Source organism: Heteronotia binoei, chromosome 12 (genome assembly GCF_032191835.1).
Source record: "Heteronotia binoei isolate CCM8104 ecotype False Entrance Well chromosome 12, APGP_CSIRO_Hbin_v1, whole genome shotgun sequence".
Classification (NCBI taxonomy): Eukaryota; Metazoa; Chordata; class Lepidosauria; order Squamata; family Gekkonidae; genus Heteronotia; species Heteronotia binoei.
Window position 1 is genome coordinate 42273942 of NC_083234.1, and position 288358 is coordinate 42562299.

Sequence of the window (288358 nt, forward strand, 5' to 3'; positions counted from 1 at the left end):
GTGGAACCATGGAATACCTTTTGCCAGCATGCCAGAATTACACTAAAAGGAAGGGAAATAACCAAGGACTCCTGACTGAGAATGTGAGGACTCTCCCTCCTTTCCCATCCCGCAACAAAACTTGTATCTGTTTTGAGAAGCTGCCCAAAAGAGACTGGGCCCCATCTTAAACATTTGGCCTCCCTGACACAACTGGGAGGTACTTGGCTCTGCTTATTTCAGGAGCAATCATGTCTCCTTTACCTTGGCAGGCAGCCATGAGCCAATCAGTCTGTGAACCTTATTTGTGGGAATGGGAGATTCCCCATGGATGAATAATTCTGGATGCACAGCAGTCCAACCAGAAGATGGTTCAGAAACTTTGCTATATATGCATAGCAGCATAAATGCTCTAAAGACCTTTTTTTTTTGCCAAGAATAGCTAACAAAAACATGGGAGATGAAAGAGAGGAAATAGCTAAACCAACAGTGTGGTGTTTCAGGGCTCTTCTTTTTACTAGTTCTCAGTCCATGTACAAAATTATGGTTGTGTTTGATAAGCAAACTAGGGCATGTACCCTGTTGCCAAGAATTAAACTTCCAGGGTGATAAACAGAGGGAATATCTCAGCAGCATCCTCACTGCAAGAGCAAAGGAAGTTTTCATTAAGCAAACATTACCCCATTACATGATAAGCAGAATACTGGCATGTTCTCCTTTGCACATAGCTGTAGTGACACAATGCTATGGCCCCAGCAGCTAGTTTCACATGGCTCTCTGGTGTGCATGTACAGGCAGACTTCTACCCAAGTGATTGATAGCCCACACCTTTGGGAGGTCCATTGTTTGCATTTATGTAAACATGCAAGAAAGCACATTGATAAAATTCACACATTCCTGGGGAGTATGATCAGAATGGTGGGGGCATGGCAGCAATTGTGTTTCCTTGGGTACATATCAAAAGGAGAGTTAAGTTTCCCCACTTGATGTGTCCTGAAAGAGCTTTGAGAGCTAAAAACTGCAGAAGATTCTCTAGTTTGAGGTCAAATCATCTGTACTACATCAATTAGCAAGCATGAGAACTCTCTTGAAGAACAGAGCTTCCAGAGAAACACATGTTCGCATTAGTTGCGTGTTATTGTTTTTTAACGACAGCAAGAGGGCCCCCCCCCAATGTGAAACATAGATAACCCAGCCAATTTCACAATTATGAAAAAAGAAGTGTTTTTAATAGGGAAATCCTTAAGATCAGAGCAAAAAAAAAAAAGACAGCAATGAAGAGGCTCCCCCCTCCTTTTTTTTTTTTAGAACAGCCCAGAGACTCCTGATTGTCCTTTTTTGCTTAAGCCATTAAGTTATAAGAGGCTGGAAGTATGAATTGTCTATGGAAGACTGACTCAAACACACCACAACTGGAGCCAGGAGACAGCTATGGCTTAACTGAGGTAACTCCAGCAGGGGGGAATCTGCACCTCTTTTCCAATGAGTGATCACATTTTGATTATTTAAAAACAATACAAAACACAACGGGAGCCTGGTTTCTGTCATAGTCAGAATAATGAAAACTAACCAGGACTTATGACTCTGCACATGAGGATCTCAGCTTCAAAGCCCAACACATCTGTTCAGTTGCTGTTCTTTGGCACTTTAAAATACAATTCCCCCACTTGTAACTCTGACTCCAAACAATTTTCCTTCAAAGAAGTAATTCTTGAGGCACCAGCTGCTGGACAACCTCTACAGCTACTCTAAAAATCCCACCTTCCTCATCCATCAGAGGTTATCTGCCTTTTGTTGTTGCCTAGCAGACATCTTGGAAGTACCTGCCTGCTAATGGCAGGACTGATGTGAGCTGCAAGGATGGGGGCTGAGAAGATAAAAAGGTCCATGGAGTCCATTAACTCCAGGCTTCTGTTAGTTATGAAATGTGGCAAACAGCTATTAGCCCACTAACAGATTCTGAAATGATGTGGAAAGGCAAAGCTAACTTGGTTATCCTAACCAGCATCTGTCCTGGTCAGAGAATTTTTTTTTAAAATGGAGTATTATGCTATATTGGCCAAAAGTAGCATGGACCAGTACAGTGGCAATAACACAGAATTTGGGTATGTGTTGTGGAAATCATGACAGAGTGTGTACTCTGGTCATCACAGATGCACACGATTCTGACACCATTAAAAGCATGCCAGAACAAACCAGTGAGAATAATGTAGAGCTTTCCATTTTGAGTAATATAAACTGGTTACCAAAGTTAACCTGTGCAGTGCGACTCACTTCTATGTCCAAAGAGAACAAAACCACTCCTCACTTCGGCCTTCTCACTTTCTTCCTGCAATACTCACCTAGCTGCAATATGCTGGGTGTGCTACTTGCTCCTAGCAGAAGAAACATACTGCCTGCTCTATGAATTGGGTAGATCATCCCCACCACTCTTCAGGGACCCTGCAGTAAACATTTTTTCTCACATACTGTAAAAACCCAGCAATAATTTTACAATATTAAGTAAGGAACAAGATCTGTGCTGCCCAATAATCAATCTTTTCATGACATTTTGAGATAAACGTAAATGATACACCACCCAAAGGGCTTCTGGGCTTTGAGGGAAAAGGCAGGCTTGCATGCAAACCTGGAAACTCAGAGCAGCTTCACAATTTACATGATAATTATCCATGTCACAGCTATACTGGTGTTCCCAAAAGTAGTCACAAAGTATGATGGGGATCCCTCTACATACAATGGAAGCAGGGCACATTTTGTATTCCTATGTGAAATTATTTTCACATGCTGTTACTTTAAGAGTTTGGAACACTGAGAGGAAAAGAAAACTGTGGAGCCTCCCATCCCACAGCTCTAGCAGCCCTTTCACTATACTCTTTGTGAACTCTTCAAGAGACAGGTCACACTGCTAGGTCAGCGCAACCTAGGAGCACAGGGTTGATTTTTTTTAAGTGGTATTGTGCAAACCCAGTCCTTTGAGCCAACATGGGCAAAAATCTGCTACAATCACTGGAAATTCAGCCTGAGGGTCAAACTGCTGACCCTTCTAGTGTCACATTTTAAGACTATGTTTTCCTTCTGTAATGGAGTGTGCCCCTTGAGGTTATTGGGAATTTTATTGGTAGAAGATCAGCAAGAGACTTTTTCAGGTATCGCTGTACACCTGATGTAGACCTCCCCCGCCCCAAAATAATGGGCACCTAATGTCAGCCTGACACCCACCCATCCTCACAGCAAATGCAGGATATCCCAAAGGCAGCATAGGGGTGGTCTAGCCTAGACAAAGGAAATGGTGGTGATGCTGTGCAAAACTTCACAGAAAATAGGACTTTCTTCCCACAGCTTGTGTTCCATCACAATGGCTTCCTTCTAATGCAGTGAACTGAGTCCCCTGAATGGACAGGCCTTAAGTCACACATAACAGCACAAAACAGAAGTAGCTATTGTTATGCAGTCTGCGGGTAGAGCAAAAGAAGAGGGGACTCTTTTTCAAAATATTAATCTTGTAGAACTTCTCACATTCAGATAAAGACTGTGACAAACCGCAGAGTTGCTTTCATGTCAGAAAAACTGACACAAATCCCACTAGTGTGACGTAAACTACAGTTTCATGCCTGGAACAAAGCTGGCAGCCAGCGGAGTGAATTCATTTTTCTAATATAATGAAACTCCATTCAAAGCCCACCCACTAGTTTATTTTAATAAACCCCTGATTTCTGAAGGAATAGCAATGAAAACATTGGAGAGGGCAGGAGAAGAAGGGAGACTCTTTCCCACCAGTTCCTTTGCGCATTTCAACATTTGCCTCTGATAAAAGCATCCCAAGAAGCAGAGCGTTTACCAATTGCCCTGTGCAACATGCCTTTAATGGAAGTCAACTGTTGGAGCATCAGACGCAGTGAGAAATAGACAAAAAAAACAGCAACAGCTGCAAGGAGAAAATGCCACTTTCAAATGAAAGATGCCACTTAAAAAAAAAAAAACAAGGCTAATTTAAGAGCTCTTTCAGCAAATCAGACACCAGAGTTGCCTTGAGCTGTTTTTTTTTTTTTGCTCCCCCACCTCCCCACAAAGTCTCCTTCCCTCTTGTCAGCAGGAATGGGCCACCTGTACAGAACAACACTTTATATATGCACTAGCATTTAGACCCATCCCTAAATTAAAAAAAAAGATGACATTTCATATATTGAACATAAAATTTTAAAAAACTTACAAAATGGTCACCTCTCTTACAGAATGAATGTAAAGTGGATTATGGACATGCCTCCAGGCTAAGTTGGTTTCACCCCCCCCAACCCCCTCCCCCTTCATAATAAATAAATAAAATTCATTAAGTTTTGGATCCTTTCGTTTTGGATACAGACTGGGCATTTTGAACCATTACTGGGCTTTCTTCCCCGTTCCGTTCTTGTCTGCAGAGTTTGTTGAGGTTAAGTTCACCGGCCCATCAGGGTGCTTTGAATCCTTGCGTGGTGGCATGCGCTCATTAATGCGGTCCAGGCCCCTGGCTTCTTCAAAGCTGCGGATCTTGTGCTGCGGTGAAAATCCACGGATGGCTAGAAAGGGTAGGAGGGAGAGGGGAGAAGAGGAGGAAGAGAAGTTGGAGGGAGCTGCTAAGTTTGGCTGCTGAATAATATTTGTAACATGCTGTTCTGCTACAAAGCAGAGTTGTGGCTATGGAGCATGTGTCTGACTTTGGACGGGCAGACGACGATGCTGTTTTATCACTGGGTACTGCAAACTGCTACCTCATTTATATGAAAAGACATCCTTTAAGCCAAGGCTGAAGGTGTATGTGGTTTTTCTCTCTAAAGTCAGACAGCTTGTGATATGTACCCTCATCCTACTCTGGTAAACAGGTTGGAAAATTTAACTTGATTGAAAACCCTGCAAGACCTGTTTGCCCAGGAATGAGAGTAGAACAAAAGAAATGTGTGCATTCGTGCCATGGAAAGAGAGGCTTCTCTCAAATGGTTTTCAACTATCTTGAATGCAGTAAAGGATTCTTACTGGCCCCTTTGGTACTCCTAAAAGCTCCTGGATCTAATTTTAAGAGGTACAAGTCAGACATGTGCTCAATAATCTGAAACATTAGTGCAGAGAAACAGCAGCACACTTTTGAAAGCTGAATAACATAAAAAACCAAAATAATAGTGAGAAAATCAAAGCCACTTATTCTAACACAAAACCACCACACACACACAAGACACCACAAAGAAACAGAGAAAGCTTATCTGTGGATCAAAAAAGACAGTATAAATTTTTTCCTCTTGCATGACCAGAAGCTGAGCACAAGAGAAGCTTTAGGTGCAGCAGAGCCTATAACCCATTTGGTACAACCTGTGCTCTCCAGCACTTCAGTGTCCAAGCACAACATCTCTTCTGCCAGACTGCTCCCTTAGAACCAATCGTGAGCTGAATTTACAGTGGCTAATTCTGTGGCCAAATATACCTTCATCTAAAGACTGTAATCTGCAGACATTATTATGCCCTGCCATGCACTTGGTGTAACAGGCAGAACAATTTTGTTAATCCTGCATTACACCTTTAATAAGTCCATCTAAAAGGAAAAGCAAAAAGTCAGCACTGGACAGCAGGAGACCAGGGTAGATGTATTCTAGGTTTTGGACATGCACGCCATTATTGTGTTACTCTGAGTGACCTAAACAAACCACTGTTTGACAGGTTCAGAGTTTTTGCCACCCCAATATGGTGGTAGCTGTTTTGATAATATTGGGAGGGAAAGGTTGCTTACCTGAAATGGGAAATGGATGACCTTCAAGTGGTCGCCTGTGCAGCCACACACTGTGTACCGCGCCTGCGCTGTGCCTCTGTACAGGAAATTTCCCAAGTCTAGATTTTTGGTGGACTTTCCCTCAGCTGTGGGGAGCAGGCACCCACTGCGCATGCCTGGGGCTGAGGGAAACCCTGCTCCCGCCTCAGTTCCTTCCTTACACCATTAGATGCCCCCCCAGATGAAAGGTAAGTAAGAGGGAAAGCCAGCAGTGGGGAAGGATGGGTGTGTGTGTGGCTGCACAGATGACCACCCAAAGATCATCAGTTACAGGTAAGCAACCTGTTTATCATCTTCATGGTCTCTGTGCAGGCCACACACTGGGTGACTAGCAAGCTGCTGTATATCGGATGGGGGGTTCTGGCTTAAGGGTGCCCCATGAAGAACAACAGACAAAAGGGTAGGTGAAACAAACAGATATATTCTAATTAAATACATAACAGATGCTTTGTTCTGCATTTCAAACTGAAAACACAGAAGAAAAGAAACAAACCGAATTAACAGATCAACAGTGGAATATAGACCACAGTCTGACCAAAAGTTGCATCCTTGCGAGCACAAACATCAAAGGCATAGTGAGAAACAAATGTGGACAGTGCGGACCACATTGCAGCGGCACAAATATCTGCCGGGGGACTCCTGCCCAAAAGGCTGAGGGCATAGAAACTGCTGTTGTGGAGTGTCCCTCATTTCAGGACAGGAGGGTGGTACCTGAGAGTTCATAGCATAAAGCAATGCCCAAGGAAAGCCATTAAGATAGTCTCTGGGGAGAAATAGTCCCCCCTTTAGTAGGGTTAGAGTACAATACAAATAACCTGGAATCTTGCCTAAAGTCTTTTGTACGTGCAGTATAAAAGGAGAGTGCCCACTGAACATCAAGAGAGGTAAGTTATCCCTCATCCCATGGGTTAAGGAAAAAGACAGGCAAGACAATTGGTTGAGTGATATGAACGGCAGAAGCAACCTTGGGTAAAAACTTCAGGTCTGGCTGTAAAACCACCTTGGAATGGAATATCGTAGAAGGTGGATCTATTCGAAGGGCACATAGCTCGCTTGATCTGCAAGCTGAAGTTAGGGCCACCAGTAACAGTTTTCTAAGGTAACAAGCAAAGGGCACAAGTGGCCATAGGTTTGAAAGGCTTTGTTACTTCCTGGGAAAGGGCCAATGACAGACTCCATGAAGGAATCAATGTTTGTCTAGGAGGGCACAAGTTGGTGAGGTCCTTCAAGAAGGCCTTTGTCAGAGGATGAGAAAAGAGTTGAATGTCCTATGTTGTCATGGTAGGAAGAGATTGCTGACAGGTAGACTCTGATCAACAATATGCTGTGTCCAGTATGGTGGAGGTCTGCAGCAAAGGAGAACTTGTGGGAGTGGCATCTTCATAGGTGAGGTCCCCTGAGCAGATGCATACCTCAAGAGAGAAATTCAAGGACGGATTCTCTATGGTGTAAGTTTGAAGAAATTTGGATCATGGTGGAAAATCCAGCCATCATGTTGGTAGAGAAGGTCGGAAGCCTGAGGCAGTTCCATGTATGTTCTGTTGCTGAGGTGCATTACTAATGGGAACTATGGTTGAGGAGGCCACCAGGGGATGATTAGAATGCATGAAGTCCTGTCCTACTGTATCTTCTGAAGCACTCTGGTGATTAACGGAAAAGGAGGGAACATATAGAAACGATGACCTGTCCACTGTTGTAGGAAGGAATCCCTGAAGGATCCCGGAAGAGTGTCCAGTCTGCTGAACTATTGTGTGCATTTGTATTGAGATGCACTGCAAATGTGTTGAGAGAGGGAGTTCTGAATACTCGGAATACTGGTGTCAAATATGTTGAGTTCAGGGTCCCAAATCTTTTTGCAGAGGCTGCATCATAGTTGCGCAAAACGGACCACAAAGGTGGTGGAGGCCATGAGGCCTAACAGTCTCTGTACTGTCAGGGCACACTGAGCCATGTTGCTGATGTACTTGCATGCCAAAGACCGAATGTTGAAATCCCTGTTTCTCAGGAGGAGGACTTTGTGTTGCATGGTATCCAAGAGTGCCCCATAAACTGCAGCGTCTGAACTGGGGCAAGGTGAGACTTCTGGTGATTGATACAGAGCCCCAATGAGTCTAAAAGCTTGAGAGCTACAAAGAGGTCAGATGTCAGCTAATTGGTAGAGCAAGCCACAAAAAGCCTGTTGTCGATATATGGGAATACCATAATGCTCTGGGTGCAGAGGTATGCTGAAACAATCACCATGCATTTGGTGAAAACGTGGGGAACTGGCAAGATGCCAAATGGTAGGACCCAATATTGGTAGTGATGTTGACCTATGGTGAAATGGAGGAAATGATAACGCTGAAGCCTCATTGTGATATGGAATTAGGCACCTTTGATGCCATCTAAGCATTTGGTGGAATGAGAAGCATGCTGGTTTGTAGTGTGACCATGCGAACCTTGGATGTTTTTATAAAGGTGTTCAAATTCCAAAGGTCCAGGATAGGGCATTGGCCTCCATCTGCCTTTGGGACAACAAAGTATCTTGAGTAGAAACCCTGTCTTTGTACATGGCCTCATATTTCTTGGGGACCTGTGGTGTATTGCTTGGTTTGCCCCAAGCATCTTTCAGAGTGGCAATATAGATTGCTAGCATTGGCAACAGTGATGGATTTGTGCACCATACTGTGCACCATATCAGATACTGTGGGTGCATCAGAAACCAACGATATCCCTAATGCAGTAGCCATAAGTTGAAGTAGATCTAAAAATCCCTTGGTCCCTTCCAATGGAGAAATATTCCAGTTGGTATTGGGAAGAACCGTCTCATCCTCTGACAAAGGCCTTCTTGAAGGACCTCACCAACTTGTTCCAGGTGCAGTGCCTCAGGTGTGTCATTATCAGGTTCCTCCATCATTGGAGTCAGGGACATCTATTCTTATATCTGATGGGTCTGAAGTATTAAAATCATCAGCAAGATCTAGAGACTTTGAAGGTACTGCAGGAGTCTTGGGGTTAAGAATGCACTGTGGAGGTACTTTGGAATCCTTTGGTACTAGTCAGGTGATTGTAGCCAATGGTGGGACCCAAGGACGTGGAGGTGTGAGTTCCCACAAAGGTGAATGAAAGTGTTCAAGACATTTACAATGTCTGGTAGGTGACTGATACTAAGTAGAGTCATGGCGACCATAGAAATATGAGTGTTGAGGTCGACAATCAGAATAGTGACACATACATGGTTGGTAGTATGGGTGTAGATAGCACTCCTCCTCATAGTGCCCTGGAGAGAGCAAAGATGGCAATCGTAATAAAGAAAATGCTGTTGCATCAGTCGGCGTGGTTGTTGGTCAATGAATGACCAAGGTGAGTGCTGGAAATCATCATCTGAAGGTGCCTCATTATCAGAATGCTGGGAGGCAATTGGAGACACATCCCTCAGATTGGAGCAGGAAGAGTGGGCTGGAGAGCAGAGAACTTGCTTAGGCAGAATGACATCCTCCAACTGGAGAATTTTCAGTGGTTGTTCCATAGCAACCACAGAGATTGTGCTGTCAGGCACCAAAGTGTCTCAGAGATCCTGGTGCAGTATGGCTGTATGGCTGAGACAATGCATCACTCAATTCCATGGGAGGGACCTGACAAACTAGCAGTGCCGCAGACATCAACCCTGTAACAGTTATAGGCTGAATCTTTCGAAGTACAGAAGCAGAAATAACTGAGGCAGAATCCATCCCTTTAGCTTGGAGTTTGGATTTAGTGGGGGTGGATTTGGATGAAGAATGACACTTCTTCCCATCCCAGTTCTTGTATGGTTTGCTGGAGTGTTGTCTCAAAGTCAATGGGAGCAAAGTGTCCTTTATCTTTGAGGCAGCCAGAGCCGAGTCCCCACAACTGGGGCGGGCGGTGTTGATCGGATGCCTGAGGGCTGTGCCATTGTCAGGTTAAGAGATGACTCCAACAGGTAAGTCTTCAGTTGGGCTGCGTAATTTCTCAAGCCTGCCAATCAACTCTGTGGTGTTCTCCGAGACAGAATAGGCATTTGTTGTGGCCATCAGACAGCAGGATCTTCATGTTACAAGAAACGCAGCGCTTAAAGAAAGGGGCTCTCTCCATATGATTCCCCAAGATAAGCAGAAATTAGGGGAAGGAGAGGGGTGGGGGACTGAGGAAAAAAAGTAATGATTTTTTTCCGGGTAGAAGATGGAACAAAATGAAGAAGAAAAGTCAGAAAAATTAAACTTATCTGATAAGTGTTGAACAGAGAGCGATAAACTAGAGGGAAAGAAAAGCCCAGCCAGTCCACAGGCAGTAAAGAAGGAACTGAGGTGGGGTGGGGTTTCCCTCAGCTCTAGGCATGTGCAGTGGATGCCTGCTCCCAGAGCTGAGGGAAAGCCCACTGAAAATCTAGGCTTTTAAAATTTCCCGAACAGAGGCACGGCACAGGCGCAGTACCCAGTGTGTTATCTGCACAGAGACCACAAACAATCTGGGGCACTTTTCCAGTGTCTGCAGATAGCTGGCATTGCCAAAATGCACAAGAACTGAAACTTGTATGCTGCTTCTAGTTTAGCAGCCACTGTCCAAGGCAACTGTTGAACCAGCCCTGATTCTGTTACAGTAATTAAAAAACACATGAAATTGCCTTATACTGAATAAGACCCTTGGTTCATCAAAGTCAGTATTGTTTACTCAGGCTGATAGTGACTCTCCGGGGTCTCAAGAAGAGCTCTTTTAACTGGAGATGCTGGGGACTGATCCTGGGACCTTCTGCATGCCAAACAGATGCTCTCACTGAGCCACAGCCCTTCCCTCAATGTTGCTTGAAGTACCAAAGGATGGATCCAATCCCCAGAAATGAACAAAAAACAGTGGTCAATAAAGATGCAGTTAGTAAAAACAGAAATGCCTCAGGATGTAGTTTTCACTGCTGTAGTTCTTTGAGGCCTGCCATGCTTTTGTTCCCCAACAGGGAAGTACTGTAATTAAAACTGACCAGCAAAGGCTGTGGCAACAGAGGTAAAAATATTGCAGGAAGCCTTTATACTCTTACTTGACTGGACTAGGGGTAGCTTGTGTGCCTGTGTCTCCTTCCCCTTTAAGTTCCCTTCCACTTCTGGTAATGCAAGACTAAAAAAACTCTCATACTGCTGATAATAAAAGCTCCTGGGAAAAAATAGCAAACACATAAACCATTAAGGTTCTCACAAGATTCTAACCATACCTTCCCGTGCCTCTACTGCTTCTACTGTGGCTGTAATACAGAAGGAACAGTGGCATGCAGAAATGAAGACAAAAAAGAGTGAATGAACTTTTTACTGTGGTTGTTTGAGATCTAGAACCCTCCCAGGCCCAACAGGAGAGGACTGCAATGAAAACCAACTGGGCAGAGAAGGGTAGCAATTGAGGCAGAAAGGAAGCCTTGGTTCTTTTAGTTGGCTGGGCAGCAAGATGCTATTTCATTGATACCAATGAAAACAAAGTAGAGCTGGGTTTTCAAGACCACAGCCTATGATACTGGAGACAGCTTCTTCCATAACTGCTTGGACCAAGGAGCAACATGCTCCCATTGCCTTATGCTCATGAGTTCAGCATTGTGCTGCCAAGTATCTGGAGTTAGGAATTTCTCTTAGGAGAAATGCCTGCCTTCATGAAAAATAAACATAAATATAAAATGGTGATAAGCAACCAAACCTAAGGCACTCCCCTAGAACTGGACAAGAGCATGGCAGCACAGAATCTGCCTTCTCCACATCTCATGCCTTGACTCAGTGAAGGCAAACTAACACCACATCAATCCTGTGTCCCAAAAGGGCATTATTGGTATAACCAAATCCTTTTCTTCAGCCACCAATGAGGAGCTGCTACAGTATGAGGCAAGCAGTTCAAGTACAGTGTACCTACTTCCATCTGCTCAGCAGCTAACAGTATGTGTGCCCCCAATCTTTCATTATAGCTCCCACTCTTTAGAAACAGCTGATCTTTAACAGGTGCTTCAGAACCAATGCAAAACATTTGGGTTAATATGTGCTTTAGTAGAGTGCCTTTTAATTAGCTTTGATGCTCTATGATTTGTATTTTTGTAAGGAGTTATTTTACTGCATGTTACCCTAGAATAAGTTTAAGTGAGTTTTTTAAAATGCCTGATTAACTTTGATGGGCCATTCCAGGCATAAGCAAATTCCACCAAACATTTTGACATCAGCCTAAAACGGAACCTCCACATCCAGAGACAATATACTAAAATTCAATGTTTTTTGTATTATATTGGCCTTATACTTTAGTTGAGATGTTATGATGCTCCAGCCACTTTGTGTGACAACATGGCACATTCTGAAAGGATGCCACTTTACAGCATTGCAATTGCTACTGACCCAAAATAAGTGTGCAACTTATGCTAAAGCAAAGCATGGTTTTCATGAGCCAGTTCTTTAGACTGCACTGTTATCTGCTCTTGCATTAAAGCAGTACCATTCACAGTCAGTGCTTAGGATCCGGTGCTCCAAAGAAAACACAAGAGAATCTTGGGCACTTTGGAGACTGATTTATTAAGGCACGAGTAGCTTTAATTCCACTGAATGTAATCAGAAGAATTCAGAGTAAACAATTCAGCCTATCTAGCAGGATCCAGCTGTGGATCACTCCACTGAGACACTAGGATCCTTTTTTGAGTAACTATGTAATTCATTCAGCATCATATTCTACTGGATCTATATCTGCCATATTTCAGGGAAAACGTAAACTGGAAGGCAGCTTTGATACCAAACAAAGCTGGCATACCCAGATCCTTCAATAACTGAGGTCATATCTTATTTCCAAATCTGGTTTTACAAACATTTTCTACTTTAGCTTCATCTCAATACTGTGATCAGTTGTGGTGTTAGCATAGGGTTCCTATACCTGACTAAAACCTCTTTAGTGAGAGATTTTTCAGTTTGCTACAGCATAACTCTGGGGCTTGGTATTCTACTTGATGTGATTCTGGTACAACAGCAGCTGCTTGGTGAACCATGTTTTTAAAGATAAACACAGGATTAAGACATTATTCTAAGGTGAAAGAAGCCAGTCAAATTCCTATGTCTGCAGCCCAAGACTGTGCAAAAAAGAGACAGATATTAGTATGTAGAATTTTCTCAGTACTTGGTTCCCCCATCTGCTACACAGGAACATTCCTGCTCTACCTCATGCTACGAGGTTACATGAGAGGCAGAGGCAGTGCCTCTGCATAACGGAAGCGCATAGAAATTGCAGCTATTCTAGGAACAGTAGGGCTTAGACATTATTATTTCGGCAGGAGATTATTCAGCTTATATTAGCCAAGAAGCTGTTACAAATACAAAAGAGTGATATGAATGAAGGGAGGCAGTGAAACTGCAAGTGAGGCATAAGAACAAGGAGGAGTGATGCTTGGAAAGATATACAAGGCCACAGAATCCAAGAAATGATGACAAAAATAAGGGAGCTATGGAGTGAAGGAATGGCTGGAGGACAAGGAAGTCTTCATGTGGAAAATATAGCCTGTATGTATGATTAAGAATGAAATATAACAAAGTAGGTAGGACAGGGTGGTCTAGCTGGTTTTTTTGCTTCCTTTATTAAAGCTTAAAGAGATTCTATAAAATTACAATAAAGCTCACATTTTTGACAGGTTAATGAAGCTTCAGTGGAAGCAGTTTTGGGGGTTGCTGGAAAGACAGAACCCTCACACAGCAATAATTTTAATACAGTATCCCAGGTTGCTAGACAAGTATGCAGTTTCTTAAGTATATGGTTCTCTAAACTAGATCTACCACAAAGCTCAAGAAAGCAGGTACAAAGGCAGCTCTAAACACCTACATCTTCATCTGCTTATTTCCTATTAGAAAAAATATTAATCCACTGTAGAATGAAGTCTACCCTTCTTGGCAAAAGCAAGTGCTTGATCTTAGAAAAATGCCATTTCCTTGGACCATACATGATTCTGCTATAATATGGACTTCTCACACACACAGGAGAAATTTAATCAGGGATTTTCAAGTGCCAGAGCAAACCTCTTTGTGGTATGCCAGGAAGTCATCCAATACTGATGAGAAAGAAAATCAGGCTGATTCAATGCCAGGCTGAAAGGCTGGCAGCAGAAAGGGATTAAAACACTAGATTACAGGGTTTCCCTCTAGAGACACATGTTACTCTTACTCATTTCCTGACCTCCAGCCAGTCCCAATTCCCTAGGAAGCTGGCCTACGTTCACGGAAAGGTTGATCAGTGCAATCCTCAACAGATTAACAGTATTTGTCCAATCCTTTTTAGAGATATATCACTTATGACCATTTCCCCCACACTGCATCACTTCCGTAAACAGAACTGAGGGTACAGAAGAGAACTACATTCGTATTTTCCGTAGAACAAACAAGACAGTACATTTTAGGGCTGAAATTCTTGCAAACTATACAGAACTTCACCAATCTTTCAAAGCATACCCAATTCTGAATGCACAGTTTCATGAGCAATTTGGATTGATTGGCATTGCTTCATTGCTTTGTCAGGCACCAAATAAAAACTCTCAGAAGTGATGAGGTCAAATACTAAAAGGAACCAAGATGGAACAATGTTCTCTAAAGGATAGAGGAAATCTGTAGATGGTTTTAATTATGAGTTTCACTGAGTGGTTTTAATAGTGTTGGCTGCTTAACTGTATTATTTTACACTCTGAGGATCATTGTGAATTGAAAGGTAAAGTAGAAATTCTGTATCTACCACTGAATTTAAGCTAAAGAATGCAACTAAATATTAATATTTGAAAAAAGCACTGCAAGATGTTAAATATCACTATCAAACATCCAGTAAACATTTGGTTTCAAGATCCCCAGAGAATTTGAGGAAACAAATGTCTTTCAGCTTTAGCAGTTTCACCACATTGTTCCATTTCTTGCCTTCTTCAGACAAGTGCACAGAAAACATAATGTGCAAAGAGGCCCTAAGGGTGCATCCAGACTGGCAGCTTTTTGAATGGTTAATACAGCTGATATTCACATGCAAAGGCACATTCCACACTGTACAGCATGATTCACCGTATTACACATTTTTCTACAAAGACACATAAACTTTTGTATAATTCTCTCCATTTCTTTGAGTTTACGGTAAGATGATATTAAGAGAAAGTGGCCCCAAAGTCAACAAGCAAGGGCAAAATCCCTGGTTGCTCACACCAGTAAGACAAACCTGACTTCTAGGGATCAAGTATCCTCTGACCTGCTCATGCTCCTCAGTGTAAAGAGCATTCCTTGGCTGCTGTGATTTGCTTCCTTGAAGTGTCCTCCTGTGGCCAGAGATGGGTGCAGGGCACACAGCTTGAATACCTTGTCTTGTGTCCCTCAAGCTATTAGATCAAGACCAGCTGCAAATTTAAGCTTTGGTATTTAGAGGAACTGATCTGGACAGAAGTATCCGGCCAGGCTGGGCAATATGTGATGATACGGTAAACGTCTCTGACTTGGATCATTGGTCTATCACGGTCAGTTTTGTCTCCACTATCTGGCAGCTGCTGTTCAGAGTCTCAAATGGAGGTTTCTCACATCACCTACTACCTGCTTATTTTAATTGGATGCAGGGCACATATTCTAACATCCCTACTTGTCTGCATCTAGGCTCAGTCAATTTCTTCCACTTCGTCCATTCAATATAAGGTAACCTATGTCCCAAATCTAAAGAATATGAAAGAATGCTCTGCAATTAGAAACTGATTCATAATTCAACAACTGGTAGAGAATTTCAAGGGCTTATGAGGGCAACTCAGTACATTCAGTGAATGAGTTTGTGATTTTGGAAGGAAATGGCTGCATGGGAATGGGGTGTATGAATGTAGAAATATTAGTTTCTAGACTGCAAGATCCAACAGTGAAATGAAACAGCATGCAAGAGCAGCTTGAGTATGATATACCCTCAACCATATCCTAGGGTAACTTGACCGAGAAACTTTCAGAAGGATAAATTAACAATTCAAGCTGAAGGGTCAGCGTGAATATTAATACTAAATATCTACTCAGAAGGAGAATTTCAAACATCTTAGTTGTTTCTACCTACTGAGGATTTCAATGTTAGCAGTAAGATCAATTACCTTTCTGCAGGGCATGCAAGGCAAACATGTTTTGCCAGGCAGTGATGGGACAGTATAAAATCTGGCACTCTCATCCACCACCCACCCACCACATCTTCTCTAGGGAGCTTGTGAGTAACTGATTTTTTTTTTGCTATTTTGGACAGTACATTGGTTTCCTGGGAAGGGTAGCCTAATAAACCTAATGCAATAATAATAATAATAACAATAGCAGAAGTACAGGAGAGAACATAAAAGCAGAATTATAAGATTCATGTGTGTCATTACATGGCACAAGAAGTAAAAAGGGCAACTGATGTTAAAAGGAATTAAATCTAAAGAGCTGGTACAAAGAACAGGCACCACCACCAGAATTTCACATGTGACAAGTCTCTCTCCCTAGCAAAATCATCAGGTAGGATGACACTCTCCAAACATCCTGCCAAGTTTCTATTAAGAGGTCTCAAGTCCACTCTGTATTCTCCATCCTTCAGTTCAAAGTCCCCTTTGAGGCATCAGAGATGAAGCCAAGGGATGCTGCCCATGACATTATGTGGATATTGGAAGTGAAGTCTTTTTGTGGCATATCTAGACACTGTAAAGGGAAGGAAAATATGGTATGGGGAAATCTCAGTCATGTCTGTCCCCTCACTCCTCCCCCCGAAATCCCTTCAGGCATGTCACAGCCCTGATCACTTTTTGTTTTTCGATTTGACACAAGAACATTGGAGGCAAAAGCATGGCTTTTCTGTACTCACCAGTCTGTAGAGTCTGTTTCCCCCCTGAGAGGACTCCTAGGGGAAGAGTCCCTGTAGGAGTCAGGCCTTTGAGAGTCAACACGCTCTCACTTTCCTCTCTGAAAAAGGAGAATGGAATCAGTTAGTACCAGAGTACCAGCAAATACATCATTTTAGGATACCTCCCCACATTACATTGCCTAGCATGTATACTCAAACGTTTGGGCAAATTGCCAAAAAAAAAAAAAAAAAGATACGCATGCAGCAGTTGTGTTTGCAGACCAATGAATCATAAGGTACTCTAATCATAGAGCTGGGATTGGCTGTAGCTCCTTGTCCAGCATGTACTATTTGAAACTTGGATTTGTTGTCATGTAGAGGGTGGAGTGGCTTTTAAGCATCAGATCTGCTGAGAACATCTGCACAAAGGATGTTTTAAAGAGTTCTAGCTAACATTTATGCACCATGATTACTTTAAGTGTTATTTATGGCAGAAATCTTAACACTTTGCATTTATGTAGTTCAGAGGCCCCACATAAAGGAGCTTGGAACCCTCCAAAATTTCTGAGGGCAGAAAGGAGGGGGAAGACTTTTACCAATTTCCTCTTTCTATCAAAGATCTCTGGTTCTCATCTTCAAGCTATTCTGGGGGCTCCCCATTCCTCAGGAACAACATTTCAGGGGGTATCTAGGTTGCCAAAAGAGAGGGGAATCAGTAAAACCACCACTTCTCCTTGTGCCAGTGGAAATTCTATGTTTGATCCAAACCAGTTCCTACAGTGCCAATACGGATCAATACCAACAGAAAATAGTTTACCTAAGGCCACTCTGGCCCAATCACAAGAGAGAAAGATAGAGAGAAGCCAAGGATACTGGATCTGAGGCACCTCCCAATAACAGTGTACTGCCTAGAAAAGAGGACTGCACTATCATCATCAGAGAACAGCAGATTTGGGGCTTCACTGGGACACCAAGTACCTTATTGAGAAGACAGATACAACATGCAACAAGTGGGTCCAATAATCTATCCATTAAATATTCACCAGTGTCCCTAAATCAGTCTCTATACCAAAGGCAAGGCCAGCAGCAACTGTTACACCAATTTCTAAAAAAGGGCCCAGAGAGGATCCAGGAAATTATAGATCAGATAGCCTATCCGTTACAGGTAAATTAGTAGAAACTGTTAAAAACAGAATTAAGCATCTAGAGGAATAAAGCCTGCTTCTACAAAGGGAAGTCCTGTCTCACCAGCCTTTGGAAATTCTTTTGAGAAGCTTAACATACATGTAGATAAGAATAATGCAATAAGATTTTACATACATGGACTTCCATACATGAAGTTCCAAACAGTTTGTGATGAAGTCCGTCACCAAAGACCCCTGAATAAACTTGAAAGACATGAGATAAGTGGGCAGGTCCTCATGGATTAAAAACTGGTTAAACAGGGAGCAGAGAGTAGAAACAAACAGACTAGACATTTCTCGCAGTGAAAGGAAATAACCAGTGGGATCCCATAAGAATCAGTATAGGGACCAACAGCATACCACCAGTTCATAAGTGATGAATTGGGGGTCAGCAATATAGTGGCCGAGTTTGCAGATGATACCAAATGGTAAAGAACAAGGCAGATTGTGAACAGCTCCAGGAGGATCTCTCTAAATTTAGTGGTCAACAATGTAGCAAATAGGTGATGAAGAACACTGCAGCAAAAAATGCTAACTTTAAAAATGTGCTGCTGGAGTTCAAACTGGTGGAGACTGAGAGGGAAAGAGACTCTGAGAGGGAAAGAGACTTTGGGGTTATAGAGGATAATCGGATGAAAATATTGACTCAGTGTGTTGAACTAGTTAAATGGCAAATGACATGCTGATGATTATCAGGAAAGGGACTGAAATTAACAGTCAATATTGTAATATCTCTGTACAGATCTATGTGCAGCCTCGTTTTAATGCTCTGTACTGTTCTGATCTCCATATCTCATAAAAGATACTGTACACCTGAGAAAGATGCAAAAGAAGGCAACCAAGATTATTAAGAAGCACTTTTCTTAGGGAAGACTAAAGACTCTGGGGATTTCTGTTTAGGAAAAAGACACCAGATGAACAAAAATAAGTATTTCCTTATTCAACAGGTAATTAAATTGTATATTTCAGTGCTAATTGATGAAGTGGTGGTCAGTAGCACAGATGACTTTAAAAGGGGATTAGACAGATTAACTGAAGACTGGTCCAAAAATGTCTACCAGCCATGATACCAAAGGAAACTTCCATAGCTATAGGCAGTAAACCGCCTTCCTTACAGCTGATGAGGGTTCAGAACAGGAGTAGTACTCAGTGTGTAACCTGCACAGAGACCATGAAGAAGATCCCAGTGCTAGGAAGCAACACCAGAAGACAACCTTGGCCTTTACGTTGTTTGCTGACCCTTCCAGGGCTACTGGTTGGATACTGCATGAAACAGGACTCTGAGCTAAACAGATCACTGGTGTGATCCAGCAGGGCTCTTCTGTTCTGAAGTGTAGTGCATCCATGATTTTATTTGAGAAGACCATCCCTTAACAGAAGTATGAGTACATATACTCATTTGGTAACTTTTAAAATGCTATAGATCTGTTCTATGATAGCTGCTTTTATGTGGGCTCACGTATCCATGGCATGGTTGCAGTGGTTCAAAGCCCACAACCATGTGGGCAAGGGCTGATTGTGAGGGTCTTTGCCAAGCAGCTGACACACTGCAGTTCACTGCGCTTGTGGGATGCTGGTTTTGAGACATGCTGTGAGATTACCCCATGGAAAAAGTGTTCCCACCACAGAGCTGTAATGTATAAAGAGTCCATCTATTAGCAAACTACTGGGAAGACTTTTCATAAGACATAGACGTTGGGTCAAATGGAACAACATGTGCAAATGCAAGACTTTTCATCACTCCTTTCCCCACATAGCTTACTATGGGAATTTCTTGAATAGCTTTTGATTAATGTTACTTATCTTTATTGGAGCAAGTGGTTCAAGCTGACAGTAAGATGCTACTTTCCCCTCTTTCTCTACTCAAGGAACAGCAAACTTACCGAAGAACTGAGAAGACACGTGCCATCTTCCCAATGGCCCTGATCTTATTCCTGATGATCTCTTTACGGACAGTTGTGCCTCCTTAGGAAAGAAAAATCAAAAGCTTTTAAAAGGACAGGGTGGGAAATGTTTACAAGGCTCAGGCGATGCCCGTATGAAGCATCTGTTTGGCTCTAGGAAAAAGAAATTAGATTACAAATTTACAGCTAAATTCCATCAGTCACAGTCATGGAAGGGAAATGATCAGAATGGAAGGAGGAGCAGGTGACAGACAGAATGACACACAGATGAAAAGTCTAAAAAGTAAAAAGGAGAACCACTAAAAGTAGTAAGACAAGTATTGATCAGAGAGGCAGACCTTTCTGCCATCCAAAAATGGGTTTGACCACGTTACACATGGGATGTACCATGAACAGCCATACAGACACAGTTTGGCAAGGCAAGAACACAGTGACAAGACCAACTGAGGTGAATACATCAGGATGCTGGGCTGTGCTTGCAGAAGGGAGAGCAATCACACAAGCACCACCTTTGGCACAGACACAGACAAAGGAATGGCTGGAACCTTACAGCTTTGCTTTGACCTTCATTCAATACAGTGTGCTAGGGATAAGAACGCTCCCTTTTACTACACAGACCACACATGGACAGAAAAGCATGGAGGTTTTTGGAGCTCAACTGTAAACTGAACGACAAATACATCTTCTCTCAGCAGAGACTTTAAAAAAAATGACCCGACTATGCAATAAAAACAGGACAAGCCAAACTTGGAGACTGACATGCACCGATGGATCAGCCATGCATAAGGTGGCTGCATTCAAAAGTCAAAGAGGAACGTGACCCCCATCGTTCAGGTTCCTGGTGGAACACAACAGGGTTAAAAAAAACAAAAACCAAAACGCACCACGCTTATGTTAAAACTGAAGGGGGGAGAAGGAGGGAATGGCAGTATTGTCCAACTAGTCAGCTATTCAAAATCCACTCCAAGGGAATCTGGTGGCACAGGCAGTGAGAATTAAGCTTTTAGCAAATTCTAGCTGGGTACCTTTCGGATAGCTTGAAATGTAGTTATCTTCAAGGAGAGGAGACACCAAGTAACAAGGAGATGAAGATAGAGATAGAAGAAACAAATTTAATTTTCATGGGTGGGGAGGGAAGAATAAAAATGAAAATAAAAAAATAAAAACAAAATGCCATGGGACAAGCGGGTTCAGTCTGCACCATCATTCTCTTCTCATTTTCAGTTGCCTAACTCCTATCTGAACACCAGAGCAACTCTCCTTCTGCCTCCCTGATACATCTTGTAAAGATTACACAAAAAAGATGGAGAGGTCAATCCAAAGAGTGAGTCTTAAATTATCATTCTGTAGCAGTGCAAAGCACCAATGTTTCTGCCACCAATTAACAGTGTTCAAAGCAGACAACAATGAAAACTAGACTAAAATTTCAGCTGGCAAGGAGTTGTGTTACCATCCTTTGCACATTTGCTGGTTTATGAAAAAATTACACACAATCAATATTTTATCAGGAACAGAAAAGTACAGCTGTTCATTACCCATGGGACTCCTGTTCACTGTTTTTATGCCCTTCACAACTGGATTTAGTTTTGCAAGTTTTTTTAAATGCCTGAATCTGGGAAATCCAGCTTCTTTAAATGCCTGAAGCGTGTGCACTTTGTTGTGTTGTTGTGTGAACCTACTGGATAGCAATCTTTCTGCAAACATACATCCCAATACCCAGAACACTTCAGAAACCAATTTCTGTCAGTATGTGAAAGAACCATTTTCTTTTGGTAGTTACTTATGCTTACACAGTGAAAAGTATCAGTTAAATTGATTAGACAGGTCAATTTGGTCTAGTCGATATAAAAGCCCAGCTATTTGTATTGAGACAGTAGGAGCAGCTACAATGATAAAGTTGGAACATGGAACAAAGGCTAACCCAGTCAGCCTTGTTCTCTATAGCTCCTCCTCCTTCCTTTTTTCACACAATACAGATCAACCTACCCAGTCATGGATCAAGGCTACTGTCACATATTGGTGTATGCTTGGGGAGCAGAGTTGCTCTTGTTTCTCCAGAGAAATAATCACCTCTCAACAGCCAAAGACAGTGAGCTTAAATTATGAATGAAAAAAAGATGGCAACAAAAGTATGCTAAGGACCAGGCTTTATATCCAGTATTGAATGTCAGTCTCTCCAGATTTGCCTGAAAGTCCCTTGCACCTAGCCCAACTTGAAAATGAAGAAGTCTGGTTACCTTCTAATGTTTCATCTCCATCTGAAATCAGCTCATCATCAGAGCAGATGTTGAGGATGTTAACCAGCATCTCTGTAACTGCAGGAAGACATGGGGAAGGAGATTAGAAAAAGCTGAGGTGGAAACTGGGATGATATGTAAGTGTCTATACACAAATCTCTGTATCAAGCCAGTAGGACTTAAGTGAGATGATGTTCTACAATACACAAACAAAACTTTCAGACAAAATGAGATGAAAGTCAGATTAAAAGAGCCCTTGAGTCTTCATACCCAATAGAAATAGAAAGAGCCCGTCATACCCTCATACTCAATAGGTGCAAACAGCAAATATGCATATTTTTGCATCTTCAACACAACACAGTACAAGCTAATTGTTTTTCTAATAAAATATTTGGGCTCAGACTTTGGCACAACTGCTAAACAAGTATATTTTAGGAGCTATCTGCAGTTATTCCACAGATATTCCAGAGATGAATATCCAGATATTCCAGAGATGAAGTAATGAAAATCTCAAGAGTGGCAGTCAGATACAGCACTAAGAAATTTTTAAAGGACTTTGCAACACCATTATCTTAACAGCCACACAAGTTAGGCACACATAATCAATTTATACAGCTGATGAACTGAAATTGAGAAGAATTCATACTACCTCAGCAATAAAGGACTTTGGCTGAGATTTAAACTCAATCTCCTGGATCCAGGCCTGAAATAGTCTCTGCAGGACCATGCTGCTGGTTTTCCTCAGAAGATGACAGGAATACCAGGAAACAGCAGTGAAAGGCAAAGTGTGATTCAAGCCAGAGATCAGCTTTAATGGCCACTGAAGATCGTATCTCACCAAAGTCCTCTATCCTAATATACTAATAAGTACAGTTCCACAGTCCAATTGCCACCTTTACTACATGGAGATCCACTCATTCATGTGTACTTTCTAACACTAAAATTCCATGCCAAGGAAATACATATGGAGATCTAAGAATAAATAATCTACATTAAATATGATTTAGATAAACTGATTTTGTATTAACAATTTAGAATGGTTCTAGGATACAAATGCTACAGGTATTCATAATTTAATGAGAAGAATGGAGAGGCAGGAGAACAATAGCAGCAAAAGTTAGCAGAGATTAGGTAGCTGCAGATAAGATAATAGTGCAAGTGTCTGGGGTTTGGGGGGAGGGCACTACATAGTTTTAAAAAATTTTCTCCTGCAAGTGATAGATAGTAAATTGCTGTTTTTTTCCATCCTACAGAAACAGCAGAGATTCTCCAAAGGCCAAATTCTGCTTTACATTCTTTGGTTTTAGCACTGAATGAGCCCACAGAATTCAGAAATACTTTAGGGCAATGATATGCAGTGATACTTTTCAGGGTGTGGGGATGAATTGTTCTTATGCTATTCTGTAACTGCTTTTGCTTTTTTAGTGCCTTCTCCCTCTTACCCTTCTCCCCTACGAAAGGCAAAGACCATGTGAAAACATCCATGAAATTTGGAAGCCAATAAGGATGTGGAGAACAGTTGAACTGTCTGATGTTCATAACGTTGTTTTCATATTTCAGCACAGCAGCTAAAATGAAACAAGAGAGAAAAGTTACAAGCATGCCAACTCTCCTCATCAGGTTTGTTTGGCCCTGAAAATTCAGTGGTGCCACTATATAAAGTAGTCCTTACTGTACCTATATTAAGAAAGCTACATGCTGCCTCTCCAGAGGCCTGTTCAAGGCAACTTTCAAGTAAAAATACTACAAAATCGAGTTATCAATATTAAAAATCAGCCATTAAAAACAGCAAAAACCATCACTGATTTTTAAAGAGATAAAACAGACTCACAGGCTAAGAAGCAGACTATAAAACAGTTTTTAAAAACCTTAGATAAAATCCAAGGTAATATGTTTTGGCCGGGTGACTAAAAGACAGTATGGTTAGATGCCACACCAGCTTTCATGGTGAGGGTATCCTAAAGGTGAGGTGCCATCACTGAAAATACCCTATTACTAACTGGACATCCTGCATAAGAGAGGCAAGGGTGAAATTCATCTTCACCCCAAAGAGAAACTCTGTATGTTGAAGGTAGCACAATAACTTGGCTTTTGGTCATGTACAGTTCTCAAAATATAAGCTCCACATGTAATCAATTCATATTCAACTGCATACCTTTAATTCTGCCAGTTAAAACATTCTTACAGATATGTACATTTCATCATCATATTTCCTCATAACAACCACTTGATGCTGAGAGATGGTGACTGGCATATATGCCTGTCCATTGCTCAGGAATATCACAGTCCAAAACAAGGACTGCATAGGGTTATAAAGATGCTGCTCAAGTGGGATAAAGGTGTCAGAATAAAGGCTGCTTTTCTGAAGGAGGAAGGGAAAGGCTAAGAAAGATAACTTTATACTTTCCAAATCAGATCTAATTTTTTTCTTTCTTTTTTTGCAGGGGGGGGGGGGGAAGACAAGCTTTTTGCATTAGTTTCCCAAGCTAGGAGAAAAAGCCAGCTGCCCAGCCAGGTGAGAAAAAATGTGCCAGTTAGGGAAGAGAGGCAAAAATAGAAGGGAAGAAGAGCAGATGGTCCCAGGAGATGAGCCTTATACCTCCCCTCCCAACATAATAGAATAAAGGTGGTTCTGCAAATCTGTTCAGTCCCAAAATCCCTGGGAGGAAAGACAGCCACATGTGTAGCTGTTTTAAGGAAGTAAAATTTTATGACATGAGCAAAAGTTCCTATCAAGAAAAAAGAAAAAGCAGGATTATTAACAGTCCAGACCTGGCATCTAAAGTACGGAATCAAAGTCTTACCCTTGTTGTTATAGACATCTAGATAATTTGGTGCAGAAAAGATTGTGATTAGAGATGGAAAACCTGTAGTTTGGCTCTTCCTGTACATTCGGTATCTGCAAAGAATAATGTAAGATAGGCAGATGGTCCTTACAAGCACACAACACAAAGTGGTTGAATGCATACCATACCAGTTATGGATAACCTACCCAGCATCCTGGGCTTCGTGCGCTCGGATCACAGATAACAAATTATTATTTTGCAAAAATTCACAAATCGCAGGGTAACTGAAAAAGAGTTAACACAGTATTAAAGTTCTTTTCATCATCACCACATTTGAATCCCATCTTCCTGGGGAGCTCTGGGTATACATCCTGATTTACCTTCACGACCACACACGTTAGGTTAGGCTGAGATACTGTGATTCTCATGGCTAAGTGGGGAACTGAACAGTGCTCCTTGATCAAGTCCAACATCTTATTCACTGCACCAGTCCAGGGACTAGGTCAGGGGTGGCCAAACTGCAGCTCAAGAGTCACATGTGGCTCTTTTATACATATTGTGCAGCTCCTGAAGGCTGAGGAGGATCTTTATGCAGACTTACTCTTAAGTAAGTGTGCTTAGCATTGGGACCTCAGTCAGCCTCTGAGTGTTGGTGACTATTTTCACCATGTGTGAAGCGAGGAAGGAGGGGGAAATAGGAAGGCTTGCAAGACCTTCTCCTCCACCACAGAGGTCACCTGGAGACCTAGAGTGGGGAAAGAGAGTGCAAGTGCCAAGGGAGCCACTGGAAGGAGGGATGAAATTGAAGAAGGCTGCACAGGGTTCCCCCTTAGTTTCACAGCTCTTGTAGGAGCTGTATTTACTAACTTTGCTGTCAAGGCAAAGAGAGATGCACAAGATGCAAATAGTGGTCAGTGATTTATATGGTACATGTGTGTTTCCTTCTCCCACTGATGCCAAAAAATAATTCCCTAACCTTCCCTATGCTGGTCTTTTGGGGACTGTTGTTCCCAGCTTTAATTTTTTTTAAAAAGTCTCATTCTAACATAGTGTTGTAACATACATATGTATGCATTTTATCTTTCTGTGTAAAAAAAGCATTAAGAGTTTTAATAAAGACATATGTGTAATATGTAATATCTGTTCACATCTTGTGACTCTCAAACATCAGGCATTTATTCTATCAGGCTCTTACATTAAGCAAGTTTAGTCACCCCTGAGCTACAGCCTCACCCTAATTATAAATGGCTGGTAAGAATTATGAGAACAAGGACTGAGTATTATTTAAGGGTGCCAAGCATTTACAAATTAAGTTGATACCTATTGAACTGGGTGTTTTGCTCATGACTCACTCCAGTAAGACCCATAGGTCACAGGGACTAGTGTAGCACGCAAGAGTGGATTTCAAGGTACCATTTGCCAACTTTCAAGTTTTAGTCTTTCCAAGTAAATCTGCTTTAACCATTCTACAGTCCTGTACACAATTCCAGGATCCTATAAATAGTTCAGGAGGTAATAAACAGCATTTGAAGTCTTGCAATGTTTAGAAAGAAAAACCTACAGGGAATTCAACAGTAAGCCAAGCTGTACTTTTCACACAGAAACAGCCACAAGTCAAACACATATTTGCTTGTTAAAAGCACTATAATACAACAGACTGGACAGGATTCAACAGCAGCTTGGACTTCACCCTATTTCTTTTTCATTTTATGAAAGTTCTTGCTTGCCCCTCTGAAACATTTCTCACCTGTAGAAATAGGAGCAACCTCGAACAGTGTTGTGGGTAAAATGTTCCAGCGTTTTCTCATTGCCATAATCTTCTGATGGGTCAGACCACAGCAAGTCACACATTGGACCGAAGGCTGGAGGCTCCTTAAACCTGTCTAACTAGAAGGCACACACACACACCAAGATTATTGCATGCAAACTCCTGGGATTCTTTATGTTTAGGAGAATCTTTGAATCCAGAAGCTATAAGGGACAAGCTGCAAAAAGGGCATTGAATAATTGCTTCCAAGAATTTTCCTGTGGGAACTAAGGCACACAACCCAGAAATCTTGAACTTTAAACATTCCATGTGCTACACACCACTGCTTCAGTATCATCAACTGACTCAATTATATTCTGTGCTGGCGGGTTTTATACTGACAGAATCAGTTCTTGGCTATGCTCTATCAGTTCAGGCTATGATAAATATCAGCATTGAGCACATGTACACATTAACCCCCTGGAAAAAACCCACAATGCATAGTATTGCCACAACATGAAGCAATAGTGGTGGTCTGATGACTAGCTGATATAAACTAGGCAGTGTTTTGGTAATGAAGATTCAACTTTAAATGTAAATGGTCCCCTGAAACTAACACTGAAGGCTCTAGGGTTTCTGGGAAAAGATAACAATGTCCAAAGGTTGTATGTATAGCCATGGCCAACCATCTCAAACCTCTATTCACCTATACTTGATATTCATGATCACACACAGTGATCCACGCAACGGTCACCTCAAGGCTAGACTACTGTAATGCCCTCTACTTGGGGCTACCTCTGTGCCGGACCCGGAAATTGCAGCTAGTGCAGAACGCGGCGGCCAGGCTGTTGTTGGGACTCCCGAAACGGGAGCATATACGGCCGGGACTACGTGAACTGCACTGGCTGCCGATTATATACCGGGTCCAGTACAAAGTGTTGGTCGTTACCTTTAAAGCCTTATATGGCCGAGGACCTGCCTACCTGAGGGACCGTCTTTCCCCATATGAACCCCAGAGAGCACTGAGGTCAACGGGGAAAAACCTAATGACTATCCCTGGGCCGAAGGAAGTTAAATATCAGAGCACCAGAATACGGGCCTTTTCGATCGCGGCCCCTACCCTATGGAACAGACTCCCCGAGGAGGTGCGGGCCCTGCGGAGCCTTGAACAGTTCCGCAGGGCCTGCAAGACCATCCTTTTTAAATCAGCATATTCGGACTGCTAAGAAAAATGGTAATTAAAGATCCGCCAATGCGACCTAAAGATCTATACCGCAGTATAATTGTATTTACTAGACTGGTTTTTATTTTAATGTTTTATTGTTCTATATTGTAATTCTAATGTTTTATTTATTATGGCGTGTTTTTATGGATTGTTGTTAGCCGCCCTGAGCCTGCCAAGGTGGGGGAGGGCGGGATATAAATGAAATAAATAAATAAATAAATAAATAAATAAATAAATAAATAAATAAATTCATACATCTGGATGTGAATTGTCAGTAATGGACTTTTAAGAAGGATAGCATGATCTTCCTTAACCAGTGCCACAGCTGTTACAATACTAACTTTTTACAAAAAGAAACCTGCACAGTAGAAATCCACTGCATAGTGTACTAGTTCCTTAGAAAGGCCTTCATAAAACCAGCATCAACATCTTGAATAACACCTGAAATGGGAGGTGATTGGAATAAGTCCAGCTAAGTCCACAGCTAAGGAAAGATGGACATGAAAAATTACAAATCTTCATTCATCTGGAGAAGGTAAATTGCGCATGTGCACTATGCAGGAAGGAAACCCTTGGTTTTGCTAACTGAAGCTTGGCTTCCTGCATTTATGAGCACAAAATGTGTCCTTTAGAAAATGTTTTTTTTCTTTTTTAATGCTACTAATGGCCTGGTTTTGATTAGCAAAAGCAAGCTGGGTTGAAGGGTTAAATCTCCTCTTCTCTTCCTGTCCCATCCCAATACAGATTGTGGCTGTGCAGACATACAATTTACCTTTTACAGACATGGTCTCTGTTACATCTTTTTTGGCACTGAACCCACACAAAAGCTAAAATACCAGTGCTGTGTTAATGTGGATGGGGTGGGGGACACAAAGGAGAGACAACTTACTTTCCTAATGTCATCTAGACACGTGATTTCTGGAGACAGACCTCCATGCACGCACAGAAATTGCTGGTTCAAGAGGGCAGCAAGAGGAAGACAGTCAAATGTATCCATGCATGCATCATATACCCGCTCTGAGTACTTAATTCGACCTGCAGGAAGCAGAAATGAGAAAAAGGATGTGGCACCGCAGACACTCACTGGAAAGCCCAAATATCTGCATAAACATTTTTTACAAACATGATGACTTGTGCAATCACACAAAAAAGCTTCCAGAAAGTTGAAATCTACTTGTGGTAAAAGGTGGGACAGAAATATTTTAAATATTTTTAAAAATGAATACAGCATTCCCTCCCCAAGACAGGTGTTGACCTTTAATAATTTCCCACACAGACTTGCCTGCTGAGGCACACCAGCACATCTGCTGCAGGATCCCTGTGCAGTGAAGGGGACACTAAGGTACACAATCACCTTTGGGGCCTCTCTTTTGCCTTGTGTGTACTGAGAATGCCTCCTTAAAAATATACCCAATACCTCCCCTGTATCAGCAATTTGAATGGGAATGTCAATATTAGCTGACAGTTTATTCTTCAGGGAAGCCTGTCTGCCATTATGAATACTCTTACTGAAGAGTGTCTAACAAGCCACCAAGGAACACAGTTTGAAAAACTGCCACTAAAGCTTTCTTGCAGAAAAGACTCGCATATGGCAAGTCTCTGGAAACAGTTCTAAATTTCACAGGCCCTCTCTTGAAGCCAGATATGTATAATACATGTCGTGCTGCTTTTTCATGACTCATCTCATGTGGGTGTATGAGTATCTTTAAAATTGCTGTGAAAAGCAGCCCTTGCCAAAAGCTAACCTAGCGGACGTACAAAAATCATAAGCACAATTAAAAGGGAACAGGGAAATTGTTATTTTTTTCTTTTGCAGTCACAAGAATTAGAAAAGGGAAAGAGAATAAACAACTGAGGCTCTTAAAAGAAAAACACTGATAACCTGCAGAGTTCAAACACAGGATGTTTTGATGTTTGCTCTTGCTGCAGAAAAATAATGAAAATGGAATACCAATCAACTAGTATACACCCAAGGTTTGTGACCTTGCATCTTCCAATTACCGCATCATAATTTTATAAATGTATCACTGTTTCAGTATTAAGCCTTTGAAAGACTGAAATCAGAATGTGGACTACTGATGATACTTATTTCTATTCCATTTGTGATAAGATGGGCTTCAAGCTGTAGAGTCTCTGGTACATGTGGAGGCTATAATTTTGCTCCAGTCACAGGGCCTGGACAGAGCATGGATAGAAGGAAGCCTAGGAGCAAAAAGGCACAAAGACCTAGCAGGCAATGGAAAAGTGAGAAAACAGCTATCTCAAATTGGGGTGGGTTTGTTAACCTGCCAGCAGGCTATTCATGCCTCCTTCTACAGGGCTACTGTGAGGTGCGAGTGGAAGAGAGAGGGAAAGTTCAAATGGTCTCACAGATGAGCTCATGTTCCAAAGTAATAATTGAGGGCTGGGGAGCAATACCTGACTGCTGCAAGCATGGATAACAGCAAGACTAAAGAGGTACAAAGCCAAAGGCAGATGAGTTAAGAGACAAGGGAATAAACTCAGTGAGCTAGTGCAAAGAAATTTAAAGGGAGACATAGGTACCTTACAGATGATTTTAGCAGTTGCATTTAAAACAGACTGAAAAGTGAAATAGATCTTTCTTCTTACACTCAATTTATAAAGTTCTATACACATATACACAAAGTCAAGAGGCAAGTAGTCACTCAGGAGCCCACATTAGAGGGGGAAGTCCTTGATTTCATTCCAATTCTGATACCAGCTGCACAATCTAGATCTGAAACCTCTTGGCAGTAATTACAGGGTGTTGGGTCTCTAAGCTGATGGGGGTGGGAGGGGTGGCTTGCAGGGAATCAGACTGTCAGGGAGACAGAAGCAGTGCTTAAAGTCTCCCTCTCCAAAAAGGGATTTAAATGGCACTTCTATGAATGTTAAAGAAGGGCAAGGACATAGGATCACAGTAATATCCTTGCCAGCCAGCCCTTCTGTCCCCTACCTCCTCCATGCATGATGCCTCATACTTACATTCCTGTTTAAAGGTGAAGTATTCTGTGAGGTGCCTGCACTCATGGTTCCCTCGGAGTAGGAAAAGTGTTTTGGGATGATTTATCTTTAAACTCCATAAATACAGAACACACTACAAGAGAGAAAGAATGAAGGCAACATACAATAAAAATTTTTGCAGGGAACTTATGATGGAAAAATAAAGCCCTTCAACATTTTCAAACGACACATTCTGAATGAGAGTAAAACCTTGTTGTAAAAAGCACTTAAGTTAACTCACATATGTTTTGCAAAAAAGATACCACTGTTGAGTATTATAATTTGCATGTATCTTGATGTGAATACCAGTAGCATTTAATTCATTCCAAAGGAAATAGAAGATGCACACACTTTCTATATCATGGTTATTAATACTAAAAGCAGAATAATGATACATATGTCAAAACCATAATTTATGTAGCTGCCCTCAGATGAATGACCAGTTCCCCCAGTTTCATCCATTGCTGAGGCAAAGGCACTGTGATTTTATACACATCCTCTGTAGATTAACTTCAAGTACAACCTTTGTTCACTGTTCATCAAAACATGCACTGAATTATTCCCAAAACCAAAATCATGCTGTCTTCATCATGAGATGGAACAAACACAAAAGATGTTTTCAAAGGAAAGCAAACAAGTTGTTGAATTTATCATAAGCACAGTGCAAAGCACTCTCGCATCATGCTAAAAATCTTGTATATAAATATCCCCACCACAGAAAATACAAAAACTATTAAGTGTAAGATCATGTTTGTTCATGTCATCTGAAAAATCTACAGCCATCTAGGTAAACATCTACTTATTAATTCATCAAACAGTATTTATGGATGCATGGGAAAGAGAGTTAGTGTGACATAATGGTTAGAGTAATGGACTAAAATCTGGGAGACCCAGGTTCAAACTCCCACTCTGTGATGGAGTGATCTTAGGCCAGTTGTATACTTTCAGCCTAACCTACCACTGCACAGGGTTGTCATGAGGATAAAATGGAGAAGAAAATGATACAAGTCATTTTGAGTCCTCCAAGGAGAAAGGCAGTACATAAGCAAATAAAAATAGCAGAAGGGAGGCAACAATACTTACTTCTGAACACTGTTACACAGACTAATATATTCCTGGAAAAGTCCTGCATACGGGGCATCCAGAGTCCAAGCTGGGATCTTCTCACTGCTCTTCATTAGATAGAGCAGAAAAGCAGCCCATTCTCATCTTAAAAGTTCACCACACTGAATATAAGGATAAACCTTATAACCTCTTCAGGAAAATTATGACAACTATGACAGACCCCTGCTGCTTCTTTTACTGTGAGGCAGATTTTCCCACCAAAAATGCTAAAAAGCTGTTCTCCACTAGAAGTAGCCACCAGTAGCATGGGTTCATACAAGATTTTTAAATTTCTGTGTGTCCCACCCCTTTTGTCAGAGAAGTTATTGGGCTTTTCCCCAGCTCAGGGATTTGTTGAAGATAAGAAGGAGCCTCTTTATAATCCCCTTATTTAAAATGGCACTTGAGAAGCTGTAAAATTCAATCTGACATAACAGTTTTATTTAAAAGGCATGGCTGGGTTAGGGATAGGCAGGGGATGAGAAAGCTGAGGTAAATTTTGATGTATCTTCAGGTTATAATACTGCTAACAGACTACAGAGTATTTGTTGACATTTATTTTCATAAACGCTCAGTTCTTAACAGTGAGAGATATCTTTTTCATGAAGATTCATATAACTAAAAAATATAACAGTTTCCTGAAGGCAAGTACTTTTTTCCTGTACTTATCTCTCTCCCTGTGATACTATAGTATTCCCTTGGACTCTGGAGGTGTTTAAGACCATTTTCTTTTCCACACACCAAGGATGAACCCACTCTGTTTCCTAGAAGCAATATTCCTTTTCTGTTTGCTAGATTGGCAGTTTCAACCTACTGACCAATCTCTTCTGCCAAACTTGACCCTAAGTTCTTAACACTGGCTGACAGACAAAAGTTCCTATTTTGAACTTTCCTTCAGATTCTGGTAGTAGTCAATAAGGACAAGGAGTTGTGTCCCCTCACTTTATACGTTTCCTTCTGACAGACGCACCGACTCCAACTACTGACTCACCAGACATGACAAACAGCCCCAAAAGACACTTTTCCTCAGCACTCAACTGGCACTGACCAACTGGGGGATGTGTGCAGGGAGCAGCCTGTCAGTCAAATTCTACATTACAGTAAGGGGTTAACTCCTTATCTCCCAGCTCTCTGAAACAGCTGCACTAGGGAACCTAGTTTATGTGCAGTCTGTCACAACAACACAGGTTGATGATACTTAATTATGGAACAGGATTTTAACTTCTGCCAGTTTATATGGTAACATATTGTTCATCATGAAGCCATGTATTAAGCATCAAACTAGTGGTTCCCTTAGGCTTTCAAAAATAGTAACAGTTGTCCCCTGCCTTCCCTACCTCTAATTCCAATCAGGGCTATGAAGTATGTGTGGGAATTAAAACATCTCTCTGTCACAATTCTCCTGACTTTTGTTGCATCCCCCAAGTTGTTAATCCCTCCAATGAGGGGGTAGAGGGAGAAAATATAAGCAACTGATTGAAGAGAATGTATGTGAAGTTAAAACTCTTGCTCATGCACTGCAACTCCAACCCAAATGCCCCCAGCTGCTATTTACCATTTAAAAACCTGAAATAGACCTGTTCATGAATCTTCCAAGATTTTGTCTAATCAAGAAAGCCTTAAAGTATAGTTCTCATTGTTTCTTGGTCATATCACTCGTCTGAAAGGATTACAGGTCTGAAGAAAAATACTTCCATCTAAAAAACTAGCATGTAAGTAAAGAAAGATTCTACCCTACCTTTATCCCCAATATGCCAGATTTCAAGATGGAAGAGTTTTTGGTCATATGAGGCTGAACCTAAAGTTTGATGTAGCACAGCCCAGACACAGGTTTACCACCTTTAAAAACAGCTGTGGGGAAGGAAAGGACCAATACAATCAGAGCTATGAGAAAGGGGAAGATTTAACCTTTTCCCTCTGCCTCATTTTTCCATTGCAAATTCCTCCAACTGATATTTGCCTCTTGAGGAAAATATCCCTGTATGCCTCTGTCTTCTCCTTGCAGACCAAATAACAGTATGTGGAAGGATCAGAAAGGCTGAACATCTTCTCCACTCAAACTCTTTGGTTAATAGCCACCTCTGCCCTGATCTGCAGATATATAAATCCATGATCAGGGCCAAATGGAGAGTAAGGAGGTTTTTCTGCAAACCTGGGAGGGGCACTAGGTTTGCTGAAAAATCTTAAACCTGAAAAAGGATTTTTTAAAAATCCTTCTGTATACTCATCTCTCAGGACCCATGCAGAAATGCTGCCGTGGCTGCTGGGGGAGGCAGGAAACAGGAAGGCAAGCAGGAGTGTTCCCTCTATGGGGGGAGGGTGCAAGAAGCAGGTGGGGGGGCTAGGAGTACCACTGCTGTTGCTGTGGACAGGGGGGAGAAGCAGACAGGTTGCCAGGAATGCCACTGCTGCTGCTGTATGGAAAGGAAAGAAGCATGTGAGGGGCAGAAAAAGTGACTGTGTGAGGAACAGAAAAAAAGAAAAGGGTGATGGGATGAAAGGCAGAAACAGAGAGAAAGTGACAGGCACAGGGGAGAAAGAGTAAGAAAGGGGGTGCGGGATGGAAAAAGTGAGAGATTGACAAAAGTAGAGAGAGAGAGGAGGAAGCATAGGTGGAGGGAATAAGATAGCTGCTCCCACAAGTTTCTTGCAGGTTCCCACTTGTATGTTTATAATGATGGGATTGGTTGGTTTTAACAGGTTCATTGGTTAACAGAAGTTTTATTAGTAGCTGTCCCCTGCGATACAGAGCTAATATAGACCATAGAGAAAGGCAGACATGGTATATGGGGAATTTGATAGGATCTGCCCACTTTGATAGAAGGCTTGGATGAGAAGATAGAGAGGATTGACATTCACAGGCCAGTGACAGTCAGTTCTTGGTGATTTGTAAAAAAAAGATTCTTTGTCCGTATTTTCTTAAGTTTTGTACCCAAGAACAGGTTACTAGATCACTGCAATATCACAAGTTCTAACTATTTATTATTTGGGATTATCTCACTAAAATAGTCTACTTATCTCTTTTTGTGCCATTTAGCTTTAAAACACAAAATCAAGAGCTTGGGTGTGAGATAATATTTTTTCCTTATAAAAGGAAAAGAAAGAAAACCGCTCATGTGGAGAAATGAGATCTATCTAGGAACCGTTGTAATTCTCACTGAACAATATCAAACACAGCAAAACCTTGTTATCCAGTACTCCTGGAAAATGGGGGCTGCCAATTAATCAAATGTGCCAAATATTCAAGCTTATTGCTCTGCTCTGTCTCCTACCTAGAGGAATTTGCAGCAATCAAGGCCCATACCATTACAAATGCCACAGTGACAAGCCACCATATCAGGTGTTGGGACTGCTCCCCCTTCCAGTGCGGCAGGCAGTCAAGTGCACCAGTTGCCTGGGATCCCTCTGGCAGAGGCGGCTCCTGTCAGCTCAAAGACAGGCTAAGGAGAAAGGAAGCACCTGAGGATAATGTCAGCTAGCAGTGCTATCAGAATCTTTGCAATAACTGAAGGCAACAAGGTGAGAGTAGGGTTGAACATGTACCTGATGATGCAAGGATATCTTGGGCTCAGAGGAAAAAGCTTGCACTCTGGGTGACGCCAGTTCACGGAGTGTTCTGGATAATTATGTGCCAGATAACAAGGCTGTTACTGTTGACCAGTGGTGGCCGAACTTGCTTATTGTAAGAGCCACACAGAATAAACATTAGATGTTTGAGAGCTGCAAGACATGAACAGCAATTGTGGGAGGGAGGGAGGAGAGGTGGAAGGAAGGAAGGAAGGAAGGAAGGAAGGAAGGAAGGAAGGAAGGAAGGAAGGAAGGAAGGAAGGAAGGAAGGAAGGAAGGAAGGAAGGAAGGAAGGAGGGAGGGAGGGAGGGAGGGAGGGAGGGAGAAAGAAAGAAAGAAAGAAAGAAAGAAAGAAAGAAAGAAAGAAAGAAAGAAAGAAAGAAAGAAAGAAAGAAAGAAAGAAAGAAAGAAAGAAAGAAAGAAAGAAAGAAAGAAAGAAAGAAAGAAAGAAAGTAAGTAGATGGGGGGAGAGGGAGTTGAAAAGAAAGCAACTTTAACTTTAAATGCATTCTCGAAGTCACTTTAAAGTGATTTCTCCAAGCTGGCTGATGGGGCGGTGGGGGTTTTGAGAGCCGGACAATAGTGTGAAAGGGACAAATGTGGCTCCCGAGCCACAGTTTGGCCACCCTTGCTGTAGAATGAATAGGTATAACTTTAGGAAAAAGATCAGGGTACAGTACTGCTGGAACACTCTGAAACATTTTGCGTACATACTGCTCCCCATTTTATCTTTCCAACCAGTTTTTACTCAAGGCTAGGCAGAGCAATACTTAGTGACCTTAGACAAGTTGCTAAGCCTTATGGCTGATATGGATTTGAATCTGAATCTCCCAGGTCAAAGCCAGTTGTTGAGATCATAACACCCTGACAGAAACGCTCATGTTGATGCAGGTAACTACCCTCTGTGCTAACCATATTAACACCGGTCGTAACCCCCTCCCCCAGCTCTGCATCCTGTTTCCTGGCTGCCTCCATCAGGATGCAATTATAAAAATTACCTCCTATTCCATTCTGTTAGAAGGTCATTGACATCAACTGCTCTGGCAGATGCTCCCTAATATCCCCAACCCAGATGCGCAGTCTCAAACAGTGACTCCAAGCCCTATAGATGCTTGCATTCTCCCTCTATGTGAGATACTGCAAGAACAATGGTGGAAACTGAATACAAAAAGAAGCTCCTGTAACTCTGAGATAAGAGGCCATGATGAACAAAGTGAGATTTGTCCATATAAAAGCTGTTCATTTAAAAAAAAAAAACACACCAAACCAAACAAATGCTGATTATATTTTGTCCTACACTGATCACAAGTCCTGACAGACACCATAAATTGTGGAGCTATATTTCCTTATCTTTGCCAAAATACTTTTCTGGTTTCTAAGCCTACAGCAAACATACCCTAGCAGAAATGTTTCAATGCATATAGACATGTTTTGTGGTAAGTAAGAAGCAAAGCATATCTCCATGCACTCAAGCAAAGCAAGGCTTCTCAATTCCATTTTATCAGTGACATTTGGAGCAGCCCCCGCATGTACTAATCAAAGCCCACCCTGCTTCGTGAAAGATGAATGCCTGCTCAGTAGGGGGGGAAAATGAAAAGAACATATCATGGCTCTCTCTCCATTGTGGATTTCAAGGGAAAGGGGGTCAAGAATGGTATGAAAGGGCTCCATGCCGACAGCATACAAAAGCTGGCTATTCCAAGCAACTTCCAGGATTGGAAATGCTAGTTTTGTTACAGCACAACCCTATAATGTCGGATGAGTTCTCTTGTAATAAAATTTTCTGAGTGGCACTTCAAGCAACTCAGCACTATCCCCACCCCCCCTCCCAACAACTCCTAGGCTCCTTTTTAATCCATTCTCCTGCTCATAAGTAAAGCAGAGGCGGGAAATATGCAGAGCTCCTCCAGGGAACCTTTGTGAAACCTACAGTTCTTTGAACCCTTTAGTTTTTTAAAATCACAATTTCTAGTTACCACAATTAATGTCACCACTGAAATTTTACCTTCAGTAAAGTCTGAAGTGGATTTGGGCATTCCTTTTCCAGTAAAACTACCAAGGAACTTAAAGGGAAGGCAAGAGATTTTGCTGAAAGAATCATAACGGGGGGGGGGGGGGGATGTTAGAAGTTGGCAGTGATTCTGCAAATCTCTAGGTTGTCACAGGATTTGCCTGAAGCAAAATTCAGAAATGAATCTGGAGGCTTCTAAAGCAAAACATCAGAAGGAGTTTTGAGTAAAGCCTAACTGTAGTGCCATTTCTTAGGCAAGTTTTCTACAGGTTTAAATAGTTTTCCACATATTTAAACAGTAACAAGTGCAACCTACTACAGTATGTTGGAAGCTAACATGGTACTTCACTATTGGTTGGATCCCTTCCCGGCCCTCTCAATGTAAGAACAAACCCAAATGGAACAGTTTCTATAAGGTGAGAACTGTTGCTGCATGCTTAAGTTGTTGATACTTCAGCAAAAATAACTAAAACTGTCCATAACAAAAAACTTGGTGAGTCATGGGTTTTCTGTGCAATTCTCTCTCCCCCCACTCCAGATTTATGAACACAGTATTTTCCTGGAATAGATGAGGTGGAAAATAAAAAGACACAAGCAAGTAAAAAACAGGACAGACGGTGGGTTGGATGGACCCTTTTCACCTCACTTTTCTAGAGGTGAAAAGGGTCCCAATTTGACCACCAAAAAGGTTACGCTGGGGATCATGGGATCTGCATGGACAAAACCAACATGGCATGGGAACTGTAATAAGGAGAATTGATTTAGATTGAGCAAATAAGTTGGCTATATCCAACCCAATGGCATCTTTTGCTACGCTGTCTCTTGAGCTATCACCAAAACAGCCCCAGACTACATGTTAAGAAACCCTGCCCATGGTGTGTCATCTTGGTCTAATAACTCTCTTTGGCTCAGACAGAATATATACAACATAGTGTGTTGGAGCACCTGAAATGTGAATGCATTCATATGAACATATGAAGCTGCCTTATACTGAATCAGACCTTTGGTCCATCAAAGTCAGTATTGTCTTCTCAGACTGGCAGCGGCTCTCCAGGGTCTCAAGCTGAGGTTTTTCGCACCTATTTGCCTGGACCCTTTTTTGGAGATGCCAGGGATTGAACCTGGGACCTTCTGCTTCCCAAGCAGATGCTCTACCACTGAGCCACCGTCCCTCCCCATTCACTGTGGCATAAACGTTTATGGAACAGCCCATGAAAGGTTATGCTGCAATAAATATTTCTCTTTAAGGTGCTAGAAGACATTTTTGCTTCTGTTATAATTAATTATTATGGATACATTTCTTTATGCTACATAGAAAGCGTTACAATGCAAGGGAGTGGAAATGTCATTAGTATCTCGATAAACACCCTCCTGAATCCTTTCCTGGATTATTTAAACTCCCTCTTCCTGTGACTTCCACAAATGTGCATTTGTCACCGTAGAATCACTTGCTTTATTATACCACTGCACCAACATTATCAATGCCATACCCTATGAGATCACTGGATGGTACTGGCGATGATGTTGCACCTATTGTTGTAATTTAAATTTAAAACATTTTTATATTGTATTTTAGTGTACAGAAATTGTTAATGATTGTTTTATGATTTTATGGCCATAATGGTCTGTTAGCCACCCTGAGCCTGCTTGTTGGGAGGGCAGGATATAAATCTAATAAAATAAATTATTTTTTAAATTATTTTTTTGGTTCAAGAACTGGTGACTTCCATCTGGCTTTCCAACATCTATTGTGCTATCTTTTGAAAACAGAGGCTGTAGTCAGTTCTGCCATTCATTGCGTCCTTTGAAAACTTTCAAATGTCACAGAAAATCTAATGTTCATAAAGGGTGAAGGGAAGCTTCCTTTTACTAGTCAAATCTGTCCTACCCAAAGACCCAAAGATCACAATCCCTTAGGGCAGGGGTGGCCAAGGGTAGCTCTCCAGATGTTTTTTGCCTACAACTCCCATCAGCCCCAGTCATTGGCCATGCTGGCTGGGGCTGATGGGAGTTGTAGGCTAAAAACATCTGGAGAACTACCCTTGGCCACCCCTGCCTTAGAGAATCCACAACATTTAGTTAAAAGACATTTCCTTACCCATTCTTATTACCAGATGACATGAAGACAGCAGGCCTAACCAGCAATTCTACAGAAAGCTATCACCCAGGTTGACCAGTTCTTTCTGTTCACTGAGTCCCATATGAAGCTTTTTTTGTACTGAATCAAACCACTAGTTTATCAAGTTCAAGACTGTCAACTCTGACTGGTAATGGCCATCTACTATCTTGAGTGGAGATTTTTGACATCTACTACTTGGATATTTTAATTGGAGATGTCAGAGATTGAATTTGGGATTTTTCTGGATTGAAAACAGGCACTCTACCACTGAGTCATGGGTAATTTCCCAGCGCTGCTTTGGCTAGGGAAATATGTTGCAAAGAACCACAGGTTCTAGCAAGCAACATCCCAGATGCAGACCTTTTAGTGTATTTTACTGCTCATCACTGTTAAGGTGAAAACTAACAGCGGAGGAGTGGGAGTACTTTAGAAGTACCCTAATCACATTCCAGTCCTCATTAATTCCAGGGCTGAGGAAAAAGTTTAGGTGTGCAACAAATGCCAGCTGTGAACAATGACTTGTGAACTTCAGCCAACACCTCCCCCCCAGCAGTTGTTATTACATTTTTTTATAAATACACAATATGAACACATGAAGTTCCCTCACAAGGAGTCAGACCATTAGGCAATCAAGATCAGTACTGTCTACTCTGACAGCAGCCCTCCAGGGTCTCACGTAGAGATCTTCCACATCACACACTATCTGATCCTATTAACAAGAGGATACCTGGGATCTTCTGAATGCAAAACTGATGCTCTGCCACTGAGTCGTGATCTCGTCCCCCCCTCCCCACCCCGTGGTCCCATAAATGTACACATGGATGCTTTGAGCAGTACAGAACACAGGATAGGCACAAAGTATCTCCTCATCTTCTGTCACAGCCTGCATTTTTCCTGTTATTCTTCTAATCATTTTATAAAATGAGCTACCGGTAGAGGCAAGGAGGGTGTTGTAGATGTTCAGAAAATGGAAAGCTGTTTTTGTCTGCCAGGGCTTTTACAGGGGTTTGAATTATGATAATTAACAAAGGTTGTGCGTGAATTTGGGAGGGGGGGTGTTATTATTTTACTAAACTGATCAATAGCCACCTTACATCCATATTCAGTGAAAGACAGGACACGTATTTATTTATACGTATTTAATTCATTTATACTCCACCTTTCTCCCCAGTGGGGACACAAAGCAAACTGTATCTTTGTCCTCTCCTACATTTTACCCTCACAACAATCCTGTGAAGTAGGTTAGGCTGAAGGTGTGACTGGCCCAAGGTTACCAACCAAGCTCCCGAGGAAGCCTGTTCCACTGCTCTGTCAGGAAGTTCTTTCTAATGTTTAGCCAAAAACTCTTTTGATTAATTTCAACCCACTGGTTCTGGTCCAACCTTCTGAGGCAACTCCACACCATCCTCTGTGTGACACCCCTTCAAGTACTTGAAGATGCTGATCATATCACCTCTCAGTCAACTCCTCTCCAGGCTAAATACACCCAGCTCCTTCAACCCTTCCTCATAGGACTTGGTCTCTAGACCCCTCAACATCTTCATTGCCCTCCTCTGGACACTTATCAGCATGTCTATATCCTTCTTAAATTGTGGTGCCCAAAACTTAACACAATACTCTCGGTGAGGCCTAACCAGAGCAGAGTAAAGCAATACCATCACCTCATTTGACTCTCAAGAGGGAAATAAAGGCAAAACAGATATGCCCCTCATGAACTTTGAAACATTTTTTGGGAATTTTGTTTCCACTTAGAGGTTCTGGAACTCCATTCTACCATGTTCCCCCAGAGGGGGGGGGGAACCCCTGCTTCAGCCCAAAATCGCATTTGGCCTTTTAGCTACCACATCACACTGCTGACTCATGTTCTGTGTATGGTCTATTAAGACCCCTAGATCCTTTTCGCACAAACTACTGCCAAGTCTCCCCCATTCTACAATTATGCATTTGATTTTTCCAACCTAAATCCAAAACTTTACATTTATCCATTAAATATAATAAAATAATATAACAAAAACTGACATCTGATTCAGCATTTATCTAATAAACAAGACCTTTGTCTTGCAAACTACAAAACTGTGAAAACCACAATGGCTTCTCCTGAAATCATAAGCAGAAGTCATTTTCATGGGCTCGTTCAGTTAGCTTGCTAGAAGAAGCTTTACCTCAAAGGGGCTGAGAATTCTGTGCTTACAGTCGTCAGTTTTTAAGACCAGAAACTTTAAGTTCTATAGCTAGATAATACAATGGAAGCTACTGATACAGTCATAATGGTATTTAATTTTGTATACTTCTGTATTGCAGTCTGTTTGCAATGTTTCTCTGCAGAATTTCAAATGTGTTCTTCCTCTCCCTTCCTGCTACAGAATGAGAGATCACACAATTTTTTAAAAAGAAGTCAAAATAAAGGGACTCTGAGATCCTTGGTTAACATCTGTGCTGAATTAAATATCCTAACACCATAGCTATGGCCATTTCCCACTCAAGCGTCCACATTTCAGAGCATTTATGAAAACCATCTGCATAATTTTAGGCTTAAATCAGAGCCAATTAGTGCCACTTAACATACATTTCAGTAAAACTCTTTGTGTTGCCAATTGATGCCAAGACAGGATGTAATAATATCACCATATCTCATGTGAATAAATACATGAATGTATTTAGAGATACTGATGAAGCAATGTTTTCTCTGCATCAGCTCCACCCAATTACTCATTTTTCTCAGACTGTATTAGCAGAGTTTACAGTAAATCCTGACTGCATGATCAGACTGTAGGACTGAAAGAGTATGCAGCCTTTTGGACAACCCATAAGCTACATCCAAGCCCAGATTAGTCCAGTTATGTGACAGAATTCAAAAAGATATCCAGAATGAAAATGCACACAATGAATATCAATTTGGCCTATAAGAAATATACTGTATTCTCTTGGAATCAGCAACAAGTTATTCAGATCTGTATGATCGATGGTATACAAAACAGACTAACAAAAAACATAATCAATATCACTCTGACATTCTGATTTATGAACTGTCACATCAGATTTCCATTCCAGAATAGACTGATAGCATTTGGAACGAGACTGGCAGATCTGAAACCATGCTGTCCAGCACTGCCATCTAACCACTCTGCTATCGTGATTCTTAATTTATCTAGAGCAATTTTCTATAAGTTATTTTCTTTTCTTTTAGAAAAGGTTCGACATTTAAGAACCATACCATCTTTCAAAGTGGTACAAAGGGTAAAAGTTTCACAGGCTTACTCCAGACTTTAACAGGCTATACCCTGCAAAGGTTCAGTTGAATTGTCACCTCTATACTGAAGTAGCCTCTGTCCACATAGTCTCCCAGGAAGAGGTAGCGAGTGTTATTGGGCGAGCCTCCAACTTCAAACAACTTCATCAGGTCAAAGAACTGCCCATGGATATCACCACACACTAGGGGAGGAAGGACAGCAAAAAATAAATGACAGGACTGTGTGCTAAGAAGATAAAAAGACACAGAACCAATAGGGAGTATGACTTGTTCCCACCTACATTTTTCCAGTATATCCAGCTTCTGTACTTTTTATTTCCATAGTACCGAAATAATTTTCAAATCTTGAACTGAAAAATCATGCAACAGGAAACCTCCTGGTTTTGGAAGCTTGGGGTTTTAGAAATGGGCCTCAGAAAGCAAAACCAGCTACAAGAAACCATGCTCTGACCTGTGATTGGAGCCTCTACTTCAATCATTGTCTTCTCATGCCTCAGAATGGCAGCTCCATCATTGATTATCTTCAGCGCTGCATCCTCTTCCAAGCGCCCTTCTTTTACCAAGTGGTTTTTTAATACTTCCAACCTGGGTTTCCCATCCTCAAAAACTTCCTTCAGGGTTAGCCGCTGTGTGGGAGGGAATGGAACAGCTAAGGACAAAGAGAAAAAGGGATAGGTAAACATTGAGTTTTTTCAGATATGACAACCTACCTGTAATCAGATTTAAGCACTGATTCTTTAACCTGAGCAGCAAGAGAAAGGATGTTTGGCACTTGAGAACACACTGAAAATGGTTTTGATCTAGGCTGTCTTGAAGAATCATAAAATCAAATATTTCTAGCTAACATGAAAAGTAGTATGAAGATAATCATATTTTCATGTTAGTTAGCCCTAGAGACAAATTACATGTTTTCAAAAAACTGCAACAAAATTCTTTTTAAGGAAATGGTCCTTCAGAAAGCTGAACATTTCAAATTTCAACTTTCCAATAAAGTTTCCAGGAACTGAGACAGCCAAGTATCTAAGTGTAAGGTTCAGGTGTATCTTCCCCCCTTTTAAAAATGTACTCTGCACCTGAGAGATCCATCTCATAGGTGCATTTTATTTATGAATTAGACATGATCACTAACAAATTAACTGGCCTAAACAGAAAGGCTTTCAGGCATTAATAACTTGGAATTAACAAAGATGAATTTTAATATTTTTATCTCCTTCTAGATAAACAAGTAACTCAGTCCTCCCCTCACCCTTTATTTCTACTTTGTAGGCTCTTCAGAAGGCAGCTGAACAGTGTTATTTAGGATTGCATTTGACTAATTTAGTTTTTATTTACTGGCAGTCCTAACATAGAGTTTAAACTGTTGTCTTTTGTGTTTTATAAATTTTATTATATTCAAGCCACCTTGAGTGCCACAAGGTAGAAAGGCAGCTAATGTTTTAGATATATAAGCAGATGTGTCTAGCACCAGTAATTTGGTTTCCCCCAACCCACCTGACAATATAATCTCACCCTGCTCTTTTCGGTCCATATTTTCCCTTACATGCCCAATCCCAAATGTGATGTCAACCTAGTCATCCTATAACTCCTGTTGAGAAGATTGTGCATGATTATGTTTTTGTGAGAGTATGCACCCACACAAGGGCCCTTGGATTTTACTGTTCCTGTCCTTCCTCAGAAAGAATGTGATTCTCTTTTGATTTGAAACAGCAAACATATCCTGAAGTAAACTTGGAATGTGTCTGCTTGAATTTTTAAAAAACCTTCAAATAGGAATCAAAGTAACTGGACATCTCAAATACCTAACACAAGGATTATTCTATGATCCTACAACGATTATTAACACAAAATGCTGACCAAGACCAAGCATGATATCACAATACTGCACAAAATGAAAGTTGGGTTGTTTATCTTCTAGACTCTCCTAGAAGCATGACTAAATCCTGATGACTTCTGAGATGTGCTAGCATGATAATTCAGGCTATATTCAAATATCAAATATTTATTCATGACAATAAATGTGGTTTATTCTTGGGGTTGAGCATTCCCTTACTATTCCCATCAGGTGCAGGGCTGAGACTAAAGACTTCTTGCTTTAATCAGTCTTTGATCTAGCCACAATGTGTTGCGACATCTCAATTTTCAGTAATCCTTTAAACAAATCTCTTTTCTAAATTGTTACATTATTTACTGTAATTTCAAACAGAGGGTGGGATCATGACTTGCTTAAGGCTAGCTAAAGTTTTCATGGCTGAGGAGCTGAGGTTTGAACTGACTTCTCAGTTCATACTTTAAGAGCTTACATACACTTTACACAAATATGCATATGAAAAATAACTCGAGTTACTTTTGCTAGTGAAAAGTTACTTTCAGTGATCTGGAACATAAAGTGGCAGAAAGGGAAGAAGGAACATTTGTTTTTTCCACCTACTGCTTCTCTGCTCAAAATTACCCCCCCCCCCCTTTCAGGTTCCAAACATAAGAGTTTGCTAATGTGTTGGAAACCCATGGAGGGAAAAGCAGCTTGTGGGGGTTTTAGATGGCAGTTTATTGAAATCTTTCATTACCTTTTATGCTACAACTTACAATGAGGTGATATTCGCAGTTTGCATAAATATGTTCCTGCATATGTGTAGCTCTACTCACAGGAGTTAGAAAAACATGGAGCAAAGAATAATGGAACTTTGCAGAATGCATTTCTTCAGCCTCAAAGTATCGATATCTCAGCAACAAAGGAGCCTACCTTTTGGAGACATTTCCCACATTTTTTGTTGGGTTTCAGAAAATCAGGATGTGATATTACATGAAGTTCTATTATCCTTTTCAACCTCCCTCCACCCCTGTGGGGTTTTATTCCTTTGGTGATTGGACCTGCAGGAAATCTGGGATGAGGACAGTTCCTTCCCCTCTTCTCACTTCCCTACCCAAAACTGCCAGTCCAAGCTGTTTTAATCTGCTGCAGCAGGAGAATCAGGTAAAGGGAAAGAACACACACACACAGATTTTCCCTCTGAACTGAAGCCCTGCGGATAATATCTGGAAGAAAAAAACCATGCAGGATAAAGGATTACATAGCAACATGTAGCCACTCTGTTACACCAACTTTGACAAAATGCAGATTTGGTGTCAAGAATTTCCCCCCAATGATATCATGAATCTGCTATGACCTAACAGTCAACCACCGGGTCAATGGGAGGGTTTTATAAGAGATGCTCCATTAAGAAAATAAAGGCCTACAGGGAGATGGAAGCAAGCGGCTTGCACCCCTTCAGCCCTGCTCCTAGTTGAATGAGGGCTTGCACCTGCACGGTGATCTCTGCTGCCAACAATGCTCAGGAGAGCTGTCAGCTCCACTAGTTTTTTCACAAATCCCCCCCCTCCAAGTGTACTTAAATGGTTAATTTTAAGACATGATTTTAAAGTGTGATTTTATCATGTATGTTTTAAATTGTTAGCCACCTTGGCAGGATACAAATTTTGTAAACAAATAAAATTTTCTATCCTAGGCAGTGATCCACTCTTACCATTTCCACTGACTGGATTCAGAGTTCATCTACATGCAGCACACCCAGTTTGCATGCATATAAAGGGTATATTATTTCTTCTTCCAATTACTAATCCAACAACTATTTCTCTCAGGATGCAAAAATCACATTCCCTCCCCCAACACTGGTACAGAAAGCAGAGAGAAAACACTGTTGAAGAGACAGACAGATGGCATGCATATCTATGTAATACAAGGCTTAATTTTTTTTATCCCCCAATTCTGTGATTAGAAGGAAGTGTCCAAATTTACAAAAATCTATTTATGCATAACAACAATATTGTTTTATATTAGGGTTGCCAATCCCCAGTTGGGGGCAGGGGATCCCCCAGCTTGGAGGCCCTCCCCCCATTTCAGGGTCATCAGAAAGGGTGAGAGGGAAGGAAATGTCTGCTGGGCACTCCATTATACTCTATGGAGACCAATTCCCATAGGGTATAATGGAGAACTGATCCATCTCGGGACGGGGGGGGAGTCTGTTTTGTGTTAGAAGCACTAAATTTTCAGCATAGCATCTGGTGCCTCTCCACCTTCAAAGTCCCCAGATATTTCTTGAGCTGGGTCTGACAACCCTCTTTTCTATGAGCTGCATCAAGCAGTGTATTGCAGAAATTCAATTCAAAATACTTAAAGAGATTCAAGTTTATCTAGTTTGTTTATACTCTGAACTGCAGTTCAGTTTTGTAAAATCAGGATTTTTCTGCTTGGTTTCAGTTTATATAAAAACAAATTAGGCAGCTATCCATCTTATCAAACAGATCGCCATCCAAAAATGAATATAGCACTTAAAATGTTTTGATTTTTATGTCTTAATGTACTTTTATATTTCATATATATACATGAACATGTAAGGCGCCCTGAGCCTGCTCTGGTGGGGAGGGCAGGATATAAAGCTAAATAAATAAGTATCAAATGCTGAGGATTTCCACAGCTAACCTCATATTGTATTGCCACATTAAATGAGGATCTGCATCTGAACAGCCACAGTATATTCTTTCAGTCTGTTGTAGCCATTAGCCATAATACTGTCTGTCTGCCATATGCTGTAGTTTGGACAGTTCACAAATTAAAATATATGCTTTGTGGTGCAATGTACAGTCTAAAATACAGATCCCCAACATGGTGTTTATGGGCCCCATCCAACAACTTTCTTGGTGCCTGCCATGTGCTTTTAGAAAGTGAGCAGAGCCAGTTGGGGTTTTTGCCCAGTGAGGCTTTTGACTGGCCACTGAAGATTTGACTGGCTGTGCAGATTTTTTAAAAAACATTGCTTTGGTAGTAGCCACCACCACAGCACAATGTGTGACTGAAGGTAATCTGTAGCAGCCATTTTGTGGCTGGCTCCACCTCCTGTAGCAGCCATTTTCTGGTTGTGCCCACCATGCTATGTCAGAATTCCAAATCTGCCCACTGGCTCAAAAAGGTTGGGAATACTGATCTAAAAAAAAAAAGACACCCAGGCAAGGCTCAACACAAAAATTGTTCTGTAATTATGGGAATGGGCCCTGGAAATATTCTGGCTTGCATGCTTCCACTTCTCTGACCTTCTCCTGGGGCTAGAAAATCATTCACTTCCACTGTGACAGCAAGTCAGTTTGTTTTACCTAAAATGTAATCTATGGTTTGCTCTCTTCCTTTCCCACCAGGATTCCAGATCAGTTTCTAGGTAAGAGACAAAACCACAGTTGATTCATATGGGACAACAAAGGTTTGCTGAAGAACTGATTCTTTTCTAAGCTGTTTGTGAAGAGAGCACAGCAAACCTCAAAATTTTCAAGGTTCATTCCTGTAGTGACAAAACATGGTTTGTTGCTTGAATTAAATCTTAAAGTATGCATGGACATTAGACAAACAGAAAAACAGAGGGGTTACTTTAAGTATTTTCTATATTTCCACAGCAGAATGGAAATTCATCTTTTAGAAATGTAATAGCAACCACAATTTAGCATTTTGAAAAATCTGATAGTTTCCACAGACTTAAAACCACAAGTTATATAAAACATTTCAGAATCTACCCTCCAATACAGACATACTCATTAACTGAAATCTGAGCATAGTAAAGACTGTCTTCTTGGATAACACAACCATTTCAATCACACTATATTCCAAATCATGTTATACATGCAATGCCAACACACTCTCGTATATTTTTAACCAGGGGTGGCCAAAGTGTGGCTCAGGAGCCACATGTGGCTCTTTCACACATATTGCATGGCTCTCCAAGCCCCCACTGCCTCATCAGTCAGCTTGGAGAAGGCATTTATCTCTCTAAATTACTTCTCCAAGCCAAGCCAGTCAACGGCTTGGAGAATGCATTTAAAGTTGCTTTCTTTCCACCTCTCCCTCCCTCCCTATCTTCCTTCCCTCCCTGTCTTGCGGCTCTCAAACATCTGACGTTCATGTCTTGTGGCTCTCAAACACCTGACATTTATTCTATGTGGCTCTTATGTTAAGCAAGTTTGGCCACCCCTGTTTTTAACTATAAGTGTTTCCTACTTATACAGTGTAGGCCTATTCCTCTCATATATGCACTTACTTCTAACAGACCACCATATAGTAATGTTACTGACTCTGATTCTGATTTTTATGGTTTTCAGTCTTACCATTTTTTGTGGTTATGTTAGACTTGATGTCTGAGTGTTTTAATTTTTATGGATCATTTTTTTCTATTAAAACTAGGCAGTGCTTTTTTGTAGAAAAAGCCCAGCAGGAACTTATTTGCATATTAGGCCATACCCCTGCCATCACTGGAAGTGACATCACCCATTCAGTAGGTTACTTTCCGCATACTGACACAGAACAGTACAGTGTCATCAGCTGCATTTCATGGATGTGTCTTCTCGCACAGCCCAACAAGAGACTTTGTTTTGCCTCCCGTCAAACATGGCCAGAGAGAGGGAGAGCCACGTGAAGCGGAGCAGGAAGTGGCAGGCCCAGTTTATCCCAGGAAGGGCACTCATGGGCAGCTCTGTGTCTCTCATTCTCTTCACAAGCCCAATGAGAGGCTGGAGGCAGCGGAGAGGATGGAGTGCACGGTCTGGGAGCGTGTAGCTGCCTAGTGCCTTTCCTCTGCTGGAGACCTTTTTTTGAGCCAGAGCCCTGGTCAAGTCAGCGAGAACGACCATTGGATACTCACTGTGAAGGGTCCTTCTCCTCTGAGGACAAGAGGACATCTTGTGGGGGATTTCCCATCCTACTTGTAGAGAGGCAGGATAATTTATTTATTTATTTTAGCTTCCTGTTTCCTGTGGGAGTCACCCTTGAATCAGTTCGGTAACTCCTATTAGAAGTAGAAATGCTAAAAAACTGGAACCACTGTAAAACATAACAGCTTAAGAGCAACATTAGAATGACAGAACAACAAACAATAGAAAACTGTAGAATAACATGAAAACTTGACACAGTGCTAGGTAGGATATAGAAAGGCTAGACAGATGCCCCATTCTACCTACTGAAACTTGACTTCTGACAACTTATTTTGGACCTGGCGATGGCAAGCTGGGCAGGCCAAGATGTCCTCTTGTCCTCAGAGGAGAAGGACCCTTCATGGTGAGTATCCAATGGTTGTTCTTCCTCTGAGGCAGAGGACGTCTTGTGGCACCTTGTGGCATGACATTGCTTTCTTTTTATCCTTTGTTTCCACTGGTACTCTCTATTGCTTGTATGGCCAAAAATGGTGAATGGCCTCCAAGGTTCGGAGTCTCTGGGGAACGGATAAATCGGTGTGGTGGGAAGTTGAGGAACTTGATCTTGTACCCGTCCAAAGTCACTTCTTTGCACCAGGCATCTACTTTGGAGTTCTGCCAAGTATTTGCGAAGTGAGTAAGGCGGGCACCGATGGGCATGCTTTGGTAGTCATTACTTGTTCTTTTGATCGCGGTCGTTTCTATCCACCTGTTTGCCTGATTTATTGAATCTGCTGTTGAAGTTGGGTCTGCAAAAGGGCTATTTGGACGAATTCCAGGTGCTTCTCTTAGTATCCTGTCTGAATTTAGGCAGGGTATGTTGGGAACGAAAGGAAGACTGAAACCATGGGTGGCCATCCTGACATCTGATGAAGCGTGACATTGCTTTCTTTTTATCCCTTGTTTCCACCAGGATCTTATCCAGGTGTTCGCCAAAGAGGCGACCGCCCTGGAAGGGGTAAGCAATGACGATGTTCTTGGATCTTGTATCCGTTGACCACACTCTTAGCCATAGTGTACATCTAGCTCCGGCGGTGGAAGCAATTGCCCTGGAGGCGAAAACTAGGGAGTCCAACGTTGAATCAGTAAGAAAGGAGACCGCTTTGAGTAGCCCGTTCACTCTGTCCATTGCCCATGGATTGTCATCGGGAAGCATCTTCAACAATTTTCTGATCCAGACGATTGACACCCTTGCTATCATGGAGCTCACCACTGAGGCCTTGAGTGACACTGTAGATGCTTCATGGGCCCTCCTTAAGGCGAATTCCACCTTTCTATCCAGTGGGTCCTTCAGTGTTCTGTGACCGTCTTCAGAAACTAGCCCATAGCTTTGCAAGGCTGCTACCAGAGCATCTGCAGCTGGCACCTGCAAGAAATACAGTTGATGTATTTTGTAAAGGAGTACAAGTGATAGTTTTTCGATAAAGCCTGGATATTGCTTGTTAGCAAACGACTTCCTCCATTCACCTCCCATTTGTCTCTCGAAATAAGCTGGGAATGGAAAAGCTTTTTCTGTAGCGCTATGTGTGTGGCCTTGTGCTTTAACTTCTGCATCCTCCTCAATGTCTGGATCATCATGCAGATCTAGGGCTGCTAGGATCTTAATCAATAAATATTGATGATCTTCCATATTAAAGAAATGTTTGGCTTGTTTGGGCATCAGAAGAAAACTCTCCCTCCTCCCTTTCCTCTGGTCTAAATGCGGTTTCTGATGCCCTATCAGGTGACTGGTCCCCAGTGTTCACGTCTCTTGCAGCCTGTTTCTGGGTTGCCTTAGTGGGCCATGGCTTAGTGTGACTCTGCTTAGGTTTCGTACGGGGAGATGGGGAGGCAGAAGAGGAGGAAGATGGGGATCTACGGCACCTCCCTAAGCTGGCCCTTTAAGAGATCAAAAAAGTCGTCTGAAAGCAGCACAGGCATGAACTCGGCCAAATCACCCTCTTGTAAAGTATCTTGCGGTTCTACTCGCGAGTAGCCCATAAAGCCCGCCGCGCCTTGCGCCTGAGAGCTAGATGCTCCAGCGTTAACACTGACCCCAGTACTTGCTGTCTCCATGTCCCTCGCACCATCTCTGTCTTCTCCCAAGTGCTGTGAGGCGATCATTGCTGTGACGCTTGAAGCCGCGATGTCAGCGCAGGAAGTTTTGGTGCGCTTTAATGAAGAGACGCGATTTTGCAACATCGACAGGGAGGCCCGCGCAAGCCGCAACTGGGTCTTGCCGGCTCTGCTACAGGGGCTTGTCTCCAGGGGCTCTCTGTCATCATCAGACAAAAACTCGTCCCTTGCACCCTGCATTTTTTGGAGGCTGCTTCTGAGCCGTTTGTAGCTTTCTTTCCCTGGGCTGATAGCCTCATAGGGAAGCTTAAAATGGCTGCCTGGTAAGTGGAACTGGCCCAGAAGGGTCTTTCTGCATCTCTCGCTCCCCTTCTTTTTTAAAAAAAAAATAGAGTTGAAAAACAGGATAGTAATAGGAAAGAAGAGTTGTAGAAAGAAGAAAAAACAGACAAATGGAGAAAAAGGACAGTGAAAGATTGAATAGCACATCATTGCCCCCTGAATTTCCCCTTTCCACATTATTTCCTTTTTCCCTCCTCCTGAAAAGCCCCATATCTTCTCCTCTTTCCCTGCCTCATTCTCTTCTCAGCCATTTACCAACTTACCTTTTATCTTCCTCCCATCTTCAGCTGTATTTATTATTTTCTTCATTTATACCCCACCTTTCTCCACAGTGGAGATCTTACATCAATTTACTCTTCTTTTTATCCTCTGTGAAGTAGATATATGACAGGTCCTACATCACTGAGTGAGCTTCCATGACAGACTGATTATATGAACAGGGATTTTCCAGATCCTAACATGAAGTTCTAACCACTACAACACACTGGATTTCATATGGTGGCCATAGCTGAACAGCTTAAAATAGCCACAGCTAGGATGGTCATGCAAGTCAGGTAGTAGCAGGTAGTCTAGTTGTTACTACCAGGCCTGGCCCAATGAGCCCTTCCTCAAAGTCCAAAACAGCCTTGGAAAGGGCCTTGCCCTCGCCTTGGAAAGAGCCTTGCTGGAAAAGCCAACCCTAGAAAGCTCTGGTTTACCGAGCAACAGCCACCTCTATTTCTTGAAACTACAAGTGCTTCTTTATCATTTTGGGGGTTTTAACCTTACCCCAGTGTATTTTTTTAGATTTCAGATTTTTCTGCAAACCTGGGGCATGTAGAAAGATGTGTCTTGTCCATTCACCAGATTTAAATATCCTCAAATTTGGCTGACCTGGCTATTAGAATATACAAGGTGAAACCCATGATACTTGCAGGGGAGGAATCCCTTCTCCATCTTAGCTGAAGCTCCTCCCCACCATTATTACTGCTGCTCCCAGGGCACCAGCCACAACTCCTATCTATCATTGTCTCTACTGTCAGTGAGCCTGGCACTGGCAGAACATTTGCTCCCCCCACCTCCACCCTCAGCAAGCCTGGTGTGGCTCTGCCACTGGGGCTGCCACATTTTCCACTTCCCCCCAATCAACTTTCAGTGCTCGCAAGCCCAATGCAGTTCCAGCTCAACCACTACCCCACCCAGCAAACCAGCCATGGCATTCAGCCTCTGTTGCCTGGCCCGCTGTGTCTCCTGCCTGATGGCCTATGCTGTCTGTGAGCTCAGTGTAGCTCCAGCTTTTCCCAGTACCTCCACTCCCAGGAAACCCAGCATGGCTCCCAGCCTCAATACTGGGCTTACCACACCCCCTACCCACCTCATCACCTCCTTTCCTTTTATCTGATTAAAGCTCCTTGACTAAAAGTCTTGAGCAGTCAAAAAACCATCTGTTAAGTACATCATCTGGACTCAACACTAAACCAATAGAAAAATCTTGAAACAGCAAGGGTAAGGTTAGGGAGTCTGTCATATAAAGGGAGTAAAACTAGTCTGTAATGAGACAAAGATGAAAAATTATCTAGGTACTGTGTTAAAAACCTATTTCTAAGGGTAAAAGAGAGAGAACACTCTATAAAGGTACGTATTAAGGTACCAATTCCCCCTGAGAACAATCACAAAGGTGGTCTGAGTAAGGAATTTAATCTTCCCTTCATAACCAGAGTGGGCAGTGAATTCAAACAAGGTAACAACAAAGTTCTAAAATAATTTGAGATAGTTAGTTAAAAACATAGGAAGGAAGCAATTCAGATGGAGGGATACCAAAAAATAAAAAAGAGCAAACGGTGTGCACACAAGACAGTGTGCTCAAGTAATCCCTTTATGAGATATTCTTCTTGATACAGGACTTAACAACTGAAGGTTCCAGGCTCTGAATAATGTCAGGGTTTAGTCCAATAAGAGAGAGTTTTGAGTCAAGAATCTTGGACCAAAAAGATTTATGAGAATCTTCTTTTAATAAAGATAGGTATCGGAAGTTACTATAGAGTACTTTTAAGATACAAATGGAAGGCTAGTTGCCAAGCTTTAGCCAGCAAGGATGGTTGATCCAATTCTGCTCCGAGGGACACTCTAGCTATGCATTTTGGTGTGCTGGTCAACTTATCAAGGAAATGAAGTAGAGGGAAACCTGAGGATTCTTTGACTGATTGGATCCAGATGGCTGCCCCAAAAAGCAAAATAGGGACCATTTTCATATTGAAAACTTGAATTGCTCCAATTATATATCATCCTTCACAGCACCTAAAAAAGTTTAGGGTGCCTTCAGTGCAAGGTCCTGCTTTTAACAAGCATGTTTTTAGGAGAGGACCAGCTCAAATTATATATGGAAATATTCCCAGATGCATAATTCCTTCACTTGTTGGATTCTAACATGATCAACAAGCCACCAGTAAAAGGAAAGGTTCCTTTTCTTCTGAAAGAGGAGTACTTTGATTTACTATAATTAATTTCTAGAACTTCAGAATGACAGTAAATGGCATATTTCAATAGTCTCTAGTCCAGTGTGAAAGCGGACAGCTGAATTGCACTGTCAGTATATAATAAAAGTGGGATCTCTAGGCCAGCAAGATGATGAAAGTGACAATTTTTGTCAAAGGAGCTGGATAAAAAAATTAAGGATAAGTTAAATATGAACTGAAGAAGTAGTTAAGACTGAAACAGATTCCATTGAGGAGCAGAGAGGACTGAAATAGTTAACCCAGATAAAGGATGAAATGCAAAAAGGGATATTATGATAGACCTTCATTCCAGAGTTAATGATTGACCAGAATGCAGATGCAATATTATCACTAGCAGCCGCAACCAATTGTTCCCAGCCCTTATGGATAAAGTTGTGTTTGTGATGTGCTAACAGAGATTTAGAATACTTTTTAGTGCCAATAGTTCATTCAATGACTCATGGTCATTTTTCTTTTTAAATTCTATGGCCTTTCATGAGAGTTCTTTCTGAATCTCTTTGCACTCACCATCAAACCATGGGTTTTGATGGATTACCCTAGCTAGACAGACAACTTCTCTGTGTTTTAGGCCTGGTCTATATTGGTTTGAAAACTTTAAAGATGTCAGAAAGAATGTGCAGAGAACCTGCAGAAGATGAAAATAATTTATCTTTATATTTAGAGACTTCTGTAGTAAACAGCAAACTCATGAGGGCCAGATCTGACACAAATGAGACCTTGTCAGGCTGGGCTATGTCGGGGCAGGCCATGTGTGTACTTATTTAAGATTAGGTAGCAGAGATATAAACTTTATAGAGGACACAGACCAGTACAACTATTTTTTTTAAAACTTAAAATAAGACATGCTTAAAACATCAGCACTCAGTCTTAAAGGTGCTTCCTTTGTATTTCTACCATGGGATCCAGGAAACTGAGTAAAGGAAGCTCTGACTCTTTCCCTCTCTCCCCAAGGGACCAAGAGAGAGGGATCCTCAGCCAATAGAAGGAAGAGAGCCTTGGCTCAGTAGCTCTGCAGTGAGATGGATAGAGCCTGGCAAAGCAAGCTTGGTCTCCCCCCTTCCTCCCCGAGGAAGGAGCCTCAGCCAATGGAGAATAATAATAATAATAAGATATTGGATTTATATCCCACCCTCCACTCCGAAGAGTCTCAGAGCGGCTCACAATCTCCTTTATCTCCCTCCCCCACAACAGACACCCTGTGAGGTGGGTGGGGCTGAGAGGGCTCTCACAGCAGCTGCCCCTTCAAGGACAACCTCTGCCAGAGCTATGGCTGATAGGGGTCCCAATCCTCCCACCCTAGCGGGGGACCCCAGGTTTTCCAGCCTCTTCCCCCGCTCCCCAAAGAAACAGAAGCGGGGGAAGAAACAGCGCGAAGGAGCGTGGCGAGCCGCCCCTTCTCCGCTTCACCATGGCTGCTCCTCCGAGATGGGCTCAGGCTGGGCCCATCTCGGAGGAGCAGCTGGGATGGGGCGGGGAGGGGGCGGCGGCGGCGCAGTGGAATGGGGGGCGCGGGCGGGCCGCATGCGCAGTGGCTCCGTTCGAGAGCGCGTACCGTGAAGTTGAGGAGCAGGCTGAGGAAAGGCGGGCCGGCCGGCTCGCGGCTGTCTGGCCTCGGTCTGTGGCGGCGGCGGCACCCGCAGGACGTTCCGAAGCCCCCGGGGCTATGACCTGCCTCCCTGGCTTCCTCAGCGGCGGCTCTCCCTGCGCCGCCCTCCGCTCCCTGTTCAAATCCTCGGGGCGGCGCCAGCAGCATCATCACCATCAACTGCGCTTCACCGCCCGACGGAGGCGAGGAGGGTAAGCTTGGACGTTAAGGTGAAGCGCCGTTGATGGTGATGATGCTGCTGGCGCCGCCCCGAGGAATTGAACAGGGAGCAGAGGGCGGCGCAGGGAGAGCCGCCGCTGAGGAAGCCAGGGAGGCAGGTCATAGCCGGAGGCGAGGAGGGTAAGGAGGGCGGCGCAGGGAGAGCCGCCGCTGAGGAAGCCACGGCACCTCAGCGCGGATGCTTCCTCCGAGCTCCCCTCGAAAGCCGCCGGCGGGAGGTTCCGCCCCTCTCAGGTGGTGGTGGTGGCCAAGACCACCCGCTGTCACGAGCTGGGGCTGAGTCAGGCAAAGTCCAGGGGCAGTCCAAGGTCGGCAACTCGTGAGCAAGGAGGGTCCAAGGCGCCAAAACAGAATCGTAATCCAGGTATCACAGGTCAGAGGTTCAGAAGCCGAAGTCAGGGGGTCCAGAGGTCCAAGCCAAAGTCAGGAATCCAAAAGCCAAAGTCAAGAGCCGGAGTGGATGCTAGGATGTCAGGTATGTGACTAGTTGCTTCCACAAAGCCTCCTCCCAAAGCCCACAGCTATATAGCCCTCTGCTGCCTATTGCTCATTTGGGCTAATTGCTGTCTCAGAGCAGCAGCCAGGATCCTGCCGAAACTTAAGCATCCTCACACTTAGAAGGGCCAGAATCCTTTCACCACTCAGGGCTCAGGGAGCGTCTTGCTTGTGAGCGTGCCGCCCTCCTCCGATCCCTGAGGTCCTGACGAAGGCGGTCACGCACACGAGCCACCCGAGAGGGCGAGGCAGGGGGGCTTGGATCTTCTTCAGCAGGAGGCAGGGGCACTGGTGCAGGTGGCAGGGGCACAGTTCCTTCTGCAGGCTCTGCAGGCTCGGTTTCTTCTGCAGGGTCCCCAGCACCCATGACACTATCCCCCCCCCCAGGGCCCCCCTCCGTCGAGGGGCCTGGGAGGTCGGGGTGGTCGCTGTGGAATCGTTGCACCAAGTCCGGGGCATGAAGATTGTCCACAGGTTCCCAGGACCGGTCTTCTGGGCCGTATCCCTCCCAGTCCACAAGGTACTGGAGGCCTCCACGATGGTACCGGGAGTCCAGAATCTGGCGCACCTCGTATTCTTCCTCGTCATCCACCAACACCGGTGGTGGCGGCGGTGGGGAAGGAGGCCGAGCTGGGTCAGGGGGTGCAGCTGGAACAAGGAGGGAGCGATGGAACACAGGGTGAATGCGGAGGTGGGGTGGCAACTGGAGCCTGAAGGCGACGGGGTTTATTTGTTCTACGACGGGGTAGGGTCCAATGAACCGTGCATCCAGCTTGTGAGACCGACCAGGCCGGTGCAGGTAGCGAGTTGAGAGCCACACCTGATCCCCCGGCTGCACTGGAGGGCCTTCTTGCCTCTTTCGGTCCGCAGCCCGTTTATATGCCTCCTTGGCCTGCTGTAGCTGCTCTCGGAGCAAGTCTTGGCTGGCGCGGAGTTCTTGCAGGTAGGCATCGACGGCGGGGACATTCGTGGGTGGTAGGATTGCCGGGAAGAACCGAGGGTGGTACCCGTAGGTTGCAGCAAACGGGGTCATTTGGGTGGATGAATGGACCGCGTTGTTGTATGCAAACTCCGCTAGGGGCAATAGAGTGGTCCAGTCATCCTGCTGGTAACAGGTGTAACAGCGGAGATATTGCTCTAGCGTGGCATTGGTGCGCTCTGTCTGGCCATCTGTCTGTGGGTGGTAGGCTGAGGACAGGTGCACTCGAGTACCCAGGCTGGAATGGAGGGCTTGCCAGAACCGAGAGGAGAACTGAGGGCCCCGATCGGAGATCAGATGGGCTGGGAGTCCGTGCAGACGAAAGATGTGTTGCAGGTAAAGCTGGGCCGTCTCCTGAGCTGTGGGAAGTTTCGGGCACGGAACAAAATGGGCCATCTTGGTAAATAGGTCGACGACCACCCAGATACAAGTCTGACCCTTGGAGCGCGGAAGTTCCGTGATGAAGTCCATCGAGATGGTCTCCCAGGGTCCTGAAGATGTGGGCAAGGGCTGTAGCAACCCTGAGGGTTTGGCTGGGATGTCTTTGGCCCGTCGGCAGACGTCACAGGAGCTGACATAACGGGCAACATCAGCGCGAACTCGTGGCCACCAGAATTCCCTTGTCAGCAAGTGGGTGGTCTTATGCTGTCCAAAGTGCCCGGCGGGTAACGAGTCGTGGGTCAGGCGTAGCACTTCTGCTCGCAAGGGCCCGGGCGGCACATAGAGGCGTTCGCGGTGTAGCAAGAGGCCGCCTCGAGTCGTGAACTCGCCTGTTGGGCCATCTTGGAGAGCCTGGAGGTGTTGCTGGACCCAGGGATCATTGGCCTGGCTAGCCCGAATGTCCTCCACGAGTGCTGGTGAAGTGGAGGTGGCTGCAAATACTGAGGGTGGCAGGATTGGAGCAGCGGGCACGGTCTCAGTTGAGGCAGGGGCGTATTCCGGTTTCCGGGAGAGCGCGTCTGCTTTCCGGTTCTGGGTATGGGGGATGTAGGAGATCCGGAAGTCGAAGCGAGAGAAGAATAGGGACCACCGGATCTGGCGCTGGTTGAGGTGGCGGGTGGTCTGGAGGTGTTCCAAGTTCCGGTGATCGGTGAGCACTTGAACAGGGTGGCGAGCCCCTTCGAGGTAATGTCGCCAAACCTCAAACGCCGCCTTGATCGCGAGCAACTCCCTCTCCCAGATGGTATAGTTCCTCTCTGCAGCAGTGAGCTGGCGCGAGTAATAGGCGCAGGGCTGGAGTGGCTGGGACGGCTCCTCGCGCTGGGACAGCACTGCTCCCAGGGCCACGTTGGAGGCATCAGCTTCCACCGTAAAGGGAAGCTGGGAGTCAGGGTATCTCAGGAGTGGCCCGGTGGCAAAGCGAGTCTTCAGGGTGGAGAAGGCGTTATCGGCCTCTGGGGACCAGCGGAAGGGTTCTTTGGGGCGGAGTAGTTGAGTCAGGGGTGTGGTCAGGGATGCGTAGGCCGGGATGAATTGCCGATAGTAGTTGGCAAAACCAAGGAACCGCTGCAGGTCTTTGCGATTCTGAGGAGCCTGCCAGGTCAGGACCGCTTCTACTTTTTTCGGGTCCATGAGGATCCCCTGAGGTGACACAATGTGCCCAAGGAACTCGACGGAGCGCAGGTCGAAGTCGCACTTCTCCAGCTTGGCGTAGAGGCCATGGGCTCGTAGGCGCTGCAGGACCTGGCGGACATGCTCGGCATGCTGGGCAGGATTGCGGGAGTAAATTAGGATGTCATCCAGGTATATGATCGCGAAGCGGTCGAGCAGGTCCCGGAATATGTCATTCATGAACCTCTGGAAGACAGCGGGGGCATTGGTCAATCCGAAGGGCATCACCAGGTGCTCGTACTGCCCGTATCGGGTCCCAAACGCGGTCTTCCACTCGTCTCCGGGCCGTATGCGCACCAAATTGTACGCTCCACGGAGGTCCAGCTTGGTGTAAATTTGGGCCCCCTTTAAGCGATCCAAGAGTTCAGGGATCAGTGGTAGAGGGTACCGGTCGCGGATGGTGATCTTGTTCAGGGCCCGGTAGTCATTGCACAGCCGCAGCTCCCCACTTTTCTTCTTCACGAAGAGGACTGGAGCAGACAGGGGAGAGGTTGAGGGTCGGATGAATCCACGTTTCAGGTTCTTGTCCAGGTAGTCTCGCAGAGCTGCCAACTCAGGCTCCGACATCGGGTACAGACGCCCCACCGGGAGTGGTGCCCCAGGTACTAGGTCAATGGCACAGTCATAGGGCCGGTGAGGGGGAAGCTGATCCGCTCCTGTCTCTTCGAAGACATCGGCGAAGTCCGCATACTTCTGAGGGAGCTGAGGACCACCACTCGGGATGCCGGCTGCTAGAGTGGTGGGAGGAGTCAGATGGGGGCATGGGTCTCGGAAACGTAGGTCCTGCTGGGCCCAGTCCACGATGGGGTTGTGCAGCTTCAGCCAGGAAAGGCCCAGAATCAGCGGGAAGCGAGGCATGCGGGCGACATTAAACTGCAGCTGTTCTTGGTGCTGCTGGACGTGGAAGGTGATGGGGCAGGTCTCCTGGGTGACGGGGCCAGAACGGAGGAGGCGCCCGTCGATAGCCTCCACCAGCGTTGGAGTCTCTTTTGTCTGCACTGGTATCTGGTGCTGCTTTACAAAGGCAGCATCTACAAAACAGTGGGCCGCTCCCGAGTCCAGCATGGCATATACAAACAGCCAGCGTTCATCAGGCAGACGGAGTTTGACTGGTAGCAGGAACGGGCCCGGGGTATCAGTCTGCTGTTCGGAGGACCCAGCTAGTCGCCCCAGGCTGGAGGGCCCACTTACGCCTGGGGCTGCTCTTTTGGCGGCGGTGGCAACGAGGGTCCGGGTATCCGACGCTTAGCAGGGCAGCCAGAGGCATAGTGGCCTGCCGTACCGCAGTAAAGGCACAGATTCTGCGTGCGGCGTCTGGCCTTTTCTTCTGGAGTCAGGCGGGGTCGAGCAGCTCCAAGCTGCATAGGCTCCTCCTCGGCTCTGGTACTAACTGGGGATGGGCGAGGAGCCAAGTGGCACGGCGCAGGGAGCTGGCGCCCTCTGGTCTTGGCTTGGCGGCGACTTTCCAGGCGGCCATCAATGCGGAGGCAGAGGGTGATAAGTCCTTGGAGCGTGGGTGGCGACTCCACCCTGGCCAGTTCATCCAGGACTTCCTCTGCCAGCCCCTCGGTAAACTGGTCCATCTGGGCAGCCTCATTCCACGCCAAGTCTTGGGCCAGGAGCTTGAATTCGGTGGCATACTGAGCCACTGAGGATTTGCCTTGTTTCAGCGCCCTGATCTTCCGGTTGGCTGTGGCTGCTTGGACTGGGTTTGAGAAGGCAGCAGACAGGTGGGCCTCAAACCCCTGGTAATCAGTCAGCAGGGGAGAGGACGCAACCAGCAAGGGTGTGGCCCATTTGGCCGCCTGCCCCTTTAACAGGCTGATGATGAAACACACCTTTGTTTTGTCGTTGGGGAAGTCCCGAGCTCTTAGTTCGAAGTACAGCCGGCACTGTGCTAGGAAAGCAGGAAATTCTTCCACGGCACCCCCAAATCTGTCAGGTGGGGGAACTGGGCACTTGGCTGGAGCACTGGCCACAGGTTGTTGCTGCAAGTGTACTACTGCCTGTGTCAGCTGCTGTACCTGGGCTTGGAGCGCAGCCAGTAGTCCTGTGGTTCCACTTGCTTCAGCATCCATCCTGTGGAATGGGTGTTGGTTGTGGGTGGAAGCAATCTGTCACGAGCTGGGGCTGAGTCAGGCAAAGTCCAGGGGCAGTCCAAGGTCGGCAACTCGTGAGCAAGGAGGGTCCAAGGCGCCAAAACAGAATCGTAATCCAGGTATCACAGGTCAGAGGTTCAGAAGCCGAAGTCAGGGGGTCCAGAGGTCCAAGCCAAAGTCAGGAATCCAAAAGCCAAAGTCAAGAGCCGGAGTGGATGCTAGGATGTCAGGTATGTGACTAGTTGCTTCCACAAAGCCTCCTCCCAAAGCCCACAGCTATATAGCCCTCTGCTGCCTATTGCTCATTTGGGCTAATTGCTGTCTCAGAGCAGCAGCCAGGATCCTGCCGAAACTTAAGCATCCTCACACTTAGAAGGGCCAGAATCCTTTCACCACTCAGGGCTCAGGGAGCGTCTTGCTTGTGAGCGTGCCGCCCTCCTCCGATCCCTGAGGTCCTGACGAAGGCGGTCACGCACACGAGCCACCCGAGAGGGCGAGGCAGGGGGGCTTGGATCTTCTTCAGCAGGAGGCAGGGGCACTGGTGCAGGTGGCAGGGGCACAGTTCCTTCTGCAGGCTCTGCAGGCTCGGTTTCTTCTGCAGGGTCCCCAGCACCCATGACACCCGCTATGAGTTCGAGCAGCAGCCGGCCGGCCCGCCTTCAGGAGGACCTTAAGCAGCTGGTGAGTGGCCTTCCTTGGGTTGACCCAGTGCAGGGGTGGCCAAACTGTGTCACATATTGTGTGACTCTCGAAGCCCCCACAGCCTCATTAAAACTAAAGTTACTTTCTTTCCACCTCCCTCCCCCTCCATCTATTTGTATCCCTTCCTTGTCTTGCAGCTCTCAGACATCTGCCGTTCATGGCTTGCAGCTCCCAAACATCTGATGTTTATTCTATGTGGCTCTTGCATTAAACAAGTTTGGCCACCCCTGACCCAGTGCGTGGGGGTGGTGGTAGAGTCCTCAGGTGCTTTGTGGGGAGGGCTGTACCACCTCAGAGAACAAGTGCATGATAGCAGTTGGGGGATGATAGCCTAGACAAAAAGTGGAGGGGGTTCTTTACACACAAAAAAATCTGGACTGGAGGGTTTCAGTCTCTTCTCCCTGGGCTGCTGGTACTGTGTTTGCAGAAAGTCCCTTTTTCTGTGCAAGCGGAGCATTCAGAAACAATACCATCTCATTGGACTACTGTGTGGTCCCTTTAATTGTGATGGACAGAACTCCCTTTGGAGTTCAATTGTGCTTGTCACACCCTTGCTCCTAGCTCCACCCCAATGTCTCCTGGCTCCACCCCCAAAGTCTCCTGGCTCCACCCCCAAAGTCCCCAGATATTTCTGGAATTGGACTTGGCAACCCTAATGGCTGACCCAAGGCCATTCCAGCAGGTGCAAGTGGAGGAGTGGGTAATCAAACCTGGTTCTCCCAGATAAGAGTCCGCACACTTAACCACTACACCAAACTGACTCTACACCAAACTGAATAGGGTTTTGCTCTGCAGCGCCTGTGTGATTGAGCAAGCCTGGCAAAGCAAGCTGTGATGCAGAAGGAAGCAAGAGAGAGGGAGATGGAAACAGATGACAGCCAGTTGCTTGGGGGCCTAATAGGAGCCCTCTGGAGGCCTGATTTGGCACCCGAAAAACATGTTTGACACCCTGTATTAGACTATTGGTCAAGAGAATCAGAAGGCAAGGATGACATGTGGGAAACCTTAGGATAACAAAAATAAAAGAATTGGAAGATGATCACTTCCCAGACAATTGCCCATAAAGGGAGCCACTCTTGTTGATAAGATAAAGTAATCTATGACACTTACACCATTTGGACCAATATAGGTGTAATCTCCCTTGGAGTTGAGACCTAGTCAACCATTAATTGGCAAATTTCTCTGAAAACAAAGATCTGCTATATCTGAGTTGTTTGAATGAACAACTATATTCTTAGAAACTCTGTCAAACTAATAAGGATTGAGAAGGTCTTCAATGTCTGGACCAACTTCTGTATCAACACATTATCATCAGGCCCCACTGTAGCATTAGTATCTTTGGCCAAAACAAACTGACTAAAGGAATACTGGTACAAATATTTTCAAATAAATTTCCCAATTGTACCCAGTTCTGTTTTGCTATAAATAGCGACATAGGGGGTAAATAGAAATAATTAATAGAGAGTAGTTGGTAATTTCAAGATTAATTCCTAGCAAATTGTAAGGAAATATGAACAATTCAGGTTTTTTTTAATATTCACTGTTGTTGAGACTAAACAGGCCAGGCCACCTTTTGGGTGGCCTTTAGCTTTTTTTATAGCATGCTGAGAAAAGATAACGTATCCAGAGAAAGAAATGCCCTCCAAAGTCCATATTTTCTTGAACTAAAATTATGTGCAAGCCACCCCAAAAAGTCTGAGATTCCTTGCATCTTGTTCTTTCAGACCAACCTGCCACACTCCAAGAGGCATTTTTTAAATAGGAAGATAGTCAACACTGTAGAGATATTTGATTTGGGGGAAGGCAAAGAAGTTGAAAAGTTAGGAGAAAGAACTGTCACTTTGGGATCTAAAGCGACAGGAGGAAAACTTGGAATATTAATCAGAAAAGCCAATGTTCTTTCTGTGGTTCCCAAAGTGGGCTGAAGGCTCACTGACCCAATGGCCATATTCTATGTTACTATCCTTTTCACTCTTAACTATATTAGATTACTCCTAAGTAACTTTAACTGAACAATTATATTATCCTGATCTTCCCCAGGCAGTCTGCAGAAAGACTGAATCAATCCCTTATCTAATGTAGTTAATTTGTCATCTTTTACATAGGGTATGTTCACTGGAGTAGTCAATGGGTCATGGTCAAGGTTTAAATCTTTCTTGACCCTTTTGGGATTGGCTCTTTTAAGTAACTGAGCTCTTGGATTTTTACTAGTAGGGGAAAATTCAAATAGAAGTTTATCGTTATCTTCTTGGGCAATTCCCGGTCTTTTTGGGGTAAGATGTAATTTTGCCCAATTTCTAGAGGAGTATCTAGTTCAGAAGAAATCCCTTGGCACCTGTCGCATCAAAGTCACTCCAGTGGATGTTGAGGATGGTGCAAAGGCAGCGCTGATGAAAGCGCTCAAGGAGTCGCAGGTGATGACGGTATAAAACCGACGATTCGGAGCCGTAGATGAGGGTTGTCATCACAACCGCTTTGTAAACATTGAAAAAAGGCACAAAGATCAATGTTTACAAAGCGGTTGTGATGACAACCCTCATCTACGGCTCCGAATCGTGGGTTTTATACCGTCATCACCTGCGACTCCCTGAGCGCTTTCATCAGCGCTGCCTTCGCACCATCCTCAGCATCCACTGGAGTGACTTTGTGACCAACACTGAAGTTCTCAAGCGGGCGGAGGTTACCAGCATCGAGGCACTGCTGTTGAAGACGCAGCTGCGCTGGGCAGGGCATATTTCTAGGATGGAAAACCACCGCCTTCCCAAGATTGCCCTGTATGGCGAACTCTCCACCGGCCATCGAAATAGAGGGGCACCAAAGAAGAGGTACAAGGACTCCTTGAAGAAATCCCTTGGCACCTGTCGCATCAACCATCACCAGTGGTCTGACCTAGCCTCAGATCGCAAAGCATGGAGGCACACCATCCACCAGGCTGTCTCTTCTTTTGAGAACGCACGCATAGCTGGTCTTGAGGACAAAAGGAGATTGAGGAAGAATCGCACTGCTACAGCACCAACCCTAAATCAGACTTTTCCCTGCAGCCACTGTGGCCGGACCTGCCTGTCCTGCATTGGTCTTGTCAGCCACCAGCGAGCCTGCAGCAGACGTGGACTATTGCACCCTTCTTAAATCTTCGTTCGCGAAGCCAAGCCGAGAGAGAGATCTAGTTCAGAAAAGTGGCATAGGAGATTTCGAACTAAAACAACATTTTGGGAAAATCTCATGAGAGATAAAGAATCTCTGATGTGTTAAAATCAATGTGGGAACTTCTGATGGATAAAAGGTTAAAAGAATTCGGTTTTCTCTAAAACCTGGAAGTCTTTCAAACTTCAAATCAATATATCTGGGAAAGAATTCTTTAAAAAAAGACTAAGTATTCCTTAATACACTACTTACTGATTCCTAGGAGAAGAATCAAGAATCGATCAATTAATCATTTATTACAGTCATAGACCAGCGTATCAAGAATGTCTGTTCTAACTCTTTGGCACTGCAGCTCCATCTATCAAGAGACTAAAATCTGTAAGATGGACAAAGATTTTTCAGGACAATCCCCTCTCTGGAGAAACTTGGAAATATCTGAAAGGAATAGCAAGGGTCTCATAAAAAGAAATCACAGGTACGTGCCCCATATAGAAAGCTAAAGTTTCAAACCTATCTGTGTGAAACCAAAGGCATATGAGATAATTGGGATATCTGCATATATACACAAATTATAACATATGGCAACTTGCCAGTATGAAACACAGACTATACAGGGCATATGTTTCTCACATCTAACAAGGCATACGTTTCTCACATTCCACTTTAGGGCATCAGGTTTCATATTTCATACTCCCCTCCACAAACACACTTGCAAAGAACATACTTTCAATTAGAGTTTTCAGTGGTTCCCCCCTCACAAGAGTTCCTGGGGAAACATCCCTTTGAAGACGCACTGGCCTTTTTCTGTGCAGAAGGTATAAAAAACACACAGCTTAGTATTTTGAAATGTTGAAGACTGATTCTGAAAGCCATTACTGTAACTAACTAGCACCTCTGCAGAGGCACTAACAGAAAACCAGTGATTGGGCAAGGTTTCCATTTGGGGATGTTTCACATATATATATGTGAAACATCCCCAAACATGCAAGAGGCTGAACTTTTTCAGATGAAACAGAAGGTTTTTTGGAGGTTTCGGCAAATTTTTGAGGGGGGAGATTTTGAGGATACACACCTGACTATGCCTTCTAAAACATGCAGTTCACACTAAAGGAATACATTATTTTACATACTACTATACATCTGGATAGACACTGGGATTCCAATTTTGACTGTTTTCAACCCTTTTCCTTCAGCAGTCTAATAATTGTATTCAAGTGACCTGGAAAAGTGTGGGGGAGGGGGAGAGATAAACCATTGCTTTCAGTCTTCTGCAACTCATACTCTTTGCATTCTGCAGCCTTAATGAGGCCAAGTGCCCTGTGGTGTTCCATGCCACCTGTAAGGTTGTTTCTTTTTTTTTTAATTCCATATCAGGGTCATTTCACTTCCAGCTGCACTGAAAGGGAAACAGAAATTACTATGCAGAGTGAAATCTGCAAAATTATATGTCCTGGATTTTCTTCTGTTACCCTCTTCTCATGCCTTTGTGACTATTCTGTTCTTTTAGAGAGCCAGTCTGGTGTATGGTTAAGAGTGCAGACTTTAATCTGGGAGAACTGCGTTTGATTCCCCACTCCTCCACATGCAACTGCCAGTGTGATCTTAGGTCAATCACAAGTTCTCTCTCAAGAACAGTTCTCAAAAAGAGCTTTCTCAGCCTCACCTACCTCACAGGGTGTCTGTTGTGGGAATAGGAAAGGAAAGGAGATTGTAAAATGCTCTGAGACTCTGAGTGAAGGACAGGGTATAAATTCAATCTCTTCTTCTTTCTCTTTAGGGCCAAATGGAAATACTTAAGAACGAGTTGGGGGGTTCCCTTCTTTACAGCTAGGAGTACACTCAATGCACCTCCAAAGTGTTTTTTTTAATTCTATGACTTACTTTGTTGTCTAGTCAACCCCCATACTGGATTTGCAAATAATACTTTTTGTTGCAAGGAATAGGGTGTTGCATTGTTTCTCTTTTGTACCACAGGGTTATTTTTTTAAACTTGGAAATTACAATATGCTGCAAATTATGAAAAAGAAGCATAAAGCTACATTGCAGCAGTCAGAGAAGAGTCCCAGCAATCAGATGCTTGTTAAAAGCCAATTCTTCAAACAATTTTCAGACAATAGCCTGTCATAATATTTAGCAAGGGCTACAAGCTAAAGTAGAACTTGAAACCACATTAAGTTCTTTAGTGCTGCCAGACTCAAAGAATGAGCTGAACCCAGTCTGACCCTTAACATTTAAGCTGATCAGATTCAGACCTGTGTTTAATTTGCTGTTGTATTTATAGCTAGAGTCCCCTATCCCATGAATAATCTTTACCTTCTGAAGCAACTGTTACACATTCAGTATCTACTTAAATGCAAGACTAGATTTTTTACAGATATGCCATCAGATTCACATAGAAGTTACAGTTGCATCCAATACTAAAAACTTTTCTGCATAACATTTTCTAGGGGTGGTGGTATTCCTTTTGAGTAAATACAGCAAGAGCGACTGCATAGAATGGCTAGATTTCTTTTATTCCGATTCATCTGCTGTGTTTGGAGAAGACTTAATTATTTTAAAAATTTGTGAATTCATATTCTGTCACACATAACATACCTGGCCCTTCCCCCCAATCAATTAACAACTGACTTTTGGCAACCCTGTTGGGTTTTCAAGGCAAGATATGTTCAGAAAAAGTTTGCTATTATCTGTCTACGTGTCACTCACAACCCTAGTATTCCTTAGTGGTCTCCCTTCCAAATACTGACCAGGGATGACCCTACTTAGCTTCTAAGATACAATGAGACCAGGCTAGCCTGGAATACACCTGGCCCTAGTATCCATTTCTTCAGAAGATGATCACATCTAAGTCTACAAAAATTACTAGCACACAAACTTCTTATTACTACCTGCACTGAATACACTAATCTTGATTAGTCACTTTTGATAATCTGATGGTCTGAATGGGGAGAGAAAGAAGCCACCTTATCTGGTCATATTATGCCCTACACTGGCACCGAGCCAGTGGGCCTACAAACCTGGTTTCAGTTGTTTTGCCCACACTGTAGAAAGTGAACTGACAGTACAGTAGAGACTCAGAAATCAAGAGATTATCTGTATGACATCAAATTTGTATTTTGAAGTTCTCCAGATAACATTTTTTCTCTCACTTGGGGATGTCAGGAGTATGGCAACAGGCTACTCCCAATGACTATGAGGAAGAAGATCTACAAGCCAAGTTCTGTCACTATTCTGTATTTGGGCATAAAAAATCCACCAGCAGCCTTGGCAAGGAATTAAGATTTTCATCCAAGATCTCCTTTTGCTGAGAACATATAAGCAATGATACTGAGATTCCTCCCACATACCTAAAACCCAGTAATTTTGTAGACCAGCTAATAAACTATGCTTTTGAATTATAATGTATCCCTGGGCAGTCAGCACACTGTATTTCAGTACACAGTACCAATCTGTAAAATGCATCAGCAGTATACTACTGCACTCTAGAGGAGTAGCAAAAACAAAAAGGGGAACCTTGAGGTATTTTAACACACTAAGATTTATTGTGGTTTGGGCATTATTTCCCCCCCCCCCAACCCATGTACATATACTGAGAATTAAGTTATGTACCCAAGAAACACATACTCCCTCTTTCTCCATGGTCAAATCACAAAGTAAATTTGCCAAGTAAACATCAGTCCACCATTTTGACAACTCTTATTACAATCCTGGGAGAAGATCTAAAAGAAAGCTGGTCAGTAAAAAGAAATTAAGAACCACTGCATGAGGAACAAAAAGCCAAGCTACCCTTATTTGAATACAGAAAGTTCACACACTTACAAACCGCTCGTTTGCAGATCAACTTTCCCTGTATTTCTGTTTGATAAAAAGGGTGAGTTATGGTCCTCCTGACTTTCCCATCAGTGTTTCAGGCTTATGTTATTGGTTTTATTTATTTAGAAAATGTCTATGCTGCCTCTCCAAGCAACCTAAGGCAAATATTTGTTGCTATTGTTTATGGTTTTACCTGTTGTTATGCATTTTACTATATCATTATGAGTTCTTAATATATTAAACTACCTTGAAACAATGGAGCAGGCTCAAAGTTAGGATATAAAATAAAACTATACACTTAACAGAGTTGTTTCTCTGTCTGCCTGGGGATCTGTTTCTCCATCTGTTTTAGCCCCCTGCTCATCTACTTCTTTTCCTGCCTGTGGAACTGTCCACTGGTCTCCAGGCCCAAGAGACAAAAACAGCAGTAAGAAAAGCTTTACTGCGCTATACAACTGTGCTCCTCCACCATCAGCTACCAGACCCCTCCACCTCAAGGTGCCTACCTTGAAATCTCTTTCCAAGTTTTATTTGATGACAGAGTAACCTGCAGCAATCAAAATCTTTTAACCCTGCAAATCGTTTAGGAAGTAGATGTCTACGCCTTGCTCCCCCCCAGTGACATTTGCACAGTGACCTCAGCATTCTTCAAGCTAGTAGATCCTTGAAGCAACAAAAAGAAAAGTGAGAACACAAAAAAACCCCAAAAACTCACTTGTAGCAGTCAAAACATTATGTAGTTTACTAGCTGGATATTCACTTGGTGGCAACTGCTCCTTGTCTTATGCAAGTGACAAAACTAAGTGTCATCTTCCAGTGAAGGTAGGTGTGGACATTTTACCCTTAGAGGAAATCAATGGCAGAACATACCCTTGCTCATTTGACGTCTTTTCAGCTATTGCGCTGAAAGCATGCAAAACTCTGCCATGCTTACTATGTGATTTATGACAACTCATTTGCCAGGAGTACAAAGTACACTGCTCCTTCCCTGCACAAACCCTGGTCAAACCGCCCCCCCCCCCCAACCGTTCAAGCCACTCTTCTTTGGAGGAGATGATTACAAAATATTCTATTATGCAATCAAAAAGCCATGCATGCTTTGCATCCAAAAACAAAATGCCCTCATCAAGGAAACATCTATGAGCCTGCTGCAGCAAGGAGGGCGGGATATAAATAAAATATTATTATTATTATTATATTATTATTATAATACCCAGAAAAGTTGCAGAATCTGAAAAAAGACTCGGAGTGCAAAGAATTGTTTGAGAAGGACAGGAGAAAGGATGGACAGAAGGAACTAGAAAGCAGCATAGCTAGGTACCCCAGAGAAAGGCCAAGTGTTGCTCAGACCATGAAGTTCCCCCTGGGAGGGAGTCACTGCACTTGTTGCTTTGGTTTCAGAAATCTGAGTGGTACCTGTAAACAAGAGTATTGCATTCTATAGGAAATTCTTAGATTTTACTTGTGTTCTTTTTTCACAGAGGGGTCAGGATTCTACAGTGGTGTTTTTACCATGCATTATACAGGTAAAAGCACATTGTCTTAATATGATTTCAAATTTTTGGATAAAGCAATGATCACTGCTAGGTTCTTCCCCGACTGAATCCAGTGTCAAGTCATATCTGGGGACTTTTGGGTTGGAGCCAGGAGACTTTGGGGGTGGAGCCAGGAGCAAGGGTGCGACAAACACAGTTGAACTCGGAAGGGAGTTCTGGCCATCACATTCAAAGGAACCACTCTCCTTTTAAATGCCTCCCCTCCATTTGGAATAATGAAGGATAGGGGCACCTTCTTTTGGGGCTCACAGAATTGGACCCCTTGGTCCAATCTTTTTGAAACTTGGAGGGGGGATTGAGGAGAGGCACCATATGCTATGCTGAAAATTTGGTGCCTCTATTTTAAAAAACAGGCCCCCTAGATACCCATGGATCAATTTTCCATTATACCCTATGGGAATCAGTCTCCATAGGGAATAATGGAGTGCCCAGCAGACATTTCCCTCCCCCCACTTTCTGATGACCCTAAAGTGGAGGGAGGACCTCCAAATGGGGGGGATCCCCTGCCCCCACCTGGGGATTGGCAGCCCTAAGTGTCGCAAAAGCTTAGGATGTGATAACAAACTGCCACTTGCTCCCAAAAATATAGCTGCAACAAAACAAGATCAAAACACCCCTGAAGTATAGTTTTAAAATAATATTTGAAACTGCACAGGTTCCAAGACCTTTTAGCAGTTAAAAATACACTGATTATTCTAAAACAGTCACTCAACAGGCTGACAGCCACTGTCAGATCTGTCATCTTCCTTTCAGCAGTTTGATCAGATTGGACACTTGCCCTGGCTAACTTCTGTAACCTTAGAGGGTGGGAACGACAATGCCCAGTGCCTACAGTAAACAGCTGCATCTATTTTATAAAGGGAGTTAACCAAAGGAGATGAGAGGGGATTCCTAGATGTTAGCCAGGGAAACTCACCACCTGTTTCACAAAGTTAGCAGGCTGACAGCTAGCCCAATAATAGATCATTAGAAGAAGATGATGATGATATTGGATTTATACCCCGCCCTTCACTCTGAATCTCAGAGTGGCTTACAATCTCCTTTACCTTCCTCCCCCACAACAGACACCCTGCTGTGAGGTGGGTGGGGCTGAGAGAGCTCTCCCAGAAGCTGCCCTTTCAATGACAGCTCTGTGAGAGTTATGGCTGACCCAAGACCATTCCAGCAGCTGCAAGTGGAGGAGTGGGGAATCAAATCCGGTTCTCTCATATAAGAATCCGCACACTTAACCACTATGCCAAACTGTAGGGCTTTTTGTTTGCCACATACCACCCCCATCCCCGCTAGCAAATGTAATTTTGGCCCTTATACCAACTGGGTATGGTGGGGGTAAGAAACTCTGCTTTTTCAAAGGTACTTAAGCAAAGATGGTTTTGCACACAGTGTACTCATCATAAAAGCAAAGCCAGTGTGAAGGCATATGCTGACCTGTTCTGTACAAGCAACCTAAACAAAAGCAATCGTCAACAGCATGAACTTCAGAGATTAGTGCCAACAGTGAAGAAAAGAAGCAGGCACCAGCCAGCAAGCCTTGAAGAAACAACAATGCTGTACAAGCAGCCCAATAAGCTTCCATTAACTGTTTTTGAACATAACAGCATATCCAAGCCAAATATCTTAATTCCTCTTCCTCTCAGACACTGATCATTTGTCCGACTTCAGTTCAGAGGCTGCCCAACTGTGCAACTGTCAAAAAGCTGCCTGAGCTTTCCTATGCACAACTTAAGAAGGGGGGAAAAAACCCTCAAGAAGCCTTAAGCGAGATGTCCTCTTCCTAGCACAGCATGCCTGGAGTTTCTTAAGGCCCTCAAGCAGGGACTGAAAAGCTGGGGGGTTTTAAGTCTCTTTATTGTGTACTGTACATTTACACCATTTTATCTCTACTGCAATGATACTAGGAATAAGGGCTGGGACACACTCAGCTGTAATTCCCTTTTTATAATAGAATAAGCATGCATACCAAAATATGCTCAATAAAATACAGAAGGCAGGTAGCTCTATTAGATTTTTATCCCACCCTTTCTCCAAGAAACTCCATTTTATACTCACAATAATCCTCGAAGATATATTAAGCCAGGAGTGAGTTACTGGTTTGAGGTTATTCAGGGAGCTTCATGATAGAGTAGGATATTAACCTGAGGCTCCTGGATCCTACTCAGACACACTGACCACTACATCACATTGGCTCTCCACATGGAGACCCAATTCATGCAATTCTTTCCAAATGGGTTGACCCATTGGCAGTTAAGTATAACTAACAGTAACCTATGTTGGTACCAACCAAGGATATGGAAACTACCTTCACACCAAGTGTTTTTGAAAATGTGATTGAACTATGTGAGGTTAGAGGAGATTTCATACTTCCTGCAACACCTCTCCATTACAGCTCAGAAGGACTAGACCATATGCTGAGAATCAGTTTTAAACTATTGATATCATACTGGTATCAAAATGGTGCATTTCAAACTTCCTCTGACACTCAAATGCCACTTATTTATTTCTCCAAGGTAATGCCATGACGGGTCATACTGCACTAATTTAAACAAAACTGCTTTCTTTAGGAACCACCACAAGAAAGAGTTCTCTGAGGAGTCAATTCTTAAGTCATGAGCAACCCACAGAACACAATAATCACTTCTGACAGAACTAGTACGCAGATGACAAAACCCAGCAATATAGATTGCTGAAAATGACTAATTTCTATTTTAACTGCTTTAAAAACCCACAACATAGCTTTTAAAAGGAATACAGTTCACAAGAATAGAGTATTCACAAATGTTAGCTGGGCTTACTGGCCAGTCAAAAGTTATGGTTGGCAGAGTGCGACAAGACCTGTACCTCTCCCAAGTTGGGATCATGCCTCCAATACTGAGCTTCAGAGCTACTGAGAGAGCAGCAGGGAACCCCTCTGAAGCCTATATTTGCAGCAATGAGCCACTCATCCAACTTCTGTATGGTGATTACCTGTTCAAAAGACCATGTGAGTATATTTATGCATCCATGTGATTACCACAACATTTCTTCACCCATGAGATTACTACCAACTATCTGGAATCCAGAGAGTTACTTCATGTGCGGTCCATGGAATGTTTGACTTTTGTGTGCAGTTCACAGTGGCTGGCTTCTCTCTGTGACCATGAGGATCATAATTCATACAATGAGAGGAACAATAAGAATGCTACTCTACACTTTCAAGCATTCAAAGCATTTCTTATACACAATCATGTTGCCATTCTTAAATTAAGTCCATATTATCCCCATTTCGGAAGCAGAAGAAGGGGGCTGAGAGTTGCATGTCTAAGGCCACCTAGTAAGAACATGGCAAAACTGAGGTCTGAACCAAGGATTTCTTGATTCAGAGTTCAAGCTTCCAACCTCTATGCTACATCAGCTAAGAACTGGGGTAATTCTGTCAAAAATTGTTATTCCAGAAAGACTGACCACCAAAATAATAATCATTACTAGAATTCATGGTAGTACAAACACTTCCCAGCTTTGACAATTAATAAAGAACTCTTGCATCTAATATGAGCAAACCATTCTTGAATGGATGTATGCGTATAGGGAAGAGTGATTAGGTTCATCCATATCAAAAGATAAGTTCAAAGCAATCTCTTCTACTGGATCAACATTTATAGGTATACAGTCATAACTGCATCTATATCATAAGTTGGAATGAAAATGTAAGAGGACACAATGCCCACAATAAGAACTGAATTAGGAAGTATAACACAACTGGAAAGATGGTTTCTGGAGGTCAGATGGTATGAAAGGAAACCCATCTAGCACACATCTGAAGCTGACCACATAAAAGACCATGCGTTTAATCAACATTGAGAATACAGCTATGCTCTTGGAACAGAAGTTTCTGAACTCCCCCTTCACTCTGCAGCCTGCTGTGCTTCCCAAAATCCTGCTCCTAAGGGCTTGTGTACTATCAGAACAGTGTGGGCAGCTTGAAAGGTGGAATAAGCAGAAATCTCCTGTAAGTCTAAATTGGACTTGCATGATCAGAAGATATGATTTGATTCTCCACTCTGCCATACAAGCTTGATGGGTAAGCTTAGACCAGTCACACATTCTCAGCATAAGCGACACCTCACAGGGCTCTTGCCAGCATAAAACAGGAGAGAAGAATCATGTCCCCACTGGGAAGAAAGGCAGAGTATAGATTAAGAAAAATATTGATTCATTAGCAGTTATATCTACATAGCTCATAGGCTTTTAGCCATGGACTGTGTTCTATACACAAAATATGAAACTTAAATAAAATAAAACCAAGACTGGTCTAAATCAGATAGTGACAGATGAATTAGAACAAAGTAAATGAAACATATATAAATAAATAAATCCAGTTCCTTGTTTATAACATTCAGAAAATTTGTTTAGTTCAGGAATTGCTTATTCTGTGCCATAATCTTGAATCAATAACAATTGTTTAAAGCAGCAGTTATTAATATTAACCACAGAACTTTAAATGAAACTGAATGTCAGTGCTTAATTAACATACAGAATTCAGTAACACAAGATGTAGTGATAGTCACTGACCTGGTGGATTTTAAAAGGGAACAGACAAATTCATGTGAGAAATGCATCAATTTCTACTATTTGTAATATCTAAATGGATCTTCCAGATTCAGAGGTACCATACCCTTGAACACTAGCTTGCTGGAGGACAAACAACAGGGAAGACCACATCTGACTTGCTATGGAGGCAGGATGCTGGAGTCTGATTTAGCAGGACTCATATGAATGCCTAGATGCTTTAAGCATATTGTGCTCACTCTGAGATCATGACATTTGTAGCATTCTTTGCATTTATTTGCCATATTTCTTTGTGGGACTTTCTTCATGCAAATACTTACAACATACCAGAGATGACCAAGTGACTGTTTGCACCAGTTTCAGATGAAACTGAGAAGAGCCCCTGATTACGGAGATGCTTTCCTTTACTGTGTCTGCTCTTCAAATTCCAGTTGGGCTTTGAATGTGTACATGAAAAAGTAGGAATGAAAAAATAGAGCTAGTCAGTATTTTAAAATGGGGGGTGGGGTAGCATTCATTGCAGGAACCCAGAGAACAGTAAGATCTAGTCTAGCCTTCAAGCAAGAGACAAAGTTACTACATATGTCAGGGAATTATTACCCTTCAGTGACTAGAAAACAGAAGAGCAATCTAGATAGCACAAGGAACACTCCCACTCACTACTTGTTAAAGAATTTAACAGCAGCAGACAAGTGCTTTATCTTTCCTCCCCCCAACTTCTGCCACATCCTTCAGTATCTTCTGCCCACATTAAGTTCCCTCCTACTCCTGTTTTTTAACTGATCATCCCACCAATCTTTGGCATTCCTGCCAAAGGCCTTCACCACTGCTCAGGCACACAGAGCACATCCTTTTTCTTTGAGATGCCTGCAATGTTCTTTGTCCATGCTGTCTTCACAGGGCAGCACATCATCCACAAAGGATGACCACCCTAGCCCTATATTAAGCTACTGCCTCAATGTAGGTTGATTCCTTTTGCTTCCGCTGTTTTATAAATTCCTAATACCTTCATTATTCAAGGCCTTATTGAACTGGAAAACACAGCTGGCAACACTCAATATTTCTTGGTACACTGGAAAGTCCTCAACAGAAAACAAGTGAGAATAAACCTCAGCCTTTACTGTACTGGTCAACTAGCTAATATCTTTAGATCAGTATGTAGTTCTACCCCCACCGTGACTCCAGGATTTACCTAAATAGCCCAGTTCATCACAAACACAGGACAGCCTTCAGGACTATTTTAAGCAAGCACCCTGCCCTACTTCCTACAGCCTCACTTCCTAAGCCACAAGCCTTTCTTAGTTCATGCTGTAAAGAGAAACAGCCAATTGCTGGGTAAGTAAGAAACAGCAGTTTTGTTGTCTGTTGCACAATGACTTTTGCCATTACATACACATGATGAGATCAATGTGACTGAATAAGAAAGTCCCTCATTAAAATGACTCCAATATTAGCAGGCCTTCCTAAACAAGATTTTGTAAGCCTGCCTGATATTAAGATGACTGACATAAATTGGCAGGACTGTGTGGTGATGGCACCTTCATTGCAGAACTCCTCACTTTGAAAGGTTTGCCAGGCCCACTCCTTATAAATCTTCAGGAAATGAGCGAAGACTTATCCATATAATTAACAGCTATGGGTGGCCACAATGCCAGGATAAAACAAACAAAAAGCAATAGGTCTATGCAGACCCAGAGGAATACATTGGTTTGCAGAAAAATACAAAAAGTTTTGCTATAAACTTTTGAGATATTCTACAACGCACCCCCAACACATTTCAGTTAATGATGCTTGAGTTCACTAAAGCATTCCTGCAGATGAAAGCATTTCAGCCTGTAGAGTGTAGCATTTGGGAGGACATTTTTCACTGTAGCAGGATTTGGGGTGGCAAGAAAGTCAGAGATCATGGGTAGAAATCTTTCCATCCACAGAAATGTTTCACAGGATCCAAGTCACTACTTCATAGAATTGGGGAGAGCATTGATAATACTGGGGAAAGTGGAAAAAGAGCCAGGAGGGAAGAGAAAGGAAACAGTACATATGGAACTTCAGTACCCCCATGAGTTTTTGTGTTTCCACATTACTATTTTAAACATTTCTATTCCTCCTCTCTACAGAAATTAGAGAGACAGTTTACAATATATATATACACACACACACACACACACACACACACACACATATATAACAAATTAAATCCCTAAAACCATATTGCCATTCTCCAGCATCAAAAAAGAGATTCCAGAAGTATGTAATGTGTTATGCAATAGAACTCTTCAAGCTCCCAGATGTGTGGTAACTGTAAAATTAGACGTTCTGTCTTAATTGTACCAGTATACCATACTGATTAAAGTCCCAGACTAGGAATGAAGAAACCAAGATTCAAAAGCCCACATAGCCATGAAGTTTATTATTGGGTGACCTTTGGCCAGTCATTCTTGCAGCCTAGCCTACTTGCCCTGTCTCAATAGGGCTGTTTAAGTAATAAAAACAGGTGTGTATGAAAACTATGCAAGATGAGAGTCTTACAGGAAGGGCAGGATAAACATAGAAAAAGCAACAACCACTAAGTCGAGCCCTTTCCACTCATCACTATAAAGGGGGAGAAATAACAATTTTGTTCCCTAGAAGACATCAATTAGCTCACGAGCTGATGACCAAGATGCAAAATGCCACACTGTACAATTTGACATTACCAAACTCCAATGCCATCATAGGAATTCTCTCCTTTTTTCCTCAAGCTCATGAACCAGATACAGCATATTTCATATAAAATCATTTTGGGTATGTGTGTTAATTCATGCTATTCCTGAAACTGCGTTTCAAATATCTTGGTCAGATATTTCTCCAACTCTGTAAAAGGGAAAGAGATAGAAACTTTTTGAAGCTGTGTAGGAAACTACAGGAAGGAATCTCCAAATAAAGATGCAGTAAGAAATTTACTTTGTAGTTGCCAGGCAGTCATAGTTCCCTCGGAACTATGATTCAGAGCCCAGCTGGCAACACAGGTGAGTGTATCTAAATCCAGCCTTGGGATAGGGATGGAATCCCTACCCAGAGTCACATCTGTAGCTGTTGGAACTGGAAATGAACTGAAGACAGAACTGGATGGAAGGAGCTTGAAGTGCAGCACAGAGGAGAAATCAGTCTGCTGACTAGACAAGAGCAAAAGACCAAGTTTTCTGTCTTTACATCAGTTTTGGCCAGTACAGAGCTTCATAATGTCAGCCAGTCAAAGTAGCCAATAATAAACAACACTGCTCTCTTTTGCACCAGAAGAGGGCACTGAGACCTGAACATCCAGAATCCCAATCAAATCAGAAGGCTGAGTCCTTGAGATTCTCAGTTAAAGTCCCAGACAGCTCAATACATTGGAATACATAAGGTTTATGCATCAACATAAGGTTTATGCATCGTTTTAGGCATCATGGTAAGCAAGATACAGAGTATTTATCTTATCATGCAGGATAAGGCAGAAGAAATTTTAGAAATCTCAGTAACCATTTACATCTCATATCATGTTTAAAAACATGACAGTCTCATGAGTTCAGTTCCAAGAAAGATTCTACAAAATATTTGGGGCACACTGCACACACTAATCTGAAATGAATGGGAACTGTGCAAGAATGCAGTAATACCCTTGTATAGCTCACTTCAATTATGTTAGCTCAGGAGACCTCCCTACAGGATTGTACGCTTGTCCCTTAGGATAGAAGACCAAAAAAAAAGAAAAAAAACGAGCATATCAGTTTTCAATATGACAAAGGCAGGGCCTCGTTAGATGTTTGCCACCTAGTTAAGTTTTAGGTGCCAACCTTTGCATTTGCCCAGAAACACTGTTAACTATATTATGTACTTTTTTAATGTTTAGAGGGCTTTATTAATTACCTTGGCACTGAACCATTATTTTATCTTACAGGCTGTAACTCTGTGTCCTTTGGTTAGAAAGTATTTGGACTGGACTGTTTTTACAGCTTTTTACACTGGGTCTTCTGGTCAGGCTTTGGAGGGAGGTAGATGCGCAGCCTTACAGCTCCGTTATGATAGGTTTCTTTTAATTTGGTTTTAATTTATCTTAACTCTTCTTCAATTGTTTCAAGTCTATTTTACTCTAATTCAACTGCTATTTTACTCTAATTCTCATGGTTTTATCTATAATAATAATTCTCCTGTCATGGTGACCATAGATGATCTGGTAGTAAAAATAATGGATATAGCAGAAACAGATGAATTGAATTATAAGCTTAGCGCACAAACTTGTAAGAGTAAAGTACAGGATTGGTCAAAGTTCTATGATTGGTTATGTAAATGTAAATTAAATTGAGTATGCTAAAAAAGAGAGGGCAAAACAAGAAGGAAAAAATAAAAAAAGAGAGAACAAAGGGTTGCTTATAGATAGAAGCTAGAGTAACTGCTTATCTCACCTTTATTGTATGTCATATGTTTTTCAATTTTTTGCTTTTATTATATTGTATGTTATAAGGAATTTTGTGAATAAAAATTTTGAAACCGAAAGCAAATCTGACCATCCTGATTGGTTGGGGCTCGGTGGGACTGTGAAGTATCAGCCATTGGCCTGTCAAACTATCAATTAAGAGTACTTGCATGCCATTGGTTGAGTCTGCTCCTCTATTCCACCTGAGTGGCCGTTGGTAGTCAGCAAAGCTGATTCTTTCAGTAAAATACAACCAACCTTAATTCTGGTAGTTACTGAAGGAACACACTCTTGGCCCATCACATTCAGTTACCGTCTTTGGCCTCCCATTGGCTGACTCCCCTGCCCCTGCCTATTGTAGGCCCAGGAATGTTGAACAAACTGCCAAAAACAGTCTTACCTCAGAAACAGCCACATCTCCAACTCTTCTCTATGTCCTTTCTGCCAACTGGCCTCAGAAAGGGCTACAGAGCTACTGCAGCCTCACAAAAGGCCTCCCAGCAGCCTCACAAAAGGCCTCCAAAGACCACAGAAAAGGCCAGGGAGGCCAGGCCCCTTGGGAGTGTTTCCTTAGAGCCCATGGCTGCCCCCTGGGAAGCTGTTGTTAGGCAACCCAGGCTGCTTTTGTCAGGAAAGGGAGAGGCCTCGGGAATATAATGCCATACAGTCCACCCTCTAAATCAGTTATTTTCTCCAGGATGAGGAGAGAGATCTGATGTCTGGAGTCCAGAGAAAAGCTCCCCTTAACATTGGGGGGGGGGGTGAATGCCTTCACTTGGGTGGGTGCAAAGACAGCAACAGTGGTAGAAGCACTCACCCAGAGGCCTTTAGAGATACTTTTCCAGGTTGGTGGGAAATCCCTGGAGAGTCTGTGGTGAAGTTTGAGGAGGGCATAGGGCTTCAGAGTGGGGTCTGCCAGACCCAGGTTCTTGCTGTGGAAGCTGACTGGGTGATTTCGGACCAGACATAGACTTCCAGCCTCACAGGGTTATGGTTCAGGTCAAAGGAGTGAGAGGAGAATGATGTAAGCTGCTTTGGTTCCCTCCCCCCACTGTGGAGAAAGCCTGTCCTTTTCCTATGTAGATGCTGCAAGAAGGGGAAAGGCGATGGAAAGCTGAATTCAGAGGGGCAGATAAAGGGAAGGAGATAGGGTTGCCAACTCCAGGTTAGAAAACTCCGGGAGATTTAAGGGATGGGGCCTGGAAAGGGTGGAGTTTGAGGAGAGATGGAACCTCAGTCAGGTACAATGCTATTTCCTCCTGGGGAACCACTATTGCCAATGTTCAGTGAGGGCTGGAGATCTCTCAGAATTACAACTGCTCTCCAGATGGCAGAGATCAGCTCCCCTTGAGGTGGGGGAGACACCTAGAGCCTCCCTTCTAGAGTCTCTTGTATTTTTCTTCGTAACAGGCCTTACTCCTAGTAGGTTTAATAATTGTGAGATATTGTATTTGCATTTTTGTTTTGATTTTACTTTTTGAACACTACTATTTTTGAAGAATATGGCTAACAAGTCACCTACATAAAATCTGTCTCAATCCACAGTGTATCTGTACCATTTGCAATTTAAATGAACTTGTACATGCCCCAAATGTCTTATCTTCCCCAAAACAGTAACTGTAAGGAGTAGAAACAATTTTTAACATTGCAATAGTGCATCCAATAGTGAATAATCTAAACTGAGCAGAATCGCTATAACAAACCAAGCACTAGGTCAAAAATTATCTATATCCCACCACTCCCCCACTCACAAAAGTACAATGCAACTTAATCAGAAAGTAAAATCCATTAAATAAACACAAATTAAGACTAGCACACATATAATTAGAAGCAATATAGACAAAATATATTTCACAGGAGCAGATAAAACCTGCAGGTAACCAGAAAAAAACCAGTACCTCAGGCATTTGGTTCAGGCACCCATGGTACACCGAGTAGTCTGGTACTCCCATTATCCCCCCGCCTTTCTCCATAAGCCTCCTGCAGGAGGCACTGAAGAAATTATGTTCGCTGTCTGCAATATAATGAATATTTTTACTATTTTGTTTTTAACTTAAGAAATTGTATTTTACTATGCTGTTAACCATCCTGAGCCCTACTCACAGGGAAGGGCAGCTGATAAATCAAATGTAATAAATAATAACACTAAATTAAATGACAGTAAAGTTTGGTATGAGGTAAATCTCTTGGGAGAGCCTCTCTCAAAGTTGTGGTGCCCCCACAGAAAAAGCCCTTTTTCCCTGCTTGCCGCCCAACCCAACTAAGTTGAGAAGAGCATTCAGAGAGGGCTTCAGAAGATGATCTTACTAGGCAGGATTATATAGGAGCAAACAATTCTACAGATACTCTAATGATCTATGGACACTAATTGGGCACTCAAAGACAAACCAGCATCTAAAAGCAACCCCAAGCTGTGAAACTGATCTTTTGGGGAAGGGAGGGAGTGCTATCATGCACAGAACAGATAAGAACCTGATTAGGTTTGAAAAAACACCCAGCTCCTAACACTTAATTTTTTCTGCATGCTGGTTTTGGTCACTAATCTGCCCTTTTGGAAGTTATTTCAAGAATGGATACAATTCATGCCCCTTTCCTCAAACTCTGAACAAGAAGGCCTTAACTATTAAACACAGTTCAACACATTTCATTATAAAAGACAACATTAGTAGTGCTTAAGATTTAAAAGTTTTGTTCTTGTCTAAAACAATGGATTTGTGCATTTGGCTAGGTTTGGAGGTAGCCCTTTAACATCTACTTTTGTTTCCATGGTACATTCTTCACTGAAACTGGCTGACCAACTTGGTCTTTGGTTACACATGCAGGTAAATGAACAGACATGTATTAGCCCAATATACATAAAAATCAAGATTTTGGGGAATCTGAAGCACTGTTCAAAACATCCTTACAAGTTCCAAATCAAGCTACCCACCTGCTTTGAACAATGCAAGTGGGACAAAAATGAGAGGCAACTGTCAGCCATGAGTGGCTTACACATTAATATACTGATATACTACAAACAGGCGCAATAAATGTCATTACAAAGGTTTCAGCCTCTCATTAGAAGACATTCATATTTGTTTAGTTAATTCTCTTTCTATATGCAGCTCAGGCAATATAAATCTATCTGGGGCTAATGTTTTCTCTTCTTGTGCTTTTACTTAATATGTCAGCTTCACTACTATAGCAGTTATCCCCTATTCTTTCAAGGCTTCCAACTTACAATCTCCAAGTTGTAGACAATATCCACTTTTGTACCAGTTAAATTATAAATTGTATAATACATTTTTCAGTTTTTTTCCCCAGGATCACACAAATTAACATATCTAGTTATATTTTGGAACTTTCCCCAAGTTTAATTTCTTGGTATAACAATATAGCCAAGACTGAAATTTGAAGCAGCTTTCTGTTTGGTTTAATTCGCAAAAATACTACGGAATGTTGTTCCTGAACTTGTTTGATGTTACTTTGCATATTTCCCACCAACTAACCACCCTTTAATATCTTTTCTCTTTTCAGCTGTCCTTGTCCCTAGGTTTGTATATTACATTTTTTCTTACAGGTTCTTCATCAGCAAGGACTTTATTGCCATTAATCATATGCCCACAGACTCCCTATCCAATAACTTCACCCAACATGACTTTTCAACTTGACTGGCCACTAGAGAGAGCAGGGATATTCCCAGGCTCAACCTACCGGTAATCGCAGACTGATTTTATACCTCCACTGTAAAGACTACATGGATTCTAGTCTAGTGTATTCATATTTGACTAGGGATGTGAAAGGACCCTTAGAATCTATTTGTTCTAATATTAGCCTATTAACCTTTTCATACAACTATTTCAACAGTAAGTGACAATACAGTAAACCTACAGCCCCTTATGAAGCGGGCCCTGTACACATGAAACTGCCTTATACTGAATCAGACTCTTGGTCCGTCAGTGATCTCTACTCAGACTGGCAGTGGGTCTCTGAACTCTCAGGCAGAGGTCTTTCACATTACTAACTGCCAGATCTTTTAACTGGAGATATGAGAGATTGAAACTAGGACCTTCTCCATGCCAAGCAAATGCTCTATCACTGAGCCACAGCCTCTCGTATGACTGTCATGCCATTTGTGTAATGCTCATGACTATATGGATCAGTGTGTTTTTGAGTAATTTGTCTACTTGCAATTTCCTCTGGTGGCATTTCCTATTGCTGTCTTCACATCAGCTGAATTTAGTACCAGGCTCTCAGACTCCACCCCCCCTCCAGTCAAAGGATTAGAGCTGCTTGCTCTTTTGCCAATTTCTTCTTTTCAGCTCACCATGCTTTAATAGTTACTGTTTAGAGATTTCCAGCTTCTGTCCAGGGTATTTTCTAGGAAAGGCTAACAGACATCATTTTGAAGAAGCATTTTTAGTTTCACAGAGAAAGTACAGAACCTAGTTTTGACACAAGGCTTCTCAGGTTAGCAAACAAAAGTGAGTTGGGAAGCACTTCCTGTAGTAGGGGGATCTTCAGTGTACAACATGCAGAGATACAACATTTCCAGATATTGTGAAATGATGGGAAAGGACCCAAGGGGGAGCATATATATGCAATATGCATTACATCATTATCTCACTCTTCCCCCAAGGAACTTCAAGTAGAATATATGACTTTCCCATCCTTTCTTTTAAACTTCACAAAAGCCGTTAAATAAATCCTTTATTGAGTGTGTGGCTGGCATGTGAGTTTCAAAGCTGAGTGGGGTATGAACTCAAAGTCTCCGCAGACATTCTGGCATCCACTCAGGCCCTTGCAGCATTTTAAAATGGCATCAGCATCCATGGGTCAGAACTGTGGACATCATAACTTCTAGTTTGACCCTTAGTCCTAACTAACTGTGACTCCACTCTGGTTCTAGTTGATGTATCAGACCTAAGTTTACATTACTGCTTTAAGAACATGAAACAAGAAATGTATCAAACTGCAGATAAAATTGTACTTTTAGCTATATTTATAAAATCAATTAAAATGCCAAACAAATGTCCTGAAATGAAGCTACATGACATTGCCCACTAAAGAACTTGTATGCCTTATATTTTACCACAGGGGTGTCAAACTCATTTGTTATGAAGGCTGGATCTGACATAAATGAGACCTTGTTGGGCCGGGCCATGTCAGGTTGGTCTGGGCCATGTCAAGCCAGGCCATATGTATACTTCTTTAAGATTAGGTAGCAGAGATAAAAACTTTATAAAAGACACAGACAAACACAATTAAAGATTTTTAAAAAAAAACTTAAAACATTCTTAAAATGTTAGCACTTGTTGGTCTTAAAGGCGCTTTCTTTGTATTTCTCCCATGGGATCCAGGGAACAGGACAAAGGAAGCTGTGGCTCTTTACTTCCTTCCCCAGGGGAGCCTCAGCCAATAGAAGGAAAACAGACTCCGCTCAGTAGCTCTGCTGTGTGATTGAGAGAGCCTGGAAGAACAAGCTCTGGCTTTCCCCTTCCTCCTCAAGGGAGGAGCTTCAGCCAATTGAGAAAAATAGAGGTTTTGCTCTGTAGCTCCTTTGTGATTGAGCAAACCTTGCAAAGCAAGCTGTTATGCAGAAGGAAGCAAGAGAGAGGGAGAAGGAAGCAGGTGACAGCCAGTTACTCAGGGGCCTACTAGGGGCCCTCTGGGGGCCAGTTTGACCCCTGTTTTACCAGTTGAGAGCCCAGGAATAAAATACAAAATTGAAATTAGAAGCCATCAAAATACCACAGTAAACAAAACAAAGGTTTATATTATCAGAATCAAGAAAGAAATCAAAGAACCATGTTTTTTTAAAATAGGGAAGAGTTGTACAAGTAGTTTATGATATAGCATGGATGTCTGCTAACCAAACAAAAGAGTTGGCACGGCCAAATTTTTGAGTGCATCTAAAGTCACTCTCCGTATCCTGGCCAGCACACAGATCTCCATGTTAACATGCAGAAAAAGGGAAGTCAGGTTTTTTTACAAGGTCCAAAATACATATTTTTTAATGCAACTGAATAAATCTAGAAATTCAGTTCAACCTTGCCACACAACTAAATTAATCACTAGTATATATCAGTATATGTAGCAACTATCATAAATCACAGAACTTCTTTAGTCCACTAGAGAAAAATCACAATAAGGTTTCTTGTTTCTACTTATTTACCTAGCATTCCACTTAAAATTAATCTCCAGCTTTGCTAATAGGAGTATCATGTTTTTCTGTACTTGTGTTTTCTTCTTTACAGGTGATCAGTGAATTCATTAGTGGTGGGGACAAATCTGTGGTGGATAACCAGTGCTGATTATATCTTCAAAAATGCCACCACCATCTATCCCAGGGGTGGCCAAACTTGCTCAACATAAGAACCACAATAAAAGTCAGATATTTGAGAGCCGCAAGACGTGAACTCTGTTGAAGGAAGGAAGGGAGGGAGGGAGGAAAGAGGTGGAAAGAAAGCAACTTTAAATGCATTCTCTAAGCTGCCTGCTGGTGATTTGATTTAAAGAGACAAATCCCTTCTCCAAGCTGGCTAATGTGGCAGTGGGGGCTTTAAGAACCTGTGAAAGCGCCACAGTTTGGCCACCCCTGATCTTTCACTTAGCAGCTTTCCTCTGAGATAGTATGCACCTACCCCGCCTATCTTAGGTTGTAGTCTTAAGCACACCTAACAATAAGACCAAATGAACATAGCAGGATTGACTGCTCAATATACATGTATAGGATTGAGATGGTAAATCTGCATTATAGCTCTTGCTCTTACATGCACTAATATGCAGACTTAGGTTTTACATCATGTACATCATCCTTCCCTCTTTTTCTTTTTTCCCTTTCATTCAGCCTTAAGAACAGTTCTGCTGAGTTTAAAACTTCACTTGTTAGTTTGTGATGTTTCAGTTGATCTAAATACAGGTGCATTTTTAAAATGAATTTCTGACTGAAAAGTGATTTAAAAATGCATTTTAAGAACGCATTTCAAAAATTTCCTGAGCACTACTTCAGCAAGTGTCATAGCAGTTAAGGACAATATTATCTATCCAAACCCATTTTTACTTTATATGCCATTCCATCCCAATATGTAACTTACCCTTGCAAAAAGCAGTAAAACTCAGAATCCATCTCTGAAAGCTCTTTCATTTTGAGCTCCACAGCCATCAGTAAATGGAAGGTGTGCATAAAGCAAAATGAGCTTCTCAATCTTTTCTCATGTTAATTTATTCTTTGATTGTTTGGCAGAAGAAGGAAAAATCTAAGGTAAATAAGAATCAACAGGACTCAAGGCCTTGCAAATTGTTATAGGAGCAATACACTTGGCAGACTCCTACATTTACCCAAGCACTTGAAGATGTTCTGTATTCTACAATACTTTTAAGTATTTTTCTACATCAAGTCCTAAGAATGTTGGCTGTTCAATTATCTAGTCCAGGGGTGGCCAACGGTAGCTCTCCAGATGTTTTCTGCCTACAACTCCCATCAGCTCCAGCCAGCATGGCCAGTGGCTGGGGCTGATGGGAGTTGTAGGCAAAAAAACCTCTGGAGAGCTACTGTTGGTCACCCCTGAGTCAACTGCAGGAACAACACTATCAGCACTAACAGTCTTTGAGGGGAAAAGAAGTGGAGAGTTTTCCTCTTCTTGTGCTTTTCATTTATGGCCTTTTCAGTTCAAAACACACAGAGAGAATTGTGAAGGCCCAAGAGGCATTTTTCAAACTGAACAGCTCTTCCATTCTTTAGTTAAAACAACCAGTTTGGAATTTTTGTTGTTGAGTATATAGAGGATAGGTAACCATCTTTAGAGCAGAACACTGGATGTGACTCATGGGGATTCCTTTTAAGCTTCTATGGAACGGTTCCAAAGAACCATATGACTCCTGTGCAGCCAGTTTATTATAGTCTTTGTCCAATGAATTCTTCTTAGGTAGATAACTTAAGGGCAGAATTAGGTGCTATCTTGGTATTTGCTGAGGTTACAGAAATATTGTGTGGGCACTTACAAGAAAGGATCAGAAAGTACAAATGGTGCTTAGTTTTATTCAGATCTTCCAATTGTCCTTTGCATCTCTCTTTCTCTTAACTTTCCTTCACCCAAACTTGCATTCAGTTTCAGACCCTGGCTAGGAGAGAGATTTACAAAGGGGAATTGGTGGAAAAGAGGGAAAGGCTACACAAACAACACATACACACACAACAAACCACACACATGCACACAAATTATGAGGGGAACAGGGAGTTCTGTGTTTCCCTTGTAATAAATAGTTGCATCCTGAAAATGACTGATTAGTTCATAGTCACCCAGTGAGTTTCACTGCTAGGCAGGAATCTTCCTAGGTCTCCACAATACAAATCAACATCCTACCCACTAGACAGTATTGGCCCAATGGGACCTTTGGATTCATACCTTCAGCAGCAGTTCTTCTCAATGTATATTACTCTGAAGAAGAAAAAGTTGGATTTATACCCCACCCTTCACTTGAGAGTCTCAGAGTGACTTACAATTTCCTTCCTTTTCTCTCCCCACAACAGACACCCTGTGAGGTAGGTGGGTCTGAGAGAGCTCTGAGAGAAATGTGACTGACCCAAGGTCATCCAGCTGGCTGAATGTGAAAGAGTGGGAAATCAAGCCCAGTTCTCCAAATTAGAGTCTGCTGCTCTTAACCACAACATCAAACTGGCTTTGATACTTATGATAAGTTTCAAGAACACCTTGTGATACAGCAAGGGTGTCTTTTGTTCAAAAAGATCAAAAATTCCACTGACTGCATGAAAGCCCTCTGATACATCTAACATAGCCTTTTGAATCAGTGTTATTTTCTACTGAGGCAATGTTCCTTGAAGTCTGGAACAAACTGATTTACCATGTGATCTATCCTTAAAGGATATGGATTTCCAATGATACAAGGTACTGCTGTCTGCAGTACGGGACTTCCTCACTTCCTGCTGCAGCCTCAAATGACCCCAAAATGTGGCTCTGAGAAAGCAAGAGAACCCAAGAAAGATGTGGGGCTGATGCAAATGTCACCTATTAGCAGAAATGTTCTGTATGATACAACCCACTGTGTACAAAACTTTTCAGGTTCAAGAAAAAGCTAGTTCAGCAACATAGCATTCTGATTTGGGAGGTAAAGGATCCTGGCCTTTTCTCTGTGTGTTTCTAACAACTTGGAAATGCATAAAATTTCCTTCCATGGACAAGGATCAGCAAGTTACTTGAAATGAGAACCTTGCTGCCACTATATACTTACGTTTGGCATATACTAGCAGTTCTTCAACTCTGTTGTGTCATAAGAGCACTAATCTGCTTTGCTTGTTCTCCGCAGATTATTTGCATTATAGCCATCACATAGGAGACTGTATGATAGGTTTCAAATTAACATTAACAGCAGCACTTGGAAGCAGTAGTTGGAGCCAAAGGCCTAAACTTTCCACATATAATGTGGATTAATAGGACATTTTTTAAAAGTCATAGAAAAAGAAAGGGTTGGCTGCAAGTTTCTAAAAATTACAAAGAACCCAAGTATTAGCACAATCAACAATTTTCATACAATTTGAAAAATAAAGCTATAAATGAAAATGCTACATCCCAAGACCTTTCTAATTGGAAATAAGTTTTCAGTTGATGCTGCACTCATATTTATTTACTTTTAAGTTATACAGCCCTGCAGCTAAAATTATCTTTCTAACATGCTACACAATTTTGTCAAGCCGCTTTTCTCCATAATTTGACATCTGACACCATGATCACCTAAATCTGCATTTCATGTTTTATAAACATAAGGGTTCCACCCACTTTTAAAACAGGCTACACTGCATAGTGCTTGTAAAGGAACAGGACATTATATAAGCAATTATAAATTTTAAAGTGTTGTTGCTAGTCATGACACCAGGAATCAATGCCAAAAATTAGACAAGCTGCCACATTTAGCTCTACTGTTCCTTTTAGCCCCAGTTTAAAGTTATACTACTGAGCAATAAAATTTATTCTGAGAAAGGACACAAACCTTAGATTAGGAACCTACCTTGACTTAACCAGAACCGTCAAGATATAAATTTTTGCCTATAAAATCAGTAGTCAGAATATTCTTTCCATTCATTTCCTGCTTCATTCCATAACACATGCCTTGAAACTGGAAACTACTCTTGTGAACAACTCTTTCTGGTGAACAATTAATTCAAAAATATTTTCAAAAACTACTATTTCACAATGGAATATGATGGAGGATGCACTAGAAGGCCACCCTTTAAGATGAGCAACATTGACAGCCAGTGTGGTATAGCAGTTAGAATGCTGAAATGGAATCTGGGAGAACCAGGTTTGGATCCCCACACTGCCACAGAAGCTTACTGAGTGACCTTGAACCATTCATACCTCTCAGCCTAACCTCACTCATAGGGCTGCTGTGAGGATAAAACGAAGGCCAACAATGTGAGCTGCTCTGAGTCCCTACTAGGGAAAAAGTCAGGCTATGAATTAAGTAAATAAATACTGCCATTGACTGTAATTCTCAAAAGCCTGGTTATCTTTTCCTCATGTAAAGGTTTATTTTTTTAAAATTACATTATTTAAATTATTTCATTTTATCACACAACCCTGTGAGGTATGTTAGGCTGAGTAACAGTGATTGGCAAAAGATCAACCAGTGAGTATGGTGACTTAGCGCACAATATGAACCTACACCAGAACTCACTGATAATGTCAAGACTGTGTGTGACTGCAGTAAAAAAGGCGAATGCTATGCAGGGGACTATTAGGAAGGGAACTAAAAACAAATCAACCAGTATCATAATGCCCCTGTAAAAATCAATGGTACAGCCTCATTTGGAGTACTGTGTACAATTCTGATCACTACACCTCAAAAAAGATATTATAGCATTGGAAAAGTCCAGAAAAGGGCAACTAGAATAATTAAAGGGTTGGAACACTTTCCCTATGAAGAAAGGTTAAAATGCTCGGGGCTTTTTAGCTGAGAAATGTCGACTGAGGGGGTGACATGATAGAGCTGGGCTGTCAAACATCTGGCTCAGGGGCCGAATCAGGCCCCCGAGGATCTAGCTGTCATCTGCTTCCTTCTCCCTCTCTCTTGCTTTCTTCTGTGTAACAGATTGCTTTGCAAAGCTTGCTCAATCGCACAGGAGCTACAGAGCAAAGCTTCTATTTTCTCCACTGGCTGAGGCTCCTCCCTTGGGGAGGAAGAGCTTGCTTTTCCAGCCTATCACAATCACACAGAAAAGCTACTGAGCCAAGTCTCTCTTCCTTCTATTGGCTGAGGTTCCTCCCTCTCCCTGTTCCCCTGGGGAAGGAAGGAAAGAGCCAGAGCTTCCTTTGCCCAGTTCCCTGGATCCCATGGGAGAAATACAAAGAAGACCAACAAGTGCTAACGTTTTAAGAATGTTTTAAGTTTAGGGGTTTTTTTTTTTAAAAAAAAACCCTTTAATAGTGTTTGTCTGTGTCCTTTATAAAGTTTATATCTCTGCTACCTACTCTTAAAGAGGTATACATATGGCCCGGCCAAATATGGCCCAGCCTGACAAAGTCTCATTTATGTCAGATCCGGCCCTCTTAACATATGAGTTTGACACCCCTGCAGGTTTACATGATTATGCGTGGGATAGAGAAAGTAGAGAAAGAAGTACTTTTCTTCCTTTCTCACAATACAAGAACTCGTGGACACTCAATGAAATTACTGAGCAGTCAGGTAAGAACGGATAAAAGGAAGTACTTCTTCACCCAAAGGGTGATTAACACATGGAATTCACTGCCACAGAAGATGGCGGCAGCTACAAGCATAGACAGCTTCAAGAGGGGATTGAATAAACATATGGAACAGAGGTCCATCAGTGGCTATTAGCCACACTGTATTATCTATCTAGGGCAGTGATGCTCTGTATTCTTGGTGCTTGGGGGGGCTTCTAGTGTCCTGGCCCCACTGATGGACCTCCTGAAGGCACCTGTTTTTTTGGCCACTGTGTGACACAAAGTGTTGGACTGGATGGGCCACTGGTATGATCCAACATGGGTTCTCTTATGTTCTTATGTTCAAGAATGGCACTATTTATTGGACCATACTGTTCTCTTCTGCCCCCCATATAAAAAGTCTGATCGTGCAATTCTGTCATTTATTATTTGATAAATTAGGTTTATGAATCATCCAATCCCTGATTACTCAGGGCTCTGGGTGATTAACAACAAAATATCAAGACAACAAACAATAAAACACAATAACAATTCAGTTTAGATTAAAACAATTCTCAGATGGCGTTAACATAAGCCGACTGATGTGTCAGTTTTCAGACCATGCACCACCCTGCAGAAGGGGTGGGGGTGGGGTTATTAAAAACAATGGAAAGGGATTGGGAAAAGGATTGGGAGAGCCAGCCCGTCACTGTCCTCAACCAAAAGCCTACTTGAACATCTCTGCTTTGCAGGCCTTGTGGAATTGCATCAAGTCCCACAGGGCCTGAGTCGCTTGGCAGAGAGTTCCACTAGGAAAGAGACAGGGCCAAAAAAGCCCTGGCCCTGGTTGAGGACAGTCAGGTGACTTTTGGGCCAGGGATCACCAATCTATTGCTCTCAGTGGAGCTTAGAGCTATTCAAGTGACATACTGGAAGAGGCAGTCCCAATGATATGCAGGTCCCAGACTGCTCAAGGCCTTGAAGGTCAATACCAAAACCTTGAACCTGACCTGATACGCCACTAGAAAAAGGTAAAGGTAGTCCCCTGTGCAAGCACCAGTCATTTCCGACTCTGGGGTGACGCTGCATCATGACGTTTTCATGGCAGACTTTTTACAGGGTGGTTTGCCATTGCTTTCCCCAGTCATCTACACTCCCCCCCCCCAGCAAGCTGAGTACTCATTTTATCGACCTCGGAAGGATGGAAGGCTGAGTCAACCTTGAGCCGGCTACCTGAACCCAGCTTTCGCTGGGATCGAACTCAGGTCATGAGCAGAGAGCCTGGGACTGTAGTACTGCAACTTTACCACTCTGCGCCACGGGGCTGCTGGTTTAATAGGTGCTGCCCTTGGCTTTCCCATCAGGACTTGTGCTGCCATATTCTGGACCAGATGGAGTTTCCGGATCAGTCTCAAGGGCAATCCAGCATAAAATGAGTTACAGTAATCTAGCCTGCAGGTGACCATTACATGGATTACTGTGAGTAGGTTAGGGTGGGACAGGAAAGGGGCTAGTTGCTGCGCTTAGCGCAAATGGAAAAATGCCAGCTTGACAACATTCACAGCCTGGGCCTCCATGTATAAGGAGGTATCCAGGGTCACACCTAAACTCCTGACTGACTATGTCAGTGTTAAAAGCACATCATCAAGGGCAGGAAGATTATGTCCCAGTCCAAAACTCCCCCCACCCCCCTGACACAGAATCTCCATCTTAGTCGGAGTCAGACTCAGCCAGCTTTTTTTAAACCATAGGACCATGGCCTCTAGACTCCTGGATAGATTTTGTGGCTGGTATCTGGACAGCCACCCATTAACAGATAAAGCTGGGTGTCAAGCCATGGATTATCCAAAACTTTTACAAGGGCATGCAAAGTCATTCTAGTTTGAACCCTGCCAAGTATCATCAGCCTGCAAGTATCATCTTCCCATAAACTGGATATGGTTTAAGTCGCTGTCTGCAACCATGGCCAATACAATCTTTTTATCAACTGAAAAAGGTCACTATTAATGGAATATTTCCCTTTACTAAGCCCACTGTAATAGACTTACACATCTGGCTAACCCTTTGTCTTCACCAGCTGTTGAACTATGTCAGAATTCCACCCAACTTCACAAATGATTTGGATTTGCTCCTGACCTAATTTATGCTACTGTAGAAGAAAAATCTGATTTAGATTTGTTCTTGAGTTGCTCAAGGCCCTGTCCAAGGTAATGCCAAGGTACTTAAGTGTATGGTTGTGTGTAAGTTGAGTGCCATTAAGGTAGACATTGAGTTCACAGTTGGAAAGTCTGTTATTGAGATAAGAACATAAAAGAAGTCATGTTGGATCAGGCCAATGGAAACAAAGGCATTTTTTTCCTGGACATGGGATAAGCTGCCATTTATGGCAGTAGTAAGCAAAAATGTCAAGGTCTCTGGTCAATATTTCCTCAGTTCTTTCAACTGATTTGTGCCTTACTGCAATCACCATGTCACAGGCTTAAGCAAACTTCCTGGATATCATGTCAGGAACATCAGAGATGTATAGATTGAACAGAACTGAAGCAAGGACCGAGTCCTGGAATAGACTGTTACTCAATCAAGAGAATGAATGGTTGCAAACATGGGTGCAATCCATTCCACCCGATATCCATAACCTGATAAACACCAACAAGAGGCCCTTAGTATTTGACTTGCCACCGAAAGTATGGAAGATTGCTAATAGAATACAAACAGGCTTTGGCAGTTGTGCAGACCTGTTGTTTAAATGGGGCAAAATATCAGGACCCAAATGTTATTGTGGAGCAGCCTGCCAAACTATTGTCTGTCACAGGAATGCGAGCATCATGCTTTCCAGAGAGATGTGATGGAGCTCTTTGAACCCTCCCCAGCTGCAACTGAGTGAATAGAAAATCTATATATTAGTATTTAGGGGGATTGCCCAATTGGTCTACATACCCATGTTATCAACTTGGTTACATATTTTATATTATTACATACTTCCTGTGTGTAACTCTGCCATATGATAAATAATAAGTAACCTGAGTTGCTTTCTTGTATCCAGAGCCTGGCAAGCCAGACATTTTTAGTAACCAATTAGCAAGAATTAAATCAATTATAGGGAACCAGTTTTGTTCAGAGTTAGATCCTAAAAACTTCCAGAGAAATATTCCTCAAAGTTGTTCACTGCATTTGTTAATATGACACTGGCAAAGCTAGATACAGATGACCAGAATTTAAGTTGTGTAAGAGCAATGTTTGGCATGTGAGATGTGAAAAGGGGAACCAAGTAGATTGGCTGGACAAGCAGTTTTAATAAAGGTTACAGACACCACAATTAGGAAGAGGTTTAATGATGTTTCTAGCTAATGCCTTGCCAATTAGAGAAAATATTTGCAAAGATTTTGCAGAAATAAATCTATGGATCAAAATCAGTCTTTTTATATTTAATAAGAGGAAGATGCTTTCAGCACAGGATGTGATCAAAGTCTGGCACTATCTTCAGATCTCAAATGAAAGTACAGCAAATACAGTAAAGTGTCTTGGCAATCATTTTGCTTAAGAGAAACAGAACAGGCACCCCCAAATTACTTAAAATGAGATCAGCTGCCTCACTGGAAGGGGTAACTGGTAAGTCTTTCATTTTGCTCACTGTCAGAAAAGGGGAAGCAGCAGAAGGAAGCTTCTGGATCTCAAACACTGCCTCATTTGTACAGAGGCAAAACAATTCATTTAACAGACATCAACCGAGAGACAAGAATCCTGTAACAAACCCAAATGCCAAGTCTACCCATTTCCACTCAGGCATACTTTTATAGAACCTAATACTAGCCATAATACCAGGATTTCATTCTCCTGTTCACCCTTCAATATGATGGATTTGCATCATTTACTAGAAGCACCCTTCCGCTGTCCACACAGGTGAAAAAAATAAATGACACAGATCTGATTTTTGGTTTGTTTGTTTTTTTAAAATGCCAACATCCAGAAATTAGCACAAGAAGATTTCAGTCTCCCAGGTCACTTTGCTACCGGCCTGAAACTCACTACCCTTCAGCAAGGGAACTTCAAAGGGAATCTCCAGCATGAAAATGTTGAACTAGAATTTAACCAACAAGTCTGACTATTCATTTCAGATTCAGTGAAGGATTTCTCACCAAGTACGTGTGAAATTAGCATACCAAAACTAAGATTGTAAAAAGAAAAAGTAGCTCAGTGGAATTAGAATATTGTATTGATAAATCATGCTGCTATGAATGATCACTGTGCTTATCGTCTATATTTGATCTTGCATTTCATGGCCCCTTGGTTTCACTATTTAAAGAGTCTCTCTGTATTGGGGATAATGCTTTGTCTGACAAAAGGTATGACTCAAATACACAGTGGATGATGTAGGGTTAAACCTACTGAAAAAGTCTATTTGTCAAAGGTTACTCCTAAACTTGACCCTTGTGATGAAAGGACCCTCATTAAATCCTTTCCATTGACTGTCCATACAGCACTCCAAGATTTTGCATTTTTATCCCTTCTTTCCTCTGATGGAACATTTTGTATTCATAACAACCCTGTGAAGTGCCTTAGGCTAACTGAACGGCCTTGTCTGAACAAGTGTATGTGCACACGAAAGCTCATATCTTAAATAAAACTTTGTCTTAAGGTGCCGCTGAACTTAGAATGGCCAAAAGTCACTTCACAGCTGAACCCAGGTCTCTTCAGCCAATGCTAAAATTCTACCTACTATATCACAGTGGGAATCTGCTGGCTCAAAGTTCATTCTGTTTACCTCTCCACCACACTAGCTCTCAGCGTAGGAGGCCATGCATAAAATAGCTGAACACAGATTACCATTTCTGAGCTGTTTGTCCACACAATCAAGGTGAACAAAGTAATGCTTAATGGCAGGGTCTGTCTTCCACCCTCAGTTCTACAATTCTTTCAATACTGAAGTGAGAGCTGAAAATCTACATTCACAGCAAATGTACATATTGTTCAGATGAGCCTTAAATTACTACTACTTACTACTAGCAGTAATTCCCAATATAGACCAGTTTGAAGAGAATGGGGAGTAGTCTACCTTCTCACTACATCTCAATGCTTTCTAGGAATACGAATAAAAGTTCTTCATTACATTAAGAACAGAACTGAAGCACTGAAAGAAGGAGAGATTGAGAATCTATAATAAAAATGTACAAGCTTTTTGAGGATGCCCTTTTACCAGAAATCCAGCACCTTTGTACCTAACAGAAGCTTTACTCACCTTGTACAATTAATAATGATCAACATAAAATTCATCTAGACTACAAATGCCAGGGAGCCACTATCTTTCAAGACAATACACAGACCAAAACTTGAACATGCAACACAAAGTCGAACACTCAAACCTGGATTAGAAGAACAAATAAGAAGAATTTCAGAGCAACGGGCAACAACTCTCAGAAGAGATATTTAAACTCATGTAATTTGGCAGAAGTCTAGCTAACACCTGTAACAGAACAAACTGAGGCCAAGCTAGTAGGCTGAAACAATTACTTCATAGATTTAAGTTATTTCAGCCTTCATAACTGCTGGGATTGTTTATCATGAATGGCTAGGTGCTAAGTGAAAATTTAAACAAGTGTATAAAACTGATCTTTTTCAATTCATGGGTATGATAGATGGCACCAGATTAATTAGGACAGCTAAATCTACATTGTAAAAGCCTTCCACTAATCCAATGGCTTCTCGATTAACATTCTGCCCTCATGCTTACTAACTATGTCCAGTATCACCAGCTATTTTAAAACAGCATGTGCCATTTCAGTCAAACAAACTGGGAAAAGAGGGGCCAAGGACCAACGATTTGACATACAAGTAAAGGGTTATAAAATCAGAAAAGTTTCAGTCATACAACTGCTTCTAAAAACTGATGCCCCTAAGGACCACAAAGAGAATAAGATAAACATTAAATACTTGGGAATAAGAGATACCAAGTCCCCATCTCAAGTGTAATCAACCACATGGGGCAATTTCATACTCAAAAGTGGAAAGAAATTAAACGGTTTATAGTTCCTAGAGTCATTTTATGCTTATCAGATACACAACTAATAATTTTAAGTCACAAGTGGTTGCCTCTCTACTGACAGCACACAACTATGGATGACTTTAAAAACAGATCAACCAAATTCACGGAATACAGCTCTATCACTGTCTATGACATGTCTCCACATACAGCAGCAATATACTCTGAATATGAGATGGTAGAGAAAAATAATAAAGGCAAGCCATCACCTTCATACTCTTACAAGCTCCTCAAGGCATCTGAGTGGACTGCAAGAACCAGGATGACTACCTAGACAGATCCAGCGCAGCAATTCTTATATTTATTAACTTCCCCAAAATTAAGCCCTTTGCCTTCCATATATGCCCATCTAATAGACATCATCCTCCCAGAAAACCACACAAGCACATATGGAAGAAAGCCAAAAGGTTCAAGTCTCTAAAAAGTTCACTGTCGTCATAACACAAAGGTGTCACCACTACTAATTCTCAACCATGCATCTCCCCACTCCTGTCTCCTCCCCTTCAGGATCACAGTTTCCTTCTGCACCTAGAGAACTGTCCCATTTTCCTTGGCACTGTAGCTCTGGGTCTAACCTCGCTAACCTAAACAGAATAAACGAATAAAAGTTCTTCATTACATTAAGAACAGAACTGAAGCACTGAAAGAAGGAGAGATTGAGAATCTATAATAAAAATGTACAAGCTTTTTGAGGATGCCCTTTTACCAATTCTTATATTTATTAACTTCCCCAAAATTAAGCCCTTTGCCTTCCATATATGCCCATCTAATAGACATCATCCTCCCAGAAAACCACACAAGCACATATGGAAGAAAGCCAAAAGGTTCAAGTCTCTAAAAAGTTCACTGTCGTCATAACACAAAGGTGTCACCACTACTAATTCTCAACCATGCATCTCCCCACTCCTGTCTCCTCCCCTTCAGGATCACAGTTTCCTTCTGCACCTAGAGAACTGTCCCATTTTCCTTGGCACTGTAGCTCTGGGTCTAACCTCGCTAACCTAAACAGAGACAACCTTCTCTTCCCAATCTCTATCGAGACTACTGTTCTTTCTCGCTCGCTTACACAAACGCACATTGTGCTCCCCACCTACGAATGAAAGGATGCCACAAATCGCACTCCGCGTGCTTTGGGTCTTCTATAGACCCACCCAATTTAGCCTCCCTCCACCGCACTAAGAGGATGCCCCATATTTCCAGCACCATGCAAAAAACATGAGCTTGGGGTTTGTTTGTTTTTTTTAAAAAACCCGTTCTGCTTCATTGAAATGGGGTATTATAGCCGCTATAATATAGCTACTATTAATAAATATCGATAGCTATGATATTATGGAAGATTTACTGAGCTAATAGCCATTCAGCCTCTCCCATTCAGCCTGAAGGATGCCACGAGATACTTCCCCATCGCCGCCACCATCACACATATAATAAAATCCACCCTCATCTGCAGCGATGATGATAATAATGAAGCTTAGGTCAGCGTTCCCCTCCATCTCCCCCCCCCCGCCTTCAGGTAACGGAAACCACCCCTCCCCCATGGCCGCCCCCGCAACCCCCTCACCTTTCACGATGCGCTCCGTCGTGGGCAGTTTGCCGCCCTGGCCGCGCCCGGACATGGTCCCGCCTGTTCCGTCGGCTCCCGGGACCCTCCTGCCTCCCCACGGGAGGGGCCGGGACTCCGGCGGCGGCAGCGGCGGCGGCTTAGCAGGCCCAGGCGGCGACGGTGACGGCAGCAAAGGCGCAAGAACAAGGGAATCCTCTCAGGGTCCGGGCGGCGGCAGCGGCGGCTCTCTCCACCCGAGCCCCCCGCGCCTGCCCGGTACCACGCATGCGCTAGCGTCGATACTCACTCCCCTCCCCTCCTTCCACGGCACACAAGGCACAAGCTGTCAAGGCCGCCGTCTCTTTGATTGCAAGGCGCAGGCGCGTGCAACCCTCATCTCCCTGACGCCTGCCCTCCCACTTCCACCGCCCGTTACGCATGCGCCAAGGGATCCTTCCCTATTATGTCTTCCGTAAGGTACGATTGGCTACCACTACGCCTGCGCGTGGAAAGGGGGAAGGGAGAAGTTGGGGGGAGGGAAATTAAACAGCAACCTACGCTCTCTTAAATCACGTGACTAAGTTGCGGTCAATGGACTTTCCTTTTCCTTACCCTTTTTCCTTGTCGCCATTTTGAATGGGAAGAGTTGCTAGGAAACCAACAGCTGGAACCAGTATGAAGAGAGCGAAGAGATTGGGGTGGGGGGGGGGAGGAGGAAAGGGGTGAGCGGAGATGCGGCTCGAAAGCTTCCCTAAATGTGCAAAAGGCCAATAGGCCTACAGGCAGAAAAACTGCCGTAAACGGGCAGCTTTAACATGGCTTGTTTTTCCTGTTCGCTACACCCACTCAGTTATAGTATCCTACAGTGGGCTTGGAAGAGCGCTGAAGGCAAACGCTCTTACTGCCTAATCATATTAGCGCTGCTGGGACAGCGTACAGGGACAATGCACAGCCTTTGTAATTCGGCAGCAAAGGTAATAACGGCGGCAACAACAGGAGGGTCAATGTTAGCGGTGGTTTACAGCCTAGAGAAGGCTCCTCAAATACTACCGTACATTTATTGAAGCATCGGCCTTCAAAGATTCCATATCATGAGATAACTGACAAATAAGTACAGAAAGAAAGAATAGTCAGGGATGTGTGTTACATTACTATCTAGTCATGACTGAACAGCAGACGGGGAGATGTAGGCAGTTACCAACAAGAAATAAATTGGAATAACGTTTATTTACATGTATGGCCTGTCTTTCTCACTGAGACTCGAGGCAGATTAAAAAATATGAAACAATTTAATAAAATATTGTAGGATATTTAACTATGCAATAAGTTTAGGATTACGGTGTTAGAAAATAGTGCAAATGGCCTTAAAAGGCATAGTATTATATAAATGGCACCAGCTGCACTGCTTGTATATCATAGCCTGCTTACAACTTGTGTACTCTGCCAGCTGACAAAAGGTATGTCACAACATATTGGTTAGTCTTTAAAGACTATCACAAGACCTTTTTTGCTGGAAAAGCATTTCCCAGAGATTTGAATGGGTATTTTTAATACACCCACAGAGTGACTATAGCTGACAATGCTTATGCCAGCCTTACATTTGTTGATCCTTAAACTCTTCAAGAGAACAGCGGTTTTGCTTTGCTGTAACTACAAGAGACAGCATAAAGTAACAATATCATCCTCATTGCAGGGTGCTGAATTAGTTTGTGACAAATCTTGCATTTCCTGATTCCCTCATGCTATATTTCTGAATAACACTGCTACCCTGACAGACTGGAAGAAGCACTCCAAGTAAACAATCTCAAATGATTACTAGGAACAACCCTGCTTTTCTGGTAGCTTGCCCATATTCATCTTCAAGCTCCAGTTCTCCATCTCTTATAAAGTTAAAACTTTTGAATGATTTACATGGCCTATGATTTCACATGCTGCATTCGGAACTCTGATTAACATGACAGGAAAATTATGCTTTTCTACTACGGCTGTAAACAAAAACATACTTTAAACAAAAACAAGCTGGCACAGAAAATGAATACAGTGGGCAGAGGAGAGCCTTCAACAACAGGCATTCATGGGATGGGGTAAGCACAAATTTACTAGTTCAAGCATTCCAGTTTCCTTCTTGGCAATAATGGAATTTGCTATAGCTCCAAACCCTTGTTGATAACAGGTACACTCACTGTTCCATTTTGATAGTAGCTGCTAAAACAAATATTGTTAGCCCTAGAATCTGATTAACATAAAACACAACACTTAAGTGGATACCTGAACAGCAACATTGGCCAAGAGCATATAGATTTCATGATAGCAGGCATCACTGCCATCTTCTGTCTCAAGAATAGCATTACATGGGAAGTAAAGATCTGAGTGGACATAAAAGAGCTATCAAAAGTTCTTGGAAGTGGATAAAACTCACATTGCTTTATTATGTCAGTTTATGATTTGCTTCAGCACACATTGTTCTTTAGCTATTTTTAATGAACATATGAAGCTGCCTTATACTGAATCAGACCTTTGGTCCATCAAAGTCAGTATTGTCTTCTCAGACTGGCAGCGGCTCTCCAGGATCTCAAGCTGAGGTTTTTCACACCTATTTGCCTGGACCCTTTTTTGGAGATGCCAGGGATTGAACCTGGGACCTTCTGCTTCCCAAGCAGATGCTCTACTACTGAGCCACTGTCCCTCCCCACTGTTAATGCAACTTTTTACATTAACAGTGGCTCTCAAGAGAATCACTATAGATGTGTATGTATCTTTCTTGCAAAGGTGTGTGGGAAATTAGATGTACAGGCAATGGGATCTTAATTTCTAGATGCCTTAGTAACAAAATAGCTGGGATCTTTGCAGGCCTGCTCTATGAATACCTGAGGGGGAAAAACACTCTTCAGATGTCATTACAGAATATAGTTTATTAAGGAATTTTACAGATAACAAGGTCACATGACATAAGTTATGTTCTTTGTCTCAACAAGTTCTTACAACACCTGAGTTATTCAAATACTGAAGGGGGCGGGAAATCAACCTTTTAAAATCAGACATATTAAAAGAAATGCAATCAAAAACCCAGCCTTGCCCACTGGTCAATTTTGGTTTTTCCCCTCTCTCAATTCCTATCATCAAAGGATAACAATTCTGGCACAAGCAAGAGGTGGTATTTCCTGCCTCCTTTAAAGTGACTTACATAAAAAGACTAACTGCAGCCTCCTTAGTTTTCAAAGTGGCAAGCAAATAAAGACTTCGGTCTTACAGACACATGGGAGTAAACATTCTACATGAACATTCTTAGAACTGGGGAGCACATAAATTTTCTGTAAATGATTTCATAGTTACTTCCATAGGGAGTCCCTATTGATACAATTTCTCTTTATCATTTTATGAATTAATTAACTCAGGACCACAAAGAAAGGATACTCAGACAACATCAATTACTGTAATAAAGAGCCAGAAACGTCTTATAATAGGGATGTGTATGTTGAGGTGATGAACAACAGGATCAGGTTGCTACCCAGTTTAATTTCATAAATAACCTAAAATATTGACTTGTCAGTCAATAATTCAGGGAGCTAATAGAAATATACCTCTTTACTACAGCTAAAAGAAATTTGTCTTGGTTCAAAAAGGGTAGTTCCAGAATTAAAGCCACATGTATGACTGCATCACAGGCTGAATCCCTGCCAATAGTTTTCCCTGTGGAGAACATCCACAACAATTTTGTCAATTCCGTCCTGAAGCAAACCTCCAGCTCCCTCTTCATACAGTTCATACGTCCCCTGTCCCCCATAAGCAACGTTTTAGAAAGCATTTTGTGCTGCAGCAGGAGAAAGATGGCAGACAGGACATGCTCAATTTAAATCTTTCCAACAGTGGAGATTTTCAATGGAATCCAGGCCCATACTTAGTCAACTTCAAAAAACAAAAAGTCCACATTTGTTCATAAGTGATTCATTTCTGTTATTTCAGAACAAAGAATTACCTTATTTTGGCAAGACTGTTAGTATGCCAGAGATGTCTGACTTATACTGAGGGGGAGAAACAGAGAAGACAAACCAGAAAGATGGACAACGTCCTCCTTTAACAATAAATAAGATGTCTTCAAAAGACCATGTGGAACCATTGGTAATTATTAATCAAAATTGAGTTAATGGCTTTTAAGACAGTTGGTTTAACACGCCATGACTACCCCAGCATGTAGAAATATAATCAAGTTATGTTTCAAGCCTCTTTATTCAAAATAGCTAAAAGGACCACACAGCATTACAAAGTCTGCTGTGTGCATATCATGACCCTTATAACAACTATATTAGGGCCAAATGTGCTGGTAGAAACTAATGGATGATGTGGGAGGGCTCCAGTGGCGCTGTAGCATTTTACCATGTAGCCTGCTAGTCAACTCCAATTACTGCCCCCAATAATAAGATGTCACTACAAAGGCTATCTTCTTGCTTTCTGCCTTGAACCCTATGCATGCTCACATTTTCTACGGTATTTGTGGAAGTATCTGAACACAGCTGATCACCAGCCGCTATGCTTACAATTCGTTCCAAAGAGGATTGTAAAGACATTAAATATGCTATTCTTTGAACACAAACAGTATTACATTGTTGACGGTGGCCCAGCACTGAATTTGAGTCCTTCTAGTGTCAGTACCATATCATTTCTCTGCTCCAGCAATTTGGAATTTAACTGCAGGAGCTATGAAGAGGAACATACAGTATGTCACGGAAGTGAGTACATCCCCTCACATTTTGTAAATATTTCAGTATATCTTTTCATGTGACAACTGGCTCTGTGACGCAGAGTGGTAAAGCAGCAGTACTGCAGTACTGTGATCTGAACTCTCTGCTCACGACCACCACGTAAAAAGTCTGCCGTGAAAACGTTGTGAAAGCAGCGTCACCCCAGAGTCGGAAACAAGTGGTGCTTGCACAGGGGATCATTCCTTTCCTTTCATGTGACGACAATGAAGAAATGACAATTGGCTACAATATAAATTAGTGAGTCTACAGCTTGTATAACTGTAAATGTTCTGTCCCCTCAAAATTATGCAACACACAGCCATTAATGTCTAAACTGCTGGCAACAAAAGTGAGTACACCCCTAAGTGATAATGTCCAAATGGGGCCCAAAGTGTCAATATTTTGTGTGGCCACCATTATTTTCCAGCAGTGCCTTAACCCTCTTGGGCATAGAGTTCACCAGAGCTTCACAAGTTGCCACTGGAGTCCTCTTCCACTTCTCCATGACGTCATGTAGCTGGTGGATGTCAGAGACCTTGCGCACCTCCACCTTCTGTTTCAGGATGCCCCACAGATGCTCAATAGAGTTTAGGCCTGGAGACATGCTTGGCCAGTCCATCACCTTTACCCTCAACTTCTTTAGCAAGGCAGTGGTTGTTTTGGAGGTGTGTTTGGAGTCATTATGTTGGAATACTGCCCTGAGGCCCAGTCTCTGAAGGGAGGGAATCATGCTCTACTTCAGTATGTCATAGTACATGTCGGCATTCACGGTTCCCTCAATGAACTGTAGCTCCCCAGTGCCGGCAGCACTCATGCAGCCCCAGACCATGACATTCCCACCACCATGCTTGACTGTAGGCAAGACACACTTGTCTTTGTACTCCTCACCTGGTTGCTGCCACACACGCTTGACACCATCTGAACCAAATATGTTTATCTTGGTCTCATCGGACCACAGGACATGGTTCCAGAAATTCATGACCTTAGTCTGCTTGTCTGCAGCAAACCGTTTGCGGGCTTTCTTGTGCATCATCTTTAGAAGAGCCTTCTTTCTGGGACGACAACCCTGCAGACCAATTTGATGCAGCGGTCTGAGCACTGACAGGCTGACCCCCCCACCACCACCCCTTCAACCTCTGTAGCAATGTCATGGTCTGCGGCTGCATGAGTTCTGCCGGCACTGGGGAGCTACAGTTCATTGAGGGAACCATGAATGCCAACATGTACTGTGACATACTGAAGCAGAGCATGATCCCCTCCCTTCGGAGACTGGACCACAGGGCGGTATTCCAACATGATAATGACCCCAAACACACCTCCAAAACAACCACTGCCTTGCTAAAGAAGCTGAGGGTAAAGGTGATGGACTGGTCAAGCATGTCTCTAGACCTAAACTCTATTGAGCATCTGTGGGGCATCCTGAAACAGAAGGTGGAGGTGCGCAAGGTCTCTGACATCCACCAGCTACATGACGTCAAGGAGGAGTGCAAGAGGATTCCAGTGGCAACCTGTGAAGCTCTGGTGAACTCTGTGCCCAAGTGCTGGAAAATAATGGTGGCCACACAAAATATTGACACTTTGGGCCCCATTTGGACATCATCACTTAGGGGTGTACTCACTTTTGTTGGCAGCAGTTTGTTGCCAACATTAATGGCTGTCTGTTGCATAATTTTGAGGGGGCAGCACATTTACACTGTTATACAAGCTGTAGACTCACTATTTTACAATGTAGCCAAGTGTCATTTCTTTAGTGTTGTCACATGAAAGGATATACTTAAATATTTACAAAATGTGAGGGGGGGACTCACTTCTGTGACATACTGTATGCCATCTCTCTAAGTACTTAAGAACAAGCAACAAAGATAAAGAAGCAACTTATGAAACACTGACTGAATTTTTAAGAGCAGGAAGCGCCCCCCCTCCCGGTAGCCTCCTATGAGAGGATTTCCTCCTGCAAGTTAAAAATGTCAGCACTACCCTAAATTGCCCTATCCATGAAGTCAAGCTCTATCCATGAATCACATCTAAGTCCTATATAGATGACAGGAACTCCTGCTATTTTTTAGTAAACTCGTATCTTATTTGGGAGGCAAGCAGTGGGTAACCATCACATCAGCAGAGGCATGTTGTACCCCATAGTAATATGGATAGTGTTTTTTCAGCTTCCCCTAACTGCACCTTACAGTGGGTGTTACAAATTAAGGGTTCTTAGCAGCTCCCATTTGTTTCAATTCTATTTGCTGGAGGGGGATTATTGGAAGAGCCCATGAGAGGAAAGGAAATGAGAGACATAGGGCCATACAATTTGGACATCCTGCCTCAGACATATGGAGTGAGTGGAATCCAGCTCCTATTCAGCATCTCCAAAAATATAATGGAGGTGGTGCCTTTGTCTTGCATCACAAGCCAAAGGGGGTGAAAGGGGGAAGAATTACAACATTTATTCCCTTATGTACCAGAACAGAGCAATCCTGACACACAAACTGCTGGGGGGGGGGGGTTTAATCAGCCAGAAAGAATGGAAAGTCCACTGTTCACTAAGGAACTGAGGCTTCCCACTGATCAAGCAACACTCACAAACTCTCAAAATGATTATGCAAGGTAGAATATTTGCTAGAGACCAAAGCTGAAGCACTCAATATTATCAATATGATAATAATACATCAGTTCACCTAGTGACTCTGGGAAGTCTAGTCCTGGAGTAAAGCTCAAGACAAACCTACCTGGTCCCCCAATTTGGGCTTTAACTTTTCATAGACTGCTCTGGCTAATGCAGAGGCCTCAAAAGGTGCAAGTGAACTGTTCAATATAACCAGACTTTGCCAGAGATTAGGAGACACTCCACTGGTCAGATTCACCCTACAGAAGCAGCTTAAGGGACCTGCACATGTGTGAATCTTTTGAAGGAAGACAGAAGTTAAGAGGAAGGCTAATTTAGCCACACGGTGTCCCAGAAATAAACCTATTACCAAACAAAACTTGTAATTTGGTGTGTGGGTGTGGAAAGGACCCAGAAACTGGTCATGTAGGACAATCATTTGTTTCCTTTTTGGACCTATATAGGGCTTATAGCTAGTACCATCATCCAATTAAAGAAATCCTAGGTTTAATTGTTCAAGTTCAACTAATTAGATTTATCTAAATCCATATGAACAAACATTAGTTTTAAAGGAAGTATTGCAGGGATTATGCACCCATGTGTTAATAGCAAACACCACTTTAGAAGAGGCATTCCACTGCTCTCCCTTTCAGAAGGAAATGTCTCTTTTAAGCAGGCATTTTGTATTAAACCTGTCCAGTTAACCTGTTCAACCAGGGAACATATAACCTGTTTTAATAATCAGGTGTTTAAATAAAGCTGTGAATTAATATTATTCTCTTCAGCAATTCTTATTGCCTGTGAACAGAAGGAGAGTCAGGAAGATAGAGATGAGCTCTCTGGCTTTCAGATCAAACCTGCTGGAGCAGAAAGGGTTCTGTCCACTGTCAGCCCCAATAGGATGCAAGAATTTTAACTCCTGTGGGTGGAGCCCTTAAAGAAACACCTGCAGGGTGGTGAAAGAGAAAGGGCTGCTACAGTAGGAAATGGTTCTTAGATCACTTAAGCCCATAGCAAGGGATTTCATCAGTCACTGCAGGTCAATCAATAAGAAGTCTATGAAGCAGGTTTCACAAAAGGGCCCTCCTTCAGTAATCCTTGGCATTGCAACTTTACAGGGTCCATATACCTGCAGGGAGAAAGACCTTCCCAAGCAACTGAGTATTTCTTTATCCAATTTGGATCTGTCCAGAGTACATGGTGAGCAGCAACATGATGGTGAATCCTGTCAGCAGTCCTGCATTCTGGATGGCAAAGGCAATCAAAGCACTGCCGTTCCTTTCATCTTCTCGGCTGACTTCATTCATCTCTGGGAACTTATTGGACAAGGAAAAAATTATAAAAAAAATTTCTGTGGTAGTATGCTTTCCAACATGCTCATAACTGCAGACCCTATACAACATTTTCAGCCAGATATTTGGGAACTGATCTAATACAGACCACATACACAAGCTTTAAAGGCCAAGACTGCAACTTACTGGTTTTACTGTTTTCCCTGGGACACAGTCATGACTTCAGAAATGCAGAGTAGTGTTCTGCTTGACAAGGACAATATGATCCCAATACAGCTAATTGTCTCGAAGCAAGACACCACTTGTCAGCACACTTTATAGAATTACAAGTAGACCTGCAGAGGGGTCACTTGATGCACAGCAACAGTAAACAAGAGCAAGCTCTTATAGGGGCATGCTACCCATTAGGGAAATACCCACAAATATAATATTTTAATATTTTAGAGCAGAAGTGTAACAATAAAGGAGGAAGGGCAAAAAAACCAAACAAACAACTAGCAAATAATGGCAGCAGCAGGGTGGAAGCAAATAGCAGTAACCCATAGAGATGCTCTCTCATATGAGGCTCCACCCAACAGTACAGCATAACACCAAAGGATGAGTTATAATGGTTTGTCGAATAAATGGTATTCCTCTTTGTAATCCCCACAACTGAAATGTTCTCACATGAAAAGCAACGAATAAAATCCTTTCACCCTGAAGACATTTTTTGAAATGGCCTGAAAGAATGAATCCAACAGGGCCCAAACCACAGCAAACCAGTGATGTAGTTGCAAAATAATATAACAAATAGCTAGTACTCAGCCTGGTCTGCCTGCCACTTACCATATCAGCCAGTGCAATGTAGAGAAACATCCCACCAGCTAGAGCAAAGATCCAGTTGGCTGAGAAGTGGCTGCCAGCCAGTATCCCAAAGGCTAGCCCAACATAGCAGCAGCAAGCCGATATGAAGTTGAAGAAGAGTGCTTGCTGGATTGTCATCCCAGCATTCAGCAGAATGACAAAGTCACCTGCAGGGGTCAGGATACACAAAATAAGTTAGCAAGAGCTGTGTCAGTAGGATGGAACTTTTTAAAAGCCTCCTCCCCAGTTATAGCATTTATACTGTTAATACACTCTTTGAGTGGTTTTTTTTGTGTTTTTTTTTTGGGGGGGGGGGGGAATTGGACATCACCAAATCTTTGGTTAATCAATAAATCTTGAATTATGACTGTTGTCAATTTAAAATATAATCTATACACATCAAAATCCAGAAGAATATCATTAACTCATTTCATATATATAAGAACATAAGAGAAGCCATGTTGGATCAGGCCAACGGCCCATCCAGTCCAACACTCTGTGTCACACAGTGGCCAAAAATTTTATATACACACATACACCGTGGCTAATAGCCAATGATGGACCTCTGCTCCATATTTTTATCTAAACCCCTCTTGAAGGTGGCTATACTTGTGGCCACCACCACCTCCTGTGGCAGTGAATTCCACATGTTAATCACCCTCTGGGTGAAGAAGTACTTCCTTTTATCCGTTTTAACCTGTCTGCTCAGCAATTTCATCGAATGCCTACGAGTTCTTGTATTGTGAGAAAGGGAGAAAAGTACTTCTTTCTCTACTTTCTCCATCTCCATACATAGGACAGGCACTAAAGAACAACAGGAAAGTGGCTCCAAGTAACTTGTTAGCTAGCCAGCAGGCCTGAAAATAGAACTCCAGTTGGTTTTCATTATTAGATGCATAATCATGTATCATTATTAGATACATAATCTGAGTGATGAACTTGCAATGAGTTTGCATTTCCCATTGCATCCCTTGAAATGATGTAGAAACTTCAAAAGTGAGGAAAAGTTAGCTTTGCTGAGTGCTGATTTACTGGGCCTGGTGACAATCACAATACCAGTCATCTGTCAAAGTGAGCTGGAGTTGTGGTGTGTGTACCTATCTGTCAATACAAAATAGCAAAAGCAAGGGCAGAGAAAAGCAGAGGCTGCTCACTGCAGAAGAATCAGCTCTTGGGGAGATATATTATAGGTCTTTCTTCATCCTGAGACACAGCATCTGCTAGGCTGATAAAGTGTTGCTAATTATTCTGATAAATCTCCAAACTGGGACAACTGTCTGATTCCCCTTTACACCACCACTGTAAGCTCACTTGCCCAGAGAGACAAATTCATCATCATCTCAGGTGCACAGACCTAACTTTTAACAATAGCAGAAGTTACCTGGCTGGCAGAGAATTGTTACATCTTCTTATCAGTTGCCTCACAGAGGGGAGATTAAGAACCTGACATTCCACAGTATAGTCAAGGTTGTCATAGTATACTTTGCCACCATGATCGGAGCTGTACTCTCCCCCCGCACAGTCTGATATTATTAGGTATCCTGAAGTACATTTCTCTGTTCATTCACTTCTTTACTGGCACCCCTAAAAGTACTTGACTCATGCAGCCATTCAACCCTGAGTAGTAATGTTTCTGCTAACACCATTTTAAGAAGTTCAATTGTAAAGAAGCTGGCTTGAGTTCCATTTCTCAATATAATTTTTTACTTTCTACCTTCATTTTCCTGTGACTTATATACCCACTGTCTAAATCTTCAGGGCTCTTCTCTCTTGTATTTCTATTTAAGAGGTGCACTCCTTTGAGACATCAGATACAGTAACTGCTTAGAAAATGTATTAGAAATAACTATTTCACATTAGTTTGTCTAGTAGAGATTATTAGTTTGCACCCCCTTCCCCTGAATTTCTCATAGATCTGGCCACATTAAGACCTCACTGACCTCTTTCCTTAGCCTCAAATTGAACCAAGTTCAAGTTTTTCCCAACCTCAATGGCAGCAGCCCTGCTTTTAAACATGACTTCTTCAGTATTATTCTTCAGTATTGTCTTTTCAGCTGAGGCTATATTGGATCACAAGGCTAAAGATCTGTCTATTTTTTAAGGCTATAGATATATTCTTTCCTCACACCTAACCCTCCACAGCCCAATATGAGATTCATTAAATCATTACTAAGAAACAATGCTACCACATAGAAATGTTTGCATACATGCTAATATCCTGTAGACATAAACAAAATTTCTATAAGTCACACTCAAGTTTATCTCCTTCAGTCTCAATACATAATCTAAAGAATACATACCTAGCTCATGAGGAAATTCTTCACAAAAAATGGCCACCGAGGTGCTGATTCCTTGGAAGACTGACACAGTGAAGGAGGCACCAATGGCCAAGCCATCAATGAAGTTATGAAGGCCATCACTCAGGGTGATCATCCAGGCCAGGGTGCCAATGTCAGAATAACGCACACCCTTCAGCCAGTAACATGTGCTCTGAGAAGCCTGGAGGTCCTGAAAAGGGCATATTAAAAGTCAACATATAAACAAGTGTTCAGCAATTGAGATTAGAGCTTCACAGAATCCTGCATTTCTTAAATATACTGTTGGAATGAACCCACTTTGCTCATATGAATGCTGCATCTGAAAAAAATGTAAACATGGACATTCAGCTTGTCATCCAGTGAAAGAAACTTTACACAATCACACAAATCTTTATAGATTGGATCTGCATAAAGAAGAAGACAACGACATTGGATTTATACCCCGCCCTCCACTCTGAAGCTCAGAGTCTCAGAGCGGCTCACAATCTCTTTTATCTTCCTCCCCCACAACAGACACCCTGTGGGGTGGGTGAGGCTGAGAGGGCTCTCCCAGCAGCTGCCCTTTCAAGGACAACCTCTGCCAGAGCTATGGCTAACCCAAGGCCATTCCAGCAGGTGCAAGTGGAGGAGTGGGGAATCAAACCCAATTCTCCCAGATAAGAGTCAGCACACTTAACCATTACACCAAACTGGCTCTCTATATCTCAGCATAAGAAAGAGCTGTTAAAAAATGAAGTTTCCAAGAAGCCAATGGTAGTCTCACCTAACTATGCAATGTCATTTCTTTCTATTAAAGGATGCTATTGGCATACTAACCAAAGGATTACCACAACAACTGACAGATCCAGAAGTAATAGGGTATCACTCATACCATCTCTTTCCCAATATGGGTTATGACAGTAACTAAGGCTGTTTGCGTGCCAAAATCCCATGGTCACTCAACACCCAATAAAGTTCCTTACCTCAAGAATATATTTGCAATCAGCCAACAGTATATTCAGAAAAAAAGAGAATTTACAAGAGGTAAAGGACTTTACAAGAGGTCTCTCAACTGCCTCTCTTAACTCAGGTTGGGACCATTTCCTCTCTTAAAGTTGTGTGATTGAAACTGGGGCATCAGACTAATCCACACATCCCTACCAGATTTGTACTTGTTTGGGCCCCTAGCCATCGACCAATACAGCAATATGTTGCTGGAGCACACTGAGTAGGCTACACTCATCAAGAATAGTAGGCTACACTCATCAAGGCACAGTATAAAGGTAACGTTCCCATCCTCCTAGTTATCATGAGATAGGCAGCAACCTCCATGCTCTCTCTTCTTCTGTGTAACTTGCTTCTCTTCCTCCCACTCAATAGTCCTTACACAGCATATATCAAAACTAACAATGGTTAATACTAACCAGATCCCTTTATAGCCATGGATTGCAATTGCACTTGAAAGTTTCATTTTAAGCCCTGGTTAAAAGGGAAAACCTGATTAATGTTAATCATGGTTAAAGCAAATGACTATATGGGAGAGGAACTTGCAAGAAGAGGAAGAGGAGAAAGTGAAGCACTGTCTTGATCACCAAAGCACAATGAGGATAATCAGGAAAGATGTTTGTACCATGCCAAATGCATGATATACACCATGACAGGATCCCCAATCCATTACCTAATATTCACTTTGGAACATTAGATCCCATCAAGTGGACTACAGAGCACTCTCTTGGACAAATATCCATCTCAGTCCCCTTTTCTTTAAAATAAGCCAAATCCTCTCCAGCTGAGAATGAAGCAACATATGGTAATAGTTTAGATAGGTACCAACCTGGACAGACAAGGAACCAACAATATTCTTATCTACAGAGGGATTCTTGCATTCCAGATCACTATTCGTATGCGGGATCATGTGATCCAAGTCCCCATTCTGAAGTTTCTCAGTGACTCCCTCTTCCTGGTCCTTCTTGGAAGGAAGGGTCTCAGGGCTGTAGTGGCTATGACCATGATGCTGCTGGAAATCACATTAGACAGCTTTAACCCCCCCAAAATTGCTGAACCCATACTATACAATCACCATTAGATTTGTAGCTTTCAATGTAAATCACTGTAGTTGTCTATAATTTATTTTATTTCATTTTTATCCCACCCTCCCTGCAAAGCAGGGTCAGGGCAAGTTCCATCAAAAAGCAAACAAAACAATTAGAACAGATTGAAGAGTGTTGTCTGCTGCTTGTTTGTGACACCAAACAAAATCCTTTTCTATTCTTCAGTCAAAGAAACTTCCATGAATGTTTTGGTGTTATCTGCAAATTTGTCCATCATTGTTCATAACTATTTCCTGCTCATTATTAAGTAAGATTAGATCCCGATACAGAAAATTGGGGTGCTTGTTTGCTTTCTGATTGTAAGGAAAAAAAATCTATGGCTACACTCTAACCTCCGCAGCAGATATTCCTTTGGTGTTAAAACTTAGGTTTTAAAGGGCATACTAGCGGGCTCCATATACTGACTCAATTATTGCTGAGTCACTGAATCAAACTCTTATCTGTGTGCATAATGAAACTCACAATTCTGCTTATGAGGTGCAATTTGTTTTTGCAAAAATTAATGTTGACTGTTCCATACAGTATCTGTTACTATGGTTTGTTCAGCTGCCTTAACTGGGTGCATTACATTTGTTTTGACTTGACTGTTACCAGCTGCAAACATTTGAAATGAGATAAAGTAAGATGAATAACTTCCAAATAAGGGTCCAATCCAGTCTGTAGCCTACTCAAAGCAAATCATGTATATAATGCTTAAACAGAGTCCTGCTGGATCAGACCCATGGTCTATCTACTTCAGAATCTTATTTCACACAGCTGTCCTGCAGAGCCAATAAACAGGGCATAGAGGCCAAGGCTTTCCCCTGATGCTAACTGGTACTGGTATTCAGAGGTTTGAAGTTCCCTTCCATCACCATGACTAGTAGTCATTTATGGAACTATCTTCCATGAATCTATCAACCCCCCTTTTAGCACTCGAATGGCTTCTTATACCAGCACAGCTTTTTAAAGAGAGGAAGAGAGTCAGCAGTAGAAAAATGCCACATACCAAGGAGCTTGTGAAAGAGGGAATAAAATAGCCAGGAATCAGATATTCCCTTAAAGCACATGTTCAAGTGTTCTGTTTTAAATTCAAGTTTCTATTAACTTGATTGACGATAAAGGCAGGCTTACTCACCAGTTTTCAGAAGGTTTTTTAAAAAATTGGTTGCCTTTAGAATGGCAGGCAAAATGATACTATAAATTAAAGTCAGTGGTGTAATATTTTTAGTTTTTTACAAGCTCTTAGAAGAATGCCATCTTGTCTTGGTGATTTACTAAATATCTACATCTCTTTCAACATATTTTGCATGGACAGTTCAGTGCTCGATGGTTGTATTCTGATATCCAAAAAGGATTCATTCAATTCTGGGTCCCCATTAACAGCAAGTGCACTCTTCTGAGACCAGCATTTTTAATTAACTATTTCACTTAATCTTGAGGGCTCTCTGAAAGGTTTCTTCAACTAGAGGATCAGTAATGGCAGATATTGGTACTTTCCTTCAAGGACTTTGTTCTTTATAAGGGAATAGTCAGTGTGTTGTAAGATGTACAGAGTGCCAGCAAGCCCCAAAACTCTGGATGTGAAAATTAAAGGCACTCCTTAGCACACAACCTACAGTCCTTGCAATGGGCAGCACTAGTACAAGGTTCATAAATCAAGACATTTGCTCTGCCTTGTGCTTCCAGCTGATCCCAGGGAGGCTTTTGAAACCAAACAGAGCCAGTTTGGTGTAGTGGTTAAGTGTGCGAACTCTTATCTGGGAGACCTGGGTTTGATTCCCCTCCTCAACTAGCAGCTGTTGGAATGGCCTTGGGTCAGCCATCGCTCTCACAGAGTTGTCCTTGAAAGGGCAGCTGCTGTGAGAACTCTCTCAGCCCCACCTTCCTCACAGAGTGTTTGTTGTGGGAGAGGAAAGTAATGGAGATTGTGACCACTCTGAGATTCAGAGTATAGAGCAGGATAGAAATCCAATATCATCATCATCTTGAACTGGTGCCTGAAGGCAGTTTTGGAGTGGATACAGGCTAAGAAAAGGAAAGGTCCCCTGTGCAAACACCAGTCATTTCCCACTCTAGGGTGACATTGCTTTCACAACATTTTCACGGCAGACTTCTTACGGGGTAGTTTGCCACTGCCTTCCCCAGTCTTTTAAACTTCCCCTCCAGCAAGCTGGGTACTCATTTTACAGACCTCGGAAGGATGGAAGGCTGAGTCAACCTTGGACCGGCTACCTGAATCCAGCTTCCGCCGGAATCGAACTCAGGTCGTGAGCAGAGAGTTCAGACCACAATACTGCAGTACTGCTGCTTTACCACTCTGCGCCACGGGGCCACTATACAGGCTAAGAAGCTGAAGCTTAATCTCAGAAAGATGGAAATGCTGCTGGCACCCATTATGGATCGGATTACACTCTCCTTGAAGGAACAGGTTTGCTGTTGGCAGCTGTGGGCAGGAGTGCCTTTTACCAGTTTCACCTTTTTAGACAGCTGCAGCCTGTTCTGGGGAGAAAACATCTGGCCACTGGTGCATGCCCTGGTTATATTTAGGTTAGATTACTGCAATGTACTGAACATGGGGCTGTCCTTTAGAGGTGTCCAGAAACTTCATGGTACAGAATGCTGCAGCCAAGATGCTGACAGGGCTGTAGGGAACATACCAGTGAAGTCTTGGTCAATTTACACTGGCTCCCAATCTGCTTCCAGGCACAATTCAAGATGCTGGTCTTGACCTCAAAAGGCCTATACACTTTGCGACCAACATACCTGAAGAATTGCCTACTCTCTTATGAATCTACTCTACAACTACAGCCATACTTCAGGTGGCCCCGCCTTCTGAGATAAGGCAGGTGGTAGCCTGGGAGAGGGCCTTCTAAGTCATGGCACCAAAGCTCTGGAACTCTCTCCCCAAGGAGGATCATCTGTTCCTTGTTGCCATTTTTCACCAGTGGGTAAAGACTTCTGTGATGGACCACAGGCATATGCATGCTTAGAGGCAGTGCATATGAGTGACAACTAATGGAACTGCAAATGAGTGACAGCTAACAAAACTCACTCTGATTGGGGAACTGCAGCTGTCGAGAAAGGGGGTCAATTAGCCAATTGGAGAAGCAGTTGGAGATTGGATGAAGAAGGGAGTGGTTGCTTGAGACACTTTCAAATGTGAGAAAAGCCTAATAAAGCAGTCTGTGTCAGAGCCAGTGTGGAGTGGCTTGGAATAGATGAAAGACTCTGGTGGGAGACTGTTCGCAAAAGTGCAAACAGTCTCTCTCTGTGTAAAACGAAGAATCACCTCTTCAGAGGGAATTTTAGTTCTCCAGTAGCAAGCTTACTGTCCAGTGGGAGAAGACTGTCAGTCTGGAAGATTAGGATTTGGCAAAAGGTATACAGTGGCAATGAAAGGCCCTAAACACGCCAAAGTCTCAGGTTATTTATGTTAAAGAGGAAAAAATACCTGGCCAGAGAAAAGGGGTCTAGAGGGAAGACCTTAGTCTTAAACAAAGGCACAACTCTGAGTACAATGTACAAACAACTTTAAGAGTAAAACCGTATATTGTGAAGTCAGCCATCTCAGATGCAGCACTGTGTTTAGTTTTAACTGTCTGCCTACATATTCCTCATCCCAAACCCTGTGTAAATATCAATTCCCTTCCCTGCCAGTGTAGTCAAATATACCTCTCCCCATATGAGCCCCCCCTCCCGGGCTTTGAGATCATCTACACATCTTGTGATCCCTGGTCCTAAGGATGCCTGGCTGGCCTCAATGAGAGCCAGGGCCTTTTCAATCCGGGCCTCTACCTGGTGGAATGCGCTCCCGTTGGATATTCAGGCCCTGTGGGACTTACCTAAGTTTCACAGGGCCTGTAAGATGGAGCTCTTCCGCCAAGCTTTTAATCTACTGGGCGTCCTGTGAAACCTTCCCCCAGCACTTTACTATCCATGTGCTTGAGTAGGGTCAAGGGTCTGAGTCACAACCTTAAGTGGTGTCAATGACCTGAAGCTGTGCTAAGTGGTGTTAATTATCCAAAGCTGTACCAACTGCTGAACTATGGCCTCAGGCTGTACCATTGTTGGAGTTATGGTTTTCTTATTTTAATCTGTATGTATTATATTTATGAGATAGCTTAAATTCATTGTGCTTTATTTGATATGTTTTATTTATTGTTATTGAAATGTTTTAATATTGTAAGCTGCCCTGACCATGGGCAGGATTGGGCAAGGTATAAATCGCAAATTAAATTAAATTACAATCTCAAAACTATATAATTAGCAAGTTTAAAGTTTAAAAAGGAAATCTGCGACAGGCAATCTAAGACTAAGCCTTAGAACATCAGCTAAAGCTTCAGTGAAAGTCAAACAACTTTAAGGGTAAAACTGTATCTTGTGAAGTCAGCCATCTCAGATGTAGCACTGTGCTTAGTTTTAACTGTCTGCCTACATATTCCTAATCCCAAACCCTATGTAAATATCAATTCCCTTCCCTGCCAGTGTGGTCAAATAAACCAAAAACTGTTTAAATCTTTAACTGTGCCTCTCGTGCCAATTTCTGAAGAGAAATATTTGACATCTGAAGAAGCAACAGGGTGATCATTTTAGTGGGGTGATAAAGCGGTCACCTTCTCACAACTTCTATTTTGTTTAGCATTCCCTTAATTATCCTCCTTCATAACCAATTTTAATTGCTGCTTTTATGTTTTGTATGTATTCTAATACTGTCTTTAATTGTTTAATGTTATGTGTTGGGAGGCAGATTGTAATGGTTTTAAAATGTGATATAATAATGTATGCTTTAAATTGTTAGCCACCTTGGTGGCCCTTGTAAGGGCAGAAAGATGGGATACAAATTACCAAAGTAAAATAATTATGAACAAACCATAGTTTGCTTGTCAACATGACATCCAAGAGCTCATTCTCTCTCTGCCCTGCCCCCATCATCTCCCCACATACACATTGCTGAGACTGAAGAGTTCCCTAAAGTAGGAAGTCTTTTTAAAAATCATAATTTTTGCAGTATTTAGATTTGGGCACTTTAACAATTAGGGTTTCTTCCTGTGAATTTAATCTTCATTTAGAATTGCAATTTGTGGAAAATAAACAAACACCTCAATTTGTGTTGCAACATACTGTGACTAGAATCAAGAGTTCTTAACCCAAGAAGTTGTTAGTCTTGGCTCTCCCAATAAGTAAAAAATGTATGCAGATAAAATATATTGTGAGCCTGATGCTTAAATGATAAACATTTTGATAGTTTAAATGGTTGCTTTATTCAACAAAATCAACATCAGTATACAGACCTTTCGCATGAAACTTTGTCCTTGCCTTAACTGGCACCTGCTCTCAGGTACAGAATTCAAGTCTCAGATAAGAGAGAAAGGTTAAATACTCATTGCAAGTGAGAGGGGAAGCACCAGGAATTCAGGGCTTGTTTGCGGCATATGTTTACAACATCTAACCACAGCCATCAATGTGCAAAGGGTTTAGCATATTTAAGCATTTTGTAAGCCACCTTCTTGCACTGATTTCCTGATAGGATTCCTGTTTCTACTATGTTATGAAGAGAAAACAGAATTTTACTTGCTTTACCTTTCTGCTCCTCAAAAAGCACTTCACCTTTCTTTTTGATGCTATTCAAACATACAAACATGTATTGAACTGCAGATCTGCACCATAAATAGTCATCAGCGAGTGATTCCAACATCTTAGTCAAGGGATAATAGCCCACTCCCCTTAGAACCTGTTCCACCTCACCTGATCTTTCTGTTTCAGAAGCATCTTCAGTACTTTCTCTGTGAAAAAGAACAGGTAAAAGCCTCCAAAGACCACTGCAGATTTGGAGACATAATAGTCCTCCTGAGGATTGAATCCAAAGGCCTATGGGAGGAAGAGCAGAAAGAGGCCGGTAAGCACAAAGAATATTGCATGTATAGATTCCACCTCACTTCCCGCCCCAGTTTAACTGTCTTTCCTCATCTTTGCTAAAGGAAGGCCCGAAAGGGAACATAAAAGTTTTGTGAAGGTTGTCACTCAACATACAAAAGCATTCCCTCCCATGGTGGCCAGCAGCAAGTCCCTTGAATTTGAATTGTGCACTATATGAAACTACATACTTCAGAGCACTCTCTAAAGCAAGAAATTTTCTGGCCAACCCCCTCATTTGGTATCCCTGTTAGGGTATCTGTAAATGTTATTCCTGTTCTCCCCACTCACTAGTTCACCATGGTATCATGTGCTACACTCTTTATATTAATATGATGAGAACAGGCTCTGTTCTAGATCAGATAGCTGCCTTGCATCAGACACTTTCATTACAAATGAAAAACACCACAAGCATGAGCAAGCTAGAAGTGGTCAGGCTCAAGCACTGGAGAAATCTACACCACAGGCACATCTCAGAACAATCACAATGCCTCTCACTTTGTGTATTCCCTTGCACCACAAATACTGTTTGACACTCTTTGCCCTCTCCCCTACAGAAGCCTACAACAGTGCACGAAGATAACTAGCTTCCCCAATAATCACTTGCCTTTCCAGTAACATCACATTCAGAGTGAATATTAAATGGATAATAAATTAATACATATGCCACCTGAGCAGAACCTAGTACCTGAAGCAGGAACACCAGCTAATGAGGTTTTGGCTTACAAGGCTGCACTCTCTACATGTGCCTTATGTACTGGGTCTTTTCCATTAAAGGCACATAACCAGATCTGACTAGGGACATAAAGCATTAGAAGTTTTAAATAAGGATTAACTTATAGATGGTTGTAAGTTGTAATGTTTTCCAAGTCTTGGAAAACTGGCAACAGGTTACCTGTATATACCAGGATTGTTTGTGCCTGCTTAATGTGGACTGCCAATACCTGCCTTACAGTGAGTCATCTGTATGCAAGACCAACACTATAGCATGCTAACACAAATCAGTAGAAAAGCTGGTAGTAAGTAAAAAAAAAAAGTATACAGGTGAAATATATTGTGAGCCTAATGCTTAAATTATAAACATTTTGATAGTTTAAATGGTTGCTTTATTCAACAAAATCAACATCCTTAGTATACAGACCTTTCGCATGAAACTTTTCCTTTGCCTTAACTGGCACCTGCTCTCAGGTACAGAATTCAATTCTCAGATAAAAGAGAGAGGTTAAATACTCACTGCTATCTCTATAAAGCAAATTAGCAGAAGCCTTTAGGACAGAACTATACAATTGATTGCAAGACATCAATAAGCTTATCAACCTCAGCATCATACAATTTATCAGGGATCTATCTAGGCCAAGCTATTTTGCACATTGGATATTTTAAAAGGCACCATCAGAGGTTTCTCATTACTGTCACTGATAGTGACTGTATTAGGGCTTCACCAGACTTTTCTTCTCAAACTACAGGTAGCACAAGACAAACACAGTAAGCCAAACAAGGAAGGCCTAAAGGCCCCTGGATCATACCTCAGGAATTAGCTGGAAGAGGGCATTGGAGTAGAGAGTTCCAATCGCCAGAGCTATGAAGTACAGGAGCAGTCGCTTGTAAAAGGTCTTCTTCATGAAAGGCACCACACTGGCTCCGACCAAGGAGCAGAGGGAGATGACGGTCACACAGAGGAAACCGTAACCCCAAACTGCGGTGCAAGTTCCAACCCCAAAACAGTTAAACCACAAGTGGGAGGAAATTCCGGAAGGGGGAGAGAAATCAGTACAGGAACATGAAGGAATGAATTCACATAAGACAGAAAGGTGGAGGGAAGAGAAAAATAGGATATTTATTAGTGATTGTATATTCATTTGGGACTGATCAGGCACGCTGGAAGTCCATTGGTATGCTATGGCTCTGAAACTCTGACAAAGACATCACCAAACGAAAATAGCAATTAAGTAGCTCTAACAGCATGTTGTAATTTGATTTACATGGACCACATCCCTTTTAAATATTTTGTAAAATGTTTGTAATATTCCATCATAGAATGTTTGCACTGAAGTCACATTCAGAAAAGAATTGTTGCTTCTCAGATTTAGTGCTGACTCCAGTAGACTCTTTCGTAATAGGAAAGTGTGTCAGAGCTTCGGTGCCATGTGCAATGCTATAGTTTGACTCCCAGCATCCTGTACACTCAGCCTCCATTCCCTGGTGCCTGGCAGAAAGGAGTCATTGATTGGCTATATGCCTCTGGCCTTTGTACATGGGTAGCCTCAAAAATGTAGTTTCTGCTGCCCAATCAGTGCAAATGAAACAGCACAATCTCACTTCAGTTCTTACAGAGCAGGCAGGTTGACAATGGAGGTCAAGTGTATACAATTATTTCCCAATCCAAGGTCAAAAAATAATCTTGTTTTCAACAATAACCAACTCTCACAGCAAAGTTACCATTTTGGAACTGAAATTACCAAGAATTCTACAAAAGGGATTGCACTAAATGATGCCTTGGATAAGCCCAAAAGAAGATGCAAGAAGGCCATAGAAACACCACTAATCAAATTGATATCCTGACCTTTTTCAATGAAAGAAGCTAACAGGTGCTGTGGCCATGACAGATGCCACAAAAGCAACTCTGGGTTCAAACTGGCACTTTCTCATCAAGATGATACTAAAATCTGATTTCAGCCTACCATTTTGAAGGTTTGGCAGACTCACTGGATTTATAATCCCAAAGACTGTATATAGCAAGTGTAAAGGCAAAATGTCACACCTGCAAATTTAAAGGACATTGGAGGGAAGATACAGAACAGCACTTTGAAAACAGAAAGTAGAATTCATGATTGTATTTAAACAGCCCCAAAACCTGCAATTAAACCAGAAATTAATTCATAATTATATTTGACAAAGCCCATCATGGCAACAGGAAGCTTCTTCCCTTTGTCTGTACAAATTTGCACAGATACTAAAAAGAAGAATCAGGAGAAGAATCTGCAATTTTAGCATAGAGTCTCTCAAATACATTGTTTGCATTTGTGTTCCTTCCCCTTCCATATAAGTTTCTGCAACCTCTAACCACATATTTTCTTCCCACCTAATGTCATTAGGCAGCATCTTACTATTCTGGTGCAGAATGCAGAGTCTTCCTACAGTCCCTTCCAACAACCAGAAAGATCATTGTGGAGGTCACAGAATCAATGCAAAGAAATAGACATGTAAGCTGCAGGAGGGGCCCCAAAATGATGAAAAAGTAAATGCAATTGCTACTCCTTCCTCTTCCACAGGTGTTGCTCTGTTGAAGAAAAAGGGGTTGATTTTATCCCCTTGTCCCCTCCAAACGCAACCCACTGATCACATGACTGTTCCTCCATACAGATGCTGCAATATCAGGGATGATCTTTTCAGGGATAAGTGGTCCACAGGAAATCTTCTGTGCACAGAAGGCTAGATACATGCTATTAGTTAGCCCACAGAAAAAACCTGAATGCTTCCAAGCCTCAGCCCACCAAAGCAAGTCACTCTTGAAGCCAGATTAACACATACTTCCTCCTTAAGATGGCAGTAAGCAACACACGTTTTAGCTGGCAAGGTCTGGCTGAAAAGAAAGATTTTCCAAACAAATGCTTACAGCTTTTTTTTGTATAATCAAGAACTGACAATTTCACTTTTATTTCTATGTCACATAGCAAAACTTCTGCCTCTTTATTTCCTTTCTTTACCCAATTTCACCCGATCCCCATACCACTTTTCCTAATTCTTATTCCAATCATAATTATATTCTCTTTTGTTTCCAGCACTTCTTTACTTCTTCACGAACTTCCATCTTTTCACACTTAATTTTTAAAACTTTAGCTATCTTCTCTCATACCTGCAAAAGAAAGCTGGACAGGATTACCTCCAGAACTGGGTGCTGCAGAAAATCTCTACAGTTGGAGGTCTTGGGGGGGCAGGGAGGGCACACCCACCACCTCCTTGCTAATTCATTGGCTTTAACTATTCAGTTCTATTTTCCATTTATCATATCTACTAACTACATAAACATACTTCTATTAATTACTTTCCTCCTCAAGAAAACATAATTTTCAGTTCAAACTCTTCCAGACTTTTGTTTAATTTCACAGTCAATTAGTTCCTTGCCAGATGCCTCATTATATGCAATAAAAGTTTGATTTTTCCATATTGACCACAAGGTGGCCTAGCGGTAACCATCTATACTGAATTCCTTTATCACGTAGAATCTTTTTTGTGTCTCTCAGTCTCTTCCTTGCGTTAATGACTTCAGCTGGGATATCCGGAAATAAAAAAACTATTGTGTCTTCAAGGCACAGTCCCTGTTTTTCTCTGGCAATTTTAAGAAGGTTATTCTTCATCTGCAGTTGTTTAAATTCAACAATATCTGGGAAAACGTCAGGAGCCTTTTTGGAAATGTTTAATCGGAAGGCAGAGGTAACAATCTCTTGGGGAGACTCTGCTTCTCCTTCTGTGAGAAGAATCTGACTCAGCCACCTATTTAAAGCTGTAGTAAGGTTTTCCATCTTCCCAAAATTTACAGATATTCCACGAAGCTTGGCCTTTCTTTCTCTCAGTTTTAACTCCTGAAGTATGATCTTGTTTTTGACCGAAGACTCAAAATCTTTAAAGTCTTTCAAATCCTCTGCTGTCTTTTTTGCTGTCTGAGGCTGACTCCGCACTCACCTTTCTCCGGGGCAGGCTTCTGTTTCTGTCCCTTTGGGGAGGGACGGTGGCTCAGTGGTAGAGCATCTGCTTGGGAAGCAGAAGGTCCCAGGTTCAATCCCTGGCATCTCCAAAAAAGGCAAATAGCTGTAAAAAACCTCAGCTTGAGACCCTGGAGAGCCACTGCCAGTCTGAGTAGACAATACTGACTTTGATGGACCAAGGGTCTGATTCAGTATAAGGCAGCTTCATATGTTCAAACTGGCGATTTTGCACCAGTTGCTCCGCGCCGGCATCTTGCAGGGGCAGACCCGCGATTTGTCCCGTGCAAAATGCCAGCGCGGAGCAACTGGTGCAAAATTGCCAGTTTGCTCCGCCCAGAAATGGAAGCCTGCTCCAGAGAAAGGTGAGTGCGGAATCAGCCTGATATGCAGCTTCAGCTTTCTTATCAGTTGTTTTCAATGCTGCAGTGAGTTCCTCCAATTTCTTATTAATTGGTTCGACTGTTTGAGAAGTCCAAGTTCCCTTGTTAATTCTCCAACCTCTTCCCTAAGAGACCTTCTATCATTCTAAATTTCATTCTTTATCTCCGTTAGGGCGTGCAGTATCTCAGTCTGTTCGCTTTGGGGAGGGTTACTCCCTCTCGCCGCCATTTCCTCTCCTCCTCTTGGAGAAGTCTCCAAGTCAGAATGATCAGATTCTTCTAAGTCAGTTTAGTCAGACCCTTGCTAGGACATCTATAGGGAGGGTTTTTAGTACCTTTTTTTGCTCTGGTCCTTCCCATACTTAACTTGATGTTCCTTCCATACTTGGCTGTGTTATCTGGGAATAGTATTTAATCTTCCACAGGGATAGCAGGAGCGTAGGAGGGATGCAACCGACCAGAAGCTCAATCGCCATGCCCCCCATCCCCCAATGCCTACAGCTTTGAAGACTGGCCTTGCAACACTTACAAGGAAATGCTGTTCTAGCAAGTAATAATGAAAAGCTAGATGCTCTCACTATAACCAAATGCACAACGGAAAAAAATTCTCACCACAACCAGCTACAACCACAACTGGCAAAAATCTACAAGGTGCATTGTAGAGACAGTGTTCTTTTAGGCAACTGAAATGCCCGGAAGACAAGAACAAGGGCATGCGATATGAAAAGCTTTATCTTTTTTTCCTCTCAGTTGACTTCAGGACATTTCATGATGCTCAGAAGGGAAACTTAATCCTCAAGAGCCCTTGGCAAGGGGGAAGTTATTTCTACTCCTAACATTCTGTAAACATCAGCAAAGAACCCAGCTACCTAAAGCACTGGAAAAAGTGGAGCGATCATGACTAGATCTGAGTGTATGTGTGTGTGTGTTTGTGTTTTACTGCACCTCTGGGATCAGCTGGAACAATGCGTTAGAAAACAACGTCCCGATGGATAGTGCGATGAAATATGTTAGGACTCGGGCGAAAAAGACCTTCTTGGTGCAGGGTACGATGAAGACTCCAAGGAGGGCAGCCAGGTTAATCAGCGAAACACTGAGAAAGCCAAAGCCCCATACTGCGGAACAAGAAGAAAGGAGGGCGAGTTTACCCACACAAGTGAAAACGGGAAGGGCCCTCTAGATACAGTTGCAACTGCAAAGGCTTAAGACAACCCCACTGATATATGGTCTTACTGGGGGTTCATAAGGGACAACTGCAGAACAGCTAGGGCCAGCACAAGCATGGCTATCATCACTTCTGAATTGTTCTAGGATAAGCTGTACTATTCTGGTGTACATAAGGTAGGAATCATAATGCTGATAAGCAGGAGTTGTGAATAAGGACTGCAGGTAGCTTGACATATTAGACTCTGGTATACAAGACAAAAAAAATGCAGATGTTTGGAATGCTAACAAACCATTGATATTCAAGTTAACTTAATGAGGACTTGTTTGGGAAGTAGCCATGTGAAGTTTGTCAGCTAGAGAACCGTGATAGAGATTGATCTGCATAACAGATGCTCAGGATAGAAAGTTCAAATTCCTGTTTTACCATTAACTAGAAAAAAGCCTCCTACCTTGCTACGAATGATAGGAAAGTCTCTTACTAAGTCTGCTGCTAAAGTTAAAGCCCTAAGGCAGAGGTGGCCAACAGTAGCTCTCCAGATGTTTTTTGCCTACAACTCCCATCAGCGCCAGCCATTGGCCATGCTGGCTGGGGCTGATGGGAGTTGTAGGCAAAAAACATCTGGAGAGCTACCGTTGGCCACCCCTGCTGTAAGGAACAATCAGAAAATAATCCTTCCCCTCATTTCTGGAATGTTTACAATGTAGTACATCTATCTGAGGTTGCTTTGAACTTTACATATTTTACAGGCATGCCAACAGTTCTCAGAGTCCAGGGAGGAAAAGGATCCTGAGGCAGGTTGTGCCTTTGCATCTTATCAGCCAAGATGTGAGTTATGGATTCACATAATATTTGTAGTGATTACCTGTACAACCTCGTTACTGCATCATCTCAAGTGACTTATGAAGGAAGCAGCCTCTTTTGAACATCTGTTTCCTATGTTGTTTGTAGGGATGCCAACAAGCTTGGAGGAAAATGTCCTGTCCTTTTAATAGAGGCTTAATGTGTAGAAATTGGCAGTTGAAACTTTCAATACATGGAGATAAACATTACCTGGTAAATAATATCCAATGAAGCCTCTGTAAAAGGAACTGGACATTTTTATCTTCAGACAGTTGGTAACCCTAGTTGCTTCCTTGTACATGATTTTTTGAAAAGGTCAGAGAACCAGTTCCGTACATCTTCTAATGTAAATGCTAGGATTTCTGCATGGTCATTTATGAAACATGGGTGGTGGCAGGCATTCCAGAACGTAGAGTAACTTTAGATGCACACACAACCCATTCAGAAAGTTCTGAGGAATATATCTAGGTCTGACTGTAGCTTTCCCTTACATATTATGATGTATCCATGTACTTGACTGTTGCATAAGGTGCCATCCAGTCCTTGGGGAGGTGGAGAAGGACAGGTTTCTTACCTGTAACTGGTGATCTTCGAGTGGTCATCTGTGCAATCACACATATGGGGTAATCCGCAGGATTGGCCCCGACCTCGGAGAGTTCAAAGCAATCTTGATCGTAGATCTGGCGCGCCTCCCACTTGTCCTGGGAGGAGGCAGCTACTGCGCATGCCTGGACAAGGGGGAGGTGCTTAGCCACTCAGTTTCTTCCCGCCGCCGGATAGGTGGAAATAACTGTGCTAACTAGCTTCCAGCAGCGGGGAAGGCTGGGTGGGTTTGTGTGATTGCACAGATGACCACTCGAAGATCACCAGTTACAGGTAAGAAACCTGTCCATCTTCTTCGTGGTCTCTGTGCATTCACACATATGGGTGATTAGCGAGCCATTTCTTCGGAGGTGGGTGCTGGATCTGTAAGAATATGTAAGGTTAGAGCGTAACGTAATGATAGTGGTACTCACAGTGGTTAGTCGAAGATCGACCGTAGCACCGCTTGTCCGAAGGAGGCATCTCGCCGGGCACGAACGTCGAGAGCGTAGTGCGAGGCGAAGGTAGATGTGGAGGACCAGACGGCTGCGGCGCATATGTCCTCTATAGGGATGCCTTTCATGAAGGCGGACGAGGTAGCCACGGCTCTGGTTGAGTGGGCTCGTATATGTTGAGGGATGGGTTGTTTTGCCAGCTGGTAGCAGAGTTCGATGGCAGCAACAATCCATTTGGAGAGTCTCTGAGTAGATATTCTGCTGCCCTGATCATGGGTAGCGTAGGTGACAAAAAGTCTAGGGTCTTTACGGATTTGGCGGGTTCTGTCTATGTAGAAGGCTAGGGCTCTCCGTGCATCCAGGTTGTGGAGCGCCCTTTGTCCCGCGTCCGCGGGGTGCTGGAAGAAGGCTGGTATAGTGGACTGTCTTCCTAGATGAAAAGGAGAGACGACCTTGGGTAGAAAGGTCAGGTCAGGTCGGAGGATCACCGTACTGTTATGAAATATCGTATACGGTGGGTCCGCTCTGAATGCGCAGATGTCACTGGCCCTCTTACCTGTGGTGAGGGCCGTAAGTAATGCCGTCTTCCATGACAGCAGGTGTAGTGGGATGGAAGCCATGGGCTCGAAGGGCGGTTTCATGAGTTGGCTCAGGACTAGAGACAGACTCCAGGTGGGTAGAACTTGTTTGATTGGTGGGTGTAGGCGAATAATGCCCTTGAGGAAAGCTCTGGTCGCATGGTGAGAGAATACCGTTGTGCCATCGATGCGGGGGTGGAAAGCAGAGATGGCTGCTAGGTGTACCTTCAGGGAAGAATACGACAGACCCGCTCTAGAGAGCGTTAAGGTGTAAGTTAGTACCTGAGGTATAGTGGCATAGTTGGGGTCGAAGTTGTGCTGTGAGGCATAGTGTGAGAAGCGTTTCCACTTCAGTAGATAGGATTTCCTAGTAGATGGTTTTCTGGAGTTCACTAGGACCTGACGGACCTCCGGGGGGAAGTCTAGAAACTGATTCTCCAGGCTGTTAATTTGAGTGATGCCGGGTTGTGGTGAAGGACCCTGCCGTCCTGTTGAGAGAGGAGATCCCGTGTTTGAGGGAGTTGGATGAAGGTGTTGTTGGACAGGAGCAGCAAGGTCGTAAACCAGGGTTGGCGGGGCCACCATGGAGTTATGAGGATGCAGTTTGTGTGGTCTACCTGAATCTTCTGTAGAACTCTGGTGATAAGTGGGATGAGGGGGAAGAGGTAGTGGAGTGTTCCGTTCCAAGTTTGTAGGAAGGCATCCCCCCTGGAGAGGTGGGATGGAGGGCCTCTCGTGTAGAAGCGGGTGCATTGGGCATTTGACGGTGAAGCAAATACATCTATCTTCGGTTGTCCGAAGGTGGTGAAAATCTGTCGGATGTATCGGCTGTTGATGGACCACTCGTGGTTGTTGGTAGAGTGGCGACTCAGGGCGTCTGCCTGGGTGTTCTCGACCCCTGGTAGGTGTACGGCCGTGAGGAAGATGCCCTGGCTTATGCTCCAATGCCACAGTGCCAGGGCTCTTTTGCAGAGTCTGACGGAGGCGGTGCCGCCCTGCCTGTTGATGTAAAAGACTGTGGCGATGTTGTCGGAGGTGATCTGGACGTGCTGGTTCCTTAGCGATGGGAGGAAGGACCGCAAAGCCTTGTGCACTGCGATGAGCTCCAGGCAATTTATGTGGAGAGAGCGTTCGTAGTCTGTCCACTGGCCCTGCACCGTGAGGTCTTCCAAGTGGGCTCCCCATCCCCACTTGGAGGCATCTGTGGTTACAATCACCGAGGGTGGTGTCTGCTTGAATGGCATGCCCTTGTAGAGGTGACGTTCCTTGGTCCACCATTTGAGGGATGGCACAATGTGTAGTGGAAGGGTGAGTAGTGTGGATTGATGTTGTGTGTGGGGGCGAAAAGTCCTTACGAACCACATTTGGAGGGGACGCATGTGCAGCTTCGCAAACCGCAGAACTGCTGTGGTTGCTGCCATGAGGCCTAGCATTCTCTGGAAAGTGAGCGCTGTTTGGGAGCGCTGGGCGATGATAGTGTTGGCCAGTGACAGTATGGCGAGTGCTCTGTCCTGAGGTAGACAAGCCGTTTGCGAGAGCGTGGAGATGTCTGCTCCTATGAATTGAATCCTCTGGGTAGGTACTAGTTTGGATTTTGAGAGGTTGACTAGGAGGCCTAAGGTGGCCAGGGTGGAGAGAGTGGTCGAGACGTCCAGTTGTAGTTGCTCCCTGGAATGGGCGACGATCAGCCAGTCGTCTATGTAAGGGAAGATTGATATCTGTTGCTGGCGTAATGTGGCTGCTACTACTGCCATGCACTTGGTGAAGACCCTTGGTGCTGTGGAGAGGCCGAAGGGAAGGGAGCAGAACTGGAAATGCTGCTTCCCTATGGCGAACCTGAGGAATCTTCTGTGATGATGATTGATTGTAATGTGGAAGTAGGCATCCTGGAGGTCTATGGACGCCATCCATGCTCGTTCTGGGATGAGCGGGGGGATTGCCTGAAGCGTGACCATACGGAATTTCTTGTAGGTTATGTGTAGGTTGAGTTTGCGGAGGTCGAGAATGGGTCGGAGTCCTCCGTCCTTTTTTGGCACCAGGAAGTACCGGGAGTAGAAGCCGGTGCGATGGTATTGGGGTGGGACTGGTTCTATCGCGCCTTTGTCCAGCAGAGACGCGATTTCTGTCTGCAGGGGTGCGGACGGGGGTGTGGTGAGGAATCGGTGGTGCCTTGGAGTGGAGGTAAACTCTATTAGGTAGCCTCTTTGAATGATGGCGAGGACCCAGGCGTCTGATGTTATGGTCCTCCAGGCAGTGTAGAATGGTTGTAGTCGTGTTGACCGGTTTGGCTGATGGAGGGAGACTGGACGGCTCGGGGGAGGGAGGTCAGAGAGACGGTTTGGATGTGGTTGAAGGTTTCTTGGTTGTTTGGCGTCTGTTTTGAAAGGAAGGTTTGGACTGCGGTGGTTTGCGCTTCCATGATTCCTGTTGTCGTGGGGATCTGGTCCCCTTGTATTGGCTGGACCTCCAGTTCCTTTGCCGATTGGATTGGGTCAGAGGTTGGGAGACTCCCAGTCGTTTCGCCCTTTTCCTGCCATCGTCTACTGATGTGAGGATGTCATCTGTAGATGAGCTGAACAGGCCAAGGCCATCAAAGGGCAAATCTTCCACCTTATATTTGATGTCTGGTTGGAGGGAGGAGGACCTGAGCCACGCGTGTCTGCGGAGTGCTATGGCTGAGGCCAAGGTTCTGGAGGAACACTGTGCAGCGTGACGGGCAGTGTTGATTTGCTGTTTGCTCACTCTGGCCATTTCTTGCAGGGTGGTGGTGGCTGACCTTTGGGATGCCTCGGGCAGGGATGGTACCAATGCGGCGAGGGAAGTGGTCAGGTTGTGGGTGTATGCGGAAAAGCATGCCATGTAGTTGAGGATTTTGGTTGTGGCTGTAGTGAGGGCGTAAATCTTTCTCCCAATCGTGTCGAGTTTTTTGCCCTCCCGTTCTGGTGGTACCGGGTGTCTGGTCTGCTTCGACTTCGAAGACGAATGCACAATGATCGAGTTCGGAGCCGGGTGGGTGAACAGGAACTTGGAATCAGGTGCATGTATCTTGTACAGAGCTTCAACTCTCTTGGATGTTGGCGGTACTGATGCCGGTTTGTCCCATGCTTCTTTGAGTGTTTCTAGGAGGACGGGGAGCATGGGAAGAGAGGAGCTGGATGGAAGATCCGCATGCACTAGATCGAATACGACGTCCGAGACTCTGGGAGCGTCCGTATTGAGTTTCAGATTCAGCGAGCTTGCCATGTTTGCTACGAGGTCGAGGTAGGATCTCGGGCCCTCAGACGGTGATAGGTCTGCTGGCTTGGCTATGTCGGAGTCTGGGGATTGTACGTCCGAACCCGAAGAGTGGTCGGAGTCGGAGAGTTCCTCCTCGGATCCGTCGTCGGTTCCTTGGTGCAGGTCGGGTTGAGGTGTTGTCTTGGGAGCCGCGTGTAAGGATCCCAGTGGCGACGGGAGTTTCGGTTCGGCGCCGAGACTCGTAGGGTCGTCATGGTGGTGAAGCGGTTCGACCGATGCAGTTTGGAGTCTATGTGTGTGATCTCGGTAGCGAGGAGACTCTTGGTAGCTATGGTAATGGCGATCGTAGGAGGGTGATCGTCGGTGCCGTCTTCGGTTCCGTGGGGATGGAGACCTGGATCTCGATGGAGAGTAATAGTAGTGTCTCCCCCTGCGGTGGCTGCGGGAGCGTCGGCGGCTGCGGGACCTGGTGCGTCTGCGACTGCGAGATCGTGGTCTAGTCGGGAGAGCTCTCGGGGTCGAGGGTTCTCTGATAAGCGCGTGGGCGTCTATTGGCTGTGCGAGATCTATGAATTTAGTGGGGTCGAGAGGCCGGGTCCTGACGGACGCGGTAGAGTGCGTATCCAGCAGCTGGTCTGGTGGGGAATTCGGAATGGACGGCGACTTCGATGAGATGCGGATGATTTCCAACGGAGTGATCGACGGTGTTGCCGTCGACTTCGACGTCGGAGTCTTCGGCATCGATCCGGAGGTAGTGGCGCTCGGGTCCGGTGCCTTCGGTTTGGTGGTCGGGTTCGAGGCCGAGTCGAGAGGGCGGTTCTTGTGCTTTTTCGAGCTAACGCTACCCGTCGGGTCCGAGTGGGCAGAATCGGAGCGGCGGCGCTTTTTGGGGTCGTCCGACTTCTTGGAGTATTTGCCGGTCTTAGGCTTACAGGGAATCTGTGCCACGGAAGCTGCCGACTGCGCCTCTCCCACGAGGTGTGGGGAAGATGGCGCGGGTTGTTTTTGTTCGCCATGCGGCATGGCCGGTCGGAGTGTGGTTTCCATGAGGTGGCTCTTGAGTCTCGCGGCGCGGTTCTTGCGGGCCTGTTTGCCAAATTGGCTGCAGTGCACGCAGGAGTCTGGACGGTGGGCCTCTCCAAGGCAGAACAAGCAAAGAGAGTGGCCGTCGGACGAGGGGATTTTGGATGAACAGCTGGTACAGCGTTTAAAGATTATCTTGTCCCTTCCTTCCATCCGCCCGGGGAGGGGGGGGGGGAGGGAGGGGAAAGTCCGGAAAGAATAGTAAGAGAAGGCTTTTTTTTTTTTTTTTTTTTTATACGATACCAGGAGGAGTAGAAGATGAAGAATTGAAGCGAAGAGAAGGTAATTGTTGGAGATTGCAATGAAGAGGTTGGAGATCAACGAGGAAGGTGCGATCCAGTCGGCGGTAAAGAAGAAACTGAGTGGCTAAGCACCTCCCCCTTGTCCAGGCATGCGCAGTAGCTGCCTCCTCCCAGGACAAGTGGGAGGCGCGCCAGATCTACGATCAAGATTGCTTTGAACTCTCCGAGGTCGGGGCCAATCCTGCGGATTACCCCATATGTGTGAATGCACAGAGACCACGAAGAAGATTCAAAGCTTGGAGAGACCTCCAAGGTAATCTAATATGATCCCTGGACTTTAACTCAAAAGATATCTTCTCACCACCACCTTCTGAAAAACCTTTAGAGAAGCTCCAGTACCAGGCTAGGGTGCTCATTCATGATTAGATCCACCAGCAGAGGTACTTGTAAAGTAGTAGATCTGATGTTCCCACAACACATGCCCAAGCATTGCGCAAGAACATCCCATGAAAGGGGATAATTTACAAAGAAATTCTCATTTCAACAATCAACCCTGGAAATGCAGCAATACCCAGGATCTGGCAGGGACAGCACCAAAATGAACAATTGATTCAGCTTTCCTATATGCCATAAACATAAATTATATTGCTCTTGGCTGAATCAGTTCCAGCTTACTTGTATCTTTCTGGAAATGGGACAGCCCAAAGTAGATACACTACCTCAGAGATTTCTTCAGCACCAACTAAACTTTGAAGGAAATGCAGATGTTTATTTCATCAGTGCCTATGTTTGCAACCCAAAATAGTATTTGCTCTTTTCCTTTCCTTTTTTTATGAAACTATAAATCATGTTGCATTACTAGCTTGATCACCTGTAAGAGATTAGTTCTATCATAGTCACTGGCTTCCCTAATACACAACGCTGAAAAAAAAACCCTTTAATATTCCGCCATCTCTATTTGAGATTAATACTTTTAATTGCTTTGCTTTCTGCCCTAACATGTATAGCAGCCCTGTTAATACAGCTGTTAAACAGCTGCTGGTCTCACACCCTAGTTGCCATGGGTCACTGGCTGACAAAGGACAATTGTTGTCAGCAATTTGCAAAAAGGCATTGGATAAAGTGTTGGATTGCTGCTGTTTATTAAATACAGACAAACTACCAGTCTACACACATCATCTTCCGCGACTGACAGGGAGATCACTCTTGCTGGAGTAAAAACTTGAAGGAATGGGAGGCCTCAAATATAGCTGAACAACTCTTTAAGCTGTCCTGGCTTCCGTACTGGAAATGGTACAGAAAGCACGTATTGCATTGGCAAAGATCAAAATCATGAAAACTCTAGAACATGTTCCTCAGAAAGGGTAATGTATACACTTATAACAGCCCACTTTTATCTATATGCATAGAGCAGCCAGATTCCAAGCTGGCTGACATCATAATATCATTCAATGACATTCAAGTTAAAACATGTTTAGATTACTCTATGGAGAATGCCCTGTCTAGAAAAAGCAATCTTAGTAAGCATATTTGTTGCACTGCAGAATGCCATGATTATGTAGACTCAAGTGGGAAAACAAAAAACTAAGTTTTCTGGCCTTGGAGAAGCAATGTGGCCCAAGAGAAAAACCCAACTGCTTTTGGACTAAAGTTCCATTCCACCATCCTGCCATTCTCAACCCTTATTATCTGTTTAATATTGCCATTGATGCTTCAGTAGGACAGGATTTAAGGGCAGCTACTGTCCTGCTGCTGAAAGAGAAAAATCAATTAAAAAGAGCAATTTACTGTTCAGGTTGATGCCTCATGGAAGTTGTGATAAGCTGCACTCAAACAATTCTCTCAGATAGCTTACACTTCAAAGACTATCTGTTAATTTCAGCTAGTTCTAGTTGTTTTGTAACTACACACCTTCTGCAGAGCTGGGTTTCCCTTCTTCTGTCTGTTCATCTTCTTCATTCTCCAGATTCTCTGACATGCAGGCCTTGGACTCCAACTGTTGCAAGATAGCTGGGCAGAAATCCTGGAACTCCTGCTGGCCAAGGTGGGACCCTTCACTCAGATTGTGGGTGGCAAAGAGCTCTGAAGAACTGAAGCACTGTAGCATTGAAAGAAAGACAAGAACACCTAAGTTGGGCACTTATGCATCAACAGGTCCCCTACCATTCTCTCAGGTTTTCCACAGCAGATTCCAAGGACCAATTCTCAGAACTGTTTTTTGGATTCTCAATCCATGCAGTCATCTTTCCTCCCTCTGCTCAAACTCAATGAATACATGGAAATAATAATGTTCCTGTCACATGAGCTATATGAAAAAATTGTGTTCCTGGTGACCAGTGCAGCATAAGAAACTAGCTTCCATTAGCTTCTATTTTCAATAGGTCAAGCTGATCCAACATTACTTTATCTGAAAGCCAATAAGCCCCCACATGTGGAATTTCATATGTCTCTCTACAATCCTTTCAAGGGTGCTAGAAGGATCCTCCTGCACTTGATACATACAATCAAAACCTGCTTTCATCAAATGGATGGCCCAGCCATTCACAAAAAATGGATTAGAGTTGCCTTACTATGACTGGCTGTCTCTTCCTTCTCTCTTACTAGCTAATGAAACACTCTCTCTAGCCAATCCAGAATGCAATATTTTTGTCTCCTGGACTATTTAAGTTTGGTTGTTAGTCCGAGGAGAGATTAAGTATATTAAAAATCTTGAAGGAACTGTGTTTGTGTTCTGAATCGAAATGTTTGAATAGCTTTAGAAAGCCAGACACTATGGCTTCCTGTGAGATGGAATACTTAACACAAAGGGATTTTTCCCTGCAACACAAGTAAGCTTTAGAATCCTGCTGGCACTAGTTGGGACACTAATGTTTTATTTTTTAAAATCCTATTGTTATATTTTGCATTTATGAGTTTGAGTTTTCTGTTCCCTACCTTTGACATACCATGGCAATTTCTGATTTTCCTTCTAATAAATATTTTCCCTTAAAAAAAAAAAAGTATGTGCCCATTGTATAAAATTTTGCCTACCCATCTGAAGACCAATCAAGTCCTACTGTCAAAAGTTTGTTCCTGTAAACAGGCTTTCTTCTATTCTTTGTATGTAAGTTTTTAATATAAAAGGTGCTGGTCACCTCAGGAGAACCAGCTGTTGGTTGCAAATGTTGGTTTTTTTCAATAGAGGAACATTAGGCTACCAGGGAATTAGAAGTTGGAGCTGCAGAACATTCAATAGGATTCCAGTAGCTAGGAACTCATTTGCCACAGACAATACACTATATGAACATTCAGTCTACTGTCAGCAGCAAGGAATAAACGTGACAGATAAACAGGCAGAGCTGAGTCCCAGAAATCAGTGTGTGTATATGAGCTCTTGCAGAAGTTTCAAAAGTAAAACACAACGCAGTACTTGCTACCAACTGGACTGACTGCTACCCAACTGGAATCAATGACATGATATTGATTTCCAAGTTCACTATCAAGTATGCCTGTCATTTGTGGGGGGGGGGGGGGTGCTGAACAGTTATATAAGCATACTAAGCAACATTCTTGCTAACCAGGTTGTATTATTTATGTCTTAAATCTGCCGGGAACACCAGGGCATTTGTCTGCTTTTATCTTTCCAGATAACTTGGAATCCATTACCCAATAAGCTTCATGCCCAAGAAGAGATTCAAACCCAAGTCCAACACTGACCAATAGTCTGGCTCCAACCCAAAGTTCCTACACATGCTTTATACTGCCCCAATAACATTTTTTATCTTATACCTTCCAAATATGCAGTCTTTACACACTCTTCCCATAGATAACAGAACCCACACACATTAAAAGGTTGCCCTGAAGAATGACAAAGGAAGACATGATGGGTTAAGAAAATGATATGGGTGCAACGAGGGAGAAGCAGCCATACAGCACATTACCCAGGAAAGGTTCCTATGTTGCTGTTCTGTGTGACTAACGTTGTCCCGCCCAACTCCCACATCAAGACGGTTCAACAGAGCTTTAAGCTGCTGCAGAGTGAGCTTGTCATTTTCTCCATATCGAAGGAAGAGGTCCTGCACGAAGGAGGCTGCTGTGATGGGAGGCTGGGAGTCTTCTGTGCCGGCCCACGCAAAAGAGGCAAAAGTCAACAGGCAAAGTTGGAGAAGGAGTTCTCTGTGTCCCATGTTCCAAAACATCATGATACTGTAAAGAAACAGATGCATTCTTGGACCAGCTTGCTGCATCACAATTCCTGTAGTAAATGAATCCAATTTGAACCAAATTTGTATTTCATGGCAATCACTGACTGCCCCAATAAAAGATTAGAGGTATCTTAATGCTGCCAGATCTTGCCAGACTTCCCACTGCAGCTTCTACCCTTGAATACACAGAGAGCTAGGACAACACAATAGGACCACCAGCAATTCTATTTCTTTTCAATTCCTTGTGCTACTTTCACAAGGTACAAATGCCAGCTGTACAGCCAAGTGAAACAGAAAACAGAAATTATAGAAAAGAACTATCCAAAAAAGCAAAGGACCGTGAAAATTAACTTATACAGTACTGAATCTATATTTCAACTTATATTAATTGTATTGAATCAATATAGAAATCTCTAACAAGTCAAACAACAACATGAATTTCAAGCAGCAAAGTGCATGTGCAAAAATGTCTCTACAATCCTTCAAAGTCCATAAAGTGTCAAGAATGTAATAATTGGACATCACTGTCCACCTCCAACATAGATTGCTGACTGTTCAGCTCGTTTCAATCATCTTCCTCATGGAGGGGTAATTGACAGTTTGCAATTTTCACATTCCAAACCATTTGCAGATTTCAACAGTATGTACAAGCACAATATCCTTCCAGTAGAGAAAAAAATCTCTCCTACAATATCCTTCCCAGTGGAAAGATTTTTTCTCCACTGTTAGAGATTTCCATACAATTAATATATCATACAATTATTCCATACAATTAAGATTTCAATACAATTAATATAAGTTGAAATACAGACCAAGTACCATATTAGTTAATTTTCACAGTCCTTTGCTTTTCAGGATAGTAGTCATCTGAGTCTGTCACAGCAAACATATAAGAAGCCTTTGTGCATCTTAAATGCCAACAGAGAAAACACATATTGTGTAGATTGTTCCTTAATCTTCACACTTGTTAAACAGCTTAACTTAAAGTAACCCGTTATCACCAATTACATCTGCTGTGAATGTTTGCTATCTTAGGTACTTCTGTTTTGTACAGAAATTTCATGGCCTTTTACCCTACTGTCCATAATTTTTCTTCTGTGTAAATTTTTCTGCTGACTAAGGTTTCACTTCATACATCTGACAAAATGGACTCTAGCCCACAATGGACTCTAGTCTTTAAGGTGGCACATGATTCCCTTTTTGTTTATCCTAAGATACATGCATCTTGAAGCCAGGAACTCCTTTCAAGTTAACAGTTGAGTCCTACCCTCTCTCATACTGAGGGCTGAAAACATCAGTCATGACACTAGTTGATTCCTGTAAACTTTTAAATATTTGGCTGTCCAAATTTTCCTTAATACTTGTTTGCTTTGCAGAGCCATTCAGGCATTTGGACTGGAAACAGGCGAATGAAACAGAATGGCTGCTGTTGACTTGCAAAAGGTCAGGCTGGATCACCCTGTGCAAATGGAAAGATGGGTTTACGTTCCAGACAACTTTTGAAAGAGAGCTTTTCAGCTAAAAAAATACGATTGCTTGGTACCTATCCAGCTATGGACACTCTAAAAACCAAACTGAAAAGCTGAAAGATGTCTGAGGCAATGCATACCATTCCGCAATATGATTTCTATTGGGCAAATGAGAACAGAGCAAAATGGAATTTCCCCCCCCAGTATACGTGCACTCTTACGCATATGGGAATCAAACATTTTGTGTGCATCTGAGCCTGTAGAGGGCTATTTTTCAAGTCTTTACCACAAGAATATAAACAGATTTGCTAAGAATCAATGCTAACCAAGGTTTGCTGATCTCCGACCGGCCTGTTCTTACCTGCATTCAAAGCAGGAATTACACACTATTTAGCATATGTTGCAGCTTCCCATCATTATAACATTTACTTATTAAACCTCTCAATCTTACTGCAAGGCAGGTGGAGCAAGACCCCCATCTCCAATGCACAAATGGGAAAATACGGCTGACATGCTAGTCAATTAACTACTAGTTAGACTGTAGTCAAATATTACCAAGTATCCTATGAAGCCAAAAATGCCACTGTGCTAGTGCAACCTTTCATTCCCCCCCATTCACTTTATGCTGTCATTTGTTAACAAAACAAAGGAAGGAGTAAGGCTGCATGCCTCCTAGCCTTGAAGCAGCTGAATGCAAACCTAGCAGCAGCATAGCAAAACTTCTCTCAATGGTCCAGTTATACATATAGGCATCTGCGAACACTTAATGGAAGCAGTTATCACTCATTACACAGAATTGCTCATATACATTCATTAGATGTCAAAAGAGTTCTTTCACAACAACTTTATTGTTGGAATTAGCACAAATATTGTACTTGTTGATGAGTAAACTATTTTCTATGTTTTAATAAAGGTTAATGATTTTAAAAGGAGCCCCTTAGCGTGGAGTGGTAAGCTGCAGTACTGCAGTCCAAGCTCTGCTAACGACCTGAGTTAAATCCCAGTGGAAGCTGGGTTCACGTAGCCGGATCAAGGTTGACTCAGCCTTCCATCCTTCCGAGGTTGGTAAAATGAGTACCCAGCTTGCTGGGGGTAAAGTGAAGATGACTGGGGAAGGCAATGGCAAATTACTCCGTAAAAAGTCTGCAAAAAAAAAAGTCATGATGTGACGTCACCCCATGGGTTGGTAATGACCCAGTGCTTGCACAAGGGACTACCTTTACCTTTTAATGATTTTAAAATACCTAACCATTTTTTTAAACCCTACCCAAATGAAAGCAAAGAGGCAGACTAACTTGTTAAACTGTAACGGAGCACTAGGAATGCACACCTCCCAGACCACCATCTGACAATACTTCTTCTAAGAACCGTCATAGGGAGAAGGCAATGGGTACTATATACCTTGTCCAGAGGGACACAGAACATATCAATTAAACCTGAAGAAGGAGCTAAGAGAAGGATTGCTTCAGTGAGTTTGTTGTGATGGAATGAAGAAACATGCCAAGATCAACCAATATAGAAATGCCAAAACTGTCCAGCATGCAAGGAAGAAAGCATCTAGTCTTCTTACTCAAGCAAGCAACAGTATCCTTAAGCCTGAGAATACTTGTGTGATCAGTACAGGAATACTCACCCTGAGTTGTCCGTTCCACACATTCACAGTCTAAGGGGCCTGGAAGGAAAATAAAAGATTTGCAGCAGTCACAACAGTACACAGCTCCCTCTACAAAAATGCTATCATAGAAAAAGCAGCAAGCATTAGATTTTTAGGGCACAAGAGGTTGACAATTTTCTGCTTAACAAACTTACACAGTGATTACAGAGAACTTGTTGGTTTATTACCTAAACATCCTAGTCTCAATTATTGCCTCCCAGCTTTCAGCCTGCAGGAACCTCAAACTTTATTACATACCCAAACTTTCAGCCTACGATGAAGCACTGACTCCTCAAAAAGACTGTAAGCAAGCTCTCATTAATCCTATTCATTGGCCAATTTTCTCACCAAGACTCAAGGCAGATTACAACATTATTTTAATGCAATAAAAAGTAAAGGGCATACTATAAACAATACAAAAAAACCTAGAATCCAAGAGAGAAAACAATGTGTAATAAAACCAAAATACTATATAAGGGTGAAATAAACTGCTGCCGTAATCTATTTAGGGAAGTGTCCTACTGAACAATTCCATTCTACAGCAACTATATTACCTTTATAAAAATGCCCTTCTGTACAATTCTGTTCTATACATTCTGTGGAAGGACAGAAGTGCGTGAGCCATCCTGAAGATTTTGATCTCGCTTTATAGTAGCCATGGATGACAGAAACTTGATCTAAAAAAATACTTCGGTAGCCTAGATTTAAGATCTAGTGCTAGCCTGTGTTATGGCTACCATCCATAATTTGTGAAACAATTACTACTGATTACAAGAACACAGTTTCCTTGCCCCTGTTTAGTGCTGTATGCACTGCCCTTGGAAGTGGCCTTGCACTGCACCTTGTTGACAGTGCAAGGGTTTAAGATACACCCACATTAGCTAGGAGGGAAGCCTACTATTTCTACCTGCAATGCCTGAAATGGATCAAAGTTACAGAATGCAGAGCTGAGATTACAACACTAATGGCTTTTGCAGTTTTCACTTTGATGTCAGATACTCGTCATAACCCTACAAGAGATGCATGGAAAGAATGAATATCCAGCCAGCTTTCTTGCTCACTAACTGAGGCTAGGAAAAGAACAATGAGCCAAAACCTATATAATTAGATTAAAAGCCACACAAGGAATTCCTGACTCAGAAACCTGCTTCTTTTCCCTCTCCCTTTCAACTCTACTCAACTCCGAATCCAGTTATAATAAAGCTTAAAAACTTTCCAGGCTTGAGTACCACAAGTATAAAACACACACACCTCTTTTCTAGCTGCCCTGCTGATGATGCACAAGGCTTAAGTGTACTGCATGTGGATCAGACAATGCAGAGAGAAAGGCTGCAGTCCAGAGAAACTCATAGCAAATATTTATATGGCTTTCCTGCCAATTGGTCTGCCCTGTAACAGACAGCCAAGAGAGAAAGGAAGGCAGACACATCGTAACTCCTGCTCCTGGCTCAATTTTTGCCCTTTCTACTTTTCTCCTTCCCCAGGTTTTCAATTTGTAAGAAAGGCATTTTGTTTATATTTGATTCCCAAGGGGGTTTGGTTGTTCTAAATGAACAACCAAATATTATGAGTCACTTTGAGGATTCCAGTTATAAAAAAAAACAGGGCAGCAAGAGGATAAACAACCCACCTAGGAGATTAGAACATAAAATTGTAATGCAGTGCAAACAGACCTAGTGTTTGGGGCATAGTAGGGGAGAATATAGTAGAGAAAAGTGGGGGAGTACCCTGTGAGTTCTCAGATGAACATGTTCCTGTAAAAGGACTCCCTGGCTCACAGCCAGAGCATTACTTTGGGAATCTTCAAACAAACTGGACACACGAGGAGGAATGTGGCACAAAAACAACTTTTCTGTGGCCAATCTTAGAGCAAAATATTAAGGCCAAGGAAGCCATAGAGATCAGGAGCAACAAAAGCTGTTCCGCTACACTGCAATGGCTACACAAGTCCACCTATGAACATGACTGGTCGATTTGCTCACAAATACCCATGGTAATTATCTGGAGAACACCAATGTAAACCCTCAATCTGATAGTGTAAAAAACAGATTTTACTGTGTCCATAGGGAAATAGGCAAACTTCTATTTATGAGTCTGATTAAGTCAGCTGGTCTGAGCAGACTTTGAAAGCAGAGAAAGTTTTATCTGTGGCGCAAGGGAATAATTCATGCTGTGCTTTGGGAACCTTTATCACACAACGGAATGCTCTGTTATCTTCTTGGGAAGGCCAACTGCCACCTTTTCCATCCTCCCAGCATACATGCATTCAAATATTCTTGACACAAAGTTTGATACCTGGGGGCTGAAATTGTACACTATCCTAATGGAACATTCTACAAAGGCTACCCTGAATTTTACATAACAGGGATTGGTCACTGAACTCAATAACAGAGCAATCTAGATAGCAAGTTACAGAAGTAGTAAAATTTCACTATGTCAGAGTGACAGCCCCAAACTACTTCTGCCAGGTACATAGGATGGAATGGTCAAAGCAGTGGAAACTTTGACCAGTTTTGAACTAAACCTTTAATCCCGGTTTAGCCCAGTCCCCAAACTGACATTCTACACTAGAACAATAGAATCAGAGAAACCAACTCTATGACTCTGATTTTAGTGCAGAATGTCAGCTTGGGGACAGGGCTAAACCAGGATTAAAGGTCTAGTGCAAAATTGGTCTTACTTGAGAGATCAGTTGCCTGCTTTTAAGTCTGAGTGAAATGTGTCATGGAATTTGTCTGAAAGGTGAGACACCAGGTGCAGCATGTAGGCAGAAACATCAGTGCTAAGGCACGGATGACTTTATTGCATTGCTAAAATCACAAAACGGATGCTGTGTGCACTGGATATTCATGCTCTTTAAAAATATTGCTTTATGACCTAGAGAGGAATGGAGCCTTCACACCCATTCACTGGGCTCATGGCCACTTAAAACACTAATTTCTGCTGATGTGTTGCAGACTTTAGTCTCCTCTGGAGTCTGACCCTGAATAGTTTTGGACATTACCCAAGCAGATAGTGGCTTCAGCCATGACTGGAGTAGCAAGGCCTACCGCCTGATCTATCTGGCTAGCAAGCAGTCCCTTGCTCACTGTGTTATCAGTCATGACCGGGAAGGAAAGTATTCCTCTGTCATTTCTCCAAGCATTGTTAATATTATTAACTTCATTTATAGTCTCTCTCACTGAGACTCAAATGAATTACAAAATACAGACATTCAGACAACAAACAATGCAGTAGGACCAGGATTACAGAACTGGAAAACAATGCAAGCAAAAAAAAAATGTCTAAGACACCGAAAACTGCCTGAAACATGACATGCCATAACAAAGAAAGATACCTGTACAGTACTAACTTTACCACAATGGTAACAAAAAAAAGTATTGCAATGGTAATAAAACATTGCTACTTCCCAAACTGTTCATTATACTGTGGTTCTAATTCCCTTATAAAAATGCCCTCCTGAACATTTCTCTTCCCACATTCCGGAAAGTGTCAGGACCTTCCGAAGTCAGCCATTCCACAAGGTAGGTGGCACCTTCAAAAGACTTAGCTCAGATGAGAGAAGCTGTTGTGGCAGAGCACAGTGGGAGGGGCAGTTTCACAGATATGAGAGTCTAAGGCAATTCAGGGCTTTGTAGATGATAACCAGAACCTAGAAATGTACCTGGGTAACTGATCTATAACCAACCAAGTGCCTGCAGAATGGGTATGATATGCACATTCTGCTTTGCATCTGGTAATAGATGGTCTGCAGCATTCTGTACCAAACTGAGTCTGAATTGTCTTTAAGGACAGACAAGCAGAATACATTACAATGGCTTACCCTCATAGTAACCACAGCACAGATAAATGGGCCAGATCAGCTGAATCAAGGGTAGGGGGCCATCTTCCAGGCTAAGTGGAGCTGAAAGAATGCCTGCTTTGCAGCTGCTTTAACTTGTTTCTCCAGCAATAAAGCGAGATCTAGTACCACAAGAAACTGCACAGGTCTCTCTATGCAAAATCCACCACATGCTTATTAAAAAGAGATCAACATTCTCCCAGACTTAAAGGCTTAGTTCAGCTTTGAAATCTTTGCTTGACAAAAGTGTCAGGAATTCCTTGAGAAATGAAGTCTGCTTGTGGGAATGGGTGGAATAGCAGACCTATTCAAGCTCTTATTTTCCTAAACTGCTGTTTGCTGAAATTCTGCCTAGTGGAGCATTTAGACATGTACCTGTAAATTAACATTATAAGTAACAGTTGTAAGAACCACAGTGTTTTCTGTTTTCCCTTCAAAAGGAGGGCGAGGACCTAAATGGCTATGTAGCCACAAAACAGATTATTCAGGTTCAAGCAATCTTTCCTTGTTCGAATTCCTTATTCCTTTCTGTTTCCTGCTTCACACTTGGCATTGCAAGGCAGCATTACATCCATTTTGCAGTAATAAACTTATTAAGTATGAACAGGAGACATGAATTTCCAAAGAGACGAACAGAAAGATGCCAGGGAACTGAAGTCAATTATGGCTGCCAACCACTGTCAGGTGTATGTCATATGCCCAAGTGTTTAAAGACCTATACACTTCACTTTCATGCCTTACTCAGTCACCACTGGTGTAGGCTCTGTAAACAGGGCTGCTGATGGTGTCACAAAATGTCAACGGGTACAGTCTTCAGAGGCACTGAGTAGAAAGGGGATCCAGTGAGTTTGGAACGATTTTTTAAAAATGCATAGACAGATAACAGAGCTCCTTTCCTCTCCCTCTGCTACCAGACAGGCATTCATAATTGGCCAAGTAATTCAATTATGTAACTAAGTTAAGTAATCAACAGTGGGCTACAGGATCGTGCACTCCCTCTTCCACCTCTTCTTGAGCATGTATTCCTGCCACCTGCTTTAACTGGAGCTTAAGCATTAACACCAACAGCAACAATAATCATGGTTAGCTTATACAACAGTTATCTTAGTCTGAAGCCAGTGTTCCATACTTACCTTTGAGGATCAGCTAACCTTTCAGCTAGAACATCCAACACCAACAATTCCACTTCAAACCTTCTTGAAGTATAAACAGCAGCGAGAAGTTATTAAAGGCCAAACTATATGTGACGCTGTTACAATCACATAGAACCTACATTTATTTTGTACGGCCAAAGGTAATCTACTGCAAATATGTGATGCTGACATTCTGTGATTACAACTGCGGAGTTTCGGTCTTGTACTATCATGACCTGTGGAATCCCCACACACTTAGATCAGGAATCTGTATCAGATCCTTGTATCGCCACTTGCTCAATTTCCAATGTAAAAAATGGAGCATGCACGGAGACTCCTTCTAAAGACAAGCATATTTCTCATGGTACAAGGTTCCTGGTGCTTCCTTCCCTGTGAAGGAAACTCCAAACCAGAACTCCTTCCTTCTTGGCAGCAGCTTTTAAGGGAAAAAATGTGCACATTAGACATCCTAATCATAGAACTCTTGCAGTACCTATAGCTGGGACCTTAGTTACTTCCTTTTGCCTAGGTACAAAGTGGAAATAGAGTGCTGTTTGCTTTTCCTCTCTTTCACTTGACCAAATTAATACATGATAACAGTCCGCCTACAGCTGTATTTGCCTTCAGAAAGCAAATAAGGGATGCAAACCCAGATACAGCAAATTCTGGAGGTGCTGCAAAGGAAGTGCAGAAAAAGACAGAGCAAATAATGTTGGCATAATACAGGAATGCTTATTCATGAAAAAGAAAAAAGTCACACAGTTAAATGGACAGTTGTAAATGACGAAAGTTTTAAATACAGTGAGGGGAGCGCCCTAAGGATTCTTTTTAGAACACACAGTGCTGGAATTCATGGAAACTATGAGTAAATTACTGATTGTATCAGTTTCCTCACTGCCGTCTCCAAAACTCAATGCAATGCAGGTAACACAGCTAACGAGTGCCATGGTTTAGGGAAATGTAAGGGCAGAAAACTGAACAAACAATGTATGCTGCACAAATTAGAGGGGAAAACAGAAAACAGAGTAGGAGACCAAGGGCAGACTATAAAAAGAGTGTGTGGGACTGCCAATATTTAGGTCTCTAGGCCAAAACATGCTCTCAAATCAATCGCTACATGGCAAACAAATATATCAGTAGCCTCAGCAACATTTTAAGTATAACTGATATCTCCACAGCTGCTTAGGCAGCTTCTGGAAGAGCTCTCTCAACCCCACCTACCTCACAAGCTGTCTGTTGTGGGGGCGGGGGGGGGGGAAGGTAGAGGAGAATGTAAGACACTCTAAGATTCAAAGTATAGGGCAGGGTATAAATCCAATATCATCTTCTTATGCTAGGAAAGAATTCTTCTGATCACCGTGCTTTAGAAAGATTTCCCTTCTTGGGACTTAACTACACATTACATAGTCTCACCCCCCCCCCCTCCAAGACTGCCTTGGTCCTAGTGCCAGATATGCACCAGGAGTTCCATGCTCAGAACCTAATTCTCAGGCTCATGGGAAATCAATTTAAACCAAGACCGCAGTTCACAGTAAAAGCATTTAACTGACCTATGGCTCTAGGGAGCTACTCTTTGCCCTGTTGGGGAAACCTGCGTAGCATTGGGCTACATGCCATATTCCCCAATGGGACAAATCGCCACTCAATAAAATGATGTAGTGGAAGACAAAGCACCCTTTTCCCACCCCTCACAATCATGATTAAAACTGGGTCTGTGTGACATGGAAAGAAGATCTGAGAGCACAACAACCAGCATCTGTCTAATTTACAGGACTATGGCAATATAAGAACTAGTTAGGTTTCAAGTTAGATAGAGATGAAAATGTTAAGAAAGCCCTCCCAAGGAGCTTGAAAGAATGGTGTCATTGTACATTCATTTAATTACTATATGTGGCAGCACTGTAATCCATAGATGCCTCCTTGCCAGCCTGGAGAAAGGAGCCAGCTCTGCTTCCATCTGCTAGGTGAGAAACTGTTTTCATCCTCCTCTGCTTTTTGGGATGAGACATGAGAGAAAATGGAGCTACAGCTTGGGAAACAGAACTGGTAGTTTTGAAGAAGGTAAATCTTCAGCTGACAAGTAGGCTTTAGCTAAAGAAAGCTTATGGTACAATCAGTCTGTTTTTAAGATGTTACAAGACACTTCACGAAAAAAGAAGAGGTAGGAGTTAGACATGGATGTGTATGAAAACCACTGCTCTAAGTCCCAAATCACACATGTATTGTCAACAGGAGGAAGACTGACACACATTTGTCGATCAGTCTTCTCTATATGACCAATATCAGACATGAGAAAAAACTCATTGCCTTTTTAATTTTATACTGACATACATCAGTAAAAATTAGTAACAAATACGGTAGACGTAAATACAAATAAACTGCTATTGATTGTCCATCTGGAGAAACATTTTTCTCCAAATATCAACATTCTTCAGAGATCTATTTAAATACTCTGTCCAATCATACAGAACATATCTTTTCGCTTATCTATAATCACTCTTTTTGACTTAGAATTTTTTTTCTTCCATTGTCTGGCAAAGACTATATGAGTAGCTGTGACTATACACAAAACTAGTACTTGAAGAAAGGCCAGGATATTTGCTACCTAATTAAACAAAGCAGTTCAGGTGTATAATCTAACCTAAAATTAATACCTAATGCTCACCACAAGTGTATCCCAATATTCCAATGCCCATGGTCACTGCTACCACTGCTTTTTTCATCGAATAGACTGGACAGTCTTTCATAGATGCACACCAAAAATGGGGCAGAAACTGAAAAGCATTTTAGCACATGTGAGTTGGGTACAAGAGGACAGAACAAGACAGTTTCCCCAGTGGAAAGAAGGATGGCTATACACAGGCAGGGTAAGTGAGTCACCCAGCCTCCTACAGTCACTGTGCCTAAGTGATGGTCACCAGCTGAAGTAAATCCAAGTTCAAGAAATTCATTAGGCAAGATTTTTTTCAACAGCTTACTATGATTCTAACTTTTGGATGCTCTTGTGGCATGGTTTACTCAAGCCATTTGAAGTTGCACAGATATAAATACTTCTGGTATGACACAACATGGCCCCTCTAGTTCTTAACTTATGGTACCCTATAATTAAAAAAAATGGGGCATGCTACTAGAATCATTGGCATGGGGAATTTTGCCTTCAGTAGCAAGCAGAAGGATCCAGACACAATTACTAATATCCACTTAATGGATCTCCAACAGAAGGTGATAGGAAAGACTCTGGAACTAGGAAGAAAACTGCAAATCAGGCTCTGAGCTAGATAGATCACTAGTCTAAGGCAGCTCAATATGTTCATATGATAGATTGGAGGAACTTCCCGTGCCTACACTAAATTATGAAGCATTCTGCTTCTAAGGAAATACATAACATGATGCAGAATCTCTTACCCTTAAATCATCAATTAAAAACTAGACTATATTATCATTTGATTAGGCATGATGTCAGTATGATTAACCACATTTATATCCCATCCTTCCTCCAATGAATGGAGGATGGCCCCATGGATGGAGTAATGTCACTTTTGCCTCACAACTACCAAATGAGGTAGGTTAGAAACAGAAAGGCCATGGAAATAAATTCAGCTGGCACGCTTATATGTACTATGGGAGAAAAAAAGATGGATGGTTTTTTCTCTCACCATTATATAATAAATAATCTGTTGAATACGTGGATGAAATATAAGAAATATGGTGATGAAAGAAAACCATTATGGATAGTGCCAGCAGAAGTGATAAAAATAACAGCTGAAGTGGGTGAAGAAAAGTGGTTGTCATATAATCAGCTATTAAAAATACAAGGCGGTAAAACAGAGCTGAAAACTGCAAAAGAGCTGAACAATAAATATGACTGGTTTCAAATGCAACAAATAAAGAGTTTGGTGGAAAACGACATTAAAACTGAATGAATAAGAAAAGAACAAACAGAAATGGAAATAGTTCTGCTAGGAGATAATGAAAAATTAATTTTAAAACTATATAAACTGCTTTTGAAATGGTCTACAGAAGATGAAGTGGTGAAATCTCAAATGATCAAGTGGGCAATTAATGTAAATAAAGAAATACAGATAAAACTTGGGAATATCTTTGGAAGAATTCTATAAAGCTTTCAACATGTCATAGTATTAAAGAGAACTGTTTTAAAATTATGTATAGATGGTATATAACTCCGAAAAAGTTGGCAAAGATGAACAATAAGATGCCAGATAGATGTTGGAAGTGTAAAAAACATGAAGATTCTTTTACCATATGTGGTGGACTTGTGAAGGAGCAAAAAAGTATTGGCAGATGATTCAACAAGAAATATCTAGGATCTTGGGATATGAAATCAAGAAAGTTGCAGAGACTTTTCTGTTGGGATTATATATGGAAAAATTTCCAAAAGAACATAGAACTATAATTTGGTACTTGTTCTCAGCTGCTAGGACATTGTATGCGCAGTTGTGGAAGCAAGAAAGAATACCAGAGAAATGGGATTGGATTATAAAAGTTATAACATGGAGTGAAATGGACAAATTGACAAGAATTTTAAAAGACTATGATCTAGAAACTTTTAAGTTACAGTGGAAGAAGTTTAGAAGTTATATAGAAAAAGAGTGGAAAATAAAAGGACATTCGACAATTTTTGATAATGATTAAGTCTTAAAAGAAAGAAAAATAGAAATTTTTGTTTTATTAGTTAAGAGTACCTTTAAATATTAGTATTTTAAGTATACAACACCGGCGGGGGTCAAGTAACAGGGGGAGGAGGGGTTAGAAAAGTAATATATGGAATAGAAAAAAAGTAGTAATTAATAATGCAAGAATTGATTGTTACCATATGTTACTGGAATAAAAAATTATTTTAAATAGCAAAAAAAAACAGAAAGGAAGACTGGAATGAGAGTATTCCGTGGGCCACATGGCCCAGCAAAGCAAGGTAGTAACATTTAAAAAAAAAGAGATCAGGTTAGTCTGACATGACTTGTTCTTGAGAAACCCATGATGGCTCTCAGACCCAGGCAGCCTCAATTGTACTCCAAAGCCACACTGTCTCTTCTTTACAGAAGCAATCCAAAAGCAACAGTAGGATAATACACTAAGACCAAAAAGAAATCATAAAATAATGGGAAAACTTTCACGTTTCCCAGATTTCGTCACTAGGCTCGATGTTAAACAAACAAAAAGGCAGGGGGAGAAAAGAAATCCAGTCAGCAGGACTTGGACTTACGGGAACCAAAATTTAGCAGAAATTAACGAGGGAAGGGCAACAAGTTCTTATCACTTTGCTTTTTTATCCTGTCAGTTATTTTACCCTGACCATCCACCAAGGACCTCAGGGCAACACACATTTTGTTTCCAGTTAAGTCCATGTATAAACAACCCTACAAGGTAGGCTAGGATAGTGTGACTGTGACTAGCTCAGCAAGCTTTATGGCCAAGTGGGGAATGGAATTCATCTCTTCCTAGCTCTTGTTCAACAATAGCTGCTGCCCCAGTTTTTTTCAAAATGAGATCAGAACATCTCTGTAGATCTAAATATCCTTTGCAAGGACGGGGGGAGGGGGAGGCTTGTACGCATCTGGATGATGCAATTAACAAGAGCCATCTCAGCTTTCTAGGAACAGGGGCAAGAACGGTCTCAGGGGAAGGGGCTGGAATTGCCCCACACACACACTTTCAAAAGAGCAGGAGCTCATAGCTCTGAGATCATCTCAGAGCACTAGCCAGAAAGCATTCTCTACTTTTATCAAGGCCAACAAAATCATTGTAAAATGGTGAGAAAACTTTCAAGTTTCCCAGATTTCATCACCAGGATGGGTGTTTTTTTTTTTAAAGCACAGGGGGAGAAAGAACAATTCCACAGGACTTAGACTTACTGGAATCAAAAGCTAGCAGGAATGACCTTCAAGGGTGGGGGGAGAGGGAATCAATAGCATCAAACTATCATATTTTTATCCTTCTCATTCACCAACCAACACAGAGCACTGGGAACCAGTAGTTCAACCCTAGGAACTCTGATTAGTTGAGTAATAACAGAGGTGTTATCCTAATGCAGTCACCACAAAGTACTTTTAATATAAACTTGAACTGTTTTTTATACTATTTTTCAACACAAACAATCTTATGGAGTTGGACAAATGCCACTCTGATTCCACACACAACAGCAACCAGTTCTTTCCAACTGAATATCAGAAGTTCAGGTTTTAGTGTGATGCTGGTCTCTCTTTCCTTTCCTAACAGCAACTCTGAAAGTTTTTCCTCTTCTGACCCCTGCTCAGCTTGCATCTATCTAGACCAGAGGCATCAAATTAATTTGTTACAAGGGCTGGATCTGACCTAAATGTCACTTTATTGGGCCTGGCCATGTGTGCCATAAAACATAATGCCATATGGGAAGATATAAACTTTATAAAGAATATGGGCAAACCCAACTAGCAATATTATTTTTAACTCAAAATACAAACAATCTTTAAACATTAACCTTCTTACAGTATTTCCTTGAAGTATCTCCTTGATGCTCATCCTCAAACTTCCACCACTCATTACTCATTAGCACTGGGACACTACGCAGGGACATAATGCACAGCCTCTGTCATCTGGCAATAAAGATAATGGATCAGTTGCTTGCAGGATGGATGAGACCTCTAAATGGGCCGGTTCTGGCCCGTAGCCCATATATTTTGACACCCCTGAATTCTAGATATAGTTAACTAATAAGGAAGTTCGTTGGTGTTTCTGGAGCAAAGATCCTTCCAATCAAAGAGGGAGAATTATTTGAGCTTGGGTCAGGGCCTTTTGAGTTGTGGTTCACTAGAATCAGCAATGACAATGCAAATGACCTTACCTAAACTTTTTAAAAATGTAACTGACACGGTTCCCTCCATATTATTTTGAGGACATTAAGAGGACTGGAGCTTCTACAAGGTATGCATAACTTGCCATGCATACTATGAAAAGGAGCCATTCAACATGTGGCAGGAGCTAGCAAGGGAAAGGCATGGGAGTCTGTTAGTTTTAAAGCAAAATGGGGGTATTTAAGCTAATACAGTTTGAATGCTGCATTGCATCACATTATTTCTTCCTTGCTAGCAGAATCCAAAAATGTAGTCTTATAATTAATTGGAACTTAAAATAGAACCACCTGGAAGTGAGTTGATATCCAACATGAACAAAGTGTTTCTGCATTTTATTAGGACTGCAAGCCTCTCAAGGCAGGTAGCTGCCTTTTCTGCTGTTGTTATGCTCAAGTGCCACATACACAACCAGTGGCACATTGTTATAAAATTTTAAGAAATATTCAGTGGCACTCCAGCCTTCAGTTATAATAGAGGGGGGGAGGACAAAAGCCATCACCAGGGCTCATCAGGTAGCATATGCAAGATGCTCTGCTTCTCTCTGCTTCCCCCTCTATTTTCAACAGCATATCATCATCCAGGCTGAAATGGTAAAGTTGCATACTGACTCACATACTCAACATTTAATTTTTCCACAAGAAATACACAGAAACACATACACATTCCTGGTTGTTGTTTTCCCCCTCTTCATATTTTTCAGGGTGTTCTTTCTCTGGGCTTTTGTGTTTCAAATCCCTCCCCAGGTACAATTGCCTTGGTTCAGGTCCAGTACTTGGGACATGACATTGTCAAGTACAGACAGCAGGGATATGGTTTGACCTATTTTATCAGTAGATTTTACAACAGGACAGCAGCATGAGAGAAATGTAAACATCTGACCATGTGGCAACTAACCTGGCTCACAGAGCAGTCACATGTACTAGATCCATGGTATTTATGCAGTCTGTAATGGATCTTTTTTTTTAATTGCACACCGGGCATGTTTTTCACCACATTCTATATCATTGTTTATAGTTCATTTTTCCACAGATGTCTGCATGTGTCTCCATAAAGTTTATAGGTCATTTTTAAATTTTAAAATGCCCATATCAATGAACATTTTTTTAGAAGTACAAAAGTCGTATTACAGAGCATGTCTGTAACTAACCAGGAAAACGGTGTCAGCCTGGACTATTTCCCCTCCTTATCAGAGAGTTTCTTTTATGGCAGTTGGGATCACTACACCCATGTGCCCGTTCATCACAGACATCTTGGGAATTTAACTAAACAAACCACAGCTTCCTAGAACCCGGCTAGTTAATTCCCCCATAAAGATTTCTGGTACATCATATGTTATGTACCAAAGATATACAACTAAAATACAGCATAAGTTTAAGATTTCTTTATAAAAGAAAAAAACATAATCTAGAACTTGCAATTCCATGAGAAGCATGTCTGTGTACAGGAAACAAAGATTTGTACTGGAACAGTTAGATAAAACTGAAATGGAAAACGCTGAACTTGTCAAGGCCTTGGGTAAAACTCGGTACACTTCCAAGAACTATACAAGTGACAATAAAATTATATACCATGGACATTAAAAGATATGCTAAATTCTGCCCTGAACTCCTTTACCCGATTACAGCACTTACTGGTTTAGGACACAGAAGGGTTGCTATGAAGTACTTTCATCCCATCTTCTCTCTTTGCTGTTCTGGTACAAATCTTTTTTCCTATACAAAGATGAACTTTGCCTAGATCATACTTTCTGCACCCAACTCAAAAATAAGGGGAAATGCACAGGGGCCAAATATAAACTTGGAAAAATATCATGTTGATTTCTCTGCAGCTGGGGCTGTATCTGAAACTCCTTCAACTATATTTAAACACCTCCTCCTTTCCATAAATGTCTGAATGGCAAAGCAGAATCAAGGACCAGCATCAGAGTGAAGGCCCCTACATTTCAAGCAGCTGTACTACCACCACCACATCTCTTTTGGTAGGCATGTCAGCATTTTAAAATCCATACATTTCTTATTGTATATACAAACAGATACCCCATCTAGGAAATGCTGTACATAAAGAAAGAGTAGGAGAAGCACTTTGTGAGACTGCAAAAATATGCCAACTCCTGTTTAGAACTTATAATTTTCACTACATCTAGCCAGTACATGCTGAGATATATTGCACTCTAGTATGCCCCCCAGTGAATAGAATGAAAGAGATTCACTGCCTCTGATTCACCTGGGCTCCCCAGTGTACACAGTTACATGTAAAGAATCCCAATGCAATGAGCTCCATGAACAGCATAAAATGGGACATGTTATGTTTAGCACTTTTACTCAAAGCAAGAAGCAAACAGACATTAACAATATCAAAAAGTGAGGCACTTCAAATTCCTTTAAACACTGAGAACAATTTTCTGACCAGCTTTCCAAGATATTTTTTAAAAGTTAAGACCAAGCTGTTAAACATCACATGTCCTGCTTTGCCAGAAAGCTGCCATCACTAATTCAGTGCCAGTACAAGTCAAGTCACGAGGGCTCCCAAGATTTCACCCCTTGTCTGATAACCTCTGTAGCATTCAGTCAGGGAATGGCACTGAAATGAGAGGGAGAGACTGTCACCAGACAGAATGGAGAGTCCAATTTCAGTAGTAAAAGGGATGTCAAGTAAATAAGCGTCATCAATTCTTTCAACCTTTTTAAAGCTTCCATCAGTTTACAGTCTTTAGCAACATATTTTCATAGACACATCCTACCATTTACATACCTCACCCCCCCCCCCATCCCATCCAAACCAATCAGGCCAATCCTAGTTCCTAGAGTTACTGCTAAAGAAGTATGGGGGGGAAACCAACACAGATCTAATATTTTATATGTTGATGGTGTCAGGCAACTTACTTCTAGTGCATCTCTTATTAATTTCAGGTCCACTCAGAAATGAAGATCTCAAAATAAAGCCTATTTGTTTTTACTGCAACAAATGAGCATGGCTATTTTCAGTTAAAATTACTACCACTATCCTGGTGAATACTAAGGTCCCATCACTATTTAAGTAAGTAGCACAGAAAATTAATTTTGATTACAAATAATTTTTTTATTTATATTTTGTTGTCAATGATTAGGTATTTTCTTATATATATATACACACACACACACGGTGCATTAGATCATTATAGCCATTTGTTTTTTTCAAACAAAGGAGCTTTCTCTACTTCAGTTTATGACAAACAACATGATGACCCAGACTCAGAGCATTCCCGATGACTCTACAGGCCCTCAACCAATACACCCTGCTCTTTGTGTTAGATCTTTATTCCTGTACTTATTTGGATATTCTTTGTCTTCTTAGAAGCCACTCTCACCTGGGCCCCAACACTTATTATCTATTTATAGGAGTCAGGCCAGGGGTGTCAAACATGCGGCCTGGGGGCCGAATCAGGCCCCCAAAGGCTCCTATCAGGTCCATGAGCAAGTCTGCTTCTTTCTCCCTCTCTCTTGCTTCCTTCAGTTTTCAGAGACTGTTAAATAAAATACTGCAAGTTTTTATTTCAATTTATAAAAACTTTATAAAGTTTATATCTCCACTACCTGGCCTTACATTTTATTACACACATGGCCCAGTCCAACAAGGTCTCTTTTATGTCAGATCTAGCCCTCATAACAAATGAATTCGACACCCGAGTTAGACTGTTTCTAATCTACAAAAAGCCATGTTATTCTGTTACTCCTCTGTTCCTTACTGATAGCCAGAGCTATTCTCCAGACTTGTACTGGGCAAGTTTAGCCAAGAGACCAGGCCAGCTCTGTTTCTAACCTGTAGAAATATCCCCCATGATCTTTTTGGTCAAGACCAGCAAATGTCCTCATGTACTCCTGCCCTTATTTATAACAAAGTGCCAAACCATTTAATACCATTTATTTTAACTAATTATATTTTATTTTTGCTGGTAGTTCTCTTGTCTTCAGAAATTAACATTGACAGATAATTCCCTTGGCATTTTAACTCTAGAGCTACTAATCCAGAACACTGTTTTGGGTATGGTTTTTAATACTAAAGAGTGAAAGAAGAAATGAAAAGCCAATTTAGGAAAGAAGGGTTTAGAGCAAAAAAGGGGTGCTTAATATGATTCTATCTTCAAACCCTGCCCCCAAGTAACTCGCTCTCACATTAAACATGCATTTACACTAGCAAACATGATTTTCAATAAGAGAGGAGTTGTAGCAGATAGATGGGGAAACACCTAGGCACACCATTCTGTTTCCATCATACTATTTCTTCATTCCAAACTCCCAAAGCTATTCTCCTTTTTAAAGGAAAAGTGTCCGGACTCCTTTACACCTACTTACATGTACGTCTTAGTTCTTAAGAAAAAGGAGATTTATGTGCTCTGACCAAGAGATTATGCAGATTCTTCCCTCCCCCCACACCCCAAATTTATAAAACCCTGCCTTCTAGGAAAAATTTCTTGATGTGACAGCATTTTCTCTTCCTCTTTTTAGGAAACTTATGTACTTTGGACAAGATACTCAGTTCTACCGAGCAAGAATATCAGCATCTGAAACTAATGTTCATCTAATACCAGGACAGAAACTAGCAGACTACCTTTACCTGAACACTTACAACACCCTTCAATTATAGAAGATTTATTCCTGCTGAAACTCTGTGTTTGCTATTTATGGTTTATTTGTGTCTCAGAAATATGCAAGCACTATTTCCACATTACACCATCTTCACACCCTTCTCAAAACAGGGCAAAGGAAAACTGTACTTTATATCTATTAAGTGTTCAGTTTTTCCACACAGCTGCTTGCTCACCAAGTTCCCACAAGTATGTGCTGATTGCTCTGATGTCCTCTTGGATAATCAATACATTGGATAATCAATGAAAAGCTTTCTTTCTTCCCTTTCAATGTCCGCCAGCTATTCTACTAACACACTGCTAAGTCAGTGCTAATCAATGTAAACTAGAATTGTTTCCTTCCCCACGGCCCCATACATCAGCCATAATCAAAATTCTGATCTTGGTGCTTCACCAGTCCATGCTGCTACTTTATCCATTTGCCCTTATACCCAGTCTTGCTAAAGCTCCCACATACCTTCTATGACGTATGGGTTCCCACAATTTGCTTCCCAATGAATATGCAGCTTTGCCAACAGCCAACAACAAGGTCAATCCATTATGATTCACTTATCCCATAACATGTCTATCACAGACTGAACTATACTCCCAGTGCCACCCAGTGAAGATGCTTTCTATTCAGACCTCTGCCAATACTTAAGAAACGTTTCTCACAAGAGTCCCTCACCCATGATGCCAAGTATATTTAATTACTCTTCATCAGTCCCCCCCCTTGCCAACACAGTTATATTCTCATTGCAAATGACCTAACTAAAGAGCACAATTTTGTTATCTTGCATTCTGGAAGAAAAGCTTTAAATAAATACACATATGCAAACAATTTTCCCCACACCACATTGCACAAAACTCCATTGACTAACCATGCAATTCACAGACTGACCTACCCACCCAGTTCTACAACAGAGATTCAAGTGTGCTCCCTATAAAGACTATAAACAGCTCAGTTTCCCCTGCCCTGTATGATACTCAAACCTCCCATAAAAGACCCTAACCTAAATGCTCCTTAGCTGAGGAGCATCACCTGCCTACCTAGGCAGTTTGCCCATATCCTGAGTCCCCACCCCTCTCTCAGGATATGGCAGGCCAGTACAGTGAGAAAAAGTTCCAGAGCAGGACTCAGAAGATGCGGGTTCAACTCTCTACTCTGCCGTGAAACTCCCAGGATGACCTTGGGCCACCCATTCTCAGTCTCACCTACCTCACACGGCTGTTGTTCTGAGGATAAAGCGGCAAAGTATTGTATGCTGCCCCGAGCTCTTTGGGGAAAGAAATTAATTTTTAAAATACCAGATAAATCCCATTTACACACTCTCCCGGTCAAAACTTCACCAGTGCCTCCAAAACCCACATTTTTAATTTATATTTCAGCATCCTGATTCTACTCATCAATTAACACACCCAAAACCACCGTGAGAGACCCTCACTCCTTCCACAACCCCCAACTACGTCTCAACTCCCCAGCCAGGCCAGAGTGTTCCTCCGCCAGGACCTGGCCCCAGCATCTTCTAGAGCCACTATCCATAGCCTGCAGCATCCAATTACCGCACTTTAGAGCAATTAGTAAACGCCCTCCTCCTCTCACCCAGTCTGGCCACCTTTCACGGCCTCCACATCCCATTCTCCACGTCGCCCCTTCTCACCTTGCTCTGCGAGGACCGCCGCAACGCGCGAACACGCAGCAGCACCGCGTTGCTTTGCCGGCTCCTCTGTCGTCTCCAAACCAAGGCCCGCGCAAGCAAAGACAGTTGAAAGAGCTGGTTGGCAGCTGCCATTGCGCATGCTCGCCATGGGAAGGGGAAAAAAAGCCCCTCCTTCATCTGCTGACACACGTTCAGTCTATTCGTCGGCCCCAGAACAGGCGTGTCTGTTTTACATAAGCCCCGCCCCCCCTCGGCCGGGGATTTGTGCACGATTGGACTACTCACACCCCCTCCCAAGAGCCGGTACCACGTGGCGCTGCGGAGGAGTCGAAGGGAGTGGGTAGTTGGCGCGTGCTGGATGTGGGCGGGGGGGGGGGGAGGACTTGTGTGCATGAGTTTTTAAGTACCCAAGGCGAAAAAGGAAAGAAGTTGGCACACTAGTGCCTGCATGGATGCTTGGAGAGGCATTAAAGGAGGGAAAGTTCCAGCCGCGGCTGCATTGTTTCAGGAACCCTTAGGGAAAAATAAAAAAACTCAGAACACAGTCTACAACATAACATAGTTGGAGTCCAGTAGCACCTTTAAGACCAACAGAGTTTTATTTATAATGTAAGCTTTCGTATGCACTTCATCAGACAATGAAATGGGGTACCCTGAGCAGTGCTCCATATAGATGGTGGGCAGTGGTTAAATATGCAAAGTAGTACAAAGTTAGAATCCAGTGGCAAAATAGTGAAATTAACAAATTGAAAGAACAGTGATGGAGTATGCATGCATGCAGAAGCTTACATTCTGAATAAAACTGTTCATCTTAAAGGCGCTACTGGACTCCAACTTGGTTCTATTGCTTCAGACCAACACAGCTGCCCACCTGGATCAATCTACAACATGATACCTTTTATTCCAACGAAGCAACACACAACCATAGTTTGGGGGATTTTTCTTATGGACCAGCACAGTCACCAGCTTCAACCTCCCTAGAGAATCCTTTGAGTTTGTGGAACCTGTTTTTTTTTTTTTCCTCTAGGTGTGTGAGAGGGTGCACACACCATAGCCTTTTGAATTGGCGTATTCTTGGCTACTCCGGACACTGGCTGTGTAATTTCTGCTGTAGCCTATAATGCACCCCAACCCCAGTTCTTAAGAAATTTGTGGTTCCTAACTTCATTAAATCATGTACTGAGGCAACTTAATCAGACAGGTAGCAAACAGTGTTTCCTCTAAGCTGCAGAGTCTTGTGAGCAAAAATTCTACTTTGTGAGCTACTGGCATTAAAGTTATGAGCTACTGGCATTAAAGTTGTGAGCTGCTAACATTAAAGTTGTGAGCTACTGCATAAATTAGTTTGCTCTATGGCCCTTTTTCCTGAGCTGAGACAAAAATGTATGAGCTGGAGGCTAAAAAATTGTTAGCTAGCTCACACTAACTCAGCTTAGAGGGAACACCAGTTGCAAATAAAGAGTCCAGTGGCACCTTGAAGGCTAACATTCTAGCATAAACTTTCCCAAGTCAGAGCTCGCTGATGAACTGAGCTGTGACACTGAGTAAGAAAAAGTTATGGAATACATTCTCAGGTTGATAACCATGTTGGTCTGAAGCAACAGAACAAAGTTTGAGTCCAGTGGCACCTTTAAGACCAACACAGTTTAATTCTGGGTATAAGCTTTCCTGTGAATGCACAGTTCTTCAAATACATTTAAACTGTTTTCCTCAAGCCTTTCATATAGATGGAGAGAGGGTGGAGGGATTAGTTGTCAGGAAGCACTAGTTAGAGTCAAGATGCATAAGTAACTGGGTAATAAATATAGTAGTTGAAATTGGATTAAAACAGCTTGTATGATCAGCGAATGGTAGCAAATTAGCACAAGAGTTAACAAACAGATGTGAGAACTAAATTTGAGTCCCATTGTATTTCCAGGACCAACAACATTATCCTGAATTTAACTTTGTTGGTGTTGAAGGTGTGACTGGACCAGTTTGGTTTAGAGTGGTGGACTCTAATCTGGAGAACGGGGTTTGATTCCCCACTTTTCCACATAAAGGCAGCTAGGTGACATTGGGTCAGTCACAGTTCTGTCAGAACTCTCTCAGCCCCAGGCCTCAGATTTACCAGGAGCTCACAGGAGCTCAGCTCCTGAACCTTTCTGAGGGTTTCCCCTCCTCCTCCCCAGCTACCTCCTCCATTGAATAATAGGCGCAGCTGCATAACAATACCTGGATTAGGAGAGCGGGCAGTCAGCCAGCCACCAGGGGATTTGCCACACCCCCAGCAGCCCTCATTATCTGCTGGAGAAGCCCGTGCCACCCTTTCTCAATTTCTTATGTGGTTTTGGGCAGCGGGTGGCTTGCTGGCCTTTTGACTGGGGGGGGGGGCACCCAGGAGAGCCCCAGGCGAGCAAGGCCTGCTTGGGCTGGCTGGATCTCTAGCCAGCCCAAGCAGGCCTCGCTCGCTCAGGGCTCTCCTTTCTTGCATCGGGTTGGTTTTGGCTGGGGTGTGTGTGGCATATGATGATGATGATGATGATGATGATGATATTGGATTTATATCCCGCCCTCCACTCCGAAGAGTCTCAGAGCGGCTCACAATCTCTTATACCTTCCTCCCCCACAACAGACACCCTGTGAGGTGGGTGGGGCTGGAGAGGGCTCTCACAGCAGCTGCCCTTTCAAGGACAACCTCTGCCAGAGCTATGGCTGACCCAAGGCCATGCTAGCAGGTGCAAGTGGAGGAGTGGGGAATCAAACCCGGTTCTCCCAGATAAGAGTCCGCACACTTCACCACTACACCAAACTAGTTACGCTAATGAGCTCCACCACCTATTTTTCTACAAAATGACCCTTGCTCAGCCCTACCTACCTCACAGGGTGTCTGTTGTGGGGAGCGGAAGGAAACGTGATTGTAAGCCACTCTGAGATTTCTTCAGGTAGTGAAAGGCAGGGGTATAAAACCAACTCTTCTTCATTACAATATGAAATCAGAAGGACTAATACTATAAAAGATAATGTGGATTTTCTCTAAGAACTCGGTCTGGCTCCCCTTTTCTTCTCACAATAACCCTGCAAAACAGGTTAGGCTGAGCAATTAGTTTCCTGAAGGCAGGAAGCTTTAAAACACACACACAGGTAGATGTGAAAAAATATGATCACCTATCTATGGTTTGAAATAATCTATCTCATGAAATTAAAAGACATTTGCTCCTTGGGAGGACAGCTATGATGAACCTAGGCAGTATAATAAAAAGTAGAGACCTCACCCTGCTGACAAAAGTCTGTATAGTCAAAGCCATGGTATTCCCAGTAGTAACGTATGACTGTGAGAGTTGAACCATAAGGAAGGCTGAGTGCAGAAGAATAGATGTTTTTGAGCTGTGGTGCTAGAGAAGACTCTCGAGAGTCCCTTGGACTGCAAGAAGATCAAATCAGTCAGTCCTAAGGGAAATCAACCCTGACTGTTCACTGGAAGGTCAGATGCTGAAGCTCAAATACTTTGGCCACCAAATGAGAAGGGAGCACTCACTGGAGAAGACCCTGATGCTGGGAAAGACAGAAGGCAAAAGAAGAAGGGGATGGCAAAAGATGAGACAGCTGGACAGCATTACTGATGTAACTAACATGAATTTGAGCAGACTTTGGAGGCGGTGGAAGACAGGAGGGCCTGGCGTGAATTTGTCCATAGGGTCACAAAGAGTTGGACTCAACTGTGCGACTGAACAACAACATCTCAATCAGTTGCTTGCGCAGGCCAGACAGGAGTGCAGTAGAACAAAGAATAGCATGAACACAAGCTGCTGCTTTAGACTGATTCAGAAAAATCAATCTGTCAAGGTCATTACCATTTGTTCTCATTACCAGTAGTTCTCCAAGATTGCACAGTCTTAGATCTTTCACACCACTCACTACCTAGTCCTTTTAACAGGAGATACCAAGGGACCCTCTTCAGGCAAAGCACATGCTCTGCTAATGAGCTACAGCAGGGGTGGCCAAACTGGGGCTCCAGAGTCACATGCTGTTCTTTCACACAAATTGTGTAGTTCCAGAGGTCAAGGAAGAATTTAATGCAGGCTTACTTTCAACTAAGTGTGCTTAGTTGTATTAACAGAAGTATAGTGCCCAGATCACATGAAGTGATGGTATCGTTTTACTCTGCTCTAGTAAGACCTCACTTGGAGTATTGTGTTTAGTTTGGGGCACCACATTTTAAAAAGAATATAGACAAGCTGGAATGGGTCCAAAAGAGGGGGATGAAGATGATGAGGGGTCTGGAGACCACATCCTGTGTAAGGTCCATGGAAATGAATCAGAACTGTACAAAGATAGAATAGTACTCTTACTTAAAGTGAGCTTTGCATAAGAAGAATTCATTACATGTGTATATCATTGGTGCCCTTGCTAATCACCTGGTGTTTTCCTCCTCTGTCATTATATGCATAGAACTTTCCATGCTTGTAATGGTGAGGATACGATGCATATCCTTCTCACACTGCAGCTTCTTACTGAGATAAGCATGAAGGAGCCCTTCTGGATCAAACCGAAAGCCCACCTCATCCAACACAAACTGGGGGATGCACTGGGGGATTTCATGAACATGGAATAAAACCCTCCCCTGTGATCTGCCACTAGTGCTCAGTTCTCAAAGGCATACTGTGTCTTACCATGGAGAGTACATTGATACCATGGTTAACAGCTGTCAATAGATCTGTCTTCCATTAATGTGTCATCCTTTTTAAAAGCTCTCTACATGAATTACCATCTTCAATTCCTGGGGCAACAAGCTCCATCGCATGAGAAACTGACTGGGTTTATGAAACTCATGTGCAAAGGGATACATTGAGCCCCATATTGATCAACGGACAAAAACAGAGGTGAAAAGAAAGAGAGAGAGCCAGAGCTTGTGCTTGGGCATTATCAATAATAAATGAACAAGACTGACCTTTTACCCTTGCAACCATCTGTCCGAGGTACTCACAGCACTATTCAAACAAAGGCATTTAAGATAGTGTGTCTAAATTTCTTTGAGGTGATAGAAACTCACTAGCTATAACAAAATATTCCAGGCAGGGATTTACCATTAAGTGAAGGAAGCTATGTAATACCCTAGCTAAACTGAACCTCTTGTCAGACTTCAGTTTTGATAAATAAAAATTGTTTTTATTGTCTTACCAAATTAGGAAGGTAGTTTTACCACTTATTGACCATTCCAGGCCTGAAGCCATCATAGGGCATTTCAGGGCCATGTCCCCTTAACTTAAAGCCAGCCCCACAGGTTTTTATCAGACTAAATTGGTTTTTAAAAAAATAATTAACCCCAGTGCTGCCCCAGCAGCAAGCTCTCCCAGCTGGGCGGCAGTGGCCTCACTGCACCTGCACCAGCCCAGCCAAGTGACTTGGCTGCTTCATGTGACCTGCAGAAGATGGGGAAGGGAGCCCACCAGTTGCTCCACAGCCTCCATCTCAGGTGAACGAAAGGGAACAAAAACCCTCTTCATTCCCTCACTCACTATTCCTTCATGAGCATGATGGCTGCAGCAATGGACGCCGTGGCTGCTTTACCAGTGCAGTCAGGCTCCCTCCTGGCACCGAGTCAATCTGAACCTAGGAGGAAGAATGGTCTGCCTAAGTCGCTTCAGGGGAGAGGCAGGAGGAAGGATGCAGTTTTTCCTGGCCAGACCAATGTTGAAGAGTGTGTACTATCACCTTTTCTTGCCCATCTGTGGGGTGTGTGAGAAAGGTGGGAGCTGCCTTGGTGCTTCTGGTTCTGCACACACAGCTCCCAGCAGCCGGGACACGGCCAGAGGGTGTGACGATAGCAGAATTAGTAACAAGACAGGAAACCTAGGTCTCAATCTCATCCAGGAGGATGCAAAGAATGAATTACTCTAGTTAGGTTTGGCTGCAAACTAATAGGCCAAATAAGACCATTAGTCTGTCCAACTCAGTACTGCTTGCTGCCCATACCATTGAGCCACTTAAGCCTGTTCTAATAGTGAGTTAAGTAGCTTTCTTCCAGGGCCCATGGCAGGAATTTCCACACAGAACAGAGTTCTGGCACTTCTCCTTTTAGAGGTAAAATGTGGTGCATTCTAACCAAGCCCAAACAATTTGCTAAAATATTTTAAAGGCTATAATTTAAAGCACTGTACCCAAGAGTTCTTGTGGGTAGTAATCTATTCCTGACAAAACCTACCCTCTTCTCACCTTTGCCATGGGTGCCAGTACCCACACAAGTGGTAATAGAAGATTGTGCAGGGGCTTGCCCAAATCTCTCTTGGGATTCCTTCATAAAAGAGTCATGAGTACATATTTTAACATAAAACTGTCCCCGCTAAAGAAAAACACATGTATATGTAACCTCTTTTTTGGAACCATTTAATTATCTGTAGTTAATTGGTATAAAGCCAATGCTCTTTATTAAACTGATCGAGATTTTACCAGGTCATTATTGACAAGTGTTCTTTATAAAAGATTATAAAAGGAGTAGTCTTTGAAACCCTTCATTGCATGTGGCTTTCCCCACATTTTTACAATTAAAGCCTCTCGGCTTGCCATAAATTACATGGCAGAGAAAACAGCTTATCCTGTCATCTTGGACTTTAAAAAGATTTGCTTATATGAAGCCTTTGATCATGCACAGTATCTTTAACATGCCGGACACACTAGTTCCTTGTCCATTCTGTTTGCCATTAAGTGATGCCTTCCTTCATCCTAAAACATTAATGTGAAAGCGGCCATTGGGCTTCCAGACCAATACTTTGCCCAGTTAGTATGGGAACAATGAAAGGGAAGAAGACAAAACAGCATCTGTTTGCTATATATGTAGAAAATGGGTTTTATACAGACTGGAATCAGCCAACAGTCGAGAGGATTTATCTAGAGGCCAAAGCAAGGAATTTGCAAAGTGAGTTATTTTTATATGCTAACCCTCATAAACAACATAATGCAACCTTTCTAGGTGGCAGTCTTATTCTGTGTCTTCTTTCAAATGACAACATCAAGAAAAGAACTATGGCCAAACAACAATCATCAAACTTTCAAAAAGCAAGGCTTGAAATTCAGTGTTTGTGTGCAAAGCCCATACCATCTCCAAGGCTTAAGATAGACAAAAGCAAAAAAAGGCAAACAGCAAAACTGCACTGTATTCAGTGACGTTTCACCACCCTGCCCCAATCAATTCTATAGGACAGGGAGACAGAACAAGGCTCTTTCCATCAGTCAGCTGAGCCGAATGTCACCTGTCACCAGTGACAAAGATGTCAAAATACTGGCATTTCTATTGCATGCCGATAGAAAACAAAGAGATTGCATTAAGGGATGGGGTCATGACTCAGAGGCAGAGCATTCTCCTTGCATGCCAAAGGTCCCAGGTTTAGTTTTTGGCATTGCCACTTAAAAGAACCTGGAAGCAAATGAAGTAAATGACCACTGTTTCTGTCCTTAAAGAGCTGCTGCCAGTAAGAGTAGGTCAGTAGTCCTCAATCTTTTTCAGCTGCAGGCATCTCTGGAATTCTGACATAGCATGCTTGCCACAGAAGATGGACCCAATCACAAAATGGCTGCCACAGCTTACCTTCAATCACACAGTGGAGATCCTTGTGCTGTGGTGGTAATTGCTCCAAAAGCAATGTTTTTAAAGATCTGCACAGCCAGTCTCCAAAGGCCAAGTGGAAGCCTCGCTTGGCAAGAACCCCACCTGGCCCTGCCCACTTTCTAAAAACACATGGCAAGAACCAGGGAAGGCAGATGACACAATACCCACAGGTAGGGTTGCCAGGTCTAATTCAAGGAATATCTGGGGACTCTGGGGGTGGAGCCAGAAGACATTGGGGGTGGAGTCAGGAGCAAGGTTGTGACAAGCATAATTGAACTCCAAAGGGAGTTCAGGCCATCACATTTTAAGGGATTTTAAACACATTTTGAATGCCTTCCCTCCATTGGAAATGAAAGATGGGGCACCTTCTTTTAGGGCTCATAGAATTGGACCCCCCCCCCCCGGTTCAGTCTTTATGAAACTTGGATAGTTTTGAGGAGAGGTACTGGAGGCTATACTGGAAATTTGGTGCCTCTACCTCAAAAAACATCCCCCCCCCCGAGCCCCAAATACCCATGGATCAATTCTCTATTATACCCTATGGGAATTGGTCTCCTTGGGGAATAATGTAGTGCCCTATCCCCTCCCAGCTTTCTGATGACCCTGAAACGGGGGGAGGGCCTCCAAACTGGGGAATCCCCTGCCCCCTCCTGGGTATTGGCAACCCTACCCACAGGCACCACACTGACCATGGGTGGCAGTGTAGGGTTGCTGATGCAGGCTGGAAAACTCTTGGAGATTTGGGGATGGAGCCTGGGGGCGGGGAGGGGACAGGGATCTCAGTGGGGTACAGTGCACAGAGTCCACCCTCCAAAGTATCTATTTTCTTCAGCTCATCTACAGACTACTGACTCCTCTGTAGTCTGGAGGTGAACTGTAATTCTGGGGGATCCCCAAGTCTCACCCGGATACTGGCATCCCGGTTGGACAATGGTCTTACTAAGTGTAAGGCAGCCTCATGTGCATTTAAGCCATCTGTGTAACAGTGCTTTTGAAAATGCCAGTGCTTTTGAAAAGCCACACAATCACATAAGTGAAAACTGTATACTGATAAGGAAAATGTACTAGAACCCAAGGCTTAGGAAACAGTATGGAGCAGTTTCCACCCAATAACTAACTTTATTGCAGGGCACTATAAATTTCAGAATAAGGAAAACATGCTGTTTAAAGCAACCTGCTGTTTGTATACAGGGTGTGGACTTTTATCTTAGCCTGCAAAGGGCGGTGGACTGTGTTTGAGTTTAATCCATCAAATGTGTGAAATGAGGTTAAAGATACAGAACCATATATGATTCACACAGTAGCAAAAAGCAATCCATGAAGTAATTAAGAGAAAGATGGAGCACATAACTTTATTGTCACTCTTTCTGTCGACTTCTGAAAGTGCTGGGCAGAGGCAGTCTACCATAAGTTAAGATGAAGAGGACATCTCCAAAGATGGTGCTGGGGGGACTGTGAAGGATGGATTAGTGGGAGATGGTTAGTTCCCCCCCAAAGAAAAATAAACCCAAGATTTATTAATAGGAGAATACAAGAAAATATGATGGGCAATAGTATTGTAGCCAGGTATCCAACAGAAAAATAACAGAAGGATCAGGTCTTACAAAGTCCTCCCATTAAAGCCTGGAAAACCATAAAAATGGGGGTGGGGATTGCTGTGAAATCTTGGGTGGATTCTAAAAGTTACTCTAGAGACCAAACTAAAAAATTCCGTAAGTCCCAAACTGATGAAACACAAGCAGACAAATAGCGCATCAATATGCTGAACTGATATATGAACATATACAAATCAACCTTGGACCTCCCCCCTCCCCCCATACCCCTACAAAACTAGAAATAAAGAAAGCTACTACTATACGAAGAGACCCCATAATACTGCAGCAAGAACAAAACCAGCATGTAAGGCTATACAGACTCCCATCTTCCCCACTGTTTTTAACACACAGACCAGGCTTAATTGACCATGTGCTTAACATATAGTTCCTGTTCCCTATTTGCCTGATAGCCTAGCTAGGCTGGCCTAGCTGTAGCTGCTGCTGGTTGCTTCTTAAAGGGCCACTTACTGATGTACAGGAGTTTTGTATTATCTGACAATACTGGCCCTCTTGCCAATCCCCAGTGGGAGCAGGTTTGGAGCCCTCCCCCCACTTCAGGATTATCAGAAAGTGGGGGGAGGGGGAATAAATATCTGCTGGGCACTCTATTGTACCCTATGGAGACCAGTTCTCATAGGGTAAAATGGAGAATCAATCCATCTGGGGCACTGGGGAGCTGTTTTTTGAGGTTAGCACCAAATTTTCAGCATAGCATCTGGTGCCTCTCCCAATAGGGTCCAATTCTATGAGCCCCCAAAGAAGGTGCCCCATCATCCATTATTTTCAATGAAGGCATTTAAAAGGAGCATGGTTCTTTTAAGTATGATGGCCAGAACTCCCTCTGGAGTTCAATCATGCTTGTCACAACCTTGCTCCTGGCTCCACCCCCAAAGTCTCCTGGCTCCAAACCCAAAGTCCCCAGATATTTCTGGGCCACCTCTTGTGGCCCAGGTTAGTCCTAGCATTAGACACAAAACAACAAACTATGTATTGGGCCAGTCCTAGATTCAATGGCTGGTTAATATGAAGGTGCATGCTGAGAGCCATGGACTTTGAGTCCTTTAATCTCTACCAAAGGGCTTGTGAATTTGGCCACACCCAAGCTTTATACCTGGAAGAGGAAGGCAAAAGCAAACCCTCAACAAGTTTTAATTTCCCTATGAAGTCTTAATTTCAAGGAACTCAAATGACCTCCTCAGAAAAGACACTAGTTACAAAAGTAATTTCCTTAGATAATTTATGATCAGAGGACAATGCCCTACAAAATCTTAAAAGTCTGCTTCCCTGCTTATCAGGCCAAAAGTGGGAGTATGGAGTTTACAAAGAAGATAATGTAGTAAGGAAATCTAATCACTTGGAGAAAGCTCACTTCTGGCAGTAATAGGTTTGGCACATCATAAGTCAGAGTTAAGATCAAGGGCTCAGGAGGGAATTCAGGAACAATTGGTCCCAATGCAAAATGTGTTCCCAATGTTTGCCTATAAAGATTTTTGTAATAACCCAAAATATTGGGGTAATGGTGGGGAAAACACTGGGAACAGGATCAGCCTTGTCAGCTTCAGTGAGAGATCTCTCACACATAGACCACACTTCAAGATAAGATGAGCACACTAAAGAACTACTCTCATAATTCTGACCTTCAGTTTAGAGCAGGCCTCATTTTGGGCAGGAGGTCACATGAGCTGAGCTCTGGAACCCCTAAATTTATTGCGTTCTTTCTTTCTCCCCACCTCCACCAAATACTTGCTTCTATGCTCCATTGTCAAACCCCCTGTGAGAATTTTGCTGAACTCTAAGATCTGACAAACTTTCAAATATCCCAAGCCCCACCTGGAGGCTGACATGCCTAACTCGATCACAATAGGAAGAACTCAACTTTAAAAATATACACATACCAGGAAAGAGTAATAAGCCATGCGGTGCTTTAGCTAAAATTACACTCTAAAAAGCCACAAAAATATTAACATGGTCAGATAAGGAGGGTTGTTGAGCTACAACCAGCTATTCCATCACTATAATTCAGAATGTAAGTCCATATATACATTGGTACCACACTTTTTTCAAGATGTTCCACTTTTTTCAGAACAGCAGGTATTTATCATCAGTAGGGACACTAGATTGCCAATCCTATAGAAGCAAGATACATGTAACTCCAGATTAAACAGAAGACTGAGAGTTGTTAACCTAGAGATACTAACACCATACTGGATCTACCCATACCACGTCTTCATGAAATATCTAGCAAGGGAAGGAGTCCAAGAAGGTAAATCATGGGATATCTTACCCATCTACCCTAGAGAAACAAGAACACTCACAAACATCAGAAGAGTAGGAGAGCATTGGACCTTTTCTAAGGAACTGGACCAAAAGAAAACTAGCCATCCATACAGCACTATTGTGAGACACAAAGCACCTGCAGAAATGTTGAATAAGATACAGGATGGAGGGGAGGAACAAGCAATGGTATTCTGTTTCTTCCTGGTCGATTTTGCTACCCAATCTACAAAGTTATGACCAACACTATAGCTAAATTTTTAAGCACCCAAAGTTTTATTGTTGGTTTGGTTTGTATTTCGGTTAGGGGCTTATGATTTGTGTGGCAAGGGAGACATTTTCTAGAGCGAAAAGCCTTGAGCCACTCCATTCCGTTTCAGATATGAGCCCTGGCAAGGAAAGCTAACACCTCTGAGGTTAGCATTAATGGTTTTGTGTTTGTAAACTATGTGGAAGCCCCTCCCCTCCCCTCGCCCCACCCTCTCCTGGATTCACACCCAAAGTCTCCAGGCATTTTGCAACAGAGACCTGGTAACCCTAAGCTCAAACCAGCTCCAAACCTCTATCCCGCCACTGTACTGATGCTCAGATTCAGCCAGGACAAACCCAAATTACCCAGACAGGGAAGATGTCAGAAGCCCACCTGAGGACCCAATAAGTTGTACCAGCCACAGGGACCAACAGAGCACCAACAGTCCCAAGGGAAGAACAGCCCACAGGAAAGCCAGAAGGGACCAGCCCAATAACAACAGTTTCAGAGGTGCAGTAGGCTTGGAAAAAGCTGGAAAACCCAGGGACCAGGATGAGGGTGACAAAGGCATTCCAAGAAACCTAATTGGCCATAGCTGTGTCACCAGGCAAGCTCCAGGAAGAAGAAGCCTGCCTCCTTCACAGACAAGGTGTACCCAGCTCCAAGGGCAGCTTGGCTGGAAGGAAGGTGGGTCAATTCCCCAGCAATTCAGATCAAAGTAGAAGGGCAGCAAGAGACTCCTGTTCCACCCACTGCCCAGCTGGGGCTCATGTCAGGAAGTGCTTGACCCACTGAAAGGAAAAGGAAGCCTAGGCCAGTGTTTTGACACAAGGTTAATTAAAAGCCTACAATCAGATGTAACAAGGGAGAGGTGTAAGGGGAGACAAGGAGTGTTAAGGGGCAGGAAAGGGAGATATATAAAAGGGAGCTCCTGACAGGGAGAAGAGTCGGTGAAACTGGCTGTTGAGAGGGTTTGACCAGCTGAGAGAAAGAGGAGTCAAAAACCCCTCACCTCTCATTCTGAGGCCTGGGAGACGATATATATCATCCAAAGGCTGGACATAGATTGTGACATGTTTAAACAGCTCATTTAACCACAATATGGCAAAGCAGTCACAGACAATAATGTCCCAACATTCTTTCTTTAGAACATTAATCACAAATGGACATGTTTCTTAAATGGCAAATGGTCTGGGAATAGAAGTTCCCCTCTCTTGAGAAGGATAAACTATTATTTTTGCTTCTCATCTCCTGTTGGTTGTCAGTCTCATTTAAGGCTCCTATTGGAGATTTAAGTTTCCTCTTGATCAAAATGTAAGATATAACCATTGCTTCAGAAGTAATGTACACCCCCATTCAGGCCTGAGGGAATTATTTGATGCTATTCTAGAGTTGCTAAAAAATTTAAAAGAGGATAACCCAGTTCTTGGGGGAGATTTAAATCCTGATATCAGTGTTCTAGGAACAGAAACCCATATAAAGCAGCAAAAACCTCCTCACCAAATTTTGTTTTAGAAGGATAATTAGAGCATAATTAGGTTTACTAGATATATGGTTATTGCCTAATCCCATAGCTAAAGATTACTGATTCTATCTCTCTTCACCCCTGGCCCCCTCCCCCAAAAGCTTTTCAAATTGAAAACAACTTCATAATTCCTCTATCTTTATCACCATTATGGACATCATCATTATGCTTACAGTTTGGTCAGTTCTAGACAGAGTTACACCCTTCTAAACATACCAGTCTCAAAAGGGTGTAACACTGCTTACAATTGCACTGTTAGTGCTGAAATACACAATACCCCCAATGTATATTGTCATAGGTGGACGACTGGACTCCACAGAGTCAGAGAAAAGGTACATATACTCCTTTCCACTAGTGGACATGGGGCAGGGGGGGAAACCACAATCTCTTATCCTCTTTCACAGTATTAAGCAAACAAGCAGTGTTTACAGTGAGTTTTCCTGATCTGACTGTGAGTCTGGTCACATGCCCATGACCTAACCCATTGCACATATAATGTATTTGAGCCCTGAGTGGCCAGTTGGGGATTTTGCCCCCAAAGGCTTCTCATTGGTCACTGGAGATTTGATTGGCTGTGAGGATTTTTAAAAGTGTTGCTTTCGTAGAGCCACTATAGCACAAGATGTAACTGAAGGAGAGTTGCAGCAACCATCCTGCAGCTAGGTCCACCTCCTGTGGTAGCCATTTTGTGGCTGCACCCATAATACTGTGTCAAAATTTCAGACATGTCCACAGGCCCAAAAATGTTGGTGAACTTAGATTTAGCCACACAGGAGCCAATGGGATATAGCTGAAACTATTTTCTTTTCCCATTGTTTCAGGGCAAATTATATCTATACATAGTTTAGCAGATACTTCTCAGTTTGTTATCCCCTTCAAAAGTTATTTGAGTCTCAGAACCACATGTGCAAGAGAGATTATTTCCAGCCAGGGTAAAATGTTAATTGTTACCTTGGTTGAAAAGGTGTCTTCCATAAATAATTGGCCCATAGAGTTAATGATGCTGATGAGTAGCATCCTCCTTATAACCAAGACACATGCAGAGGAATCCAACTCATAGGTCTCAAAATGAGCTTTATGATATGCTCTGTTAGTGTGTCTTCCATCATCATTGCTCTAATTATCTCTCTGCCCATACCATCAAGCTTCCTAGTAAACCAAGGCTAAGGGATTCTCCCAGAGGGTAAGAAAAGATGCTAAGAACAACTCTTTCAGCAACTGACACTACCATTCTAGGCCCTCACAAAGGCATCTATATTATCAAGGTTCTCAAAATCCCCAAGAACATTCTGGGATCCAATAATCTCCAGAGGTGAACCATTCTAAAAGGCGCATAACAAATTGTTCTCAGCTCAGCCTTTCCGGCAGACTGGGCAAACATATCAGCACAGAGCTTGGGCAAAGTCCACATGGGATGTGCTACAACTGGGAAATAAAACTGGATAAAGCAATATCAGGAGAACATTAGAAGATTAATGTTGGCAGAGGGTAAATTATTAACCAGTAAATTTAATTTCATGATGAATTCCTGTGTTCTAGATACCAGCACTGAGGACACTGAAGAAATAAGCTCTTGTTCCTGGAAGTCTTTCAGACAAGAGGCCCTGCCTTCTTGAGGAACCTCAGAGGGTATAGTCCCAGCTTCTGGACTAATGCACCTTGGACAGTCATGCTTTCCATAATGAGGGAAGTTTCTTTCAACTCGAGGGTGTGTCCTCCCATCCCAATTATCTATGTTTCTATTACATTGGGGGCTGGATGTAATAAGCTTTTGAAAGCTCTGTAGCCCTTCTCACATGGTCATCTGGTCATGCTTTCATTATTCACCTGTCAGTCTCTTGGGGGAGAGGAGGAGGATCAGTTTTGCTCTCTATGGAACCAATTCCCTTCTCTTTTGGTCATCTGACTCTGACCAAGCCACAGAAGCATTTATATACCCTCCCAGTTCAGGACTCATCACTTGTTGATGTCAATTCCAGTCAGACTAACCAGCTTACTGCAGTACCTGGGACTGCCTCCAGAGCTTCCCTACCACAGAACCCTTTTTGTTGTTCAGTTGCACAGTCCGAGTCTTTGCGACCCCATGGACCAAGTCACACCAGGCCCTCCTGTCTTCCACCATCTCTGAAGTCTGCACATAACCCTATTCCTTTGGAAATCTACAGAATTTGTTCACAGGGCCCTTGAAATCCAACATGAACAAAAAAACCAGCATTTTCAAATAAACATTCAAGTCTAAACCAAACTTTGGAGGTATATAGTTGAAGTATCATGGCCTGCCTCAGTAACTGGACAATTTAATAATCTTTCAAGGCTTAAACTTCCTCTGAAGCAGAGAAGCTGATTTTCTCTCCCTTGTTTAATAGAGTGTTGCTGTTTGTCTTGGCAGCTAGGAAAATGTGTTTCTATCTGAAAGGTGAAATGTTTTAACCTAAGTACCTTTAGATCTGGCTATTTTAATTATTTTTAAATAATCTTCATGGTTTCCTGTGATTGATTGTTACAGCATTTGGCAATCCGTTAGTCATAAAACTGAAGCCATGGTGGCACATTCTGGTGTCCTGATTCATTACAGTCATTGGGACTGTACTGCGCCAAGTATTGGCTGATAATCTGTCAACGCTTCCTGCTACCATCGGGTAGCCTCTCTGTCACCCACCCACTGCAGCCTTCCCCACATTCTTGCAGGATTGGCTCACAATCCATCTCTACCATGCCATTGGCTGATTCTGCTCTCCCCTGCCCACCACCCTTGTCAGGCAAGAACACCATCAGATGGCCACTGATCTCTGAGACAGTTCTCTGCTGGGAGCTTATTGATTACTATTGCCTCTCCTTGGGGCCCTGTCTATCTTCCTTCTTCTAATTTTTCTTTCTCCTCCTATTTTTTCTACCTCCCCCTTCTGTTCTTTCACTCACTCTTTCTGTTTCTCTGTCTTTCTGATTTTTTGTTTCAGTCTGTTTACTTTCCTCCCTTTAATCCACACAAACAGTAGCAGTTAACGTCTCTTCAACTGACAAGGAATGTTTGATCACAGCAGGGAGGGGCCACTTCAGAGGGAGCAAAAGGGAGGTTTCCAGTGGCTTTCTTCAGTGTCAGCTGCTTGATGCTACCAGCCATTTCCTCCCAGGGAACCACTGCTGCCAACCTCCAGGTGCTTGGTTCCCTCCCTAACTGTGGAGAAAGACTGTCCTTTTCCCATGCAGAGGCTGCTGGGTTGCCAATTGCAGGTTAGGAAATTCCAGATGGCAGAGATCACCTCCCCTTGAGGTGTGTGTGTGTATGAGGGGAATTAATGCCTTCACTTGGCTGGGTGGGAAGGCAGCAAGGCAGGGGCAATTTCCTGAGGATCTCCTCCGAAATTATGGAGATGGAGGAACTCAAGTCCAATTCCATAAGGCAGGGCTCCCCCTTGATCAAGATTGACACCTTGACCTTGTCTGAGGTGTCCAGGGGCAAGTTCATTACCTGAATGCTAGTTGAGGTGGTCATGTATGCGTCCATCAAGTCGTAGTGTGTGGACTGGCGCCTCCTGTTAGTTCTGGCCCTGCAAGCCCAGGTGATGTGGCCCACCTTTCCGCAGCTTCTGCAATCAGCGTTGCGGTAGAGGCAGTCGCAGAGCTCGTGTGGATCCCCACAACTGGCACACTTTGTGCTGGCTGGCTTCTCCGCGGCTCATGGTCGGGTGGATGGTTTCGGCCCACTGCGTGGCTGGTGGAGAAGCTGGTGTGCCTCTTCTTCATCGGAGCCCTCTGAAGGTGAGGCAGCAGCTGCTTGATGTGTGGATGTAATAACTGATTCCCATAGGTTGGGCCGGGTGGCATTGAATTCCGGTAGGGTTTGTCCTGGAGCCACAACCATGGCTTTGGCCACGGTATTCGCATAACGCGGGAGCCTTGAGCTTGGTGCACAGCCGGGCGAAGGCTGGATGCTCAACAGGATCCCATCCTTGTCCCTAGTGTAATATACTGGACTCGTAGACGCTTAGAACACAACATAATTTATTGGCAAGTACATCACAAGAGAGATGGCGAGGCCGGATCCCCTCTTATATACATTACCCAGAACAACCCTCTTTCTGGTCAGGTCCAATCCTCACCAGTGAAACTTCCCATCACTGATTATCATAGGCGGCTGCATTTGTCCCTTCCGGTTGCCGCCCACAGGTGCACTGTACTAAACTTTTTGGGGACGAAACGCAAGACACAACACAGAAATTCCCAGAGATTCTGTGGTGGAGTTTGAGAGGGGCATAGGAGTTAAGGCTTCAGACTGGGGTGTGTCGGACCCATGTCCTTGATGTGGAAGCTGACGGGGTGATTTTTTTTTTACCATGGGCCTGACTCTTAGTATGTAATAAATGCTATTGTATCATAATCTTTCACGGCTATGTGACCATAACCAAAATAAAATAATTACTGGCAAATACTGTAGTGCTCTGACTACCCACTTAATAGCAAAAACTTACTTTGGTTCTGTTGCATAGAGCTGTTCTTGAAGATACAATTTCTTAGAAATATTGCTGTTATCTGCTTCAATTTTGAGCCAACATAGCCCCAGTTTCCACCTCAGAGGCATCCATATACAACAGCAAAGGTTTGTTGCAATCTGGCCCTTTCAGTATTGATGTGCCTGTCAAGATGGTGATTAATCTTTGAAAATGATTCTGACATTTGGAGGCCAGGGCACAGGCTCTGGAAGTCTATTTCTGAGCAGGTCCACTAAAGGTGTGACTAGTATAGGTACAAGCTTGCTGTAATATCCTGCCAATCACACCAGTTGATGCATTTTTTTTAAAGCTGGGAGTTATTCCAAGGTTTGTGTTTTACTCTAAGCAGACTGAATGCAGCCTTTTCTTGTTACAGATATGATAAGTCCATTGTTATTCAGGATATTTACATGCAGTCCTGCTTTCTTCATTCCAGCAGATTCTCGATACAGGTGTACAAGTGTTCTTTCTAAAGTCTGGCTGAAGTATTAGGCAAAGAAATAACCTTGGTCAAGACTTTGCCATTGAAACGTGGCCTCTGTCCCTTAAAGGCCAAAAGGCATGGTACAAAACTAGAATGGTCCCCACAGCACTGCTGTTTGCTCCTTAGCTTCCTCTATCAACTACCTGCCAATGCCAGCACTGTCGAATCAAAAATAGGTTTAAAAAAATGATTCACATTCACTTTAGGCATAGGTCAAAGACAGACAAGCTTAAGATACGTATGCAGCTCCATCCGCTTAGTAGGCAACTATGGGTCCATCAGTCTGCTAAGACATCTAGTACCCATAAAAAAGACTCCATTCCCAAAGATTTCTAGGATTCTACCAAAGAAATCTGGAGTGCTACCAAAATGCAACCATGATAGGTTCTACTAGAAGATCAAATCAGTCAACTTATGGCAATCCTAAAGGTTTTTTGAGGGAAGAGACATTTACAGGTGGTTTGCCATTGCTTGCCCATGTTGCAACTCTGGACTTCCTTAGTAGTCTCCAATCCAAATACTAACCAAGCTGACCCTGCTGAGTTTCTGAAAACACTGTAACAATAATTTTGATACAGCTGCTCATTTAAGTAATGGACGAATTAGGCTACTTGAGAATGTTAAGATTCTTTGGTAAAATAACTACACAATGATCAAAATCATAATGATAAAAGATTATGGGAGATCATAATAATTTATTGGCAAAAATATTGTGTTGCTCACAATAAGGATCTAGTAAATAAAACTTTTTAATGAAACGGAAAAAAGATTTAGGAGAGGTTATTCAGAGTGAAACATGGAGGTGTATATAAACATATGGTTCTAAGTTTACAGTGACTTCAGGGTTTAAAGAGAATTTATTGAAAATGTTGTATCAATGGTATATCTCTGTATAAATTAGGAAAAATCTATAGGAACTTAGTGGAGAAGTGTTGGCACTATAAATCAACTAGAGCTAAGTTTTACCATATGTGGTTGTCCTGTATACGAGCCTAAAACTATTGGCAATCATGTTTTGATGTAATGAAGGATGGTTTTGGATCTGACTTTTCCTTTACAACTGAGGGTTTTTTATTAACTATGTACCAAAGTCTCCTAACAACCTATATTCCCTCATTTTACACCTGATCACAGCAGCTAGCATTGTGTATATGAGACAATGGAAATAGGTAACAGCTCTGACAATTTGAGAATGGACAAAAAAATGTAGACTGATCAGCTGATCAAACTGACATCTCTAAGGAACAGGAAAGATATACAACAGATTGAACTGATCTGGAAATCAATAAGACAAAAGTTATGCCAGCTTAAGTAGGTCTTTAACTCTTGTGTGTATAGTATTCTTTTTAATTAAAAATGTGTGTGAATCAGCTCCTTAAAAAAACCCCAACTTTTAAAAATATTTATGTGTGTGCGTGTCTGCACTGGAAGCCATGGCAACCCTTGGTGACTGACCCTTTCTGGGAGCCTGGACAATATTCAGAGAGGTGGCTGAAATAAAGCCTGCCCCTGCCTCCTGGTATTTCAAGCAGGGTCTTCCATCCAAGTACTTGCCAGAGTTGACCCTGCTTAGTTTCCAAGATCTGGCTTGCCTAGACTATCCAGGGCAGGGCACAAATAAACATTGAGGAGCTACCACAGCATCAAGATCTTTCCACATACTCTCAGCTATATCAGACCCATCAGTGTATATGCAATGTTTGGATTTTGTTGCTTCAGTGTACATCATTTTACATTTACTTACCCTGAACTTCATGTCCACGTTACTGTCTACTCAGTCCATTTGGGAAGATACTCTGGCTCTTCGTAATTTGCTCTGATCTTCACCACTCTGAATAACTTGCGTGCCATCTACAAACCTGGTGCATCACTGTCCCCCCACTCCTAGTATTCAAGACTCTTGATTTGTTCAGATTAAAGATGAGACCAATAATTGAATGAATGAAGGATGAGACCTATAAAGCAATGAATAAAAGGACTGGGCTGGGAGATCTATTCTTGAAAAAAAAAGAAGTACCAAATAACTGCCACAGGGGCACCAGGTCTGGATCATGGCTGCAATTTGTGAGATGGGGGTTTAAACTTTTTCCTTTTGCCATTTCCCCTACTTTAAATCCATAGCACTATGATTGCTTCTTTTGTGAAAATATTTTTAGCAAGGTGTATGTTAAAAGAAAAAAACAGCTTTGTGTGTGGAAGGCGCTATTTAAGGTCAACAAGCGAAAAGATTTTTATCCTTCCTCTTTTACAAATCCAGGTTTTCCATGCTTATTTACCAATAAAAAGAACTCATATCCATTCAACCCTTCTGCAGTTGGAAAGTCAATATCCTATTGGGTAGGGAGACTAGAGTCTGCACTAATTACCTAGCAAGAAGCAGGGAGAACTTTTGCTTGAAGGAATTCAGTTTTAAGGCCTAGGCTTGTTACAATCTGTTGCCCAACATTTTTGGCATTATGCTGACCCCTGCTGTAACAAATGTATATAGCAGTTATTGAAAACTCTTCTTGGATGCTGCAGATTTGTATCTTTTTTAGGTGAATGTGTAGCCATTCTAGATCCAGAGATGATGGGTTAAGCAGTAACTTCCAGTGATGGAACAGTCTGCTGTCAGAGGAATGGAACTCTCAAGACTTCTACCTCACACTGCAGACTCAAATACTCCCTAAAATGCAGCTCCCAGGCAGGGCCGGCCAACTAGGCAGCAGCCTCAGGCACCACCTGGCCTAGGGGCGCCATGAGGTGCCCCCTCTCTGCATGGACGCCGGTCCTGGCTTCACGGCCCACCCTCGACGTCTCCCTCTCACGTACCACCGACCTGGGCAAGCCTGAGCGCAGGTCCTCCGAGGAGACCCTCAACAACTTCCAAGAGGCTGAGACGCCTGGTGCCCTCTCCCCCAACCAACCATGCCTCCTGCCACCACCAGCCCCCCTCCTCAATGGCACCCTCCCACCGCCACTCAAAAGCTGCCCAATGCTGCCGCCGCCCCCCGCCAAGGGGCTGCTTTTGCTAAGGCTCGGAAAGCCTGGGCGAAGTGTGCGGGGGGGCAGGGGCTGTGAGCACCTGCTGCCATCCCATCCCGACTTCACTCAGGCTCCCTGAGGGTCGGGAAGCCTGGGCGAAGTCGGGGAGCGTGGCAGTGAGCACCCGTGGCTTTCCAGACTTCACCAAGACCTCCTGAGCTTCCAGAAGCCTCAGCGAAGTGGTGGGGGGGATGTCAGTGATGTCATCATTGACATCATCGGGGCACACGCGAATATAATACTAGGGGGGGCAGTGTAGTATGGTTTGGCCTCGGGTGCAGGAAAGCCTAGCCCTGGGCCTGCTCCCAAGGGATCCTCAGGAACAGCATAAGGGGCAGATTGAGGTTTGTGGAAATTTGAGGTTAGTGGAAATTTACCACTTGCTCCAATCGTTTGTTGATATTTAATCTCTGGTAGCACAACTTACTTTGGTCCAAAGCCTCCCTTGTTTCTGATATTTAAAACATGATAAACAGAATTTATAAAGTCAATGCAAAAATGTAATGTAGAAACAAAGTGCAAAATCAAAGCACTGTTGCGGCTAGTGATGTACAGTAAACAGCTATGCATCTTAAAGTATGGTTTTATTCCAACCTAACAGAAACTACTACTTTTAACAAAAGCGGAAAAAATGAAAAAGATTTAAAAGAACATGATGGTTACAACCATTAAAAATCTTTAAGTAATTATAATAAAATAAAAATATTTTTATGCAGCTGGGAGGTGTTTGTACAGGGTTTCAATCTTGCAATCTTACAGCCATCGCTTAAAACTTAAAATTTGCCACTACTTTGATCCTGGATTTGAAGAGAAGGAGAAGAGAAGACCTATATCAACTAAACATACAGAATATTCAACTTGGTCCTACCAAAACCCCCAGTTTTAGCAGATACAAAGGCTGCCAGCAGTTTGCAATTGCAGCTAAGTGCGGCTTTGCATGGGGTGGAAATTACAAAGTTATGAAACTGAAAATTATTTGTGGATTTACTTACAAATAAAACATGTTTTATTGCATAGGCCAAATTTATGGCTGATGTCCAAAGGCTAAGTGTATGCCATCCATCAGCTATAAACACAGGATAATTCAGAGGAGCTCCCTCTGATGAGAAACTGTCTCTCTGTGATCCCTCGCAGTCTGGATGGAGCAGCTATAGGAAGAAGAGTTTCTCACAGAGCTCAATATCTGGCTCGTGGTGCAGAACTTGCCCTGACAGAAAGGCCAACTTGTGAGCATACTTGCAGGGGGCTGGCACTCTGATAGTACCTGGCCAATTCCAGTACATGTGGCAAAGCTTGAAAGTCAACCTATTAAAAAGAAAGGGAAAAAAGAGAATTCCTTATTCAAATGCCTACTCCCATTGTTCTAGGTCTTGTTTTTCCGTTGTACTTGGAATGTAAGGGGATCTTTTCTGTCTGATTTGGTTTGACATTTAATCATCATATTTCATATTCACAGAACACATACACAGAACACAAGGATAGGTGTTGAACATTAACTAACAGTAACAAGGCAAGTTAGGGACAGGAAGCTTGGAAGGGGAGAACAATGAATAAAGTTGTCTAATACTGGGCACAATAGTAAAAAAATGAAACAAAATGAAAGTGGAAATAAAAGTAGGAAAAAACACTAAATGAAAACAAGGAACATGAGTTCAAGTCTGACGTTTGCTTGAACTTTGCTGTACTCTTAACTGCATATTAAAGAACTGCTATTATTTTGAGATCTTCTTGTTGCAGCCAGGCCCATACCTAAGGGGGGGGGGGGGCCTTTCTGAGGTGCTAGCCCTCTCCAGGAGGATGCCAGACCTCCCCTGGGAACTCAGAAGCCCTGTCAGCAAAGATATGCAGCACCTAGAGAAATGACAGCTCATCCACTCCATCCAAGTAGAGCACCTAAAAGGCACTGCTGCCACCACCAGGGAAAAAGGGAGAAACACTCCTTCTCATTAAAGCACTCCCCGCTTTTCTTCCTCACAAGTAGGTCATCTAGACTCATGAGTAAACCCTCCCCACTTCATTTTGGACCCTGGTGGGGGCTGCGCATGTGTGTCTTGGTGTTCCTTGATTGTTGCAAAAAAACACAGCACAAGATTCTGCAGGCCAGGAGATTCTGCCTTGCCTGCTTCCAGTAATTTAATTCACTTATCTAGTTAATCTAATTTTGATTTAATTAAATTAGTGTCCCTCTGTTGCCCTGCTCCCCCCCCCCCAAAAAAAATTCTGGCTATGGGGCTGGTAGCAGCTGTTCAGTATTTTATGATACTCAGTTGTGACAACACCTATTATTTTACTACAAGGAATTCATGGCCCCAGTGAATCCTAGCAAAAAGTTGCTCCATTGACATAAAAAAGTCATTAGCAGTTCAATGTATGTGTAAAACTTGATTAGGAGAATTGCCCTTGATTGGAAAAAGACTTACCTGAGGAAGGGCTACGTCCTTGAAATGTGCTAGACATCCAGAAATCATGTTGTATATGTGTACTTTGGGGCTTCAATATATCATACCATATTTACAAGGATATTTGCAACTTGCACTTCTGAAGAAGACTTACTTACCATTACTACAAGGACACTGCCAATATACACCTGCAGAGGCTTTCCTAGCCCTTGGGACTTTTGCTTTCCACTTGCTATATTGTGGAATGTATTATTGATTTTGCATAAAATTTTGAATATAGCGGACCATAGAACACAGTTTCCTTTGGGATTTGGCTTTAGGTACCTTGGTTACAGTGTTACCCTTTAGTTACAACTTTAATGTAGAAGTCACCAGGCACAGGGATCTCCACAGTACCCACAAGTAACTGCAAAGTGTTCACAACCAGAGCACAGCCTTCCCAGTCATTTTCAGCAACTTTTCCCCCCTTGAATTGCTCCACAAGGATTCCAACAAAACTGCTTCCTGCATATTTAGTAATCTGAATTCTGCTTTTTTCCCCTATGCTGAATGCACACAACCATAAGGCAACATTCTAAAAACATAATATGAAGCACACTCACCTCTGCATATGGTCAGGACTGAGATTGGCAGTATTTCTTACACAGACATAATGAGTAGGAATGCCACAACCTTGTCGAGCATGGTGAGCAATCAAGTAAAAATCAAGCCTAGGTTTTTTTTAAGAAAGAGAATATTGTTAATATCACCTTTGCCTGCTGCATGCTGATTCTTTAATACCTTCGGAAAGGGTAACAGAAATCAGAATAACTTGAATTCCCTACATACTTCTGTATTTCAAGTGGGCATTCTATGCAGTTATATCTCTGAGCATACAGTTGCATAGACTGCAATTGAGTGCTTCTATAAAACGCTCAGAGTTTCAATGCCCTTCATTCCCCCAATATTCCATAGATGGGGTGAAAAGTACACTAAGCATCTTCCTGATCAATTTTATCCACTGACCAACAAAGGCAGTCTGAATTAGCATAAAGGTCAGGAATTGGTATAAAGACCAGTTGTAAAACACTATGGCAATTTTCCCACTTACCTTACCCCGGAGCGACGTCCCTCTTCACCGCGCTGCGTCTGCGCGGATTTCGCACAAACTGCTGCGCAGCACCAGGAAGAGCCGCGTAGTCCCGGGGCTTTTGCGTCGCAAATGTAAACTGCTTTTTGGCGGTTTACATTTGCGACGCAAAAGCCCCGGGACTACGCGGCTCTTCCTGGTGCTGCGCAGCAGTTTGTGCGAAATCCGCGCAGACGCAGCGCGGTGAAGAGGGACGTCGCTCCGGGGTAAGGTAAGTGGGAAAACGGCCTATATTAGAAGTCTGACTCTGTAAGAAGGCACACAGGTTTCCTGGGAGCTTGTATCTAGTACTTTTGAACAAGGCGTCTAACAGGAGAGTTGAGTTTGGGATTTCAGCAAGGGCAACTGAAGGGGAGCAGGAAAGAACTCCTCTGAGTTTCTGGAAAAAGACATACAGGCTCCACATTATCATGTAGGACAGTGTATTGCAGTATCCTTCCTGCTACACAAATCTGCACAGATTCAGGGAGTTATCCTATTTAAACTCTAAAGCACCTCTGAATAACCAAACCCATTATTAAGGTAGAAAACCAGCAGGAGACTGGGGGATATCCAGTGCTCTGCATGCAACGCCCACATTATCTGCCCACTGGATAGAAATCATTGGGGTGTGCTTGGTGTATGAAGGCCTTGGCTATCAGGGAGCAGGTTTGTTCCCTTGAGGCTAAGGTGCCAACCTGGATAAGCTGAGGAAGAGAGAGAGGTAAGTGGACAAGACCTTCAGGGACCTAACTAGAACAGTCCTACACCTGTGCTGATAGCTCTTCTGCTGTTGTGGTGACGAGTAATTAAAATGTGGAATTTGCTACCAGAGGATGTCATGAGGGCCACACGGGCAAATATCCTCTAAAGATACAGAATTTCTGAAGAATAAGGTTGTTCACCTGCAATAATGGGCAATATCCATTATACTTTTCTGAATTCTTCTGAAGCAACATATGTAGAAAGATTTGAACAGCTACTGTTGGCAACATAAAGTGAAAGGCATCTAGGACAAAAAACCTTTGGGCACAAGGCAGACAATGCTGAAGCATTTGGTGAGGCCTGATAAGGACATCATATACCTAATTCTGAACAGCACCCTAGAGGCGAATTGTTATGTCCACAGATTGGAGCCATGTACAGACAGGAAGATATTATTACACAGGACTCGGGGGGGGGGGAGATTTGTAGAAAAAATAATAAATTGTAAAACAATAAAAAGGATTTAAAGGTTTTAAAATGTCACGCTCTCATGAGATCTTGAAGGCCATTGCAGCTTCACCTGGAGTTGAATGGGGAAAGGAGGAGTGGGAATGGATAGGAAAATGGAGCAAAAGGAGGGAAATGAGGACTAGAGGGAGTTAACAGGAAAAACAGAAAAGCTACAAGAGGAAAGGAAAGAAGGGCAGGAGGAACAGATGAGAGGATGAGGAAGCTAGGTGGGAGGCAGGGAAGCAACCCAGAAAAAGAATGAAGCTGAGTGCAGAGGCTGTGATGGGGAATAAAGAAGAGAAAATAAAAAGAGATTGAGGATAATCAACTGGAGGGGAGGGTACAAGGTTCCTTCCTGTCAATACACTGGTCCAACATACCATTATTTTACCACTTTTTAACAAAAAAAGGGTGTTAAGATATATAAGTCTCTCCAGGCTTCCAATTCTGATAAGTTAATGTTACAATCTACAACCACCTCTGGATGACACTGCCTTCCACCATCATGACAAGCACCACTGGGAAAGTCTCCCAGGCATTAGAATGAGGCGTGAGGAGGTTTTGACTCCTCCTTCTCTCAGCTAGTCAACCCCTCTCAATGGCCAGGTTCACCTACTCTTCTCCCTATTAGGAGCTCCCTTTTATACCTCCCCTTCCTGCCCCTTAACACCCCTTGCTTCCCACTGGGCCTCTCCCTCATTACATCTTATTGGAGGCTCTTCATGAACTTTGTGCCAAAACACTTCTCTTTTCAGTGGGTTGAGTTCTTCCTGACATGAGTCCCAGCTGGGGAGTGGGAAGGGCAAGACTCTTACTGCCCTTCCGCTTTGCTCTGAATTGCTGGGGAATCCACCCACCTTACCTCCACAACCAGACTGCCGTAGAGCTGGGTGCATCTAGTCTATGAAGGTGTGATGGACTGCACATAAAACAGGATCCTAGTGCAGCTGTTTCAGAGAGCTGGGAGGTAAAGAGTTAAAATGCCTCACTGTAATGTGGAGTTTGATTGACAGGCTGCTGCCTGTATGCTCTCCGCTCCTGTTGTGTCATTTTTTCATGCTCTTGTTCTGCCTGAATTCTAGTTAATTCCTTTTCTTTTTCAATCTTGGCTAATTCTAGCTGTTGCTCTTTCTCAACTCTTGCTTTTTTTGGTTTCTATTTTTGCTAATTCTATCTGCATTCTCATTACCTCTAATTTCTGACAAGGGTTTTCCTCAGATGATTCTTCTGCCTGTCCATCTCCCGGTGCCTTTCTAGTTTTCTGAGAGGATGCCATTTCTAACTGGAATTTTAATTCCTCGCAAATTAATATGTTGTTAAACTATTGCATTCTTGTAGTGAGATCAACTATTTGTGGGTTTTTCTTTCAAATCACAGTGCTGCCATTAATTATGACAGAGCCCTTGCTTGTTCAATTGTGTGAGACAGAGTCCAGTCATAACTGCTGTTCCCCACTCTGACTGAGCAGCCTCCTTGTAGCATGTGTTAATACACAAATTGTAACTTTTGATGGTGGAGTCAACTGGCTTCTGCCCAGGCCAGAATATTTATTTATATAGAAAAGCAGGTGTCCTCTTGGTATTCCCTTTGTAAATACACTTGACACAAAATAAAGATTAAAAAGGAATGTTGATTTTATTGAACACACACAGTTGGGTAGGAATATGCAGGGGACAAGAAAATGGAGGCAAATTTTGAAGTATTTTACAGGATATATTTGTAACTTGCAACAGAGTATTGGTAAAGTTTATTCTCTTAAGAGACTCAGTTCTTAATGGTGAGAGGTTTGTTTGTCTTGGAGATTTCTTAACAGCGACCAAGTGTCTTGGTGAAGATTCATATAACTATCAGCTTTCTTCCTGTATTTAAATCCCTCTCTTGTGGAATTATAGAGCTCCCTTGGGCTCTAGAGGAGTCGAAGACAGTTTCCTTTTTCAAACCAACCAGGAATCCCTTCTGAGTTGGACCCATTGAATAACAGAGTAAAAATTCTCCATTTCCTAGAAGCAATATTCTTTTTCTCTTTGGCTAGACTGACATTCAACCTACTGACCAATTTCTTCTGCCATACCTGGTCCTCAGTTCTTAACACTGTGAATAAATGGTTCTTGGGCTGGCTGACACTTAAAGTTCCTATTCTGAACTTTTCCTCAGATTCTGGTAGTATTCAATAAGAGCAAGAGGTTGTGCCCCTTCATTTTAAAAGTGACTTTGATTCCCTGACAGAAACACCACCTCCAATTATCTGGCTACTGACTTGTCAGAGACAACAAACAGCAGAAAAAATACATTTTCCCTCAGCACTCAGCTGCTCTTAAAGCTCTCCTCAGCTGGCACTGGGCGGGAGGGGGGGATGTAAACAGAAGCCTATAAGTCAAACTGCGTTATAGTAATTCTTTACCTCCCGGCTCTGAAACAGCTGTACTAGGGAACCTCTTTTATGTGCAGTCTGTCACAGAAGGAGGCAGGCTTCCTCTTCCTGGGGCTTGTCTGGGTGACAGTCATATGGACAAAGAGGTTTCTCAGAATGCCTTTGTGGCCCTAATCCTGGCCCCTGGTTTCTCCAACTTCTTCCCAGTCTGCTCCACCTCTGACACTGTTGCTATCAGGCTGGTCCCTTCCCAGCTTCCCTGTGGGCTGCCAACAGCTCCCCTCTGCCTGTCCTTCCCTTGGAGCTGTGGGTGAACTGGGTGGTACTTGGTTGGTCCCCATAGAAGGTGCAACTGTTATCTTCAGCAGAGGTTCTGGTGTCTTCCCCCCTTGTCCAGGTAAGTTGGGTGTGTCCCCCAGCAGAGTCCAGGTGTCAAAGCTGTGACTGTGTGGGGTTTGCAGCTGATGTGAGCTCCTCTCTTAGTATGAGGAATTACCTCTGACCCCAGACAGTTAAATACTTACAAACCAAAAGTGTTCTGTCCTTGGCACTTCTGTGCCTTGAACAGAGTCTCCTGTGATCACCTAATGATCTCCACTTTGTCCTACTACTTCTATACACCTGCTGCCAACTGAAATAGCCCATATATTTCCTACATCACCCTCCTCCCCAACTATTCCTCCAACCAAGACCAACAACATAAAAAGGAAGAGGAGGACGTGAACAAAATGAGCTTATACCAACCAGAGTAATTTATCATAATGCAGAATTTTTGGCAGTGAGAGCTCTCTGAACTATAAGAAAGTTTACTTATACAGAAGAAAGCTGAGCAGCAGGTAGTTCTGTACTGAGAAAGAGCTTGATGAAGTGCATCTCACTTACCAGTCTCGGCTAGTGACTGTGTGGTCTACCACTGTGCCTGGAGCAGGAGTTGTGAAGTGATCAGTGGCTGCTGAGTAGATGTTGGTACTGATTTTCTTCTGGACCACAAACACCACCATTTTAGGATCATAATTCTCAAAAGCTTCAAAGCATTTCTGTAGCTGAGGAATTTCATAGCCTTCAACCATTTTCAGCTGGCCTTCTGAAACCCCATCTCTGTACACCACTATTTTCTCAGGGAGGCAGTGGTTGACCTTTGAGATGACAAATATACAAAAAAAGAAACCATGAAGCATTCAGGGGAATCTGGATAACTCAGGCTAACATTTTCTCTATAAAATCTATGAGAGTTCTATAAATAAACCCTTTCTTGCATATACACACAATTTATGTCACTTTTTAAATAAGAAACCCTTGCCAAGAAATCCTCTCTTCAACAGGACTTTTCAGATAATAAAATATATTGCTGTAACCAGAGCTAGCAACAGAAATAATACTCCTTCATCCTATATGGTACTTGAAACAAGGAAATAACATAGAATGGCCCCTGCCCTGAGCAGCTTCCAATCTTAATTTCAATCAATGCTGGGGTAGAAGATGAGAACAGCCAGAAGCAAAGGTTACAAAGGGTTAATGTAATCAAACGAGGCTACTTTAGAGTTCATTGTGGTTGGAGATGATAGCTAAGAGATTACAGTTGAAGACTTTATAGAAAAAGGTATATTCTGAGGAGGGACTAGAGAGCATGCACACAGAGAGATGTTGTATAAATTCCAGGAATAAAAGCAATCAAAAAGAAGTTGCCGAAGAGAACAGGAGAGCTTTGGTTAGCTTAGAGTAGTCTGTCACTCTGAAGACTACCTTGCAGGTAAAGACCAATATGTAGCTAAGTTTGCCTATGAGCTGGGAAGAAAACCAGAGGTTGGAAGATGGAAACTAGAAAGGTCTTTGAAGAACGGTTAGCTGGGTGAAGAGTGAGGTACCCTGAATGGAGAATGTAAGACTGAAATGACTGTTAGGTAGACTTCAAGAACAGTTTGATGTTCTTAGAGAATATTAGTTGAATCCAGACTTAAGTTTTCTGCTAATGCAAAGCACTTTGTCAGTGGAACAGAATATTTCTGCTTTCTCCACTCCAACCTACTGAATTCCCTGAAATGTAGATCCTGGAGGGCAGGTGAGCCTCAGGAACAATATAAGAGGCAAGCAAAAAGGAAGAAATTGATGGAAAAACAGTGTTGAACTTACCTGTTGTTCACCAAGGTGTCTTCTATGCAGGCACACATTGGGACTGTACTTGTACAATTTTTAGAACTACAGAGAGCTCCTCCCCCATAGAGCCCACCAAAGCTGTCTTCCTGCCCAAATGGTCACATGCTCTTCCAGAAGAGCCCACTCTCCCTCAGACTTCCTGAACTGCCATGAGTTTCAAGAATGTAACTGAATCCTCATGAATTCACAGTGGTGTAGGGGGGGTGGAAATCTATGCCTGCAAAGAATACACGTTGATGAGCAACAGGTAAGTACAACACTGTTTCTTCTTCAGTCTTCTGTGCAGTCCCACATGGGGAGACTATAAAGCTCACTGGATGTAAAGTTCTTTCAGCCTGCAAAGTGTGTGTGGAAAAAATATTGGGAAAATAATATCTTGTACAAAATGGAAACTAGAAACCACCTTAGGCAAAAAATGCAAACTGGGTCTCAATGCTACGTGACTAGCTTGGAATTTAATAAATGAGTGGTCAGTCCTAAAAGCTGCCAGTTCCCCCATCCTTCTGGCTGATGCTATGGCCACCAAAAAGTGACTTTAAGAAGTAACAGCCTTAAACTACAGAAACCTAAAGGTTCAAATGCAGCCAACATAAGCTGGGAAAGGACCACCAATAAAGATCATTGAGGTACTATGGATGGGTAAGGTGGTAGCAAGTTAATTAACCCTTTTAAGAAACTCTTAGGTGCCAGGTGGAGAAAAAGTGTCTGTCCTTGTAAAGTTCTATGAAAGGCTGATTTAAACACTAGATGCATTTTAAAAGAAGAAACTGCCAAGTCAGAGTTCTTCAATAAGAGATACTAAAATATTAAGGGGATGGGACAATCCACAGCCTTGTACAGCTTGCGAATTGGTCCATCTAGTAAAATGGGCCAACTTATCCTCATAAGACTTTCTGGTGGAGGGCCTTAAAACGTTAAGAACCTTAGCTACCCACTCAGAAAAACTGAACTGCATCTGTTCAGTAGCCACGCTGGCAGTCTGAGTTTGCTGACTTTGTGGTGAAGAGCTCCCAAACGAGTCCTCTGCTGAGCATGCACATCCAGAGCGTAATGCTTCATGAAAGCATGGGGAGAGGACCAGGTATCGGCTTTACAAACATCCGTCATGGAAACACCCTTCAGGAACGCCACTGACGTTGCCATAGCCCTAGTAGAGTGCCCACAAATGGGCCCAGGCCAGCAGGTAGCACAGTTTAATAGTTTCAGTAAGCCACTTTAAAAGCCTCTGAGACAAAATTCTGGAACCCAATCGAGGAGCAACGTAGGACACAAAGAGATGCGGGTCCTGACGAAAGCCCTTAGAGTGGCTCAGATAGAAAAGTAACGCACGCTTAACATCCAAGGCATGCAACCGATGCTCCTCTTCCGAGGTAGGCGTAGGGTAAAACGTAGGTAGCCAAACTTCCAATTTAAGGTGAAACTGGGAAACCACCTTAGGGAGAAACAAAACATCAGGAGCCAAAGATACTCCTGACTCGTGAAACACTAAGTATGGGTGGTCACAACACATAGCCATGAGCTCCCCCACCCGGCGTGCCACATGATTGCTACCAAAAATGCAGTTTTCCAGGAGAGGAGCTGTAGGGAACAGGTTGCCATTGGTTCAAAAGGGCGCCTGGTCAACCTATCCAAAACTAATGGCAAATCCCAGAACTGTGGGGGTGATCTAGTCGGAGGATGCAACCTGACCAGTCCCTTCAAGAATTGCTTCAAAAGAGGATGGGTAAACACTGAATGCCCCTCAACCGAATCATGTTGAGCTGATATAGCTGATAAATAAACTTTCAATGAAGAAAAGGAAAGGCCAGCATCAACAAGAGACAAAATCACAGGTAAACCTACCCGTTCTGCAGGGTGAGACTGCAGTATCAGCCAAAAATGTACAAATCTCCCTCACTTCCTATCATAGGAAATTCAAGTAAACAACTTCCTACTATTCAGAAAAACATGATGGACCCTGCTCAAAAATTCACAGAATCAATGAACCAAGCTGTCAACTTTAGGTGAGGTATGTTGTGGTGAAACACTTGACCTTTCTGGGCCGAAAGGAGGTCTGGCTCTGCCGGGAAATGATGAAAAGTTCCCTGCGCTAAGTGGAACAAAATCGGAAACCAGTTTTGTCGAGGCCACCACGGCGTGATTAGTATGCACCTTGGTTACTCCCTCTTTATTTTGTTGACTACCCTTGTCAGCAGCGGAAGAGGCAGGAACAGGTAAAGGAAAAGACCCTTCCACAGGAGCAGTAGACCATCCCCCAAGGAAGCCGGATCCATCCCCCCCCCCCCGCCGGTGCAAAACAAGGGAAACTTTCGATTCAGGGCTGTGGTGAAAACATTGATCTGAGGATACCCCCAGAGCTGAAACACTGGTTGAAGGAAACGCCACTGTATCTCCCATTCTTGTGGAGATGCGGCTCCTCTGCTCAAGGAATCCATCTGGAGATTGAGTACCCCTGGGAGATGGGAGGCCTTTACATAGATGCCATGATCCAAACATTCCAACCACAGCTCCATCGCTAGAGCACAGAGTTTTCAGGAGACTGTCCCACCCTGCCTGCTGACATAACAAAGGGCTATAGTGTTGTCCGTCAGCACAGCCACAGCCTTTCCCACTACTAAGGGGTGGAAGGACCGAAGAGCAAAATGAATCGCCAACAGTTCCAGATAGTTTATATGGCAAAACGTCAGCTGTAGTGGCCATGGACCCCCCCCCCCCCCCACACACACAGAGTATCCATGTGAGCACCCCATCCCCATAGGGACGCATCCATGGTGATCGTAACCGTTGTTACTGGCAGATGGAAGGCAGCTCCTTGACAGATGTTGTCTCTGGAGGTCCACCATTCCAGGGACCGGAGTATCGAGGTTGGAATCTTGAACCTCTTTTGAGGTGAGTCCCGTAGGGGGTGAAACTTTTTGAGAAACCAAAGTTGAAGCCCTCGCATGCGGAGTTTCGCAAACAACAACACATTTGTAGTCGCCGTCATCAGTCCCAGCAGCCACTGCAACTGTTGTGCTGTGCCCCATTTCCTGAATAGAAAAAGATGAATGAGGGTTATAATGTCCATTGCCTGCTGCTGAGGCAGAAAGGCACAATGAAGATCCTTGTCCAGAAGGGCTCCGATAAATTGAACTTTCCTTGATGACAGCAAGTGAGACTTTTTTGTGTTTACCTGCAGACCGAGGGTATGGAGAAGGCGGAGAGTTGTAGCAATATGGCCGGACAGACGATCTTTTAAGTCCGCCACAAGGAAACAATCGTCTATGTACGGGAAGATGACTATGCCTTGAAGCCTGAGGTGTGCTGCTACAATGCTCATCATCTTGGTAAACACCTACGGTGCAGTACAAAGGCCAAATGGAAAGGCTTTGAACTGAAAGTGGTTGCAGCCTATCGCGAACCTGAGGAAGTACCTGCAAGATGAATGGATGCTGACATGGAAGTAGGCATCCTTCAGGTCCAAAGTCGCCATCCAGTCTCCTTGGCTGATAAGGGGAAGGATTGTTTGTAGAGTGGACATCCGAAATTTCTGGTACACAATAAACTTGTTCAAATTTTGAAGGTCCATAATTGGTCTCAGTCCACCATCCCATTTGGGGACCGGAAAATAACTAGAATAGAGCCCCTCATTCCTGGCCGTTGAGGGGACCGGTTCTATGGCTTGTTTCTGCAAGAGATTGCTCACTTCCTCTAGCAAAGGGGGGGGGGTGCGATGACAAAAACTGACTGAGTTGGGACCTGAACAAAGTCTATCATGTAACCCTCTGCTATAATGGAGAGAACCCATTTGTCCGTGGAGATGGACTCCCATGCAGGTAAGTGGTGATGGAGGCGGATGGGAGAAGCAGGGGCAGTGGTGTGTAAGGCAGAAAAGTCAAAGACTCTGCTTGGGGGGACAGGACCCCTTGGATTTGCTGGCAGCAGTAGAAGCTGAAGCAAACTTGGTCTTATTATTTCCCCAATAAGGAGATCTGCTTTCAGTCTGCAATGATCGAGGTCTCCAGGATCAGTCAGGGGAATATTTCTGATGCCTCTTGGGCTAGGGCTTATGCCACTGCTTAGACTTTCCAGCCCGAAAAGAAGTAGGAACGCCAAGGTTCCGCAAGGTTTTAATACTTTTGTCCATTTCCTGTAAAACACTATCGGTAGTGGAACTAAATAGATCTTCATCCTCAAAAGGAAGGTCTTCCACATAAGCCCTGGTGTCAGGCTGAAGGGCTATCAACCGCAACCAGGAATGGCGACGTAACGAAATGGCAGATGTTAGAGTCTTAGCAGAGATATCTACCATAGGTTTTGACGCAGCTAACTGTTGTTTAGCCACAGCAAATCCCTCCCTTTGCAGTTTCTTCACCAAAGACCGCTTATCTTCACTCATAGAGGACAATAAAGGTGTGAGTTGTTCCCAAATCGAGTACTGGTAACGTGCCATGCAGGCAACATAATTAGAGATTTTTACTCCCAAGGCCCCTGCCGAGTAAAAACATCTGCCAGCATTATCGATCTTTTTACCTTCTTTATCAGGAGGGGTGGAGTGAGTCTTGCGAGCTTTCGAAGACGAAGAGACCACCACCGAATTAGGCTTGGGGTGGTTGAAGAGAAACTCAGCACCAGCTTCTTGGACACGATACATGTGGTCTAAACATCGCGAAGAGATCGGTGTGGTTGCCGGTTTTGCCCATGGCTTCTTCACTGCTTGCAGAATGACGTTGGTAACTGGACGAGCCACAGCAGTTGATGTGTCCTGCTGCATGATATCAAAAACAGTATCATCGATGACTGGCTGCAACACGGATTGGGAGAGAGATTGTGCCATACACTTCACTAGATCCCCATACAACTTGAGATCCTCTGAGGGAGATATCAGAAGATCATCCCCAAAGTGAGAGTCCAGAGAAGGTTCAGCCTGCGCCTTGTCTGGATCATCAGTATCGATTTCGGAATCCGACATCGAAGACTCTCTCATCTCAGAGCGTTCCAATAGCAGCGGGGTCGAAGCGCACTCAGGTGGGTGAATCGATGCCGACGGGTGAACCTGTGAGTCTCCTGACCTCTCCTTACGCCTCTCAGGGGGAATCGCTATCGATGCAGAGGATATACGATGGACCGGCGAATGATGCGAGACTCTCGAGAAGTGGGAAACTTCCGAGCATTGATCCCATTCCAGCAGATCTCGGGATGGGTACCATGGATATGGCAAAGGGTATGGGTAAGGTCCAAATGAGCAAGGCCACTGACGCTGGTCCCACACCGGCAGTGGCGGAAACCTGCGGAGAGAAGCACTCGACTCAGTCTCTCTACTCCGAAGATGTCCTGTGCTGGAACAAAGTGGGGTTCGGTCGGCGCCGAAGCCTCAATCTCCGACACCGAACCGCTGTTGCTCCGCCAACGCAAACCCGACCAAGAGGAACGAGTTTGCTGGGTCAAGTTGATCTCCTGCTCTGACCCCGAAAGATGGGTCAGTTGTGACCCAAGCCTACCCGACACCGACGGACTTCTCCTGCAGCTGGGTGACGCAAGGATTTTCCGTGGTGGAGCGGTTTGCACCGATGCAGAGTCTGTAGACGCATTCCTAGAAGGGGAAGGAGTGAGGGAAAGTCTGTCCTGCTTCTTGTGCTTGTCCTTCGATTTTTGCTTCTTTGGGAGGGACAACCGGGCCCCCGAGTCGTCCCGATGCGTCTTTGTTGGAGTAGACTCCACTAACCCTTCAGAGGGTTGCTTTACAGGCTGGTCCTGCTCAGTTGGCATGACAGTCGACACTTGAGACGACGGGCCCATCGAGGCCAAGGCTGTAGACTGGGTTGCCTCACCCATCAATGTCGAAGGGCCCGATGCCATTTTAGGCGGTTGAAGAGCTGATTCAAGTAAAGCCACCGATAGCCTGGCTGCTCGATTTTTTCTCATTTTTTGGAAAATTTTGAGGAATGTGGGCAGGAGTCAACACAGTGTCCCTCACCCAAGCACAGCAAGCAGAGGGAGTGACTGTCCGGGGGAGCGATCTTACTTCCACACCTCAGGCACCGCTTGAAGAACCCCCGTTTTTCCATAGGCAGTGGGAACACGACAAGGGAGGGGGAAAAATACCCTGAAGGGTGAAGTCCAACTAAAAGTCTTTATATACACACACACACACACACAGAACAAGAAGGATGGAGAATGAAAAAAAAAATTAACGGGCAAGAAGAGGAAAAAAACGAGAAGAAACGGTAAGTACCAACCAGAGCACTGAAGAAAGATCCTTTCAACGTAGTGGTCAAGAAGGAACTGGCGGGATCCTCGTGCCGGCCCTGGTGAGCATGCATGCTGGGGCTCCTGTGCATGCTCACTGGGTGCCGAGTGCGAAAAATCCTGGGCTTTTTAGGTACTGATTTGGGGATCGGCGCAGGCGCTCTATCCCCATGAGTGTGAAGCACAGAGACCATGAAGATCAATTAAATCTCTAGATGGTAAGGTACAGAGCATCCAAAAGCGGCCTGTTCCTAAAACCAAGCGTGAAGTTCAGAGGCCTAATTGAGTACTATAGACATTTTCTAAATCATTTTTCATGTACTGCTACAACACTCACTGACCTGTGCAAGGAAAAAACCCTGTTAAATAGTTTGGGCTGAGAAATGCCGAACTGCTTTTGACACCCTGAAAAGAAGCCTAGGCTACTCAAGCAAGAAATAGCCTTCTCCCATAGATTAGCCTTTAAAAGCACCATGTGATCTGAGCGGGCCTTATGCATGAATTGAAGGCAGATTTTGCATATAGCTGTATTATGGATTTCTCAAAGGCAAAGCAAACTAAGTAGATGCTCATCCGAGCAATGCATTTTTGTACTGCATTGGGCACACTTTTTAAAGAGGACTTTTTGAGCCACGCCTGATTAAGAAATGCTAAAAGGGCAAAGATTTTTCTTCAAAGAATAATGAAAACGACCCTTGGCACTTACCGTGAGGGGTCCTTCTCCTAAGAGGACAGGAGGACATCTTGGGTGTTTCCCACCGTCCAATCAGGGAGGCAGGAATCTTAAAAAACTTCCCCTTCCTGTGGATGTGGGAACCACCCTCCTTCCAGTTCGGGTGACTCCGAGAAGCAGTAAAGAACTCTTGCAACCATCGCTGCTATGAAAAAAGGTGAGCTAACTGGTGGTCGGTACAAAAACTTGGCATGAGCCTCCCAAACCGACTGAAATAAACTCGTATAGAAACTGAGAAAAAAAACATGTAAACTACAGGTAGCCTGTGTTAAAGAGTAATCAACAGCTGTAGGTGAGACTACAGGAGAAGAAGTTAGATCCAGATACATAGATGCTGCCCAGGGTAGGACGATAGAAGAAGGGGAGGGCAAGATGTCCTCCTGTCCTCTTAGGAGAAGGACCCCTCACGGTAAGTGCCAAGGGTCGTTCTCCCTAAGAGGCGGAGGACATCTTGGGTGCTCCCATAGCAGTATGTCATACAGGGTGGGATCGTCCTACTCAGGCAGCACGTGTTGCAGGATTCGTCTGCCAAAGTTGCGTCCGCCGACACATATGCGTTCAACTTATAGTGTCGGATGAAAGTGGAGATAGATGCCCACGTAGCTGCCTTGCACACCTCCTCTATGGAGGCATTCCTGTTGAAGGCAGCATTGGTGGCCGCACTCCTGGTTGAGTGTGCAGTGATCCCTGGTGGTACTTGAAGGTTTAACGCCTTATACGCCTCCGATATACACTGCTTGATGGCGTAGCTAATTGCTGATTTGGACATCTTCTGTCCCAGTCTAGGAGCCGCTATATTAATGAACATGAAGTCTAATTTTCGGATAGATTCAGTTTTGTAAGATAGACCTTAATTGCTCTTCGCACGTCTAAGGTATGCCATGTGCGCTCCTTGGGATGCTTGGGATCTGGACAGAAGGATGGTAAGTTGATCTCTTGACTCTGATGGAATCTAGAAGAGACCTTCGGTTGGAAGGTAGGGTCCGGATAGAGGACCACCTTGTCCTTGTGGAACACACACACAGTTCCCTCTTAACCGATAAGGCCCCGATCTCTGAAACTCTTCTGGCCGATGTTATTGCCACCAGAAAGATGGTCTTCATACGCATGAACTTTAGGAATACAGAACTTAAGGGCTCGAAAGGAGGACCTGTTAGGGCCGAGAGTACCAGGTTCAATCTCCAGGTAGGAAACCGATGTACTTGTGGTGGAGAACTCATGGAGGCTCCTCTAAGGAAGCGTCGAATATGGGGGTGAGATGAGAGGTCCACGCCGTCCACCTGCTGGAGAACTGAGGATAAGGCTGCCACCTGACGTTTGAGGGTAGCTGGCTTCAATCCAGAATGGAGACCGTCCTGAAGGAACTGTAGAATCTTGGGGACAGAAGGATGCAACGGGTCCACGGCTTTTCTCCGACACCATCTGTGGAAGGCTTTCCAGGACATGTCATAGATCCGCGTTGTGGAGCTTTTTCTGGATGCTAGGATGGTGATCGTCACGTCACTTGCATAACCAAGATCTAGGAGAGAGCGCCGTTCAACCTCCAAGCGGTCAACCTCAGCCAGTCTGTATGAGGATGCCACACCGGGCCCTGTAACAGCATGTCTGGACAGATTGGTAAGTGAAGCGGCTCCGCTACTGACATCTGTTGGATTGATGAGAACCAGTGACGTCGCGGCCACCAGGAAGCAACCAGAATGACGTCGGCCCTTAGCAGCCTGATCCTTCTGAGCAACCTCGGAATGATCGGGATTGGGGGAAAGGCGTATAGAAGGCCTTGCGGCCAGGGAGAAGTTAATGCGTCCGTGGCCTCCGCTTGGTAGTGGTAGTACCTCGTGTAGAATCGAGGAAGCTGGTGGTTCTGAGAAGACGCAAAGAGGTCCAACACCGGCGGGCCGAAGCGTTAAGAAAAGCTTCTTGTTGGGAGACCACTCTCCCGATTGAATGCTCTCCCGGCTGAGCCAGTCCGCCTTGATATTGCAAGTCCCCTTGATATGCTCCGCCCTTATGGACTTTAGATGTCTCTCCGCCCATTCGAACAGTTTCACGGCCTCCTTGCGAAGGGAAGTCGACCTGGACCCCCCTTGATTGTTTAAATAGGCCTTGGCAGCGATATTGTCCGTTCGCACGGAGTTCCAGAAGGTTGATGGGAAGACTCGCCTCCTCGGGTGTCCACTGGCCCTGGGTAGGTATCTCGTTGAGGGTCGCCCCCCAACCTGAAAGTCTGGCGTCCGAAAGGAGCTGTATTTCCTTCTCTACGAGGAACGTTCTCCCCTGACGCAGGTTGTGGTCCTTCGTCCACCACAGGAGACTCTCCTTGACCTTCTTGGGAACAGACAACGACATAGGGCGCTTCTCCATGATCTGGATCTGATAAGGGCGCAAAAACATCTGAAGTTGTCTGGTGTGAAAAGCGACCCCATTGAAGCGCCTCCAGATTTGAGACTAGAAGACCCATAAGTCGTGCCAGGGTCTGGAGAGATGACAATGGTTCCCGCACTAACTGGAGCACCAATGCCTTGGTCCTCAGTATCTTGTCTTCTGGGAGGAAAACAGAATTCATCCTTGTGTCGATGACCATACCCAGATGTTGTAGCCTCTGGGACGGTTGTAAATGACTCTTGGGAATGTTGATTATGAACCCGTGTTGTTGAAGACAGGATATGGTGTGTATAACGTCCTGCTCCGCACTCTCCCTCGACGAGGATCTTATCAGCAGGTCGTCGAGGAAGGGGTGCACATGTATCCCTCTCTGTCTGAGGATTGCAATCAGGTTCACCAACACCTTGGTGAACACCCGTGGTGCCGTCGCCAGGCCGAAGGGTAAGGCTCTGAATTGGTAGTGAGTCCCATTTACGCAAAAAACGAAGAAACTTGCGATGTGCTGGGAGGATTGGAATGTGCAGATATGCCTCTGTTAGGCCCAGAGAAGACATGTAGTCCTGATGGTGCAGGGACTCCGTTATAGATTTGATGGACTCCATCCTGAAGTGACGGAGGTTGATATGTCTGTTTAAAAAATTTCAGGTCTAGAATCGCTCTCCAGCCCCCGTTTTTCTTGGGCACCGTGAAGAAGATGGAATAGACGCCTTGACCTCTCTGCAATGGAGGAACAGGTTCTATCGTTGCAATTTGCAGCAAATGTTGAATTGCTTTGAGGGTGATGCTTTTTTGTTCTGGGTTTGAGCGAAGAGGAGACACCAAGTAACGAACAGGAGGTGCCCTTTTGAATTCTATGGGGTAACCCCATGAAACAATTTCCAACGTCCAAGCATCGACCCTCGAGGCCGCCCACGCCTGCTGGAAGTGTAGTAGACGGCCCCCCACTGGAATAGAATTCCAGTCATGCTTTGTTGGGCTTGGGGCCCTTCTCAAATTTGTCGGACCTATCGGGCTGATTCCTCTGGAATCGTGAATTGGAGAAGCCCTTTTGGAAACTCTGTTTGGACTGTCCCCAGGTTGTTCTTCTGAAGTCCTGTTTTGGTTTGGAGAAGCTGGAGGAGGCACGAAAGGAACCAGACCCGAAGCTTCTCTTATCGGAGCGGCGCAGATACTTGGGCATGGCCTTTTTCTTATCCCGTGTTTCCACCAGGATCTTATCCAGGGTGTCTCCAAATAGCTTTTCTCCCTGGAATGGGTATGCTGACACGATGGACTTTGAGTGCACGTCTGCCGGCCAAGCCCGGAGCCATAACCCCCGCCTTGCTACAGTGCTTGATGCCATTGCTCTAGCGGAGAAAGTGAGGGCATCCAATGAGGCATCCGCTGAAAATTCGGAGGCCCTAAGGAGTCTGCTGGTACCTTCCAGGACCCGTTTATCCACGTCCGGCAGTAGCTGAGTAAGCCGTCTTATCCAGACGATCGCTGCTCTGGAAACTATAGAGGTGGCCGCAGCTGCCTTGATGGCCAGAGCCGTAGCTTCGTGGCTCCTCTTCAAGGCCAAGTCTATCTTTTTGTCCCAGTTGTCTCGCACCGAGCCATGGCCATCCTCAGCTAACAGACTGTAAGGCTGTTAGGCTAACAGACTGTAAGGCTGCGATTGGTGCATCCACCAATGGTACTTGCAGCATATCGTTAGCAAAGGCAGGTAATTCATAGAGCTTCTTGATAGAATTGGGTACCTGTCTGTTGGTACTAGGTTTGGCCCACTCAGATTTCAACTGACGCTCAAAGAACTCAGGGAAGGGAAAAACCTTTTCAGAGGATCTGAATCTGGGGAAAAACTCCGTATTTCCCTTGGGTTTGTTTCTGGGGTTGGCAAGTGGGTGGGGAGACTCCTGCTCCTCGGGTGATGCTTGTAAGTCTAGAGCAGACAGCACCTTGGCTAAAAGAGGTTGGAACTCTTCTGCCTTGAAAAAACCGTGATGAGGGTTCCGGAACTGCAACGTCCTCTATCTCCTCATCAGATAAGAATTCGCCCTCCTCCCGATCTCCCCCATAGGAATCATGAGAGTGGGTCTCAGAAATGGATCTTTCGCTCTCCATCTGGTCACAGAGCAGAGGTTTCTTTGAAGCCCTATGGTGGCTGGAGCTACCTCTGGACCTCTTTGGAGAAGGTGATCTGGAGGGGGAACTGGACCTGGGGGACCTGGGTCTCCTATGGCCAGATGCCCTGACTGCTGCCCCCACCGTCTGCTTTATTGATTCAAGAAACTCAGTAAAAAAGGAGGGCCCCATAAAGGGTACGTTACCCAAGCCCGACTGGGGCTGGCAGGTCTGCGTGGCTTCCAGCGCAGGTTGGATCACATCTGCAACTGAGTCTCCCGCCAGGAGGTTGGCATCGGGACGTTCCTGCGTCTGGAAGCTGCATGGCTGAGGTCTGTCCCCGTTTCGCGCCTTTTTGCGCTCCCCAAGATGGCCGCTGCCAGTGGGGAAGAGCCCTGACGAGGAAGCCTCCTCCGTGGCTGGGGAAGACCAGCGCCGCCTGCGTTCGCCTTTGGGTTTTCTCGCCCCTACAGGGCACGTTGCCGGTAGCCGAGGCAAGCTTAGAAGACATGCCGGCTCCGGAGGCGGGCCTCTCGGTTCCGCGCCAGGCGTCAGGAACCAGGTCGTCGTCCATGAACGCGTCTCTTGACCGACGCGTCATTTTCCCTCTCCTCTGCGGCTTGAATGCTGTGCGCTCGGCCGCGGCTTGAGTTTAAACAGCCGCGCCGCTTCTGAAGCGCTGAAGAAAGTGGGGGGGGGAAAGGAGGCAGAGAAGCTGAGAGGGACTGAAGGACGGATTGAGAAGGCAGAAAAAGATCTGAGGTAGAATATCAGGAGATGAACAACAAGGTAGGAACTGAGGGGAAAGAAAAAGTATCTTTTTTTTTTTTTTTAAAAGAGATAGGCAAGTAATGAGAAAGGGTAGGAACCTAGCCTAAACGCTGCTACTCCCTGTCGAGGCAGGAAATAAACTGGAAGGAGGGTGGTTCCCACATCCACAGGAAGGGGAAGTTTTTTAAGATTCCTGCCTCCCTGATTGGACGGTGGGAAACACCCAAGATGTCCTCCGCCTCTTAGGGAGAACAACTCGCGACACTGTGAAGCTGGAGAGAACATCCTAACCGTGACATGGCAAAGAAAGGACTGAGAGAGAGAGGGAGCCCCACAGAGCATGTGACCATTTGGGAGGGAAAATGGCCTTGGCAGGCTCTGTTAGGGAGGGGCTTCCCTGTAGTTCAAAAAATTGCAGAAACAGCTGTAGAGAGCCTCCAGTGGCTGGCCTGTGCAAGCACAGTCCCAATGTGCGACTGTACAGAAGGCTGAAGATGAACCCCATTCCTTCCATTAGCAGAAAATTTAGTCTGGATCCAATCCCATGGATGGTGCAGGAAGGGACAGGACAGGTAGTTAGGTCCCAGCTAGGGAGCCTTTTGCAAATAGAAGCATTTGAGGGGAGCAATGTGTGACATTATGTTGAGAGATGCTCCAGAAATCTTCACAATCTCTACGGTAAAGAGATTGGAAAAAATCCTAGAAAGTCAGTCAACACAGTGACCCTACTATTGCTTCCCCTTCCGCATTAAGGAACAGCAAGGGACAGGAGCAGGTGGCTTCTCTAGTATCATCCCTGTGCTAAAGCAAAGGTGGAAAAGAGCTGCTACTTAAACTCATAGGATCTTCTGATGGATGGTTTTGTAGAACCCAGGAGTACATCCCTCAGAGCAATCTGAAGGTGTAACTCTGGAAATATCTTCCCAAACTACTAGGTTTAACGTGTCTGGGTACAGGATCCTGCTCCAGCACTGAGACAGGATATGGTCAGTCAGCAAGCTGCCCTTGGGTAAGCGGACGAATGTTCTACATCAGCAGTCCCCAACATGGTGTTCTAGGGCACCATGCGGCCTCACAAAATGTTTTCCACCACTTGCTTTCTTCTTCCCCAAAGCAAATAACTAGTCTTTTACTTTTCTCCAACTAACTGAAGCATAAGGTGCTGCCAAAGAGCCCAGGAGGTATCACCTTCGTATTTGCAGGAAGCATCCATTCAGAAAGAGTTGCCTCCACTGTAGGAGGATGCTTGGCTTGGAATCTCCCAACAAGTTTTTTGTTTGTCCTGGCTCAGTAACCACAAACCAGATTTTTCTGTTTAATGTCTCGATTTTTGTTTTCAGTGCCTCACTGTTAAGCTCATATGACATTCAGAGACTGATTAATACCTGAAGGTCATGGTTTCTTTTACTGAGTCAATCCATCTCATGTTGGACCTTCCTGTTTTCCTGCTGCCTTCAGTTTTTCCTAGCATTATTGTCTTTTCCAGTGACTCTTGTCTTCTCATAATGTAACCAAAGTACAATAGTCTCATCTTAGCCATTTTAGCAACTTGGGAGAGTTCAAGCTTGATTTTGTCTAGAACCCACTTATTTGTCTTTTTGGCAGATCACAGTATCTGTAAAGTTCTCCTCCAAAACAATTCAAAGGAACCTACTTTCTTCCTGTCACCTTTCTTCATTGTCCAACTTCCACACCCATACAAAGTTATGGGGAATACTATAGCATGAATTCATTTGATCTCGGTTGCCAGCAACACATCCTTATACTTAAGGATCTTTTGTAGCTTCTTCATGGCTGCCCTCACCAGTTTTAATCTCCTTCTGATTTCTGGGGTGCAGTCTCCCTTGCTGATGACAGAGCCAAGGAATAGAAAATCTTGAACAATTTCAATTTCTTCATTATCAGCACTGAAGTTGGGTAATTCCCCAGCAGCCGTTACTTTTGTCTTCTTGATGTTCAGCTGTTAGGGTTTGTTAGGCAGATCTTAATTTGTGGGCCGGACAACATGAGAGGAGGCAGTTTTTCAAGTCCTCTGGCCCGAATTCATTTATGGCTTTAAAAGGTAAGCAGCACTTTGAACTGTGCTCTGAAACAAATGGCCAACCAGTGGAGATCTTTCAGTGCCTAGGGTGATACAAGCTCTGTATCCCACTACTGCCAGTACCCTGGCTGCTGCATTTTGGACCAACTGAAGTTTCTCAATTGTTTTCAAAGGAAGCCCCATGTAGAGCACATTAAAGTAATCTAACCTGGATGTAATTAGAGCATAGACCACTGTAGCCAGATTACAAAAGAGAATTAAGTAGGAAGGCATGACTTCAACTTGGATATGTGTGGTCTGGACTGATCCTCAGAGGGGAGAGAATGTTCATATTTAATAGGCAGCTAGAGAAGTTCCAAATCAAAGCTCTGCACAGATGGAAAGCCAAGTGTGTAACAGAACACTTAGGATTACTTTATGGCACTACAGAAACCTAAGGCATGGAAGGAATCAGGGAGAATGTGATAGGACTGAGTGAAGACCTGAAGATCTGGCAAAGAGAACAAAGTCCTCATCAAAATTACAGACTCAATGGAACACAAAGAGTGAAATCAGATTGTAGAAGGAAAAAAAAATCAAGGCAGCAGATACAGCACCATCGTTCAGCATCTTAAGAGGGAAAGAATCCATCTAAAAAATTTCTGAGGATAGAGGAACTGCACATTTGAAAGCAAAAAGGGAAAACCAGAGCAGAGTAATAGACTGAAAGAAGTGAGTTATGGTGGGGGAAGTGTAATCTGGGCTTTGGAAGGGATGATATCAAGAGAAAACAGAGGAGTTAGGCAAAGTCAACAAATCAATCCAATGAAACTGAAGGTGGAGAGAGGCTATAGAGATATTGCATGGGAGATCAAAGGAAATAGTTTTTCTCTCCCCTCCCCAGTACAACCTACCTCCCCAAATTGTCTTGTAATCAGTGTTCCTGTACTGCTAGAGCAATCCTTGCAACTTGATGCTAGAGCATATGTACCAATTATAGGAAGAGTAGTGAGAAAAACAGGTTTCCTACCTGTAACTGATGATCTTCGAGTGGTCATCTGTGCAGTCACACCAATGGGAGAGGCGCCGGCGCCGACCCTGATCGGTAAACTTCAAAAGCTGCGGATTTCCGCCTCTCCGCCCCCGCGCGCATGCGCAAACTCCCCCCCCCTTGCGCATGCTCGCCGGGACGGGAGCGGACATCCCGCCAGTTCCTTCTGACCGCTGCGTTAGCCCATACTGGATGGACCGGCAGCGGAGGGGAAGGAGGGCGGGTAGTGTGACTGCACAGATGACCACTCGAAGATCATCAGTTACAGGTAGGAAACCTGTTTATCTTCTTCGTGGTCTCTGTGCATCACACCAATGGGAGACTAGCAAGCAAAGACATACCTGGAGGAGGGCGCAACGGTCCATCAGCAAGAGACAGACTGTAGCACAGCACGGCCCACCGCCGAGTCCTGACGCCGCCTCATATCCAGCGCATAGTGCGACACAAAGGTATGCGCCGACGCCCAGGTGGCAGACTTCCAAATGTCCTGCAGCGGCACTCCCTTCAGGAACGCTGCCGAAGTAGCCACCGCTCGCGTCGAATGGGCCCTCACCGGCCCCGGAAGCGGCGTCTTCTGGAGAAGATAGCACAGCCTAATGGTGCCAGTAATCCATTTAGACAATCTCTGAGAAGAGATCCTCTGACCCCGGGATGGAGCCACGTACGAAACAAAGAGCCGGGAGTCCCGCCTAAACGACTTCGTACGGTGTAAGTAGAAAGCAAGCGCTCGTTTTACATCGAGGGCATGAAACCGCCGTTCAGCCTCCGTCGAAGGGTTCGGGAAGAACACGGGGAGGTCAATCGCAGCATTCAAATGAAACGCAGAGACCACCTTGGGCAGGAACGTGACGTCAGGGCGGAGCACCACCCCCTCAGGGGAGAAGCAAAGGTAGGGCTTGTCGCACCTTAGTGCCATCAGTTCACCCACTCGCCTAGCCGACGTGATTGCAACCAGAAACGCTGCCTTCCATGCTAACAGCTGGTGCGAACAGGTAGCTAGAGGTTCAAACGGCTTCCCCATAAGGGCCTTAAGAACCAAAATCAAGTCCCAGGACGGGGCGGGCACCCGCACCGCAGGATACAATCGAGCGACCCCCTTGAGGAACCGCTTCGTCTCCGGGTGGGTAAAGACTGAATACCCGTCAATCGGCCTGTGCTCACTCGAGATGGCCGCCAGGTACACCTTCACCGAGGAGGCCGCCAGATCACGGTCCAGCAAGGACAGTAGGAAGTCAAAGACTGCAGAGAGACCGGCCGTCCGCGACTCCAGCCCTTTATCCACAGAGAACTGAACGAACTTCGACCACTTATAGGCGTACGAGCGCCGAGTTGAGGGCTTCCTGCTGTTCATAAGCACGAACCTAGCTCTTTCCGATAGCTGCGAGCGTCCAGACGCCAAGCCGTCAACCTCAGATGGGGCACATCGTGGTGCAGCACTTGCCCCTGGTGCGACAGCAGCAGATCCGGAACCTGTGGGAAGTGGTGAAACTCCCCGCGGGCAAGCCGCAAGACTATTGGGAACCACTGCTGCCTCGGCCACCATGGCATTATCAGGATGCCCACTGGCCGCTCCCGCAGGATCTTCTGCACAACTCTGGTAATCAGCGGCAACGGGGGGAAGAGGTACACCTCGTGGTGCGTCCACGGGACCAGGAGCCCGTCCCCGAGGGACAAAGGATCCGCTCCTCCCCTGGTGCAGAAAGACTCGCACTTGCTGTTCTCCCGAGTCGCAAAAACGTCCAGCGTGGGCACTCCCCAGAGGCGAAACACTGGTGCCAGAAACCTCCATTTTAGCTCTCATTCGTGGAGCGACGCACCTCCCCTGCTGAGGAAGTCTGCCCTGGTGTTCTGAACACCTGGAAGGTGGGTCGCAAGCAGCGATATCCCTAGGGCTATACACGCTTCCCAAATCGCCATCGCCAGCCGGCAGAGACTGCGAGATACTGTGCCCCCTTGGCGATTTATGTAGGCCATGGCCGTCGTATTGTCCGTGAGGATTGCTACTGTAACGTATGAATTCGTTGAGAGCCCGAAGGTCCATAATCGGGCGTAGGCCTCCGTCCTTCTTGGGGACCGCAAAGTAACGGGAGTAGAACCCACGGCCGCGTTGATCCTTCGGGACCTCCTCGATAGCCTGCTTGAGGAGGAGGGATTGGACCTCTTCCTGGAGAGGGAGGGAAGGGGCAGTGTAAGCAAACTTCGGAGTAGGGGGTTGTCGGAAAAATTCTATCTCGTACCCCCATCGGATCACAGATAAGACCCACTGGTCCGAGGTGATACGGGACCAGGCAGGTAGGAAACGGGATAGGCGAATAGAGTCCGTGTCCCCATGGGGACGGGTGGGCGGGGGGGAGTCAAAGGCCCTGCTTCTGATGTTTCGCACCCTTCTGCCTAGAAGCCTGGGCAGAGGACGGGGAGTATTTCTGCTTGGGCTGGTATTGAGTCCTTGGGAGGGTGGACGTTGGCTTCGGGCGCCACTGTTGCTCAGGAGACTTAGCATAAGGCTTTTTCTGCCACTGCCGCGTCCACTGTCGTTTTGCCTGCGGGCGAGAAGTGGAGACCCCCAGATTCCGAGATGTCTTTATACTCTTGTCCATCTCCTGAAGGACCGAGTCAGTGGTCGCACTGAATAGACCTGTGCTGTCAAATGGTAGGTCTTCAATGTACGCCTGTGTATCCGGCTGTAGGGAGTGGAGCGCAGCCAGGAGTGTCTACGGAGAGATATGGCCACCTCGACAGCGGTCGCCCTGCCCATCACCAATGTGATGCTTCATACTGCAAAAGGGTGTTTGTTGTGGGGGAGGAAGGTAAAGGAGATTGTGAGCCGCTCTGAGACTCTTCGGAGTGGAGGGCGGGATATAAATCCAATATCTTCTAGTAATAGTCTTACCACAAGCATCTCCTGAATGCTTTGCGGAATTCAGCTGCTGCTTAGCGAGGGCCATCCCTTCCTTCTGTAGCTTCTTAAGAGCCAACCTGCTCTGTTCTGGCATCGTGTGCAAAACGGAAGAGACCTGGTCCCACAAGGTATATTGATACCTGCTCATACAAGCAGAGTAGTTCGCGATTTTCATCCCCAGCAACCCAGAGGAGTATAATCGCCGTCCTACAGCGTCTAGCTTGCGGCCCTCCTTGTCGGGAGGGGTTGAGTGCGTTTTCTTTGCCTTGGATGAGGACGAAACCGCAATCGAGTTAGGCTTGGGGTGTGTATACAGGAACTCCGCTGTATCCTCCTGCAGCCGGTACATGTGGTCCAGCCGGCGCGATGACACCGGCGTGGACGCGGGTTTGTCCCAGGACGCTTTTGCAGTATGAAGCATCACATTGGTGATGGGCAGGGCGACCGCTGTCGAGGTGTCCCGTTGAACAATGTCAAACACATTGTCCGTGACCACAGGCTGTTGCTGGACTGTTGGCAGCGACAGCGCCTGCGCCATGCGCTTGATTAAGTCCCCATATGATTTTAGGTCTTCGGAAGGAGAGATAGGATGATCCTCCGTGGTCTTTGCCGGTGGGGATGGTTCGCCAGTTGAAGATGCACCTTGTTCTTCAGGTGATGATTCCCTCAGGGACCTGGGGGATGCCTCAGGTGAGTCTGATTGCTCAGACGTCTGGCGTCGAGGTGGTGAAGTCGGGACCACTGGAGTTATCTTCTGTCCCTCGGGGGAAGGATGCTGCTCTGGTTCTCGGCGTCGAATCGGCTGTGCGACCTCGGGCGGTTTCGATATTGTAGCAGAAGGCGCACTTCGAGGGGTCCTGCAGGACATCCGAGATCTATAAGAGGTCTCCGATGCCTGATCCCAGTCCATCTGCCGCGGTGGCAACCAGGGAAAAGGGTGTTGCATCGGGCAGGCACCGTAGAGGTACTGCCATTGTCGCTGATCCCACGGAATCTGTGACACTGGTCGATGAGGAGAAGGATCCCTCTTCCGGTATCGAGGAGAGTGGCTGCTCGACGACCGATCCCGGCGCGAGTCACTGCGTCGATCCCGAACAGGGCTCCGAGAGCGAGGAGTCCGCTGTCCCGGTGTGAGCCTCCCCGATGGGCTTTTGTCGATACCGACGCGTTGTGCCGAATCGATCTCGGAATCGGAGTCGGAAATGACGAGCTGAGTCGACATCGAAGTAAGCGGCGGCGGGCTCTGCCGACGAACAGGTGAGGCGAAGAGCTTGAGTGGCGGGACGACCGGTGTCGAAGGCTCCGATATCGACGCAGGCGCCGATCCCGAGGCGGACTTATGCTCCGACTTGTCGGCCTTCCGCTTCTTTGCCCTCTCTGCATGCTTGTCCTCCTTACACCTTTTTTCCGGCAGCGAGGACTCGGATGCGGCCGCCGAACCCGAGCATTTGCGGGGGCGGTAGGCATCGGGGGGCCCTTTTTCGGCGTCGACCGATTTCGGCGTCGACAGTTCAGCCGAAGGCTGCCCTTGATCGGCGGAGAGCGCACGTGGTGATAGTGCCTTCTCCATAAGCGCTGCCGCTAGTCGCGCCGCCCTGTTCTTCTTTGTCTGTTTAGAGAACTTGGCGCAGTGGGCACACGAGTCCGGCTTGTGCTGTTCTCCCAGGCACAACAGACACAGGGAATGGCCGTCCGGTGGCGCGATTTTGCTTCCGCACTCCGAACAGCGACGGAAGAAACCCCACCGCTTTTCCATGCGAGGGCTAGGAAAAAGCGGGTGGAAGGCCCGAGAGCGCGGGGGAAGGCGCCCCGAAGGGCGGGAAACTCACCCCACGCTCCGAACTGGCTGTAACTAACACTATCTAACTAACTAAACTAACAACTAACTACAGCTAACACTAAGAAAAAACGATTTTAGACAAAGTCCAATGAAGTTCACCGACCGTAGCGAAAAGATCAACCGATCAACGCGGCGGTCAGAAGAAAACTGGCGGGATGTCCGCTCCCGTCCCAGCGAGCATGCGCAAGGGGGGGGGGGGAGTTTGCGCATGCGCGCGGGGGCGGAGAGGCGGAAATCCGCAGTTTTTGAAGTTTACCGATCAGGGTCGGAGCCGGCGCCTCTCCCATTGGTGTGATGCACAGAGACCACGAAGAAGATCCATGCCTCCCCAAATTTTTAAATAACACTCATATTATTTTTCCTCACTATTTACAATAGATATGTGGTTAAGAACTGCTTTTCCAGAGGACTCATAGAGGACTGTGAAAAGAGGTTAATTTGCCTCTTCAATATAGGATAGGAAGTTACAAGGTGGATCACACACCTCTCTGTAAGCTCTAGTCCCAGAAGAATCATTTGTGTTTCCTCACCTCATGGAACTTCTGCAAGGCAGCCACCAGACAGACTTTCAGGCTATCTATAATTTCTTGATGAGGCATCTGGAATACAACTCTTGAGTACCACCTTGTCAAAGTGCTGGTAGCAAAAAGAAAAGGATAAATGTTAGCTATGCTAATTCCATTGCAAAGTCTCCTAGGTCAAAATTTATTCAAGCTGTAATATTGAAACTTGGCAATTTCTCAGAAAATCTAATTTACCCTTAATTTTTAGGAGCATGATGTTCCAGCAATAATTTGATATGTTATTTACATCCCACCTTCAGGTGACAGTGGTTTACAAAATGACTCATCTTGTACTGCAAAAAGCTGTAAAACTTTACTGAGAAAAGCAGGGAAGGAACTTCTCTGGAATAATCTTCATGACAGACTATCCCATTTATACTCTTCTTCCCTCAAGAGTTGTCCTTCCTCCATTTCAAAGGGGACCAACAAGAACATTCCTTATGCAACTGTCCTCTTGTCTCATGCAACACACACCTATGAGCAGCTAAACTGTAAATGGGGCAGTGCTTAACTTTTTTTTTTTTGGCACTGCCTCTGAAGGTAGATGGAAGGTGCAAAACATTCCAGAAATCATTCCTCCAATAACAGATAATTTAAAAAAAAAACACTTGTGATTTTCTGAAACAGAACACACTTACTGATTGATGCTTGCTACAAAACCAACCACAGAGCGCTTCCCTCTGCTAGGGTCATGATACACATCCATTCCAATCACCATCAATTGTTTCTGGAGAGCGGAAAAAACTGGTTGTAATAAAGTAATTATTATTCTCAAGCACAGTTCAACTTTGACCAGGAGAAAACATAGCAATCAGAATACTTAAGTTGTAAAAACTTTGTATCATCTGCATCTTATTACAGGATGCCTGTAGAAGAAATGCTGCTACCTGCATAAATAATTAGTTGTCCCTATATCATAAGAACATAAGAACATAAGAGAAGCCATGTTGGATCAGGCCAACGGCCCATCCAGTCCAACACTCTGTGTCACACAGTGGCAAAAAATGTTATATACACACATACACTGTGGCTAATAGCCACTGATGGACCTGTGCTCCATATTTTTATCTAAACCCCTCTTGAAGGTGGCTATACTTGTGGCCGCCACCACCTCCTGTGGCAGTGAATTCCACATGTTAATCACCCTTTGGGTGAAGAAGTACTTCCTTTTATCCGTTTTAACCTGTCTGCTCAGCAATTTCATCGAATGCCCACGAGTTCTTGTATTGTGAGAAAGGGAGAAAAGAACTTCTTTCTCTACTTTCTCCATTCCATGCATTATCTTGTAAACCTCTATCATGTCACCCCGCAGTCGACGTTTCTCCAAGCTAAAGCTAAAGCTAAAGAGCCCCAAGCGTTTCAACCTTTCTTCATAGGGAAAGTGCTCCAGCCCTTTAATCATTCTAGTTGCCCTTCTCTGCACCTTCTCTAATGCTATAATATCCTTTTTGAGGTGCGGCGACCAGAACTGCACACAGTACTCCAAATGAGACCGCACCATCGATTTATACAGGGGCATTATGATACTGGCTGATTTGTTTTCAATTCCCTTCCTAATAATTCCCAGCATGGCGTTGGCCTTTTTTATTGCAAACGCACACTGTCTTGACATTTTCAGTGAGTTATCTATCATGACCCCAAGATCTCTCTCTTGGTCAGTCTCTGCCAGTTCACACCCCATCAACTTGTATTTGTAGCTGGGATTCTTAGCCCCAATGTGCATTACTTTGCACTTGGCCACATTGAACCGCATCTGCCACGTTGACGCCCACTCACCCAGCCTCAACAGATCCCTTTGGAGTTCCTCACAATCCTCTCTGGTTCTCACCACCCTGAACAATTTAGTGTCATCCGCAAACTTGGCCACTTCACTGCTCACTCCCAACTCTAAATCATTTATGAACAAGTTAAAGAGCATGGGACCCAGTACCGAGCCCTGCGGCACCCCACTGCTTACCGTCCTCCACTGCGAAGACTGCCCATTTATATTCACTCTCTGCTTCCTATTACTCAGCCAGTTTTTGATCCACAAGAGGACCTGTCCTTTTACTCCATGATTCTCAAGCTTTCTAAGGAGCCTTTGATGAGCCTTTGATCATGTTTTAAGTTAAGGAGAGAAAGCCTTTTCCAAAAGGTGCACACCTTTTTACAGCACTATTGCCATAGCAACACTTTATGCCATTTTTCATGAAATGGGGATATTATTCAGAGAAGGATCATTTTCAGTGATACAGCTATTCATATGGCCTACAATGTGTGAGAAATATACAATGGGGGGAATGGGGAACTATTTTGCATGTTCAAGTGCATCAACTTTTATGGGGAAAGCTTCTTGAATCGTTCCTTCCCTACTTTTCTCAGTATTTGGTGACTTACCAAAGGGATGTCTACACTCCAGAGTTCTCCTCCCAGCTTACAATTGATCTGTAGCAGAACCTTCTGTGCTATGCTCCTCAGTTTGTTAGGCTGGGTTGTGATGGTTCGAGCATTAATAACCTGCAGTGAAAGTAAAATATCTTTAACAATCCCTCCATCGCCTCATTTGCATACTGATTAAATTTTAGTAGACCTATAAGATAGGAAGGACAGGTTTCTTACCTGTAACTGATGATCTTCGAGTGGTCATCTGTGCAGTCACACATATGGGTTTATCCGCCAGGATCGGGCCCACCTCGGAGAATTCAAAGCAATCCTTAAGCGTTAATTTTGGCGCGCCTTTCCCCTCGTCCCGGGGTGGAGGCAGCGTCTGCGCATGCCTAGACGAGGGGGAGGCGCCCAACCCACTCAGTTTCTTCTCGCCGCCGTAGAGGTATAGTAAATGCATTGATATGATCCAGCAGCGGGGAAGGCTGGGTGGGTATGTGTGACTGCACAGATGACCACTCGAAGATCATCAGTTACAGGTAAGAAACCTGTCCATCTTCTTCGTGGTCTCTGTGCAGTCCCACATATGGGTGACTGGCAAGCTATTTGTCAGGAGGCGGGTGCTGGATCTGTAAATGGAAGCACTGTTAGTTATTCAAGAGAATAAATTTGTACTCACAAATAGGTAGCAGAAGGCATCAGTCGAAGATCAATTGCAGCACAGCCTGTCCAAAGGACGTATCACGCCGGGCACGGACGTCCAGAGCGTAGTGCGAGGCGAATGTGGGTGGGACGACCAAACCGCAGCAGCGCAGATGTCCTCCATCGGAATGCCCTTGCAGAAGGCTGTTGAGGTTGCGACGGCTCTAGTAGAGTGAGCTCGCAAGTGCTCAGGTATGGGCTGCTTTGCCAGTTCATAGCATAAGAAGAAGATATTGGATTTATATCCCGCCCTCCACTCCGAAGAGTCTCAGAGCGGCTCACAATCTCCTTTACCTTCCTACCCCACAACAGACACCCTGTGAGGTGGGTGGGGCTGGAGAGGGCTCTCACAGCAGCTGCCCTTTCAAGGACAACTTCTGCCAGGGCTATGGCTGCCCCAAGGCCAGTCCAGCAGGTGCAAGTGGAGGAGTGGGGAATTAAACCCGGTTCTCCCAGATAAGAGTCCGCACACTTAACCACTACACCAAACTGGCTCTCCTGCATAGTGCAATAGTGGTTACAATCCACTTCAAGAATCTCTGGGTAGAGATTCTGGCACCCTGATTGTGGGTTGCATAAGTCACAAAGAGTCTATTGTCCTTACGGAACTGCTTAGTTCTTTCCATGTAGAAAGCCAGGGCTCTTTGTGCATCTAAGTTATGCAGGGTGCGTTGTCCCGTATCTGTAGGGTGTTGAAAAAACGCTGGCAAGACAGAAGGCTTTCCTAGGTGAAAGGTGAAACCACCTTAGGTAGGAATGCGGGGTCAGGGCGCAGTACTACCTTGTTGTGGTGGAAAACTGTGTACGGAGGGTCTGCTCTGAAAGCGCAGATGTCACTGGCTTGTCTGCCGGTAGTAAGGGCTACTAGTAGGGCCGTTTTCCAGGTTAGAAGATGTAAAGGAATGGAGGCCATGGGCTCAAAGGGTGACTTCATTAACTGACTGAGAACCAGTGACAGGCTCCAAGCAGGGTGGATTTTGCAGATTGGAGGATGGAGGTGAAGGATCCCCCTTCAAGAAGGCCTTGGTGGCAAAGTGTGAAAATACAGTGGAGCCCTCAATACGTGGGTGGAACGCAGAGATAGCTGCTAGATGGACCTTCAGAGAAGAGTAGGACAGTCCAGCGTTGGAGAGAGTTAGAGTGTAAGTCAGAATTTGGTTAATATTGGCTGATTCGGGTTTGAATCTATGTTGATTAGCGTATTCAGAAAAACGTTTCCATTTGAAGGAATATGATTTCCTAGTAGCAGGTTTTCTGGAATTGAGCAAGATGTGTCGGACCTCCGGTGGGAAGGTCATGAATTGATTCTCCATGCTGTGTCGATGCGCGTAGAGAGACCCAGAGGGTGATGCTTAGCGACGCAAGAATGAAGGCTGTACACAGTAGCTGTAAAACCACTATATACATTTATTTACACCAACTCACTCTCCTGACTGACAATATGCTCCGCTGCACTCCAATTCCTTTAACCCACAATCACCACTGTTGCTCTGTACATTTATACATGGGACAGCCAATCAGCAACTTGCTGTGTCATGCTGACTCTGCTGGCTGATGTAAGACTTCTGGCAGCCAGCCACCTGCTGTCAGGTAGATCATCTAAGCCTCTCAGATCTACTTTCTGTTTTGCAGCACATGCTATAAGCTGTCTGTTTACACATAATAGTGACACCCCTCCTCAGGTTATAGCGGCGCTGACATCCATCCATTACAACATTGCTTATACATATTGATTATTCCTTCATCAATATATTGATTACATAGCTTTCCATATATACATTACAGTTGAGTTACTGTTACAGTTCAGTTACTTCCATTCTTCCTGAACACACACACATTTTTCTCCGCTTGCCAATTAACCTGCAAGCACATTGTTATCAGTTGGCACTCTGCCCAGACTGACCATATCTCCTCAGTTGGCTCTCTGCCCAGACTGAGTACTTGCCTTATCTTTTTGCTGGCTTGTTTCCCAGACTTGTTCTTAACACACAGTACCGTATCTTGTGGTGTAAAGGTGCACATACATTTCAAATCACATTTGCTTACAGACTTGTTACAGATTTTAGGTTTTTTTCACACATTGCATAACATTTGCAGTTTTTTAGAAATTGTTACATCTCAGTCCAGTTTTACACTAGTCACATAGTTTAGTTACGTTTTCAAACAGTAAGTTTGTTTTATTTTACAGCATTCCTTTTGCCAGCACTTTACATTTGCACATTGCAACCTTTTAATTCAGTTATTGCTTACAGCTTTTCCTTCCAGGCTTTGCTCAGGTGTCTCCTTTCTCTCCAAGAGACATCTCATTCAACAGTTCCAACACACTGGGATATGTTTTAGGATGGTCATCATATACATAAGTATATCCTCCTTCTTCCACAGTGAAGGAAGTATCCACATGTACCTCTGGTGCACTTACACAGCCTTTTGGCTTTCATTTGGCAAACTCTTTCCCTTGCCCAGATAATTCACATCAGTGTCAAAACCATATCTTTTTGGCGGCACACCCTTGTTTTCCCTTGCAGAGACTCTGACCGGCTCCCTTTTTACAGCCTCAGATGTCTCCTGCTGTGCACTGCTGCCTGCTAAACTGCTCACACTGTCTCTCTCCTGCTTCAGTGAGCTTTCTGGCTTTTGCCCCTCCTCACTTCTTAAAGACAGTTGCAGTTTGTTTTCCTCAGGCATTTCATTGGCATGAATCTTTGACCAGTTTTCATCTTTGCAAAACGAGGCAGACCTACTCAGCCTAATCAAATCATTATTGTCCACAAACCTCCAGGACTTCATGCCATTTTGGTACCCTATAAACACAAGCTTTCTGGCTTTGGGACCTCCCTTTCTTCTCTTATCCAGAGGGATGTTCACCCAAGCCTTTGAACCAAATATTCTGAGGTGATCTAGAGATGGCTTTCTCCCATACAGGACCCTGTAGGGTATATCGTCTATAGCCTCTGTCCACAAACGGTTGGAAATATAACAGGACACCTTTAAGGCTTCCCCCCAGTATGCCTGCCTTAGACCACTATCTTGCAACAAAGCATGGCAAATACCTTGGAGTACTCCACCTCTCCATTCCACAATCCCATTTTCCCATGGAGAGGAAACATTGGCCACCCTGTGCTCTATGCCTTCTTGCCTCAAATAGTTGGCAAACTCTTTATTCAGGAACTCACCCCCCTGGTCAGTCTGAATTGAGGCAATCTTTGCATTTAGCTGTTTTTGCACTCTCTTTGCCCAGTACTTGAAGGTGGCACAGACATCACTTTTGTGTTTAATGGCATATACCCACGCAAACCTGCTGTGGTCATCAACCAAAATTAAGCCAAACCTATTTTTAGAAACACTGGGTGCATACGGCCCCACCAGGTCGGCATGTATTAACTGGAGTGGTCTCTCCGACACACGCACACTCTTTCTGGCCGATGGAACTGCCCTTGATTTGGATTCTTTACATACATTGCAATCTAAAAAGGCATTGCACTTGTCAACCTTCACTCCCTCTAGTATTTCTAGAGTTTTGTTTATTGTATTGTAGCTGGCGTGCCCCAGCCTTCTATGCAGCCTGTGAATGCACTTGTTGTGTGGCTGCCTATTCCACACAGTATGAGCTTTTCCCACATTTTGCATGAGCTCATACACATTGGATTTTAGAGTGCCTTTAGCCAGCTGTTTACCTTTTTTCAAAATTGCACAGCCCTGCTTATCAAATACTACGGTAAACCCAGCTCTTGCCAGAACAGAGACACTTAACAAGTTAGTTTCTAGCTCGGGCACACATAATACATTTTCAAACCTGTGTTTAAGTCCAGGAAAATAGACCGTGCCTTGGCAAAGCACACTAGCTTGTCTCCCATCAGCTAAGCTGACAGTCTTCTGCTCAGCTGGCTTGCAGTCTTGAAGCTCTTCTTCACAGCAGCAGAATATCTGAGTAGCCCCAGAATCTACAACCCAAGGCAGACTCTGCAGTCCCGGACCAGTTCTTACTAGAGTCACCTGGGGAGTCCTTGAAGACTGCTGCGGGCTCTTCCACTGCTGCTGCTGAGGACAAAATCTTTGTAGATGTCCGAGCTGTTTACACAGATAGCAGCGCCTCCTCCGCACCTGTAAGGCTTTTTCCTCCTCCTCGGCTCGCCAGCTGGAACCAGCCCCGACAGACCTCGGCTTCTCTTTTTCCTTGGCTCGAGTCTGCTCTCTCTTGCTTTCCAGCTGCCTCTGCTCTTCAGCCAGGAGTTTGCCGGTCACATAAGGCAAAGTTAGCTTGTCAGCATCCTGCCCTTCAAATGCTAACACCAGCGTGTCATATCTCTCGTCCAGAGAGCTCAATAAGATGTACACCTTATCTTCGTCAGCCACGGCCTTCCCTCTTGCTTCAAGGTCTTGGAAACAATTAGACATACCGTCGAGGTGGTCCCTCATCGACTCCCCGGCCAGCATACGTTTCCTGTAGAGCCTCCTCCATAGGGATATCAGCGTGCCGGCTGACTTTTGCACATACACAGCCTTGAGAGCTTCCCAAGCCTCCTTTGCTTTCTGGTGCCCACGGACTTGCACCAGCTGGTCGTCTGCAACACTTAGGATGATGGTGGCTAGAGCTTTTTGATCCTGAACGGCCTCTGCCGCTGTGGGATTAGCTGGAGGAGCTGACACACAGTCCCAAAGCCCCTCTTTCTTCAGGAAATGCTCTAACCTCAGCGACCAGGTGTTGTAGTTGGTAGTGGTGAGCTTATCCACCAGCACTGTAGCTGCTGCTGTAGCCATCCTGCTCAGACTCCTCTCAGCCACTGCTGGTCTCACCTCCTAGGCAGCCTCTGGAGCACGTCAGCGTCCTTCCTCTACCACCTCTCTCTCAGGTCTCCCACTCCTAGGTTCTAGGCGCAGCGGACGCGTGCTGGGCCCATAACCCTGTCGATGCGCGCAGAGAGACCCAGAGGGTGATGCTTAGCGACGCAAGAATGAAGGCTGTACACAGTAGCTGTAAAACCACTATATACATTTATTTACACCAACTCACTCTCCTGACAATATGCTCCGCTGCACTCCAACTCCTTTAACCCACAATCACCACTGTTGCTCTGTACATTTATACATGGGACAGCCAATCAGCAACTTGCTGTGTCATGCTGACTCTACTGGCTGATGTAAGACTTCTGGCAGCCAGCCACCTGCTGTCAGGTAGATCATCTAAGCCTCTCAGATCTACTTTCTGTTTTGCAGCACATGCTATAAGCTGTCTGTTTACACATAATAGTGACATGCTGTAAGGCGGAGGAGAGCAGGGTTGTGATGTAGGACCTTGCCACCCTGTTGGGAGAGTAGGTCCTGGGCTTGAGGGAATCGGTGGAATACGCCGTTCGATAGTAGAAGGAGAGTGGTGAACCAGGGTTGGCGGGGCCACCATGGGGTCACTAGGATGCAGTTGGCATTGTCTGTCATAATTTTCTGCAATACTCTCGTGATGAGTGGTATTGGCGGAAATATGTAGTGCATTGGTCCGCTCCAGGTTTGTAGGAAGGCATCCCCTGCCGACAGTGGAGATGAAGGGCCGCGCATGTAGAAGTGGGGACATTGTGCATTGTCTGGTGCTGCAAATGCATTCATCTCCGGTGTACCAAATCTCTTAAACAGAGGGTGAAGATAACGACTGTTGATGGTCCACTCGTGGTCGTTGATAGAGTGCCGACTCAGAGCGTCCGCCTGAATGTTCTGGACTCCGGGTAGATGCACTGCAGATAGGAAAATGCCATGGGCAATGCTCCAGTGCCATAGGGCTAAAGCTCGATTGCACAATCTGGTGGAGGCCGTGCCTCCCTGCCGATTTATGTAGAAGACAGTGGCTATGTTGTCTGATGTGACCTGGATATGTCTGTTGTGAAGGGACGGAAGGAAGGATCGCAACGCCCTGTGGACTGCTAGTAATTCTAGGCAATTTATGTGGAGAGATCTTTCGTAATCTGTCCACTGGCCTTGTACGGTGAGTCTTCCTAAGTGGGCTCCCCATCCCCACTTGGAGGCATCGGTAGTGACAATCACCGAGGGAGGGGTCTGAGTGAAAGACATTCCCTTCAGGAGGTGATGGTCTATAGTCCACCATTTCAGAGAAGGGATGATATGAGCTGGGATGGTAAGTACAGTAAGTTGGTGTTGACGTTGGGGACGAAATGTCCGTACAAACCACAGCTGAAGAGGGCGGATGTGAAGCTTGGCAAATAGAAGGACGGAGGTAGTGGCAGCCATTAGTCCTAGCATCCTTTGAAAGGTGAGAGCTGTTTGAGAGCAATGTGCAATTATCTCTTTGGCCAGAGATTTGATGTGTTGTACTCTGTCTGCTGGCAGATATGCTTTGCATGCAACAGTTGAGAGGCATGCCTCTATGAACTGTATGGATTGAGTAGGGGTCAGATTGGATTTTGTGGTGTTGACCTGGAGGCCCAGGGTAGTCAAGAGGGAGAGGGTCGCGGAGACATCGTTCTGGAGCTGTTCCTTGGATTGGGCGACGACTAGCCAGTCGTCTATGTACGGGTAGATGGAGATACGTTGCTGTCTCAGAATTGCTACTACCACTGTCATGCACTTCGTAAATACCCTTGGCGCTGTTGAGAGACCAAAGGGAAGGGCGCGGAATTGATAGTGCTGATTTCCTATGGCGAATCTGAGGAACCTCCTGTGATGGTGGTTGATGGTGAGGTGAAAGTAGGCATCTTGTAGATCTATCGATGCCATCCATGCTTGTTCTGGAATCAGTGGGAGAATGGATTGAAGTGTAACCATCTGAAATTTTTTGTGACGGATATGGAGGTTGAGTTTTCTGAGATCTAGTATGGGGCGCAGCCCACCGTCTCTCTTTGGCACCAGGAAGTAGTGGGAGTAGAATCCGGTGTGATGATATTGAGGAGGAACTGGTTTTATAGCTCCCTTGTCCAGCAAGGTTGCTACTTCTAGGAGCAGAGGGGGGGACGGGGGGGTAGCTATGAACCTGTGGTGTTTTGGAGTCGAACTGAACTCTATGGAGTATCCATTTTGAATTATTGTCAGCACCCAAGAGTCTGAGGTTATGGCCTCCCAGTTGTGGTAGAACGGCTGCAATCTGATGTCTGGGCGATGTTGTTGTTGGAGAGGGACAAGGGAGTCAAAGAGACTGTTTGTTGGCCGGTGTTGTCTTCTTTGCCGTTTGAGGGCGTGCCCTCTGTTGGAAACGTTGTTTTGTCTGAGGAGGCTTACGTCTCCAAGGTTCATTTTGACGAGGAGATCTGGAGCGTTTATAGTAGTTTGGCTTCCAGGTTCTTTGTTTTATAGTTGATGACTGTGGCTGGGTGACTCCTAGCCTCTTAGCCCTTTTCCTGCTGTCGTCTACATTGGTGAGGATATAATCTGTTGTGGCATTAAAAAGGCCTTGCCCGTCAAATGGCAAATCCTCGATTTTAAATTTGATGTCTGGCTGCAGAGAAGAAGACCTGAGCCAAGCGTGTCTGCGCAGGGCGATAGCCGATGCTAGGGTCCTAGAGGAACATTGGGCTGCATGGCGAGTGGTGTTTATCTGCTGCTTGCTGACCCTAGAAAGTTCTTGCAGAGCGTGAGTGGCTTGCTTCTGTGCAGCCTCGGGAAGAGCTGTGACTAAGGAATTTAGCTGAGTGTTAAGGTTGTATGCATACGCGGAGAAGTATGCCATATAGTTATGGATCTTTGTAGTGGCAGTGGTGAGAGAATAAATCTTTCTCCCAATAGTGTCAAGTTTCTTGCCCTCTCTTTCGGGAGGGACAGGATGTCTGGTTTGTTTGGATTTAGATGACGAATGGACTATCATTGAGTTAGGAGCCGGATGGTTGAAGAGGAACTTAGATTCAGGAGCATGTACTTTGTAGAGTGCCTCAACCCTCTTAGACGTTGGTGGTACAGAGGCTGGTTTGTCCCAGGCTTCCTTCAATGTCTCCAGATGAACTGGAAGCATAGGAAATGATGAGCCGACAGGGAGATCTGCATGACCTAGGTCATAGACCACGTCTGAGACTCTGGGCACGTCTGTCGTTAGCTTCACATTGAGGGAGTTAGCCATATTAGATAGTAAGTCTAAGTAAGACTTAGGTCCCTCAGATGGAGAGAGGTCAGCCGGTTTGGCTATGTCTGATGCTGGAGAGTGAAGCCCTGAAGCTGAGGAGTGTGAAGACATAGATTGCTCTGCTTCTGAATCATCAAGGGTATCCACTTCTGAGGTCTTCATAATTTGTTCTGGCCCTGGGAGTTGTATACACTGTTTAGCGGGTTCGACAGCCGTAGAAGCAGCTGGAGAAGATGGTTTTGGTAGCGTGATGTATTCATGGTACCGTTGGTGGTCCTCACGGTACTGTTGGTAGTCCTCGTGATAAGGGTGCTCACGACGTGGAGAGGCGTCTCGATAGCGAGGGCGGATACCCTCACGAGAATGATCCCTATAGTAGGCTCTTTCTTGGTGTCGAGAGTCTTCACGGGACTGAGAGTGCTCACGGGTGCAGTGTCTGTACAAGCCGGGAGAGGGCGACCTTTGGTATCTTCGGTACCTACGAGGAGATGGTGACCTCGACCTCGAAGGGGTGTAGTAGTAGTAGCAGTCTCTGTGACCGCTTCTGGATCTTTTTTCTCGAAGGCGCAGAGGGGGTTCTCTCGGAGTCGAGGGTGCTCTGGTCAGTGACGGAGCCGTAATTGTCTGCCGGAGATTCGGGACTTCTCGAAAGCAGGGTGCATCTAGAATGTTAAGGTGTTGGCTCTTTGTTGAAGTCGGAGACTCGGTACTTAGGATCTGATCAGGCAGCGACTTGTGCACCGACGGTGATCTGGAGCTGATGCGGACAATTTCGAGTGGCGTAATGGCAGGGGTCGAGGTCGATATCGAAGCCGGAGTAGTCTGAATCGAGGTTGTAACGGTCGTGGTCGGATGAGGCGTCGGAGGTCGGGTCGTCGAGATCGGGTCAAGGACCTTATGGCTGGACTTGGACTTTTTAGGAGACTTCGGATCCGAGGGGTTTCTCGAGGTCGATTCGGTGTGGTGCCGCTTCTTGGATTCGTCAGACTTCTTTAGGTGTTTGCCGGATTTAGGCTTACTGGGAACCTACGCCACGGAAGCCACCGGCTGAGTCGTTCCCTTATGGATCAGGGAAGACGGAAAGGTCTGCGAACCCGATGCATGCGACATTACTGGGAGCAGTGATGACTCTAGCAAATGGCTTTTGAGTCTTGCCGCGCGGTTTTTCTTCGCCTGTTTGCCGAACTGGCTACAGTGCACACAGGAGTCTGTTCGGTGTGCCTCGCTGAGGCAGAAAAGGCAAAGGGAATGTCCGTCAGTGGACGGGATCTTCGCAGCACAGCGAACGCACCTTTTGAAAGTTATTTTTTCCTTCCCTTCCATCCGCCTGGAAAGAGGGGGGGGGGGAGAGGAGGACAAAAAAGCGAAAGACAGAGAAAGACTATTTTTTTTTTAACGATACCAGATGAAGAATGAAGAGGAGCGAAGGATGTGAAGAGACGGAGAAGGTAGAAATCCAAAGGACTGCAATGAAAGCGGGAGATCAGCGAGGTAGGTATTTTACGGACGGCGGTAAAGAAGAAACTGAGTGGGTTGGGTGCCTCCCCCTCGTCTAGGCATGCGCAGACGATGCCTCCTCCCCGGGACGAGGGGAAAGGCGCGCCAAAATTAACGCTTAAGGATTGCTTTGAATTCTCCGAGGTGGGCCCGATCCTGGCGGATAAACCCATATGTGGGACTGCACAGAGACCACGAAGAAGATCAAATGGTGTTCATATTTTTACATACATTCCAAAGCCTGTAATTAAAGTTGTTCAGTGTGCTCTCTCAAAAGTCCCTATGACACTGGGCATTAGAGCACATTTGAAGCTGCTTTATGGCAAGTCAGACCATTGTTCCATTCAACCCAGACCACTATTTCATTCAACTTAGTACCATCTAGGCTAAGTAGCAACAGCTCACAATAGTCTCAGGTAGAGGTTTTGTTTCAGTTCTATTACCCAAGGTCCTTTTAACTGAAGACAGCAGGTACCAAACCTTTTTGAAAAAATATAAGCTGCACCACTGAGATCTAGGTCATCACTGTCTATGCACTTATCAGAGGAACTATTCAGAGAAGTATGCTAAATGCCAGCTATTCTAAGTGTTTAATGGGTAAAAAACCCTTCCCTGTAGCTGACATATCTTGAATCACTTAGGTTCTGCACCTGGCAAAGAAGCAGGCACTAGCCAGGAATTAGTGCCTGCAGTCCCCTTTCTCAAGAGGAGAGTGAATCTGTATGCATGCCTTGAGAGAAAGGTTGAGGCCTTCCTATTTAGTTCCTTGGACAGCTGGCTCTCCTCCATAATAGAAAGAACAAACAGACACCAAATAGGAAGAAGAGCTGGTTGTGACTGCATAGATAATCATTCAAAGAGCATCAGTAGAAAAGAGCAGGAGTCCAGTCTTATAAGTTGCTACTGAACTGTTGCTCTTTTCTATTACAGACAAACACAGCTATCCATTTTGATCTATCAAAGAACATGTTTCACATAAACAATCTGGAACTGGCAACCATTTCCAGCCACTAAACCAGAATCACCACAATGTCCACCTGTGAAGTTGATGGTTTATCAGGAAACAGAATTGAAGGTGGGGGGGGGGGAGAATTCTACTTGTCCCAACACACAAGGAAGAAGATAAACTGTAATGAGCTAACAGTGCTTGCTTCTGTTCCTCAGGTGGAGAACCGGTTCTGCATGCTGAAAAAAGTGGTTCTGGGTACTGTACAGCCTGCGTACTAGGAATTGCAGTGGAGAGCTCATCTTTCAGGTGGATTCAGGTGGGTAGCCATGTTGGTCTGAAGCAACAGAACAAAATGAGACCAGTGGCACACAAAAGTTTGTACCCAGAATTAAATTTTGTTGGTCTTAAATGTGTCACTGAACTCAAACTGGGTCCAAAAGGAAGCTTAACCCTGGGAGTTGGTTATCACTCACCATATCAAAAGATATAAGAATGATTATAAAATGACGAAAGAATTAAAGACAGCGGCTAGATAATATAACTGTATTGTAATAGGTGATTGTCAACTACCCATACATTCATTGGGTCAATACATGTTCAAATCAAGTTTCTAGACACTCTTATGATTCAACAAGAAATATCTATGATCTTGGGATATGAAATCAAGAAAGTTGCAGAGACTTTTCTGTTGGGATTATATATGGAAAAATTTCCAAAAGAAGATAGAACTATAATTTGGTACTTGCTCTCAGCTGCTAGGACATTGTATGCACAGTTGTGGAAGCAAGAGAGAATACCAGAGAAATGGGACTGGATCTTAAAAGTTATAACATGGAGTGAAATGGACAAATTGACAAGAATTTTAAGAGACTATGATTTAGAAACTTTTAGGTAAGTTTAGAAGTTATATAGAAAAAGAGTAGAAAATAAAAGGACATTGGACAATTTTTGATAATGGTTAAGTCTTAAAAGAAAGAAAAATAGAATTTTTTGTTTTATTAGTGGTACCTTTAAATATTAGTATTTTAAGTATACAACACCGACAGGGGTCAAGTAACGGGGGGAGGGGGGATTAGAAAAGTAATATATGGGATATATAAAAAGTTTCTAGGCACTCTCAATGACTGTGGTATAGAGCAGATGGTCACAGAATCTACCATGGGAGAGGTGATCCTGGACTTGATCCTAAGTAATGCCCAAGACCTGGTGATAGATGCAAAAGTGACCATCTGCTTGGGAACAGTGACCATAATGTTACTGAGTTCAACATTTGTATAAATAGGGAGTTGCCCTAAAAGACTAACACAAACACTTTTAACTTTTAAAAAGATAACTTCTCTGAGATGAGGAGGCATGTGAAGAAGGAAAGGAAAGGATAAAAGGATCAAAACCCTTGGGGAAGGTTGGAGACTATTTAAAACTACAATGCTAGAAGCTCAGATAAAATATATACCACAGGTTAGGAAAAGCACAAATAGGTATAGAAAAAGGCCTGTGTGGTTAACAAACAAAGAATGGAAGCTGTAAAAGGTAAGAAGGATTCCTTTAAGCAGTGGAAAGCTAGACCAAGTGAGGTTAATAAAAGGGAACACTGTTTGTGGCAAATAAAATGCAAGTCTGTGATCAGGCAGGCAAAAAGGGACTATGAGCAGCATATTGCAAAAAAACTTAAAAGACCAATAATAAAAATTTCTTCAAATATATCCAAAGCAGGAAACCAGCCAAGGAGGCAATGGGGCCCCTGAATGACCAAAGGGTAAAAGAAGAACTGCAGATTTATACCCTGCCCTTCTCCCTGAATCAGAGACTCAGAGCGGCTTACAATCTCCTGTCTTCTCCCCCCACAACAGACACTCTGTGAGGTGGGTGGGGCTGAGAGGGCTCTCACAGCAACTGCCCTTTCAAGGACAACTCCTGAGATAGCTAAGGCTAACTCAAGGCCATTCCAGCAGGTGTTGTGAGCCGCCCTGAGCCCACTTTGGTGGGGTAGGGCGGGATATAAATCGAATGAAATAAAATAAAAATAAATAAATAATAAATAAATAAGGTGCAAGTGGAAGAGTGGGGAATCTCCCAGATAAGACTCTGCACACTTAACCACTACACCAAACTGGCTCTCAGGATTACTGGACAACAGGGAAATAGCTGAGAAGCTGAAATAACGTTTTTGTCTCTGTCTTCACTGTGGAAGATAAGAAGTGCTTGCCCGCTGATTTCAGGGGGGGGCGTTGAAGGACCTGAGTCAGACTGAGGTGATGAGAGAGAAGGTCCCATGACTGACAATTTAAAAACTGATAATTCACAAGGTCCAGATGGCATATATCCAAGAGTTCTGAAAGAATATGAACTTGTGGATCTCCTGACAAATATACATAACCTTTCATTGAAATCTGCCTCCATCTTTAAAAAGGGTTCCAGAGGAGATCCGGGAAACTACAGGCCAGTCAGTCTGATGTCAATACCAGGTAAGCTGGTGAAAACAGTTATTAAAGAGAGAATAGGCACATAAATGAACAAATTATTGAGGAAGACTCCGCATGGGTTCTGTAAGGGAAGATCTTGTCTCACTAACCATGTCCACAAACATGTGGATAAAGGACACTCAATAGATGTTGTTTACCTTGACTCCCAGAAACTTTTGATAAAGTTCCTCATCAAGGGCTCCTAAGTAAATTCAAGAGTGATAGGGTAAAAGGACAAGTCCTCTTGTGGATCAAAAACTGGCTAATTAATAGGAAACAGATAGTGCGTATAAATGGACAATTTTCACAGTGAGGGGTGGTAAGCAGTGGGGTACAGCAGGGCTCCATACTGGGTCCGATGCTTGTAAACTTGTTAATTAATGATTTGGAGTTGAGGGTAAGCAGCGAAGTGGCTAAATTTGTGGATGACACTTGGTGATAACAAGGGAGGATTGTGAGGCACTCCAAAGAGATCTGTCGAGGCTAGGCGAGTGGGCGTCAACATGGCAAATGAGGTTCAACGTGGCCAAGTGCAAAGTAACGAACATTGGAGCCAAAAATTCTAACTATAGATACACATTGATGGGGTCTGAACTGGCAGAGACTGACCAAGACACATATTTTGGAGTCATGGTAGATAACTCACTGAAAATATCGAAACAGTTTACAACTGCAATAAAAAAGGCCAATGCTATGCTGGGGATTATTAGGAAGGGAACTGAAAGCAAATCAGCCAGTATCATAATGCTTCTGTATAAATTGATAGTGTGGCCTCATTTGAAGTACTGTGTACAATTCTGGTCACCACACTCAAAAAAAATGATATAGCACTGGAAAAAGTGCAGAAAAGGGTAACTAGAATTATTAAAGGGTTGGAACACTTTCCATAAGAAGAAAAGTTAAAGTGCTTGGGGATCTTTAGCTTGGATAAACGATGACTGAAGGGTGACATGATAGAGGTTTACAAGATTATGCATTGGATAGAGAAGGCAGAGAAAGAAGTACTTTTCTGCCTTTCTCACAATACAAAAACTTGTGGGCACTCAATGAAATTTCTGAGCAATCAGGTTAGAATAGATAAAAGGAAATACCTCTTCACGCAAAGAGTGATTAATAAATGGAATTCATTGCCACAGGAGGTGGCTTCTAGAGGGGATTGGATAAACATATGGAGCAGAGGCCCATCAGTGACTCACTAAATGACCCAGTAAGAGTCCTGGCATGACCAGCTCTCTATGGGCATCGATGAGATCTCCCCCCAGTGTCATCTGTGCCCCCGTTCTCAGCTCAGATGGCTAGAGAGGCAGTGGCAGTGTACTCAGGACAAAGCGACTAGAACATCCTATAGTTTATGAGGTCCTATGAGATGGCAGTCAAACCTGCAAAGAAAGCTAACTTTGCGGCTAAGATTGCATCTGCAAATTCGCGCCCAGCACAATTGTTTAGTAAAATTCAGTTCCTCACAACCCTGCCACAAGGCAGACCAAATGTTAGGGAAGTGGATATCTGCTGTGAGACTTTTTTTGCAGATAACGTCTCATTGCTCCGTCATGCCACACTTGAAAAAGTATGCGAACTCAAGACGCCATGCCTGTCTTCCAGATCAGTTTTGGATCATTTTACAACACTCAGCCTGCAGAAAGTTGACAGAATCCTCTCCACTGTGTGCCCGACGACATGCTATCTGGACCCTTGCCCATCCTGGCTGATTAAAGCTTGCTGGATGGAGCTACATCATCCTGTACAGGATATCATAAATAGATTTCCTCTCTGAAGGCTTTTTCCAACACCTCTTAAAGAGACAGTGGTCCACTCTCTCTTGAAAAAACCAACACTGGATCAGGCTGAATTGGCAGACTACCGACTGGTGTCATGGGTGCTGGGGGCCCTGCAGAAGCCGCCGAGCCTGCAGAAGAAACTGTGCCCCTGCCACCTGCACCAGTGCCCCTGCCTCCTGCTGGAGAAGATCCAAGCACTGACATACTCCAGTTGCTTTGCTACCTGTGGTTTTTTTAGAGAAAAGCTCAGATGTACGACATGCAGTTTCTGCAACTTGACAAAACCCTCATGAAATAAAACACTGTCAAAGTCCAATCTACAGTCTTTAAGAAAAAACTAAGAAAGGACAAAGACTAAAGATAACAAATAAAAAAAGAACTTACCAAATAAATTAGTGGAAAGTGTTATTAGGGCTGCTGCTTGTGAAGCAGCTGAAAATGGCTCAAGTAGGAAGTCACTTGTTTCTTCCCTCAAGACATATGCAGAGTTTCAGACTCTGTTCTCAGAGAAGGAGACTCTGGGCACCAGTTCTTGGCTAGAAGTGCTAAATGGGCCCAAAGCTGCTCCTGCACTGCACAGAATCCATGAACAAGTAATGTTCACTACTTTTGTTAAGGCTTCAAAGTTGCCCAAATACAGTCTGTGTATTGGAACAACCACTGGCATTTACCATGAAGAGTCCTTCTCTGAGGAAAGGAGGACATCTTGGATGATTCTCACAGTCCTGGAAAGTAATTTTTCTCTTCCTGAGTGGCGAGGACTGCAAAAAGCAGTCCCCATATGCAGTGTTCCCTCTAAGCTGTTAGCGTGAGCTAACTCACAGATTTTTAGCCTTCAGCTCACACATTTTTGTCTTAGCTCAGGAAAGATGACCCCAGGGCACAATAATTTATGCAGTAACTCAGAATTTAAATGCCAGTAGCTCACAAAGTAGAATTTTTGCTCACAAGACTCTGCAGCTTAGAGGGAACACTGCTATATGTAAAGACTAGTTAATGTATAGCCAGAACAGAACAGATAACTTATAACAGTAAGAATGTGCAAATGTACAACTCAGCTAAAGATTGAAAAGTAGATTAGTCAGAAAAGTGGAGGCAATGAGAGGAAATGTATTTGAGAGGGGCAAGATGTCCTCCTTTCCTCAGAGAAGAAGAACCCTTCATGGTAAATGCCAATTGTTGCCCTCCCTCTAAAGCAGAGAATATACTGGGTGTTCCCAGGGCAGTAAACACTGGGTGGGACACTGCTCTCCTCAGGGAGTATGTGTTGTAATACTCTTCTGCTGAAGGAGGCATCTGCAGAATCACACATTCAGCTTATAATAGCTCACAAACATTGATATTGATGATCATTATTGCTGCTCTGCAGACTCCCTCTACTGATGCGTGTTTAGCAAATGCAATGTTGGTGGCTGTGCTTCTCACCAAGTGTGCTGTAATGCTTGTAGGGACCTCAGTCTTGAGAGATTTATAAGCTTCTGCAATGCATAACTGCAAAGCTAATTGAAGATCAGGGGAAGAAATATTAATGAACATCGACTCTGTCTTCCTGATGCATTCAGTTCTCATTAGACAGGGTTTCAGAGATCTTTGAACATCCAGTGTATGTCAAGACTTCTCCCTGGGATGTCTAGGATATAGATAGAATAGATCAGGTCATGTTGATACCTTACCCTATTGCTGTAGCAGAGGAGAGCTAGACAAATGGCTCTCAATTCCAGGACACTGATCAGTAGATGGGACTCACTCTGGGACCACTGACCTTGTATTGACTCTTTGTTCAGGATCGCTCCCCAACCCTTGAGGCTGGTGTCTGTGTAGAGTTGGAGTTCCCAGGCAACATAATATGTTTTCCCCTGGCATAGGTCTCTTTGGTCCACCATTTCAGGCTTTCCCATGCTGGGAGTGGTCAGGGTGAGACAGGGTTTCAGAGATCTTTGTATGGAGGTGTCCCTCTTCCCCATGATCTGGATCTGATATGGTCTGAAGAGGTCTCATGTGGAAATATCCCCATTGTACTGCATCATTGTTTAACATCAGGAGGCCCATCACCTTGCTCAAGTTTAGGAGTGGGGAGGAGCTGCTGCTGCTGATCAATCACAGTATTTGTTTGGTTTTCTGTATTTTTTCTTCCAAAAGAAAGAGGGAACTGCATCTGGTGTATATCACCAGGTGTTCCAGTTTCTGTATTGGGGAAAGTGAGCTCTTGGCAAGATTAAGAATCCATAGTGTTGTAGGCATCAAATGGTGTCCTGTATGTCCCATAAAGCCTTTTCCTTGGAGCTGGATTGGATTAGCAGATTGTCCGAGTATGGGTAAATATGCATGCTTTTCATGAACACCCTTGGAGCAGTGCATAGTCGGAAGGGCAGTGCTCTGAAGTTCAAGTTTGCTATCCCTACGCAGAAAGCCAGGAAATGCCTGTGTAATGGTGGAATTGGAATATGTAGGCATACTACAGTGAGATCCAGTGAGGCGAGATATTCTCTGAGCTATGGGCCCTCTGTGATGGGCTTGTGAGTCTCCATATGGAAATGCTGCAATCTGATGAAGTCGTTCAAAAATTATAGTTTAAGATCGCCAACCAATCCCCATTCTTTTTGAGGATTATATAAAAAATGGAGTAGATTCCTTGACCCCATTGGTTTAATGGAACTGGCTCTACCACCAGAATGTCTAATAGATGTTGAATTGCCTTGTACATGATAGCTCTTTTGGCATGATCTTTGTGTACGGAGAAAATAACAAACTGGTATGGTAAGGTTCTTCTGAATTCTATGGGGTAACCTTGAGAAACTATTTCTAAGGCCCATGAGTCTGCTTGTGAGTCTATCCATGATGACTGGAAACGCAGCAGGTGTCCCCTCCCACCAAAATTCCATCCGAGTCATGCCTTGGTCCTGCTTATCATTTCTGCCATATAGGGCTTTAAAGGTGATAACCAGCACCTTGAAGTGAATCTGGTAAGCAACAGGTGACCAATGCAGCACTTTCAGCACAGGTTGAATGTGTTCCCGTGAAGGAAGCCCCATTAACTGCCTGGCTGCAGCATTCTGCACTAGTTGAAGCTTCTGGGTTTGGGACAAGGGCAGCCTCATGTGAGGGCATTACGGTAATCTAGTCTCGAGGTGACTGTGGCATAGATCACTGTTGCCAAGTCATTGCATTCAAGAAAGAGGATCAAGTGCCTTATCAGCCGTAGATAAAAAGCTTTTGATTTTTAGTTGACTTGCCAAGCTCTAAGCCATAAAGTTCTCCTAGCTGCTGCAGATGAAAAGATCATGGCATCTGTGGTGGCATCAGCTGTGAAAGAAATGGCTTTCAAGATTCTATTGGCTCCTTCTATCAAATGGTGACTGGAAGGAGTTGTATGGTTTTTCTTGCCCAAACTATACAAGCTCTGGATATGAAGAGGCTGATGCAGATGCCCTAATAGCCAAAGATATGGCTTCATGGGCTTTTCTCAATGCAAACTCCACCCTCATCTAGATTGTCTCTAATACTGCCTTGCCCATCTTCTGATAGTAACCTAAAGTGACTAGAGCATCTACCAGTGGGACTTGTAATGAATGATGGCAGTGCATATAGTTTTTAAATGAAGCCTGGGTACTGTTTGCTTGCTAAAGGTTTTGCCCACTTGTCTATCAACTACTTTAAAAAAAACACTGGGAAGGGAAAATCCCTCTCAGTGTATTGGTTCTAGGGAAAAAATTCCTTCTTCCCTTTGGGGCAATTTTTGGACATGGAGGATGCTTGAGGGTGGTCTTCCCTAGAGGGAGATTCCTGAAGCTCTAGGGCTGCCATGGTTTTGGACAAGAGATATTGAAAGTCTTCATTCTTTAAAAAATCTAATGGACTCTTCTGGAATCTCCTTTCTCCTCAACAGAAAGAAATTTACTCTCTTTCTTTTCATTACTGTCAATGTCACAGTAATTTTCTTCCCCTCTGGCAGTATGCTCTCTTTCTCTCTTATTTATTAACTGTCCCTTTTTGGGCTGCTTTGGTGGACCACTGGGATCTTCCTCTAGCCAGCAGCATTTTTTCAACCTCTCTCTCAGGGGAGCAATTTTAAACATGGTAAGTTCTATGAAATTTCCTTTAAAATGTTTATTCAGGCTACTATATAAGTGCAAGCACATGCCTGCACAAGTATTAAGAGGTTTCAAAGTATCTTTACGCCACACTAACAAATCCCAAGATTACTCTTCCTCTTTCAGGAGTTTGCTGAATATAAAACAACTTTATACTACAAAAATCTTTTAACACTGAGTTACAGGAGGCCACACACACATATACATACACCACCTGATGTTCTGCTGCCTCATTTGGTTATCTTTTTTCTATTCAGTTTTGTACTAAAACACACAGAAAAAACTTCCTGCTTCTGAATAAGCAATGCAGCATGAAATCAGATGCACAGGATGTTCTTAGAGAACATTACCATAGACTGAGCAGGCATTATACTTCAGACTGATAACAGTGCAGGCACAGTTTAGGCCTTGGAATTGTCTCCACCCTTGTGTTTAGCATATATGTAGGACCTCAAAGTCTGAGTGTGTACTGGACACATATACAGCATTCATAAAAGCCTCTGCATAGACTCAGCCTTTTAAAGCATCCTCAGCTCAATAACTCTTCTGTCAACTAAATGTCTCACCTGAGAAGGAACTGGAGACTGTACACAGCACAGCTTTTTAATCGCCCCATATAAGTCATCTCTGGTCCCAGTGATGATACAAACTACCAACTGTACTGTACCCTTCAAATAAAAGGTGTTTGAGAAGAGAGAACAAGTGACTGGTTATATTTATAATTGTGATACTCCCACTAAAGATCAAGTATTTGTACACTGAACACTATTGGAAACTGCAGAGTTGGTACTGGCAAGAGGATATAATGGAGCATTATCATAGAACAGTGAGCTCTATATGAGTATAGGGATGGGCAATTACCAAAATACAAACTGAACTGGGTCCGGTTTGTGGTTCACAAACCTTGGTTCATGCCATCCCACCCCTATGAACCTTCTACAACTCTCCCAGTTGACTTTAGGAGGTTCATGTCAGCAAGTATATGCTGGTGCTGGTATCGCTTTACTCTGCTCCAGTTAGACCTCATCTAGAGAATTGTGTTCAGTTTTGGGTACCACAATTTAAGGATATAGACAAGCTGGAACATGTCCAGAGGAGGGCAACAAATATGGTGAGGGGCCTGAAGACCAAGTCCTATGAGGAAAGGCTGAAGGAGCTGGGTATGTTTAGCTTAGAGAAGAGTCAACTGAGAGGAGATATGATAACCATCTTCAAGTACTTGAAGGGCTATCATATAGCAAATGGTGCAGAGTTGTTTAGTGTTGCCCCAGAAGGTCGGAACAGAACCAATGGGTTAAAATTAAATCGAAAGAATTTTTGACTAAACATTAGGAAGAATTTTCTTACAGTTAGAGTGGTTCCTCAGTGGAACAGTCTTCCTCAGAAGAGGAATCCAATTCCTTCCCCTCAGGTTCCTGGGCTGAGCAAATAGCCAAAATACCTTACTGTCACAGGGAGGGACAGTCAAAATTTCCTCAAGAGAAAAGGGAATACAATACCAAGGCTGCCCAAGTCAGTGAAGGGACAAAAAGAAAGAGGGAAAATCTAGCCTCTGAAGGAGGGAAGTGGAAGGGGTCTGTCATACCCACGTACCTCAGTACTCAGTACTGATTTGATGGCTTTGGCATAAGACTCGATTCGGTCATCCTTCACTTCTTTCCAAGCAGGTGGGGTTAACTGAATTCCAAGAGCACCAGAGGTCTTCTGCAGCATGCTAACTAGATCATGTGCTTGGTTTATTGCCCGTTTTGGATAAAACAGTACCCAGAAACGAACTGGGACCTAGGGGAAGAACAAGAAAATCAGCATATTCTTTAAATAACAAATGCAATCATAAACACAATGTTGTCTCTTCATCACATAACCATCAACTGCTAAACATAACTAATCACTTCCCAAACCCACTACCACTAACTACTGAGGAAGCAAAATATGGATTCCTAAAATGTGGATTCCCTAGGTCAAGAAACAAGCAAGCGAGTGTAGCGGAAAGCACTGGACATTTCTAATTATCTGTGTCAAAAATTAAAGAATTGTCCACTAGTAATACAGAATCAACTGCTTGCCTTGAGTCTGCACTGACAATACTTTGGTCTATAACAGGAGTGGCCAAACTTGTGTAAAGTAAGAGTCACATAGAATAAACATCAAATGTTTGAGAGCTGCAAGACGTGAACATGAGATGTTTGAGAGTTGCAAGACATGAACATCAGATGTTTGAGAGCTGCAAGACATAAACATCAGTTGTTTGAGAGCAGGAACGAAGGCAAATGGAGGGAGAGAAAAAGAGGTGGAAAAAAAGCAACTTTAACTTTAAATACATTTTCCAAGTCGCTTTAAAGTTGGCAGATGGGGTGGGGAGGACTTCAAGAGCCACACAGTATGTGTGCAAGAGCCACATGTGGCTCCCAAGCCACAGTTTGACCACCACTGGTCTATAACCAGGCAACAGGACAAAACTGAATATACTCTATAAAGTAGTTAAAGTAAGTGATGCTGAATGCTCACTAGGAACAGGACACTCATTTACACATCCAAGAACTTCCTTCACAGTATTGGAATAAATGATACATATTCCAATTATCATAAAAACCAACCAATGTTGCTAATGCTACAAAATCTAAAAAAATTAACACAACCCAGTTTTGCACATAGGAGACTGGGATCATTCAGAAAGGAGAGGGAAAGGGAAGCACTAGGACTTCACTCTTCATGTGTTCTTAAATGTTTATTAGAGGAAAAAGCTGCAAAAATTATTGTTCTATGTCTATGCCTCAAAATTAACTTACTGCAGATATACAGGGTTCTCTGGTACACTCTTTGGTCCAGTTTAACTCCTCAGATGTAATGAAGGAATTATTCTTCAAGTTGATCCTTTCCATGGGAAGAACACGTCCTTTTGTCTAGAACAGCAAAGGGCAACACAAAAATAATAAAGCTATGGGTTATCAGGGTTAAACTGCAAACCTGTTTTTAATGCCAGATCTCAGTCCCAACATTTGAATCAATACAGACAAATGGGCCACAGAGCATGTCCCAGCCATATACCCACTGAGTCACCACTGACACTCTAATCTAGCATTAGGGAGAAAGAAATTAGGCATGTGTAAAGTGTTGTTTTGAGTCCCATTGAACAGAAGAAAAGTAGAACATAGATATTTTAAATAAATTTCTGCTTTATAGCAACTACAGCCAGAAATTGACTTTCTTCAGTGTCCACCCACTGGTTTCCCTAAGAAGCCATTTTCAGAGTCTGGTTTATGTTCAAGACAGTCAGATCTGATCTCTATACAACAGCAATTATTCTGCATGCTGTAGTCACCTCGGAGAAGAGGTGGAGTTTGTCACTCTAATCAAGAGATACGTGAAGGGATAAATTTTACCACCAGAAATTATAAGCTTTAAAAACATGCATTATGAGTGCTGTTCTAGGGCCAGGGGGTTGGATCCTTAACCTTTGGCCTAGATGATACTTCTGTTGTACATGTATGCTGAATACACAATGTTTCAGGAGCAGGTGCAAATGCAAGATAGCTGTTTTTCTTTGTCCTACAGATTCAGAAGTTGTTGCAGAAACAGGGCTTTATTTCCCTGGGGGAACATGGTGGAATAGAATTCCAGAACCTCTCTGTAGGAACAAAATTCTCAAAAAAAATGTTTAAAAGTTCATTCAGGGCCTGTGTGTTTTTCCTTCATTTCCCTCTTGAGAGGTTCCTGCACCTCTTTTTCCAGAAAAAACCCCCTGCGTAGAAGCATGTAACGAACAGGACTGCCTCTCCTCGCGTGTGCTCCAGAGCACTAAAATCTAGCTCACAACCTCTACTGACTATACCTGGCCCGAAGGATGTCCCACTTGCCTCAGCCAGGGTCTTTTCGGCCTTGGCCCCAGCCTGGTGGAATCAGCTTCCTGTAGAAATTCAGGCCCTCACTGAATTACTACCTTTTTGCAGGTCCTGCAAAATGGAGCTATTCTGCTAGGCCTTTGGTTGAGGCAGCGGGCACCCAACCCATCGACTGGCATCTATGCTATGACACCATCTCTGCTGCGCTACCGTCAACTATAGTCACAGATCTTAGCATGCTGCAAATATTAACTATGCCATCTATAATTTGGTTTACAACTTGTGTATTGCTTGATCTACTGCTATTTTATTTGTTTTTAACTATATAATTTAAATTGTGATTTTAAAATGATGCTATCTGCCCTGAGCCCGTTCTTGGGAAAGAGCAGAATACAAATCGACTAAATAAATAAAATAAAAATAACAATGAATGACAATCTATTCATAACCAGTGTTAGACATGGAATCTATATGTCTCACAGCAACAAAGGAAGAACATGCAGAATAGCCTTTGATTTCCTAAGCAGTCCCTCCCAAAATGTGCAGAGCACAGTAAAATCATTACAGCTACTTAGTTCAGTTAAATAATTTATTCAATAATTGAAAAGGAAATAAAAAAGAATATTTCTAACAGACCCTAGTTAATTCCTACAAAAATTCCACCTAACTACACTAAAGAAACATTAGCAAACATCCAGCTTGAACTTCCCTAAGTTACTATCTGCATTCACTCTCTTCATTTTCTTCCTCAGATCTAGAGTACAGCTCATAACTGATGAATAGCCCTTCAGAATGTAAAAAGGAATGAAGAAGAAGGAATACAAAGGATACTCTCAAATCTTAAAACCACACCACAGGAATGGCTGATAGATACCTGATACTGTTCAGGTGGGTAGCTATGTTGGTCTGAAGCAATAGAACAAAGTTTGAGTCCATAGGCACCCTTAAGACCAAGGAAGCTGTGTGTCATGAGCCCTGACGAGGAAGAGCTGGAAGGGTTAACAGACCTGGAAGAGTTGCCAGCCAGTTCCTCAACTGAACAAACAGCAGCTGGCCCATCAACCACTCTCCAGGCACCAGTGTCTGCTGTTGACGATCAATCTTTCCAAGCTCTCCTCCTCCCATCTCAAGAGTTCGAAGCAGGCTTCAGAAAGAACTTTCAGAGCGAAGACATGAGGCACGCCGAGGCTTCAGATCTCTCAGCCCTGAGTTCTAGCAGAGTCACTGCCACACAGGGAGCAGGCTGATTGAGACTCCCATATAGCTCCCACCCAAGACCTGGTAACCTTGTGGAAGCAACAAGTCTATTCTCTGGCTTTCATCCACGCTCCTTGCTGATTCCTGATCCTGACCTGCTTGATTTCCTTGGCACCCTGACCTTTTGGCTTTTGGACATTAACTTCTGATTCCGGTTTGTGATTCTGCATTGGTGACTTGGCTCCTGCTTGACTTACTAGACTTTGACCTTGGACTGGCTTTGGACTCCTGCCTGCCTGCACCCTGAGAACGTGACATTGTGCTATACAGGATGATAGCCGAAGAGAGACTGTAATAACTTGTCTTCCACAGCAGTACATGGATCAAACAAAACTCAGGTTTCTGGCTTCAGGTAAGTTACCCTGATCACAAAGTTTCCTTCTTGATTCAATTACCTTACATATATCATTGTCCAAATGAAGTCCCCACCGTGCCAGTTCATTGTGGGCTGCCTCATTCATTTCAATTCTTTTCATGAGCCGACTCAGAGATGTATAGTGTTGCTTAGGGCTCAAGTTGATTTGCTGGCTAAGCTCCTATAGGTTAACATATTAGCAAAGAAAATCATATTGAAGAGCTTCAGAAATATGTACTTCAAGAGGGTTAGACAAACTTGATTTCTAACCTTCTAAGGTTTTCTCCCCTCCCCTTCCCTCAATGGATCAACTCAACTCTACACACACCACTGTATTTAAAGTCATTTAATGAAGTTGTAAGTATACTAGAAATTACAACTCCAAGCCAAAGACTAAGTTAGGCATTAAATTAACAAATAATGGAAACACAAAAACAAATTCATACAATTAGTAAATCACACACATATTACATTTTCTATGGCTAGAAACATGCATGTTTCTGGTCCACAAATTATCCCACATCACCTTCATGACTCTGAAATCTTTCTTCATCTTCTCAGGAATTCCAGTCAAGAAGGAAAGCTCTGGAAGCAGCAAGATTTCACCCTTCTGCAGCTACAAGAAGAATAAAGAAAGAATAATAGTATACATGGTATGCATGGTAATATTCTACTATTACTAACTGGGGTCAACAGCAAGTACAGTAAAGAAAACTAAGATAGTAAGAGCAAAAACAGATAGGTGCTAGATTGCTAGCTGTCATGCTAAAAAAGTTGAATACTATCCTATTTGAATGCCCACACTTCTTATTTATACCACTATACCCTCACATACACAGCTAAATTCAGTGACTCAAGAGATAATTAAGTTGGCTGATATCTTCTGAAGTGAAAGGTATATTGCCATTTGTTCTGCAATCCACAATTCCAAAAGATAGAAGTTTTCTTCTATCCTGTATCTAAGAGCAAAAAATCTGCAAAGGAAAACCATGAAGGACTAAGGTCGATGGTTCTTCAAACCTAAGGGAAGTCCCCCAGTTTATAGAAAATCCAAAATGTAAACTAAGTATGTGATTTAAACTTGCTAAAAACAAAGGAACAGAATTCCTTGATGCATTAAAACTTATGAAAACATATCACAAGATCTTAGTTGCAATCTGACATTACTGAGACACCCAAAACAACACACATGAGCAATGGAGTATGAGCATAAGCCAGGGAGGGCAGAAGAGTGGGGGGAGGAAAAGTGTGGTGCAGACAGCACCATGGTAAGCAAGAGGGAAAGTGTGGTGCAGAATAGAAACCGGAGGGAGATGGGAAGACAGGGCACCCACGGTAGTGGAGGAATTCCCCTGCTGTGAGACCTTCTGAGTTCCCAATACGTAGCATATACAGTTCCTCAAAATGATTTCCTGTGCTTTTCCTGGATCAGATAGGTGCAATGTTATACATAGTGTCAGTACACATAGTGCCATTTGAACACAATAGAAATGACTTTTAATAAAAATGCATCATACAAGGTTTAAGATAGTCAATGATGGTTAAGGACTGTCTGTTAACTTGGCTGCATTGAAATCAGTGGTGGACATCACTGCCATACATCTGAAAACTGTTATAGAGACCAGGCCAAAAATCCCACTACTGACTGTGCAGAATACAGTACTAACTACAAATAATTTATTCCTTAAAAGTCCATTTATATCTTGCCTAGCAAGTACATCACTGCCACCCTCCTATGACTGCTCCAATGCTTTTCTCCCAAAGGGTTAGAACAGACTACATCCTTAGGCCTCTGCCTGCAGTTCTGGCTTGCATGACTTGCAGAAGCATGGGAGCAATTGATATACCTAATTTTCAACATAACCCCATCTGTGGATTCTTAAATCCATAAATCAGGAGCCAACAAGGTAGATATTTTTCTTCAAACATGGGGAACCCTCAGGATTTGCAGGGAAATGTAAGTTGCCCTCACAACAGAGGAATGTTGTCTGCACCTGCATAGAAATGCTCCTCTGATAGACCTAGGGAATCCATCCTCTTTACAGCATGTGGGAGACACAAGAGGAAGGGAGAGCCACTGCTTCAGCCAGATAGGCAAAAGTGGAGCTTCAAGCAAGAGAGGGAGGACAAGAGTTGCTACCACACTCCCCACTCCCACTTCCTGCAGAACTGCTAGGAGAATGATAGGTAGGCAGAGCAGTAAGGAGAGACAGACAGGGACAATGGCAAGCAGAGCAGCACAAGGCACCCAAACTGAGTGGGGGAAGAATTAAACAAACAAATGAGATTTCCCCTCTCTTTGTGTACACTGCAGGCAAGTGGTAGAGGACAGAGCGCAAGAGCTGCTGCCGCTGCCATTCCCTCTGAGAGGTGGGAAGGACAGATGGTTGGGCAGAATGTGGGGGAAGTGCTTATTAATATAATTACGCAGTTCCATGAATTGTATCAATGGCTCACCTTTCCAGGAGGATTTTTTCTTTCATCAGGTCTGTGAATCAGCAATGGTTGATCAAGTTCTCTGACTGATATCCCATAATTTTTACTGGAGGAAAAAAAATATCCACAGCAACAGGTTCATTTACAGACTCCAGAAGCAGTTACTCAAAGTGAGTTACAAAAACTAAATAATGCAAAATCCCCATCCAGCCAGAGCAAGGTAGAATTGACGGCAAGAGCGTGTGCAGAGTGTAGGCAGACTACAACAGGAAGTTGCCTTAGCAATAGGAACGTCGATATGAAGAGCCAACACACCAGTTGCTTTTATAACGAACGGTGTATTATACAAAATATTTACAGCAGTGAAGATATATACATACACAGTCCAGAGTAACAAAATGCTTCGCCAGTAATCCAAACACATTGAGAGAAAAAACATTCTGGCACTCTGCTGATTATATAGTACAGCCCACCAATCAGCTAATTCTGCTGACTCATTGTGACTCCTCTAGACAAGTCCAGTTATTACTAGTTATTGCATCAGCCAGGATAGTCCTGTGACTTCTGTCATGTGACACCTGTCATTCTGACAGTTCATGATCTACCATGCTTCACAGCAGGCTACCATATACTAACACACCTCCTTAGACTGCTAGTGAACGCATGCCTAATAATTCAGCCAGTTTTACATGCCTTTCGTTGTACAGACCCATCGACTAATCTTTTCACTTTAAATAGCCACCGGCACGATAATATGTTTTTCCCTTCCGGCCTCTGTGTAGGAGAAAACACCATTCTTGTACAGAGAGAAATATTCTCTTTTCATGGCTTCCAGCCAAGCTTTTTTCTTCTGCATCTGCCAGAGTCATTACTTCTTGATAACTCTCAGGTTCAGACACATATACATGGTTTATACTATCAAAGCCATACCGTACAGGAGGAACACCTTTTGTACTCTGGGAGGAAACCCGAGTCTCCCAACAAGCTCTATGCTCGTTCTCAGACACCTCCTGCTTCACCACAACAGGCACTGGTGAAGAATCTTGTTCCTGACTATTATCAGTCAGTGGCAGCAATACATGAGTATTCCCTTCAGTGCCATGAAGCTTAGCCCAATTGCTATGCTCACTGAAGTTAGAAGATCTACTGAACGTCACTTTCTGTTCAGTGTCACTAAACCTGTATGATTTCATGTTGGTTTGATATCCCAGAAATACCAATTTTCTGGATCTGGCACTTCCTTTTCTTCTCAATTTCAGAGGAATATTAACCCAGGCTTTTGTTCCAAACACTCTGAGGAACTCTAAACTAGGCTCCTTGAACATAGCCTTATAGGGGATGTTGTCTGTAGCCTTCGTCCATAATCTATTGTTCAAGAAAGTGGCTACCATGAATGCCTCAGCCCAGAATGCAATAGGTAGAGATGCATCATCTAACATGGCATACTTCATTGTCTCAAATATGCCGGCTTTCCTCTCAGCCACCCTATTTTCTGCAGGTGTTGCAGGATTTGCCACCCTATGTACAATCCCCTGGTGCTTCATCCATGTAGCAAACTGAGTTGACATAAATTCACCCCCTTTGTCAGTTTGTAGAGCTAGCAGCTGCAACCCAAGCTGTTTCTGTACTCTCTTTACCCACTGCTTAAAACATTGAAACACTTCTGATTTCTGTTTCAGTATAAAGGACCAGCAGTATCTAGTACAGTCATCTACTATCAGAAACACATATCTATTAGCTGAATGATTCTTTGGAAATGGCCCAAAAACATCGACACGGACTAGAGCTAGTGGCCGCTCCGACACCCTCGTGCTCTCTTTTGCAACCGGGAATGCTTCGCTTTTGTCCTTTTTGCACACTTGGCAGTCTAGATATGTCTTACAAGATTTTACAGATGCATTTGGCAGCAAAGACAATGTCTTGCTAATAGTATGAAAACTTGAATGCCCAAGTCTGCGGTGGAGGAGGTGTAAACATGAATCATGGGGGCATACATTAGACCAGGGGTCCTCAAACTACGGCCCGTGGGCCAGATGCGGCCCGCTGAGGACGTTTATGCGGCCCGCCGGGTTATGGCAAAATCAGACCGGAAGTGACGTTCAACCTAAACTCGCGTTAGCAACGCACACTTCCGGCACTGGGCTGAGGCGGCGAAGACAGAGTGTGAGGGGATACCGAGGTGAGGTGAGTTCCCAGGCCGGGGTGTGTGGTGTGGGGAAGGGAGAGAGATGCAGAAGACGGAGAACTGACGGCCCGTGGCCTTGTACAGTAACGGCAGTCCGGCCCTCCAACAGTCTGAGGGGACAGTGAACTGGCCCCCTATTTAAAAAGTTTGAGGACCCCTGCATTAGACACTTGATCTGCCTTAACGGCCTCACGCCCCACCAAATACACATTATCAACCAACTTTCCCTCTGTGAGGATTTTTCCACCTTTAGACACTTTACAGCCTGTGTCAGAAAAATTCACCTCATATCCAGCTTTACCTAATAAGCCAACACTGAGCAAATTTGATTGTAATGTAGGCAATCAACACAGCACTTCCTCAAGGTCACAGCCTAGTGCTGGAAAGTTTACCCGGCCATTACACACTACCTCAGACATAGAACCATCAGCGAGGTTTACATGTGATAACACAGCCTGCCGAGAACTCATCATTAAAGCTTTAAAGGTGCAAATATGACTAGTAGCCCCAGAGTCCACTAGCCAAACAGACCCGTTTGTTCTCGTAGTCACCAGCTTTGCCTGCTCACAGTTCCCAGGTTTCTGTAGAGACGTCTTTCTCTGTCTCCCGGCCTCAGGACAAAACCGCCTGATGTGAGAAGCTGACCCACACTGGTAACACTTTCTCACATGTAGTAGTGCTGATCTCCTGCTACTGCTTGGCAACGACCCTCTGACTCAGCACGGCCCTTGTCTCACTTCCACCGGCAGGTGCACTGGCTCCACTCCCAGAATGGGACGCTGCAGTCAGCCTGTCTTGGAAGTCATACAACCGGGCACAGACGTACTCCATGGTCAGAATGTTGGCGTCAACAGATTCCAGAGCTGTTATCAGTTGCAAAAACTCTGGAGGCAGCGATGAAAGCAAAATATAAACTCTGTCGTCCACAGCCACAACCTTGCCTCTGGTCTCCAGCTCCACAAAGCAGTCAGTGAGAGCCTTAATATGCTCCAGTACAGAGCCACCTGACACCAGCAACGTGCGATACATCCTGGGTGTTAACGCCATGAGAGACCCAGCAGTGGTATGCATTCCACGAAGCACATTCCAAGCCTCTCTCGCCGTCATCTTCCCTCTCACATATATCAACTGATCATCCCCCACACTGAGGATGATGTTTGCGAGAGCCTTCTGCTCCAGGGCAATCTCGTTAGCCGGAGCAGCAAGTGGGTCAGATACAAACGTCCACAGCCCTTGTCTCTTCAGGAAAAATTCCATACGCAGAGACCAAATAGCATAATTCACCGAAGTGAGCTTCTCAACCAAAACAGCCAGTGGTTGAGCCATCTCTCTGCCATCCACAGACACCCGGAATTCCTCCTCCTCGTCACTCACCAACAAGGACAATGACTTCACCTCCTGCGCCAGCATGGCTCCTCTCCAAACTCCAACGAACCTCCACAGCCAGGCACAGTCTCCAGGTTTTAACTGCACAGCACATGGACTGGGCCCATAACCCTGACAGCAAGAGTGTGTGCAGAGTGTAGGTAGACCACAACAGGAAGTTGCCTTAGCAATAGGAACATCAATATGAAGACCCAACACACCAGTTGCTTTTATAACGAACGGTGTATTATACAAAATATTTACAGCAGTGAAGATATATACATACACAGTCCAGAGTAACAAAATGCTTCGCCAGTAATCCAAACACATTGAGAGAAAAAACATTCTGGCACTCTGCTGATTATATAGTACAGCCCACCAATCAGCTAATTCTGCTGACTCACTGTGACTCCTCTAGACAAGTCCAGTTATTACTAGTTATTGCATCAGCCAGGGTAGTCCTGTGACTCCTGTCATGTGACACCTGTCATTTTGACAGTTATGATCTACCATGCTTCACAGCAGGCTACCATATACTAACAAGAATTTCAAGCCTTACATAAAGCAAAGATGCTGAAAGTCCTATCATTAAGAGCTTCCTTTGTTCCATTACTCCACAGGGGTAACCAAACTGCGGCTCGGGAGTCACATATGGCTCTTTCACACATATTGTGTGGCTCTGGAAGCCCCACTGTCCTGTTAGCCAGCTTGGAGAAGGCATTTTCTCTTTAAATCACTTTGCCAAGCAAGACAGCAGCTTGGAGAATGCATTTGCAGTTGCTTGCTTTCCACCTTCACCCATCTGTTTGCCTTCCTTCCTTCCAGTCTTGCAGCTCTCAAACACTTGACATGTCTTACAGTGCTCAAACATCTAACGTTTATTCTATGTGGCTCTTACACCAAGTAAGTTTGGCCACCTTTGATCTAGTACCTCTTACCTGTAGTAGTCTACAAAGGTGATCTCTTTCCCATCAAACAAGGTAAAGCTGTCCTTTGGCGTCTTGTTCCAGTCAATATCATCAATACGGTAAGTATTGTTATTGTAACGTGTGATTATAATGTTGCCAATTAGTTGTTTTGTGCACTCATCCTGGAAGTTCTCTTTACTTTGTTGGTATATTGCATGCCTTTGGGAAAAGGGATGAACAAAAGGTCTTTTGATGAATGCATACATACAACTCTCATTTAGGCATCTCTGTACAGAAAACAGAGTTGCACTTACCTGTAACTGTTATTCATCTGCGTTTTCTATGCAGACACACATTGGGACTGCACTTGTGCAAGTTGCTTGTGGGGCATTTTCTTTTTAGATTAAAACCCTAAGGAAGAGACGCCCCACCCCTTTTGGAGCTGGTGCATGCGTAGGATTCCTGTCCAATGCATCATGTGCTCCATGGGCAGGCAGCCCTTCCCTCAGTTCCCACTAAGCTGCCGTGAGTCCCCTTCCATGGCACGATAGGCCCCATGAGAGCTCACAGCAGGGCAGGAAGGAGGGAATGTGTATATGCACAGAAGACATTGATGAACAACAGTTACAATTTAGTACAACTCTGTTTTCATCTTCTGTCTTCTCATGCAGCCCCACATAGGGACCATTAGTGAGCTACTCAGCAAAGGAGGTGGGGTGACTCTCTCTCTGGAACAGAGCCTGTAGAATAAACCTGCCTACATCCACTTATTTCTTTGGCTGAAGGTCTGAAGCATAATACTTCACAAATGTATCCTTTGTCAACCAGGTTGCCATCTTGCAGATGTCCTGCAAGTGAACTCGTCAATGAAATGTGGCAGATGACCCCTGAACTCAGGTGGAGTGTGCCTTCACATTGAGCGGATACAGCTTCAGACACCACGTAGCAGGAATGGATGGTAGCAACTACCCATCTGGAAACTGCTTTGCCCTTCTTCAGGCTCCAATAACAAATAAATAGTGCTTTGTTTTTATGAAAAATTTTAGTCCTTTCTATACAGTAAAAGAGGGCTTTCTTAACATAAAGGGTATGTAGAGCAGGGGTGTCAAACATATGGCCCAAGGGCTGAGCAGCTTCCTTCTGTTTCCAGGGCTTTTTTTGTAGCAGGAACTACTTTGCATATTAGGTCACCATACCTGATGTAGCCAATCCTCCAGGAGCTTACAGGGCTCTTATAACAGGGCCTACTGTAAGATCTTGGAGGAGTGACTACATCAGGGGGTGTGGTCTAATATGCAAAAGAGTTCCTGCTACAAAAAAGCCCTGACTGTTTCCTTTTCCAGGGCTGCTACTGCAGCCACACTGCAGCTTGCTTTCCCCCCAGCTCTTTGCTTCCCACCTCCCTTTCCCTCCCACCTACCGTCTCTCTCTCTCTCTCACACACACACACACAACACATACACGCAGCTCTGTGGTTGTTTCCTGAGTTGTTTCCTGATACAAAGACAAGTCTCTCTCTCACACACTCTCACATATACACAAAGCTTCTGCTTGCTTGTCTGGGGCTGCTGCTCCTCTTTTGAGAAGGAAGGGAGGGGGGAAGAGAGAGAGAGAAAACAAAGTTCTATGGCAGCTTTAGGACCAACAATCTTTTATTTCAGGTATAAACTTTGGCGTGCAAGCATATTTTGGTAGGAGGGTGGATTCAGATAAGCACAATTACATTAAAGAAATTATGTTGGTTTATTCTGAAAAGTTAAAAAAATATTGGATTTTTTGGTTCCTATCTGGATTTTATTTTCTTTCAAAAAAGACCCTGATTGGGAATTAGAACACCTGGATTGGCCTTTGTAACTTAGAGAGTGGAGTGATTTCAGACGCCAAATGATAACACCACACATTGATAATGACAAAGGAAAACTAGCTCTCAGTTCAGTCCTGTAGGATGCATTGTCTTGAGCTTCGTTATCAGTTACAACACAGCAGCCTCTCTTTCTAATGTCCCTTTGGATTTCCTTTAAGAGCACTGCTACCAGTAACTGTCAGCAACTGAATAGTGTGGTTTCTAATAGTGTGGTTCATTTATTCTTTGAGTCCTCCTGGGCAGAATTTGAGACTCACCTTTACCAATGCTGGTATCTCCACGCCTACTATGCTTCTGCATATCACAACTAATCCAATCAAGCCTGCTAATGTTTTTCACCTGCTATTGACATTTGGCATCTGAAATCACCTTTATAAAGTCTGTACCTCTGGTTCCTCATGTTACATTTTATGGCACACATGGACTGACCCAACAAAGTAACATTTATGTCAGATCTGGTTCTCATGACCTTCCTGAGCTGTAGACAAAACCCTACTATCCAAACTGATCTGGTACCAAGCCCCTGCAAATTGTGTCAGCCTATCCTGAAAGCATGGAACACCTGCAGCTACTGAAACAGATAGACAGAACTTCACTGACTGTTGGCCCTGATCCCTCAGGGGCTCTGTTGACTGGGTCTCAGCCACAGCGTACCCTTTCTTTTTGAAAAGGGGACAATTGGAAAGGACATTAAAGATACAAAATGACAGCTGGTGGTGCTGTCTCTGACCCCTGCAGAATGGGGTAGCAAAGCCATATTGCCTTTGAGAGAAACATTATCTCTGGTCTTGAGCTGCAGAAAACATTTTTTTATACTCTTGTTAAGTCCAAACAATCTCCTGATAGAAGAGCTTCATCTAGAAAGCATAATCCATGGTCCAAAAATCCAAACCTTTCCTGATGACACTATCTACATAGCCAGTTATTTATCTGCCATATTCTTTTTTCCCTTACTAAGCTACAGCCTTCGACAAGAACTGACAAAAACACAGTCTGTGCTCCCACATTCTTACCCAGAGCCAGTTTCTTTTAAAACATTCTGGGCTGTGCTGGGCAGTATTATTTGTTCCCACATGGATCAGCAAGAAAGGATAATAATCCATGGGCTTGAAGAGTCTTCCTACCCTTTCAGTTATGTCCTGGATATGTGCATCCAGTAGACAGAATACTTCTTGAGACAGCAAGTTTGGTAGGCACACTTTAGCCTCCAGATCTCTCAGTAGGGAATCCCCTGTTACCAACACATACCTGTTCCTATACTGGGGAGCAGAAGCTCAAGTCCTATCATCCACAAGGAGCTGAGAAAACTCTTTCAAGTTTGTAGGAGGCTGGGGATGTAGCCCTTGTTCCAGTGGTCCAGAATCAATGTCTATGGGGAGATCCTGGAACCGATTGCTTAGCAACAGAGACTCCAAATGTCTCCTGATTGTCCTGCTTCTGCAGGTTACCTTTTTTCAATGCACCCTCCTCCTGTGTTGAATGCTCCTCCATTCACTGAGGTACCTTTTTCCTCCTCCTCCTGTTGCCCTATCAAGAGCACTTCACGGGTTCTGTTCATGAAATCTTCATGTTCCCTTATAAACTGGAGCATGGGCAAACATACCCGTATCTTTTCTCCAGTAGGGCTACAAATTTACACTTGCTGCAAGTGTAACTGTTGTTACCCTCAGGTAAGAATACAAACATGCCACAGACTTTGCATGTCACTGCCTCTCTCCTTCACCAGCCATGCTGCTGCAATTAATTTCCAATCCAATCCAAATTAGTTCTGTATAACTAGTACCTCCCTGATAACTCCACTAGCAAACTGCCTTCCAAGACTTCTTGTGAATAGCAACTCACCTTCCTACAGGGCCTCTGGCCTGACTCCCAGGCTAAGAGCCACAGGGCAAGAGTCCTTGAGCTCGCGCCTCTGGTGAGGAGGAACCTTACACAATAGAAGCCTCATCCAGCAGAGGGCAGGGCCAGCAGTCAAATTACACCCAGGCAATCAAATTACATCCAGGCAACAGAGACAAACAGAAACCAAGATTACTCAAACAGGCACCACTTTCCAACAAACTATACACACCCACACACCCTCAAACATTGTCCTCCCACATTGTAACCTCAGCTCTATCTCCTCAGCAGTTAAGGAAAGGCAAATAAAAACACTCACCCCTCCAGCATCCTGCTTCTTCTCAAAGCCCAGCTGAGATAGGTCGGCTGGGGATGAATGCTGACTGGACCACTGAGGTACCTGCATGTCTTTTGTGACCAATGAAGACAGCAGTGGGTCCGTGGACAGAAACTGACAGGAGTCCTGCTTTACTTGGATTTACTTTAATTTTCAATTTTATAAGGTGCAGCCTGGATGGAGGCTGCTTTTTGCCAGAATGGAACCATGAAGTTAGATAGATACGACTCATGGCAATAGTAGTTTGTCATAAAGCAAAAATTGCTTGTGGTCAAAGTTTTCATGTATTTGTGTCTATGGTAAGGAATTCTTCAAATATAAATCAAAAGCAATAGATACAGAGGATAACAGTAATCTGAATTATGCTGGAGAAAGTTTAATGCAACTACATTGGTGATCATAGCTACACTGTATTGGAATGTCCAGCTGTCTCAGAAATTAAATAGCTTGCAATGATTATTTGGGGGGGAGAGTTTGCCAGTTTTGCAGAACATATCATGAGAGTGAAAGTTAAGGATGGAGAAGTAGTCCTGATACAGAAAAACTAATGGACAGCTGATGTTAGGCTTTAGAAAAAGGAAATGGACTGAGAAATATGAACTTGAAGGGAGGATGTACAATTTAGCTTCCAAACCACTCTTGATTTAAACTAACAAAACCTGATCTTTGCAGCACTTTATTTTAAGAGCATTAGCTTTCATAGTCCACTTTATCAGATGCTGAAATGGATAGGAAAGATAGCTGGCAAGAAATATAAGGCAAGAAGGAACTAAGTTAAGAGGGAAATCATGGAGGAACTTCACAGTATATGAAGTCAGAAGTGGCTGTATTCTGTGGAGTGCAGCAGGATACCCAAGTTGTTTAGGTTGATCTATTTTTTTTGGGGGGGGGGGATTCACAGCAGACTGAAACATCTGGCTTTTTCTCTTCCTAATGTATACACACCAACACCAAAAAGTGAAAGAAACAGGGGAAAACAACTGAAGTTATACTTGTGGTATGTGTTTTGTTAGAATGATCCCACCCCCCCTGTAAATTTCTGCCATTTCACCTTGCACTGCTGAATGAGCTCTAATAAACTTAGTATTAGTAGTTCAGTGATATCCTCTTCCCAAAGAGTCATTCTACAGAGAGACTACAACCCTCTCTTACTTCTTATCAAGAACTGCACAAAAACAATGAAATTTGAACTAAGTAGTACATATGTATATTCTTTGCTTGGCTCATCTATGCTTATTTGATGTCAAATACATGTCAGTTACTAGACTGATCCTTCATTCCTTTCAGAGAAGACGTTCCCACACTCATCTTTATAGACGACCCACACAGTATTTGTCAAAGAATGTTATTCTGTCTGCCTTACTCACATGAAATCCAGGACAGAATCATTCCTAATGACCTTGTGAATAACATCTGCCAAAAGAAAGAGGCCCCCTTCACATTTTCGTATACTGGCTGCATAGCCTGGCCAAATCTGTAACCTATTAAGGAAATAGGTTTTACAAAAACAGTACACGTTTTCAGAGTACAAATGTAAATTAGGATATCTGATGCTTTAAGTTGATGCACTTAACAAGTAAGAGTCCAGACTATAAAATACATTTATAGAACCTGGATCTTAACTATTAAGATTCAGGCTTTTTTTTTAAAAAAAAACATCATTTAAGATTAATGGTGTTTCAGGGTTAAATTAGAAAAAATACCTGCAACTGGGGAAGTTCTAATGATATAACTGAATAATAAAAGCTTTTAGATCTACATACTACCACACCTGGCACAACACAACATATATGAAACTGAATAATCTTTTTTTCTAGGTGCAAAAGAATGATCAATGCATGACTCTTAAAACCAATCACAAAAACAATTTTGTGACTTAAATGCCAGGTTACTTGGAGATTTTGTATCCAATAACAATGTCTACGCCATGAGATAACTAATTTTTATACTTGGCTATGGGAGAATGGGAAGAAGGATTAAATACTTTTAATTACCATGGCTAGCTGATGTTTTTTTGAGAGAAAACCACAGTAGATAAAGAATAAGACACAAGCTTTTCAGTACAGACTTTCATACTAACATTAAGGAGCTACTTTTTTCTGTACAGCTATAGAGTATCCCAAACCTGATTACAGCCTTTGGAAACTGACATAGACTATACATAGGATTACAATGTGTGAAAAATTTAGTGGTGTGCATTTGGAAACAAGTGACAAAAATATAAACTCAAATTTAAGTCAAGAAAAAATATCTGACTGCTACAATTCGGGTGAATTTTACAGCAACAAACAAAAGGGGCTTTCAAATGATTTATTGGTGATGGGATGGGTCCACTAATTATGTCCTAATATAAAACAAAGAGGTGTACCAACCTATACTGCTGTAGCACAGTAGCACTAGTAGGGTCAAAGAAATTCCTCCCAACAGCTTTCATATCTAAAATCCTCATCACTCTGGAATAAAAACCCAAAATAGTAAGAAGTTTTAAAAGCAGACTCCACCACATAAATGAACTATTGATTGAATGCTAATGTTGTGGTACATGTTAAACACTGATAACAGCAACTGAAGTTTTTTCCCCATGGAAATTACTGCGCACTTGTGCAAATTTACTCTAGACAGACCACTAAAATCAATGGGCTTATAACTCTGCATAGCATTGCACAGCTAATCTGCTAAAGCCTTTCCAAAAATCAATGACTTTTTCTGAACCACAGCAGCAGATTAGATCTGGATCACCTATTTATGTTTCTGATCATGCCCATAAGAAGTGTTCCATAACTGGAGCAATACCAGATTAAACCACTTTTTAATAAAATGAATGGCTCACTCAACTGTTCACATGGTGGTAGAGCAGAGGAAGGAGGTTTCCAACTTGAAATAACAGGTTTCCAACTTTCAAGTTCATATCGACTATGCAAGTATGCACATTTCCCTGGTTGCTATGATAATTCAATCATTATCATTTTGTTCAGAAACAACTCAGGCTGTGCAGTCCACAGTACAGCATTTATATTTGTTAGGACAGAAATTATAAAATTTAGTCAGGAAATAATTAAGGATTTATTCAGGGCCTTTTTTGTAGCAGGAACTTATTTGCATATTAGGTCACACACTCCTGATGTAGCCAAACCTCCTGGAGCTTACAGTAGGCCCTATACTAAGAGCCCTGTAAGCTCTTGGAGGTCTGGCTACATCAGGGGTGTGTGGCCTAATATGCAAAGGAGTTCCTGTTACAAAAAAAGCCCTGGATTTATTTATATACACGAAGAACAAAAGTTGCAACTCTATGCACTCATGTGAAACCTGAGTAAATAATGTTGCAAACAAGATAAATTAAATGCTTATAACTAACTAGAGCAATCTTTAAGGGCACCCATATTCATAATTCGTTCAATATAAAACATGTTTTGTGTCATACTTATAATACAGTACTGTGCTTCAAAAGTCAATCTTTTTTTTTCTTGGTTTGCTTTTTTATTTACAAAAAGAATGTAATTTAATGAATTTCACAGAAGATTCATTTTTAAGACTAGACTGTAATACTAACATATTGCATACAGATATTTTAACACACATTATTTTTAGAACATGTAAGATAACTATTTTTTTATTTCAGCTGGTCATATGGGTTTTTTTTCCTGTCCTGCTTTGTTTTTAGCTCACTGAAATGGCACCAGCATGACAGTTCTTGCTCAAACTCCCCTTACCTCCTGAAAATAACATTGTAAAACGGAATGCACAAATCTGAGCTGGGCTCCAGAATTTTAGTCATTTGAATCTTTATATTGATCTCCACTCCATCTGTCTTCCTCTGACACTTCAAATCAACACTCTGACAGAAGAAAATTTGAGAGGCTTTAAAAGAAATGTATAGGCCACACTGAACTCAAGCCTCCACCTCTTCCAAAGAACTGGACTTTCAGCAAAAGATATGTGATATCACTATCCACCTCATTACTTTTCATCTTGCTTTCTTCACCCATGTTACTCATTGTTTCTGTGCATGCATACAGAGACAGCATCATGGAAACAGCAACACACTATGACAACCAAAAGCTGATTGTGCCATTTAAAACTGCACTGCCGATCTTATTCTGAAAATGATACTAGAGTGCCTTTGAAATGGCATGCTGCTTTGCCCACTGTTCAGGGGCTTGGAAACTGAAGCATGAAAGATGGGTTTTTTTTAACATCTGCACCATCCTTGCAAATGACATGGTGGAAAGTCTTAAAAACTCAGAGTCTTGGCCTACAGTATGTTCAAGGACATATCAGAAAAATACTATGTACAATATAACCATTGATAGTAATAGTTACCAAATTACCTATACATCCATTTATTGTGGAATTCGCCCTATTATAACATTCCAAAGGGGCAAGTACCCCAAATCAGCTCTGAGCTGGAAAAAAGATATTACTCTTGTTTTCTTTTTACCATATGTGTGTATGTCAATCTCTCTGCATGTTAAAATATTATACAAAAATACTCCTTTTACTTCTAGAGTCATGGTATTCTAGAAAATATGGGAAGTGTTCCAAAAAGGACGAAAACCCTGACAAAAGGAGTTCTGGAAGGAGACTTCTGTTCCAAATCTGTTCTACCAGTGAGCTGCACTTCCTAATGCATCCCAGTCACTTTTGTTAAAACTGACACAAACAAGGAACCTCATAGTACTTCAAGGTGAGCACTAGATAAGTAGTCATAACAGCATTATAGAGACAGTAACCAAGAGTACCTCCACCTAGAGAAAGAACATTCTAGTACACCATCATTCCACAGAGTAAAATTCAACATAACTGGGGTGGCAGTGCCAAGCACCCAACTTCAAAAATGCACATCTTGGCCAAGTCAGCAGGAGCTTCCTGCAGATGCCAACCTTCAAACAGGCAAAATTAACAAGTGCCCGTACGTGCGCTTTCTCTGTTGCGGCTCCCACCTTGTGGTATGGCTTGCCTGAGAAAGTCAGAAAAGCTCCCACTCTCCTGGCTTTCTACAAACTATGCAAAACTGAACCTTTCAAGAGCACTCTTCTGTGCAGGTGCTACACAAAATGGTTACACACTTGCTGGGATAAATGTCTAAAGACTGTGATCTATATGTTGTGCTTAGCTTATCATAAGCAGGATCCTATTTATGTAATTTCTGTACTGGTTAATGTACAATGTTAATACTTATGCTAGAGTTCTTCCTGGTGGTTTCAGACTTCCAAAATCCCAATGCACTGTTTATGGAACATTCCTTTTATGTGATTGCACTGGCTCAATATATGTAATCCACCTTGAGTACCCTGATAAAGGCAGACTATAAATAATGTAAATAATAAATGCTCTTCAATTGTTTTATTAGGTCTTACCTGAGGCAGCTTGATAGGCAAATAAAGTATAGAACCATCAAATGCAGTAACATCTCCTGTCACTGATTTGTGCTCCTTTAACATTCCAAAACGCATACTCTTGCATTCCACATTGGGGCTGAAAGACATGACAATAACTTTAAAAAATCAAGCTATATGGTGATAGTTATTGACAGGGCTTTTTTTGTAGTAGGAACTCTTTCGTAAATTAGGCCACACACTCCTGATGCAGCCAATCCTCCTTCAGCTTACATTAGACCCTGTGCTAAGAGCCCTGTAAGCTCCAGGAGGATTGGCTACATCAGGAGGGTGTGGCCTAATACGCAAAGGAGTTCCTTCTACAAAAAAAGCCCTGATTATAGGGCAGTCAAGGCAAAATCACAAATCACAGTTTAATGAGTTTGGGGCTCCTCAGTCTTGTTCCCCAGGCATATTCACAATAGCATTATAGTCTGACATTAGGCTGAAATCATGCCAGATATGCCCTCTTCAAAAAAGGAATTTGCATTCCTTCTAACTAGTCAAGAATTAGAATTTGTGGTAATTTATAAAGAATGGTCATTTCTGAAGAACAGCACAAACAAGAGCAAGATGAAAAGGCTTCCAGTAAATTTTCCCATATGATTGACAAATCAGCATCTAAATCCTGTACATAGTGCTATTCCGTTGCAAAAAGGTACTAAGCAATAGACTTGACCTTGCTATATGAGGGGAAACAATTTATTGTATATCTTTACTGGGACCACCAAAAATCTGCCTGAAGGGTTGCTACCCTTTAAAACGAAATAAATGATATTTATTATTTTTTACCTGAATGTCACATGGTACTGGTACACAGCTTCATTTTGACAGTGTATTTTAACCACATTAATTGCCAAGGGGACTGGTATACCTTTAGAACCTTGCTTCACTAGTGGTTCTCTAAAAGAATAAATGCATATTTGAAATAATTTATGAAGCCTTCATTGAAGAGAAAATGAAACAACAGGGAAGCAGATACACAGCCCAATGCTATGAACAGAAACAATTCCCATTGAGACAAAGCTACAAAAGGCTCCAGGACCAGAACATCTCTGCTTTAAATTTAAGATCTTTGAAGCTAAAATTATTCAATCATTAGCAAATACAATGAATGCTGTAGTTGTGGAAGATTACCAGATCCATGGAATAAAATGACAATTTCAGTAGTACTTAAATCAAAGAAAGATCCATATTCAGTACACTGGTCCCGCCTTGTAAAACTGTGATTATAGAATATTTGCTGCTCTTATGACAGCTAGATGAGACAGTCTAAATATAATCTATAAAAACAAGTTTCACTTATGATTAAAATCTAATTAAAAATTAACTTGCAGCAAACAAAAATAATTTATGATATGCCATAGGTGAAAATGCAATGAACTATAGTTCGGTGTTGGTCGCCCTGGTAGATGACCTTCAACGGCATCTGGATCGGGGTGGCTCAGCAGTACTGATGCTGTTGGACCTATCGGCGGCGTTCGATACGGTCAACCATCGGTTGCTGACTTGCCGCCTCGCTGACGCGGGGATTCAGGGGCTGGCCTTGCAGTGGCTTTCCTCTTTCCTTGAAGGTTGGGGACAAAGGGTCACGATTGGGAGGGAACTATCCCGGAGGCGCTCACTTGACTGTGGGGTGCCCCAGGGAGCGGTTCTCTCCCCGATGTTATTTAACATCTATATGCGACCTCTTGCCCAGATTGCCCAAAAGTATGGGCTGAGGTGCCACCAGTATGCTGATGACACCCAGCTCTTATGGACGGCCGACCGGTCTGCGCCCCAGATAACTTAGATCGGCATTACAGGCTGTGGCTGAGTGGCTCAGACTGAGTGGACTGACACTGAATCCTGCGAAGACAGAGGTCCTCTGTTTGGGCCGTCGAGGGCCGGGGGGGGGGGGAACCCCCCTGCCAGCTTTTGGCGGTGTTCCGCTGAAGCCGGCGGACAGGGTCAAAAGCTTGGGGGTGCTACTGGAGCCGTCCCTAAATATGGAGGCTCAGATAGCAACCACTGCCAAGTCCGCGTTTTTCATCTTAGACGGGCAAGGCAGTTGGCCCCCTTCCTGGACCCCGACGACCTAGCAACAGTGATCCATGCTACGGTCACCTCGAGGTTGGATTACTGCAATGCCCTCTACATGGGGCTGCCCCTGTGCCGGACCCGGAAATTGCAGCTGGTGCAGAATGCCGCGGCCCGGCTGTTATTGGGCCTCCCAAGATGGGGGCACATTCGGCCGGGTCTTCGGGCTCTGCACTGGCTTCCAATAATATACCGAGTCCGGTACAAGGTGCTGGTCATTACCTTTAAAGCCCTATATGGCCTGGGACCTGCCTACCTGAGGGACCGTCTCTCCCCACACGTTCCCCAGAGAGTACTGAAGTCTGGGACTCAAAATCTTCTCACCATCCCCGGGCCCAAGGAAGTGCGCCTCAAAACAACTAGAGACAGGGCCTTTTCCACAATGGCCCCTATGTGGTGGAACCAGCTACCGGAAGAGGTGAGGGCCCTGGGGATCTTACTCAGTTCCGCAGGGCCTGTAAGACGACCCTCTTCCGGTTAGCCTACGCCTGACTGGACAAATGTAGCTTTCTAGATTCTAGATTTTTGTGATTATACTGTATAGTTTTAATGTACAATGTAAAATTTTAAGGTTTTTAGGTTTTAAATGCTTGATTTTAAATGTATTAATTTGTTCCGATTTTATTGTTTTATTGTTTGTTGTAAGCCGCCCTGAGCCACTTGTGGGAAGGGCGGGATATAAGTTACGGAATAAATAAATAAATAAATAAATAAATAAATAAATAAATAAATAAATTAAATTCTGGGTAATGGCAAGTTCTCAAAAAACTCAATGAAAACAAGAAATTAAAACAATGATGCTTATTATTCCCTTATTTGTTAAATTTCTATTTAGAATCTTTTGCAATTGTGATTAAACTACTGGTTGGTTAAGAGTTGATGTTACTGAAAATAACCAGTGCATGTATGTGGATAACACTGTTATAACGAATACAGAGTTTATATGAACTTATTAACCTAACAAACAGTTGAGAAAATTGCTGGATATAAACTTAACCAGACCAAGGCAAATTATATTCTTTTTGAAAGAGAACGAGTTGCCAGGAATGGAGCTGAATAGAGATGGGCACAAATCAAATTACAAACCAAAATTCATTATGAACTTAGCCCAGATTGTGGCTCACAAACCTTGGTTTGTACCATCCCACCCCAATGAACCACCCAGGCTTGGAGAAGGCATTTTTAAATCTCTTTAAATGCCTTCACAGTTCACTTGTGAGTCATGCCACAGCTTGCAAAAGCCATTTAAAGCTGTGTGAATTTGCGATTTCAAGGTTAATTCACCACCTGGGACTCCACTCCCATGCAGCGCCTACTTGCAAAACCAATATTTTAAAATGTTCCCTTTAAATGGGTTTTACAAGCAGCTGCTGGGCAAGCAGTGGTGAATTTGCTGCTTGGACTCCACTCCTGTGCAGTGCCCACTTGCAAAAGCCATTTAAAGGGAATGTTCCCTTTAAATGGCTTTTGGAGGATCTCCCCCCGCACCCCACCATCCACTCTGCTGGCATCAGGAAGCTGCCCCCAGAAGAACAGAGGGAAGGAGGATCCATGAACCCATACCAGTTTGTAAAGCTGGAGCAGTTCATCCTGGTTTGTGATCTGTGGGACCTCACAAACTGGGACAAACCTCCATTTTCCCAGTTTGTGCCCATCCCTAGAGTTGACTCAGCTTTACTATTCAAAAGAGGCAAGATATTTAGGTATTATATTCTCAGATAATGTGTATGTTTTAAATTGTAGGGATTTAATAAAAAAATATGAAGAGGAATGTGGACAAGTGATCTTTTTTGTTGGAAACAGCAGCTGTTAAAAATGTTTCCCCTTTATTATGTGTTCCAAAGGATATTCAAATCAAAAGAAAAACTTTTACAGAAGGTAGATAGGTAAGTATATAGCTTCAAGTTTCAATTTTAAAAACAAAAGTAACGTAAGACATTCAGTTGACCATCATTAGAAGTATAGCATTTGATTGTACATAGAATTCTTAGGAATTATATCTAAAGTTGCCAAATATTCTACAATAGGAAACCAAATTGATACAAAATGTTTTTTGCACCTATCAACAGAAGAAAAAAACCATTGAATTGGAAACGTTAACCATTATAAAGTGTTCCCACAGATGTTGTTGCCAGTTGGTAATTGTTGGCTTATAATGAGATATCCATTTGGCTGCAATGGTAGTGCGTGTTACTGGTAGCAAAATGTGTATCCTTATATTTTCAGTCAAGTTATGATCTGAGGGAGCCCATTTACTTAATAAGACTTAACGGTGGAGGTAAGTACCACCTTGAAACAAGTTTTATTGTTTGAAATTTAATGTTGAACACTTTGGAAGTATAACAAGGTGATTTCCATATGCTTAACCAATCTTGTTCACTTAGTGTGTAGCCAATATCTGCGTGCCAAAGTGTTTGGTATTTCAAAATAGGGAGCTGTCCTGTATACAGCGGCTGTATACAGCGGTGTTAAATTAATACCCAACATTACTTTTAGTACTTCTCAACAGCAACTTCTGACATCATTATAAAAGAACAGCAGCAATAAATGAATTCTTGTATGCAGCAAAACAAGAAACTGAGGATCAGAATTGACACTTCACATTGTAAGAAAATTGCTGAGCTTATACTTTCACACTAATTGCCTCAACCTGATAAACTGGTTTCAGGATTCAGATGGAATCAGTTTTGGTAGAAAAGATCAAGACTTTTCAATATTCTCAGTGAATCCTGTATTATAGATAAAACCTAGATATTGACTTTTTTGGTAAGTATGACACCAGAAACTTTTAGAGTCTGTGACAAATTCTTCATCAGCACAGAGATACTTTACATGTCAGTCACTTTAATAAATAAATATTTAAACAGTTTAATAAAAATTGAGCTTTATGATTTTTAATTTGGAAGGAATATAGTATGCATAAATAAAAACTGCGTATGAAATATGGAAGTTTAGTATTTCCTAGTTATACTTTTGTTATAACTGGAAATATATGGGGTAATCTACAGATACTGACCAAGAGGAACCAATCTATATTAGAATGGTAAACAGACCTAAGCACATTTTGGATTGGACACAATGAGAATACACTTAGAGCAGGGGTGTCGAGCTCATTTGTTATGAGGGCCGGATCAGACATAAATGAGACCCTGCCAGGCTATGTGTGTCATAAAACATAATGCCAGGTAGAAGAAATATAAACTTTATAAAGGACACAGACAAACAAAATTAAAGATTTTTTTTAACTTAAAACATGTTTAAAACATTATCACTCATTGGCCTTAAAGGTGCTTTCTTTGTATTTCTCCCATAGGATCTGGGAACTGGGCAAAGGAAGCTCTGACTCTTTCCTTCCTTCCCCAGGGGACTGGAGCTGGGAGGAGCCACAGCCAATAGAAGGAACAGAGGCTTGGCTCAGGAGCTCTGCTGTGCAATTGAGAGAGTCTGGCAAAACAAGCTCTCCCTCCCCAAGGGAGGCGCCTCAGCCGATTGAGAAAATAGAGGCTTTGCTATAGCTCCTGTGCGACTGAGCAAGTCTGGCAAAGCAAGCTGTGATGCAGAAGGATACAAGAGGGAGGCAGAAGGAAGCAGACAACTGCCAGTTGCTTGGGGGCCAGATAGGAGCCCTCTACGGGCCTGATTCGCCCCCCCCAGGCCACATGTTTGACACCCCTGATTTAAAGTTGGTGTAGTAAATAAACAGTTAATGTAGCTGTGAGAGAGATCTGCCACAAGTTATTGTATTTATGTTGCAAAAGTATATGGTGCCTTAGAACACTACTAGAAGTGTAATGCCTTAGGGGCAGATATCTACCACTCTTAGTGGTTATGCCCTAAAGCACAGGTCATGCAGAGACTAATTTTAAGTGCAGAAGTTTCAGAGAAATAACTTTTAATATTTAATATGCTCACAGCAGCAAGACTTTTATACACAAAAAATCTCAAAGGACTGGTAACTTTGGAAAGAATTTGAGTACCTTATTAGCAGAGTGAAAATGCTCCTGCCCCAAGCACTGATAAATCTGATCATGTGACAAAATAAGGGTTTAAAAAGGAATAGCAACTAATCAGTGGGTGGCATGAGCACAGAAAAAAAGGGTTTGGCAGTCAAAGGCTTGCCTCTGATGAACTGAGATGACGGACAAGAAGTCAAAATATTTCTGTGGCAGTTAAGTCTGATGGGAAATTAAGAAGCTGAAGAAAAGACAGTGAGAAACACACTGTTAAGAAAACAGGACATAGAAAAGTTTAGTTAAGAGAATAGCCAAGGAAAGTGTGATGTATACAAACATGACAGAAAAGTTACCTAAACAGACAGCAACATTAACAGAATTATGTGGTTTTCTTTTATTGTTTTCCCTTGCTTGATGGAGCTGTAAATGGAAAATCTGTTCTATTTAAATCTCATTAAATCCATAACCAGACTCAATCCCTATGCTTAATGCTAAACTACATCAGTTAATAAGCCATATTAATATTTTTCGAGGCATATGTGGGTGTGAGGAGTCAGGGTCAGTGGGCAAAAGGGGACCGCTTTCAATCCTGTCACACCTTGCCCAGTACCTCAGGTGAACCAAAAATCTATTTGTCAGAAACGAAATAATGGCACTGGTAGCGTTTAGAGATCAAAAACAGAATAAGATTTATTATAGAACAGAGGTTGGGAAGGGAGGAAATAATATCAGAGAATTAGGATATTACAGAATCTCTGGGCAGGCAGAAAAACAAACTAAACACAAGAACACCTTCTGTAGTAGAGCTATTACTACTTATAAAATAACCAGTGTTTCCCTCAGCTGACAACACTCCTGAATATTAACCTTGTTGGGATAGGTTTTGGCTTTTAAATATTCACACTCTCTCTGAGAGCCTGACTGAATCTGTGTCAGAACTCCCCAACTCAGACCCTTTCTCCCTAGCAGACCAGTTATCCTCTTCTCAGGAAGAACTATAACCCTGGACTCTGGCACCTTTGAGGGTCCTTCACACTGACACTTCAAACCCTTGTGCCAAGTCCCCTTTCTTCTGCTGGGACCTCAGTCTGTCTCGTGGGATTCCTAACAGACACAGGAACTTTTTTTCCCCTCACAATATGTGTTATTATCTTTCTCTCAACTGGAGTCTGCCCTTTGGACTTGTGACAGAACTCCTCACCAGAGCTTTCTTAACTCACTCTGTCTTGTGACTCTCTGACCAATTTCGCACTAGGCTTGTTTCAGGTGGTCTCGGCGCTTCTGTCTGTTTTTTCACAAGCTGCCCCAGAGCTGCAAGTTGGCCCGTCACTTTTCTGTGGCAAGCAGAAACTGCTTGTAAGAGGATCTCGCCTGCTGCAGAAAAGTGGCTCCAGTGCAGTTTGTGTGAAAACGGACAGAAGCGCTGGGAGCAAAAGGGCTCTCCACCTGGAACAAGCTTAGTGCAAAATTGGTGTTTGTACCACAAATGGAGAGTCTTCCCCAAAAGAGAATCTACTAGCTCCTTCTCACAGACTCTCACAACCAGACATTGGGGAGGGATGGTGGCTCAGTGGTAGAGCATCTGCTTGGGAAGCAGAAGGTCCCAGGTTCAATCCCTGGCATCTCCAAAAAAGGGTCCAGGCAAATAGGTGTGAAAAAACCTCAGCTTGAGACCCTGGAGAGCCACTGCAAGTCTGAGAAGACAATACTGACTTTGATGGACCAAAGGTCTGATTCAGTATAAGGCAGCTTCATGTGTTCTTCATATGTGTATCAATACCAGCTCTGTCTCAACTGCCCCAGACAGCAGTCAAACTGTAGACTCAACTGAACTGAAGAGATTTTTCTCTCACTGCCTCTCTTAAATTGTTACACGTTACCATGGAGGCTGTTAGCCAATCACAGTGAGTTTCTTCAGCTGTCACTCACTGAGACTTCCACCCAGTCCATCACAGTGGGATACCTCTGGGGTAAAGAAAGAGAAACCCCTACTGATTAATAGTTTTATCTTACCAGCTAAACTGATAGCAGTATCCCTAGACCGACCATTTCAAGATCTGCCTTTCAAGCTCTGCTCTCACTGTATCCTCACCTTCAGAGGCGAGGCAGGTGACCAATACAGACAGGGCATTTTCTGTGGTTGCACCCTCGCCCTTGAGGTTCACTTTACTGTCTTACTGGTGCCAGACCAAAGCATATCTTTTTACTTAGGCCTTTAATCAGCAGTTTTATCATACCAGCTTTTTTAAATGGTCTGCTTTAGACCTGAGATCTGTTTATCGATAGTTTTTATGTTTATGACCAATATTTGCTTTTAAAGAGTTGTCTTCTATGTTATTATTTTAATTGGAAGCCATTTCAAAGAGGACTCTGAGGAAGCATAAAAATATTCTAAATAAACAAGTCACAATTCACATATGTAGCTTACTTAAAAGCAGAATATTTTGACAATTTCAAGACATGCAGAATTATAGCAATATACAATACTCTTGGCCTAAAACTTTTAGGGTTTTAACATGTAATTACCAGTATTTCAAATTGTGCCTGGAAACTAACTGCAAGCCAAAGAAGTTTATGCCAGACAATTCATTTTGGCTAAAAGATGGACAGCCACATTTTGCAATAGCTGTAACTTCTGAGTGGTTTTCAACCCATCTACTGCATATTATAGCAATCAATTCTTCAGATTACTAAAACATGACTATTGCAAGACATATCCTCAAAACTGTACACTTGAGAATATATAACTACAAATCCATATAGAGCAATACTATCACCATATCCATTTTAAGTGTGGTATTAAAGATACTGATTCAGCTAATATGATCAAATATACCTCTTATATATCAAGTCACACTTACTTTCTTGCCAGCCGTTCATCAGAAACTGCTAGAGGAACCTCTGAACTTGGTTTTCTGAGTGGTGCTGACTGCAGAGCTCCCACACTGAAAGCAGAATTGTTTCCATGGGCCCTACCAAGTAACATGGCTGATCTTCCAAGGGCAACAAAGGGCGTTTCATCTTCCTTGAGGGCAAGTACTCTGAACCATTACAGGAGAATCATACACACAGTAAAGTAAAGTAAGTAAAGTAAAATTTTATTTGTATCCCGCCCTCCCCTGCCAAAGCAGGCTCAGGGCGGCTAACAACAGAAAATAACAATACATTAATAAAACATTAAATTAGCCTTAAAACCAATTAATACATTAATTAAGAACCGTTACTAATCTAATAGCATTAAATTAAATCTAACCGTAATATTATCATTTGACGCTATGCCTGTCAGTTGGTATTGATGGCGGATCTCCGGACTGAACCATTTTGATGTTTCTTTGTTATGCACTTATAGTTCAGCTATTCATAAATGGCAGTTTAAAGAGGGTGGTCTTGCAGACCCTGCGGAACTGATCAAGGTTCCGCAGGGCCCGCACCTCCTCTGGGAGCTGATTCCAAAGGTATGGGGCCGTGGAAGAAAAGGCCCGCGTGCGGGTATTCTGAAGTTTAACTTCTTTTGGCCCAGGGGTAGTCAATCTGTTTTTTCCTACTGACCTCAGTGCTCTCTGGGGCTCGTACGGGGAGAGACGGTCCCTCAGGTAGGTCGGTCCTCGGCCATATAGGGCTTTAAAGGTAATGACCAGCACTTTGTACTGGACCCGGTATACAATCGGCAGCCAGTGCAGTCCGCGTAGCTCCGACCGTATATGCTCCCATCTTGGGAGACCAAGCAACAGCCTGGCCGCCGCATTCTGCACTAGCTGTAACTTCCGGGTCCGGCACAGAGGCAGCCCCATGTAGAGGGCGTTACAGTAGTCCAATCTTGAGGTGACCGTCGCATGGATCACAGTTGCTAGGTCCTGATGCTCTAGGAAAGGGGCCAGCTGCCTCGCCCGGCTCAGATGGAAAAATGCTGACTTGGCAGTGGCTGTTATCTGGGCCTCCATTGATAGTGAAGGCTCCAGTAAAACACCCAAACTCTTTAGCCGTTGCGCCACCATCAGCGGCGCACCGTCAAAGGTCGGGAGAGATATTTCCTTCCTTAGAGTGCCAGGGCCCACACAGAGAACCTCTGTCTTCGCTGGGTTCAACTTCAGCCCACTCAGCCTAAGCCACGTTGCAACAGCCTGTAGGGCCTGGTCCAGGTTCCCCGGGGCGGAGGCGGGCTGGCTGTCACTTGGCAGATAGAGCTGGGTGTCATCTGCATATTGATGACAACCCAGCCCAAACCTCCGGGCAATCTGGGCAAGGGGGCGCATATAGATGTTGAATAACATCGGGAAGAGAACTGCTCCCTGAGGCACCCCACCGTCTCCGTCCCGTGGCCTGGCCGGAAACCAGACTGGCACGGGTCTAGGACAGAAGCGTCATCTAGAAATCTCTGTAGCTGTAACGCCATTGCCCGCTCGATAATTTTACCCAAAAATGGTAAATTAGACACCGGTCGATAATTTGCCAATTCGGCTGGGTCTGCTGTAGATTTTTTCAACAGGGGGCGGACCAGGCCTCTTTCAAAGGTGTTGGAAAACGCCCCTCTAAGAGGGATCTATTTATGATGTCCCGTAAAGGACATCTAAGCTCCCTCTGGCAAGATTTAATCAGCCAAGAGGGGCAAGGGTCCAAATCACATGTTGTTGGGCGAGCAGCAGAGAGGATTCCATCGACTTCCTCCAGGCTGAGTGGGTCGAAGTGGCCCAGCATTAAATCCGAAGACAGGCGCGGAGCCTCAATTTCACTTACTGTATCTAATGTGATAGGCAGGTCTTGGCGGAGTGACGAGATTTTATCTGCAAAGTATTTCGCAAATGCCTCACAGCCTATCTCTAATTCTCTAACGTTTGGTTTGCCTTGTGGCAATGTTATAAGGTCCCCAATTACTCTAAACAATTGTGCTGGGCGCGAATTTGCAGATGCAATCTTGGCTGCAAAGTATTCTTTCTTTGCAGCCTTGACTGCCATCTCATATGACTTCATAAACGTTCTATAGGATGTTCTCGTCGCTTCGTCCTGAGTATGCCTCCACCGCCTCTCTAGTCGTCTGAGCCCTTGTTTCAGCTGGTGCAACTCCAAGGTATACCATGCAGCCAGCCTCACACGAGGGCGCAGAGGGCGCCGGGGTGCAATTTCGTCGATAGCCCTGGATAGTTGGCCTTGCCAGACTTCCACCAGGTCATCGAGGGAATTGCCAGTGGGTCAGGGATCCCTCAGGGCTATTTGGAACCGTTCCGGGTCCATCAAGCCCCGGGGGCGAGCCAAAATAGGCTCTCCGCCCGTACAGGGTTGGGGCGACATCTCCATACGGGCCTTAAGGGCTAGGTGATCCGACCATGGAACCGCTTCAACCGCGATATCGTTCACCAAAATCCCAGACGCAAAGATCAGGTCTAGTGTGTGTCCGGCCTGATGCGTGGGAGTTGTGACATTTGAGAGAGCCCTAGTGTCGCCATGGAAGACACTAGGTCCATCGCCTGAGTGGAGGCCGTGTCATCGGCATGGACACTGAAGTCGCCCAGGACCATAAGCCCCGGGTACTCCAATGCCCAGCCCGCCACTGCCTCCAATAGTGATGGTAAGGCGCTGGCTGGTGCGTTAGGCGGACGGTACACCAGCCAGATCGCCAACCCCTCTCCAACATCCCACGTCAGACCGGCACATTCGATGCCGTCGATCTTTGGGGCCGGGAGAGCCCGAAAGGAGTAACCCTCCCGTATGAACGCCACCCCCCCCCACCCGTTACTCCGTGACTGGTGAAAGACCGAGTGACCTGGGGGGGTCATCTGGGAGAGAGCTACTGTCTCTCCATCCCGCACCCAGGTCTCGGTCATGCAAGCCAGGTCCACATCCTTCTGGAGCAAAAACTCCTTGAGGGTCAAGGTCTTATTGTTAATGGACCTGGCGTTGCATAACACCAGTGACGGAGACGAGCATTTCCTCTTGGCCCCACTACCTGCCACCGTTGGGATGGGAAGTAGACTGGAAGGTGGCCGAGCACCGTTTTGTCTCTGTCTCCTTCCCTTATATGTCTGTCTATTCCCACCGTCATATCTTCCCCTCCCCAGGAGCACTGGAATCCCTTGGGCCAACATCTGCACCAGCCTGGAATGAGCTCACAGTATGGCCCCCTCGCAATTTACAGATTTAGTTTCCTTACAAACATTCAAGCAGCATCAGAGTTTTAAAAGCAGAGCATAAAATAATTTTTAACAGCCGTTTTATTTTACTTCATCCCATTGTAGTGCAGTGGACTACTTGTTTTGAATGGGGAAGATTCAGATTTAAATACTTATTCAGCCATAAAATTCACTATGCGGTTTTGGATGAGTCACTCTTTGTCCGCTTAGAGAAATACACAGGGTTCAGACTTCTTGAACAAATGAAATTTTTAAAGCACATGGCATGGTGTGTTACAGAAAGAACAACTCTGTCAGTAGGCTCTTCTGACTCAAAACTGATCACTAGATTGGTAAGGCCATTCCACATCAATTCAAAGTGATGACAAGCCACATTATTGCCTAATTGTTAAATGCACAATTATGACCCCCACCCCCATGATGCCTTTGTTCAGCTACATGTGGGCTTTTGGTGGTGCTGGTCCTCTATTTACCTGAGTCCAACAAGGATGAGGGCCTTTTCCATAATGGGCCCCTGACCTGGTGAAATGTTCTTTCTGAGAAGACTCATGCCCTGCAGGATTTGTCCGCATTCCACAGAGCATGTAAGACAGAGTTATTCCACCAGACATTCCAAGTAATGTAATTTTTATGTCAAAAGCTGTGTGTTAAATTAACTGGATTTTAATTTAATTTAATTGGATGTTATTAGAACTATAGTTTATTACTGTTATTGTTGTATCACGGGGGGCATAATAAAACTCTGGATGAGTGGATGGATGTTATTTTGTCCAACTGCATTCCCCTTAGGATCACTTTACTACCTTCCACGGCCTAGAAGCATTCCTTCCACCTTGCTGTCTCCAGCTGCCCCTGCTCTTGATTGAGAAAGTCCAGCCTGATCTGTTAACTCCACTTTGGGTTTGATTTCCATATCACCCATCCCTCTACCCAAAATTCCTCGTCCTGAATAGAGCACATAAAGAAAATATTCAAGGAAAAATGTACGTTGGGTTAAGAATTCAAAATTGTCAACAAGTATTAGTGAAGTATGAGAAACAGATTACAATATAGCAAGTTTGACATACCCAACGGATGGCTAAGCGGCGTTGCAAAACCAAGTCCTCGGAACATAGATGTTAGAGTTAAGGCAGATGTGCAAGGATCCTGAAAATGACAAGATGGGGAGGGGACCCCAAATATTACAAAGCCTTGACTAAGTTTAAGGTCAATCAGACCAACTGCTAATGAGAGATGTACTGAGCACCTCATTTGTGAACAAAGCAATATGCTTTCTGCAGAAGAAAAGTTTCATCTGCTAACAGCCAGCCACCAAATCCAATAGGCACAGGAGATGGGATGCTGCTAGCATCCAGATTGCTCCCCATCCCTATTACACCACAATCCAAGGAATCTGTAATAAATGAAGTTTGGCCTGATTTTCCCCATTCCAGTAAGTCTGTGTTGTCCTGCTCTCCCTCCTCTTCTGGTTGATTCTCTACTCTAGGCTCAACCATATTTTATTCTTACACGCATCTCTAAAAGAGGTACAAATTTACCAAATTTTCTGGACTTAAAAAAAATGCTTTTATTTGCCTGCACTGACTGTTCCTTGCACAGTATTTACAAATTTGCACTACAATCACAACAAAACAAGAATTCCTAACTTGTCACTTTCCTAAGTATCCTGTGGTACAATTGCTTATACAGTCATAAGATTGCTCTAGTTTGAGCCAGTGTAGTGACAAACAAGATATTTCAGCAAAAAATGACTATAACATTTGTACTTGCCATTTACCTGTTGCATACTCCCAGGTGGCTTTTGTATCTCTTGCAGTCCCTGCACTCTGCCAAGTGAAGGAACGATCCTTCCTCTGCTGTATGTGACGTTTTCAACCACAGGCAGCTGTGGCTGAGATTCAGGCACAATGCCATCATGAGACACTGGGAAAGCAGCACCACCCCGGGACAAGGGCCTTGCAGGATGCATGATAACACTGCTACAAAAGAGACAAGACACATTTCACACTAATACATGCAAAAGAATTATCTGAAAGTACATCAACCTCACAACAGACAAGGACAGATGTATAAAACAACAAACGCTACAGTGGTGCATTTAACTCATCTATCAAGCCAAACCCACCCCCACACCCCATCTACCTCATGCCTCAGACCCGGCTTCAAAAATATATATATATATATATTTCCTTACCCAGTAGCCTTCTTTCCCTGGCAGAAGGGCTCTTCTCTGCCTTTTTGTTTCTCTTAACCATCAACAGTACTGGTTTCCCTTTCCAGCGGATCACAGGAAAAAAATCTTCTATGATCCAGACCAGAGCCTCCAACTGTAGGCCAGGATCCAGTAGTGCCTATATCCAGGACAACTACAATCAGGATGATACAAGGAAATGCAAAAAGTACTACAGGCACAATTAGATCTGTGTTGGTGCCATACACGTGTGAATAGGCAGTATTCATCATGCAATGAGCTCCCATAAGCAAACAAGCCCCAAAAAGGTAAGGAGGAGGGACAAGATGGCCTGGTGTAGGACAAGCTAGAATTTCAAATATACCTACACTACCATGCACACTTACCAGGGAGCAAGTCCCACTGACTTCAGTAGGCTTTGTTGCAGAGGAAATCATATATGAAGGATTACTTTGTAAGGCTGCATACTTATATGTACATCAATCCTACCGAATTAAGGAGAATTTACTTCGGAACACCTATTTATAAAGCCTGTAAATTATAACACGGAAAAAAATGAAGTAAGAGATAACTGAACTACGTCGAAGATCCGCTTCCTTTTCTCCATTAAGTGCTCCTCTGTGCAGCTCCCCAACGCTTCTCCATTAATGAGATACTTACTAAAACCAACCCAAGTAACTAGCAGCTAGCATACCTTACTTCGGTATCATTCGTTTACTTATGCGTTGGCGAACAACTCAAATCGAATTCTCCTAAGGACAAGAAAAGAGGGGGGGATCACAAGCTAGCCCCTCAATAGCACCTACCTTCCTTCGCACCTCCGCCTATTTGGCAACACGCAGCTACATCGAGCCTCGCGGCGCTCTGATATGACCTCCCATTGGCGGATAACTGGGTTCCCCCCCCCTTCCCCAGCCGTTAGTTTTGGGACCGTCCAAGTTCTTTGATGAGGGGGAGTCGGGAAAGTTTCCTCAAATTCGTCAGTTCAACAGTATTCGCTGAAGCACACTGTTATCCAGAAGTAGCACGACTTAAACTGAATGAGGTTTACTAGCTAGTACAGTTGTGATTTCATGAAAGAAAAAAGTTTTAATCTAGCCTTTCGCCTCGCTACTCTTCACCAATGGTACAGACCACAACTGACCCCGCGGGGGCGTGACATAAAGGCTCTGCGCGTGGGTGGAAGCGGCTGTTGGGATATGAATTTTCAACTGAAGCGCTCTTTCCATCTATGGTTGGGTAGCTTCAAAATTGGGCAAGGGGAGGGCTCAGCCTGGGCTGGTTAATGGCAATAAGTTATAGTTAGTTTTCGTAGGCAAAAATGTAATGTCCCTTTTAATAGAACCTTAATGAGATAGAATTTACTTCTGTGCCATGGAAACCTTCAAGTGCCTGTCACTATACACTAAAACTTCATTAGGAACAATACGGTCCCTAATAGGGGGGGTCAGTGCGCCGCAAACAAAGGCAGTTGAAGCTTTTCATGGCATAGAAGTAAATAGCATCATATTAAGACATTATTTAAAGGGACAGAACTTTTTTTCTCCATGCCTGTTAGCAACCCAACTCGTGTAAATTTCATCATTTGACACCACTGTTTTGCCAATAAAACTGCGCCATACCTTTTATATTACTATGACTCACACGACTCAATGTTGACTTTCTTGTCTAATTCTTTAGCCTTGCACCACAGCAAAGATAGTGTTGCCAACCTACAGGTGGAACATGGAGGCCTCCCACTATTGCAATTGATCTCCAGACAGCAGAGATCAGTTTCCCTGGAGAAAATGGATGCTTTGGAGGGTGGACTTTATGATATTGTGCCAGGGTTGAAGCCCCACCCTATGCTTCAACCCCCAAATCTCTAGGAATTTCTCAGACAGTAGTTCGTAACCTTGGCAAAATAAGTGGTGGGCTGTGACTTGTGAGAAAGAATTGAGATGTTCTTTGCTAGTGATGTGCAGAGCTGGCCATGGCAAGACAATGTGTGTGAGAAAGCACGAGCAGGCAGTGATGAAATAAGGTAAAAACAGCAACAGGGCTGTAGCCAACCTTCCTTGTTAGGTGAAGCTGCCACATTTCCAGGTGGGGCAATCTAGGAGGAGAGGCAAACCCACTGCCTAGAGTTACGGGGGTGGGGGGCTGGAGTTCTCCCAGAATTCCATCTGATCTCCAGTCTGCATAGATCAGTTTTCTGGGAGGAAATGGCAGCTTTGGAGGGCAGGCTCTATTGATACCACAATCTCAATAAGCTCCCACCATTTACCATCTTCCTCAGATGCCACCCCTATATCTCCAGGAACCTTCCAAGTCAAAGCTTGAAGAGAGGGCATTGCTGGGAGTTCAAAGTCAGCCTGTCTCCCCAACAATCCTTTATTAGGCTGGCCCAGAATGCACTGAAAGGGAAGGGTCATGTAATGATTTTGCAGTGAAGGTTTGGTACAAGGCAATGCAGTGAAGGACTGGTACAAGGCAAGAGGCAGAGAGAGATGTCTCAAGATGTAGCTGAGTCTCCCTTCTGTCCCTAAACTGAGGCCCAGCCTTTGGGTTTACTGAAGGAAGGATGTTAGAGGGGTGTACCCACCTTGGTGTGAATCTCTGGAGCATGCTGTGGCTCAGTGAGACAGCATCAGGTACCAGATTCAATCCATGCTATCTCCAGTTAAAGAATCAGGTGGTTGGTGAGCTGAAAGATCTCAGCTTGAGACCCCGGAAAGCTGCTGCCAGTCTGAGCAGATAAGGCTGACCTAGAGGTCTGATTCTGTAGCTTCATGTGCTCATGTATTCTTCAAGTACACTGAGAATATTCAACCCATCTTGGCCAGTGGTGGGGAAAAGGTTCCACCTAAGGGGAGCTTGTCCCTCCCTCATAGATAGATACCTATCAGGGGATCAAACCCACACTTTGAGAACCACCAGTTTTCCTCCAAACTCTGCCTCAGTGTCTATAGTGGTATTTATAATGACAACAGTGCTCTATACAGGCTACATACACACAAACAATGCATAGACTAGATAAGAAAAGAAAAATGGTTGATTTTTCCTAATAGCAAACGTTTATTACCTAGGTATTCTACCCTTCCTCAAAAGAGCTCCAGGATATTATACAGTTCCCCTTCCACATTTTATTCTCACAACAAATTTATGAGGTAGTTTGGGCTGACTGGATGCCAACCACCAGGTAGGGACTGGAGTTCTCCTGAAATTACCACTGATCTTCAGAATGCAAAGATCAGTTCCTTTGAAGACAAAGCTCAAGTATTATTTTTTCAGGCTCACTACAAACTGATAACATGCCCCCACACACATGCACTGGCACCACATTCCCTCATCCTACACATACAATATCATGTGTCATGAAGAAAGTTTGCTTCAAAATTATTGTTAGGTAAGCTACATTTTTGGAAAATGCCCACTTTTGCTTCTTTAATAATAACACCCAGTCTGAGAGTTCTACAAGCTTGCAAGCTATTTTGTAATTTTGGGGTCACAAAATTTATAGCCATCACCAGACATGGCAGCATAAGGGAGAGTGAGAGAGACTGAGTGAACTAGACACTTACATTATGTTACATGTATTTCGGATGTGCAAATCCTATCAGAAGCAGCAGCAGCACTTGCTCCCACGCTCTCAGTGCTTTGCTTTGCCCTTCCCCCCAGGTGTGCCTCCCTCCTGTAGATGGACATGGAACTCTGGCACTTGTAATTCTTGATATGACATACCATGCCAAATGGAAGAAGGCAATCTCTCTGCATTTCAGTCTCACTGGCACAATCCTACTTTAATTGTATAAGCACACTCTCTTTATTCTATAAAAGGACCTCAGACTGGACTATTCAGAATGTTGGTTTAAATTGCCACTAACTCTGCTTCTGATGGGCTCCAAGAGATCTCACAAGAGATCTGAACATTAGATACAAGGAAATAAGTCTACAAATATCCTTGGACATGATCTATAGCAGTACTCCCCAGCCTTTTCAGTAGGGTTGCCAGCTGTAGGTTGGGAAATACCTGGAGATTTTGGGGATAGAGCCTCAGAAGGACAGGGTTGGAGGGCATAATGCCATACAGCCCAGCTTCCACAGAGGCCATTTTCTCCAAATGAACTGGTCTCTGTCACCTGGAGATCAGCAGTGATATTGGAAGATCTCCAGCGACCACTAGGAAGTTGAGGCCTGAAGGCACCACTGACATTCTGACAAAGAGTAGTGGGTGCAATCACAGAATTGCTTCCACAAGAGGCAGAGTCTACCACAAAATCTCAGCAAGTGAAGCTTTGCATAATAAGTCATCAGTATTTCATGCAGAAGCTCTGTTTAACAGGATGCCTTTTTAAATTAACATATTTTAAAAACTTCTTGCATACAAACATAGTAAAGATCCTTGAGCTGTGGTGCAGCTGTTGCTGAATCAACTTTTAAAAACTGTACAAGGACGATTCTTCAATGGCACTGCTGGGCAAAAGCCCTACCTGGCCCTACTCACTTTCTTAAAACAATTTGTGGGCAGTGTTCCCTCTAAGCTGAGTTAGCGTGAGCTAGCTCACAGATTTTTAGCCTGCAGCTCACACATTTTTGTCTTAGCTCAGGAAGGATGACCCCAAAGCATACTAATTTGTGCAGTAGCTCACAACTTTGATGCCAGTAAATGTATAAAGATTTCCTTTTGCTATAAAATTCTCTTAACAAGTTAATTTCAAGTTATTTAAAGTGTATTATATCTTCCTTTTTCCTTTCCCTGATCTTATTTTATTTTCAAATACTGTGTTATTATAATTATAATTACTATTACCTTCAGTTTGTATTTTGTTTTTAAAGGTTATTTTTGCTCTGTATTCTGTCTATTAAGCTTACGATGTTATTTCTGTTAATCTTGACGGTAAACTTCTTGCGCTATGGATTGTAAGCTACTTTTATGCCTTAATAAAATGTTTAAAGTTAAAAAAAAAAAAAACTTTGATGCCAGTAGCTCACAAAGTGGAATTTTTGCTCATACGACTCTGCAGCTTAGAGGGAACATTGTTCGTTGGTACCATAGAATCCTTGGGCACCATGTTGGGAATTTCTGATTTTCAATTTATCCTCAATTTTTCCCATCATAGGAACTGGGATCACAGCCTGGGCCACCACCAGACTTCTCTGAGCCTCTGACTATACCTCCCCCGCAAGGCGGAGGGCTCTGCCTGGAGGAAATGGCAGCTTCTCGGCATGAGCTCTATGGCATTAATTCACTGCTGAGCTTCCACCATTCTGCAGACTGTGCCCTCTCTAGGTACTAAAACTTCTGTAGTTTCCCAAGGTGGAGCTGGCATTCCTACCCAAGACTGAAGCAGGATCTCCTCAGTCCATCCACATCCCTCATGCTGACTCTCAAAATATGGCTAGTCTGAGAACTGTGAAAATATAAGTCTCTCACCAAAGAAACTCAATAGTTGTAAATGACAGTTGGCACCCTCCCACCTAGAGTTGCCAGCTCCTGGTTGGAAATGCCTGAATATTTGGGGGATGGAGCCTGAGGAGGCTGGGGTTTGGGGATGGGAGGGACTTCAATGGGATATAATGCCATAGAGTCCCCCTTCAAAAGCAGCCATTTTCTCCAGGTGAACTGATTTATGTTGCCTGGAGATTAGCTATGATAGCAGGTGATCTCCAGTCACCACCTGGAGGTTGGCAACTCTACTCCTAATGACTAAGAACTACACATCTGTAGGAAGAAATGAACTGGTCATATAGTAAACTGTTAGATCCAGTACTAAAGTTAGGTAGGATAAATTCCAGCCAAATTCAGAAAATGTCCTTCAATACCAAATGAATAGTTACTACTAGGGCTTTTTTTTTGTAGCAGGAACTCGTTTGCATATTAGGCTGCACCCCCATGATGTAGCCAATCCTCCTGGAGCTTACAGCAGGCCCTGTACTAAGAGCCCTGTAAGTTCTTGGAGGATTGGCTACATCAGGGGGTGTGGCCTAATATGCAAAGGAGTTCCTGCTACAAAAAAAGCCCTGATTATTACCCACTAGCAAACAAAGCACACAAAAATACAGAGAAAGGGACTAATCTGAAAAAAATACAAATAATTTTATTGCAAGTCTGGTTCCTTGGGATGTTTCAGTGTTATTATTATTACAGTCAGCAACCAGATCTAACTGACAGAAACATTATCAGGTATACAGATATTAAATTTAAACTCGTTAAAATAAAAATATAAAATTTAGCAAAAAAAATCTATAAATTCACATAGTTGAAAGAGAATAAAATATAAAATACATAAAATAATATATTAGATAACATTTAAAATTTGAACCTGAAATCTAAAAATCGAGAACTACATGGTAAACTTTGTATCTAAGTCAAGGCTCGAAAGGGCAGGACTGAAATTTATTGTGTGCTTTGAGTGCCTGTGCACAGAATCTATACAAGCAAAAGACAAAAAACTCATGGCTATGAATTACTAGCAAACTCAAAATTTTGTGCAAATATACAAAAATTATAAATGTGATATCTAAGCAATTTCAAACATGTTACAAAAACTTCAAATATAAATTCTTTGACCCAACAGAGTCTCGCTGTTTGCAAGGACAAAAAAAGCAGCAGTTCATTAATCCATAAAATTTCATAATGGAAGCCAATGGCCTTCTTCATTGGTTCTTGTTGGAAGCAAAAGCTGTACCCCAAAATTTTGATTAATTAAGGGGCCGCAGTCTGGAACCGGCTGTTTCAGGTATCGCTTCATCAGATTTTAAATTGGGGTTGTGTGAGTTTCAATATATTCACACTCTGTTCTCAAATATGTCAAAGAATGCTGGTGCCTCCCAGGACACAGAATCTAGCAGTTAGCTTGATAATAACTGATATTTCATCAGTTAATAATTTATCTAATATCTGATTCACCCCTACCACAGGACTGTCAACAAGGGAAATAACTGTGTTATCTCGAATTTTTTTATAGAGGGGGCAGCAGAAAAAGGCATGTTCCGTTGTTTCCACCTCCACTACAGGGCAGGGGCAAATCCTCTCAGAGCATGTGGTCTTCTTATATCTTCCTTCGAAAATCATGGATGGCATTGCATCTAGCCAATGTAAAAGCCCTGCTGTAAGGGGGGAAATCGAAGGTTTTAAGCTATTGGGTCTTTACCATGATGCATTTCGTCTTCTCAGGGGCCCAGAAGCCAGGAGACTTCTTGTTGCAAGTCTTGTTTTCCATCCTGAATGCATTTACTCTCCAATAATAAACAAACAGGATATAACCCAGACAGCTATGATTGGGACTCAGGATTCCTACTCTGGCAATTTAATCAGGCTCTGGCCGTTGTCGTTCATCATGACGTTGTTTTGTTAGAATGCAGGAGCAACATCCATTTCTCACCCGCTTACATCGGTTTATAAGCCTGTTTAAAGACAAACTGATTTAAATCTTCTGCGCCCAAATGCACCGTGCAGAAAAATGCCAGGAGGGCTGAGGTCGGACAGATTTTCTCACAGCTCTTGTTTCTATGGGGGGCGTTTTCCCGGCTGTAGCATCGGGGATGGAGCTGTGGCGCTGAATGGGTGAGTTGTATAGCGTTTCCTTTCTATACAAGGAAGAGCAACAGAAAACTGTGCCTTCCTGGCGCAGCGCGGCATGTTCACTGGAGTTGCAAATTCAGTACCACGATCAGCAACTCCCTGCCGTGCGGGCGTTTATCCATTTGAAGGTGACCGGAATTTGTTTGCGCTGGGAAGAATCAGGCCATGTGTACCCGATGCAGGAACTTTTTGTCCTAGAAGGCTTACCCCGCGACAGATCGCTTCGTCTTTAAGCTGCTACAAGGCTATTTTGGGTTATACTGAACTTGCGTGCAAAGACTTGTTCACCAGGTATTTTGCCTTCGGTTCCCACAACCTGATCCTACCGCTTCTTCTAAAGACACAGCGATGATTTTATTGCATATAGGGGAAGAAGTCTAGCTCTTTAAGGGTTACAAAATCACCCATGTGCTGTTAACATCAATGTATCTGCTTCCTCTTCCATGCTGCAATAACTCAAAGAGAGATTCCCAGGGAGAGCAGAAGGGGAGCCATGTTAGTTTGTTATAGCAAGGCACTCATGCCTCAATCTGAACCAAACATCATCAGGGGCTTAGATCAAGAAGCTTGACGACAGCCTAGTTTCAAAGCCAATATTTAGAACAGTAAAATGCTGGAATAGTAGAATGCTGTAGAACATGTGCAAAGTTCTCTTTCTTTACCACTGATCCATCAAAATCAAACCACATGCATCTGGGATGAGGCAAGAGGGATAACATTGGTCTGTACTAAAGCAATAAGTAACCTATTCTACCATAGTTTCCACATGAACTACTCCTTTAAAGTGTCTTGTGGCATCTTAAAGACTAACATTGTGACATAAATTGTAATGGACCCACTTCAGATGCATGAAGTGGGTCCTTAGTTGGTATATACACACAGTTCACATAATTGATTTATTAATCTTTCAGGAGCCACAAGTTTATTTTATGTTATTTTTGTTTTTCTGTGACAGATTAGTCTAATCTCATCAGATCATGGAAGTTAACCAGGGTCAGCCCTGGTTAATACTTGAATGGGAAACCATCAAGAAATCCTGGGTCGCAACACAGAGGTATGCAGTGGCAAACCACCTCTGAGTATCTCTTGCCTTGAAAACCCTACAGGGTCACCATAAGTCTGCTGTGACTTGACAGCATTTTACATATACACATCTTTATAGAGTGTATAGTCTCACTTCTGGACATGCTTGCTGAATAAAAATGTGTAGAGGTGGGCACAAACCAACTCATGAACTAAACTTTCCATGACTTTCAAGCAGTTTGGGGTGGTGGTTTGTGGATGGACACTTTTCCAGACAGACTGTTTCTGCTCAAACAAAACATTAACCAAACTGCAAAGCAAAGCAAAAAAAAAAGGGGGGGGCAGAATTCTCTAGCCTTGGAAATACTCTTTTCAGTTTCAAACTAGTCTTGTCAGTTTCAAGAGGTTCCTCCCCCTTTGTGGGGTTCCTTCCTGTTCCCTTCCCATTTTCTTTCACAGAGTTTACACCCTTGCTTGGATTTGCTGTGACTCTGTTTTCAGATCAGTCCTTTTAAGCTTGCAAGGCCAGTGGCACTGGGTTCTGCTGGTCATTCAGTTTCTGCTTCAGAGATTATCTGACTTGACCTCAGTCCTGTTGGGTTTGCACTGCCACAGCAGCACAGGTTCTGCCAGGCTTGCAAAAATGCCCCCCACTTTCAGTTTCTACTGCAGAGGTTCTTGGGGACCTTGATTCTGTTCTGCTGGGCTTCTATTGCCCTTGCTTTTTCTGCTGTTCCCCCCCTAATTTGGAAACGATAGAAGATGGGGGCACCTTCTTTGGTGGAGGGGCTGTAACTTGGACCTGGTAAATCCAATCCTCATCAGACTTAAAGGTTAGGTAGATAAGAGTCAGCTAGAGATCCCTGGTGATCTTGGTGTCTCTAGCATCCCAGGGGAGCCTTTTTTACCATTCCACAGACCAAACAGTTTGTTTAGCCCCTAAAATTTCATGAACCAGGCATGTCACAAACCACAAACCATCATGAACCTCATTTTCCCAGTTCATGTCCAACCCTAGAAATGTGTTGCATTAGAGTCTGTTTTCTGAAAATGAGATTCTCCAAAAAGCATATAAATGAAGGGAAGCACTGGAAAAGCAGCAAGAAAATGCCCAACTCTGTTTTCACCTTAGAATGCTTATGTCATATGCATTTACTAAAAGAAACACAATGTGTCTACCACAGGTAGGCAAATTTTGTGTAAGCTGTAACGATTACAGACATGCTTTCACCTACAATTTGGCGTGGGCCTTCTAATCTATGATACTCGTTTTCAATGTCTCTCTTGGTACTAATTGAACAAGCTGTCCATCTGTATAATGAGTTTTTAATTTTCTCAGTGCATATTGAAACTTCTAGTGCCCTAAACAACAAAATTATGGCAGCCTAATCAATTAATATGAGCCAGAAGCTGCCTCATCAGATTCACAAAAGCTTACTCTAATATAAATATTTTAATCTTTGAGATATCACAAAACCAGAAAGGATTTTTGTGGCACCTTAGACTAAAAAACATTTTTATTGCTTAAGCTTTTGTCAACTATTATATTCACTCTAGTAGGACTTTTTTTCTGGGGGAATGTAGTGGAACAGAGTCCCAGAACATATTAGTGGAAATAAAATTATCAAAAAATGTTTAAAAGTTCACGAAGGGCACCCATGTATTTCTCCTTCATTTCCCTCTTGATAGTTCCGGTAGCTCTTTTTCCAGATAAAAAGCCCTGGACTCTATTGTATGAAAAGTTAGCCAGTACATTATTTTAGTTCACTGTCTCCTTGGCTGAATTTATGAATTGCTTTCTTATCTTCACAACAGTGCTAAATACCAGTACAGATACCTCAGGATTGTCTCTAATCCTTTTTTTTCACTCAACAGGTCCTCCCCCACCTCCACTATTCTTGTGCATTTAGTTCAACTTCTGGTCTGAAGACAAGAAATACCTAAACAATGTTGTTAGGGGAAATCTCCAAGGACCTCCTAACCCGACCAATGACTCGAAATGAAGTATTTGCTGTCCTTCTCCGCCTTACTGTCTTTGGAGCTGCCACCTATTTCAGCATCAAGTGGGTATCAGACGTCCTGGACCCCACTCGAAAGCAAAGGATACAGCTAAAGAAAAAGGTATCTATGCGAGGATCATGTCATCAAAGAGATGGTGGTGGTGATGGAATCAGCAGCTCCTGCTAGCCACCTACTGGAGTATGACTATGGAGTCCCAAAAGGGTCCCACATGTTTATCAAGGTTACCCTGCTGTGAAGTCTACTTCATATGCCTAATTATTAGAAATGCATCCACATCATCATAACCTGGAGGAATATATAAACTTTTAGCATATCCAGTCCTTACAACATACAGTGACAATAATCTGTCTTTTTCCTGGTTCTTCCAATGCCCCCTACCTATGATTCTCCTTAATTTTTTAATTTTATTAAATAACGACAGTTTACAAAGAGAAAAAGACAAAGTTTAACATAATCAAATCAGATTCAGATTTATTACTGACCCATGGCTGCTATGCAAAAAAGGTACTATAACAATTGCACACAAAAATAAAATATTCCTACAATTAAAAACACAAATTTACAACTCTAGTAAAAACAGATTGGCAAATGTATATTGTATATTAATATATGTTGTATATCACCTTTGTAAAAACTTAAATCCAGTTCTAATTTTCTAAATAATTAGTAAATTACCACATTTAGTCTGAACAATTCTTTCATGTACTAGTAAGAATGACAAGTTTGGTCTGTTCTTTGGGTTTAATTCCATTTCAATGCTTTATGAACAGAGACCATCTTTGTACTGACTGCAGTCGTATGTTTCCTTCTTGTAATTGCTTACACTCTGCAGTTTTCTCCATCACTATAGCTAACCAATGTTCCCTTAGCTATATTTCAATAGATGGTGTCGTCTTTGTTTCCCAATGACCTGCAATCAGCAACCTTGCAGCTACCATCAGACTTCTTAAAATGTGCTTCATTTGGCCAAATAATTTACACTGATGAGCATTCCAATCTGTGGGCTGAGGGATATGATTTCACTTAATACCAAGGCTTTTTTTCCTGGGAATTGCTGCAGAACAAAGTTCCACAATGTCTTAATGGAAACAGAATTCTAAAAAGAAAAGCAAACATTCATGAGGGGTACCTGTGTGTTTCTCCTTCATTTCCCTCTTGAGAGTTCCAGTACCCTTTTTCCCAGGAAACCCTCCCCCCCCCCGCTTAATATTTTATATATTCTCTCTCAGAATTGTTTTATAAAATGGCAAGTCCACCATATGTGGTAGAATGAGCCTTTCTCTTGAAAGCATTGCCAACATTGGTCAGAGACATCATCAAACATTTTCCCTAATTTAATAGAGGTATAATGCCATTTAAACGATTTTAGACAATTTCCCCATTAATGTTAGTTGATGTGGCTAAGATATGTTTATCCATTTTCCTTCACCTGCCTCATTTTAGAAACTAGAAGCATGAAAATGGTTGTGGCACCAACAGAGGGGCACTTAAAAAAAACAGAACAGGATTGTAACCCAATTACTATTGTAGGTATCACCTGATTTTAGTGTATTGTCTTATGCTTTGTAATCCACCTTCTGTTTTGGCAGAAAAGCATCAGGACTGGGATGGGTGTGAGTGAGTGAGTGGGTAAGGCTGGTCTTGGAAAGTGCCAAGTTATCTTTTCAGAGATTTGAACCAGGCTATTGCCTGACCTGGAACCAAAAGCTTGCCATAGTAGCTACAATTCTACTGGAACCTGAGGGGATAATAACAACAGAGCTTATAAAGGTCTGTCTGCTCCCAGGATGCCCATCAACTGAAGTAACTATCAGAAGTCCCACTCTATGAAATCCCATCTTCTAGAGTGATAGTAGTTGTTGCTGTTTTCCCCCCAAAACAGGGCCTTCTCTTTTGTGGCACCTTGATCTTAGGTGGCTTCCCCACAGCTATTACCTTCTGTAGTCAGGCAAAGGCCTCCTTTTTTTTACCCAGATTCTCTTGGGGGTTTTTTTCCAAAAAAATGTTTTTTGGTGAATCCAAATTATTTGTTTTATACTAACTTTTATAGCTGCTGCTTTTATGTTGATGATGGGGCATTTTATGTTCTCACGTTCATATGATCAAATGGAATGTTACTATAGTTTCAGTTTGTATTGTGCAGGACTTCTGTTCCCAATGTAAATGTCCACCAAATCGTGCAGGGCACATAAATATCTTAAATAGGCAACCAAATACATTCTTTCAACCTTTGCTTTGCATAGGGGGTACACAAACAAGCTCTGCCCCACCATTTCTATCCTTGTCACAGCTGACAAGTGTTGTGCTGAATCTGGAGATAATGGGTAGCTACCACAACAGTATTTGGGGAACAAAATAAAGGTGCTCCATCTGTTTCCCGTATAGTCTCTGATTGTGCCATATGTTACAAAATCTTCCAAATATTCTAGAAAGAAAGAATGGAGGTGTAGTTTTGTTATATTGCAGCTTAGTCTATTACGATCTATGCATATTCCAGTAGTTCCAGGTGCGAGTCAGTAGCCGGGCAGGACCATCATGAAGAGCTAAGTTAACTGAGCCAGCCACAGGGTGAGAGTGGGACCTTAATCCCCTGTCTTCTCTCTGCAGGCAGAACGCTTGATGAAACAGATTGGAGTAGAAGGAGTGAAGCTTACAGAACATGAGATGAACATTGCAGCTCACCTGGTGGACCCAAAAGACATAAAAGTAAGAAGGGGACTTTGCTATCTCAAAGACTAGAGAGTTTTTTTAGGGTTGGAGTAGAGGTGGATAAAGCTATCAGAGATTGCAAAAAAAAAAAATGAAATCAGATTACAAATCAGAATTATTTATTTATTTATAATTTCTATTCAAATTCCAACCTGGAAATTAATTTTTTTCATATGATTAATGGAGCTCCGTCACCATGCAGGGGATGAATGCATCCAGATTCCAGAATTCCAAATGCTGTCATGTAGCATTTGACTTCTCTTACCAAGCAGCTCAGAGTCCTCTTGTTTTCTCTGAAGCCTCAAAATGTTGTTCTAATTACAGGTCTCTTGGGAGGACATTGCAGGCTTGGACGAAGTGGTCAGTGAACTTCAGGACACAGTGATCCTGCCTTTCCAGCAGAGGCACTTGTTTCTTCACTCCAGGCTCTGCCAACCACCACGAGGTACACCGTGGAGAAGAGCCAGTCACAAATAACTCAATGCCTTTTCTCAGACTTGACTCTTTAAAAACCCCATTCACAGCCAATCAGAGTGAGGGCAATTTGGCATCAATCTCAAAGGGACCTATTTGGCTGATGAAAATAAACCCTAGTTGTGAAATTTAATGGCTAAGGGCCTCAAAAGCCTCTCTGGACCTCTGACAGAATCTGTCTCCACTCATTTGCTAGAGCCTAGATCCTAACGAGTAATTAAAGGCAAGAGGAGCGTACAGCTCCTTTCTTAACGGCAGCTTAATAAATACCCAGTCATTTCCAGAGAATGATTCTTCTCTCAAGCAGTTATGAGAGATAGAAAAGAGAAGGTGATCCTGTTTTACAGTTCATCTGCATGGATACAGATTCAGTTCTGCATTTGCAATACAAAAATGGAATGTTAACAGGTGTTCTACTATATTAATAACATTTGAATGGGCATTATTTCCTTAATGATAAAAGTGATATCTATATTTCCATGTTTGAAATCGCCATTAAAACAGAATTAAAGTAAATGAACATTCAATTTAACTCAATGCATCAACACTTATTAAAGCTTCTTTAAATAAACAGCCAGTTTGGTGTAGTGCTTAAGAGTGGCGGACTCTAATCTGGAGAACCAGATTCCCCACTCCTCCACATGCAGCTACAGGGTGACCTTGGGCCAGCCACAGTTTTCTCAGACCTGCTCTCTCAAGAGCAGTTCTCTCAGAACTCTCTTGGCTCCACCTACCTCACAGGGTGTCTGTTTTGTGGAGAGGAAGGTGATTATAAACCACCCTGAGACTCTGAGTGAAGGGCGTGGTATAAATCCAACTTAAACCTACATAGCCAAATTTATGAAAGATTATTTAAAATTAAACTTATTATTTACACTTAAGCATATTTAAATACTTTTAGCTCTTTTACACTTAAACGTATCACACACACTTGAAGCAAAAAAAAATTGTTGTTCCATTAAAAACAATTATCACATTTTAAATAAATCTATCAGCAACCCCAAGAAAAAGGATTTTGAACCACATGGTTCTAATAAAATGTTAAAAAGCAAAAAAAAAAAAAAAAGTAAATTGGTAGCATTACAAAAACATAATCCTGCTGCTTTTGCTGTTTACCTTGGACTATAAGCAGCCAAGTTGTGCGAGCTGCAGTATATGAGCCACATTTGTATGTTAAGATTGTTGGAGCTTTCTTTAAATACTCATTCGAGTCTCATGTGAAGAATATTCCTTTTTGACATAAGCAAAAAAAACAACTGGGGAAAAAAAGAAAGGCTGGCAAAGAAGGGGGGGAGACTAATTAGTTTCTTTTTGCACCAGGTGTTCTGCTTTATGGTCCCCCTGGCTGTGGCAAAACCCTTCTTGCCAAAGCAACCGCCCAGGCATCGGGATGCAGGTTCATAAACCTGCAAGCATCTACCTTGACTGACAAATGGTACGGAGAGTCACAGAAGCTCACAGCTGCAGTTTTCTCCTTGGCAACCAAGATCCAACCCTGCATCATTTTCATAGATGAAATAGGTAATTTCTACACTCCTGCCTGCTTTTCTCTTTCCCAATTATAGTTATATATATATTAATAGTTAATGAGGAAAAAAGTCAGATATTTAGAGAAATGGAACATGTGCATGAAGGGAGCTGCAGCCTCCTCCGGCTTGGTTTTTGCCTCACCGTAATCTCTCATCACAAGCACTTTTTCACATCCCAGTTTAGTTATGGGGGCAGAATTTGACTAAGGAGAAAAGTACCTGAGGGGACAGATTATCATGAACGAGGGCAGGGTTGTTTACTGAGTTATTTACCTTGACTCTTTCTAGACCCGCCCACCCACCTTCCTCCCAGCTCAGGGCTTTTCTGCACCTGTTATTTCCTTGTTTGTGGTGTCTGTATTGTGTCAGGTTTTTTAAATCCTCTTCCACAAGAGTTTTGCTCCCTCTAGTGGTAATTTTGATATTTCATCGCTGTATCTCCAGTTTATTTGTGAATATTTTGAAAGCAAAAAACCCCAGCTACACAGTATGGGCACACAAGTGATAGAAATAAGACATGCAGAAAAACCCATAATGTAGTAAATGTCCTGTCCTGCATATGTGATTGGGTCAGACTTAAATTTAATCACACAATTGAATGTAACATTTGCAACATAAACTCCTTTTATGGAGATCAAGATTTAGTGTCTTTTGGAAAATTTAAAGAACCGGGTGAATTTCAGATTGCACCAGAATCTTGACTCTAAAAGCAAATCATTAAAGTATTGCAAGTATTCCTCTTATGCTGATGGGAAAACATCCTGAGGGAAGGAAAGGAATGAATCTAAATTAAGTCTGTAATTGGGCTGAGAGTTAAACCTGCATTTCATGCTTCGTTGGCAAGTATTTGCAAGAAGCTATGCAGGCCTGAAACCTACAGAAAATTTAGCAAAATGCCCACCAAATGATAGGCATATGTATGGAATTGTGACAATAATGATGAGCTTCAGCTGACTGGGTAAACACTGGATGCTGCCTACCTTTGTGCACTTACCTTAGTTCCTGATAACTTATTTCCAGGCTTCTTAAAGAAGACAGTCTTTGCTCCTCTCGTTAGTGTATGCTGATTGCTAGATATGCAAACAGGTCTGAAACAAAGGCAGCTGATAATATCCCATTATGCAGAGATTCTTTCACACATGAGAAATTTCAGGTTCTCCAGGTGTAACAGAACACCTTCTCATTGCAACCAGCTTCCCAGGAGCACCTTTGCTGATGGTTCCACAAAGAAATTCAGGACAGACTGATAGTCAGACATGTGGGATCTTATCATAAGAGACACAAATAGCCTTTTGAAAAATACTATGGCATTTCATAATTTCTGTTTAAAATAAAATGTGAAAAGATCTAGGATAGGACAAAAAAGAAAAAAAATGTTTTCAAAATGCTAGTGGAGTGAAAGTAGATGCCAGTGCAGAGAAGGACAGGACTCCAGAGTTGAGCCATCCTTTTTATCCCTCTTGCCAGATGCCTTCCTGAGGAATCGCTCTGATGCAGATCATGAAGCCACAGCTATGATGAAAGCAGAGTTCATGAGCCTTTGGGATGGGCTGGAAACTGGGCCCAATTGCCAGGTAACGTTTACCAGGAAGCCGTTGGTTGAGGTGACATGAAGCTAGCCAGAGATATTCAACTGAATGGCTACATGAAGTTTTGCACACATTTGCCTCCATCAGCTGCAGTTTCCCCTGCCTTTTCCTCTGTTGCACCACTGGAGAGCTTTTTGAGGGCATTAAAAGAACCAGGTAACTACTATTATAGAATAATGTTACAATATATTGCTAAAAACTAGTAGTTCCTCTGAATTCCTAGCTTTCACTTTTTAAAAAATTTCTGAACTGGGAATTCAGAGGAACTGGTAGACCATGGCAATTGAACATAATATTACTGCACAATAGCAATTTTGAATTAAAAAGAAAAAACTCTGGTGGTGTAGCAGGGAAAATGGGAGACTGCAGAGGACTGATGGAAGGACAATGGTGCTGGTGGGGGAAGAAACATGCTCCTTCCCATCCAGATGGCTTGGTAATTGCCTTGGTCTGTGTCTGTTCTGGAAACCATGCTTGAGAAAGAATGTACAGGGAGGCAGGGAAAGCAAGGAAAATGAATCACTAGAGAAAAACATCATGCGGAAGCTCAAAACACAAAACTGCAGTTCTGAAGCCAAGGCAGAGGAAAACCCTCCATGTGGACCCAGTCCCAGTTTATAGAACAAACATTATTTTTCAAAGTTAAGGATATTTAATATAAGTACTTTTCTGAACTGAATGCCTATTCTAAGACAGTCCTTGCTATTACGCATTCATGCATCATCTTAGAACAAAGGAAATGGTTTTATCTTTCAAAAGTATCCACCATATTTTCAACTTGCCCTTCTTCCAAAGAACTCAGGCTAGGGTGCATGGTTCTCTTCTCTCCGTTGTATCATCATAACCTGAGTCAGATTTCCCTTAAGTAGGTAAAGCTATAGCTGAGACCCTCATAATATGAAAGGCCTCTAAATGTTTTTTTTTTAAAAAAGTTTACAAGTTTCCAGCCTAATTCCACAGCCACCGCTCCCTCAAACTAATCTGACCACTCCACCAATCGCTCGGGCAGCTGAAAGAAGGAGAAAGGTCAGAAATGTGGAGGAAAGCCTGTGAAGGTGATGAATTATTGTCTTCATTGCATACTGTTTTCTAAACTGGCCTACACAAGAGTCTCATAGTGTGGACTTCTGGGGTTGGAAAATGCCGAGCTGAATTGCTTCTCAGAAGGGGAGCAGGCTGGGGCTTCTGTTCAGGGTAGTGGAGGGCAATTGAATGCCTACTGCCTACTTTTCTCAGTCAGAGATCAGTCCAAGATATGCACAGGAAACTCTGAGGAGATTTACGTACCTTGGCTAAAAGGGAGTCCCGGGGGGGCTCCTTTGAGGATTTGAGGGGTCTCCGGAGACGAGTTGCATATTCATCATCTGCAGAAGTTTCCAGAGTCATTTATTTGACATAAGCTTGACAGGATCCTAACCTTCTTTGAGACTGCTAAACATCTAAAGCTATACAAGACCGGTGTTGGATCTGGATAACTGCAGGAAAAGGTACTGATGACTATCTTCATTCTGGGACTATTTAAAGTTAAACAAAATAAAATCAGAAGGTGGGAAATAGAAATTCAGAGAGTTTGGAAGAAGAAGGGGAGAAGGGGCAAAATTTGAACTTTGTAAATTTAAAGGACAGTGCTAAAAAGTGGAAAGGTTTTGGTGAAAAAGCCCCATTGTCACAGATTTGCAGCTCTCACAGTCAACACAGGAAATACGTCAAACATCGCAAGATCTTTTTACCAGTGAAAATGGGATTTGGTGGCAAGAAAAGCAGGAAGTGTCGGATGGAAAAGGGAAATCATTGAAGCAGCTAGCCTACTCTAGGACTATAATATCATAGAAAAACATCAGCGGCCATTGCTAGGAGGTCAAAATTTAAACAAAGTTGTTAACGTGTTCGGGACATTAAAAATTGGTGAAGCTGACAGAGGTGACCATTATAAGGTAAATACTATTGGACATTATCGCTGATAATTACTTTAGAAGCCTTTTGAAGGAAATTTTTTTTAAAGGGAAGCAGGAAGTCACAACCGCCATTTTGGAAGAAATAAAAACTTAAAAAATTAATAACTGAGCCCAGGAGGCTCTGAGGATGGTGAAAGTAGGCTTATTGAAAAGGGCAAGACTTACTCTATCAAACCTGATAGTTTAAATTTAATTTGGAGAGGTCAAAATTTTTGGTGTTTTTTTAAATGCCAGAGCATAAGTTAACCCATGCAAGGGCTGCCTCAATGGAGAAAATGCAAGAGCAATTAGAAGCAATGGAAGCCAAGATGATGAAAGGGGTGAGAGACATTATAACTGCTTCTAAAAAAGAAATTAGAAAAGACATTGAAGAGCTAAGGAAAGATATAGAAGATCTCAGAAATGACACTGTGGTAACATCAAAAAAAGTGCAAGAGGTGGAAGAGAAAGTGAAAGTACATGATTCCACCTTGCTAAAAATGCAAGAAAAGGTGGCAATTCACGACTGCAAATTTATGGAAACCCAGATACGTCTGAGAGGAGTACCTGAGGATGAAGAGACTGATTTGAAAGGATATATAATAAGAATAATTGCAGAATTTTTGGAGGAAGATCCTGAAGGAACTAGAAGCATGTATGACTATATGTATAGAGTGAACTCACTATATGCCAAGAAAAATAATCTACCAAGAGATGTGGTTATAAGATATATGACAAAAGAAATGGTGGGAAAAATCTTGAATAAAAATTTTGAAAAGACATTAATAGTGGGAGGCAACAAAGTAAGAATCATGAAAGAATTGCCAAGACAAGTGATAAATGACAGAAAAGCATATAAAAAATTGACAGAAAAACTACGTGACAATGAAATGAGGTATAGATGGATAATACCTGAAGGTCTGAGCTTTGAGCTGCAAGGTAAAAGGATTACAATCACAAGCACACAGAACTGCGTAGGTTTTATGAAGAACATAAAGAATTTGCACCATGATGGATTACAAATTATTATCTTGGAATATAAATGGACTAAATTCACCCAAAAAAGAAAGGCAACTTTTTTTGGATTAAAAAGCAAAATTGTAGTTTGTTTACAAGAACTGCATATCAAACAAAAGGATTACAAATTTTTATGGAATAAACAACTGGGACTAGAATTTTATTCATTGGCTGAACAGAAGAAAAGGGGAGTGATTTTCTATATTAAACAAGAATTGGAGTCGAAATTAGTGTTTAAAGATTAAGATGGAAGATTTGTAGCGGTAGAAATAATTTTAAATGCAAAAAAACCCCATTGTTCTTGGGACTGTATGCACCAAATAGTGCAAAGGATGCTTTTTAAAAAGACATTATACAACAATTTGATGAACTGACTTATGACCAAGTTTTGATAATGGGGGACTTTAATGGAACAATTAAGAACACACTGGGTAGGTCTGGGGGTAAAAAAAATAAGGAAGGGAAATTGCCAGTCTTTTTTTGAATTGGTCAAACAAGAAAATTTGGAGGATATATGGAGGAAATTTAATCCTGAAGTGCGGGACGATACCTTTTTTTCAGCAAGACATAAAACTTTTCCCAGAATTGACATGTTGTGGGGCACTAAAGACTTAGGCCTTATAACAAAGAAAATAGAAATTTTACCTAAAATTGGGGTTGACCATAACCCAATAATGTGGATTATAAAATTGTCTAAGAAGTTGAGAAGATGGAGATTGAATGATTTACTACAGAATAAAGAAATAGTGACATCTCTAGAAAATAGTGACATCTCTAGAAAATGAAACTAACTAAAGCTTTCTTCCAAATAAACAATAAAGAGGATATAGAATTTCAGATGGTCTGGGATGCTTATAAAGCAGTAATGAGAGGAATATTGATTACATTGAATAACAAAGATAAGAGGGCAAAAGAAAAAGAGATGTTGGACATTAAAAATGAAATAAAGAAAAAATAGGGGGAACTGAGAAAAAGGCCAAGGAAAAAGAAAATTATAAGGGAGATTACAATATTACATTTGTTACATAAAGAACTGGAATGGAATCTGAAAAGACTGCAGCAGAAATCTTTTGAGGGAGCAAACAAACACGGAAAATATTTGGCCTGGCAACTGAAGAAAAAGAGAGAAAGTAAAATTATTAATAAAATTGTGGTGGATGGAAGAGAGGTGGTAGATCAAGAAGGAATAAAAACAGAATTCTTTAAGTATTATGCCAAGTTATTTAAAGGTGTTAAAATAAGGAAAGGAAAGATGGATGAGTACTTACAAAAGATAAAAATAGCACCCTTAGTAGAAAATATGCAAAGTTTTGAACGATCCAATTGAAAAAATAGAAATTGAAGCAGCAATTAATGCAATGAAAAATGGAAAAGCACCTGGGCCAGATGGATATACAGCTAAATTTTTTAAAACCCTCAAAGAGGAGTTAATCCTGAAACTTCAGAAATTGATGAATATGATAAGAACAAAAGGGAGAATACCAAATATGTGGAAGGAAGCTGTTATTTCGTTGATTCCAAAGGAAGATAGAGATGTTACAAACATAAAAAATTATAGACTGATTTCATTATTAAATAATGATTATAAAATATATACAAGAATCTTGGCAGAACGGTTTAAACAATATTTGATAAATTTTATAAAGGAAGATCAAGCGGGGTTTCTTCCCAAAAGGCAAATAAGAGACAATATCAGAACTGTTATTTAAATTGGGATTTTATGTTTGCAGTAATGGAGAAAATGGAGCTGGGAGAAAGCTTTATAAGAATGATAAAAGCAATATATACTGAACAACGTGCAAGGCTATGTATAAATGCTGATCTTACAGAAGACATGGTAATTAGTAAAGGTACAAGACAAGGTTGTCCACTTTCCCCACTCTTGTTTATAATGACTCTTGAAATATTACTGATGCAAATTCAAGAAGATAAAAAATGGAAGGATTAAAAGTAAAAGGATTTACTTACAAATACAGAGCATTTGCAGATGATATAATGTTTATAAATGAAAACCCCATACAAGTCACACCTTTGTTGTTAGCCAAAATACAAGAATATGGGTAGTTGGCGGGACTTTGTATTAATAAAGAAAAATCAAAACTTCTATGTAAAAATATGCAAATAAATAAGCAACAAGAATTGCAGAGACTAACAGACTGTGAAGTTACCTCCAAGGTAAAATATTTGGGTGTGGAGATAACAATGGACTGGATGGTTTACCGG

At 43.3% G+C, this 288358-nt stretch overlaps 4 protein-coding genes and 1 pseudogene across 7 annotated transcripts in view; 2 read left to right on the top strand and 3 right to left on the bottom strand.

Moving 5' to 3' along the window:
• Positions 1 to 1839: 1839 nt before the first annotated feature.
• Positions 1840 to 2386, top strand: LOC132579986 (large ribosomal subunit protein eL30-like; annotated as a pseudogene).
• A 1434-nt stretch (positions 2387 to 3820) lies between these two features.
• PPP3CC (protein phosphatase 3 catalytic subunit gamma) lies at positions 3821 to 99127 on the bottom strand. 4 transcript variants are annotated; one of them, XM_060251767.1, is made up of 15 exons: positions 98776 to 99127; positions 43147 to 43344; positions 42753 to 42877; positions 30627 to 30738; positions 28531 to 28676; positions 26417 to 26556; positions 24876 to 24953; positions 24688 to 24782; positions 23326 to 23451; positions 21884 to 21961; positions 20672 to 20698; positions 19626 to 19707; positions 16580 to 16677; positions 10971 to 11000; positions 3821 to 4532 (listed from the first exon to the last, which is right to left on the bottom strand). In XM_060251767.1, the coding sequence occupies exons 1-15, from the start codon at positions 98828 to 98830 to the stop codon at positions 4357 to 4359; spliced, it is 1566 nt and encodes a 521-aa protein (XP_060107750.1). In that variant the 5' UTR covers positions 98831 to 99127; the 3' UTR covers positions 3821 to 4356. The 4 variants fall into 4 exon arrangements, with proteins under 4 accessions (XP_060107750.1, XP_060107752.1, XP_060107751.1 ...); XM_060251769.1 differs by lacking the exon at positions 10971 to 11000 and having other exon boundaries at positions 98776 to 99126; XM_060251768.1 differs by lacking the exon at positions 20672 to 20698 and having other exon boundaries at positions 98776 to 99124.
• A 6859-nt stretch (positions 99128 to 105986) lies between these two features.
• On the bottom strand, positions 105987 to 157364 carry SLC39A14 (solute carrier family 39 member 14). Its single transcript, XM_060251026.1, has 10 exons — positions 157201 to 157364; positions 139091 to 139129; positions 135725 to 135989; positions 133716 to 133902; positions 120060 to 120229; positions 118366 to 118488; positions 112362 to 112544; positions 110531 to 110738; positions 108213 to 108397; positions 105987 to 107411 (listed from the first exon to the last, which is right to left on the bottom strand). The coding sequence occupies exons 2-10, from the start codon at positions 139111 to 139113 to the stop codon at positions 107265 to 107267; spliced, it is 1491 nt and encodes a 496-aa protein (XP_060107009.1). The 5' UTR covers positions 139114 to 139129; positions 157201 to 157364; the 3' UTR covers positions 105987 to 107264.
• A 21628-nt stretch (positions 157365 to 178992) lies between these two features.
• On the bottom strand, positions 178993 to 267142 carry PIWIL2 (piwi like RNA-mediated gene silencing 2). The gene is made up of 25 exons (XM_060251320.1): positions 267078 to 267142; positions 266658 to 266802; positions 266275 to 266431; positions 265858 to 266059; positions 265148 to 265226; positions 264884 to 265025; positions 260817 to 260996; positions 252716 to 252826; positions 251906 to 252023; positions 250259 to 250383; positions 248921 to 249001; positions 247916 to 248029; positions 242539 to 242727; positions 238072 to 238156; positions 236141 to 236230; positions 235655 to 235795; positions 232950 to 233063; positions 231754 to 231942; positions 230727 to 230828; positions 210641 to 210760; positions 208903 to 208991; positions 208232 to 208337; positions 186403 to 186656; positions 181429 to 181536; positions 178993 to 179732 (listed from the first exon to the last, which is right to left on the bottom strand). Exons 4-25 carry the CDS (start codon positions 266047 to 266049, stop codon positions 179576 to 179578), a joined length of 2886 nt encoding a protein of 961 aa, XP_060107303.1. The 5' UTR covers positions 266050 to 266059; positions 266275 to 266431; positions 266658 to 266802; positions 267078 to 267142; the 3' UTR covers positions 178993 to 179575.
• A 9623-nt stretch (positions 267143 to 276765) lies between these two features.
• Positions 276766 to 288358, top strand: part of LOC132580314 (outer mitochondrial transmembrane helix translocase-like) — a 23182-nt gene continuing 11589 nt past the window's right edge. Inside the window, exons 1-5 of the mRNA XM_060251047.1 lie at positions 276766 to 276982; positions 279491 to 279589; positions 279917 to 280037; positions 281387 to 281587; positions 283063 to 283169. Of these exons, the coding sequence (XP_060107030.1) occupies positions 276809 to 276982; positions 279491 to 279589; positions 279917 to 280037; positions 281387 to 281587; positions 283063 to 283169 (702 nt within the window). The 5' untranslated portion in view covers positions 276766 to 276808. The remainder of the gene's footprint in view (positions 276983 to 279490; positions 279590 to 279916; positions 280038 to 281386; positions 281588 to 283062; positions 283170 to 288358) is intronic.

Bases quoted from the DNA above. Each gene is read 5' to 3' on its own strand.
- PIWIL2 (XM_060251320.1), bottom strand. From the start codon at position 266,049: ATGCATCCTGCAAGGCCCTTGTCCCGGGGTGGTGCTGCTTTCCCAGTG. The intron at 265,026-265,147 runs GTATGTCAAACT...TGCTCTATTCAG, and splicing joins GCCGCTTAGCCATCCGTTGG to GACGAGGAATTTTGGGTAGA. The intron at 238,157-242,538 runs GTAAGAGGTACT...TTTTTCCTCCAG, and splicing joins ACCTTTGTAGACTACTACAG to TAAAAATTATGGGATATCAG.
- PPP3CC (XM_060251767.1), bottom strand. From the start codon at position 98,830: ATGTCCGGGCGCGGCCAGGGCGGCAAACTGCCCACGACGGAGCGCATC. The intron at 20,699-21,883 runs GTAACCAGACTT...CTCTCCTTGAAG, and splicing joins TGGAGATGAAACATTAGAAG to ATAACTACATTTCAAGCTAT. The intron at 11,001-16,579 runs GTGAGTACAGAA...TCTGTATTACAG, and splicing joins GAAACAGACTCTACAGACTG to CCACAGTAGAAGCAGTAGAG.
- SLC39A14 (XM_060251026.1), bottom strand. From the start codon at position 139,113: ATGTGTGGAACGGACAACTCAGG. The intron at 118,489-120,059 runs GTATGATCCAGG...TTCCTCCCATAG, and splicing joins TCTTCCAGCTAATTCCTGAG to GCCTTTGGATTCAATCCTCA. The intron at 107,412-108,212 runs GTAAGTGGCAGG...TTGTCCAATAAG, and splicing joins ACATTGCACTGGCTGATATG to TTCCCAGAGATGAATGAAGT.